This window comes from Mastacembelus armatus, chromosome 1 (genome assembly GCF_900324485.2).
Source record: "Mastacembelus armatus chromosome 1, fMasArm1.2, whole genome shotgun sequence".
In the NCBI taxonomy this organism is placed as follows: domain Eukaryota; kingdom Metazoa; phylum Chordata; class Actinopteri; order Synbranchiformes; family Mastacembelidae; genus Mastacembelus; species Mastacembelus armatus.
Genome location: NC_046633.1, coordinates 610076 through 885673, shown reverse-complemented (window position 1 = coordinate 885673; position 275598 = coordinate 610076). Strand labels below are relative to the sequence as shown.

The 275598-nt window shown below is 44.2% G+C and overlaps 19 protein-coding genes, 1 long non-coding RNA gene, 1 other non-coding gene and 1 pseudogene across 45 annotated transcripts; 11 read left to right on the top strand and 11 right to left on the bottom strand.

Moving 5' to 3' along the window:
- Positions 1-2391: 2391 nt before the first annotated feature.
- LOC113127672 (sialoadhesin-like) lies at positions 2392-27123 on the top strand. Of its 7 annotated transcripts, none has more exons than XM_026302353.1 (8): positions 2392-2590; positions 4912-5005; positions 15775-16022; positions 16132-16359; positions 16536-16799; positions 17058-17151; positions 17278-17335; positions 17589-17984. In XM_026302353.1, exons 1-8 carry the CDS (start codon positions 2521-2523, stop codon positions 17682-17684), a joined length of 1152 nt encoding a protein of 383 aa, XP_026158138.1. In that variant the 5' UTR covers positions 2392-2520; the 3' UTR covers positions 17685-17984. The 7 variants fall into 7 exon arrangements, with proteins under 7 accessions (XP_026158138.1, XP_026158137.1, XP_026158140.1 ...); XM_026302352.1 differs by lacking the exons at positions 2392-2590; positions 4912-5005 and adding exons at positions 14011-14140; positions 14225-14306 and having other exon boundaries at positions 15681-16022; XM_026302351.1 differs by lacking the exons at positions 2392-2590; positions 4912-5005 and adding exons at positions 14072-14306; positions 24991-25072 and having other exon boundaries at positions 15681-16022; positions 17589-17708.
- A 958-nt stretch (positions 27124-28081) lies between these two features.
- On the bottom strand, positions 28082-29898 carry LOC113128177 (rho-related GTP-binding protein RhoU-like). The gene is made up of 3 exons (XM_026303286.1): positions 29628-29898; positions 29424-29482; positions 28082-28570 (listed from the first exon to the last, which is right to left on the bottom strand). The coding sequence occupies exons 1-3, from the start codon at positions 29896-29898 to the stop codon at positions 28082-28084; spliced, it is 819 nt and encodes a 272-aa protein (XP_026159071.1).
- Positions 29899-40780: 10882 nt separating this feature from the next.
- On the top strand, positions 40781-46012 carry LOC113128327 (delta-like protein A). Its single transcript, XM_026303575.1, is given in 12 exon segments — positions 40781-41040; positions 41155-41460; positions 41721-41781; positions 41880-42137; positions 43086-43146; positions 43240-43348; positions 43350-43371; positions 44009-44178; positions 44402-44618; positions 44708-45491; positions 45582-45690; positions 45800-46012. Coding segments are annotated over 12 exon segments (2172 nt in total). The 5' UTR covers positions 40781-40971; the 3' UTR covers positions 45806-46012.
- A 5328-nt stretch (positions 46013-51340) lies between these two features.
- Positions 51341-59959, bottom strand: zbtb45 (zinc finger and BTB domain containing 45). The gene is made up of 6 exons (XM_026302635.2): positions 59711-59959; positions 57357-58700; positions 56855-56989; positions 54414-54554; positions 53049-53322; positions 51341-52211 (listed from the first exon to the last, which is right to left on the bottom strand). The coding sequence occupies exons 2-6, from the start codon at positions 58425-58427 to the stop codon at positions 51799-51801; spliced, it is 2034 nt and encodes a 677-aa protein (XP_026158420.1). The 5' UTR covers positions 58428-58700; positions 59711-59959; the 3' UTR covers positions 51341-51798.
- On the top strand, positions 58940-64105 carry LOC113127809 (uncharacterized). Its single transcript, XR_003295474.2, has 5 exons — positions 58940-59796; positions 60276-60381; positions 63043-63188; positions 63477-63665; positions 63967-64105. It is a non-coding gene; the product is annotated as an uncharacterized LOC113127809 (long non-coding RNA).
- On the bottom strand, positions 61384-78124 carry LOC113127807 (hexokinase-1-like). The gene is made up of 18 exons (XM_026302634.1): positions 78062-78124; positions 76476-76638; positions 72150-72298; positions 71091-71210; positions 70686-70781; positions 70427-70526; positions 69935-70118; positions 68914-69069; positions 68596-68829; positions 67786-68090; positions 67099-67247; positions 66752-66871; positions 66317-66412; positions 64768-64867; positions 63899-64082; positions 63538-63693; positions 62869-63102; positions 61384-62372 (listed from the first exon to the last, which is right to left on the bottom strand). Exons 1-18 carry the CDS (start codon positions 78122-78124, stop codon positions 62222-62224), a joined length of 2760 nt encoding a protein of 919 aa, XP_026158419.1. The 3' UTR covers positions 61384-62221.
- A 4509-nt stretch (positions 78125-82633) lies between these two features.
- On the top strand, positions 82634-103039 carry myom2a (myomesin 2a). Of its 3 annotated transcripts, XM_026302978.1 has the most exons (39): positions 82634-82765; positions 83598-83726; positions 85517-85603; positions 86231-86305; positions 86408-86543; positions 87483-87637; positions 87988-88080; positions 89317-89405; positions 89492-89530; positions 89981-90145; positions 90294-90455; positions 90615-90756; positions 91127-91326; positions 91408-91461; positions 92613-92740; positions 92905-93088; positions 93384-93401; positions 94215-94389; positions 94685-94806; positions 95308-95495; positions 95589-95715; positions 96058-96236; positions 96451-96565; positions 96932-97091; positions 97416-97522; positions 97612-97656; positions 97806-97942; positions 98394-98538; positions 98790-98849; positions 98961-99028; positions 99175-99288; positions 99636-99723; positions 99812-99850; positions 100307-100412; positions 100613-100776; positions 100991-101027; positions 101122-101144; positions 101433-101488; positions 101664-103039. In XM_026302978.1, the coding sequence occupies exons 2-39, from the start codon at positions 83620-83622 to the stop codon at positions 102168-102170; spliced, it is 4596 nt and encodes a 1531-aa protein (XP_026158763.1). In that variant the 5' UTR covers positions 82634-82765; positions 83598-83619; the 3' UTR covers positions 102171-103039. The 3 variants fall into 3 exon arrangements, with proteins under 3 accessions (XP_026158763.1, XP_026158761.1, XP_026158762.1); XM_026302976.1 differs by lacking the exons at positions 91408-91461; positions 92613-92740; positions 92905-93088; positions 93384-93401 and having other exon boundaries at positions 91127-91338; XM_026302977.1 differs by lacking the exons at positions 91408-91461; positions 92613-92740; positions 92905-93088; positions 93384-93401 and having other exon boundaries at positions 82683-82765; positions 83610-83726; positions 91127-91338.
- Positions 103040-103253: 214 nt separating this feature from the next.
- On the top strand, positions 103254-120025 carry LOC113127716 (protein FAM83B-like). 4 transcript variants are annotated; one of them, XM_026302432.1, is made up of 5 exons: positions 103254-103386; positions 103569-104133; positions 112700-112864; positions 116480-116604; positions 116887-120024. In XM_026302432.1, the coding sequence occupies exons 2-5, from the start codon at positions 103696-103698 to the stop codon at positions 118958-118960; spliced, it is 2802 nt and encodes a 933-aa protein (XP_026158217.1). In that variant the 5' UTR covers positions 103254-103386; positions 103569-103695; the 3' UTR covers positions 118961-120024. The 4 variants fall into 4 exon arrangements, with proteins under 4 accessions (XP_026158217.1, XP_026158220.1, XP_026158219.1 ...); XM_026302434.2 differs by having other exon boundaries at positions 103299-103386; positions 103555-104133; positions 116887-120025; XM_026302435.1 differs by lacking the exon at positions 103569-104133 and having other exon boundaries at positions 103281-103386; positions 116887-120018.
- On the top strand, positions 106094-106192 carry LOC113128901 (uncharacterized; annotated as a pseudogene).
- On the top strand, positions 111068-111253 carry LOC113128900 (U2 spliceosomal RNA). Its single transcript, XR_003295548.1, has one exon. It is a non-coding gene; the product is annotated as a U2 spliceosomal RNA (small nuclear RNA).
- A 121-nt stretch (positions 120026-120146) lies between the features above and the next one.
- On the bottom strand, positions 120147-123913 carry lgsn (lengsin, lens protein with glutamine synthetase domain). The gene is made up of 4 exons (XM_026302436.1): positions 123890-123913; positions 123009-123711; positions 122236-122402; positions 120147-121340 (listed from the first exon to the last, which is right to left on the bottom strand). Exons 1-4 carry the CDS (start codon positions 123911-123913, stop codon positions 120147-120149), a joined length of 2088 nt encoding a protein of 695 aa, XP_026158221.1.
- A 2447-nt stretch (positions 123914-126360) lies between these two features.
- Positions 126361-132652, top strand: ptp4a1 (protein tyrosine phosphatase 4A1). Of its 5 annotated transcripts, none has more exons than XM_026303818.1 (6): positions 126361-126512; positions 128106-128755; positions 129029-129121; positions 129343-129473; positions 130189-130263; positions 131477-132652. In XM_026303818.1, the coding sequence occupies exons 2-6, from the start codon at positions 128651-128653 to the stop codon at positions 131592-131594; spliced, it is 522 nt and encodes a 173-aa protein (XP_026159603.1). In that variant the 5' UTR covers positions 126361-126512; positions 128106-128650; the 3' UTR covers positions 131595-132652. The 5 variants fall into 5 exon arrangements, with proteins under 5 accessions (XP_026159603.1, XP_026159602.1, XP_026159601.1 ...); XM_026303817.1 differs by having other exon boundaries at positions 128103-128755; XM_026303816.1 differs by having other exon boundaries at positions 126361-126526.
- Positions 132653-135019: 2367 nt separating this feature from the next.
- Positions 135020-146586, bottom strand: col9a1a (collagen, type IX, alpha 1a). The gene is made up of 32 exons (XM_026304214.1): positions 146512-146586; positions 145631-145705; positions 145300-145338; positions 145142-145204; positions 144160-144213; positions 143843-143878; positions 143626-143649; positions 143325-143378; positions 143125-143178; positions 142902-142934; positions 142660-142716; positions 142524-142577; positions 142372-142425; positions 142168-142221; positions 141814-141867; positions 141677-141730; positions 141502-141555; positions 141222-141275; positions 141079-141132; positions 140938-140982; positions 140786-140839; positions 140458-140511; positions 140193-140246; positions 138742-138813; positions 138436-138471; positions 138277-138321; positions 138102-138134; positions 137678-137824; positions 137396-137450; positions 136868-137056; positions 136620-136697; positions 135020-135251 (listed from the first exon to the last, which is right to left on the bottom strand). Exons 1-32 carry the CDS (start codon positions 146584-146586, stop codon positions 135046-135048), a joined length of 2064 nt encoding a protein of 687 aa, XP_026159999.1. The 3' UTR covers positions 135020-135045.
- A 665-nt stretch (positions 146587-147251) lies between these two features.
- Positions 147252-153280, top strand: hyls1 (HYLS1 centriolar and ciliogenesis associated). The gene is made up of 12 exons (XM_026304215.2): positions 147252-147416; positions 148181-148311; positions 148495-148617; positions 148763-148836; positions 149186-149409; positions 149692-149747; positions 151507-151673; positions 151899-151944; positions 152053-152107; positions 152197-152278; positions 152522-152548; positions 153100-153280. Exons 2-12 carry the CDS (start codon positions 148209-148211, stop codon positions 153232-153234), a joined length of 1092 nt encoding a protein of 363 aa, XP_026160000.1. The 5' UTR covers positions 147252-147416; positions 148181-148208; the 3' UTR covers positions 153235-153280.
- An 8-nt stretch (positions 153281-153288) lies between these two features.
- mrpl4 (mitochondrial ribosomal protein L4) lies at positions 153289-158412 on the bottom strand. Its single transcript, XM_026304217.2, has 9 exons — positions 158227-158412; positions 157379-157460; positions 156801-156972; positions 156499-156550; positions 155897-156014; positions 155645-155751; positions 154519-154628; positions 154370-154443; positions 153289-153546 (listed from the first exon to the last, which is right to left on the bottom strand). The coding sequence occupies exons 1-9, from the start codon at positions 158272-158274 to the stop codon at positions 153401-153403; spliced, it is 909 nt and encodes a 302-aa protein (XP_026160002.1). The 5' UTR covers positions 158275-158412; the 3' UTR covers positions 153289-153400.
- A 305-nt stretch (positions 158413-158717) lies between these two features.
- Positions 158718-172069, bottom strand: LOC113128813 (neuroblast differentiation-associated protein AHNAK). 6 transcript variants are annotated; one of them, XM_026304397.1, is made up of 7 exons: positions 171909-172069; positions 169880-169979; positions 169394-169583; positions 167120-167237; positions 166571-166740; positions 161982-166263; positions 158718-161330 (listed from the first exon to the last, which is right to left on the bottom strand). In XM_026304397.1, exons 3-7 carry the CDS (start codon positions 169403-169405, stop codon positions 159211-159213), a joined length of 6702 nt encoding a protein of 2233 aa, XP_026160182.1. In that variant the 5' UTR covers positions 169406-169583; positions 169880-169979; positions 171909-172069; the 3' UTR covers positions 158718-159210. The 6 variants fall into 6 exon arrangements, with proteins under 6 accessions (XP_026160182.1, XP_026160179.1, XP_026160181.1 ...); XM_026304394.1 differs by adding an exon at positions 167388-167441 and having other exon boundaries at positions 158718-166263; positions 171909-172068; XM_026304396.1 differs by having other exon boundaries at positions 158718-161981; positions 162039-166263; positions 171909-172068.
- Positions 172070-172229: 160 nt separating this feature from the next.
- abcc10 (ATP-binding cassette, sub-family C (CFTR/MRP), member 10) lies at positions 172230-185270 on the bottom strand. The gene is made up of 21 exons (XM_026304399.1): positions 184666-185270; positions 183135-184503; positions 182452-182679; positions 181709-181865; positions 181430-181587; positions 181264-181343; positions 180888-181059; positions 180494-180592; positions 180008-180197; positions 179633-179710; positions 178076-178264; positions 177467-177605; positions 176923-177115; positions 176392-176735; positions 175956-176125; positions 175678-175838; positions 175182-175435; positions 174751-174896; positions 174277-174374; positions 172741-172853; positions 172230-172630 (listed from the first exon to the last, which is right to left on the bottom strand). The coding sequence occupies exons 1-21, from the start codon at positions 184839-184841 to the stop codon at positions 172486-172488; spliced, it is 4659 nt and encodes a 1552-aa protein (XP_026160184.1). The 5' UTR covers positions 184842-185270; the 3' UTR covers positions 172230-172485.
- Positions 185271-185589: 319 nt separating this feature from the next.
- On the bottom strand, positions 185590-200833 carry sp2 (sp2 transcription factor). Of its 5 annotated transcripts, none has more exons than XM_026303216.1 (9): positions 200790-200827; positions 197692-197768; positions 197068-197115; positions 196104-196859; positions 194892-195110; positions 194217-194523; positions 193350-193527; positions 189457-189650; positions 185590-188888 (listed from the first exon to the last, which is right to left on the bottom strand). In XM_026303216.1, exons 1-9 carry the CDS (start codon positions 200794-200796, stop codon positions 188788-188790), a joined length of 1887 nt encoding a protein of 628 aa, XP_026159001.1. In that variant the 5' UTR covers positions 200797-200827; the 3' UTR covers positions 185590-188787. The 5 variants fall into 5 exon arrangements, with proteins under 5 accessions (XP_026159001.1, XP_026159002.1, XP_026159003.1 ...); XM_026303217.1 differs by lacking the exon at positions 200790-200827 and adding an exon at positions 197946-199689; XM_026303218.1 differs by lacking the exon at positions 197068-197115 and having other exon boundaries at positions 200790-200833.
- A 5094-nt stretch (positions 200834-205927) lies between these two features.
- On the bottom strand, positions 205928-216426 carry socs7 (suppressor of cytokine signaling 7). The gene is made up of 9 exons (XM_033325337.1): positions 214874-216426; positions 214068-214147; positions 212619-212723; positions 210871-211005; positions 210466-210611; positions 209445-209613; positions 207368-207496; positions 206296-206431; positions 205928-206048 (listed from the first exon to the last, which is right to left on the bottom strand). The coding sequence occupies exons 1-9, from the start codon at positions 216424-216426 to the stop codon at positions 205928-205930; spliced, it is 2574 nt and encodes an 857-aa protein (XP_033181228.1).
- Positions 216427-221542: 5116 nt separating this feature from the next.
- On the top strand, positions 221543-236792 carry gpr179 (G protein-coupled receptor 179). The gene is made up of 11 exons (XM_026303938.1): positions 221543-222465; positions 223447-223555; positions 226660-226756; positions 227539-227759; positions 228518-228586; positions 231165-231274; positions 231672-231910; positions 232603-232741; positions 232822-232924; positions 233258-233404; positions 233712-236792. The coding sequence occupies exons 1-11, from the start codon at positions 221543-221545 to the stop codon at positions 236790-236792; spliced, it is 5238 nt and encodes a 1745-aa protein (XP_026159723.1).
- Positions 236793-238894: 2102 nt separating this feature from the next.
- mrpl45 (mitochondrial ribosomal protein L45) lies at positions 238895-245804 on the bottom strand. Its single transcript, XM_026302389.1, has 9 exons — positions 245764-245804; positions 245513-245620; positions 242673-242868; positions 242229-242346; positions 241963-242061; positions 241497-241545; positions 241253-241402; positions 240805-240978; positions 238895-239471 (listed from the first exon to the last, which is right to left on the bottom strand). The coding sequence occupies exons 1-9, from the start codon at positions 245770-245772 to the stop codon at positions 239373-239375; spliced, it is 1002 nt and encodes a 333-aa protein (XP_026158174.1). The 5' UTR covers positions 245773-245804; the 3' UTR covers positions 238895-239372.
- Positions 245805-246421: 617 nt separating this feature from the next.
- Positions 246422-262074, top strand: npepps (aminopeptidase puromycin sensitive). Its single transcript, XM_026303733.2, has 23 exons — positions 246422-246771; positions 249059-249143; positions 249341-249418; positions 249547-249668; positions 251920-252027; positions 253568-253768; positions 253965-254061; positions 254144-254177; positions 254756-254870; positions 255256-255420; positions 255532-255636; positions 255718-255778; positions 255860-255969; positions 256121-256184; positions 256498-256637; positions 257469-257603; positions 258473-258692; positions 258966-259108; positions 259223-259279; positions 259411-259518; positions 259788-259943; positions 260111-260158; positions 260575-262074. Exons 1-23 carry the CDS (start codon positions 246493-246495, stop codon positions 260719-260721), a joined length of 2778 nt encoding a protein of 925 aa, XP_026159518.1. The 5' UTR covers positions 246422-246492; the 3' UTR covers positions 260722-262074.
- Positions 262075-275598: the final 13524 nt, after the last annotated feature.

Here is a 275598-nt window from a genome sequence, read left to right as displayed (position 1 = left end):
TTATATTTGAATAATGATGAATCCAAAACCTCTGTTTTAGTACTACTGAATCTCAGTGCTGCATTTGACACAGTTGATCATGATGTGCTGCTTGATAGATTAGAAACGTGGGTGGGAGTTACTGGCACAGTATTAAATTGGCTAAAATCTTACTTACAAGATAGAGACTATTTTGTCTGTCTGAGCGAACAAAAATGAAATATGGGGTTCCTCAAGGGTCTATTCTTGGTCCTCTCTTATTCAATATCTACATGCTGCCCTTTGCTCAGATTATGGAATACTACAACATTCACTACCATACCTATGCAGAGGACACCCAACTTTATATATCAGTATCATCTCATGATTATAGTCCTCTAATTTCATTATGTGTGTATTAATCAAGTCAAAAAAATGGATGTGCCAGAATTTTCTCCAGCTCAATACAGACAAGTCAGAAGTGATTGTTTATGGCCCCAAAAATGAAAGGACAAAGGTCATTGCTCACCTTGACTCCATGTCAGCTGCAGCTAATCCAGAATGCTGCTGCCAGAGTCCTTACAAACACCAGGAAACTGGACCATATCACACCAGTTCTCAGATCACTACACTGGCTTCCCGTTAGTCAAAGGATAGATTTTAAAATCTTATTGCTCGTTTATAAAGCACTAAATGGTTGTCGACCAAAATATATTCAAGATGTATTAGTTCCCCATGAGGTTTCCAGACCCCTCAGGTCATCTGGGACAGGTCTACTGTGTGTTCCCAGAACCAGAACCAAACAAATTGAAGTAGCATTCAGTTACTATGCTCCTCACTTGTGGAACAAACTTCCTGAATACCTGAGGTCTGCTCCAACTGTCAGCTCATTTAAATCAGGACTGAAAACACCGTTGTTTACTGCTGCCTTCAAATAATTGTTCTTCCTTGTTTTCTTAATGTGCTTTTACATCTTAATTTAAATCTTTAATTTAATTTTTTTTTTATTTTAAATGTTTTTGTTTTTAAATGCTCTTTTCCATGCTTTTAATGTAATTATATGCCTTGTAAAGCACTTTGAATTGCGTAGTGTATGAATGGTGCTATACAAATAAATATTCCTTGCCTTGCCTAATTACGTGCGCACACAGAGAGATGTCTACAAAATTCTCTGTCTCTTCTGTGCAGAATTCAGGTTTATATAGCTTGACAAGAAGGGGTGGCCTCATATTGGAAAAGACCCCACATGTTTGTTCAGGTGTCCTCTATCGTTTTATCAGCAAACAAGTTGTTGGCAGTTATTTACAGGCCTTTAAAACACAGGCCCTTAAAACACTAAACCCCTAAAAACTAAAAACATGCATTCTTTCGCCCAACACGACCACCTGTTCCATGCTCTGTAAACCCCCCACAGCATTAGGCTGGTTCAATAACTACGTGTCGAGCAGAACTCAGTCTGTGCAGATAAATAGTGTCTGGTCCACATCTCTAACAGTAACACATGGAGTTCCACAGGGATCAGTTCTGGGTCCACTTCTTTTTGTTATTTACATAAATAATCTTAATAATTTGTTGTTTGTAGGTGCAGTAGTTCCATTCAAATGTTCTTTGTCACATCACAGCTGTTCTGGCAGAAAAAGCCAATGAAGTCTGTTCAGAACATTCACTTCTCACTGGAAGCATCAACTTTCAAACCATGTCCAGTGGATAATTGAACACACTGGAATTAATCCCAGTGTCACACCATTCATCAGTGTGTGTCCAAAGCAGCTGCTACCAGTCCAGTGGATGATGTGTGTTACATGTTGATGTTTGGTTCACTCACTCATCCTCTGCAGTGATACTGAGTCAATGCACCATTCACTTTCATCAGCTTTTTTCTTTTCTTATTTAAATGACTGATAAAATGATGTTTTTGTTCCAGTGTTGTTACTAACAGAGCACATAACTCATCTGTGTCTCTATAAAGTTTATTAACATTTTAGTTTTCTGACCAACACAACTTTGTTAATATTTTAGTGGTTTTTGAAATGTGGTTTATTGTACATGTTAAAAATTAGAAGAAGGAAGTCTGGTGTATTTTGACACTGTGAGGTTTTTTCTTCTGCTTAGGGATGACTGAAAAGATCCTCTTCTGAAACCACATCCTTCTTCATAAATAGGATTCTTTACTGACGTGACAGACGGACCATGTTGTTGTGGTTTGGACTGTTCCAGGTTTGGATCAAGAAACAGAGTCCTGTTAACAGGTCAGAGTCGAAAATACATAATTAAACAAAATGGATCACCATGAGATTTGCAACTTACAGACCAACACAACTTTGTTCTAACTCCAGTCTTTACTAACCTGTGGCTCATTGTGCATATTAATGATGTGAAGAGGAAGGAAGTCTCATCAGCGTCATTTGCCGTCTGCTTTGTAAAGACAGAGGAGAGGCATCTTTAGAGACAACCTGCTTCTCTAATGTGAGTAGGGTCGTTTATGGACATGACTGAAATACGTCCTGTGTACATTTATTTACCTGCTGACATGTTTTATTGTCTCTGAAGTCCCACAGACTGATGACAGGAGCAGCTATGAGTTTAACAGCAGCAGCCAGTGGATTTGTCGTCTTCCTTCTCTCTGTGTCAGGTACTGTAGATCTACATTGACATTGGCTGCATGAAATGACAGGAATGTGGGGAAATGTGGGATTTGTAAAGTTGCAATGAAGCTGAGTTTGTTGGACTGTATGTGGAAATAAGTGGATGAGAGGTTTGTGAAAGACAAAGCTTTCTGAAACCCTGTACTCATTGGTTTGATGGACATTTGGTGTAAATGTCCAGTTGAAAGTGGAGCAGACTTTTTGCTGCTGACAGACTGAGAGCTGCAGCCTTTTCTATGTTCAATACTGCTCAGTTTGATTAGTGACACATTTATTATACAGCACTTAGTCAAAGCAGCCTGAAGTAGGAAATCAATGAATGAACATGACAGATCAGCACTTTTCTATGTTTGATGTCTGGACTGATGCAGTATGATGCAAACATTTCAAACCCTACAACACTAAACACTCTCTTCTGTTTCTGTTGGGGCTTTTTTGATGACATGTTGATTCATGTTACAGGGCTGATGTCCTCAGATCAGTTTTACGTTTCATTGGAAACTGAATTGCTTTGTACCAGTAACAACAGTTGGAATATTATGGATGAAAAACATGTGATTCTTAGATGAATAGTGACTTTCTCTTGAACATTTCCTCATAAAGGAACAAAACTTGGGCGTTGCAGCAGCTCTGAAGCCTGTTGTTGACCAGTCATTTCTGTCTGTGGCTGCTTTTAACTCAGTCAAGTTGCACTTTGACCATAGAAACTGGTTTCACACCAGAATATGTGTGAATATGTTCTCTCTGGTCACGTTTCTTTATTTGTCTGTGGTTTTCACAGTGAGCTCAGCATCAGTGTGACCCCAGAGTGAACAATGAGGAAACAAAAACAGCTCAGACTCTCTAATGATCTTTTTTCCTGTTGTCCTGGTCAGTAAAGCTGCATTTAAGTTCACAGAGCCACTGCTTTCTTAATTCTTCACTGCACTTGCAGAGTGTGTGATGTCCCCTCAGTGCACATAGAGATTAACTACAGAGCATGTGAACATCTTCCTTTGCATTGACTGGATGTTACTGAGCCAACACTTCCTCTTGTTAGTCCAGAGTGACCCTGCTGCTCTGTCCTGCCTCCTTGTGTCGTCCTTTGGTACCTCAGCCGTTCATTATTCTGTGGATGTTGTTCCTGCCACTTGGGACTCTGTTTACCCTGTACAGTCCTGGACTCTGTTTACCCTGTACAGTCTTGGACTCTGTTTACCCTGTACAGTCCTGGACTCTGTTTACCCTGTACAGTCCTGGTCTCTGTTTACCCTGTACATTCCTGAGGCCCATTCTTCATACATGTATTAACTGATCCCAGATCAGTCATGAGTCATTCTGGATGTTCTTGGTTGTTTTGGTTCTTCAGACAAACCTCAGATGTGAAAATAGTGTTCTCTCCTGATGGTAGACCAGTCCACATACATCCTCCATAGAAACCATGATCACCTGGATTCCCATTGGCTGCTGCTATTTTTTCACTGCAGCAGAAGAAGAACTGCTGCTGGAGGCTGTGAAGAAAATGCAGAAAGGAAACAGGCAGACAGAAATTGACATGTCCCTGCTGCTGCTTTAGTTTTCACCTGTGTGCAGTCAGATGCTCCTATCTGGTGCTGATTTGCATAAAGAAAATTAAAGCCTGTACATTTATATCACCTGCAGTCGTATGAAAAGCCTCTTTCATGGACTGTACATGCAGTTAGTCAGGGAAAGTGCAGAGAAATATGAAAACACTGCTGGTTGCTTTGAAGCACAGTGTAATGCTCACTGACTGTGTCTTAGTTTACAACGACTAAACCTGAGAATAAACCTGCTCTTGTGCTGCTTTGAGATTGGGTATATGTTGCCACAAGCAACAATCTCAACATGACTTTGGAAGATCCAGGATCACGTCAAATCATCAACAAAATGATTCAGGTGTCCTGTCAATCCAGATTAATCCAGGTTAGGTAGGGAACAGGTTTCTGTAATCTGGACTGTAGGTCCCCCTTCAGGATCTGTGTGTTCCATGTTGACCATTTTGTGTAGTTTCTCCCCTTATCTGTTCTCACTCCCTGGTCCCTGAATAAAAGTCCTGCTTTAAGTATCCTGGTCCTCTGTGCTGTCTGCATTTGGCTCCTCTCCAGACTGGGACACTCATAGAGCTTTATTTTTATCAGGTTTTAGAAAGTGTCTAAGGAAGAAGAAGCACTTTTTCAGCCATTTAGACAGATTTTTCCACAGCAACAAACAATTTGTGTAAAACAGCAGAAACATCCACAAAGAATTGACCAAAGCTGAAACAGCCTGAAGTTAATGATGATGTTTGCTGATGTGCTCTGTGTTACAGTGGTGCAGGCTCAGGATGGCTGGGGAGTGACTTACACTGCTACTGACATCTGTGCCATAAAAGGATCAACAGTGAACATAAGCTGCACCTACACATACCCATCCAAGATAGAAGGACGTGTTACTGTGGTTCAGGAAACATTCTGGCATATTAAATGGACTAATCAAGAACCAGACGATCTGAGGACTCAGTCAGAGTATTCAGGTCGTGTTCAGTATCATTGTGAAGATAAAACCTGCACTCTGACAATCAGAGACCTGAGAGAGACAGACTCAGCTCAGTACAAGTTCAAGTTCATCACAAACCAACCAAGAGGAAAATATACTGGTTTACCTGGAGTCACTTTGACTGTCACAGGTAACAGCTCCATTCACAGACTTACTGTTTAATATCTTGTAAAAACTGGAATCTATTTTTTGTGTTTTTATGATAATAATTTACATTTTTCTCTTTGTCACATGTCCAGCTCTGCAGGTGCAGGTGACCAGAGTAACAGTCCTCCAGTCTTATACTGAGGCAGAGCTGAAGTGTCTCAGCAGTGACAGTCCAGCTGGTGGTCTCACATACGTTTGGTTTCAAAATGGACAGAAAGTCCCAGATGTTGAATCAGCCTCTTATAAAGGCCGGTTTGGTCCTGGAGACAACATCTCATGTGCTTTAAAAGAACACGAGGCTTGTCCTTCTCCTCCAGTGTGTGAGTTTCTGTCTCTGTATGTGGAACCAGACTAACATGACAGCAACACTTTTCAATATGAGTGGATCTGCAGTGAAGCTGCCACTAAACATTTTGTGTTGAGTTTGTATATTTGGTCAGTTGTTGCACTAAAGGAATCAGTCCTCATGTTTTCTTATTGATTTGATCTGCTCCAGATGCTCCAAGGCTTCTGTCAGTGTCAGTGAGTCCCTCTGCTGAGATAGTGGAGGGCAGTTCAGTGACTCTGACCTGTAGCAGTGATGCTAACCCAGCAGCTAATTACACCTGGTACAAGAAACATGGAAATCCAAGTCTTCAACCAGCCAGTAAACGGTTTAACTTCAGCTCCATCCAGTCCTCTGACTCTGGAGAGTATTACTGTACAGCTGAGAATGATCTGGGAAGGAGAACATCTGGATCCATCTTTATTCATGTGACATGTGAGTCAAACAGCTTCTTTAGAAAGCAACATACAGCTAATAATAGATTATACAGTCAAATATTCATATTTAATGTTGTAAAAACCAGGAACCAGTTTTGCTGATCACACCTGTTTCTTCAGCTGTGCCTGCTGCCAGTCACAAAACCACCTCTGAAGTTTCCACATAATTATTCCTCATTTCAACACAACATGTCTCACTAAAGGAATCAATTGATAATTCTTTTCTAGATCCATGGAAACTTCCAGTAGCACTGACTGTCCCTGCTGTTTTTCTGGCCTTCATGCTCCTTCCTGCCTGGCTGTGGATTAGGTCAGCAGTTCATTTTCTCTGTAATTATATTTACCGTACTCTGCCTATGGACAAGATGATCAATTCCATGTCATGAGTTCAGTGTTTCATCAGTTTATTTGTGCTTTTATTGTCCTGTCAGAAGACGGAGGTCATTGGATCAACAGCGTGAGGCTGAGGGGGGGCCAGACAACAGTGCACAGGTGAGGAAGGAGAGTTCAGGTGCACCAGTACGAAGAAAAACCTGCTGGTCAGACGTCAGAGTCACTGGTCACCTGAAAACTCCTCTGACAGACGTGTAATGTGCAGACTGTTTAGTGCAGACCCACATTAACCACATCCTCTGATCATTAGCACATCTCTGCTCTCATCCTTCCCTGTGTGCTCTCTTAAAGCTGGAAGGTAACGTGCAGCCTTTCAGACATGTCATGGAAATACTGTGGAAAAATCCTCTGAAGCAAAGACTGAATGTACTAATGTTCATTTATAAAGGAACAGGATTTATTTACAGGCAGAAGAAGAGTGAAGCTGGACTCTGACCAGGTTTAGTTGAAGGTGTAAAGGACAGTTGGACAGTTTTTCAAGTCTGATTGAAAACGATAACCAGGTGCCCACATTAAGACTGAAACATGTGTTTATGAAGCCATTCTCAGCCCTTCTCATTCTGTGTGAAAATGGATTCAAAGGTTTGTCTAATGTGCAGCTCTCGTCTAACTGGGACGACCAAAGCCTCATATTAGCCTCAGCTGGACTTTGGAACACATTTTGGTACAAACCAACTTTCATTTAAAAAGCATCTGGATGGAGTTTTTCCTGCTCAGTGAACAGGAGGAGTCATCTCAGAAAGTAAAACACTACAGTTTCATATCTGCACCTGAAAAATTTCCTTCCTTTTCCTTGAACATATAAAACCGATGCTCCTGGTACAGGGTTAACTGGTTAAACTGGAGAACATGCAGCAACCCCTGCTGGTGAACTGTGGCCACTGCAACAACCTTACATCCCTGACATAAAGCAACACTCCACCTTTTACCTGCAAATGGTCATTTCATGCTACAGTGCAGTGAAAGTCTTACTGATTTCCCAGAGTTACTCATGAGTTCTGTTTATCCAGAGTCTCAAACTCATGGAAAATGTCACAGTCTTCTCTGTTTGCTCTGCAGGTGGATCAACTTCATTACGCCAGCGTCCAATTCACCAGGAACCAGAAAGACAACATCTACGCCAACGTCAGCCCAGCTCAGCACCAAGCAGACAAGCAGGAGGGTGTAGTTTACAGTACTGTCCTCAGCAGAGCCGGTTCTGACCCGAGGTGAGCAGCTGGACCATTCCTGTTACTGTTCAATGGAACATATACATCTGTCAGTGTCAACTTCTTCATTGACTTCTTCTTCTTTTGCCTAATATTGGAACATTTCATTCCCGTACTCTCTGTAATTTGATCATTTCCTTCCCAGAACAAGACGACCAGCAGCTGTGGAGGATCCATCCTCACTGTACAGCTCGGTGAACAAACGCTGCTGAGTGGGACCACACTGTGGCTCTGTGCTTTGGTATTGCTGCATGGACTTTTCAGCAGATGGAAGAAATTAGCCCAAACATTAGAAACACCTCTCAGTGTGATACAGCTCAACAGCAACATCAACTACAGCAGCAGCTTGTAGCAGATGAGTTGAGAGGAATGCAAGCTAACATTTCTGCTGTGGAGGGTTTTGATGTGTTTAGGATTACAGAGGCTACGCAAAATGTTCATTTACACTTTAATTTGATGGATGGCTTTTAAGAAGTGCTGATTGCTTCATCACATCACACCTGTCCTGGCAGAAAAAGGTGATTAAGTCTGTAGATGTTTTAAACTAGAAGCAAATTCACAGCCTGACCAAATATGTTTTAAAAATTATCTATCTACAAACATTTTGGATAATTCTCAGTGCAGTACAATCACAGCTGCTTTAAAAGTCCTGAATGTTCTCAGTGATGCCCTGGACAATAAACAGCATTGTGCAGCTCAGTTTATAGATCTGTCCAAAGCTTCTGACACTCACTCAGTACTGACACAACAGTTACTAAACATAGCATGCAGTGTCGTAGAAATTGAATTTAGGTTATTCTCAAAAACAAACACAAGTGTGAGGAATCATCTCAGGTTTAATTAATAAGACAAACTATATCTAGCTGCAGTCCTAGGAACATGACAATATCACCTCTGCCTCCTTGTTCTCCAGTGAATCTAGAACATTTTGATCTCCTTGACCACAGAGCTCTGGCAGAAACGCTTCTACAATTTAAAATATACATCATGCTGTCTTGATATTTTACCAACAAATTTTTTTAAAAATGTTTTTAACAGCTTAGTTCTAGATGTATTGCAGTTAGTTCTCTTAAGTCAGGGCAGTTTCCCCAGGCCTTAAAAACTGCTGTTATAAAACCTGTTAAAGCCTAGAAAGCCTAATCTAGATGCTTCAGCAGTAAGTAAATACAGGCCAATATCAAATCTTCCATTTTCCTTTTGGGAAAAATAATTGAAAAAGTAGTATTTAACAAATTCACCGTTTTATGGTGCAAAACAATCTTTTTAATGCACTTCAGTCTGGATTTCACGCACACCACAGCACTGAGACTGCACTTATTAAAATTTTAAATGATTCACATTTGAATAATAATGAATCCAAAACCTCTGTTTTAGTACTACTGGATCTCAGTGCTGCATTTGACACAGTTGATCATGATGTGCTGCTTGATAGACTAGAAACGTGGGTGGGAGTTACTGACACAGTATTAAATTGGCTAAAATCTTACTTACAAGATAGAGACTATTTTGTCTCACTTGGTAATTACGAGTCTGAGCAAACAAAAATGAAATGTGGGGTTCCTCAAGGGTCTATTCTTGGTCCTCTCTTATTCAATATCTACATGCTGCCCCTTCCTCAGATTATGGAATACTACAACATTGACCACCATACCTATGCAGATGACACCCAACTTTATATATCAGTATCATCTCATGATTTTAGTCCTCTAATTTCATTATGTGAGTGTATTAATCAAGTCAAAAAAAATGGATGTGCCAGAATTTTCTCCAGCTCAATACAGACAAGACAGAAGTGATTGTTTTTGGCCCCAAAAATGAAAGTTCAGAGGTCTTTGCTCACCTTGACTCCATGTCATTGAAAGCTACAAATTAAGCCAGAAACCTTGGTGTAATCATTGACTCAGACCTGAATTTTAACAACCACATAAAATCCAGCACTAAATCTTCCTATTACCACCTGAAAAACATTGCTAGAATAAAAGGTTTTCTGTCTAAACAAGATGCAGAAAAACTTGTTCATGCATTTATCTTCAGTAGGTTAGATTATTGTAATGGCTTGTTTACTGGTCTTGGCAAAGTCAATCAGGCAGCTGCAGCTAATCCAGAATGCTGCTGCCAGAGTACTTACAAACACCAGGAAACTGGACCATATCACACCAGTTCTCAGATCACTACACTGGCTTTCCCGTTAGTCAAAGGATAGATTTTAAAATCTTATTGCTAGTTTATAAAGCACTAAATGGTTGTGGACCAAAATATATTCAAGATGTATTAGTTCCCCATGAGGTTTCCAGAGCCCTCAGGTCATGTGGGACATGTCTACTGTGTGTTCCCAGAACCAGAACCAAACAAAGTGAAGCAGCATTCAGTTACTATGCTCCTCACTTGTGGAACAAACTTCCTGAACACCTGAGGTCTGCTCCAACTGTCAGCTCATTCAAATCGGGACTGAAAACACTGTTGTTTACTGCTGCCTTCAAATAATTGTTCATCCTTGTTTTCTTAATGTGCTTTTACATCTTATTTTAATTTACTTTATTTTATTGAAATGTATTTAATTTAAATGTCTTTGTTTTTAGATGCTCTTTTCCATGCTTTTAATGTAATTATATGCCTTGTAAAGCACTTTGAATTGCGTAGTGCATGAATGGTGCTATACAAATAAATTTGCCTTGCCTTGCCTTGCCTAATTACGTGCATCTACAAAATTCTCTATCTTTTCTCTGCAGAATTCAGGTTTATATAGCTTGACAAGAAGGGGTGGACTCATATTGGAAAAGACCCCACATGTTTGTTCAGGTGTCCTCTATCGTTTTATCAGCAATAAAACAAATTGCTGGCAGTTATTTACAGGCCTTTAAAACACAAGCCATTAAAACACTAAACCCCTAAAAACTAAAAACATGCATTCTTTAGCCCAACATGACCACCTGTTCCATGCTCTGTAAACCCCCCACAGCATCAGGCTGGTTCAATAACTAAGTGTCAAACAGAACTCAGTCTGTGCAGGTAGATGGTGTCTGGTCCACATCTCTAAAAGTAATGAATGGAGTTCCATAGGGATCAATTCTGGGTCCACTTCTTTTCGTTATTTACATAAACAATGTTTGGGTCATCTGCTTTCTTATCTTCAGGCTTACATTAAAAAGAAAACTACAAATGGCTTCAGTTTTCTATCACAGGATTTCTACTTACTTTCTGTTCCCAGATTAGGGACAAAATTATGGAAGAAGGCCTTTCATCATGCTGCTCCTTTGGCCTGGAATAAGCCGTAGGATGTTTTCAGACTTTGAAAAATCATATAACATTTGCATTTTTCTCTTCCCCCCAGTGTTATTGAACCATGCAGAGAGTTGTCTCACACTGTGAGAGTATTTTTTGAATGGTGAGTGTCTGACTTTCTGTGTTTCCCCCCAGTTGACTCCATTCATCAGTGTGTGTCCAAAGCAGCTGCTACCAGTCCAGTGGATGATGTGTGATACATGTTGATGTTTGGTTCACTCACTGATCCTCTGCAGTGATACTGAGTCAATGCACCATTCACTTTCATCGGCTTTTTTCTTTTTTCTTCAGTCATTCAATGTGAGAATAAAGCAGCCACAGTAAATGTAGATGTGACTCAACAATCATTGGTGGATGGGAAATGTTGTTTCATGGTCCTGGTTCAGTGTCTCTGATGTTTCACTGCCCTCTGGTGCTGAAGCCTCAGAGCTGCAGGTTCAGGCTTCATCCCTCTGAGTGCTGCCCCCACTGTCTGCTTTAAATTCAATTCAATTTTAATTCAGTTCAATTTACTTGTATAGCGCCAAATCACAATAGATTCATCTCAAGGCACTTTACAAAAAAAAAAAATAAACAAATCCCTTATGAGCAGCATTTGGCGACAGTGGAGAGGAACCTCCAGCAGAACCAGGCTCAGTTTGGGCGGCCATCTGCCTCGACCGGTTGGGGTGAGTGGATAGAGCAGAGAGAAAAGAACAGCAACAATAAACAACAAATAGACACTGCAGGTTGGTGGGGCCAGTAACTGCACATCAGTGATATACAGCTCCAGGACCAGGGACACCTGCAGAAGGTACAGAGAGAGAGAGAGAGAGGGAGAGAGCACAAACTAGGGGAGAGAGAGAGCACAAGGTTAGTGACATTCAATGGTGGAATATACATGTGGGGGGGAGGAGAGGAAGAGAGGGGAGGGGAAGGGAAGGGAGGGGAGGGGTAGTGGTTCTTGGGCAGTCTAGGCCTATAGCAGCATAACAAAGGGATGGTTCAGGGTTGCCTGAAGCCAGCCCTAACTATACGCTTTGTCAAAGAGGAAGGTTTTAAGTCTAGCCTTAAAAGTACAGAGAGTGTCTGCCTCCTGAACCCAGACTGGGAGCTGGTTCCACAGGAGAGGAGCTTGACAGCTAAAGGTTCTGCCTCCTATTCTGCTTTTGGAAACCCTGGGAACCACAAGTAGACCTGCACTCTGAGAGCGAAGTGGTCTATTGGGATAATATGGTACTATGAGGTCTTTAAGGTATGAAGGATCTTGATCATGAAGGGATTTGTATGTGAGAAGAAATATTTTAAATTGTATTCTGTATTTGACAGAGAGCCTATGAAGAGAAACTAATATTGGAGAAATATGAGCTCTCTTTCTAGTTTCTGTCAGGACTCTGGCTGCAGCATTCTGGATTAACTGGAGGCTTTTTATGGAGATACTGGGACATCCAGATAGTAATGAGTTACAGTAATCTAGCCTTGAGGTAACAAATGTATGGACTAGTTTTTCTGCATCATTTTTTCCCACTTTTGCAGTGTTGTGCAAGTGAAAGAAGGCAGTTCTAGGTATTTGTTTTATGTGTGAGTTAAAAGACATGTCCTGGTCAAAAATAACTCAAAGGTCTTTCACAGTAGTGCTGGAGGACAGGGCTGTGCCATCTAGTAGTACCTATAATTTCAGAAAAACAATTTCTGAGGTTTTTAGGCCCAAAAATAACTTCTGTTTTCTCTGAATTTAAAAGTAGAACATTACTGATCATCCAGGCCTTTATGTCAGTTAGACATGCTTGAAGTCTAGATAACTGGTGTGTGTTATCAGGTTTCATAGAAAGATACAGTGTCATCTGCATAGCAGTGGTAATTAATAGAGTGCTTCCTAATAACATTGCCTAAAGGAAGCGTCTACAAGGTGAACAGAATCGATCCTAGCACAGAACCTTGTGGAACTCCATAACTAACTTTTGTGTGTGTGGGAGGTTCATCCTGGACATGAACAAACTGGAATCTGTCCGATAAATAGGACTGGAACCATTTTAATGCTTTTCCTCTGATACCAATCACATGCTCCAGTCTCTCTAATAAGATGCTGTGGTCAATAGTGTCAAATGCAGCACTAAGGTCTAGCAGGAAAAGTATAGAAACGAGTCCATTGTCTGAGGCTAAGAGAAAATCATTGGTGACTTTTAACAGTGCTGTTTCTGTACTATGATGTGCTCTACATCCTGATTAAAAAACAATTATATTTTCTCTTGTTCCATCTCGTCGTGTAGATACTTTGGGTTTTTGTCCACCTGCATTTCAACGACCAAAAGGTTTTTGTTGTTTGTGAACTGAACCTTTAGTGCAAGGCGGCTCTAAAAACGTTGAGACACACTGTATATACTGCATCATAGAGGCAAATAATAAAAAAATGAAATACAGTTTTCTAAGTCTGTAATGTCTTTTTCTCTACTGTTTTTACCATAAGAAATGGTCTTAAGTCTTTTTGTAATACTCATTTTGGCCACAGGGTAGCGCCACTACACCATGTTGTACATAGGCTGAATGGTCTGACTGACCAGTCCAGTAGATGATGTGTGTTACATGTTGATGTTTGGTTCACTCACTCATCCTCTGCAGTGATACTGAGTCAATGCACCATTCACTTTCATCAGCTTTTTTCTTTTCTTATTTAAATGACTGATTAAATGATGTTTTCGTTCCAGTGTTGTTACTAACAGAGCACATAACTCATCTCTCTGTGTCTCTATAAAGTTTATTAACATTTTAAAGTTTGCAGACCAACACAACTTTGTTAAAAGTTTAGTGTTTTTTGAAATGTGGTTTATTGTACATGTTAAAAATTAGAAGAAGGAAGTCTGGTGTATTTTGACACTTTGAGGTTTTTTCTTCTACTTAGGGGTGACTGAGAATATCCTCTTCTAAAACCACGTCCTTCTTCATAAATAGGATTCTTTACTGACGTGACAAATGGACCATGTTGTTGTGGTTTGGACTGTTCCAGGTTTGAATCAAGAAACAGAGTCCTGTTAACAGGTCAGAGTCGAAAATATGTAAATAGATGAAACGGGTCACCACAAGAGATTTGCAACTTACAAACCCATATGTGGATCATTGGCTCATTGTGCATATTAATGATGTGAAGAGGAAGGAAGTCTCATCAGCGTCATTTAACTTCTGCTTTGTAAAGACAGAGGAGAGGCATCTTTAGAGACAACCTGCTTCTCTAATGTGAGTAGGGTCGTTTATGGACATGACTGAAATACGTCCTGTGTACATTTATTTACCTGCTGACATGTTTTATTGTCTCTGAAGTCCCACAGACTGATGACAGGAGCAGCTATGAGTTTAACAGCAGCAGCCAGTGGATTTGTCGTCTTCCTTCACTCTGTGTCAGGTACTGTAGATCTACATTGACACTGGCTGCATGAAATGACAGGAATGTGGGGAAATGTGGGATTTGTAAAGTTGCAATGAAGCTGAGTTTGTTGGACTGTATGTGGAAATAAGTGGATGAGAGGTTTGTGAAAGACAAAGCTTTCTGAAACTTGGTACCTCAGCTGTTCATTATTCTGTGGATGTTGTTGCTGCCACTTGGGACTCTGTTTACCCTGTACAGTCCTGGACTCTGCTTACCCTGTACAGTCCTGGACTCTGTTTAACCTGTAAAGTCCTGGACTCTGTTTACCCTGTACAGTCCTGGTCTCTGTTTACCCTGTACAGTCCTGAGGCCCATTCTTCATACATGTATTAACTGATCCTAGATCAGTCATGAGTCATGCTGGATGTTCTTGGTTGTTTTGGTTCTTCAGACAAACCTCAGATGTGAAAATAGTGTTCTCTCCTGATGGTAGACCAGTCCACATACATCCTCCATAGAAACCATGATCACCTGGATTCCCATTGGCTACTGCTATTTTTTCACTGCAGCAGAAGAAGAACTGCTGCTGGAGGCTGTGAAGAAAATGCAGAAAGGAAACAGGCAGACAGAAATTGACATGTCCCTGCTGCTGCTTTAGTTTTCACCTGTGTGCAGTCAGATGCTCCTGTCTGGTGCTGATTGGCATAAAGAAAATTAAAGCCTGTACATTTATATCACCTGCAGTCGTATGAAAAGCCTCTTTCATGGACTGTACATGCAGTTAGTCAGGGAAAGTGCAGAGAAATATGAAAATACTGCTGGTTGCTTTGAAGCACAGTGTAATGCTCACTGACTGTGTCTTAGTTTACAACGACTAAACCTGAGAATAAACCTGCTCTTGTGCTGCTTTGAGATTGGGTATATGTTGCCACGGCAACAATCTCAACATGACTTTGGAAGATCCAGGATCACGTCAAATCATCAACAAAATGATTCAGGTGTCCTGTCAATCCAGATTAATCCAGGTTAGGTAGGGAACAGGTTTCTGTAATCTGGACTGTAGGTCCCCCTTCAGGGCTCTGTGTGTTGTATGTTGACCATTTTGTGTAGTTTCTCCCTTATCTGTTCTCACTTCCTGGTCCCTGAATAAAAGTCCTGCTTTAAGTATCCTGGTCCTCTGTGCTGTCTGCATTTGGCTCCTCTCCAGACTGGGACACTCATAGAGCTTTATTTTTATCAGGTTTTAGAAAGTGTCTAAGGAAGAAGAAGCACTTTTTCAGCCATTTAGACAGATTTTTCCACAGCAACAAACAATTTGTGTAAAACAGCAGAAACATCCAGAATGAATGGACCAAAGCTGAAACAGCCTGAAGTTAATGATGATGTTTGCTGATGTGCTCTGTGTTACAGTGGTGCAGGCTCAGGATGGCTGGGGAGTGACTTACACTGCTACTGACATCTGTGCCATAAAAGGATCAACAGTGAACATAAGCTGCACCTACACATACCCATCTAATGTTAGAGTTCAGGAAACATTCTGGTTTACTAAAGAGAGCAATGGGATTTATGTGGATCTGAGAACAGACCCGGAGTATTCAGGTCGTGTTCAGTATCTGTGTGAAGATAAAACCTGCACTCTGACAATCAGAGACCTGAGAGAGACAGACTCAGCTCAGTACAAGTTCAGGTTCATCACGAACCAACCAGGAGGAGGTTTTATTGGTTTACCTGGAGTCACTTTGACTGTCACAGGTAACAGCTTCATTCACAGACTTACTGTTTAATATCTTGTAAAAACTGGAATCTATTTTTTGTGTTTTTATGATAATAATTTATATTTTTCTTCTTTTCACATGTCCAGCTCTGCAGGTGCAGGTGACCAGAGTAACAGTCCTCCAGTCTTATACTGAGGCAGAGCTGAAGTGTCTCAGCAGTGACAGTCCAGCTGGTGGTCTCACATACGTTTGGTTTCAAAATGGACAGAAAGTCCCAGATGTTGAATCAGCCTCTTATAAAGGCCGGTTTGGTCCTGGAGACAACATCTCATGTGCTTTAAAAGAACACGAGGCTTGTCCTTCTCCTCCAGTGTGTGAGTTTCTGTCTCTGTATGTGGAACCAGACTAACATGACAGCAACACTTTTCAATATGAGTGGATCTGCAGTGAAGCTGCCACTGAACATTTTGTGTTGAGTTTGTATATTTGGTCAGTTATTGCACTAAAGGAATCAGTCCTCATGTTTTCTTATTGATTTGATCTGCTCCAGATGGTCCAAAGCTTCTGTCAGTGTCAGTGAGTCCCTCTGCTGAGATAGTGGAGGGCAGTTCAGTGACTCTGACCTGTAGCAGTGATGCTAACCCAGCAGCTAATTACACCTGGTACAAGAAACATGGAAATCCAAGTCTTCAACCAGCCAGTAAACGGTTTAACTTCAGCTCCATCCAGTCCTCTGACTCTGGAGAGTATTACTGTACAGCTGAGAATGATCTGGGAAGGAGAACATCTGGATCCATCTTTATTCATGTGACATGTGAGTCAAACAGCTTCTTTAGAAAGCAACATACAGCTAATAATAGATTATACAGTCACATATTCATATATAATGTTGTAAAAACCAGGAACCAGTTTTGCTGATCATACCTGTTTCTTCAGCTGTGCCTGCTGCCAGTCACAAAACCACCTCTAAAGTTTCCACTAACAGACTGAGGCTTGACACTGATTAACAGACAGTATCAGCTGACAAATGACTGATCACTCTGATGTAGATCTCCTGTCTGTTGGGGTCCAGTTCCAGGTCAATCAGTAAGAATCATGAATATCATCAGATTGACTCTGGTGGTCCTGATGCTGATTCCTCTGCTTGTCTTGAGTCTGTGGACGAGGTAAAACCAAAAATCCATCAGTTCCGTCACTGCTCTTTCATTTCCTTCTTCAGACGTCCTTTAGTCTTAAAGTCATGAATTCCAGTTTGTTCACTTTCACATTTGTTGTTGTTGGATTCAATCCAGGAAGAAGAAAACTTTGTGTTTCAAAGCTGAACTGAAGGAACCTGTAGAGATGACAGAGGTGACAGGCTCTATTGACAACATGTCCACAACAATATGGTTCAAAGAAATCAGTCTGTAAATGCACTGGGACACATTTTCTTATTGATCTGAGGTCATGAAGTGAATTTCAATTTCCAGTCACATGAGCTGAGTAGGAACCAATAATGTCTTTGTCCTTTACACAATCTCAGCTCATCATTTTGATTGAAATGTTGTTAAATACGTGTTCAGGTTCATGAATGAGGCTCCATCTTTTCCTCTCTCTCCATCAGTTTGACTCTGATCCTGTTTATCCGAACATCTCAGCCTTGACGCCCATCGCTGCAGCTCAGACAGACGACTCAGAGGAGCAGGAAGACCTGGTGTGAAGTCCAGTCTGGTTAGAGCCTCATGTACGGTCATACAAATAGACTGGTTGTGTAAATACAGATATTTGAGCATTGACTTAGTTAGAGTGCAGTGCTGGGGGGAGTCCTGACCTTTGACAGTGTTATTGTGGCAGGTGTTAGAATAAAAGAGTTTAAAACTGGGTGGTCTCAAACCACCGTGGGGGTAAAACAGCCTCAGAGTCTGCAGGCAGGACACTTGAGGGGCTTATTGGCAAAATGTAATCTTTTAAAGATTTGACTTTCTTTACATCTACCAAAATAAAGAAATACATCAGTGAAGGTGTTTGTGGAGTCTGTGGTTTTGTGGCTGGTTTTGGACTCATGGGAGGAGCAAAGCTTTTCATAATTGTGCCAGGTGTTTCCTGGGTGTTTGGAAGGTTGGTATTTCCAGGTAGTGGAACAGGTTCATTTTTCTGATTGACAGACAAAAACAAACTAATATTGAAATGATATACAGCAGAGTGGGCCTCAGATAATGGTTATGTGTAATATGTGTTTGAGATATGGGTTTAAAGGTGAGTCCTTTAATTTGTAGAAAACTGATATTTTCTCTGTCAGAGAGAAGATGTTATAAATGTAAATATGACAGGACAACAAATATGTGGAGAAAAGCAAAGGTGCAAACTTATTGTGAACTCAAAATGATGGATTTTTAATGGATGACAGAAAAGCCAAAGATTTGTGATGTGAAGTGTGATGTGAAGTGATGCCCTGGACAATAAACAGCATTGTGCAGCTCTGATTATAGATCTGTCCAAAGCTTTTGACACTGTAGATCATTCAGTACTGACACAACAGTTACTAAACATAGGATTGTCAGAGTATGCAGTAGGGTGGTTTAAATAAACAGAACTCAGTCTGTGCTGGTAGATGGTGTCTGGTCCACATCTCTAACAGTAATAAATGGAGTTCCATAGGGATCAATTCTGGGTCCACTTCTTTTCATTATTTGCATAAACAATGTTTGGGTCATCTGCTTTCTTATCTTCAGGCTTACATTAAAAAGAAAACTATAAATGGCTTCAGTTTTCTATCACAGGATTTCTACTTACTTTCTGTTCCCAGATTTGGGACAAAATTATGGAAGAAGGCCTTTCATCATGCTGCTCCTTTGGCCTGGAATATGCCCTAGGATGTTTTCAGACTTGGAGAAAACTTTGAAAAATCATATAACATTTGCATTTTTCTCTTCCCCCCAGTGTTATCGAGCCATGCAGAGAGTTTTCTCACACTGTGAGAGTATTTTTAAATGGTGAGTGTCTGACTTTCTGTGTTTCCCCCCAGTTGACGCCATTCATCAGTGTCTGTCCAAAGCAGCTGCTACCAGTCCAGTGGATGATGTGTGTTACATGTTGATGTTTGGTTCACTCACTCATCCTCTGCAGTGATACTGAGTCAATGCACCATTCACTTTCATCAGCTTTGTTCTTTTTTCTTCAGTCATTAAATGTGAGAATAAAGCAGCCAAAGTAAATGTACATGTGACTCAACAATCATTGGTGGATGAGAAATGTTGTTTCATGGTCCTGGTTCAGTGTCTCTGATGTTTCACTGCCCTCTGGTGGTGAAGCCTCAGAGCTGCAGGTTCAGGCTTCATCCCTCTGAGTGCTGCCCCCACTGTCTGCTTTAAATTCAATTCAATTTTAATTCAGTTCAATTTACTTGTATAGCGCCAAATCACAATAGAATCATCTCAAGGCACTTTACAAAAAAAAAAAAAAAACCCAACAAATCCCTTATGAGCAGCACTTGGTGACAGTGGAGAGGAAAAACTCCCTTTAACGGAAGAAAAAACCTCCAGCAGAACCGGGCTCAGTTTGGGCGGCCATCTGCCTCGACCGGTTGGGGTGAGTGGATAGAGGAGAGAGAAAAGAACAGCAACAATAAACAACAAATAGACACTGCAGGTTGGTGAGACCATTAACTGCACATCAGCAATATACAGCTCCAGGACCAGGGACACCTGCAGAAGGTACAGAGAGAGAACAGAGAGAGAGGGAGAGAGAGCACAAACTAGGGGAGAGAGAGAGCACAAGGTTAGTGACATTCAATGGTGGAATATACATGTGGGGGGGAGGAGAGGAAGAGAGGGGAAGGGAAGGGAAGGGAAGGGAGGGGTAGGGGTCCTTGGGCAGTCTAGGCCTATAGCAGCATAACTAAGGGATGGTTCAGGGTTGCCTGAAGCCAGCTCTAACTATACGCTTTGTCAAAGAGGAAGGTTTTAAGTCTAGCCTTAAAAGTACAGAGTGTCTGCCTCCTGAACCCAGACTGGGAGCTGGTTCCATAGGAGAGGAGCTTGATAGCTAAAGGCTCTGCCTCCTATTCTGCTTTTGGAAACCCTGGGAACCACAAGTAGACCTGCATTCTGAGATCGAAGTGGTCTATTGGGATAATATGGTACTATGAGGTCTTTAAGGTATGAAGGAGCTTGATCAAGAAGGGATTTGTATGTGAGAGGAAATATTTTAAATTCTATTCTGTATTTGACAGAGAGCCTATGAAGAGAAACTAATATAGGAGAAATATGAGCTCTCTTTCTAGTTTCTGTCAGGACTCTGGCTGCAGCATTCTGGATTAACTGGAGGCTTTTTATGGAGATACTGGGACATCCAGATAGTAATGAGTTACAATAATCTAGCCTTGAGGTAAGAAATGCATGGACTAGTATTTCTGCATCATTTTGAGACAGGATGTTCCCACTTTTGGCAATGTTGCACAGGTGAAAGAAGGCAGTTCTAGAGATTTCTTTTATGTGTGAGTTAAAAGACATGTCCTGGTCAAAAATAACTCCAAGGTCTTTCACAGTAGTGCTGGAGGCCAGGGCTATGCCATCTAGTAGTACCTATAATTTCAGAAAAACAATTTCTGAGGTTTTTAGGCCCAAAAACAATAACTTCTGTTTTCTCTGAATTTAAAAGTAGAACATTACTGATCATCCAGGCCTTTATGTCAGTTAGACATGCTTGAAGTCTAGATAACTGGTGTGTGTTATCAGGTTTCATAGATAGATACTGCTGAGTGTAATCTACATAGCAGTGGTAATTAATAGAGTGCTTCCTAATAACATTGCCTAAAGGAAGCATCTACAAGGTGAACAGAATTGATCCTAGCACAGAACCTTGTGGAACTCCATAACTAACTTTTGTGCGTGTGGAAGGTTCATCCTGGACATGAACAAACTGGAATCTGTCCGATAAATAGGACTGGAACCATTTTAATGCTTTTCCTCTGATGCCAATCACATGCTCCAGTCTCTCTAATAAGATGCTGTGGTCAATAGTGTCAAATGCAGCACTAAGGTCTAGCAGGAAAGTATAGAAACGAGTCCATTGTCTGAGGCTAAGAGAAGATCATTGGTGACTTTTAACAGTGCTGTTTGTGTACTATGATGTGCTCTATATCCTGATTGAAAAAACAATTATATTTTCTCTTGTTCCATCTGGTTGTGTAGATACTTTGGGTTTTTGTCCACCTGCATTTCAACGACCAAAAGGGTTTTGTTGTTTGTGAACTGAACCTTTAGTGCAAGGCGGCTCTAAAAACGTTGAGATACACTGTATATACTGCATCATAGAGGCAAATAATAAAAAATAAAATTCAGTTTTCTAAGTCTGTAATGTCTTTTTCTCTACTGTTTTTACCATAAGAAATGGTCTTAAGTCTTTTTGTAATACTCATTTTGGCCACAGGGAAACGCCACTACACCATGTTGTACATAGGCTGAGGGGTCTGACTGTCTCACTATGAGCCTTCAAGTTTTCTTCCAGGTGAATGGTGTGTTACATGTTGATGTTTGGTTCACTCACTGATCCTCTGCAGTGATACTGAGTCAATGCACCATTCACTTTCATCAGCTTTGTTCTTTTTTCTTTTTTCTTCAGTCATTCAATGTGAGAATAAAGCAGCCAAAGTAAATGTAGATGTGACTCAACAATCAGTGGTGGATGGGAAATGTTGTTTCATGGTCCTGGTTCAGTGTCTCTGATGTTTCACTGCCCTCTGGTGGTGAAGCTTCAGAGATGCAGGTTCAGGCTTCATCCCTCTGAGTGCTGCCCCCACTGTCTGCTTTAAAGGCTCAGTTCACCCAAATGAAACAACCCAAACTGATTTTCTCTCTTCCCCCCAGTGTTATCGAACCATGCAGAGAGTTTTCTCACACTGTGAGAGTATTTTTTGAATGGTGAGTGTCTGACTTTCTGTGTTTCCCCCCAGTTGACTCCATTCATCAGTGTGTGTCCAAAGCAGCTGCTACCAGTCCAGTGGATGATGTGTGTTACATGTTGATGTTTGCTTCACTCACTCATCCTCTGCAGTGATACTGAGTCAATGCACCATTCACTTTCATCAGCTTTGTTCTTTTCTTATTTAAATGACTGATAAAATGATGTTTTAGTTCCAGTGTTGTTACTAACAGAGCACATAACTCATGTCTCTGTGTCTCTATAAAGTTTATTAAAGTTTGAAAGTTTTCAGACCAACACAAGTTTGTTAATAGTTTAGTGGTTTTTGAAATGTGGTTTATTGTACATGTTAAAAATTAGAAGAAGGAAGTCTGGTGTATTTTGACACTGTGAGGTTTTTTCTTCTGCTTAGGGATGACTGAGAATATCCTCTTCTGAAACCACATCCTGCTTCATAAATAGGATTCTTTACTGACGTGACAGACGGACCATGTTGTTGTGGTTTGGACTGTTCCAGGTTTGGATCAAGAAACAGAGTCCTGTTAACAGGTCAGAGTCGAAAATACATAATTAAACAAAATGGATCACCACGAGATTTGCAACTTACAGACCAACACAACTTTGTTCTAACTCCAGTCTTTACAGACCTGTGGCTCATTGTGCATATTAATGATGTGAAGAGGAAGGAAGTCTCATCAGTGTCATTTGCCATCTGCTTTGTAAAGACAGAGGAGAGGCATCTTTAGAGACAACCTGCTTCTCTAATGTGAGTAGGGTCGTTTATGGACATGACTGAAATACGTCCTGTGTACATTTATTTACCTGCTGACATGTTTTATTGTCTCTGAAGTCCCACAGACTGATGACAGGAGCAGCTATGAGTTTAACAGCAGCAGCCAGTGGATTTGTCGTCTTCCTTCTCTCTGTGTCAGGTACTGTAGATCTACATTGACATTGGCTGCATGAAATGACAGGAATGTGGGGAAATGTGGGATTTGTAAAGTTGCAATGAAGCTGAGTTTGTTGGACTGTATGTGGAAATAAGTGGATGAGAGGTTTGTGAAAGACAAAGCTTTCTGAAACCCTGTACTCATTGGTTTGATGGACATTTGGTGTAAATGTCCAGTTGAAAGTGGAGCAGACTTTTTGCTGCTGACAGACTGAGAGCTGCAGCCTTTTCTATGTTCAATACTGCTCAGTTTGATTAGTAACACATTTATTATACAGCACTTAGTCAAAGCAGCCTGAAGTAGGAAATCAATGAATGAACATGACAGATCAGCACTTTTCTAGGTTTGATGTCTGGACTGATGCAGTATGATGCAAACATTTCAAACCCTACAACACTAAACACTCTCTTCTGTTTCTGTTGGGGCTTTTTTGATGACATGTTGATTCATGTTACAGGGCTGATGTCCTCAGATCAGTTTTACGTTTCATTGGAAACTGAATTGCTTTGTACCAGTAACAACAGTTGGAATATTATGGATGAAAAACATGTGATTCTTAGATGAATAGTGACTTTCTCTTGAACATTTCCTCATAAAGGAACAAAACTTGGGCGTTGCAGCAGCTCTGAAGCCTGTTGTTGACCAGTCATTTCTGTCTGTGGCTGCTTTTAACTCAGTCAAGTTGCACTTTGACCACAGAAACTGGTTTCACACCGGAATATGTGTGAATATGTTCTCTGTGCTCATGTTTCTTCATTTGTCTGTGGTTTTCACAGTGAGCTCAGCATCAGTGTGACCCCAGAGTGAACAATGAGGAAACAAAAACAGCACAGACTCTCTAATGATCTTTTTTCCTGTTGTCCTGGTCAGTAAAGCTGCATTTAAGTTCACAGAGCCACTGCTTTCTTAATTCTTCACTGCACTTGCAGAGTGTGTGATGTCCCCTCAGTGCACATAGAGATTAACTACAGAGCATGTGAACATCTTCCTTTGCATTGACTGGATGTTACTGAGCCAACACTTCCTCTTGTTAGTCCAGAGTGACCCTGCTGCTCTGTCCTGCCTCCTTGTGTCGTCCTTTGGTACCTCAGCCGTTCATTATTCTGTGGATGTTGTTCCTGCCACTTGGGACTCTGTTTACCCTGTACAGTCCTGGACTCTGTTTACCCTGTACAGTCCTGGACTCTGCTTACCCTGTACAGTCCTGGACTCTGTTTATCCTGTACAGTCCTGGACTCTGTTTACCCTGTACAGTCCTGGACTCTGTTTACCCTGTACAGTCCTGAGGCCCATTCTTCATACGTGTATTAACTGATCCCAGATCAGTCATGAGTCATGCTGGATGTTCTTGGTTGTTTTGGTTCTTCAGACAAACCTCAGATGTGAAAATAGTGTTCTCTCCTGATGGTAGACCAGTCCACATACATCCTCCATAGAAACCATGATCACCTGGATTCCCATTGGCTACTGCTATTTTTTCACTGCAGCAGAAGAAGAACTGCTGCTGGAGGCTGTGAAGAAAATGCAGAAAGGAAACAGGCAGACAGAAATTGACATGTCCCTGCTGCTGCTTTAGTTTTCACCTGTGTGCAGTCAGATGCTCCTGTCTGGTGCTGATTGGCATAAAGAAAATTAAAGCCTGTACATTTATATCACCTGCAGTCGTATGAAAAGCCTCTTTCATGGACTGTACATGCAGTTAGTCAGGGAAAGTGCAGAGAAATATGTAAACACTGCTGATTGCTTTGAAGCACAGTGTAATGCTCACTGACTGTGTCTTAGTTTACAAGTTTCCACATTTCAACACAACATGTCTCACTAAAGGAATCAGTCCTCATGTTTGGTTTATTTGATCTGCTCCAGATGGTCCAAAGCTTCTGTCAGTGTCAGTGAGTCCCTCTGCTGAGATAGTGGAGGGCAGTTCAGTGACTCTGACCTGTAGCAGTGATGCTAACCCAGCAGCTAAACACACACCTCCATATTTACACATATAACAACCTACTAATTTTAGTTTTTAGGATTAGGATTGTTTTTACATTGTGAGACATTTGACAATCCCCCTCCCTCCTCAAACTCAAACTTTACCATAGAAAATCCACAAATTCAATAATTCCAGTAAATTTCCAGTGTTTCATCTTGATAATTGTTTTCTAGATCCATGGAAACTTCCAGTAGCACTGACTGTCCCTGCTGTTTTTCTGGCCTTCATGCTCCTTCCTGCCTGGCTGTGGATTAGGTCAGCAGTTCATTTTCTCTGTAATTATATTTACCGTACTCTGCCTATGGACAAGATGATCAATTCCATGTCATGAGTTCAGTGTTTCATCAGTTTATTTGTGCTTTTATTGTCCTGTCAGAAGACGGAGGTCATTGGATCAACAGTGTGAGGCTGAGGGGGGGCCAGACAACAGTGCACAGGTGAGGAAGGAGAGTTCAGGTGCACCAGTACGAAGAAAAACCTGCTGGTCAGACGTCAGAGTCACTGGTCACCTGAAAACTCCTCTGACAGACGTGTAATGTGCAGACTGTTTAGTGCAGACCCACATTAACCACATCCTCTGATCATTAGCACATCTCTGCTCTCATCCTTCCCTGTGTGCTCTCTTAAAGCTGGAAGGTAACGTGCAGCCTTTCAGACATGTCATGGAAATACTGTGGAAAAATCCTCTGAAGCAAAGACTGAATGTACTAATGTTCATTTATAAAGGAACAGGATTTATTTACAGGCAGAAGAAGAGTGAAGCTGGACTCTGACCAGGTTTAGCTGAAGGTGTAAAGGACAGTTGGACAGTTTTTCAAGTCTGATTGAAAACGATAACCAGGTGCCCACATTAAGACTGAAACATGTGTTTATGAAGCCATTCTCAGCCCTTCTCATTCTGTGTGAAAATGGATTCAAAGGTTTGTCTAATGTGCAGCTCTCGTCTAACTGGGACGACCAAAGCCTCATATTAGCCTCAGCTGGACTTTGGAACACATTTTGGTACAAACCAACTTTCATTTAAAAAGCATCTGGATGGAGTTTTTCCTGCTCAGTGAACAGGAGGAGTCATCTCAGAAAGTAAAACACTACAGTTTCATATCTGCACCTGAAAAATTTCCTTCCTTTTCCTTGAACAAATGAAACCGATGCTCCTGGTACAGGGTTAACTGGTTAAACTTGGAGAACATGCAGCAACCCCTGCTGGTGAACTGTGGCCACTGCAACAACCTTACATCCCTGACATAAAGCAACACTCCACCTTTTACCTGCAAATGGTCATTTCATGCTACAGTGCAGTGAAAGTCTTACTGATTTCCCAGAGTTACTCATGAGTTCTGTTTATCCAGAGTCTCAAACTCATGGAAAATGTCACAGTCTTCTCTGTTTGCTCTGCAGGTGGATCAACTTCACTACCCCAGCGTCCAATTTACCAGGAACCAGGAAGACCACATCTACTCCAACGTCAGCCCAGCTCAGCACCAAGCAGACAAGCAGTAGTGTGTAGTTTCTAGTACTGTCCTCAGCAGAGCCGGTTCCTGAGAAAACTGATCCTTATAAATTAGACCAAACATCAGCCTCTTCATCTCAGCTAATTTTCACACTGCTTTTTACAATTTAATGAGCAGAACTGATTTTAGGTCCCATCTTTATCGACCATTTTTTGAGTTTATTTTTACTGTGATGTCGTCACAGCTCATTATTGACTTTCTGTATTGCTGTTGTATTTTCTCTTTAGCTGAGTTTGTGTATTTACCTACTTTTACTGCCTTAAACAGCTCACCCTCAGATGTTTGCTCTGGTCCACCTTAAACCTCAGTCCTTCAGTGACTGTAAGCCTTGAGGTGATCAGCAGAGACCAGGTGCTCAGAGAGGTAACCACACCTGGTCTCAAACCCTCCCAGACCATCTGTGTCCTGGGGAGAATTCAGGTCACGGTTAGTGAGGTCACCTGTTAAACTGACCTTGGCTCTCCTGGCTACAAATGTTAATGATATCAAATTAAGGAAATCTACAGAATGATGAGGGTTTTCTAAAATACTCTGCACCTTTAAAGTTTGTCCACTTTATGAATCTATTGGAATAAAACCATCACTTCATCAGCTTCTTTTCATTAGATTGTATTTTAGCTCACAGATGTTTTCTGTTTTGTTTTTGTGTGAAAATGTATTAATATAAGGAATCCAAACATATTCCAGGGGCATTGTAGTTAAACTGAAAGTGCCCACAGTGCAAATCATTACATTTTAGGGTTTAGTGGTGCTAGTTGGTCTCCAGCAACGTGTGCAAGGAAATGCAGTTCCACCTTAAAAGATGAGCACAAACGTGTGTATATTATTTGTAACCTCGGTTCATGATGCACGTGCTATAAAAAACCTTCTCTACCTACTGGCTGCAGAGCTGAACTCAATAAACTCTGGAGGGAGGAGGAATCTGCCTCTCCAGCTCCTGGAGAAGTGATGCTGCCGTGGGGAGAGAATCAGGCTCCATATGCTGGTTTAATCCAGTCCAGGTGGTCCTGTCTACTCCTATTAGAGGAGGCTGCAGCTATCAGGCCAACGCTGAATCAGAAACGAAAGCCCAGCAGAATGATCTTTAGCTTATGCAGAGATTGTGGGTAATTTACCCTGTAGACCTAACTGGCATACAGCGCTGCATTTCTGTGCATGCATGCTGGTCTGTGGTTGGACTGAGCGAGCGGCTGGTCAGGAGGATCAGAGATCTGATGAGACAAACAGCACCTGATCCTTATTAGCCCTCCAGCCTGTCCTCTATTTGTACATCAACTGATAAAGAGCAGATGTTGTTGGACACGTGCGTCAAAGAAGCCGTCAAATGCTGGTGATGCTGATCTTCCCCATGTCTGACCCACATCACTGAGATTGGATTTTCATCAGTGACATGTTTCTTGTAATAAATAAAACAATCTGAAATACAGTTTTTTAGAAGCCTTAATCAATTGAAATCAATCAATCAATGATCTACAAACTAACAGTCAAGCACTAACAATGATGAAGATCCACCTGCTGCTGAGACCAAACCTGGGTCTGATACCACAAAGAATATTCAGTTTTCACGGTGCAGTTTCCTCAGAAAGACAAGAAAAAGTGAAGGAGCAGACAAAGGTCTAAGTGATTCTGGATGCTGAGTCTTTTTCCTGAGGCACAAACTTGCATTTCTCTCATCCATCTGGCTCCTCCTCTCAGCAGACTGACCCTAACCCTGTTTGTCTACAAAGCATCTGAAAACCTGATCTGGTGCCGTTCACTTGAAGTCACAGCTCTGCTCTCCCATCAGACAGTTGATCTTCCTCCACCAGGTCTCCGAGAGGCTCTTGATCTTTTCGGGCGTCCTCCTCCTCAGGGTCAGCCTCTGCTGCTGGACGCTGCCGCTGTCCGTCTGCTGGATGCTGGCCAAGATGGCCGAATCGAAAGCATCCTTCAGGTTCTTCTGGGTCAGCGCCGAGCACTCTGCAAAACTCACCGCCCCAAGCTCCTGGGCGAGCCGCCAGCCCTCCTCGGTGCCCACCGGTCGCTCCTGGTTCTGTGCCAGGTGGATCAGCACCTGGACGTCCTCCCTCAGGTCCAGCTGGGTGCCGACCAGGACAATGGGGGCACTAGGGCAGTGCTGACGGACCCCGGGGGCCCACCTGTTGATCAGGTTGCGGAAGGAGCAGGGGCGGACCACGCTGTAGCAGAGGAGGAAGACGTCAGCATTCTTGTAGCAGAGCGGGCGGAGGCGCTCCAGCTCGTCCTTCATGAAACAGAGAAAAGATCAAGTTCTAGTGTATTTGGACTTTCGGTGGTAAATGAACCCACATTTGGTGATATTTCATTATTTTTGGTTGTGGGGTACAAAGAAACATCTGGGTCTGGATCCACACACAGGGCTTGTTACTAGGATCATGTCAGTGTTGTGGTGTTTATTTCATTTTGGGGATGAGCAGGTATTGTCTTATCAGTGACTGTGTATCTGAGCATCCAGCATTAATCACATTCATGCTGTTTTCTTTTGATAGTACGGAGACAACAGGTCTATCTGAAATGAGCCCTCAAAGAGAAAGAGCTTTTCACAAACTAAAGGCTTATTATAAGAATCAGTCTCACTCCAGGTGGTTTACAGTTTTCATGAACTGTCAAAGATTTACTGATTTTCTATATTCACAAATATAAAATTAAGAATTTGATACATGAGCGAAGACATGTAGGTGAATCTACTGGATCGACTTCAACAGAGTCTGTTTGGAGAAACTATGGAAAATAAGACATTTGTGCAGAACCAGGAAAGAGGGTGATGGAGCTCAGTGCTGCCTGCAGGGGGTGGTGTTTAGCTGTGGGGTAAATGGACACATGGGGGCGCAGGGAAATTTACTCTGAAGGGGCTTAAGGAGATTTCAGTCCAGGGCTGCAGGGGACTACCAAACACAGTAAGGGCGCCAACTGTAGGACTACTTAATGTCAAACAAGTATTGATTATTGATCACTTACATTGATTGATCCGTCAACCAAGCCCCATTTCTATCGTGGCGAAGCAGGACAAGAGAGAAAAGTGTAAACAGGTAGCTGACGCATGTGCAGGGCCATGAGAGGCTGAAGGTGCAGCTCACCTGTCCGGCCATGTCACAGAGCTGCAGCCTCACTGGTCTCCCGTCAACCACAACCATCGCTGCGAACATCAAAACACACTTTACTGCCGTTTTCCCACAGTAACACGCAGGTATCAAAGTAAAACAAACCGCACATGGACACATGGACACAAAACCAGACTAGAGCCTAAACCTTGCGCGTAAAACAGTGACGTCACAGGTTACCGGTGAAGTTGTCAAACGCAGTCGGAACATATTCCGTCGGGTATCCGTTGGTGGTGTAGCTGACGATCAGGCTCGTCTTTCCCACCGCTCCGTCTCCAACCAGGACGCAGTTCACCTTGCGCTCAGGTGCGGAGCCTGACCGCCGACGCTTCACATTCAGGGGGAAGTCCCGGCTCTTTAAGCGCAGCAGTGGGACCGGGGTACCGTCTCCTCCGCAAACAGAGTCCGCCACACGGTGGGGCTTCTGCTTCCCGACCTCCTGAGGGAGCATGACTATCCTTCGCACAGGGTTTAGGTTTCTGGTGGTTCAGAGTAGTTGGAGAACCGCTGCGCTCTTCATCGTCTTGACAGCTCAGGCGTTTCTGCTGCTGTTCCGGTTGTTGACTGCAACACTGAAGCACCGGACAATATTGTTTCGGTGTGTTTCGGGTGAACCGCGGCAGAGCTGTGACGCGCGCAGTGGCACAGCCGCCGGGTCTCTAATTGGCATCCTCCCTACATCTGCTGTGGTCGTGATTCCTAAGAGGCTTACCGAGCACAGCACCATCTGAAGGTGCAGAGCTGTCCAAGTGCTCGAAACCTTTATCCCACAGAGCGAAATCTTCAGTATGTTTCTCCTTTTGAGCCAAGAACCAAGACAGAAATAAGAGAACGGGGTTTTAAATGAATGAGTGGAGACCCCTCTGCAGCCTGGGCCAAACAATAAAGGCAGATATAAAGAGCAACTGTCCACATGTCCACACATATATTCATCTTATAAAATATAAATAACCTCAGAGCTCCCCTGTGATCAATACATTAGAATAATTAAACCAGGATGTGATTCATGTCTAACTGATCCTACTTTCTATTTCTTTATCATTCTGGCTCACAACAAAAACAGGTATTTAGGATCCAGCAGGCTCTGCACAGGAGGATGTTTGGGTGACGCCCCCTGGTGGTGGAACCAGCTGTGGGCGCTGAAGGACTGGATGCAACATGAATCATCATTTCACTGTCAGCAGCAGGTAAAGAGCACTGACACACACACACACACACACACACCCTGAGACACATGTCCAGGGACAAGATCCCAAGCCGACAGGAAAATAAACCGTGTGTGTGTTTTGTTGATCCTCATCAAGACCAGAAATCTATGAAATAAATTACACAAGTTTGGAGCTTCCTGATGCAGCTGTCAGTTATTTTTGTAGTTGTCTGTGATTAGCTGTGGTCAGGAGGAAATATATTGATCGTGCTTGATTCTACGTGAAACAGTGAACCTGATATATTAAACCAACCTTCATTGTTTTATCTTCTCAGCACAGACGATGAGCAAAAAGCCTCACAGAGCCCAGCTGGCATCTTCCTCTGCCTTCATGTCTTAAGGAAGCTGCAGAGCGACAACATGGTGAGGAGCAGCAGCCTGCTGTGTGTGTGTGTGTGTGTGTGTGTGTGTGTGTGGGAGGCAGAATGTGTTGCCATGCATTGAAAAGCACCAAAAACACCAGTGAGTGGGAGTGAGACCATACGCACCAGCACAGAACAAGACACCGTTTCACACAAACACACACATTATGCAGCAGCTCCACAGTGTGTCTGCACGTAAATTAACAAAGGACCAACCGCACCACTTACCCTGCTCATACCCTGCAGTGCACACAGCTCTGCTTATGTCACACACTTTTCCTTTCTGCACAAATCTGTTTATCCCCCATTTGAATTTCATTCATTTTTCAATACTTTTGTTTTTTGTGTCTGTATCTGACAAGCTGCTACAACAATACATGAATAAATGAGTCGGTTTATTAACCGGACCCGGGGAGCAACTGGGGGTCCGATGCTTTGCTCAAGGGTCTCACCTCAGTCGTGGTATTGAAGGTGGACAGGGCGCTGGCTCCCTCTCCATCAGGCCTCGACTGCCCCTCACCATGCTCATGGTGACACTACCGGGTTTTAATTTTTCATCCAGCTGAGAAGTTTTGTTCCAGTCATGTCATTGTTTCTTATCGATCGCTACTGAAGCTGCTCGACTTTTACCACTAAATATCCTCTGTTCACACACAGGCACAAGGAGTCAGCCCTTCTTTTCTGCCGTATATTTGTGAGGAACACACTCCTGAAGCTAAAACTCCAGCGGTTCCAACCCCCCACATGTCGGGCAGCAGCTCGTCAACACTGGAAATCTGCAGAAAATCATCTTTAACCAGGCGCTGACGTCGCTGCTTAACAGGATTAGCAAGGAGTCAGGGAGAAACACCAGAGATCTACCCTCCCTGTGCATGGAGACGTCGGGCAGCCCTGCTCCTGAAGCTGGCATCACACCCACAAACCCTGTCCCCACACACACACACACACACACACACCATACAAAGCTGCTATTCTGCTCATATCCAAACAGTCTCCTCCTCCTCCTCCAACATCTGATAAACTAGACATCTAATCAGAATCTTTGGGGACCCCGGGCCTCCTTTTGGAGTTTGCAGACCAGGCAAATACATTAACTCAATTTAGAGTTTGGGATTATGGAACCCCCCCCCCCAGCCCCAAACACACACACATGTATAAACACACAAACACACACTGTCATCCCCTTCCTCCTTCCTCCATGTCTCTTTTTGATGGGATCAGCTGAGCGCTACATTCTCTTCTCCTTCCCCTGCACCCGCTGCCTCTCCCTCACTCTCTCCCTCTCTCTCCCTCAGGGGACCCGGGTGCTCGGACTCTATAGTTATGGGCCGGGGCCATCTGTCACCGTGCACATTCACGTAGCCACCAGAAGGCCGCAACATGTGCAGATTTAAATGGAGAACCCAACTTTCCCAGGACACACAAGCCTGACCCCGGCAGCCGCTGCCACCCTCCCTCACCCCCTCCCCCTCGCCCCTGTGCCTCCCAACCATCACCATCCAGCATCCCTAAAACCCAGACCCCACCCACCTGCCACACCCTCCTCCAACACCACCAAGAAATACTGTCTGCATGTGAATCAGTGAATAAGAACCAAACCTCCTGGAGCAAAACACACCTCGTGTGTGTGCGTCAGTACATAAGTGTGTGTGTGTGTGTGTGTGTGTGTGTGAGAAGTGTGCATGTTAATAGCTGCACTGCACAAAATGCACGAGCACCTTCTTTACACACAATGATGGATTTCCCCGTTACGTAGCAGCTGATGGTGAAGGGGGAGGTGATGGAGGAGCTGGGGTGACGGTGGGAGGAGAAGGCAGCGAGGGCAACTCCTGGTGGGTGTGTGAGAAAGACCGAGATCAGCTGATTGATAAAACTGATTATGAAGAGGCAAAGCAACAAGGGACTGTGCGTGCTGGGCAGCAGCACCACTGTGGTTTTTGTGGTTGTGAGGAGGGGTGGGAGGGTACCAGGATCGGTCTTGTCTGTGGGACCCACTGGGAGGACAATGGGAGCGGCGGGGGTGGGGCGAGTGTCACACGCTTTTGCTTTGTGGCTCGGTCAACAGGCGTGTGCCACGGGTGTCGTCTCGCCTCCCCTCGCCTGCTGTCCGACTCTGGGGAAGCAGTGGCAGCCATGAGAACCGGGGCTCCGGGGCCTTTAATGAGGGGCGTGCTGTTTCTTATCAAAGATGGACAAGCCATCATTACAATCATCATTAGAAGCTGCACAATGGAGCACGCCTCCCTTAGCTATGGATGGGAAAATCCTCCTGCAGCAGTGGCTGGTGATGGGGGTGAGATTAAAAGCAAAAAGCATTAAAAAGTCCCAGTGAATGTGTCTATTTAGCAAATCTGCAACTCCTACATCTGGTGCGACAGACAGCACGGCTCATCAGGTGCAAGAGGAACATTTTCACTTCGAATAGCGTCTAAATCGTTTAATCGTTTAAAGAGACCACTGCTTCTCATGGAAGGTTCTCTCCAGGTGCAGAGAACCTGCAGGACCTGAACTCCTGGGGTGAACGTGAGAGATAAACAAGTGAATCTGACCTGATACAGACGAGTATCTGTGTCTGTTTATGATTTGAGTTCAAAGTTTAAAGTCTGGGTTTGATTTTGCTCAAAGTGCATCTGTCAAAGTGAAAGAAAATCTAGTTTGACCTGGAGGACTTGAGGTGAGATTAAGAAGGAATCAATAGGCCATCACAGAAATTAGGATCTTCCTTTCTGTCACTCAGGGTGTGTGTGTGTGTGTGTGTGTGTGTGTGTGTGTGTGTGTGTGTGTGTGTGTGTGTTCATGTGTCGTGCACCATAACCCTGCTCAGAGTTTGTCATAATTAATGTTTGTCCAAAAAACATGTTGCTCCGCTGTGGCCTTTCTCAAGAGCGTCCTCCAAGTCCTTTTTAATGCTCTGTGGCCCTGGCCGTAGGGAGCATTGTCATGGTGCTCAAGGTTTAGGGGCCACTGGGAGGAGGTGTGTGTGTGTGTGTGTGTGTGTGTGTGTGTGTGTGTGTGTGTGTGGTGGGGGGGCATGACGCTGCAGCAGTGGCAGCTGGCGGCCCAGCTTGCAGGGGCCATCTCTTCACAATGGAGCCTTCCCCCTGGGGCCAGTGATTTAGGACAGGGCTCTCTGGACAGGAGGAGCGAGGACACTGGCTTTGGAGGAACGCGCCCTCCCTTCATTTCGTCCCACCTCCACCTCCCCTCCTTCTTCTTGCCTTGTCCTCTAAAGCTTCCCTGCTGGTTCTTGCGCCCCTCCTTCCACACACACACACACACACACACTCCCGACACCCTCCCATCATCCCACCGCGGCTAAGCTCTCTCCTGGGACGAGCGGGCAGGCCTCTGGACCGGGAGCATTCCTGAGGTGTAGCACACTAGCTGGACACAATAGGAGGACGACAACAGGTGCGTGTGGATCCGCTGTCGTCCAGCGGCAGCTGAGAGATAGGGATGGGTGTGTGTGTGTGGGGTGGGTGGAGGGGTGCTATTATGGCGCCATTATCTGCCAGTGCTCTACCAGTGGGCTGTTGGACCTCTTTTCTCCAACAAAAACAAGGCTTTTTATGTGTAACCTGGTCTTGTACCCACCCTGCTCCAACAAGCCTCCCTTTCATCCTCCACCCCAGCTAGCACCTGCCACCCGTGGGCCCGCCAAACAAGCCCAACGGCCACTTATCCCCAACACTGGATTCAATTCAGTCAGACCCCAACTGCAATAAAACCTGAGCCCACTGGTTTAAAACACCCACCTCTTCATATGGGAGCCATAGAAATTATCCAGGCAGCCACCTCTGTACGCCAGCCGGCCCCCCTCCCTCCTCTGTCCTTCTGAATTATGTTATGTCTCAAATGAGCAGTCATACAGCAGATTGTTCGGTGCAGCCACTTGATATAAGTGCTGACAATGCCTCTAACAGAGCGAGTGTCCTGGGGGGATAGGCAGTATTTGGTTACTGCATCCCTGATCTGTCCCCATTGTGGTCGGCTCTGGGTCCCATGGAAGGTTGAAAGGGGGTTTGGGGAGGGGGGGCATGTGCGCATATGTGGGCCCACGACGCAGGTGCCTACATCTGTTCATTTCTGGGCAGATGCTCATGGTCGTAGAGATAGAGAGGGAGAGTTAGAGCGAGGGAGGGGAGGGGAGGAGCACTTCCTCCATTTACTCTCTCATCATTCACTCTGCTGACTGAGAATTTAGACTAAAGGTCCAGATCCACAAGAGTTTTATCGAGATGAGGCTGGAGGCTGTTTTCATGGTTTGGACTCCGCTCTGTGATTATCTTCACCTCATCTCTTTGAGTTTTAGACCTCTGGTCAAACAAAACAGGAATTTTGCAAATTTAACACTGTTGCCTCACATCAAGAAGGTTCCTGGTTTGAAACCCATCAGGGGCCTTTCTGTGTGGAGTCTGCATGTTCTCCCTGTGCTTGTGTGGGTTTTCTCCAGGTACTCTGGTTTCCTCCCACAGTCCAAAAACATGTATGTCAGGTTGATTGGTGACTCTAAATTGCCCATAGGAGTGAGTGTGAGTGTGTGAGGTTGTTTGTCTATATGTGGCCCTGTGATGGACTGGGGACCTGTCCAGGGTGGACCCCTGCCTTTCACCCAGAGAGAGCTGGAATAGGCTCCAGCAGATCCCTGGGACCCTGGTTAGGACTAAGGGGGTACAGATGATGGATGGTCTGTCCTCTATGATGTTTCTGATCTTTTCCAAGCTCTTCACTGTGTCCGAGTTACAAAATATGTTTTCGGTTGCTTTTCTAAACGTTAGACAGAGAAGATCCTTCACACACTAAACTTTTTTTAACACAACAGGCAGTTTCACAGAATCCAGGTAATCCTTTTAATGAAAACCATCACAGAGAGGAATATGTCTGGATTTATGAGGTGCTGTAAGTGAATATACTTTAATGGCCATCATATACTTTGTCAAACATGGGTCTGATCTCTGTTAATGATTTATCAGGGCAGGTTGTTTTGGTCAAACACACGGCAGGTAAAACCCACTGAACCTGAGCTAAACAAGGAAACTGACAGATGTGGGATAAACCAGTTTAAAGTGGGAACAGTTTGACTTCAAGGTGGGAAATCAGTTCCGTGTGTTTATCATGTGATCAGAGCTGAACCTCTGACCACTGCAGAGTCCACATCTCATCAGCATAAGAGCATGATGTTGGTTTTTTTGTCAGTCTGTGTTTCAGTGATTTTCTAGCAGAATCCATTTTCCCATTTTTGCTGAGTTTAGTTTTGTTGCTGCGTCACTTCATTGACTCTCTGGAAACATCCGAATCCAGCTGTAATGATGTGGCATCAGTTCTGTTCCTGCAGCAGCTGTGGATTAACACATGAAAGTGTTGGGAAGATGGAAATACCCAAAGTACAAATACCTCAAAGGAACCTGTTGCGGTGTCAGGAGGGTTTGGGTTTGAGGAGGAAACAGGAAAAGGGAGCCTCGTTTCAGGCGTAAAGTGGGACTTTGGTTTTACCTGTGATGCGCACAACAAAACCTATCGATGTCATCGATCCTCTGGGGATCAGACCCGCCCGGGTACATACAAATGATATTTATTGATTTGATATCGTTGTTTGATCGGCTCTTCGTCATCAGGCTGATCTGCGGTCAGCACTAACATCAGTGTTTGTTGTGCCTGAACACTATCAGTCGATGATTTATCGATTGTATTCATTGGGAGCTGCACACGTTGTGGTGCGTCACCCCGGGGTACGCGGCACATGTGTTTTCATAAACACTGGCACGCGACTGGCCACGCACAGCTCCCACTTCACCCCCCGCCCCTCAGGTCCCTAGTGGATCCACAAACACACACACACACACACACACACACACACACACACACACACACACACACACACACTTGCAGACGCGTCCTGGGCCCCCCACGCAATTACTGCAGCACTCTTCCCGTAAACTTAGTCTCTGCACGTCTCCAGTAACAGCAGCGTATGCAAATGAGACAGCAGCCCGGGCCGAGAGCCCCGAGGAGCCGTGGGAAGCCGTAGGGCGCCTCGCGGAGCCCCGAAGAGCCCTGGGGAGCCGTGGATCTGGCCTGTGGCCCCATCTTCCAGCAGCTGGCCACAGTAATCTGATCTGGACACAAAGGAGCCTGTTGATCTCTGCTTCAGCAGGTAAAACAGGCGAAGCAGATGGGAAAGCATAAACAAACAGCTACCAAACATTCAAACTGACCAATAAACAAAACAAAGTCAGTCTGTAATAACCTGGAAGGATTTTCAGGAAGTGGTTTTCAGTTAATTTTAGGGCCATGTTCTGTACGTTAGCACCCTCAGGAGAGCCGTGCGTAAAAGCATCTCAGTGCTGGGAAAGTGCTGATTCAAAACATTTCTTTAGCCTTTCAGTAGCAGCTAAGTTATAGCAGGAGAGGCCTCTGCAGGACCCCGACCCCACATCCTCCCTCCTCCTCCTCCACCCTGGCAGCGCTGATCTCCTGCGTCGTTCAGGGAACCGCCAGCCCTGGCACCGTGACGGTGCTCAGCTCGGCTTCACCCGGGGTGGATATATTGTCAGTGGTTGCACTGACGAGGTATGAATGTAAAACAAAATCAATTGATCATCACCCTCCTCCCTTTCCCCAATCACCGCTTGATATGATCGATATCGTGTGATGCGCGCTGTGTTTACGTTCCCACGAGTGACCATGTGGTGTCTCCTCTTCGGGGACCAAAAGAGAAAAACCCTCCTGGCTTCCCCCTCGCCATATGGCCCCAGAGGGCCCATACCGTTACAGCTCCTTTAACATGCTTCCAGTTGAGGGTAGACGGAGCCCGGTGGACAGAGGCGCATAGAGACGTGCGCTTCAGGCCCGAGGAGGGAGGGAGGGAAATAAACGTCGTTTTCTGGATGTGTGTGTGGACTGGAGGAGTGGGGGGGGGGGGGGGGGGGGGGGGGGGGGGGTTAGTGGCAGATGGCTTGTAAGGGTCTGTCCGCGTCTGAAGGCGTGTCGTGGTCCTTCACTGAAGACCCCCTTCCTCCCCCTTCCTGCATTTACAATCAATGGAAATTAAAGCGCAGAGAATGGATGAATAGTCAGACCCCGAGTCACCCTTTTTTGTTTGGCGCAGCTACTGGTGGGCAGGAGTTAAACTACAGCAGCCCCCTACAGTAGCACTTTGGTTAAACAGTCAGAGCGCAGCCAGCAGCGTCCTAGCCAGAGGACAGGACTGTTTCAGCTTCAGTGTTTCAGGCTCAGCCCCTGGTGGAGTCTGACTCTCAGCTTCTCTCGGGTCTTCTTTCCAGTGTTTTAGTCCAGAAATTTCAAACCAAGCCAAGTTTTTCAGTGGCCATCCACACATGTAATGTGTGTGTGTGTGTGTGTGTGTGTGTGTGTACAAAGGACAGCTGAGAGTATAGGGTGTTACAGGGGGAGAAATATGAGGGTTGACATCATTTCAGAGGGAAACTTTGGGGCTAATTTCATTGTTAGTTTTGTTGTTAGTTTCATTGTTAGATCCAGTTTTGTTCCAGACTCTTTGGGTTTATCTTTATGGCTCATGATGAATAGAAACTTTACAGGGTTGCGGCTCTTCAGGACTGTAATCTCTAGCTATAAAGATTCAGATTTGCTCTTTGGACGAGTCTCTAAAGCTGACAGAAGTCCCCTCTGGAACTGGGTTTCTCTTCGCTACCGGGGGTTAATTGTGACGGTCACGGTTCAGCCTGCGTTTGGTGTGAAAGGGGAGATGGACAGGTTTATTAATGGAGGAGGACTCTGGTTGTTGCTGCCATTGATTAGAGCTAATAAGTAACTACAAACACATCCACCATGTTATGTGACATCAGGAGTGAAAGTAATTTGGAGGAGAAAGGGAAAGCATGTCACTTTTTTTTTAGGAGGGAGGCGGGGGGGCACTTCCTCAGCAGCAGGTACCGGACACCGACCGGACAGAAGCCAGCAAACAGCAGCGCGTGCACTCGCCCAAAAGTACGTGCACTTTATTGTGGTTTGTGCGTGAAGTTTGATAAACCCCGTTATATACAACAGGAGGGAAAAATCACACTTCTAATGAAGAAACAACCCCCCCCACACACACACACACACCTCCTGCTCCTTATTCATTCCCGCGCGTACACGTCACCTTAACCCAGAGACTCACACACATCAGACTGAAATAATGACCCGGGTGTGTTTATTCCCACATTACTGCGCTGAATCTGGTGAATGTTTGAACAAGAGGAAGGAAAAGTAAATATGTGCGATATTGGTGCGGTTGTGTTTGTTTGATGTGCAATGATAAGTCTGTGTATGTGTGTGTGTGTGTGTGTGTGTGTTGGAGTGGGAGATAGCATTGTGTATGGGACGTGTACGCACGCTCAGCCTAGGGAGGGGAGGCGCGCACACGTTGTTATTGAGGGGAGAGCAGGTGCTGGCTGAATTACCATACAGCTGAGGGGGGAGAGAGCAAACTTATTCCTACACACACACACACACACACACACACACACAATAACAAAAGTTCCCCCTCATGTTGGCCACGCGAGCGACTCCAGTGTGCGTGCGCCCCTGTGCACGCCACGCACACACACACGCACACGGGTTTTTTAATCTTAGCCCAGAGAATGAGAAGAAGGAAAAGCAAAATGAAAAAGTCCAGCCCCTCAAGTCGTTTACCTCACCGCAGCGCTCTGCCAAGGAATGTTTTCTTTAGTCTTTTCAGGCGATTCAAAGCATCAAATTCTTCCCACAACCAGAAATACCAAAATCTAGAGGGTGTGCATGCGGAGAATGAAAGGGGGAGGAAGGAGAGGAGGGGTGTAAACAATTAACTGACTCGGAGTTTGATCAAGAAACACTTTTTCCTCTTTTTAGGGCAGATTTTTGAATCAACTTCACGCTGTTTTTTTGGCACATCACCCAAAATACCTCAAGACTCCAAAAACAAACCAGTTTGTCCAATAAAGCAACAGCCTGAGCCACATGTCATCAACATCCTCACACCAGGAGGAAATCTGAGAGTTCCTTACAGTCTGGTTTAAAGTTTCTAATTTAGTCACTTTCACCGTGTTTCCTATTTGACTGGGTCATCTGATGTAGGGGGAAGCTGTTACCTCCAAACAGGCAACACAAATACATCGAATTATTTCTTGGACCTGTGCGTTCACATGCAGACGAAGCTAGAAAGTACCAGTGTGGATGTGGATGAATTAATGAAACCCACAACAGACTCTCGCCTCCGCCTGCAGGAGTCCCAGCTTTCTTACTAAGTTTTCCTTCTTATTTGGCTAAAATGCTTCCACACGTCTCCATTCTGTGATGTTACTGCTGCAGTGGCAATAGGGAGGCTGTTGGGGCACTTGCATGGGATCCCATTGTGGAGAGCCAGGCCAGATTGGGAGGTGAAGTCGGGCAGGAGGAGGAGGAGGAGGGTCCATTTGCATGTTATTACCATAGCATGTGTCAGGCCGTATATAACAGGCTGCAGGCGGCCTTGGCTGGAGACAGACGCACAGTTCACAGTAAGGAAAACATAGGGAGGTAGAGAGAAGCATGTTGGACCAGTGACAAATCCGTCCTTGGTTTAATCCAAGACCTTCATACAAACCGACATTTTCTAATCTTTGAGACTTTCTTAAAAAAAAAAACAAGGAACCCATCATTGACTTTTACGCACTGGATTAACGCTTTATAACGGAACTGGAGGACTTCTCGTCTTTTTTTTTAATTCCCCAGCGTTCACATATCTTGTTTTTTTTATTATTATTATTTGTAAGATTTGGGATTTATCCTCTTTTGGCTCCTCGGGACATGAATGAGAGCAGCGTGGCTGACAGCGGCAGCAGTTGATGAGAAAACCCCGTGAGGCGACAGAAACGTGCTCAATGCATCTTAGCCAGAGGGACTGAACAGGAGGAGGCACCCTGAGGACAAGCCGAGCCCCGAGACTTTTTACTCTATTTATTTATTATTTATTATGTATTTATTGAATATGGGGCGCGTCATCCTGCTGACTCTTGCCGTCATGTCCATGTTGCTGTGCCAGGTAAGCAAACAATGAACCGTCATCCCTCTCTCTCTCTCTCCCCGCGTCCTCGCTCCCACCACAACATACGGTCTGTGTGTACAGTTGATGGTAATGAGCTGCTTTCCTCCGCAGGGGTTTTGTTCTGGAGTTTTTGAGCTGAAGTTGCAGGAGTTCCTAAACAAGAAGGGAGTACAGGGCAACAGGAACTGCTGTAAAGGCGGCCTGACCTCGTCTTTCCAGCAGCAGCAGTGCGAATGTAAAACCTTCTTCAGGATCTGTCTCAAGCACTACCAGCCCAACGCCTCTCCGGAGCCTCCGTGCACCTACGGCAGCGCCGTGACGCCCGTGCTCGGTTCCAACTCGTTCCAGGTCCCCGATGCCATCCCGGAGAGTTCATTCACCAACCCCACCAAGATTAACTTCGGCTTCACGTGGCCGGTAAGTACAGCCATTCATGTCTAAGGCGGAGAAATCGCGCCTTTTTTTGGTGAATCCGTGCGTAAAAACGCGCTGTGGCACGATGTCTGACCACAAATTTGGGCTAAGAGCGCAGAAAGTTTACACGTATCTAGTTTCAAGGGATCAGGTTATGCAGTTTGCCTTCAGCACAGTGAGTGTACCGCAGAGTCGCCTCGGGCTTGATGTTATCGCCACATCTCCGCTGGCCACCTGTCTCATGAAGCCATTTGTGTTCCCAGGGGACCTTCTCGCTGATCATTGAGGCGTTACACACAGACTCCAAAGACGACCTCTCCACAGGTAGGAAATAAACACCCTTCTCTTTTACATTTTCATCTCAAGTCCGCACTTTTCCACCTTTTAACCAACCACTTTCTGCCTCCATATACGCACTTCAGACAACCCAGACCGCGTTATCAGCACCATGACCACCCAGAGGCATCTCACCGTGGGAGAGGAGTGGTCCCAGGACCTGCACACCGGTGGCAGGACGGAGCTCAAGTACTCGTACCGGTTCGTGTGCGACGAGCACTACTATGGGGACGGCTGCTCGGTGTTCTGCCGACCGAGAGACGACGCCTTCGGCCACTTCACGTGTGGAGAGCGCGGGGAGATTGTGTGCGACGCCGGGTGGAAGGGACAGTACTGCACTGAGCGTGAGTGTCAAAACTCTGGTACTTGCAAAGTAGCATCTCTGCAAACGTGTTGGTTGGTAGAAAAGTGCAGAAACGATCTTAAACAGTCTCAGACACCTTAAAGTTCAGTTCGCGTATAGAGACTAAACACCTAAAGTTGTTTCCAACTCAATCTATAAAAAGATGAATGGAAAATACGCGCGTGTTATTTATGTTTACGACATGTAAGGCCTAAAAAGTTCCTTTCTATATCGGGTCTATAATCAGATCCTCTGAGTGCCGTTAGAAGGCAACTTGTGCGTAAACACCACACTCACCCGCTGCTCCCCCTCCTTTTCTCCACACACACACACACACACACACACACACACACACACACACGACCACTTGATTTATTCTAAGGAAAGTTTTGGGAATAATCTCACGCGTGCCATAAATTTACATGCTACCTTCCGATTCGTTACTCTCGGAGTGGGCCGGGCCCTGATTGGCCGAGGCAGGGGAGGTATTGTTTGAAGTGGGCAGCTGCCGGCAGAGAGCAGACAATGGAGCAGCTGTCGCGCACTGGCAACACACTCGCCAGCTGTCCACTCTTATCTGCCCCAATCCGAGACATTAAGGGGTGTGTGTGTGTGTGTGTGTGTGTGTGTGAGAACAGAATGAATAAAAGAGTTTTGACCCGCAGTGAAGAAGAAAAAAGGAGGGTGGTGGGGTGGGCTGAGGGGGTCTATGTGTGGCACACACACACTCCCTCCTTTGTCTCAGCACTATGTTAAGCTGAAAATTCTTCCATGGTGATATGGAGGATGAGTTTAAGGTAACAGCTAATGGGTTTAGGCGCCCTCCCTTTGTTTTACTTTAATGGCCTGTTGGGATTTAGGTGATAAACCTCACAGAGAACCTGGATCTGACTTGTTTTCCTGCCTCTTTGAATTTAAGGAGTGTGTTTTTCTTTCTCTTCCTGCACAGCGATTTGCCTGCCAGGCTGCGATGAAGAGCACGGCTTCTGCGAGAAACCCGGAGAGTGCAAGTAGGTTTTGACCGAGCCATTAATTAATAATTAGGACACATGGGGTAATGTGAGTGGACTGACCGGTGTTCCCTCCTAATTGCACAACAACAGGTGCAGAGTGGGATTCAAAGGCCGCTACTGCGACGAGTGCATCCGTTACCCGGGCTGCCTCCACGGGACCTGCCAGCAGCCCTGGCAGTGCAACTGTCAGGAGGGCTGGGGGGGGGCTCTTCTGCAACCAAGGTGAGGAGAGACAGTGATAAGAGATGGGGGGGGGAGTGATGAGGAAGAACAGAAAGGAAAGAAAAAGGAACCAGAGAACACTGATTTGGTGGCGTCCAGGTAAATGGATTGAGTCACAAGTGAAAGTTTTTTAGGTGTGTCCATATTTGACCCAGTGGTTTGTTGTCAATGGACCCAGACATCTAAAAACAAATCAGCTATTCAAGCTGTTCTGTTCTCCTTTGTCAAGTCAATGAGCAAAACTGTGATTAATGTGGTGTCAGAGAAAAAAGGATAAAAAGCAGATAAATGGTCTGGGACTAGGTTTGAAACCAGTGCAGCATCTCTGTGGTCTCTCTTCTTTATGAACCTGTTTGATGAAGTAAAAACATGTAAAGAAACGAGGGAGAGGGACAGAGTTAGCCAGGGAAACCACAGCAACACAAAACACAGCCACCAAGTCAAAGAAACAACAACAGAGCAGCAGCTGTCTCCAGATGAACAGCCAGGACAGAAGGCCAGAGGCAGGAAACAAAACACCACTGGAAGAAGAGGGAGTCCAGTGTGCCGCAGGACAAAAACACACTGTCGCTGCTGTTGTTGTCCTGACATGTGTTGAGCTGTGACTCAACCACATGTGCCGCTGTGTTTTTTCCAGATCTCAACTACTGCACTCACCACAAGCCCTGCATGAATGGAGCCACTTGTAGCAACACGGGTCAGGGCAGCTACACCTGTTCCTGCAGGCCCGGCTTCACTGGGGCCAGCTGCGAGATCCGGGTCAACGAATGTGCTGGAAACCCCTGTCGCAACGGAGGGAGCTGCACTGTAAGTGTGGTGTGCTCTTCTTAATTTACCATTATCTACCATTATCTACCATTTCTCTACACTCTCAGCTTCACCTTGAGCCAGAAAATCTCCATAAACATAAACATCACAGCAGAAACACAACCCACGGACTGAAGCTCAAATTTAGAGGACTACGGTTTATAGCAGCTGCAGTTGCGAGACAGATCTTGATGTCAAGGCTGTTCTATTTTTTCCCCTGCAGGATTTAGAAAACACATATACCTGCACTTGCCCTCACGGTTTCTATGGCAACAACTGCGAGCTGAGCGCCATGACGTGCGCCGACGGGCCCTGTTCCAACGGCGGCCGCTGTACCGACAACCCCGACGGAGGCTACTTCTGCCAGTGCCCCACGGGGTACGCAGGCTTCAACTGTGAGAAGAAGATTGACCACTGCACCTCCAGCCCCTGCTCTAACGGTGAGGACCGCCTCACACCGGGCGCCTTCACCAGGTGTGTCACCACATTCTCGACCAAATGCTGATGTTTGGTCCTTCTCTGTTCACAGGGGCACGCTGTGTGGATCTTGTCAACTCGTACTTGTGTCAGTGTCCAGACGGTTTCACTGGCATGAACTGCGACCACACCGGGGACGAGTGTTCCATGTACCCCTGCCAAAATGGCGGAACATGCCAGGAGGGTCCCAATGGCTACACCTGCACCTGCCCGCCGGGGTACACCGGTCGCAACTGCAGCTCACCCATCAGCCGCTGTGAACACAACCCCTGCCACAACGGTGCCACGTGCCACGAGAGGAACAACCGCTACGTCTGCGCATGTGTTCCTGGCTATGGAGGCCGGAACTGCCAGTTTCTGCTTCCAGAACACGCCACCATCCACGGGTCAGAGGTGCCCTGGATGGCCGTGGGGTCCGGCGTGGCCCTGGTGCTGCTGCTGCTGGCAGGATGTGCTGTGCTCGTTGGATTTTTCCGTTCAAAAGTCCAACGTGGCGGCCATACAGAAACTGTTGGTGAGGGAGAGACAATAAACAACCTGACCAACAACTGCCACCGCAGCGACAGGGACCTGGCGGTCAGCGTGATGCCGATGCCGGGTGTCAAAAATATCAACAAGAAGATGGACTTCTGCAGCAGCGACCCTGATGAAGGATCTTCACCAGGGAGGAGCAGCAGCTACAAGAGCCGGCATCCGCCTGCAGACTACAACCTCGTACACGAGGTCAATTACGAGCAGGCGGCGAAAGAGGCCATGCTGGAGGCGGCCTGCGAGGACAAGTGCCAATCCCTGGACTCGTTCGAGTTTGAGGAAAAACACAGCAAACGTTTAAAATGGTAAAGGCTGCACCTGATTCTGTCAAAGAAACGCTGACCATAAGTCTGAGCGTGACGACGCTGACGCCTGTTTTTCTTTCTTTCCCACAGCGATGCATCAGAAAAGAAAGCCCCAGAAATGTCCGCATGTGCGGACACCAAGTACAAATCTGTGTTTGTCATGTCAGAGGAGAAGGACGAATGTATAATTGCAACTGAGGTGAGTTCTGCATATTTTACTTTGCTTTACCTTTCATTTCTAAAGGACTGCATCCAGTGTCATCCGGCAGACCAACGCTAGACCTCTTCGTCTTTTTGTGTCTCTCCAGGTGTAAGGAGCCACCAGTGGGCTGCCCGTTGCTCATTTGCTCTATGGGAGAGTTTTTATACTCCCTCAGATGCTGCTCTAACCCTAGGGGGAGGTGTCCCGCCTTGAGACTGCTGCTGATACCGAGACGTTTAACTGATATTCAGACTGAGCTGGTTCTCTACTGGAAACTAAGCGCAGGCAGCGGCGGCCTGTGGGGTTAAGAACTGGTGGCAGGGTGGAAAGAAAAAAAAAAAAATTAAAAAAAAAAAAAAAGACATTTTATCTTTCTGTTCTGCCTTTTATTGGGGTGAAGGGGTTGAAAATGAAATGGTAACGGACATAAAGTTCGATGTTACGAGTTTAGTTTTTGCAGCATTTTGCACCCGGGCCTGTTCTGTAGCCCACACGCCGCTGCTGAGCGCAGGAACTGCATCAAACGGTGGATGTTTGGCCATAATGGCCTGTTCTTCATGAGGCTGTTCACATGGGCTGTACACCTGTGAAGACTGTATGTATACTTGATCACTGTGTTAACTGAAGTGTGTTTTCTTCATCCAAACCATTTATGACATAGTATTGTTCAGTTTCTCATTTCCTTTCCTTTTTTTTTTTTTTTTTTTTTTTTTTTTTTGGGGCATGAAAACTTTTGTCTTAATTAAAAAAAAAAAAAAAAAAAAAGTTGCTTTTTGATACAGATTGTCCTTTTGTAAAATAAAGACGAGGAAAAAAAAAAGAAAAAAGTTAAGATTTAAAATTATGATTTAATTTAAGTTAATTTAATGATTTTGAGTTATTTTTATTTTGTATTTTATATTTGTGATGTTTGTTATGCTTATTTAAGTTGCTTTTTTTTTAAAATGATATTTGCAAAGGCACTTCAGGTCAATGGGACTTTTGTTTTGAAGAAAATGTTATTTAAGAGGGATTGTACTGTACAAATTGTTACGTTACTGTCTCCTTTACTGTTTTTGAATGAAGGAATTAGCCAAGACTATTTTTCCAAATAAATATTACTAAATGTGAAGTTTCAATTGCATCCAACTTTTGTTTCGTCCTTCTGTAAGCACTCTAAAAACACTTCTAGGGTCTGTGAGCAAAGTTAATCAGTAACATCTGTTGTCTTTCCCTGGTGACCCCATAGTGGGCTCTTTCTTTGCAGACGCTGCCAGAAGTTGAAAGTGTCTCCCTGGAGACGGGAGAGGGGGCCTTTTCATAAAAAACAATGTCCCTGCGCTAGATTTACCACTGCTATTTCTCCTCCGACAGAACAAGTCAGGTAATTCATGGCTCTAAAATCCAGATCTACGCCTACTGGACAGTCACTGTTCCTGTTTCCACTAAAAAACCTCCCCAGTGGTATTTCCACAACTAATAAACTACTAAAGTACGACTAAAGTTTATTCTCTTCATTACGGTAAGGTCAGCGGACATGCTGTATGAAAACGTGCTCATCACGGTCACCTCGTTAAATTCCCCTCAGTTTTCTTTAATCGTCCCACAAAGACGCCGATTGTTTTTACACACAAATAACTGTAAATCATCATCCCGGCGGAGTCGGCCTCTGCTGGGGTTTATAACGCCGGGCCATTATGGGAACAGACTTCAGCAGACAATGATGGAATTGACAATGGGGTACACAAAAGGCCACCCTTGGGAGAGCCTGCGTGTCCCTCGGCATGCTGGGAGAAACAGAGTAACAGGAACAGATGTTGTTGAGTAACAGATGCCTCCTGGCCAAAGTTCAGCCTCGACCAGAGCAGCCCTTCAAAGGCCTGGGCCGGGCCTTCAGAGAAGACAGCTTTTACATTGTCTTCCTGTTAGATCTGTTGGGATTTGGAGAAATGGCAGTGATAAGAAAACTCCTATGACTTTTGTACTGACCGGTGAATACAGACAAAGACACTAGAGTATGGAGAAAGGATTCAGCCTGATATTTGAGGAAGAAGAGAAAGTTATTTTTCATATCATCAAAAGAGCAAACAACAGGAATTTAGCTGCTTCCAAGGCCAAAAGACGTAGATAGATGTTAGAAAAGGCTGCAGACACTCACATCAGGAGCTTTGACTTAAAATGTTCACACTTGTTTTGTTTGATTGATTAACCAATCAACCTGCTACTTGTTTTAACTGCAGCATCCACTTTAATTTATTGTGTTTCATTTACATACTTGTCTGTCATTTCCCTTGAAAATGATTTGGGCATTTTGCTATCAAACAAACAAACAAACGTTTACTGTAACATTTAAAAGCCCAGTGAATCTGAGGGTTTTTGTTTTCGTGCCACAAAACAGAGAGAAATCTGATTTTGTGAACAAACCCTCACACAGATGTGGACAAAGGACCCACAGGTCTGACACCAGTCCACTTTGTTTTCCTGATGATACTGTTACATCTGTGCTCGTCCGTCGTTAAATCCTGTCCTCAGTACCAAAGAATCAAATGTGAAAGTTTGAAAAACGGTTCAATAAGACACACTGAAAAAAAAAACCAAAAAAAAACGGAGACCCAGGACGAGCAGCTGGCCCGGAGCCATAAAAGACTTTTTATTTGGAGAAAGAAATCTTTGAAATCACTCATTTTAAAAGTCAATTAATTCATTGAGTACAACATCTAAGTTCTCAGAAAAAGTTAAAACCATGCCTTTAGTCTTTTTATACATAAAAGATGTGGTTTTACGATGACAGGTGATTTTCTTTTTTATAAAATGACCGTTTCTTTTTCTGACATATTTAACCTCTGTTAAAGAAATATTAATGTAGAAAAACAATTATAAACCTCCCTCCCAGTTAACAGAAAACAAACAAAAGGCATAACACAGTACGTTACAATGCGCTGACATGGCTTCAAAGCACACATATTACAGTACTGTACAAGGGTCCGCCGCAGACAAGATGCACCAAGACCACTTCCACTGCTGAGGATAGATCCAAGCTCTGAAACAGCTCGACCTGCTTATTTACACAACCCAGACCACAGCACGGTGTTGGCAACTGGCTAATGAGGTAAAGTTTTCCAAAAAGCACCAAAGGTTTGGCGTTAAAATGTAGATATATAGCTTATAAACCAGCAGTGAGGTGGAGCAGTTTCAGTCCAGTTTCTCTTAAAACTCTTTTTAATTACTTTTCGTCCACAACACTGGAGAAACAAACAACTGAGTCTGCAGATCAGCTTGTATTGATCAGAGGCCAGTGAACACACACTGCCAGGACTGCTCCTGTAAATAAGCAGCTTTTTCCACATATAAATGAGACATTTAATGTCAATATTTATAGTGAAATCCAGGCTGAAAGGACTTAAATGTATGTTGTTGCTGGATTCACTCTTTTTCATGAAAATTAAAAAGTCTTGATTAAAATAAATGTTTAGTCAAATCATCACTTGCAAAGTTCTCAAACTCAAAATGATTAGTTAGGGAGGTCAAAGCTCGAGTAAACTACTGAATATCATATATAATGCTTCGACTGACAGACGCTAAGGAAAACAAGCAAAAAGCAGGGACACGAAAAGTCTTTTTTTAAAAACAAATCACCTTTTAGGTGGAGAAGAGAAACTAGAATAATCGGAGGCCAAATCCTTTAGGGGACAACAAAATCTAGGTCTAAGTAACACCATGTGCAAACGTAACTGTGCATAGAGCTCAAATTGTAATAAATATTAATGTGATAATCAACATTATCACGATTTTGACTTTGTCAGAACTTGCAGGGGTGATTGTACATTTTCATGACTAATTCAGTTTTTACTAAAATGTTAAAAAGTTGTTGTTTTTTTTTTTATAGTGCTGAGAGAAAAGCTTTTATTTTATTTTTTTTTAAGCAACAAACATTTCCCGTTAATTATTAACCAGAGCCCCAAAAGACAAACACAACCAAACACTCAATATAAATCCTGATAAAAGTCATTGATTTGTCAGTAATTCACCACGTTTAACTTCCTCTGAATGGCTCTTTCACTTTAAAAGCATTTTTTTTTGTACTGCCTTATTTCTGCATCAAAGAATCACATGAGCAACAAATAACAAACTGAGCATTATAGCGATGTACAGGAATTTTACATAGAAGTACTTTAGCAAGCTTTCAAAAAGTAAATGCATCTATCTTAGCTGTAGTTTTCACTGTTTCTTCGTTTGATGTAGCTTAAAAGATGTGAAGCATAATGCCTGTCTTTGGACCACCGAGGTAATTGTAGGTGTGTGTATGTGTATGTGTGTGTGTGTGTATGTGTATGTGTGTGTGTGTGTATGTGTATGTGTGTGTGTGTGTGTGTGTGTGTGTGTGTGCGTGCGTGTAAAACATGCTGAAATGTTTCCCAAACATTTCAAATGAGAAAATAGTGTCCCTCCGAGCCGCCGGGGGCTCGTCCTGGTTCGAGGTATATGATCCTGCGGCTGACCGGTAGCGCCTAAATGTTACAAAGCTGTCTGATGGATGATGGTGAATTCATTCATGCTGCTGCGCATCACGCCTCCTCCTGCTCTTCCTCCTCCTCTTCCTCCTCCTCCTCCTCCCCCCAGCCCTCCCCCCAGCCCTCCCCTCCTCGCCATAGCCTCACTCCGCCTCGCGCTACTTCCCTTCTTCATCGAATCATTCATCAACAGCCTTCTTTGTCAGCCTGCTTTGCTCCTGAATAGCGCCGGGCTCCATTCACATTCAATTCAGTTAATTCAGGGAGCTCATTTCTTTCTGCCGTGAATATTCAAAAATGGCAGGTTTAACGCGACACGAGGAGCCGACGTTGAACAAATGTGACCACTGGAGTGTTTCTAGCCACAAACAGAGAACAAACGTGACACTGGATGAGAGAGTGTAGCTGAGCTCTGCTTGTTGTTCTTACTTTCCTCAGTTTATCTCCAGTGAAGTGGCGTGAAACAGCTCTGAGATCAGTCAAACACATTCAGCTCATCTTTGCCTAAACCGCACACATCTGGACATCTGGATTCGACCCTGCACAGGACACGGAGCTCGTATTGATTAGCTGTAAGTCTATTGACGCGACTAAAGCCGAACAGCACATTCATCCTCCGTATGATCTCAACTATAAACTGCTTCTTATGTTATTCTTTAATTATTCTGGAGGCTTCAGTTGTTACATAATCATCTACAGACTGTAGAGTGTGATGGTTGAAAAGTACCAGAAGGAAAGTACTGAACAGCTGCTCACCGGAGTACGACTGATACACAAGCTCCCGTGTCCTGATGTTAACAGCAGCATCAATAATAATAATAATGTTAATGCGCCAACGCAACAGTCCAGGAGGGAAAGCTAATATAAAGCCCTAGATACTGAGTCCTCTCTTGGTCTTACATTTTTAATCCATAGTTTCGATTAGTTAAGATCTCACACTTCAGCTCTGTGGATAAACAATCCACACTTCTGACTTCATCGTGAAAATCAGCAGAACTGACTGAACTCCAGCTTTTAACCTGAATTAAATGAATTGAGGGTGAATCAAGCCCTGAAGCCGCCCTCCCCACCAACCCACCTTTCTCCTAGTTTCTGTAACTTTGCATCTCTAAAAACCCCAAATCCCCGTCCCACCCTCGCCTCCACAAACCCCCTCGCCCGCTCCCAAACCCGCTCTGTCATCCTAACCTCTTTGGTGACTCTTGTATCTGACCCAGGGTTCCTACACAGTCTGCATTTCAAAAGCCAAAACTTTTTATTTTGGGATGGCTTTTCAGTGTTTCAGTGTTAGTGTCTGTTGCTCTGTAGTTTACGTCACAGCAACATGGGAGACAACCTTAGGTCCATGTCTATTTGAGATGGAAAGACAAAAGACTTTTTCAAAACTTTTCTGCTAGTCCAAAACACCTTATGGACTTATGTAGTTTTCAGATTTAAAAAAGGCCTTCCAGCCCTGTGTAGGAACCCCAGCTGAAGGTCTTAAGCTAAAACAATGGGAACCTGTAAGCGCCGTTCCCACCAGAACAAATGATCAACAAGGCTGTTAGGAGCAAATAAGTGTGGGTTCAAGGAATGGGCTCACTAACCTCCCCCCTCTACCTCCCCTTTTCTCTCCCTAGGTGGAGGAAGCTCCGTGGCTGGGCATGCTGGCCATGCTGCCAACCATACCGGCCGCGCCAGCCATACCTGAGGGCCCTCCCAGCGTCGGAGGACTGTGCTTGGTAGGTGAGGTCATGTCGGCTCCATGCCCCTGGCCTTGGCCCTGGGGGGCGTGGTGGGCGTGCTGCAGGGCATGGCGCTCCAGCAAGGTGCGGTGAGTGAAGGCCCGGTGGCACACGTTGCACTGGAAGGTGCGCTCGGCACGGTGGGTGCGCATGTGCACGTTGAGCGAGCTTTTCTGGGTGAAGCGTTTGCCACACATGGAGCACTGGAAGGCCCTGACGCCGGTGTGCACCACCATGTGTTTGAGGAGGTAGTCACGCAGGGAGAAGGAGCGCCAGCAGATGGAGCACTGATGAGGTTTCTGACCTGGGTTTGCAGGTACGTACAGATACACAGAGGAGCTGTGTTGGTAACTTCTCAAATATGTTTTTCTCTTTGATTATATAAGTGAAGAGCAGCATTGTGCAGTAACACAGCATCACCGTATGTTGTCTTTGAGCATATCATGTTTTAAAATATACTACTGTAAGTCAGGATTTGAAGACGTTTGCCTCCTGTAAAGCCTAAACACAGTGAAGGGTGACTGCATTAAGCATAAGTTAAGATTAATATGATGCATACAATATTCTTATTAATATTGTGATATCATTTTAAAGTGCAGCAGCCAAAAGCTAATACAGAATATAATCAAGACATGTTTTTTACAATGAAGCTGATTAGATTTCAAATCCAATATCTATAAATATTTCAATTCTTATTAAACAAAATCTAAGAAATCAGACTTTGCCCTTAATTTTTAGCACAATAGAAAAATCTGAATCAGCACAAATATCTTTAAAGACTAAAAATTAGATCTAAAAAAAAAATGTAAGTTCTTATCGCTGTGTTTTGCACTTTTAGCTCTGTGTTTGGTCTCCACTGACTCTACCTGGTGCCACTTTCCTCAGCAGCTCGTCAGCTCTACCTGTGTCTGTCTGCTGCTGGGCAGGCAGTGGGTTAATCAGAGCTCGTCTGATGAAAACATCTGTGCACCAGGTTTGTTTTAATCAGAATGAGATCCAAAACCAAAACAACAAGAACAGAGCTGCAGAGCTGGTGTTAATTTTCTATAGGTTTGTTGCTTCAAACAAACCCTTTCACACAATCTGAGTCAAGCTGTCGAAGCAGTAAATAAATTCCTGTACACAATACGGCGTGTCTTACCAGAGTGGATGAACATGTGCTTGCTGTAGTTCTTCCTGGAACGTAGAGATTTGCCACAGTGTGTGCAGTCGAACGAGGTCTCAGATCCCTGGGACGAAGGGGAGGGTCCTGCGGAACAGGAGGAGGTGGAGGGAGGTGGGGCCGGGGTCATCGGCGCCGGGGGTGGAGGCTGCTGAGCGGGCTCCGTCCCTGCCATGCTATCAATGCCACCCATGGGCCCACCGACATAGAAGGGAGCTGGCTGCGACTGGCTCACTGGGTACTGGAACAGAAGCTGAGGAGGGAGAACAGATTAATGATCTGCATGTAAGGATATTATGTTTTGCGCATTAGTGCGTTGTTTATCTTGTTTAATCACGTAAAAAAGAACTCAAACGTATCGAATTAAAAAAAACCCTCAATTAATTCTAATTAAATGATCTATTACGGCAAAAAGCAAATCACACTTTCATTTTCCATTTTACTGTTTCATTGTCTCTGCACGTTGGCAACAAATCAAACTCTTTGGTAGCATTTTCTTTCCTCAAGTCAACACACCTGTCAATCAAGTGTGTTCGGGGCAAAAAAGTTCTGCTCTGAGATTTTTTTTATTTTTTTATTTGATGTTCAGTGTGTTAAATGCTGCTTTCTGTCAATCACCTCATCGCAGCAAATACCAGAACAGCAGATGTCAAAACTAAGTGCACTGTCCTGATGAATACAATCACCATATCCTGTTTTCCTGGTTTCGTGTCACTTTCCCGAGCAGAGTTTGCGTGACTCACAACAAAGAAAAACGTTAACAGTAAAAACAGCATGTAGGGCTGCAACTCATGGAATCAGTTTTATTAATCATTGAAAATGATGAAAACTATTTTGCTTCTTTAGTCTTAAGAGTCAAAACAATTTAGAATAATATATAAATTAATAAATTGAACAAACACAAATGTTAGAATTATATAAGGTTTTCGTTACAAAACCGGCTGCGTATGTGCGTAATGAAATATGATTGGCCCCAAACAAGTTCTGATGTTACACAAACATGCTCGTACGTACACGTCTTAAACTTTCCCTTCAGCAGGCAAATGGGAAAAAAAAAAAAAAAAAAAAAAACTCTGTAGTGTCAAAGTGCACATGCACCATTTTGCACAGTGAAACACCTGAGTGAAGCAACAACAGGTAAAACTGATCACTGAGTGGAAAACAACTTTAAAAACACACATATTGCAGATATTTTACAAAAGGAGCTTTCTAACACAAGCTCCATAGAATAAACAGCAGACGCCTCCGATGCTTTAAACCCTCCCAGTTTGAAGCAACATTTCCGCCTGTAGAGGAAATTAAATGCAATCACAGCTTATGATATAAAGGACCTGCTGCACAGACCTGGTTGTTGATGGACTGTGTGGTTGGTGGTGGAGTCAGAGGCTTGTTGACCCTTCCTCTGGGGTTGAAAGCCATGGCCTGAGCAGGCTCGCTCTGGGGCCAGAAACTCTCAGAAAACACCCCCTGCTCATCATAGAAATCCTGGAAGACAAGTGTAAACACCACCCGGCGCAGATTAAAAACCTGACAGCACCTGCTATTCATGTTTTGGCTTCAGTTCAAGGATTGTCAGAAACCCCTCGCAAGCTTATTGCATTTTTCCAGACAAGACTTCTCCTTTTAGGTCTTGGCTTCAGACTGCCCAGTTATAGATGTACATATATTAAGATACTAAGGCTTAAATGAAGTGGCTTACCTGCTCCATAGGTGTAAATCCTGCTCTAACGCCACTGGTGAAATATAATGCAGTTCACCTCGACAAATGCATATGTAAAGAAACAAATCCCTAAATATAGCTGTGTTTGGCATGTCGCTATCGCTCCTTTCATGTACATATACATACAGACCACATCCTTCGCTATTTGCATTTGCAAACTTTTGCTTTACCCCAACTGTACACAGACTCAAGTGCAAACGTTAGAAAGATAAACTCGTGTGGTGCAGTTCAACCAGTAAAACTACATTTCAGTCAAAACAGCACCATGATCAAAGGTATGGTGGATGTATAGCTGCGGAAGATAACTGAAGAGGGAGTAGGTGGAATAGGAGGAGCTTGTCTAACATAAAGAAGAAAGAGCTTCCAGCACGAGTCTCACTTTCTGTACAGAAAATAAAATCCTACATATGGTATATACATGTCATCTGCTGCTGCAATATCGATGCATCGTGAAATGGTTAACAGACTAAAAACTAGAAAAGTCAAGGTGCTTCCTCATACTGGTGCAACTCTCTGCAGCTGATATTTCCAAAAAGCTAAATGATTTGGCAACACTGATCAAAAATCAAAATCAGCATTAAAAATCCCATTTCCTACTAGTTTTATCACGTGATATCTGTCCAGTATCTTCATCCGTCTGCAGATTCTACTACGTTTCTGACCAGTGTAGCTTTTGCTCACATGATTTCCAGCATCCAGTCCTATAAACTGCAGCATGACAATATTTCTCCATTCTCTACTTTTTCTGCCACTACTAAAAACAGACAACACACTTGCAGGAGCATGTCAGAGCCCTGTAGCTAGAAGACCCGCAAACAGACCCGGGGACCGAAAGAAAGAGACCAGAACCTGAAAAGCCTGTTAGCGCTACTGCTAGCCTAGTCAGTCATGTGACGATCCCTCGACAATCTCTTGAACTGATGCTGCTCTACTCATTTTCCTTCTTCTGTGGATTTGCTAACAAGGCAAATTAGAAGAAGTTGGCCACACTTCGCAGAAGTCATTCATACCCGGGATCAGATAAGCAGCCATGACACCTTCACACTAAATGCAGTAGGTGTATTCTGCTCTTTAAGCCAGATGAGTCACATGGTCTCACCTGGAACCGAGCGAGACGTTCTGTTGCTTTTAGTGCAGCATAATCTCCGCAAGCAGCTATTTCTATCACACAAATTCCCTGTTAAACTTTTTTCCTGGTAACTGTTATGACTGACCAGGCTCTTGTATCCCTGAGCTTTCTGATTTCACTTTCCACCGCCCTCTGCAGCGAGGCAGGGAAATCAATAATAAAAAATAAAAATAAATCACCGAATCCATACATTAAATCATTGCTGATCTGTTCCCGATGAGCCTACATGTTGTCAGGAGCTGTTGACGGACAGTTGTTCTGAGCACAGAGGTCAGAGCTGGTGGATTGAACAGCTTGAACAGTCTCCGCGGTGCTCACTCGGTTTACTTTAATGGCCGTTCTCAGCAAGAAAACGCTTCACATCACGTCATGTGAATTAAAAAGCAGTAGGGAAATTCTGCAAAAAGACAGACGGTTAGATTATTTCGAAGAGTGCTGCATTTGTCTGCATGAGAACGAGAACTCCTCAGCCTCCCAAACCGAGTGAATTTATGCCGTTTCCACTCAAAACTTAGTCTGCAGCACCTTCGAGAAACCTGACAGGCAAAGCTGAATCCTTTTGACTGTGTGGCAGATGTTCCTTGTGTAGTCTGCAGGATACAGCAGGCTGCGGCATGAATCTGCTCCACCATGTTTTTTTCCTCTACTTACTTCAGGACTTGTGACAGAAACACACTGAGCATAATTTTAACACAGTAAGGTCACTGTGAAAGTTTCCTTCTGAAGCTAAATCTACATATTTCACCAAAATATGACCGTAAAAAAACCAAAGCTTAACAAATCTGCATCGTGTTTTTATGATGTCCCCCTCTAAGCAGTACGCCATAAAACATTAAATACAAGTCAGTTTTACATTCCTACTACTGTTTATCGCTCTTTCTTTTACCGGCTGGTCTCTGTCACTGGCTGCCGCTCACCTCTGGAGTTTAAACCCACCTGTCCGAAGCCCGCCATGGATTCCTGGGTGTCCCCTTGCTGTCCGTCTCGTCTGCCGTCCTCCAAAGCATAGACAGCCCCATCTGGGTCCTGAACCCCTTCATCTTTCACCACCACTCCCTCTCCTCCCAGTACCTGGACAGAAACAGCTCCACTTCAATTTTAAACAGTAAAGAAATTACCTTAACAACAGTGTCAGGAGCCAAAAAGGCAGCAGACAGTCTATAAAAATAACAGAGCATTGACCCGGCTACAGTCCCTCCAACAACTTTAATCACCTACAGTAAACATGCAGAAGTCCATGGAGTATCACCAAGGCAATTACTGCTGAAGTTAAGACAAGAGCTTCTCTTCCATTGTGCAAAGTGCAGAAACATCTCAGCGATATACGCCAATGCAGTGTGAGAAGAGGGAAAAGCAGAAAAAGAAAGAAAAGCAAACCGTTGCAGCTCTGCATGCCTGAAAACTGTAACCATGGCAACCCTTCCCCTTATCCCCCTACCTGGAGTCTTAGCGGCTGCCTCTGCTTGCGGCTGTGGCTCGCCACCCTGTCTCTGTCTCCGTCTCTCCCCCGCTCTCTGCCGTCCAAGTCTTCCTCCTCGCTGTATCTGTCCATGCCCACAAGGTCATCGGAGAGGTCGGCCGTGTTGCCGCGGAGACTGTCCCTGCCGATGCTGTCCACGCTGCCCACACCGGAGCTGCAGCCCGCCGAGAGGTTCCCTGTGCTACTAGTGCTGGCTCCGTTGGCCGACTGTGCCAACAGGTCTCGGAGCTTGTACCTGACGTCCTGAGTGCAGCTGGAGGTCTGCTTCATGAGGATTGCGCCGGCCCCAGAACCCATCCCGTCGCCGCCACACATAGAGCCTGGGCCCATGTCACCCAGCGCCATCAAACTCACTGCGCTGGCTTGCTCCATTGGGCCTGGGCCGCTCTCACTGACATTGACACTGGCTGCCCCCAAGCCCCCGCCCATGTTACTAGCGCCGCACTCGGCCATGAAGTTAGAGAAGTTTCCGTAACCCCCGCCCCCACCCGCGGCACTGACAGAACAGCTTCCACTGCCGCTGCTCTCTCTCCCTTTGCCCCCACCACGCTCTTCCTGTTTGGGGAGAACTCCTCCGAGCATCCCGCCTCCGGCCGCAGCTGCGGCGGCCGCTGCTGCGGCGGCTGCGTTCACCGCCCCTGCCGCCGCCTTCCTCTGAGAGATTATCTGGGTGCACTCGTCAATGACGGTCTTGATCTGCAGGATGCTGGCGGCGGTGAGGATGCAGAGGGCCTGCGACTGCAGCACCACCAGCGAGCCGCTGTACATGAAATCTACCAGCTGCTTCACGGTCTCAGCGGGAACCAGCGGCGGCACAGAGATTTCAGAGTGGCCCAGCAGCAGTTTGTCCTGGAAGAAGGGGCTGCCGGCTGCCAGCACGCAGGCATGGGCGCGCAGCGAGGCGTCATGTATCCGCACGGTCACGTCGCAGAAGAGGCCTTCGCGGCGCTGCGTGCGCAGGGCTTCCAGCACCGACTGGCTGGAGTTGTGAAGGTGGATGTAGTGCACGGTCTCTGTGCCGGACACCATCGCTGGAGGGGGCGAGTCGCTGGGGACGGGGTGGGAGTGAGGGTGGGGGAGAGGGGGTAAGTGTCTTGGGTTTTGCGTCAGCTTGAGGGATAAGGAGGACAGGGAGGGAAATGGGTACAGTGCATGGGCCACGGTGGGGCCGGGTCCCTTCAAACAGTCATGAGCCCGATGGAAGCGTCGGCTGAGCTGCAGGTGTGAGGAGCCGCCTTTGTGGTCCTGAGAGGAGGGAACGTCAAGAGCTCGTTTCCACCAGCTTCAGTTTTCCGTTAAATCCTGTCAGAATAAATAAGTTGTACGAGTTGTGTTACCTATTTACACTGAAACTCTTAAAAATCAATTTATTTGATCCTCCGATTGATTTGATTTGATTTGCTGCTTTTCTTTGTTTTGCTTCAGAATAAACTGATCATCTCTGACTGAATCGAACATGACACTTTGGTCGCTGGGAAATTTCGATGGGCGTCTTCCACCGTGATTGATCGATCATTCTGCAGATTGAACGATCAATCATCACATTGATCGATGAGGCTAAATCCCGTCATTTACCGCTCAGGTCGTCGTTTTATTCTGAAGGTGACAGAGGTGACAACCGAAGCAGCTGATAATCGATCGTCGAACAGGTCGCGCGCATCACCTGGAACACCTGTCCGGACAAATGACAGCACGTGTCGTGCGCGAGTCCGGCAGCTCCTCGGGTCAGTTTATTGGGCTAACGTTGTTCCGCGCGGCGGGTGGCCGGCGACGCAGCACCGACACAGACAGACTGTGAGTGACGGACGGGGAGGTGGCGGACGCGGACGACAACGACTCGTTAGGTGAACGGTAACCCGCCGGTAAACGCGGTTCCGACCGGGCAGCGTTAGCTCGGCGACGAGCGAACTGGTTCGACGAGCTAACGACAGCTAGCGTCGGTTAGCTGTTGACATTAGCCTCCTCAACTCCTTGCACGGAAAACGTGCACAAAGCGCACAAACGTGCACATGCAAACCGAGCTTCGCCGTCGTCGAGAAAACAAACACAAACGGTTAAATGTCGAATGGCAGCTGGCAAAGTGTCTGAGCCAACATAAAAGCAGCTATCGCCCCCCCCCCCCCCCTCCTCCCAAGCTCCGGCTAACCTAGCTACACAACTAGCCAGCTAGCGCAAACGACCAAAGGCAAAACTAGTAAAGTTAGCATGGCAGCTAACGGGCTACCAGCCTTTTCTAAACCCCGCATGTCGGCGTTACACCCGGGCGGTCCGCGGTTTGCGTCGGTGCAAGGACTTTAATCGTGACTACGTACCTGCGATGTGCAGTGACAGCTCGGCGCTGCTTAGTTTGAGGCAGATGGATGCAGCAGGAAGCCCTCGGTCTAACGCAGCCAACCTGGTGAGAGCTGCAAACACACACTCAGACTCACACACACTCAGACTCAGACTCTCACACACACAGAGGGATGTGGATTTCATCCAGCTCAACCATCCACACTTGTCTCATATTAATGCAAGACAAGTGCAAATACTGGTAAAAGTGGCGTCAAATACCTGCACGCGCACAGACACAGACACACACACACACACACACACACACACACACACACACACACACACAGTCCCATCACACATGAAAGAAAACACCAAAGCATGCAGACACACCTGTTCACACCCACAGTAACAAACGGTGATACACACAGATTTAAGCAAAAGTACAACCAAAATGCAAAGAAAACACAAAGAGTCAAAGTGGGAAAAAAAAAAAAACTGTTGACAGATTTATAGGTTTTTGCAAATGTTCAGAAATCTCTAGAAATGTAACTACAGCATGTGTACTTGTGTATTACATTATATTTTATCCTCTTTGTGCTGCAGCCTTGTTCCGGGTGGGTAAACTTCGGTGACGACAGCAGCAGATCTGGTGAGGTCTGCACAGCCAGATTCCTCTATCAGCTTCCACTGCCGAGAACAAAGGCTGGAAGTGAGTATGAAGCAGACGCCACATTTAGGCTCTGGGAAATCAGAGGAGGCTTCTTAACTATTTGTAAGAAAATAATTGGCAGTTTTCTTTTTACATTAAAAAAAACTATGAATAAATGAGTCTAAAAAATAAGCCTAAGAAACATGTATCAGTCGTCTAAATATCTACTGAGATCTTTCAAGATGTACGTGACGTGTGGAAGGACAGACTGGGTCTTTGTAGATTAGTCACAGTTTTAAAGTTGCATTGATGCACTTTTGTATGATGGTGTCAACAGATCTCAGCAAGGATAACCCCTTTAATTTGGACTGCTCTGAAACAGAGAATATATTCAGCTGTACATTTTTTAGGAAAATGACAGCATTAAAGAGATTTATGGATTTAGTTTGGGTAGTCACAAGATTCATGTTATTTGATGAGCCACCCATTCATTCAAATGTTAACGTCTACTGAAGGAAAGAGTACTTTGCTCAAACAAGCCGGTCCACGTTTCTCAAAACAAGCTGCAGAAATTGGTTGTATTACTATTTCCGTCCTACCTCCACCCTGAAACAAGTGCAGCTGGTAACTGTCAGGTCTTTTGTCTGTATCGGTATTAAGGCTGAGCTGTGACATACGCTGGCGTGACAACTGAAGCTTAGGTGAGTGCTTCACATTTTTTTTGTTTGACACGTCTACCCGTCATCGAGGTCATGGCGGTATGACAACTTTCGGTGTGCCTCTGCTTCATAGTTTTAAGAAAGAGACACACGGTTTTCCTCCACACCAAAATATAATTTAATGAATTCACTTTTCACGGTGGCCATCACAAATCTATGTTGATGTAAAAGTTTTAAATTAAAAAAAAAAAAAAAAAGTGAAAATCATCCACTACCATTGTTTGTCTTAATGAAGGCATGCAGTCCCCACAGAGCTTTGGACATTGAAAGCCATAGGTCATTACAGCAGGACACACAGACACTCAAATGCACACAAAAGCGCTCATATTATCCACTCTTTTCCTGGGGCCCAATAAACATTTATTCTTTGCACGTACAATGAGTAGAATTGGGATTCATCACAACACCAAAATAATCGAAGTTCACAAATAGCAACAGGATACGTCAACGATTCTGCCGGGGCCTTTTCTACCTTCTCACCTCTGGAGGAATAAATGGTACGGTGCAGCTGCAGTACTTAAATATGTAAGTTACGATGAGAAATACACGAAAAGGAGATTAGTAGCCTAGCACACAGTGTGAGCATGTTGCACATCAAATGGGGATGATTTTAACAGCCGTGACTCTTTGTTCAACCCTTTGCAGTGAGCCCTGTTGGAAGTGTTTTTCTGACCCAATGGAGCTTGTAAAAAGGAGCTGCTTCATTCAGTGAGGAGAATGTCCATCATCTGGAAGTTACATTGCAATGTTGCTGTTGTGCATCTCATACAAAAAGGGCAGACATTTCCTTGTGTCTATGGTGCAAAATCCTAATGACTTCCGGGATTTAAAACGGCCTCTGCTATATAAATACAGTTATATATTTGCCTCCATATAAAAATAAAATTAGCAATACACAAATATTGCACACCTAAGGGGTTTTGATTTATCTGGTTATCGACAAGCCACCAAGAGAAATGTACAAACATGGAAATAATAAAACCTCTGATGCAGTATAAATAAATATTTAGGTATTCACTTATAACTCCCTATGCATCTGGCATGTCTCTGGCTGTGGGGGGGGCGGGGACCAGGTGGGATGGAGACGGAGACACGGCTGCCAAAGTTGAATGGAGTTGGGCTGTGCAATGGGTGAAGGTCACGGTGGAGCAGCAGGTTAAAGACAAACGGGCCGGAGCTCCTCAGTGTTGCTGCGCCTCCAGCTCCCTCAGACGGCAGCCGACAGCAGTGATGAGGGCGGCCCCCTTACCGCTGCCGTCCTCCGATAGCAGGAAGTTGACGTCACATTTGGGGGCGAGTTCCTTCACTGTTTGCTGAAAGATCTTAGAGAAGCTGTGAGAAGGGAGCAACAGGAAACTGTGGTTAGAAGGCAGTTCTGTACTGAAATAAAACAAAATGTCTCTGCGACATAGACCACAAATGCAGCGTATGTGTGTGTCTGTGATGACACAGCTCCTCTGAGTCATAGCAAACTGATGTGGAAATGAAAGTGTAAGTAATTTAGTATAGGAAAGTAAAACAAGCCAGCCAGTCAGTCTCGCTCTGCTACTGCTGCTGAGATCATCTTTGCAGTTATCTGTCCCGTCGTCTCTGTTCCTGACATGTCTGACGTGGTTTAGCCTATAAAATACCAAATTGCTTGGTGCGTCCAACGTGCGGTTCAAAACCCAAAGATATTTTCACTCTTCTGAGATGAGTGACGCATGAAAACACAAAGGGTCCACCCTTGAAGCATGCTGACATTCAATATGTACTGTAATGTTTTCGAATGGATGAACCTCTTTGAGTCCAAACACGCCCTCTATTGTGTTTTTAAAGCACGTCTTACTGTGGGTGCAGCTTGTAGAGCGTGCCGTCCACGCCCACGGTAATGTCCAGGTGGTCCAGTCCCCTGTTCTCACGGATCTTGTCCACCACAGCAGCCATTCCGGCTCCACAGATCTGAGCCGCGCGGTGGGACACCGTGCCACACACCTCCTTCACGATAATACTGTCATCGCAGGTGCTGTCGAGCCCCAGCTGCTGCAGGATCGCCCTGACCTGCAGCAGCGCCAGACGATCGCTGTGGAGGGTGGGGGAGAGCGTGTCAGAGGTCAGTGAACAGCAGGGGAGTTACTGGATACCTCACAGCTGTTCCCAGAGGCTAAGGTAGGCTTACACAGTGTATATACTCAAGTCATCACTTTGCACCCCCCCATCTTTCATTCCTACGTGTGTTATCCCAGTAGACGCTACTATTATGTGAACAATGCAGTTTGAGCAGTGTTTTCATTCACTTAACCCCATAAATCATACCAGTGGTTTTGATGTTTTAACCTCTGGTCAAGTGTTTTTTTTATAGCACACCAGATTCTTTCTGGTTTTAAAGGTTTTTAAATGTTTTTCCTGCACCACCTGACTGCAGTACTGTTTTGTTTGTCTTCTGTGTGTGGACAGATTTGGTATGAACTCTTCCACTGAATCAGCACACGTGAAAGTGGTAAGTCATTCCGCTCACCTCTCGATCTGCGACAGGAACTTTGTCTCAAAGATGCCTCTGGTCTTCAACGTCTCTGAGATTTGTCCCCGGAACAGGAAGCCTCTCTTGGTCAGATCAATCAGAATCTGCCTAACGATCTCCCCCAGGTACATACCACTGCACATCTTCTCATACCTGTTGTGTAAGAAAGAGAGCAGCGTTGGCACTAAGACAACAAAGCACATGCACAGTTCAACGAGTTTGTCAGGGATTGTTGTTTATATTATCTTTGTGATCCAGCCCTGATTTATATCAAGTGTCAAGGCGTTTGACTTGATCACATTCAGAGAACCAGCTATGGAGATGCCAAGATACAGTCTGATAGTAGAAGCCTCTTTACCTCTGTTTGCCTTCGTTGAGCGAGTTCTCGTCCACCGCCTGATCATAGTTTGTCCTTATGTCATCCAGGCAGCCGTTGTCTCCGAACGCCCCCCACTCCATGTTGACACACATGCGGCCTTCGTTTCCCTCCACTATCTCGATGTTCCTCATCTCCTCCATGTAGCAGGCGTTGCTGCCCGTCCCTGAGAGGGACACAGCAGGTTAGCATAACCTACTGATGCTGTAGATTACTAGCACTGCACAATATGGCTGCTGGTGTACGGTAAGTCGAGATAAGCTCAACTGTAAAAAACATGTGCAATTAAAAAAAAAAAAAAAAAACAAAAGCAGACGAAGTGTTGACTTTATTCCCAGCTTTAAGATGTAATATATAAATTTACACTGTGTGAATTTACACTGATTTCTGCCAGATGAGTCACAGAGAAACATGATTAATTTTCTATTAATTTTTGAGTTGGCTGGACTTTGTCCAATGGTACGCAAGACATTATATCTTTGGATTTTTCAATTACTTTTTTTTTTTTTTTTTTTTTTTAGATGTTTTCTGCTTTTGGTTCATTAGTGATCGTGAACTAATATTTGTTCCTTATTACATCTTGGTTTCTATCCTAGATAATATTTCTCATTATGTTTGTAGAGCTGAAGTAATTGTGTATTTTGGATGTTTTTATGATCCAGGTTTTTTTTGTATTCATATATAACCATAAAAGTCCAGTTGCTCCAGATGTGTGCTGTATTTTTGCTGGCCTTTTTTATGTGTACTGTACAATTATTTACCAAATACTGTCACCTTAGACTTTCTGCATCCGATTGGCAGATTACATTTATTAGAATTAACGTCCTTTTGAAAGCAGTAGTTGAGCTCACCTGCAATCAGCCCAACCTCACAGGTGGGTTCCTCATATGCGCAGGTCATCATTGTCCCGACCGTGTCGTTCACTATGGCAACCACATCCAGCTCAAACTCCTACAAACAAACAAACAACACAAGGAGAATAATTAATTTAATGAATATACACTGTGGTTTCACGAAGCATGCGCCGTGTTATAACCCAGTACCTTAATGCACTAAATAGATTCACTTTCTTCAGTGTGTAACTAATTCAGATAATGAGGATACAGTTTGTCGTGTTACCTTTTGATTAGACAACATAGCAGGTGAATTATCAAAGAAGTTGTTAATGCTTAATATTACTTATGTCTCCAGGTTTTCACCTGACATTAGAGCAATGTCAGGTGTGTTGACTGGGGGATTAATATCAGGCCTGACGATGGCACACCGAGCACGATGCAGTTCACTCACACTCCTAGACAGACTACTGACAATTACACAAGCTGGTTCAGAGTGAGGAATTCTGCCAAACACACGAAATACAAAAGATCAGCTCTGCCATCACTGAGTTTAAATAAGACCTCACACTGCCGACACAGAAAGGCACACTCCTCCACCATGTCTGAAATAGATGTTCCAGGTGTTAAGACATGCTGTCACAATTACCACACGCTGCTGCAGTCCTGCTCTGCATTACCTGTCGCTTAATGATCTACTTTCATTTAATACTTACTGGCTTCTCCATCTAAAAGAGTGAAAGCAATGTAAGAATCTCCAAGGTGATGACATATAAACAAACACAACTTCCTGAACGTCAGTGCTAAAATGACTTTATCAGAGTGATGTATGTGCAGGAAAACATGTTGAGCTGGTTTCAGTGTCTTCATGCTGAAACTGCAGATTCAGTCCAAAGGGGTCACTACACCCAGGCTGGTATGTCATGTGATGTGCAGTTTTTGACCAATACAGCATATGTTGCATCATTACCGTCTTATGGAGACTGTTTGCCCATTGAATTTTAACATCTGGTCTCTTTTGCATCTCCACATCCCTTCTTTATCTGCATTGGTTCAGTGCAGGAAACATTTTCATTCCTATACTTTAACAAAATTAAAGTGTAGTTCTGCTCAGTAGGGACGTACGAGGAGCAGGCAAACATGTTTAATCACATGTAAAACACAGCTACTGAGGCTGGTTAGGTGCCAGGAAGCAGCATTTATCAGCTTTTAAGACTTTTATGTGAGAGTTTTACAAGCAGCACAACACAACAGTTGTTAACAATTATACAAAGTGCTGTAGTTGGGGGGAAAAAAGCTGATATAATTTGTTTTAAGTTCTTCGCAACATATTCCAAACAAAAGCTGGACTGTTGCATAATAAAAACAGCCATCGGTTATTTTTAACCCAGAAAATGGCTGATAGACAGGGCGTAGAGAGGGATAGTTTGACAGGAACTGTAATTATGTTAATGTGGCAGCACAGTGATGCCACAGTAAACAACACATGAAGTGTTATGTGTTGAAAGCAATGGAGAAACTGTGTTGTCTGTGTTGCTGCAGGACATGATTGAATCAGATACGTTACCTCTTTTCTCTTAATCGCTTCCCGAAGAAGCTCCACGACATCTTCGCCCTCACAGTCTGTGGCCTTGAAGCCTTTGGTCCAGGTCACGAGGATACCCTGCAGAGCACATATCGATCTTTTCAAATCAGCTGCTTGTATTGTTCAACAGTCCATAATAGTCTGAGGAGGTTAGAGCAGCCTGCTGACATGGTCAGCTCCAAATATAGGTGGAGATGATGGATCAGTGACACTAAATGTGTCCATGAACAAGGTTTTTACTTCTAGTTACTTCTGTTCAGGAAAGCCCAGTGCCCAGCAGTGTTTGTACTGAACCGTACTCTGAACTTCAAATACTTTCTTTAGTTACTGGAGCTCCTCGTATCGTTCTTTTAAGCATGCACAGACCCAGGTCTATTTAATTAAAAAGTGTGTTTAGTTAGTTGGTAGAGGACATACTGCGTCCAGGCTGGTCTGATGGCAGGGGAAGGAGAAAGTGAAACCAAGCGGCAGTCGAGCACTTTTCATTCCCATGTAGTCCAGGAAGTCAGAGATGCAGTACACGATGTGGTCAAAGAGCTGCAAAGAGAGACGTGGTTAGGTTTGCTATTAGTGGACATGCTATGATGAGACAAAAAAAAACCCCTAAACGCACAAACTCATGTAGGCCTCGATCCTCCAAATGTTATTTGTTACAAATGAACTGATAGTTAATCAGAAATAGGAATAAATTCATGTAGAAAACATGAAGGAAACTAGAGGAGCAGGAAAGAAGCATGTTGAAAACAAAAGAGAATTGTTGAAACCTCTTCTCCTGTGCCCTGCATGACCTCTATGGGAATCGCGTAGATTTTGTTGTGCATCTCCACCGATCGCCTCTTCCCACTGCGAATCTTCACCAGAAGCACACGGAAATTTGTCCCTCCCAGGTCCAGAGCGAGGAAATCTCCATTCTCTGTATTTCAACAAAGGTCTTGTCAGCATGAGAACCAACAGAACTTCACCTGTCTCCTGTGAGTAAGTTTCCTTTAAATGTTATTGATTTTATTAAAAAATGCTTATCTAATATGATTTAAAAGCGCAGAAGTCTAGTTTGACTTAATATGAAATTAGAAATGATTGATTGATCCGGTCAGCACCCGGTCGATGATCTAACTTTAACCTGATTATTGTCTGGTGGGAATCAAACTAACTTCATCCTACTGTGCAGTGGGTTTTTTCTCGCCCAACCTCATCTGGGTGTTTGCAGCTGCTTTTGCAACAAGCTGCTTTTATTGATCACCACAAAGCAAAACGTATTATGTGATCGATCAAACGTGAGCTGGGAATCTTATGCGACCTTTGCTGTGTGTGATATACTGACAGATCAACTTTAAAGACTCTGGAAATATTTTCAGATTTTATACAGTAAAGAGGCAAAGACGTAGTTTTGACAAGTTGAAAATGAAAACAAACTCCAGTGGATCCGTCTGCAGCTCGTTGTTTGTACTCACCAGTTCCATCTGGTGTACTTCGGACAAAGGTGGGCAGCATCTTAACTGTAGCTTCCTTGTGAGTGGCTTTACTCAGGCCTCTTTCTATCTCCACCCTCATCCGTTTCTTCACTTCTAACAGCTGGGCTTTGGTGAGCCGGAACTCTGCCAACGTCTGCTGAATCTGTCGCGCCTGCTCCGTCAGGCGGTAGGCCACTGCTGTCACCATAGCTGCCCCTTTCCCACTGCCACTCTCAGACAGCAGGAAGCGGACATCTGAGTCCGGGACCAGGCGGCGCACTGTCTTGTGCAGACGGCGAGCGTATCTGTACAGAGAGCAGACGATATCCTATTGAGACAGTCTGCATGTTCAAGTCCAAAATCTTCATATTTATAGCTGAAGTGTATTCGAGAGGGTCTGGGATGACATTGATTTCTCCTTTTGCTGTGAAATGCAATTAGTTACATCACTGCTGCTTTTTACTTTTTATTTCCACATTGATTTATCTGACATAACTGGACTGGGGAGATCATCATTTTGATATTTGTTTTCTGCTGTCAATGAGTTTTGCCTGCTAAAACAAATATATATTAAAATGTAGTAATTAAAATGTTTGTTTTTTTTTTCATGAAATTGCAAAAGTGCATGAAGTTTGATAGGAATGATGGGGGAAAACTGCTTAAGTGATTTGGTTTGGTTCTTATTTGTAAGATTTATTTTGGCTGACAGCTGCCATCCTGTGACCTTAAAGCACTAATGTCATTTCTTGAGAAAATATCAGGACCATCTGTAAAACCCTCCCTTCACATCCTGTCTTCAGGAGAACTCACTGAGGGTGCATCTTGTAGAGAGAGCCGTCGATGCCCACAGTGGTGCGGAGGCGTGCGATGCCTTTGTTTTCCTTTAGGCGAGAGAGGATTGCTCCCAGTGTTGCAGAAATTAGATTTGCTGAGCGGAAGGAAACAATGGTGCACACGTGCTGCACAGCCAGACAGTCTTCATCTGAAGGCTCCACGCCGAGCCTCGTCAAGATCTCCATACATTTCTTCAACCCTTCCTTAGTCCTGGAATCAGAAGAATTTATTATTTTATGTTTCATTCATGCTCTTCCTGAAAAACAGTATTTATCTGTCATTCTTCACACTCACTTTTCAATAGCAGAGACATGTTTCGTCTCAATCTTCCCTTTGGTCAGAAGCTCAGGGGTTATCCGTCCCTCGAATAGCAGGCCCTCTTTGGCCATCTTGACCAGGATGAGTCGAACCAGCTCGCCCATGTACATGCCACTGGCCATCTTTTCAAAGCTGAGCACAGAGTAGCATGGATGCAGTTTGCATTAGTCATTTCTTCTTCTCTTTAATGGCCCTCAGTACAACGCAGGCTCGTAACCTCCTCTTATGTTACACTGTAGTTGCTGTTCGTTATTAAAAACAGATCTTTCTAGAAAACAGTAAAGGGCATTCAAGCAGACGCTCAGTTGGCAGGTTATTAGGAACAAGAATCCAGTCTTATCCTCCTTCATGAAGCTGCTCCTGATGAAACTATATAGTTGAAATGTAATGAATTATAAACTGAGGTGGGTTTGTTATTTAGCTTAACACCTGTCAGTAAAATGCAGTACTGTTAAGTACCAGTACTGCGAATCACATCTTCAGCTGAATCATCCATCTGCCCATTAGCTACACTAAAGATCTTGTACAAGGCTGTGGGGAGCTGGAACCAATCCCAGCTGACTGTGGGTGGTAAGTGGGGTCCACCCTGGACAGATCAGCCATCTATCACAGGGCTGATACAGGGATAGACAAATGTTTATGCTCATATTCACACCTATGAGCAGTTTAGTCAACCTGCATGTTAATGGACTGGAAGGAAGCTTATAGTGCCCTGGGGAAACCCACACAAACAAACCCAGAACCTAGTTCCTGGAAGTTACAAGACTGTTGGATTAGTCTTTTTTTTTTTTTGTTTTTTTTTAGCTACGTGTACCTAATAAACTGGCAACTGAGAGTCCAGCCTTGTTTAGTTAGTTCAAATGGCTTTTACCTTTTTATGAGGCTACACACTTAAACAAGACAGATGCAACTGATCGGTCCTATATGCTGAATTTTTGAAAAACGTACTCTTGTCGTGTCTGTCATTAAAACGGGCAGTTTGAAAGGAGAGTCTTACAGCTGCTTTCCTGGGTTCAGAGAGCCCCTGTCGATCTCACGGTCAAACTCTGTGCGAATGTCCTCCAGGGACCCGTCATCCCCGAAGGCACCCCACTCAGTGTTGATGCACATGCGGCCTTCGTCTCCTTCCACCATGTCAATGTGACGCAGTTCCTCCATGTAGCAGGCGTTAGTTCCTGTGCCTGAGAGGATGCAGAGCGACATGACTTTGACTGCAGAGCTCAGCATTGTCCTAATCATGCCAGGGTTAGGATTATAGCAGCTTTGGCGCCCCCACATGTAGAACTCTGTTCATGGTACTGAAATGTGCTTTGGACTATATGGTGGCTTATTCAGCATTTATGCTCTGAGTAGACATTAAAACAGTTTGCTATGGATTTTTATTTGCAGCAGTTACTTCCCACATCAGGCACAGGACAGATTAATTCTGTTTTTCTATCAGTTTTATAATCTGCATTAGTATTTGTTAAAAAATGTGGTTGCTCTTTACCTATAATGATGCCCACTTCACAGCGCTGGTCGTCAAATCCGCAGGTCATCATGGTGCCAACTGTGTCATTCACCACCGCCATGATGTCTGCCTCGTAGTCCTGGAAAAAAAAGGTTATGTTTACCCCAAAATAAAATCTAAAATTACATCCACGGGTCAGAGCTGTCAGTTTTCACGTGTCCTAGCAGCGTTAAACACCCGACAAAAAAAGTTTCACTTTTGCAAATGTGCTACTTGAACATAAAGGAAAACGACTCACTCCTCGTTTCTTGATGGCCCTGTTCAGCAGCTTTACGACGTCCATGCCTTCCACACCACTGGCTTTAAACTTCTTTGTCCATGTCACTAAAACCGCCTAGAAAAGGCCAAACTTTAAGTTACAGTTTGGCAAGACCCACATGTCTGTCCATTGCTATTCTAAGCACAGCGTCCATCTCCAAACAGCACATTCAGTTTGTCCAGAAGACACTGAAACAACATTTTACCTTTTATCAGGTAAAATCTTTTATTTCACATCTTATGTCTTACATCATTAATGTTCACAAGATTGTGTTGGGAAAAAAAAAAACTAGGGTGTATTTTTATCAGTGTGAAAGTTACTGTAACTGTGGCACAGTTTTCCCACCAGTTTCAAGCTAAGCAACACGTCTGTTTAAGTGTTTACCTCGTCCAGTTTGGTCTGAGCACAGGGGAAGGAGAACGTAAATCCCACAGGAAGCTTTTTATCCTTGATCTGCTGCTTCTCCATGAAGTCACCCAGACAATCTGCGACGTGGTCAAAGAGCTGCAGACAGGAAAACACTGTAAACCAGCAGAGTCTGCCAAAACATTTGACCCAATAAACCAACATTTTGTTTAGTGCTAATAATTCAAATATAGAATAGAGGCAGGTTTGCCGCCTTTTATTTGTTTTTATTACCAGGAAGAAGTTAAAGTTTCAGGAAAAATGGCTGATGAGATGAACCAGATCTGCCGCCTAGTTGCTTAGTAACAGTTTCACAGGTCTAGACATGGGAGGTTTATTAGAGCCAGCACAAACATTCATAACATTAAGTAAACACCTTGATGTATTCATACACTTTTAGACTCTCTGTTTGGAGTAACTATATACTTACACATAAACACCACAAGGTCTTCACCCCAATGAAGGCTGTCCACCATGTTCGTCACTCACTATGCAAACAAACCCCTTTGTTAACGAACCTGTTCATATATCACCTTACATTTTGGCCAGCTGTCCTGTCGACGTTTCATTACACGGCATCTGTCTTCTTCTGTCTGTAAGTCAGCCAGCCGCACTGCCTCAGACAGTTGCCCATGTTTTGGTTATCACGTTACCAAATGACTGCCAGCTGCTCCCTACAAGTTCAGTGTGGATCACTTTAGGGTCTGACATCACCCTCATTTTACCCCCCTGACCCTTAGGTGCTGCGATCCTCCGCCTGACCTTAAATAATACCAGCTCCCTGTGTGGAGCCAGATGCAAACACTGAACGTTTTGAGTGGAAACAATCTGACCCGGGCTGTGCGGTATTACCTAACTATTTGTTGATGATAGGCATGACGGCACGAGGACGTTATCCCTGGTGCGTGTTCTTAACAGTAGTAACCGTAACATGAACCAACACTGATTAGGAAATATCTTGACTTTTCACAGCACAGACTGTTGGAAAGTTTAGCACAACATGTGATTTAAACACGGTCAGTGTATATTTGTGTTCACCTGCGTCCCACTCCCATGTATGATGTCATCGGGGGTCTCATAGACCTGGCTCTCCATCTGCACCGGCTGCTTCTTGTCCTGTGTAACTTTAACACGCAGAATCCGAAAATTTGACCCCCCGAGGTCCAGAGCTATGAAGTCCCCCTTTTCTGTCAGAATGAGAATAACAGCAAACATTTAGAAATGAGAAATGTCCTTGTGCAGGTTGTATGACAGTAAATTTATGTATATGGGGTGGATTTAAAAACTGTTTCTTCATGGAGCACATGAGTTAATTAGTTTCAAAACCTGTGGTCGGTTTTTTTGAGTAATTCTCAAAAAGCAGCCAACAGCAGCAGGAACATTTACCACAATATTAACATCCAGAGGCTACATTTTCTCCGTGATTAGTAATTTTACTATAATATTTTTACCACATTTTGCTAATAATACTTAAGACATTTTATTGAAGTACTCTATAGTACTATTACTGAAGTCAAGAATCTCAGGCTGTTTGAGCAACGATTGCTGCAGTTTGTGTCAAAACCTTTTATCAGCACGTTCATTCTGTGCTTCGTCAGGTTGACTTTTCTTTCTCATGACATGACGCCTCTAAACGATGTAGAAACCATGCAGTTAAACACGTCAGCAGCAAAGTTACAATTAAATAAAGTGAAAAGTGCCTGCTATGAAAGTGAAGACTTAATTTCAGTTGGTTTGCCACAAAACCCTTTTATGTGAACTGAGCCGCCCGCCAGGTGCTGAGTGAGAGTCCCCCCAGGCAAGAAGCCCAAATGGGAATCGATCATCTGTAGAAAGGAGCTTTCTCGTAACATTAGAGTCGGTTTCATCTGACTAGCGGAAAAATAAACACACAACTTTCTTTATTTTAAATAAAAAGCTATTAATTTGTAAGTGAATGTAGGAAAGGCTTCCATCGGTGCAGTAACTGAATATATGATCAGTTATATTGTCACTTTGGATTGAAACAATTAATTCACCTTTTATCTGACTAATTCAAAGTGAATTACAATGAGGGTGGATTAGGAGTAAGTCCAAGACCAACCCTGGATCAGAACACATGTGGCTCTGCATTTCCAGTTACTGGGATCAGACCTGCGACCTTTCAGTTACCAGCCCGTCCTGTGTTCAACAAAACAGTGGTGTTCATTTCAGGCCCCTGTGTCTGCAGCGTTCACCCTCGACCTGACTGGAATGAGACGTGACCAGGCTTGACATATAGAAGTGTTACTGACATGCTGCAGAGCATGTGTCCATTTTATGGCCCCACTACGACTGTAAACCCAGTGATAGTACATGTAAACAGAATATATTAATATATAATATATTAATTTCATATTGACTCTGTGTTAGACAGGAGAAGGCTTTATCTATCGCAGCTAGATCTATATTTGTCTGTGTTTTATAAATCAGGTCCTGCCATTAATGAAGGTCTATGAGGAAAAACTCACCAAAAACCAAAACAAAATTCATACATTAGAAATTTGTCTGAAATTTAATAGAGGCCCACAAGCCCAGAGGTTTACTGTGATTTCAAGATGTAATCTCCACAAAGCAGAGCTGGTCTGAGCAGGAACAGCTGCACGTGGTCACATTGTTAAGTTTAGATCCCAAAGCACAATCGTATTTGTCTCCTGGCTCTTTACCAGAATCCAGGCTTGGTAAACAGGCAGATCTGGGCAATCAAACACAACCTGAGCACTGAACTGTGTTTGCTGTGCCACAGTGAGCCAAAGTCGGTCTTAAGGCTGAACCTTAGAGAACCGTCACTGGTTTAGCATGATGTCATTGCCTCCTATAGCCTGCAGTCATTGTGGGGGACCTGACTGCTAATGTGACCTGGTTTCACCCGGTCTGCTCACCAAATGTCAACTAAACCACTGGACGTAACAGCTGGACCAGATGCTTATGTTATAAGATATAACCTGCCAAACATTTTTTGCAAGTTTCATCCTGAGGTTACCTAATGGTACCCGATCTTTTCTCCATGATAAATGATGCTAAACAAACCATGAGATGTATGGAATGAGATATGAGACTATAAGAACTGAACAAAAATGAGGATATTGAAGGTAAATCATTTATTTTTTCATTTTAATTTTCCATTTTTCAGTTTCAGTTCTGGCACAAAAGCCTCGTAGGGGTGGGTGTTACAGGACCGTTTCCTCATTGGCCAGTTAAATGGGGTGACTATCACAGGACCGTGTCCTCATTGGCCAGTTACTTTTGAGTGACTGTTATTGCACTTGGTTCTTATTGGCCAGCTGCTGTTGCCAGGGCTGTTGTTAACATGGATAAAGGTTTGGCTTGTAAAACTGGCTGTAACCAGTAAAACAGGCTACAGCAGAAAGAAATCCACACTTGACAAATAGATAATCACTGTCACCTCCATCCAGGAGCTGTGTCTGAAGAATGAACCCGACCTGCTGCTTCCTTTGGCCGCTATTATGATTATTTGGCTACTATTTCTTCAACAATGCAACTTTTACAAAGACATAGCTTCGTACTACTGCAGGTACGCACACATTGTCTATTTTCTAATTTTATTAGAGGAAAACCAGGCCAGGATCATATTTAACAGGCTGAGTGCTCCCCCTGGCTGCAGTCAGTGTCCAGGCGGACTCTCTCTGCAGCCCTGGCAACAGCAGCTGGCCAATAAGAACGAAGTACAATAACAGTCACTCAAAAGTAACTGGCCAATGAGGACACGGTCCTGTGACACCCACCCTTACCAGACTTTTGTGCCAGAACTGAAAAACAGAAAATTCAAATTGGAAATTTTTAAATTGAAACTGGAAAATGAATTATTTAATTTCAACGTCCTCATTTTTGTTAATTTCATATAGTGTCGTATCTCATTCCATAGAGATGCAGCGAAAAGCTCTGGAATAAGCAAATAAACCTTCAAATGACTTAAAGTTATTTCGAAGTATATTATTTGTTTTTGATCTGTCTTTTCATTCTTATCTGCACGTTTCCTGCCTGTCTCATAGTTTTTAATTACTAGAGGAATTGCTGTTCCTCAGATTTACACTGTGCACCCACGTACAGTACATGGGATTCACAGGAAACTGTACGTGGCCATAGTGGACGAGATGATGGGAATAACATTAAATCATGAGTTTCAGCTGGTGTCGAGTCAGTCTTAGGATTCAGGCTGAAGCTGTGACAGGAAATTTGAGCTGAGCTGGTCTTTACGTATTTTTTCTTTATTATTATTAGCTTCTACTCTTAGTCTGCAGTAATCTTATTATGCAGTAAAGATTAGTCTGTGGACTGACATTATCAGAGCTTAGCCACGATTTCATTCACTCACTTTCCTTTGGGATTAGACAAATTTAACTAAACTGCAGTGCAGATTAGAGGCCTAGCAGCTCTCAGATGATTCAACTGGTGCTACGGGCTCAACTCTGCCCTTTGCTTGTCCCCTTCCAGCCTCATGCGGTTGTTGAAACCTGAGGCTATTTATAACGTGAGAGAAAGCAGGAGACATGTCCCCCTCCGCCGGTCTTGATCAGATCTCATCGTATCCGGGAAGCACTCCTGTTATTTCTGTGTTGGACACTGTTTACTAACAAGTAAGATCCACAGGCTGGACAGTCACAACCCGTTTGACTAGAAAAACGTCTGTAAACCCTGTTCAGGCGTGAGGGTTGGCCACATTCCCCATGTCTTCATGAATGTCAACACTAAAATAATCCACCAGTTAGTTTCATATCTCTGCTTTGTCCTCATTGTTTTAATTGTTATAGCCTGTGATGATCAGATTATTAAAGCAACTAGAAATTAAAAGTTTTTCTAATTAGCCTGTAAATTTATTTAAAATAAATTTATTTTATCCATAGTTTTAGCTGATAATTGTTATTGGCTTCAGAACATGTATTATAATATATAACGCTGACATTTAAATGCTGCAGCATTAATACTATTGTTATTAAAATGACCTTAGGAGTTTGTCGTCTGACAGTGGTGATAAAATGAGATGATCAGGCCGGTTGACCCGTTTGGCCTCTGGGGCTGAAACAATAGTGAGACCAAGTCCAGAGGACAAAGAGGTTTAGTGACATAACAGGCCAGAGCATTTTAACATTTCAGCACATTTTTAAACAGGATTCAACAGGATGTGCTTTGACACTTGATACAACCCGAATGATAACAATTTTAATTTGTTAAAAATGACTTGCTACTGTGATGATGTGGATTTGTGGGCAAATGAAGGTTCTTCTTACGTAACAACATGACACTGTCTCTTTGTTAAACAGTAAACCAGACAAATGTGTTGAACTAGCACAATAATCTGTGTTTGCCTTCAGACTCTACATTTACCTGATCCGTCCGGGATGGACCTGACGAAGGTGGGCAGCATCTTGACGGAGGCTGTGGGATTAGTGTCACGGCACAGCCCGCTCTCCATCTCTCTGCGGAACCGGCTCATGATGTCCTTCAGCGTTTCGTCCGAGAAACGCATGGAGTACAGGTACTTGTCAATCTGAAGAACAGCACAGGACACAGACACAGGGTCTCAAAAACAACTACAGATTACTATGACCTCTCTCTTTGGTATGTGAATGCCATGAATGCACTGCAACCCGTCCTGTTTTGCATGAGAGTCCCCCTTAGATTGTGTTACCACAACTATTTTGCACGAGGGCCATGTTGGGAGGTTGGGTACTGAGGCTGCTAGTTCAAAGATCAATAAATTGATTCCCTTCATCCAGAGCTAAACATGGATTTAAAACCAGAGCGTCTACAAACTATGAGCCATGACTGTGCTGTAGAAACATCAGACAAAGCTGCTAAAATGACTAAAACAGTGTCAGTATATTTGATATCAATCAATGCAGCAATATTGCATCAAACTAATGGAGTTGTGTTAGTTATTATAATAATGTTAGTTATTTACAGTCCCTGTGAATAGTTACATAATCACACGGTGTGACCAGGCAGACCACACTGGGTAGGTAGAAATACCTGAGGTGCTACTTGGTAGTTTTCCACAGACAAAGACAAAGTCTCTTTGTGTCTCTTTGCTCGACACCGTTTGTAAAGATGAACCCGTGAGAGGGTCGGAGTCTGACGCTGAAGTTGACTACATTTCTAAATATGGTATTTATTGGATTTACATGGTTGAGAGGAATATTTTTACACCAGCAGACAAACTGTTATGTTCCAGGAGTAACTTCATCTGAGGCACGTGCAAATCCTGCACCGTGACATCATGCATGACATCATGAATCTCCCTGCCCCCTTCATTTGACCCCCTTCATTTGACCCCCTCACAGGAACATCTTGCCGGTACCGGTCTGTCTTCCCACCCAGCGGCTCCTTTCTACCAAACCTGAGGTCACTTTCTTTAGACGTCCTGCAGTCAAGCCCCGACTTCACCGGCTGTGTTTGCGTAATGAGATTATTTCATCTTTGCCGGAGGTAGTGAAACAATAACAGCAGAGGAAGAGGAGGAGGATGAAATGGGAGAGAACAAGACTAAGAAGGAGCGAGTGGAAAAAGCCGCGGGAGTAGAAACGTGATTTCAGAGCTCACGAGTTTTCCCAGCAGCCCCTCACAGACACCTGTCTGCTTCAAACGCCCTGGCAACTGGCGCTCCGGAAACACTCGGCAACGAGGGTTTATGTGCGGCACATCACCACCATCACTGACCACAGCCCTGCTCAAGGACATCCATGTCAAACACTGCTGACCCCTCAGCAAGCTAAAATACAACCTAATCCCAATTAGGCTTTATAATGGCCTCTTCCTCTCTTGCTTCCCAAATGCTGCATCCTCCTCTTCCAGCTTGTTGCACCCCACAGGCTCAGTGCTGCAAAATGCTGTCAGTTAATGTTAACCGGCGTCCATGGCTGCCCACATTACACAGCTCCCCCATCCTGCACTGAAGAGCTGCCTTCACTCACCTTTTTGAGTTGATCATCCTTCAACTCGGTGAAGTAGTAGGCCAGGAGCTGAGCCGCTATCATCCTGCCTGCTCGTGCACCAGGTTGTCAGCGCCTGTAAGGTATTTAGAGAGTGAAGGAGGGAAAGGAAGGCTGCCGTCAGTTTCTTTTTGCTCCCCCCTCCACGTTGATCCCTCTTTATCCTGCTGTGGAGGAAGAAGGAGGCCTGAGCGAGCACTGTGGCTAAGCAAGGTTAAAAGGAAAAAGTCTGAAACAAGAGTGCAGCAGTGGCCGTGCCTGCTAGTCTGCTACAGACACACACACTCACACTCACACACACACACGCACACCCACTTGAACACACACAGAGGCTGGGTTTGACCGTGTCTCCTCCCTCTGTGCTGCTAGCTCCCCGTTAGCCCTGGGGAGATGCAGCAGCTCTGCACAGGAATGGTGGTTCTGCTATGCCCTGCCCCCACCGAGCACTCTGATTGGCTGAGCTGTGGATGAAAAGGAGAGGAAGGGGATGGGAGGAGGGCGTCTCCTCCGGCAGCAGGGGAGTGAGAAAACCAGGGGAGGAGGGGTGCCGCGAGCTGAATGAGGAAGCTGCATCTGTATAACACCCTTCACCCGGCAGCATAGAGAGGCCTCCCCCACCCGGCACGTCCCTCACGTTGCCACGGCACCCAGAGGTGGACGTGCACGGGGGCAGGGCGGCCACACAGTGACGTCCTCATTCGACTTCCTGCTGCATCACACCTTAGCATCAGCTGCAGCTGAAGGGCAGCGGATACAAGCTGCAACATCCATCCTGCACATGCTGCAGTTTGATAAACAGGCCGAGCTCTGTTTCTTATCTCCTGCAACACTCCCCCCCCCCACTGCTGCTGTCATAATCAAACGGTCACCGTTAAGCTATATAGCTAAGCTACGCATGTGCCAATAGTTTAGGGTCACCTGAACCTTCCTCTTGTTATTAAACTGTTTGTATTTTGTCTCAGTGTTTGAAATTAAAGCATAAACTAATGTGGTGGGGATTAAAAGACGACTTCCTGCTGGGCTGGATGGTCCAAATAAAGGACCACAGTCTTTTCCAACTCTGCCTTTATACACACACACAGTTTGTTGGAAGTTGGGACATCTGGAGGAAAATGTTTGCATCCATTTCCAAGGCTTCATTTCCTCCTACAGCTGCAGAAAAGATGGAAGGAAGCCATCACTGACATTTCACTTCACTTTCTGCTTTTCCCTCGGACACTTTACCACTTTGGACCAGTCCAGCTTCAGCCCCGGGCTGGACCTGAGCTCTTTACATGACCAGTAATAGAGCGTAGTAGTTTAGAAAACAAGCAGGCAAAAGAAGTGACAAATACATCCAGTTTTGTCAGTGCATGTAGCTAAAACAAATAAAAAATTATCTTCTGCTAAATTTGTGTGACTTTGAATAAAATTATGCAAGAAAGCATTGTAGAAAACCTGTTTTCCTCAGGCTAACAAATGTCCCCTTTGAGTTATAGACAACACTTAGACCTAATGCAACAAATCCTAGCACTGCTCTACACAGATAAGCCCTCCACTCTCTTGCTGTAGCTCGGTCACGTCAGCACGCTCTGCGTAAAATGGCTTCATGTCCTCTGATTCAGTGACGTCTCTCCTTTTCCCCCCTGAACTGCTGAGATTTAGGACTTCCCTCTTTCATTCCCTGTCCCCTCACCCCACCCCCACCTCTTCTGCCCCATCATCTGCAGGCTGCAGTCACGAGTCAATGAATGCATGAATGAAAAAGAAAAAGAACAGTCTCCATGTACAATCTTTGTCTTCTCTGATGCAACAGAGCAGCTTCCTCTCAGAAAACAAGAAGGAGGGAGGGCTTCCTTCTCTCCCCTCCAACGCAGAGTCTCCTGCCTGGTGTCATGGCTGCTTCAAGGTGACCTTCTCGTGTCACCTTCCTTTGTGTCGTCGTGCCGGTGTCTATTCTGACACACAACCCCCATTCACCCTGTTGCTCGGAATTTCATCAGTGAAATGCTGCACTAGGGATTTAAAGAACATGTACTTTGGGGGAAGGATCAAACTGAGGAAACTGAGGACTTTAAAAAATACAAAAAAGACTAATTCTGGTTTTTAAAAAGACATCATTTGCGCCGTAATGTGGCTTAGTTTACCCAAGAGACTGTGGAGGTCGGCAGAGCGACTCAGGCTAACTTTCACTCACACAAATAAAAACAGGATTAACAGTCGGATTAGACACGAGCTCTCGGTTCACGTCGCTGCAGCGTATCCCCTTCACTAACACACTCACAATGAAGATGAGCTGTGTAAAAAGGCAAATCATTCAGAGCAGCTCCTTGTGCTTCTGTGCATTGGTTTGTTTTAACTCCACTAAAGGACAGAGTCTCTAAAAGTCAAAATGTGAGGACTTTTCCCCTTGAGAGCAAAAAATTAGCAGCATAATTTGTGAAATTCAATCCAGTAGTTTGTCAGGGAGGAGTTTTTGCATGTGCTAAAGCAAAGTCAAGGCCTCGTCCTCTGGGTGACAAGACTATTCAAACCAAATGTCAGAGAGACGAAGTCTGACAAACATCTGTCTCCTGACATCCTGCTGTGACTGGGACCAAGATTGGAATTTGTCACCAATACTTGGCTTATTTGTGTAAAGTAAGTAAAGTAGAGCAAAAACAAATAAAACATATAGTACAAAATAAGTGCATCTGTTTGTTCTCATGCAGTTTAAAAGTCTATCTGTCAATGACCTCCTGTTCATCGTATCATCATGCTCCAATAATCTCTTTCATTTCCAGTACAAACACACTGCACAGTACTGGGCCCGGGAGAGGAAGGAGACTGGAATCCAGAAGATTAACGAACTCACAAAAACATGCACACACACTGTCATTAAATCCTTAATGATTGGTTTTGATTCAACTTCCTACTTTAGCCTTTTCTTTGGTTTTATGTTGTGAGGATTTTATTGAGTGGTTCATGCTTTAAAGTGCAAGTTTCCCCAAACACATCACATCATCTACCTGAAGTTCAAATGAAGCTCCACCAGGTGGCAGCGTTTAACAGAAGGTGACTCCAAACTAAACGCAGGGCACTGTTGATTTTACATAAAGGTCATGGTTAGTACAGGTCAACCTGTGAAAACTGCTCTGAAGGAGCTTTGCAACATCTGGAAACATGCATTTGATTTTTTTTTTTTTTTTTTGGTTTATAGAAATGCAACACAATTTCTAGAATAACCCTGTAAGAGGACGATTGAGATTTATTGCATCTACCCCATTTATATCCACGATGTGTGTTAACATAGGCTCTGTCTTATTTTGCATGTGTGGATAAGTTGACTGTGGTTGAGGAGGCTTCTCTCACTTCAACATGTGAGATGGATGAACCTCTGGAGTCAGTTTATCCAGATATTTTCAGTAAGTTTAAGGAAAATGTGCAAATTATCTCAAATTATATTTGCCTACATCATCAGTTCTCAGCTCCTTCTTAAAAATGTTTGTATTTTGTACCATATCTCAACCTAAAGCTTCCCAAACTTCTCCTCTGCTTAAATAATACATTTATATTTTTTAATAATATATTTAGCTTTTTTTAAACCCTAAATGAACTTCCTGTCTTGTCATTCAGACACTTGATCAGTCCTTGCGTGTGTCGGCAGACGTTAAGGGTGTTTGTTGACATGGTGTCGTTCTTGGTTCTACCACTGGGGGTCACTAGACTCTGAATTGTCTGAATCCTGTCTATTATAAAAACATGATATACCATTTTAAAGGTTTAGTCAGTGGAGGTATTTTACAAAGGTATTCTCTAAAACACAGTCGCAGCTTTAACTCAAAGGAAGTGGTTTTCAGACCATGTGGGCAATAAAACCCAGGACTGAGTTCACTGTATCACCCACTGTCACATCTGAGATTCAGTAACACTGTTTTTTTTTTTTATGCATCTTCGGTCATTTGGTTTTTTAAATAGACTCCTGTGAATATAAATAGCTGAGAGGCTCTTGTACAGTATGAATTGGGGGTATCGCTGTATCAGAGGAGCTGCAGTTAAAAATATCCTGCCCACAAGTGTTGAACCAAGGAGGACCGACTGTCTCCAGGAACCTAAAAAGGTCTCATCAGACTTTCAGTGTTGGGATCTGCCAATTTCTCAAATATTTCAAACCAGGTTTTCTGGCTGTGAAGTAGATTCATAGTTTTTATACCTAAAAGATGAAATGTCTCTTATTAATCCTGCTAGAAAAATGAAAAGTGTCCTCCTGGGAATAATGGGGAAAACTGGCAACTTGCCATTTTAACACCGATTTGTTTTCTTCTTAAAAGAAAGATTCATGTATTTGAACAGTATTTGATTTTAGAAATCCACTTTCCATGAGTGTTTTACAAACAGTTAAAAATGTCCTCAACCTTTCTTTAAAAGTCTTGAATAAAAAAATAAAAAAAATTTTAAAATGTAGTGACTAGAGGGGATGAAACATACCTCACTTTACCTTAATAAATATTTAGCAGGTATGGATGCACACTCTTCATCTCCAAAGTGCAGAATGAGAGCAAAATTTGGGGGTAAATGCTATATATAGTCTGAAGTGCCTCCATACATGGGGTGGAAGGGGAACAGCATTCCTCCAGTGAGGGTAATATTTTTGTTACCATCAGCAGTGGCTTCCTGAGCGGCATCAGGCTGGTCTGCCACCGCTTTGCGCTGCTTTAATCTCTTGGGGTAAGTCCCGTTTCTTAATATTTGGAATTATTATTACAATGAAAGTCAGGCTCATTTAATAGGAGGAGGTGCCTTTGGGGAACAAAAGAAGCTGAGATTATGGAGAGAAGGCATTTTGCTGTCAGAGTGCAATAAGTGAAACATGTTTCTATGATAAATGTCTGAGCTGTGTGGGGAAACAGCAGCAGCACTTCCTTAGACCAGGGCACTGCTGACCCCCTGTTCTTGTGTCAGCCAAGTAGACCTTTGCTGCAGGGACTGATTATACAGAATGAAAACATAATTAGACTGAATGGAGATTTGTCCACTGGTTTACAGTTTAGTCCTGCTCAGTTGAAAAGGGTCTGTGCACTCTGATTGGCCCCATTTCCCCAGATGATGTTTTTAATTAAATAGTGTGAAGCTGGTAATGACTCTATTTCCTTCATTTCCCCAATCATGGACCAGACAGGCTGCTGCAAGCTATTCATAGCTGAGCTGTGGGAGGTTGTAAGGTGAAACATGTGAAGTGCTGAGCTCTGGTTAAATGTTGGAACTGGGCTGATGTCTCCTAGATATTTAACTTTAAAACATCTTCCTGTGATAGAGACATGTTCATATGAGGATTTTAAGTATCAGAGTCAATAAATAATGTATAATATGAAACCATCCTCGGGAAAAGATGTGATTGCAGTGAAGACAGTATCTATTAATCCTGCAGAGCCTGTGTGATATGCTAGAGACCTTGTAATGGCTTCAGTGTTAGGAAATGAAAAGGGAAGTCATGTATTGACATGGCTAACACATGTTTGGTCTCCTCCCTCCTCCTCCTCCTCCTGGTGCTCCTGGCCAGGTCTCCTTGAAGTGTTCTTGTCATGGCGTCCAAAGTCGCCTCTTGGTATAAGAAGGACCATGTGAGAGAAGTGAAAACTGATTTTGCTTATCATCACACTAAACATGTTGTCAAGCAGCAAGCAGCAAGGTATGAAGTTCACCTGCTGCTTCCTCGCTCTTTCTGCTTTGCCCAGTGGATGCATAGAGGTGCTGCTGGGGGGGGGGGTGTCTGCTGTCTAACAGGGGGCGCTAATCTTCCTGCTGTTTATTGTCCTGCTTTCTAGTTTGCCAGCTGGCTCCTCAGGGTCAGATTCAGTACTCGGCCCCTCACAGCGTAGTGAAGGCTATATCGCTGTTACTGCTGTGCATTCACACTAAGCGCCCAAAGTGCCTTGAGGTTGGATGAGCAGTGAATCAAAACTCAAGTCCAACAGCAACAATAGTGTTTTTAGGTTTTTTCCTTTTTGTCCTTTTGGTTTTGTTGGATTTGCACTGACCCAACACGACTCTTTCTTCCTGCAAACTAAAACCATTTGTTGCTGTAATTCATGTTTTATTTGTTGTTAACCCTACAAGACTGACTTGTGTTTTTTCATGTTGTTCATTGTCATCTTTGAGTTATTACATTGTACATTTTATACACAGCAGTGTTTCTATTCAAGTTTCTCATGTAATGTGTCCCTTTGATTTCTCATTTGTTCTATGCATGTGAGGTTTAATATGATATAAAACAGCAAAGAAAGATAATACTGGTGCATATAGGGAGAACCTTAAAACTACATAGGCCTGCTTTAATGTCAGAACTACAGCAGGTGCTACTCATGTTCTGCAGGAACAGAGTTTGGTTCATCACAGTCCACTTACACAAGTTTAGGCCTGTGTTAGCTTTGTTGTCGCTAGTGATGAGATGAAGAACCTAAAACTGCTTCAAGTTCCACATCTGAGCACTACAAGCCTAGTTCTGGGGTAGCAGCAGGCTACTGACAGGTCCTGTCAGAGGGTTCATGCCCTCGACATAAACCTGAACCTGATCTACATCTGAGACTAGTGATCAGAGCTGCAGATACTGGTATTGGTGCTAAGTTTCTCATGACCCTTCCCATCAGAGTCATTTAATAAGAGCAACGGTTTGATCAGCCATGTAAATGAATTCTTTCAAATTAAAAATGTAATGAATGAATGTTCATGTGATTAAACAGATGTGTTAGTTAGTGAATAACAGTCAAGGATTACATTATATTGCCAAACTAATGAGAAAACTGGGTCTCCAACATGGTAACACTCGAGAGGCGCCTCTCAACCATTCAGATGATTTTTCCCAGTGGCCACTTGTAATACTGCAATAAAAAATACCCTTAAGTCAAAGAGCATCTTCTCCACAGACTATGTAATAATGGGTCTATAAAACTGTTAATAAGACTTTTATTCTTGGAGGTTTTATATTTTTCAAACTTTCCCAGAGCCCAGAAAATGGAGCTTTATTTCTGTGGTGTAAAGCCTATGGGCCAAGTGGGGGTGTGGGTGGGGTCAGCAGGAGAAACACTGCTGAACTTTTTACCATCTTCCCCAAAATGATAAATTTAAAAAATATTTTTGGCAGATGAGAAACTTCCAGTAGAAAGAGCAGGCAACGTCTTATGTGTCCATGGTCTAAAACATCAGGTCCTGGGAGGGAACCATAAAAACACTCAAAGTTTAATGTTGTTTAGCACAATATTCTGTCCATCTGTATAAAACTAATGATTATTAACCCATTAGAATTCAACGTATGCCTTTATTTATGCAAATTTCTATGGTTGCTTAATTACTTTAACCTCAAAGAAAACCTCAGGAGCAGCTTGTGATATTTTAACCCATTGACTGCTTCTACAAAACTAAACCCAGAAGTCCGTTATAGTAGGATGTGTCTTTAACAACTCTGGACTTTCCCCTCATCAGGAAGTCAAAGTGCGTGTGCCGGCTTTATACCCAGGCCACAGAGACTATGGCGGAACCAGGCTATATCGTACCGTTGTTCCACCCGAGGTGAGTTCTCGTTGGCTGCTGCCATATGTCAGACTATTTTGGACGTAAGGTAATACTGGACTACAGCCTCTACTAGCTGACCCAGTCAAGACCGCACATTTCATCGGTGGTACTAGTTGTTAGGTTCTCAGTGATGGTTATATTGATTTGTCGACTGTTGATTTTTAGAGTTGCACATTGACAAATCTGTCACGTTATTACTTAAGAGTTTCAGCAACTGTTGGGGCCAAAAGCTCTGGGGCTCCAGGTCAGAACTACAGCAGGTGCAGAACAGATTTTGGTTCATCACAGTCCACTTACACTTTATGCTGAACATGATACACAAGCTTAAGGCTGTGTGAGCTTTGTTGTCACTAGTGATGAGATGACAGCAGAACCTAAAACTCCTCAAATCCCACCTGAACCTGATCTAGATCTGAGACTAGTGATTCGAGCTGTGTCAGACACCATCACCCATAAAATTATTTGTTCTCTACATAATAAAAATCAGTTCCTATGATTAACTGGATGTGTTAGGTTACTGAATAATAGTCAAGGATTGTGTCGTGTGTCAAAGCAAATGAGTCTTTATTATCAAGTACAGAGAAGGAACCAAGAATGATAACTCTGGACTTTTCCCCTCAACAGGAAAACAATCTGTGTGTGCGAGGTCCATGGCCCGGCCGTAGAAACGGCCTATGCCATACCTTTTTACCGGGAGAGGTGAGTCCCCAGTGACTGCTGCCATATTTCACTGACAATACATTTGTCTGCTCTAACTATTTGGTTGCTGGGTTAGGCGTAATATGATTTTTGCATTGTTAGGCATGCTGAGGAGACTGAAGAGTATCAGAGAGTGAGTACAAATGTTGAGAAAGAGCTGGCTGTTATTCAGGAGGAGGTACGCAGGATGAGGATAGCCACTAAGGTCCAAGTGGAAACTCTTGCTGTCCAGAAAGAGGTAAACAGCCAAGTGGACAACATTTCACTAGTTAATGTTACCATGTACTTATTGATGCTGTAGTGTCTTGTTGAGATCACTTTGGGGGCAATTACACAGAGATGATGGATTTGATAGATGGATTTATTTATTGAACAGCCGGTGTTAAAAACTATGTCCATTGTACCCTGAGTACATTATTATAATAGATAAACATCAGTGGTTGAAATAACAAAGACCAAATAATTCAGTGTTGCTTACACAGCATTTTGTATTACAAATATGCAGACGATACTCTGCTCTATATTTCTTTTAGCAGTCCTGTTTAGTTCTCTCCAGCTACAACTTTTCACTCTTGTGATTCATATAATGGGATCTATGATAGAATAGAAATTAAGCTGTTATTGAAAAGCTATATGATTGGAGCTGGTGTGTACGGTGTTCCTAGACTGATAAAATAAGTCAACACTGTACTTCTGTCATGTAGTTTCCATCTACTCCTTTATTATCCTGTAGTAGATGCAGATACAATTATGATAATACAGTAAATTAACTTAGACCATTAGAGGTTTCTTCTTTAAATGCTTGTTTTATGTGTGTGGCCAGTGTGTTAAATGAATCTGTAAGACGACAGACGGATGATGCAACATTAAAAGTTGGATTGCCTGTTGACTGCAGGACTAACTGCTGCCGGCTGACCTCACCTCTTTAATCCTTGTGGTCTGGGCAGCTCTTAGATTTGTTGATGCTTATGTCAGCTGGGAGATGTTGATGATGACAACATGTTGGGATAGAAGGGTTTATAATGACGTCTTCTATTCATAGAAACAGATTGTCTTTTTATTCACCCTGCATGAGAAACACACAGAAAAATTAAGAGTAACACTTCACAGTCAGAGTAATTGCCTTGAGCTGCAGACATTGCTGAATAATCTACCTAATGCCATGTCCTGTGTCCAGGTAAGGGAGATGATGACCAGGAGGGTGGATTATTTGGATGAAATTCCCAGGATGCCTGACTTCCTTTTGGCCCTGCGGCCCCACACCGTGTGGGAGAAGACTCCCATCAAACTGTTCTGCACTGTGCAGGGAAACCCAAGGCCTCTTGTCCAATGGTCAGAACATTCAGATCTCCTTTGACTTGGTTTTAGATTTGACCTCACTTCTCTTTTTATGTCAGAGTAAAGAAAAGCAAAATCACACAGCCTTCCCAAATAACTCAATTAATTCTTAATTCTGCATGTTTCAGTTCTTAGGTTACTCCTCTTTATGATAGAAGTTGATATTGTTATTATGAATGTCTAGTTTAGTAGTTTTACATTATGCACAGTGATCCTTTCAAAGGTTTGTTAGCATTGTTAGCATCTACAGGCGGCAGCCAGCACATTTTATTGATATGACATACCCTCATGCACATATTTGACTAGTTTAGAGCATTAGTGTGACAGAAGCTGACTGTCTGCAGGTATAAGGCAGGAGTGCCGATCTACCCACCAAACACTCCTGGAAAGTACAAGATCGAAAGCAAGTATGGAGTCCACTGTTTGGTGATTAGCAGGTAAGGTGCAAACAAAACAGCACTCGAAGAGTTAACTACTCTTTTCAATTACCAAAGAATTTCCCTTGTGAATCAATAAAGTTTATCTAATCTGATCTAATCTAATCAAACACCACCACTGGTTGCACTTTGGCTTTAAAAGCTCATTAAGACCTGGACTGGTTTTTAACCTGGTTTTTAGAAGAAAACCACAGAGAAGTAGTCAAATATTTCACATTCAGATAATATCTAATAAAATATGTTCAGTAGTCTACTGAGCCAGAGAAGACTCTGTACCTCTCAATGACATTTGTACAACTGTGCAGTTTTACAGTAAAATGTGAAAGAAGGAAAGTAAAACACTGAGAAACGAGCAGGATTCAGGCTGTTTCCAAGTTTATTACTACAAAACCAAACAATTGAACCTTAAACTTTGAAAGTTTTCCTGCTCTACCTTCAGTTTTGAAGTGAAAAATGAAAAGACTGTTGAGAGGGGGAAGAGGGCTGAGTTGAAGTTTAGGGCCCAGCCTGCTGGTCTGTTCATCATCTTCAAGTCTCCTCAGCTGTTCGTGTCAAAGTGCTGACCTTTGTGTCATTCGAGCCATGAATTCCTCCCACTGCTCTCTCTCCCTCTCTCTGAGGCTTTGAATATCTCCTTCCTCTGTCGTGACATTACAGACTCAGTGAGGAGATCATCAGTTATGGCCCCGACTGTGTGGAAATGAAGAACAGACTTTGTGTCTGTGTCTCCTTTAAAACAGTTGAAGGTCACTTTTTATTTCTCCTCTTCTCACACTCGGACTTCTGTTCGGTCAATGCCACAAGGTTGGCGCTGCTCCGCTGCACCTTCTTTTTAGCGCGCTCCCAACATGTGAGGTCATTTTTCAAAAGAGGCAGCACTAGGTTGTCCTCTGCTCTAATCAGACAGTGACTCGAGGAGTCAGCAGCCGACCTTGGATTAGCCCCCGAGGTGGTGTGCTAATACACCTAATACGCCTATAAAAATCTTTACACTGACAGTGAGTGTTTGAGCTCACAAAGACTTCAGGCTCCGTTCAGGCTGTCCCACCTCTAAATCAGTCTTAACTTGAATAGAAACTATATCTTTAAAAAAAAAAACCTGTTTAGTTAATGCACTTAAAGACAAAACCCGAATTAAAAAAAACACTGAACATTTTAATCATTTGAAACGTGTTGAAAATGTGATGCTATGCATACGTGTCTATGTATTTAATCATTCGGTATTTTGACATGCAGGTCTGCTGTGAGTGATACTGCTGAGTACAGTGCAGTGGCAATCAACCAGTACGGCACTGCTACCAGCAAGGCTACAGTTATTGTGAAGAGTAAGTCCTTCTCCTGTTGATAAGACTCTTGTTCAGCCTGTCGGGTTCAGGTTTTCTCAGTTATCATGGTTTTCTTTTCTTCACAGGAGGAGCAGGAGCCGGGGACTACTACCATCTTGGCCTAGGTGAGAGAAGAGAGTTGAGTAGGAACTGAGGATGGGTGGAGGGTCTTTTTTCATTTTTGGCTGGAATCAGGCCCAGACACAGCCCGTAACACGTGGGATCATTTGGCTGCAAATAGCATGTGAGAGGCTTGATAAGAAGTGGAAACTATTGTGAGAGGCTGTTGTCCTTGTTTAAGAGCCAGACAGAAGAGAAACAAGAGGAACCAGGTGATCCAAGTAAACACCCATCCAGCCAGTTTAGATACTGATAATAACACCATCACAAACAGATAATAATTATGTTCCCAGACAGACCAGTGTGCCCCAGGTTGTATTTTATAAACTCTAAAATACTTTGAGATTCATCATGAGCCCAAATAAAAAGTCTCACCTCAGTCTGTTTAATTCTGTTATAGAATAAATTAATTAATATTAATTTATAATATAATAATTGATTTGTTTTGTGTCCAGTGCCTCATCTGACTGAGATCCATGCCAGTAAGCTGGAGGTGGGCCTGTTCGATCGGTTCCCTGTTACCTTTGGTGTGGAGGGTGAGTCCGCCACTCTGGTGTGCTCCATGGTGGTCGTCCCCGACCTCCCCAACTTACCACCCATCGCCCAGTGGTACAGAGACGGTTAGACCTTCACTTTTTCTTTCCTTCTTCCACCTGTGGAGCTGGTCTATGTGTAGTCTGCACCAGCTCCACTATTACCTATTATTTTATTGGTTTATGGTGTATTTTAGTTGCTGCTCACAGTTTCTTCCACCTGGTTTGCTGACAGATAAACTGCTGACACCAAGTAAGCTGGTGGAAATGTCTGTGGGTGGGGGCAAGGCTCGTCTGACGCTGCCCCACCTGGCCAAAGATGATGAAGGCCTCTACACCCTCCGCATCTTCACCAAAGACGGCACCTCTGACCACAGTGCCTACCTGTTTGTCTCAGGTAAGATGCATCATGTCAGTAAATAGTCATCGCATTGATTTTTGTTGTTGGGTTACATGTTATAAATCATCTGCTGTGAAAAGAAACAGTCTGCAAGTGTAAGATAGTCCAGATTTTAGGATTGATCTGTCGCTGTTTCTCTGTATTCTGCTTTCCCAGATGCTGCTCCCACCACAGCCGGGGCCCCTGGTGCCCCGATGAGTGTGAAGGTCTATGATGTCGGCTCAGACTACGTCCTGGTTGCGTGGAAACCCCCCAACACCGTCAATGAGGCTCCAATCACCGGATACTTCGTGGATCGGTCAGTCTGCACCCTGAGACCTCTCCAGCCTTTCTTTTTATAGACTGGAGCTGGCACATTAACGTGAACACAGCAAATTGGCATGGTCTGATGTGGTTATTGAATCAAACTAATTCAGTGAGTTATTCTTTTTCTCCTCATGGCAGCAGTTTGGTTAAACAAACATAATTTGCCTCAGATTTACACTAAATGCTTAAAAAAATACAGGATTTTGATCATTTGTAATCTTTGTGGAAAGTTGCAGAACAAACACAGAGTGTAGTTTAAATGTGAGGACATTAAATGAGACGTACAGTCCACATCAGGTGCACCGTAATGTGTTAATAATGAGTAAAGGACTCTACATGCCACCTCCTGGTCCGATGTGCAGGTGTGAAGCCGGCAGCGACACCTGGGTCCAGTGCAACGATGCCCCAGTGAAGGTTTGTAAATACCCGGCGCACGGCCTGCACGTGGGCCGCACCTACTACTTCCGGGTCAGAGCCGTGAACAAAGCCGGCATCAGCAGGCCATCACGCAAGTCCGACAAGGTGATCGCCCTCGACGACGCAGAGAGATTGCGGCTGGAAGGTACCAAGGAAGGTAAATACAGAATCCACACGGCAGGAGATGTGGGTTTTCTAACAGAGCTGCTGTTGTTTCCTGCGACAGTGATCAAAATCAAAGGGAAATACGAGGTTGTGATCAAGGATGATGAACTGGAAGGTACAGTAGACTACAAAGACTGATCTGGGTTTACGTGTCCACTTTAAACCACTTCCTCCTGGTCTCTCACAGACCCAACCGCAGCCCCACACTGTCAGACTAACACCAAACTCACAGTTTAATGACAAAGGAAATGAACAGAAACTCAGTCTCAGACTTTGAGGTGTAATATAATTCACCACGTCAGTAAACATTTCATCTCATGTCAGGACAAATCAGCTTTTATGATTTATTGTCGAGTGGAGATGATCACGTTTGTAATTAGATTCATCTCCAGATAATGAAAAACACAATATCCACTTTCCGTAGCTCTTAATGCGTCTGTGTTAAAGGTCAGTAATGAGTAATAATAAGCACCACAGATGTTTTTAATGTTAAAAACCTGAAAGATAAACACGATGTTCTTTCAAACTAAAATCAGAGCTAATGTTGTGCTGCATTTTCAAAACTAATGCCAGACACTTTTCCAGTCTCCTCCCACTCGACTCCTTATTCTCCTTATTCTAACTCCCACTTTAATCGCTCACACCACTGTGGGGGATATTTACTCAACCTGGCATTTTTTCCACCTGCATAACTTATTCATATATACTTCAATTCCTCCGGTGCAAAAACCTGTTTCAACAGATTTCACAGATTACTGCCAAAAACTTTGACGCAGGACCCAAGTAAATATCCCCCGTATAGTTTCCTTAATGCCCCTAAATGTGCCCGGAGTTTAAAACACAAAAACTAAAGTTTAAAAACTAAAAAATAATGTTAACATGATGTAATTCTACAGGATGGGTTATTGTAAAAGTCTCACGTTTTACTGCAGCATGTTCACCTGTATGTATTCTTTATGTTTTTTCATTGCTTCATGTAATTTCTCTAAAATTATGTAGGGTCTTTTATTTTGTTAGCAGCTTCCCATCAAAATTTCCCAGAGCTCGTTATTTTTTTATTAAAAACAACAGTTTTATCTATTTTTTAAATGCTGAAGGAAAATTCTACCCATCTCTCTCTATTAATACTGTTTAGGAATAATTAATACAAACTCTGTACAACTTTCAGTTTGCATCATTGCAACATGCAGTTGTATAACGTGGGACTTCTGCTGCAGCTGTGGCTGTTTGCACTTTATGCCTCAACATGGTTCAGTCCTAATCTAGGCCATGTAACGATCCCGGGGGAGCCCACCGACGTGCACGTGTCTGAAATTTTCAAGTCGTATGTCGTGCTGAGCTGGACGCCTCCGAGCCGCCGCGGACGAGCTCCGCTGTGGTACATCATCGAGAAGGTGTGTGTCGCTTCAGCCCAGACCTTCAGTTTCCCCTTAAAATCAAGATACTGTATGTCCCCTGCTACCTGGACTCTCCTGTCTGTGTTTCTCTGCGTTGATGAGGTTTTGGCAGACGGTGTTACCTTTTCAGTTTTACCTTCCCCTCCCCGACTCTCCCGCAGTGCTTAGCGGGCACTGGAGCATGGCGGCGGATCAACACTGCAGTCAAACTACACTCCCCTCGTTACCCGGTTTTTGATTTGCAAGACGGGCAAAAGTACCAGTTCCGAGTGTATTCGGTCAACGCGAACGGCTCCAGCGAGGCCTCTGCGCCCTCTGAGCCCGTCCAAAAGGTTGATGAGGATGGTAAGGGCTGGGCCTCAGTGCACGTGTGTTTAGGCACACATACACATATTTAAAAGACGTGTGCAAAACATCATGACGCTGATATTTAGTTTTATTTACCAGCAAACTGATAAACTTCAAAACCCTAGCAAACATATACCTGTCCCGTGACACCTGAGACACATTCGTAGAAATAAACACGCATCTTTACAGACACTGGCAGAGTTTAAGAAAACACGTAACTGCGTCTGAAAACACAAACACAGAAAATGCTCATATGGACGTGTTGTTAAAAGTGAGTTGATGTATGTTGCAGGTTTGGAGCTGCCGGTTGGTACGTACAGGAAAAACTATCAAACTGCTGTTTTACTGGTGTAACATCACAGAGTAGACCACAGTCCCAGTCTGAGTGATGGGAGGAGAACATGTTGGACTATAACACCAGATATCCAGGCATCTTTATGTGTTAAGGTTTAATACACTATATCAAATATACTACAGGTTAAAATGCATATACACTTATAATTTTACCTTTTTCCCATTAAGAGGATCTGTACCATATCAAGTTTTCCACAAATAAAATGGGATTAAATTGAATCCCACCTTAATCCCATCTTCATGTTCTGCTCCTGCAAACACCCAGAAGAAACCAAGTGATCACTGCATGTTGTGTTTAAGCCCAAGAGACACAGAATAACAGCTCGTGTTTCACTGAAAACACCGTTTCGACACAGCATTTCACACTTTATGAGACTCTGTTTCCAGAAGATCAGGTTTTATGTCACAGTTCAAAGTAGAAAAGGAGGTTTTGCACAACCTAATCAGTGAGGTGTCTCATATCAGCACAGTGGAAATAATGTTGTGTTTCTGTAGATAATTACTACATTAGATTTACTGTGTATTGCACAATGAATGAAAATATACACACCTTCTTTTTAACTGTGGCTGAGTGTGATATTTTTTTTTACTGTTTTTAAAAACCCCTGTGACTGACAGCTGAGCTGGTCTGTCTGCATCATCCTGAGGTGGTAAATTGTCCTTTGCACACTTTAAAACAAACACTAAGGAATTATCAGCTCACAGTGTTTCCAAGTACTAATATCATCCATTAGTTGTTAGTAATACTGTCTCTCCCCCGGGTGAACAGGCGTCCCCTCTGCTCCCACTCATGTCGTTGCCACCAGGAACACCAAGACCTCAGTGTTTGTGCAGTGGGAGGCTTCCAAAGAACAGAAGAGCCTCATGGGATATTACATCGACGCCCGCGTTGTTGGAGCCAAAGAGTGGTTCGCGTGTAACAATAAACCTTTCAAACACACCAGGTGAGAACAGTTTAGGATGTGTTTAATTCAGAATGTCATCTTTCTTCTGCACACACCTTCTGCATGTCTTGTTTCGTGTTTAACTTGTACTAATGCAAATGATTAATAACTGTGCTCTAATACTCTTATTCTCTATTAAAGATAAAACTCGTATACAGACTCCAAACTAAAGACAGAAAAGGCTGCATGCTGTGATCAGTACTTAGAGGAGTAGGAGTTTGCAGGTGACCACTCTAGGATGTGCCGGCTGGTTATAAATCTGAAATGAATGTGTGTGTGTGTGTGTGTGTCTCAGGTTTGTGGCCCACGGCCTGATCCAAGGGGAGACCTATGTGTTTCGTGTCCAAGCTGTCAATGTCTTTGGCCTCAGCGAAGAATCTCAGGAGTCGTCTCCCGTCTCCGTGCAGCCGGCCCTCGGTAAAGACCTCTGATATTGTTCAGCTTAGAAAAACCTGACTTAAACGCTCTAACCATCAGGTGACTACGATGAAAAATATATAATGTATAACAAGAAGTCATCTGTAGGATTATTACACTGTCTGAAACATGATGAAAGTCGATGCTGAGTTTGACTTTGAGTCATTATTCTGTCCAGGCAGAGGGGTGGAGTACGGTATGTACAATTTACTCCTGTCTGACTCACACACTCCTCCCTGTGTGACCACCTTCACTCTGCGTTATGTGTTTTTAATCACACCAATGCATATTGTCAATATCACCGTGCGGAGGAACAGCAAAATGCACTTGTTGGTACCAGAAAGATCTGAAACACCACGCTTTGCAAAACATTAAGAAATCAGGGAAAAGCAAATGCATGGAGGGTCCAGTCCCAGTTACCTGAACTCATCAAACACACACATATTTCACTGGTTAATGATCTAAAATGCATGTTAAACATTTGAATCTTATGTGATCCAGCGATTCCCAGCGCTCCCTATGGCATCACCATGCTGAGCAGCGATGGCTCCTCCATCACTTTGGCCTGGAAGAGTCCCAAACACTCCGGCGGCTCCAGGATCAACGCCTACTACATCGACCAGCGTGACGTCAACGATACGGTGTGGACAGAGGTCAACCTGGCTGCCGTCACAGAGAGAGTCTGCACTGTGAGTAGCAGCAGTCACACGCTGCATTACTCAGTTACAACACGACAAACTACAAGCTGAAACTGGTCTGATTGTAAATGCCACTTTCCACAGGTCGACAATCTGACAGAAGGAAACTACTACGAGTTCAGGGTCCAGGCCGGTAACCTGGTCGGCGTGGGTCTACCATCGGATCCCAGCCCTCCACTGAAATGTGAAGCCTGGACCATGGAGGAGCCAGGTACAAGAGAGTACACGTCTCAAATTATGCAGTACTGTCTGTACCTGTCAGTGCTTGGAGTTTTCTTTTTAGTCAGAGAACTTGTGCTCTGTGTTCTTAAATAAAGTTTTAAAACCTACAGTGTCTGTATGAGCTTGGGGCTAAAATGCAGATGAGAAGGAATTTCATGATGTGTAGTCAGGTGATGAATTGTCTGTTACAGGATGTTTCTGTTCTGTTGTGATCAGGCGTTTTGCAGAGATGTGTTATTTTTATTAAAAAGTCTGACGTCAACTCTGTAAAAGTTTCTGATCAGACATTAATGTTTGATTTTTGATTTGTTCGTGTGTTTCGTTCCTCCAGGCCCAGCGTACGACCTGAGATTCAGCGAGGTCAGAAGTCACTCCCTGGTCATCCTGTGGAAAGCTCCAGTCTACACAGGAGCCAGCTCCGTCACTGGGTACTTTGTGGACATGGCCAAGAAAGGCTCATCAGAGTTTGTTACCCTGAACCAGGAAACTGTGAACCGCCGTTACCTGCAGGTGAGACACCGACCATCAGAACAGTCATCTAACAGTCCAGTGTTAGAAACATGGCTTTGTTGGTTGTTTGTTCTTGTTCTTGATTGATTTGTTATTTGTCGTTATATGATGCAGTTTGTCTAATGTGTGAATGAAAAACCAACACCCCCAGCAGACACCCAGACCTGTTCCTGTGATGGTTTCACTTCACATGTGCTGATGTGGTTTCCTGCAGGTGACCGGTCTGGAGGAAGGTGAAACTTACGTGTTCAGGGTTCGTGCTGTCAACGCAAAAGGTGTCGGAAAACCTTCTGAGCTGTCAGATCCGGTCTGTGCCAGACCTCTTCCAGGTAACAACGATGACTGAACAATTTATTATTATTATTATATATTATATAAATTATATATATTATTACTACATTTAAACTGAGTGTCGTCAAAGAGGAAACTTTCATTTGTTGAGTGGATTAAAAAATATTTTTGAAGTGCAGAAATATTTTGGGGAAAATGTAGTGAGGAGTTAAAATTCAACTGCCTGACGTCTCTGCAGCTGCTTACAATCGATTTAAAGTGAAAAATATGAAAATCCTGCCTGGTGGTTCAACTAACCGAGGTGCACAGAAACACCAAAACCACCTCACAGTAGGTTCCTGCAGGATATGGACCAGACTCTTACGTTTACAGTGTATTTTACAATTTTGTGCTCGTGTTCACAGGCACCAAGGAGATTGTGGCTGGTGTGGACGAGGAGACTGGAGACATCTTCCTGTCACTCGAGGCCTGTGAGGTTTCTGAGATGTCTGAGTTTGTGTGGTCGAAGAACTACAAAACCATCGGCGACTGCCCCAGGGTCTCTGTCTCAACCAAGGGCCGGACGTAAGCAACACAAGATTTCATTTCATACTCTGGGTTTTTTTTATTTATTTAGTTTATTTTTTTTTACAGGAATACTCTAATCAGTAATTAATATTGAAAAATGGAGATCTATAAAATAAGACACCAAAAGTGAACTAATATCTTTTCCTTGCATTAACTGCAAACTTTGAAATTTATGAACTTTTTGGAGCTTAGTTGTAAATTACAAGCAAAAAAAAAAAAGCGGCTCCTCTACAAATGTTCAGGCTTGTTGCTGTAGAGTTGACGACTCCGATGAATCGTGTCGGATATTATGGATTTGAAACAGCTGCTGTTCGTTTCCAGCTCCAGATTGACCTTCACCAACCCTGATAAGGACGATTTGGGCAGATACTCCGTGTTCGTCACCGACACAGACGGAGTTTCTTCCAGCTACACTCTGACTGAGGACAGTACGTCATGTCGTATGCAAACAACACGTTCATCCATTGCTCCTGTTTCTTAGTTGTTGATGTTTGTTTTCCTGAATCTTGTTGTACAGCCTTGAACACCATGCTGGAGCTCAGCTATGCCATCAGACATCCAGGTGAGCGCTGTGCAGCAGCAGCAGCAGACCTCACCTCATTTTATACGCACGCGGGGGATTTTATCTGCAAAGATTCTCCGCTGTGATTATTCTGACTGCATGTCCTGAGGATTTCACCTTGTGTGTCTGTCGTCTGTTTGTTTGTGCAGTTGTTCCTCTGAAACACGGCCTCAACTATGAAGTTTTGGAGAAGGGTCACGTGCGTTTCTGGGTGCAGGCTGAAAAACTCTCCTCCTCCGTGTCCTACAGGTTCATCTTCAACGACAAGGAGGTCAAGAGTGGAGAGGTGACGCTGAGTTTGGAAATGAAGCTCGATTGTATAAGAGTTGTTTATGAGTTTGTAATGAGGCTACACGTACACGCTGCTCTTCAAGTAAAATGGCACAAAATGAACATGTTGTGGAGACTTTCAGCTTTAATTTGAGATGTGACAAAGTATTAAGCATTAACTGTTTTAGATGACTGTTATATATAATTATATATATCTATGTTGCTCAAATTTCCTTTGAAAAACAGGGTTTGTATAAAAACAGCTGTAACTCCTGAACAGATATTATCAAACCTGTTGAATTAAAGCTGAAAGTCTCCACTTCATCTTCATCATCTTCTTCACAGCCTCATTTCCTGCAGTACAGACACACACAGAGCTGTAAAACAGAATCGGTCAACAGGCAAAGAGATTCGTTTTCTTACTGTAGTTGCCGTAACTATGACTCTTTTCCTCATTTCCCTCTCAGGGTTACAAGATCAGTCACGACGTGGCCACGGGAATCATCCAGATGACTGTGGATAATTTCACCAGAGCCAGCGAGGGCACGTACACTGTGCAGATCCACGACGGGAAGGCCAAAACCCAGAGCTCCCTGGTGCTGGTCGGAGACGGTGAGGCTCTGTTCACCCTCCCATCACTGCCATAAGATTATTAATCACTCTGCTCTGTGTTTGCGATTTAATGTAGAAGATCATTAGGATTATGAGACAGTTTATTAGTTTATCATATTTGGGGGGCAAAGGGGGGTTTAAAGACAGATCTGTGACAGATGTTGGCTCAGCATCTGCATAATATCAACACTTGAATGCTAAACATCCTCATCCACATTTACTGAGTCTGAATCTGTTGTTTCTTCGTCCAGTGTTCAAGGCTGCTCTGAAGGAGGCCGAGTTTCAGAGGAGAGAGCACATCAGGAAACAAGGTTTGTTTAATGGACTTTCATTTACTTTGCAGGGAGCTTTACTGTTTTTATTGCCACCATTTAAAAACCAATAATCCTCTAAACAATGTGATTCCAATGTTGTTGCTTCAGGTCCACATTTCTCCGAGTATCTGGACTTCACTGTCACTGAGGATTGTACTGTTTTGCTCACCTGCAAGGTAACAAAGACATAATCCTTCCCTCTGCACTCACTAATACTGTACAGCATGATGATGTTTGCTTAGTGTTTAAGGTTTCTCACTCCGCTTTTTCCTGTGTGTGTGTGTGTGTGTGTGTGTGTGTGTGTGTGTGTGCTGTTTGTCAGGTGGCCAACGTGAAGAAGGAGACAACTTTCCAGTGGTACAAAGACGATGAGGAGATTGTTCCAGAAACTCCTCCCAACGTCATGTCTGGAGCCTGCGGTCTTCCCGTCCCACTGGTACCTGCAGCGTCTTACTGTTTCCCTCACATGCTGCATTTGAACGCCTCACTGTGACTGTGTAGTGTTTAGTGTAGTATTATGAAACAGTCAGGGCTCAAAGCAGCGATGAGATGTGAGTCAGCCAGGACTAGCAGCATCGTCAAACTGAAGCAAGAGACAAATTTACTCAAAGGAATAAATTAGAAAATGTGGACTTTTCCAGACTGACCCAGACTTTTGGACTTTTGTTCTGTGGGCTCAGTTATTCAGACAGTTTATTTCCTTAACTGTTTGTGTTTTCATGCAGTTCTTTTGTATCAGAAAAGAAGAACATAACTAAGAGCTGCTGACGTTTGTTCTTTCAGTTCTCCAGGAAAGATCAGGGCGTTTACAAGGCCGTGCTCAGCGACAACAGAGGGAAGGACACATCTGCGTTTGATATTTCAGGCAAAGGTTCGATTTCATTGCTCAGTTACTGTGTTTGTTCCTGCTGCAGCGAACCTGTTGTCCAGTGTTTAATACGTCCCTCTTTGGTTTGCAGTGTTCGACGACATCATCAACGCCCTCGCTCGGGTCGCCGGTAGGTGTGAAGAGTGTGTGCTTATCAGTTTGTGCATGACAGGAAGTGATGATTGGAATAAACCAGACAACCAGGACTCCTGGAGAGTCTGGGGGCTTTGCAAATTCTTAATGAGTTCATAAAAACACACACGAGTTTGATGGAAATAAAATTAAAAACAAATAAGAACATTTTTTTTTCATTCAACAACAGCAGCAGCTAAATTAGACTTTTAGATAAAAAGGCACAATTAAGACCAAGGTGCTTTTCTAAATTCATACATTTGGTTTGTGTTCGTGCCTGAGTGGTATATATCTATAGTGGTATAGATCTGAGTGGTAGTAAAATCCTATAATAAAAACCTTTTTCTTGCCTTGTTTGTCGCCGTGTGTGTGTGTGTGTGTGTGTGTGTGTGTGTGTGTTCGTGTGTTCGTGTGTTCGTGTGTTCGTGTGTTCGTGTGCGTTTGCTGCCGGCAGGTGCTTCTGCCTCCGACCTGGTGCTGCAGTGTACACCAGAGGGCATCAGGCTGCAGTGCTACATGAAGTACTACACAGAGGAGATGAAGACCATCTGGAAACACAAGTACTGTTCCAGTTATTTATTGGACTGAAGTAAAAGCCTTTAACTGAGTTGAATCAAACACTGAAAGGGTTTTAAAGCAGATCAGTAGCTGCACACCTGTCACCACTTAGAGGATCTGCAGTACAGCGACGCAGCGTAACACTCTGGTCTTACAGTGTCGGTGTGAATTTCTGACTAAATCCTGTGACGTGAACCCGCAGGGAGAGTAAGATCGCCTCCTCCGAGAGGATGAGGATCGGCGGTGCAGCGGAGATGGCTTGGATGCAGATCTGCGATCCGACCGACAGGGAGAAGGGTCTCTACTCCATCGAGATCTCAGACGGCGTCAAGACTCACGTCAGATCCTTTGACCTCTCTGGACAAGGTAAACACAGACTTGTCACTTGTCACTTGTGACTTGTCACTTGTGTGACATGGAGTTAACACTTCTTAGTGTATATAAATACCCTGAAATATAAGGCCCCATGTAAACACACTGATGTTTTTGTTTTTCTCTTATTTGCTTTACTTCCAGTTCCTGTGAAACTTGTAGCGACTTTGAAAAGTCATTTTTCATGAATAGTTTTGTTTTTTTGCAGCGTACACTGAGGCCTATGCGGAGTACCTAAGACTTAAGTAAGTTACTTGACAGTACAAAGCTCAGTGAACATGTGTCATGATAAATTATGTCCATATGATGTGATTCAAACAAGCATCTTTTATCTTTCAGGGCAGCTGCATTTGCTGAGAAAAGTGAGTATTATCGTTATTTCTGACACTGACACTGTTGGTGAGACTCCTCCTGTTTATTCCATTAAAGGGATCTGTCAGGACTTTTGAGCGATCAGCCCCAACATTAAACCCACTGATGATCTGCTACAGTGGCAGCTGGACTCAATGCTGTGGCTGATCGGTTTCTGCTCTCTGTCCTTCAGGGCGTCTCAGCCTTGTTTACAGTGGGACAGGTGGAGTCTTAACACCACTTCATAAAATGTTTTTTTAATTTAAATATATGAAAACAAACTTTCTCTGTGTCCTCAGACCGTGGCAGGGTGCTCGGTGGTCTGCCCGACGTGGCCACCATTATGGAAGACAAGGTGAGGATTTCTCTGACTCTGATCTAACTGTGCAAAATGAATTTTTTGCACAGTTGGAGTGTTTTTGCACATTTGTTTGACTGGATCTGAACTGGTTTAGTGTGACTTAGTTCAACTCGCCTAAATGAGCCTAAAAGTCTGAACACATTTCGACTTGACTCTCGACCCTCTCCAGTCCCTCAGCCTGACCTGCACTGTGGGTGGTGAGCCGACCCCCGAGGTCACCTGGCTGAAGAACGAGCAAGAAGTGGAGTCCAACGAGCACACCAGGGTCACGTTTGATGGTGGCAAGTTCTCCAGCCTGGTCATCAACCAAGTGACTCCCGACGACTCCGGCAAGTACAGCATCAACGTGCGCAACAAGTATGGCGGTGAGTTTGTGGAGATCACCGTGAGCGTCTACAGGCACGGCGAGCAGATCCCCGAGCCCAAACTGGGACAGGCCAAAATGGCCACACCTGTGGTTACACCTGCGCCACCCTCCAAGACCACAACCCCCACCCCTTCTAAGTCCCCAGGCCCCAAGTCTCCAACCCCAGGCCCCAAGTCTCCAACCCCAGCTCCAAAATCTCCAGCTCCAAAATCTCCAACTCCAAAATCTCCAACCCCGACTCCACCTCGTGGCATCAAGTCACCAACCCCGCCTAGATTCATGAAGTCTCCCACCCCACCCAGGAAGTAAATGGGGGTGGAGGTGTCTGAAGGGGAAACGTTCACTGTTAGCAACACTGATTCATAGCATGAGTGTGAAACCATGAGCTGTTACTTTTAGAGGTACTTATTTAGACGTAGTCACTGTTTAAGTCCCACTTTACGAGGCTGCCCCCCCCCACACTGCAGGGAGAACCAGTCGCTCAGCAAACAGAAGAAAAGGGACTTTGTCAGTGGCTGCTAACGTAGATGTCCTTATCTGATCTTCACTGTGCCTTTAACACAGGACAGCAAAAGGAGAAAGACCAGGGCAGGTGTTAATGTTCAGTGTTTTTAAAGCTGCACCTTCCACTATGCAGCGATAGTGGAACGATGTTACAGGATCATTCTGGTTTATTACAACCTGCCACACAGTTTCATTTCTACCAGTGACATTGTGGAAACAGAAGCAGCCAGACGATCAGACAGCTTGGTAAAAAAAAACCAACAGGAAGGTAAAATGTAAAGTGTCCGACATAAATAACAGACTGACTGGTCTGTAATAGTCATGTGCACAGAGTCGACCTGTTATTTACAACCTGTGTGACTGTCTGACTGCAGGAACTGACCCCAAAACTGTAAAATAAACAGAATTGTCCTTTAATCTGGTTCACCTGGGTGGTAGCAGGTTGAGAGCTGGGGGTATGTTTGAAATCAACACCAGGTACCAGATGAGCTTAGATTTTTTTTCTTCGCCCAGTTAGCTTTCATTGTCTGGAGGTCCTAATAAAGCAGATCTGTGTCCCTGTGAGTGAAAATATTCTCCTCCTGCCCTGGTTGCTCTGTCGGAGAGGTTTGTCTGTCTGATCTGTTTTTTCCCCTCGATGCTTTGTGATGGCAATAAACGTTATTAACAACCTCCCTCTGTTGTTTTTTTTTTGTGAGTAATCTCCTCTCAGCTGCAGACATGTAGGGAAGAGTGACAGGAGGTAACATGACTCCTGCAGCAGCATCGAACAAAGCCAGGCGGTAAAAATGCACAGGTTGGGTTCACAGGGATTGGTAAGCAACCCTGCCCCTGCGCCTCAAACACCCAGGTGAGCTGAGGTGGGCGGGGCCTGTGCAGTGTGTATGAAGCTGTCAGAGCAGAGCAGGTACAACAGGCTATTTGTTTGCATAGAGAGTTTAAATCCACACCTCAGTTCATGCCTGAGACCATACAGGACAGAGTTTAAAGGAAAACCAAGACACCTTCTACCAGCTGTGGCGTAAGTTTGGTTAATCTTTTTTTTTTTTTTTTCACTGAATACTTGTTCGCTTCAAGAAAACGGAGGATAACTGAGTGAAGAAGTCACCACATGCCTCATATTGTTCACCTGCTTGGCGCGAATCACACTCGACAGACAGGTTTTTACTTTCTAACTGCATGTCAACAGCTTTTTCTCTCCAGGGTCTGCGGCTTCGTTTAGAGGAAGGTTTCCAGTCCGAGCAGCATGGTTAACGTTCAGAGAGTGGGTCACACTAGAGGTCAAGGAGAAGCCCGTTGCACATAGAGACTCAGAGGGGATCTGGCATCCATGGAGTCCAATCTGTCCTGTCTGTCTTCACTGAAAGAAGAAGACAGACAGGTTTACGTTCAGCCCCACTACCGAGAGTCCTACCGCCTGGCCATTTACGCCCTGCTCTGTGGAGGCAAAGAGGCCTACGAGGAGTTCCTCCGGGCCGAGCAGATCAGCCACTTACTGTCAGAGGAGGAGATAGCCTTCATCTTGAAAAATGCAGAACTACCGGTTGTGGAGGATGCCTCAGACGAGAGACAGGTCCCAGATGAGGCCAGCCCCTCCACCTACTTTCCCACAGAGTCTGATGAGGAGGTCCCAGAACTGGACCTGGGCTGGCCCGAGGTCAAAGAGGAGACCATGGACACCAGCATTAGCGTGCTGTTCCACCCGCCCAGAGAAAACATACCCAGCATTAAAGAAGTGGTTCGGAAACAGATTCAGGAGGCGAGGCAGGTGAGCACCCGCTGCAGCTGAAGCGAAAGCCAGACTCAGCTCATCTGTCAGGGAGAAATGTGCATGATTGATCCTCATACAACATATGCTGCATGTTGTATGAGGACACGTGCACTCTATAAATACCACCAGCACAATGAAAGGCGTTGTTTTACACAGGAAAATACACATCACTACATATTTCTGTGTACTCAGTAGACTGGAGGCTTCATTTCTGTTGTTGTGAACAGTCACTGGAAACAAAACCCAAAAGAACCTTTTCAATCCCCCATAAGTATAATATCAAATTTAAAAAGTACTAAAAGAAGAAGCTTTGAAAGTGGCCACAAATAGTTTTACTTGCTGGGGTCAATTTGAATTCATGACACTGGAAAAGGTTTCAGACAGTTTTCGGGTGAGGTCAATGTAATGATTTCACTTATATAATCATCTTCTTTGGAAAGAACTGTGTGATCTGGTACTTGTTCTGGAACAGTAATAGTTTAATTGGCAGAATGAAGTTTATGAGCAAGACTTAAAACATGTAAAAACACATCACCTGCTCCTCTGCAAGTCAGAGGTGCTGTGTCCTGCCGCTGCAATAAAATAACAACACTGGGGATTCTGCTGCAGGTTTTCAGCTGTCAGCGTGGCAGGAGAAGTACTGTGTTGTAGGCTTTGTATGGAAAATCCTAACCCACAGGGTAACTAGAATCAAACATCAAATCAGTGTAGTGCAGGGACTGAGAGTTCAAATTTAAGATCTTTATTAATCCCTGGAGGAAAATGCTTTGTCTTGTTACAGTCCAAATAGGAAAGAACCAAATCCACCAGCTAGAAAAAGAAAAACGGCCGCATTTATAATGATAAAGGAAAAAAAATCACAGACCATTATCCAAAACGTTGCCTGTTCAGGTTCAGCCTGGGGCCACTGGTTTCTGGTTTCCTGTCATCTCTTTGTTGTCTGCAATAAACCCATAAATACGCCCAAAAATACAACATCAAACTCCATGTACGTTCCTCAGAAATGTGCTGACTTGAGTACATTTTCTTCCACAAGGAGAAGGATGCAACCTGCCGTACTTTATAATAAGAAGATTTTTTTAAACTATCAGTAAACACTAGTAGATTTTAGTGCGAGGTAGTGATGTGTCATTAACCAAATCAAAAGAAACCAAATGTAGATTTTCTTTTAAATCAAATCATGCATCATCTTGAATTTCCCTTAATGGGTTTGTTTTATTTACTTACAGAGTGCTGATCAAAAGTCCAACTGTCTGTCCCTCCACTGTTCAGCATGTACAGCTGCTTTTCTTTTCACAGTAGCTGCCACTGAAGGTTCAAAAAACCTTTATTATCCTGGTTTTAGACTGTGAAACACGAAATAAGTGAAGAAAAAGCTGCAGCTGCTTCATTACTTTGTTTTCAGACAGGGCAGTGAAATCTGACGTAGACCTTAGAGGGACTAAATCACATCCTGGTCTCTGGTTCTGGGTGAGAGACTGCATCAAAGCGTGTTTTCAGGCTGTGCAGTTAGTCCTCCCGTCCGCTAGAGGCTGCTGGCTGAGCGCTAACAGCTGCTGTGCAGTGAACGTTTAATAGTTTTAACACACTTTTCTTTAACCGTGTAAATTCTTTAAACGACTCGGAGTCGAAGTGAAGTCACGCACTTACATCTAGAAACGTAAAATCTGTTATAACGTCTCTGTGAAACGAGTTTTCGATGTTTCTACTTTTCTACCTCCTATTGGACTAAAGCGTGTTCACGTGATCAGGAAGCCACAAGACAAACGTGGATTTTCAAACAGTAGTTAGTTAATTTATCATAAATACCGCAACAAAGCGCATCGGTCTTCCATTTAATGCAAGACTTAATGACCCTGCTTTCATCGGGACTTAAAACTTTGTGGGTCTGGTCGTGAACCGTGAGTGAGACCGGCGGTGCGGAGAATGGCTCGGTTACCTCCGACAGTTAAGGGGTATCGCTTCTCGGCCTTTTGGCTAAGATCAAGTGTAGTATCTGTTCTTATCAGTTTAATATCTGATAAAGAGCACGTACGTTGGAGGGTTTTCATGGTCTCAGGGGCTGTGCGGTGTAAGGAGCACTGAGACACTGGCGGAAGAAGGCGTTCCGCGGGAGAGGACAGAGATTGGGCGACGCGAGAGCAGAGTGATGACGTTCCGAGGAAACATTCCTAGAGCGGGGATCAGGTGGACCCTGCAATTCGTGTGGAGAAGAGACGAGGAGGGCTTGTTGCCGAGGGATCTGTTTACCAGGACGATCCTGGAGGAGAGACTCAAGGTGAAAGCGGTGGATGTTTTGGGTGTGCAGACGAACCAGAAGGCGAGGGCGTATGACGTGACGTGGAAGACGGCGGAGAACTACGAGGCGGCTTTAGAAGAGGTGGAACGGAGCACAGGTCGGGGGGAGCTGAGGGACTGGAAGATACTGAGTTTAGATAAGCCCAACTTCCGGGTGGTGACTGTGCAGACCTTTAACCTTTTTGTGACTGATCAGCAAATAGCCAGCTTTCTGGAAGAGTACGTAGAAGTGGTGTCAGGTGCGAGGCACATGATGGACTCCAGAGCCTACTGGACGGGGAGGAGGCAATACCAGGTGTTGCTGCGGAGGGAGAACGGGAGTCCGGACGGATGGGCGCACCCCCCGGCCATCTTCAGTCTGGGCGCCGATAGAGGGTACCTGTACTACGCGGGACAGCCGGATTTTTGCAAGAGGTGCCGTAGGCATGGGCATCTGGAGGCCTCCTGTGCCTTCGCAGGATGCCCCCTGTGCGGGGAGGACGGGCACGAGATGAGAGACTGTCACGTGCGCAGAACCTGCCACAGCTGCGGGGAGCCGGGACATCTCTACAGGGAGTGTGGGAATCGGAGACCGACGTTCACAGAAGTGGTGGCGGGGACGCAGAAGACAGATACGAGGGGACGACGGGAGGAGAAGAGGTGGAACGGTGGCGCAGCGGCGGACGAGGAGGAGAAGCAGACGGGGACGGCAGCGGGACAAAAAGGGGATGGGGGGAAAGCTGAGGGGGGGGGAGGCTGAGGGGGGGGGGCAGAGGGGAACGAAATCGGGTGGAGGAGGGTCAGAGCCCCGGGTGGAATCCGAGGCGGACAGCGGGAGCTCCAGGGAAGAAAGAGGGGAAGGGAAGAAGAAAAAGAAAAAACGGAGGAGGACTGACATGGGAGAAGGGGCGCAAAAGGGGGAAGGTGGAGAAAAAGGGGGGGGGGGTTGGGGCTCTCGGGGAAAGCAAGGGGGAGGGGATGGGGATGTGGGAAGGGAAGAGGAGGGGGGAGGGAGTGTGGGGCGGGGAAGGGAGCTTCTGTGAGAGTTTGGATTTGGCGGTGCATTTGGGTTTGGGAGAGGACTTGGTGCTCTCGGGGGGGCAGGGGACGGGCCTGGAGGGAGGGGGGGGGGGCCTGGAGTGGGCGGACCAATTGCTTGGGGGGAGACAGAGCAAAAGTGGGGTCGCGAGCAGAATTGAAGATGGGTGACTTTTGGGTTGGGACTTTTAACGTGAGAGGACTGAGGAACCCGGGGAAGAGGGCGGGGGTTTTTCAGTTCCTGAGCGACTGCAAGTGCCTCATATACATGGTGCAGGAAGTTCATTTGAAAGACCAAAGGGACGTGGTCAGGTTCCAAAAGGAATGGGGAAGGGGGCTTTCGTTTTGGAGCGTGGGGTCGGTGCACGCGACCGGGGTTGGGGTTTTGTTTGGGAGTAAAGAAGTGGAGGTGAGGGCAGTGTATGAGATTGACCAAGGGAGGGCGATGGGGGTGGACGCGGACATACGGGGATGCAAGATGAGGGTGATTGTAGTGTACGGGCCACAAAAAAGGGGGGAAAGGGAGAGGCTGGTCGATCTCTTAACGCCTCACTTTGCAACAGACAGAGAAATCATGGTTGGGGGAGATCTGAATTGGGACATGGGGCAGGGGGGTGGGGAAAAGGGGTTTAAAGAGTTGGTGGAGGGGAGCCTGCTGAGGGATGGGGGTGTAGTAGTGAGGCCAGAAATGACGGGACCCACATGGTGGAACACGCGGGGGATGAGGAGCAGGCTGGATTATATTTACTTTTCAAAGACCTTCAAGGTAAAGGAGGGCAAACTGAGACCTTTGTTTTTTTCGGACCACGTGGGGGTGACTTATAAGTGCGGAGTGGACGGGGTGGAGTTTGGGAGGGGATACTGGAGACTGAATTGTAGGGTATTGGAAGAGGAGGGATACAGAGAGGGGGTGAGGAGGCTGTTAAAAGGGATGGAGACCCTGAGAGGGTTTAGAGAAGGGGTGGTGGAGTGGTGGGGGTTGGTCAAGAAGAGGGTGAAAAGTTACAGTGTGGGTTACAGTGTGAGGAGGGAGAGGAGGAGGGGAAGGGTGCTTAAGGAACAGCAGAGGGTGCTAGCAAGAGAATTTGCAGTGTGGAATAATGGTGGGAGTATGGACGAGGAGGTATGCGAGAAAGCGAGGAGGGTGTTGAAAGAGGAGCATGAGAGACGGGCGAGACAGAAAGTAGAGAGTAGGCAGAGGGGGTTTGTAGAAGGGATGGAGGGTTGCACTGCGGCCTTTTTTGGGGGAATGAGGGAGGAGAGGAGGAGACAGGTGATGAGGGCGATAAAGAGAAGGGATGGGACAGCCGCGAGGGGGAAGGGCGAGATGGGAGAGGAGGCTACCAGGTTTTATGAACAGCTCTATGAGGAGCAAGAAGGGGACGGGGAGGGGAGGGAAGAGTTCCTGGAAGCGGTGGAGGGGAGAGTGGGGGTTGATGACAGAGAGGATCTAGTTAGGGACATAAGTGGGGAGGAGTTGGAGGGGGCGGTTAAAGGTATGAGAAAGGGGAAGGTGCCAGGGATAGATGGTCTTCCAGTTGAATTTTACCTGACCTTTTGGGACATAATAGGGCCATGGTTGTTAGAGGTTTTTAGAGAGGGAATGAGGAGAGGGACCTTAGGGGAGGGAATGAGGCTTGGGATAATCAAGCTGGTCCACAAAAAGGGGGACAAGGAGGACTTAGGGAATTGGAGGCCCTTAACGATGCTTTGTGTGGATTACAAGATCCTAGCAAGGGTAATCACCGGCAGGTTGAGAAGCATCTTTCCGAGAGTGGTGCACAAAGATCAAACGTGTGGGGTGGAGGGAAGAGCGCCAGGGATGAATTTGCAGCTGATAAGAGATAGCATAGCATGGGCAGAAGAGAAGAAGCTAAGCTTGTGGATAGTGGGCTTAGACCTGGAGAAGGCCTTTGATAGGGTGAATTGGGAATTTTTGTTTGGGGTGATGGGGAGGATGGGGTTTGGAGAGAAATTTGTGGGGTGGGTGAGGACTTTGTACAGGGACGTAGGGAGTAGGGTGGTGATAAATGGGAATATGGGTAGAGTTTTTAAAGTCAAGGCAGGAGTGCGGCAAGGGTGCCCTCTGTCACCGCTGTTATTTGTCCTGTACATGGAGCCGGTAGCAGGGGTGATTCGGGCGAATGAGAAGATTAGGGGTTTGGTGTCACCAGGAGGGGGGAGGGTCAAGTTGACGCAGTATGCGGACGACACAACGCTACTGTTGGATTCGAAAGAGAGCTTGGTCGAGAGTTTGGGGGTGTTTGGGAGATTCGGGAAGGTGGCGGGGGCCAAGCTCAACAAGCACAAAAGTCAAATTAAGATTTACGGAGTGAGAGGAGAGGGGGTGATGCAGGAAGTAGAAGGTATGGAGATAAGTAGAGGGCCCATAAAAGTGCTGGGGGTGTGGTTCGAGGAAGGGAACAGGGGAGGGAGAAATTGGGAGGAGAGATTAGCGAAATTAAGAAGGAAGCTAGGGAGATGGAGAACGAGAAGGTTGACGCTGACAGGGAAAGTATTGGTGGTTAAGGCGGAGGTGCTGCCAGCGTTGTCATTTTTAGCAGGGGTATACCCCCTGCCAGCCTGCCGGAGAAGAACAGTGCAGAAGATGGTTTTCGAGTTTTTGTGGGGTGGTGGATATGAGTGGGTGGGAAGGACTTGCATGGTGGCGAAGATAGCCATGGGGGGAAGGGATGTTCCTGACATACAGCTCAAGTTAGATGCGGTGTTTGTAGGGCGCTGCCTGAGGGGGGTGGTGGAGGGAGAGCAAGCAGGGAGAGCGCTTGCAACGTTTTATTTCGCATATCCTGCTAGGAAGCTCATGGCATGGAACAATGCAGGGCCGAGGTCGGAGCAGATGCCATGGTACTATCAACATGGAGCAAAGTGGCTGAGAGGCAATGAGGAGATTTTAGAGGGGGGGGTTTGGGAAAGTGTCAGGAGGATGTATGACGTGGTTGGGGGGAAGAGGAGGGGGGAAAGGGCGGTGGCGGGCATGACGGGTGAACGGTGGCTGATGGTGCAGCCTAAGGGAATGGAGAATGGACTGAAAGACCTGAACTGGTTGATGGTGCACAGGAGGCTCCCAGTAAGGGAGAAAATGTACAGACATGGGTTGAGCAGGACGCCTTACTGTCCCAGGACGACATGCGGGGAGGAGGAGGATATACAGCATGTGATGTGGGGATGTAATTTTGCGGGGGTGGTGTGGGTGAGGGCTGGGGGAATGTTGGGAAGGATGGAGCAAGGGATACAGGTCACTTGGGAGATGGTGGAGAGAGCAGAGGGACTGGAAGGGGTGGAACGGAACACAAGGTGGGGGTTGTGGTATGTGATTAGTGTTGTCAAGAAGATGTTATGGATAGCAAGACAAGAGCTGGTGCGGAATGGGAGGGAGTGGAGGGTTCAGGATGTGGTGAGAAGGGCGGAGTGGGAGGTGGGAGGGAGGGTGAAGAGGGATGTGGAAAGGTGGGGCCACCATGGGGCACGGGAGAGGTGGAAGGGGGGAATGGGGTTGTTACAGGGATGGAAGGTTTAAGATGACAATTGTATAGGAAAGAACAGGTTACATGGTTCGTGAAGATTTTGGATGTAATGTGTGTGTAAGGTGTGAAATAAACATTCTTCAAAAAAAAAAAAAAAAAAAAAATCTGTTCTTATCAGTTTAATATCTGATACGTCCCCTACCCGGGGACCATATATTAAATTGATTTTTGGAACAGGGAGATGGAATAGGGGCTTGCTCCGTCCACTCCACGCATCGACCTGGTATTGCAGTACCTCCAGGAACGGTGCACCCTCCCTCATCATGTTAAATATAAAAATCTGGAACTATATATGTTTTAAACTGGTGATAGGATCACGTGTTCTTAAATTCTCATAGTGGTTTGTTGGTTATTATGGAGGTTAGTCCCCCGAACTAAGACTCTTGTTTATTTATATGGTTTATTTCGTTGGATGCATGTAAACTGCTCTGATTAGGAAGGTTGTGTTGCTGGTGAACTATATTGGGTTTTGTTATGCAGCAACACGTGTTGTTCACTCTTGGGAGCAGTAGGGGGCAGTGGCTGGAAAACCAGCCACTAGTAAACCAAGTACTTCAGCTCTGGCTCACTGGACCCTGTGGTTTTATTAATGTAGGGACTGTCAGCACCAACAGTCAGTACAGGAGCCTGTGAAAGACTCCTATGTGAGAGAGGATCAGGTCAGATTGTGCTGGCAGGGGCAATTTCACGATCAGGAAGGTAGTTCACCTTCAGCTGACTGACTCAACTGCATAATTTCTGGTATTTGTGTGCTCCCCATTTTATAGTCACATAAATCTCACCGTCATTGTGGGAAAGTTCGTGAATCAGTTTTTGCTTTTCTAATGTTGCACCTCATTTCAAAATAAGAGTTCTTCAGCCATTCTAGATTTTGTTTTGATACCAATATAGCTGATTTGCGGCCTTCCTTCCTGCAGCTTCCTGTGGCTGTCAGGAAACTAACAACCTGTTGTGTCACAGCACGATGGATGAACCATGAGGACTGTGTTTCACTGCAGACACCACATTAACCAGCCAGCAAGTCTCAGCTTGAATGTGCCTCAGTGAGGAGACTGGCAGTTCTAATAACTCAGACCTTAGAGCAGGTCAGGGCAGGAGTCTTTGTCTGACTGTGCAGGGGAAGGACTTCATGCTAACCATTGATAAAAAGCTCCCTCAAGTGTTTTCCAAACCAAAGCTTCTACCACAGACACTGATTTCCTCTTCATTCTGCCAAAAACAACAGCTGAGGCAAAACCAAACTAACATCTGGACCATGTTTGTGCCTCTGTGACCCTGGTTCAGGTTTCTGGTGCATGAAAAAGGATGTGACTGGGGTGGGTTTAAACAAAAGCAAGGACTTCACACTTCAGTGACTTATTAAAAACATTGTTTAAAACAGGAGCTTTCTGAGCTGCCCAGGGTTTGAGACCTGATCTTCACCTTCTGCTTTCCCAGTTTTTAGAGGTTTAAACTCATATTCTGGTTTTGTGTGTGATTCAGTAAGAACCTCTTCCAGTCGATCCAGATTGACTCATTTGCTGCTCCTTTTAAAAACTCAAACTGATCATTTCCCTAGAAAAGGCCTCAGCCAGAGTCTCACTGATTCGTAATTATAAATGTATGTTTTTATTTTAGAGATCATTCATAGAAAGCTCTGAGCAGGAATGAAAACCATTGTTCAGCTTGTGTTAAAGTGCTTCCACATTTCTTGTGTGTCCCAGCTTGTTGCCATAGCGATGGACGTCTTCACTGACATTGACATCTTTAAAGAGCTCATCAATGCGACGCTGCGGGGAGTGGTGGTCTACGTCCTCCTGGACGAGTCCCAGTTTAAGAGCTTCCACGCCATGTCACACAGGATGGGCATCAACATCCAGGACCTGAAGGTGAGACATGAACACGGCTCAGTGGTCCAGGAACTGTGTGGGTCCTTCATTTACACTGGATCACATTTAGTCAGCAGGTTACAAGGCTGAGTTCACTGACTGGGTTTTGATTAGGTGGAAGTAAAGTTCTCTGGCCTGGTGATGGACACAGCGAGAAGTTCTCCCAGATGTTGCTGTGGAGCTTTTACTGACCCAGGGTTTATTGGGTTAAATACTGGGAGAACCCTGACATTTGTGAGAACATAATGTTTGCACACTGCAGCCTTTATTTTAATGATAATATATTTATTTTTCCCCACACATTATCAGCAGGGACCACACTGTCTTTTCTGGAATAATTACACTAATTTTGTCAAGTGAGATTTTAGGGGATTTGACTTTTCTTACAGTTTGGAGAAAATCCACTGAAAGTCTGTCCCCACTACCAGAAAGTCCTGGTTTTGGGAAATGCCTTCACACATATATGACATGGACTTTACACAACATGACACCATTTTAGTGTTTAGCTCATAAAAATGTATAGTCCAGGAGAAAAACCTACCAAAATAAAAGCTGCATTCCTGCAATTGTCACCAGGGTTGCAAAGTAAAGCCTGGGGCTTTAAGTTTTAAAGTGCGTCTGGCATGAACACATGAACTTACTAAATATGATCTGACATTTTGTGTGGAACGAATCCAGATGCTTTTCTGCTCGTTCAGCCACATGTTTGGAGATGTGTATTCCATCAGTGGTTCCCTGGCAGAAGAAGCTTCGCCTGTGGCACAACCTTCCTGCTGCTGGCAGGAGCATTTAGTGGATTGAGTCTGACATTTACCTCCACACCCTCCTGGAAAAATTTCCTAGCAGTTCCCAGATGCCATTATCATACGCGACAAACGCAGCAGCCGTAGGACAGATCTGTTAGAGTGGCTGGATTTTCCTGTTGAACAGCATCGAGGTGACACTTCAGCAGTCCAAACAAGAAGTCCTCAGGACGAACACAGCGACGCCTTTGTGATCTCAGTGCAAATTGTTTAGCCAGTAGTCACATCAAAATAGCTGCGTCTGAAAAAAATGGAGCACAGGTTTGGTCTTGTCAAGCATCACAAAGGGCGTATGTGTTTTTGTCTGTGTGTGTTAAAGCTACTCTGCCTAACACCACCCATGTATGAAATAACCAGTGGAGTCAAATGCATCGTTTGAAATGCAGACAGTTTTTTTTTTTTTTTTTGTTTGGGCAGCACTTCAAGTTCAACCTAGAGTCATTTAGAAGAAGAGGAGTCACCTGGTACCCAGTGATGTATTGATGCTTTTCCATCCATCCATTTTTTTCTGCTTATCTGGGGTCAGGTCATGGGGGCAGTAGCCTAAGCAGGGATGCCCAGACTTCCTTTTTCCCTGGTCACTTCCTCCAGCTCTTCCTGGAAGACAAGGAGATGTTCTCAGGCCAGCCTAGAGACATAGTCCCTCCAGCAGTACACCGATGCTGACACACGGATCAGTGCATCTGCAGCACTGATCCGTGTGTCAATCTCACGTTCCATCCTTCTCTCACTTATGAGCAAAATCCCAGGATACTTAAACTCCTCCACCTGAGGCAGGATCTCTCCTCTGACCTAGAGATGGAGGTGCTGATTCTCATCCCAGCCACTTCACACTTGGTTGAAAACTACCCCAGTGCACGCTGAAGGTCCAGGCTCAATGGATCCAAGGGGACAACATCTGCAAAAAGCAGAGATGAAACCCTGTGGTCCCCAAACTGGACTCCCTCCAACCCCTGGCTGCACCTAGATCTGATACTTGTTTAGACTATTAAACCTGAACTCCAAACTCACACTGTGCACCCAAACATGGATCAAACCAACTATTTGTAAGTTTCTTTGTCTAACTTTTAAATCCACCCTCTTAATAAACAGTGAATCAAACTCTGCATGACAGAAAGTTGGCAGCTCTCTACACGTCATGACCTAAAACTATGAGGCTATTTACAGCTTAATGAAACTCTGACATGAACTCCACGGTATTATCCGCCTAAATAGTTTCACAGCTTACGTGTTATTATGCAAACTACTTCTATCAAATTGTCTTACATAAGTTACCAAACCAGACCAACACAAACTACTGGTACTGCAGCTGAACTGATTCTGTGTAACTGAGCTGAAATGTTTCCTGTACAAGCCTGAATCTTTTAAACAGGATGGTTCACATTCCTGTTTCTGAAGTGGCTATAGTCAATATTTTTATAACAAGATAACAGATGACAGCGTGAAAACAAAGTCACGACGTAATGATGAACCTGCACCTTTACAGAGACTTTCAGCTCAGTGTTTAGTGTTTGGACACAACTTCGCTGTTCTGGTTCACCCTCTCAAGCAGCTGTTTCTGTCAGGTTTCAGGAAACTATTGTGAATTTTAGGACCAAGGAAATGCCCACTCTGGTACTCAAGGTAAACAAAAAGACTTTATTTTAAACAAGAGGCTGGAACAAAGCAAGAAAACCAGGAAGCATAAACGCAGACAACTACGGGAACACCGGGACACAGGAAACAAGGCACATGAACTGTGGGGACAGGACATAAACGTGAACACAGGGGAGACAGGACATGAACTCAGGGACAGGGCAGGAAGATCTGGGTCACACACACTTAAGGAGACGCACCAGACTCACAGGGAAACATGAGCATGAATACAGGGAATCAGGGCATGAGGTAGTCTGGGTCACAAACACATCTAGGGAGATGCACCAGACTACACCGGGAGCAGGAACATGGACACAAGGTTAACAGGGCATGAGGGTGTGGGTCACACACACTAGGGACACACCAGACCACACAGGAAACATGAAACACAGAGCCAAGGTAGGACTACAGGGAACATGAGGAAAGCAAAGCCGGAACAAAGCAGGGTTTACACAGGACAGGAACAAAGCAGGGTTACGTAACTGAACACAAAGTATCTAGCTGAGGCAGGGAAACGTGGCTCCTCAGGAAAACAAACAAAAGGCAGTTGTTGGCAAATCGCAGTGGTAGGCAGACAACCCGGCAAAAAAAACAGTGGCTAAACAAAGGTATATAAAGTGAGGGACAAAACAAGGCACAGGTGAAATCAATCACTAATTGGGGCAACAGTCAAGGGAACAGAATAAACAAAAACCAGTTCCTGTTAGGATCCTACAAAATAAAAGAAACAGGAAGTCAAAAAACGCAGATCCTGACAGTTTCCAGAGCTGCAGCTGTAAAAAGCCTCTGTCCTCTACCTGCTCAGCAGCAAACAGCAGCTGGTGAACATAGTGGAGCATTTAGCAGGTAAAGAGCCAGAGATTTCCCTCAGGAGGCGGTGGAGACCAAACCCAGAGCTCAGACTGAGGGAACTCGGACACTGGTCCATGAATATAAATACTTATCGGAAACAGCTGGATGTGGAAATGAACAGCTGTGTTTTAACAAGTTCACCATAGCATGTGTAAAATGAAGCTGAAGCTTAGTTGTGTAATTCATCATGTTGTCATCATTATTGTTGCATTTAATGCAGCTCCCAACAATATAATAATGTTTTAAGTCTGAACTGCCGTGTAGTCAAGCTGAACCTGCAGAGTGGATGTAAATTTGTAAATAAGTAATTTCGTTTCTCCATCAGAACATTCGAGTTCGGACGGTTCAGGGACAGCAGTATCGGTGTCAGTCTGGGCTGAAGTTTCATGGAGGACTGGAGCAAAAGTTCATTCTGGTGGACTGCCGCACAGTTTTGTATGGAACCTACAGGTGAGTGAGTCCGACCTTTACCTGCTCACAGTTAAACACAAAATACATGAGGCTCCTCTGTTTGAATTTAGAAACTTCACTCATCACTAGAACTTTTTGTTTCAATATGAAGCCACAGTGCTGATGTACTAATAATGTGTCTTAAATTGAGGTCATCACGATTTTCACCAGCTAAAATAAATATAAAACCTATTACATCAACTAATAAAGTGAGTCTGCAGGGTTGACCCATCATTTTGTCCCTGCTGGCTCTCTGGTGACCGTCTCCATTTTCTCTTCCAGCTTTACGTGGTCGTATGAGAAGATCAACCTGAGCATGGTCCTGGTGGTCACTGGTCAGCTGGTTTGTTCTTATGACGAGGAGTTTCGAAGACTCTACGCTCGCTCCACAGTGCCTAAAGTTCTGTCCATGGAGATGCCACCAGTCCAGCACCTGAGAGACACTGTGGCCATGCAGAGCCCAAAATCCAGCCAGCTTTCCCTTCACCAAATCCACATGAGCTCCAGAGTGATGCACGGCATGAGAAGTGCTCAGGATGACAGGTTTACCAACGTTGCCATGTTGATCAGGGGCCTGAGTGTGCAGGACAGGCTGCATCAGTCTCACTCTCCTGAAGTGGGGAATCTGGTGAGGGGACACAGTTATGGCGGAGAACTTCAAAAGTTAAACTCCATGACCCGGCTGAGGATGGGGACCAAAAACATCGGAGTCCCTCTTGCTCCTGAGAGGACTGGATCTAACAGGAAGGGCAGAGGCAACGTGCTAGTAACCAACAGGTTGTCTCAGCAACAACTTCGCCATCAAACCCGCTACGGTGCAGACCAGAATCTGATACCGTTCAACTCTGAAACATCACTGCACAAGTGGAAGATCAACACATACCTTAATGAGTGTGATATGCCTCTGGATGGGTCATGTGATGCACAGTCCCTTATGATGTCTCAGTATAGCAGTCACACAGGTTTGAATGAGTCACAGCTGATTCACAGCAGGTCGAGGGACATAAACTCCAGGATGGAGGAAATGAGGCAGAAGAGGCTGAGTCTGCAGGACAATGCCAACCTGAGGTCCATGTATCCACCTCTAGACAGACCTAAGCTGATGTCTTCATTGAGAGGTCTGGACATGAGGCAGAGTCTGACAGAATCAGAGTTAAATGTGCAAAATAGTCGCAACCTGGAACCATCCAATCACAAATACCGTGAGCCAAACAATAAAAGCAACAAGAGAGAGCAAACCCTCACTGATGGCCACCGCTCCGCCTCTCACTACGACGTCAAAATGGTTCCAGATCAGAAGATGATGCAGACCTGGCCTTCTCAACCCCCTTCCAGGACAACATCAGCTGCTGAGTTGGATATGAAATTGAATGACCCATCGCTAAAACTCTCCCATTTGCAGTCCAGTAGTCTCAGCATCCAGCACCTAAGAGCAATGGAGTCTTTGACTGAGATCCCTGAAGAAAAAGATGTTTCAAATGCTCATGTCATCAGCTCAGACTCACCTGCTCTCGCTGACAGATGTGAGGCAGTTGGCAAAGAAATTGTTCTAAATTACAAATCTAGCTCACTTGCAGGATCACAGTGCCAGGATCAAGCTACAGGAAGTCCTGGGTCGATAGGTAAAGTGGCCAATAGTTCAGGCTCAGCAACTCCAAGAAAAGGAAAAACCTCAACATCCAGTGAGACAGATAATATTCCAAAGATCTCAAACACGTCTGCAGAACCTCAGGAGGCAGTGGAAGTGAAGAATAATCAAACAGAAAAGCAACCAGAAGACCCAGCACTCCAGAGAAAGAATTCCATGAGGATGAAAGTCCAATCAATGCTTTCTTCAGACGAAAAGAAAACATCCAAAAAAGAAGAGAAGTCCCTCCAAAGAAAGGCCTCTATGAGGTCCCAGTCTGGATCAAACCAGGCATTGGCTGCTGAACAAAGACCAAAGAAAGGTCCATTACCTAACATCTCCAGGTCTCAGAGCTTTGCCGGCAGTGCAGCAGAGACAGAGAAACATAAATCTCCATTCCTGAGACTGTCTTCTCAGCGTTCAAGCAAAAGAAAGACGAAACCTGCAGACGAAGGCTCGAGGAACGCTCCGGACAATGAGGGCAGGGCTGTCTCTCTAACCAGGCACGGAAAAACCTACAGCCGATACGAGTACTTGCTTAGCCCTGAGAGTATTCCTGTGGATAAATCGATGAGGATGTCGGGCATGTATCCCTCAGACAAAGACAGGAGCTCTTCCCTGAGCAGACGTGACGCTGGCAGTCCAATGTATCAGGCGCAGAGTGGGACTGACAACAAACTGGGGCGATTCATGCAGCGAGTAGGAAATTTAATCACCAAGAATAAGTAGAGCTGCAGGAATGAAACACTGATGAGTCAGTTCAAACAGGGTGAATGTGACAGCAGCACTTCTACACTCTCGAAAACATTTTATTAACAAGTGATTGCAGGTTTATATTGAATGTTTGGTTAAAGAGTAACTGAGATTTTATACTTTGTACTGTATATTCATGAGAATCCCAAAGAGCAAATACAACAATGAATGTGTCTAACAAATATCTCATATATATCTTAATCATTTGATCCATCTTTATTGTCATGAACACACACTTCAGTTGTTTATTTTGACTCACACACACCCACAAACACCATCCTGTTGCCACTAATACACACCAAAGACCAAATGTGGATTAATCCACCAGTGAAAATAGTCCCAAACATGCTGACAACTTCCTCCTGTCCACTTATATTGGAAAATTACTTATCTTTTCAATAGAAACAGTAACAACAGGAACTACAGAAACAGTTTGGGCATTCGTTTACAATAAAAAAATATCTAATAATCTAATATCACCAGCCTTTTATTGCTGTTTAACTTGTAAAATATTTTTTATAAGGGAGTGATTTAATATATTCTCCTGTTTCACCTGTTTGCAGCTTTGTCATCATGCAATACAGGGAACTCCAGATGTGACAGTACTGTCACTGACGGGGTATTTGTTAGTAAGAAGTCACCCAGCACATCTGACTCTACAGATATGAACAGTCTCTGATCGGACTCTAACTCGACCCTAACTCGTGCTCCCCCACAGCAGATGATGCCTTCAGGGCCTCTCATAAAGTGCTAAAAACAGAAATATGAATATCTGTGACAACTGAGTAACCTGATCAGATGATGATTATAAAGTAAGATCCAAACTGGAGCAGAGAGAGAAACCTGTCCATCATGTTCTGTTGTGAAAAGGTCTAACAAAAATGCCACTGTTTTTGTGATATCATAAGGGTTTAATATAAAACTAATGTACCCACCAATGAGAATAACTACACACAAAGAAAACAACAAAATTGAGGGTGTAGTTATACTTTTATTTTGAAATTACTCTGAAAATATCTGAAATCTGTCAAATAAAAATTCTAATGATACGGTATCAACACTATATGTGAAATAAAAATCTTTTCTATTCATGCTGTTGTTTCTTTATGCTTTTATTTGTTTGGCAGGATGACGTGTGCTTCACATGTTATAAAACCAGATTCTAGATGAAATACTCCAGACACTTGTTTCTTTCATCATCCAGCTCCTGGGTCTCAATCTCAAACTTTTTCATGGCGATGAAGTACTGGACGAACGGCTCTCCGAGGGCGCCGCGAATAACGTGATCCTCAGCTAGCGTCTCCAGAGCGTCGTCGAGCTTCACAGGAATCGTGTATTCTTTCTGCTGACTGGGCGCTTTGTTGAGCCCACTCTCAATGTTCAGGTTTCTTCTGATCCCATCCAGTCCTGCGGCCACCGTAGCAGCCAGCACGACGTAAGGGTTGGCCATGGCTGATCCCAGCTTGTTGTCAATGTGCGTCTCCCTCCCACCATGGCACTTAATGTTGAAGGAGCTGCTGTTATCGTTGCAGCCCCACGTGGCATAAAGCATTCGTTTAGGGTCTTTGATGGTTTTTGCGATGTGGCTCCTGCAGCCGAGGCCAGGCGACATCAGGCAGCTCAGAGCAGCAGAGTGGGTCAGAAGGCCGGCCAACCATTTCCTGCCGGTCTCAGATAGCTCCCCAACCTTTTCCCCACTGTGGAAGAGGCTCCGACGCCCATTAGCATCCCACAAGCTGTGAGAGAGCACCCCAGCGTTGTACAGGCCATCGTCGGTGAAGAAGCTGGCGATGTAGCTGTGTTTACGCGCCATTTCTTTGATGCCGGTGCGGAAGGTGAAGGCGCTGTCTGCAGCCGCAATCCCAAACTCCGGCCTCAGGTTGATCTCCATCTGACCGGGCCCGCTTGCAGAGGCGATGCTGTCTATGTCTGCGCCCATGCAGTACATGCTGTCCACCAGCTGCTGTAAGAAAGGCAGGTCATGGTTGCTCAGTAGGGTGGTGGCAGGAAACAGAAGAGTCTTTGGCCCAATCCGTTCCGGGGCTCCGAGGACACAGCATTCATAGGTGAAGGAGGAGTGCAGGGAGAATCCCAGGCTTTGGAGCTGGTTAAGCTGCTGCTTGGCGATGAGGCGAGGTGAAGTGCGAAGGGCGTTTCCTGTTACTGTGCAGGGGTCGCAGATGACCCGCGCTGTCTGCTCGGCCCAGGGCAGCACCCTGAAGGTCGAAAGGTCGGGGATCAGAAGGACATCGCTGCTGAAGTTGGCGGTGCTGGCATGGTCCACCTCGTTGCTCTTTGGGCTCAGCGTCAGCTCCAAGTAGCTTCGTGGCATCGCAACCCCATATACTGCTTTTTCCTGTGGGCGCAGTGTTAGCATTAAAGGAACAGATAAACATGTTTATTTGCTTTGTCTGAAACACAGAAGATTGAGATCAGTCTCATGTTTGTGTGTTAAGAACAGACAAAGATTTGTGAGGTGATTAGCATAGCTTAGCATAATGACTGGAAGCGAAGGGAAACCTCTAGCCTGGCTCTTCAGAAAAACAACATCCTCCTTCATGCTATTAGTTTTATTTATACACAAACAAGTTATGTTCAAATGACTGTTCCTTAATATTCCATCAGCAATGGTTCATCCATCCACCCAGTGTGTCAGACCAGGGGCGGTTCTACAATTTGAGCCTTAGGGGGGCTTGAATGCACAAATACAGGCTAAACAATTAAAAAAAGTCAGACAGGAAAAAAAGATCTATAACCACCTATGTTTCATCATCCCCCACCTCCGGCTGAAATACAGCACAAGCCATTGCACTTCTAAGAAATGGCTATCACGCATGTGTAGAATAGCAAAGAGAATAAAAAAATAAGTGGATCGTTTTAGGGGGGCTGAAATGACAGACAGGGGGGCTAGAGCCCCCCTAAACAGGGTCTAGAACCGCCCCTGTGTCAGACTCCACCCAGAAATCCTTCCAGCATCTAACATCCCATGAAGCAATAAAGTGTCATTTCATCAGAGATGCTGAGTATTTTTCACTGGGGAGAGCGAGCTGGTTCACTGTTTCAACCTGTATCTAATCTTAATGCTAAGCTAGGCTAACTGACAGCGGGGTAATTAAAACTGAGACAGACTTAAGACAGATTTAACTGTTGAACACAGTTCTACCTTTTCCTGGCTTCTGTTTCTGTCCTTTTTCTGTCCTATGTAATACAACAATCCAGACATGAGATGAGAAATGAGATGAGATAATCACATGAAAAAAGCGGACAGGCACTGTCTTGGACCTGGACACCCCATGGAGGTCAGTGGCCTCGAAGCGAACAAAGTTGATATTTTCTCTGGCGATCTGCTGCTTGATCTGTTCCATGGCTGCGATGAACTGCTGATTCCCAAATATCTCCACTGTCTCGGTCGCACTATCTGTGGAAAACAGTTTGAGGTTTCTGTTAAAACCACTGATCTCAAATAACAAAATTATATTTATTTGTATCTCTGTATTTCTAAAACTCAAAGCTCCATCCTTACTGCAGTTATACTGCATCATCAGCCAATACCTAACGAGAGAGGTCACTTTGGGTCACCAGTACAGAGTTTGGCCACCAGAGAGCACTGTTGACTTTTCACCTGTGAATTGTCCTGCTCAGTATGTATTTGCTCACAATTACAAAAAAATCCAAATGATTGTTAATGACATTTATGTTAATAACACAAGAATACATACAAATGTCCAAACATTGATATCAGAAAGGTTATAATAACCTTTAAAATAGTCCATAAACAATTGTTTCAAACATCCTTTTACTGGTGACCAAAGCCAGATTCCATAGATGACTTTACAAATAAAAATTCAAATGAAATACACAGGTTTTTCAGATTGAAGCTGTGAATGTCACTGAGGCCAAGTTAAGTTTTAAATTTAAAACCGGACCCCAAACAAAACTGAACACAAGACAGAGACATAAAGAGCTACGTGTGGCAACACCTATTTATTTGCTAAACTTATCTTTCAACTGAAGCTTCACCAACCTGCATGAGAAGCTTCGGTCTCTCCCCAGGAGCTGCTGCTTGTATATGTGCGTGACTCGACTCCAGACTGCCTATTTGTGTTGGCTTCAGGTCTGAACGCACTGGATGAATCCATGCTGGAAGGCAGCTGAATAGATGAGCTCTCCCTGGATGTGGGGCCCATTCTGGAAGCATCAGAGTGAGGTTTGAAGGTGATGAACATCCTGTGGGGGTTTCCATCATTTTGTCTTCCACTGGACCTTCTGTCACCAGCACCACCACCGTTACCACTGCTGCAGCTGCTTCCATGAAGGTATGTGTAAGGGCTCCCCGGCTTGCCATCGTCTCTTTGTCTGCTGAGCAGAGGACTGTCCCTTAGGATGGTCTTCAGCTCCTCCATAGTCTGCCTGGGGACACCCATCTCTCCATAGGACACCCTGCACTCAGTGGATGCCTCTCTGGTCCAGTCGTCCCCAACAGAAGACTCATCCACTGGATCGTTTACTCTCTGTGGGGGCCTGTGAGGCAGAGGGCCAATGGATATCATGCTGGGGGTGTCTGGTGGTATGGGGGTGCTGATGGGAGAGTGGACAATGGAGGGGCCTCCTGTTCTGCTGCTCCAGTCCACCTGAGGCACATACCTGCCAGTGACCTTCACTCCCTTCCTGCCGCCAAGGCTCATCCCTGTGCCGTCTGTTTGGTCTTTGCTTCTACTCTGGCCCTCCTGGAAAACATACAATGTGTCTGTCACAAGCACGGTAAGAATCAAATCTGTAATAAAAGTCGATAAAAATAAGGTTCAAAGACACACAAAAATAAAATACCTGACCCAATCCATGAGCAAAGTTATATAGAAACTACATAGGAATCCAAAATGAAAAGGTTAGGCGTGGAGATGTTACCTTGAAATCTTCAGAGTCATTCATTTCTTTGACTGTACTCTTTCATGAACAGTGATTTAAAAATTTGACAGCACTCGTGAAGGCAGAGCTTCACCGGCAACAATAATTTTTATAGACAATTGGTACAATGGTGAGGGATTAGAAAATTCTTTTTGGCCCCCAACACCCACAGGAGTCCGGCTGGAAACTGGCACCGGCCGGCCGCTGGTAGACACTGAACCACTGTAGCTGTGAGTTCATTGGCTGCTAGTCGGGACAATTCAGAGTCGCTTTTTGTTGCTGTGAAGTGAAACTGCAGAGCTCAGCATGTCTGTTTGTGCTGGGGCCACAGGTATTTATTCCAGAGAGATAAAAACACAAAACTATGAGGCCCAGACAATGGCTGCTGTTAGTGATGCTCTTTGCATTCAGCAGTTTTCTATATCAAACTTGTGACGCCACGTTAGTGCTGCTACTATTATGTACTCCTGCCTCCAGGGCAGCTAATCTATTCCTATTACTGCTACTGCTTTAGTGTTAGATGATTATACTTGTGCTACAGGCCCAGGTCCGGTTCTTACGTGAACCAACTCCAGCAGTGATGAGTCAGAATTAGATGCTGATGAGAATTAAACATTAAATGAGAAATGTGACTTAACTAGGACTCAAATCGGTGTCACATCTACAGCATCAGCATTAACTTGATGTGTTGTTTAATGATGCAGGTCTGTTCTTAATCAGCGTCCAGACACAACAACTGAGTCTTACACATTTAAACTGATAAAGGCTTAACTCCGCCAAGAAAACCATGTGGACTAGAGAGATTCAGTTGTACTGGTCAACAAAGCTGATAGTCTATCTGCAATGCAGTGGCACTAGATCCAACTCTATTTGTATATGCTGTCAGAGCATTTATCTGTGTATACTAAGGTTCTGCAAGTAACTTTTATCAATAAAAACTCTTGCAGTTATTTTTCTAGAAAATTTATAAAGTGAAATATTTCAATATCTCAATGTAAGTGACACATTTCATCTTTGAGGACTTCTTCTGTATCATTCACTAAATTCAGCAGCAGAGTCTTTGTTCCTCGGGATGCATGTATGGTTAGTTCCCACTAGGGGAACTGAGTACTTTTAGGACATGTTTATGTATTTATTTACACGCAGTTGCCAGTTTTTTTATGTACCTGGTCTGACCCCAGAAACCCTCCATGAAGATGATCATGTTTGTGTTCAGACTGTTTCAGAGCTGTGCATGGATGATCATGTTGAAGTCTAGAGGGTTATACTGTTGACTACTCAATGTGCTTATTTTCAGTAATATTCAACTTCTGGTTGGTGAAAGCGTCTGCAGTCTGGAGACACTTGTGTCATGCTTCGCTCTTGTCCTCTGGTGTTTTCTGTCCACATGTGGTCACAGAAGGTGAAGGGACAGTGAGCACATACCATGCAGGGAGAGATGTCTGGGCAGAACACCTCACGTTTTCTTTTCAGGGTGGGGTTTCAAGCACTTTGTCAAGATAGAGACAATTCAACATCGGAAGGACCAGGAGTTCCCTTGGGTTCCTCTTCAAAATAGAGGTGAAGGTTCATAAGAACAAGAAAAAACTAAAAAAGGTTAAAAGTATAATTGTTTATTTAAAAGTGTGACAAGGCTTTATTTGAAAGTTTAAAGTAGTATATGTTGTATGTTTTTGTAAAGGCAGATTTAATCGTGTGTAAATTCATGGTTAAGAATTTAAAATATGCACAATGGATTAGTGGTTAGCACTGTTGCCTCACAGCAAGAAAGTTCCTGGTTTGAAACCCATCAGGGGCCTTTCTGTGTGGAGTTTGCATGTTCTCCCTGTGCTTGTGTGGGTTTTCTCCAGGTACTCTGGTTTCCTCCCACAGTCCAAAAACATGTATGTCAGGTTGATTGGTGACTCTAAATTGCCCATAGGAGTGAGTGTGAGTGTGTGAGGTTGTTTGTCTCTATGTTGTTTGTCCCCAGTCCTGTGATGGACTGGGGACCTGTCCAGGGTGGACCCCTGCCTTTCACCCAAAGAGAGCTGGGACAGGCTCCAGCTGATCCCTGGGACCCTGGTTAGGACTAAGGGGGTCTAGATGATGGATAGATTACACATCTGACAACTATAAACGATTCCATTTTCACTTTTTCTCCAAAGTAAATGCAAATGATGTAGAACAACTAAAATACGGCACACCAAGTAAATTTGTGTTTATATTTCACTGAGTTCTGACAATTCACCTGCAGGCTTTGGAAACTGGTTGGACACACTCAATTATTGAGAAATCCTAAGAACAAACTTTGAGAATAAACTCTACTAATCTCCATAAACCGGGGGCCCACCTTTAGTAGTTTAAATAAGATAACAGCTAGAAGAAACATGCCATGTCCAGAAGGCAAAGGAGAACATAATACTAAGATTTAAGTGTGGTGCCTGCTGTTTTATTGTGAAAGTCACGACAGGAAGCGACGCTGCCGTCTCTTCCCGCTTATCGGTACCGCCCGGTCCTCACTGATCAGGAGACTTCGGCTCCGCTCGGGGACACATCACCGGACTGTATGGTGGAGAACCGTTCAATATACTGCACCGTTTTCTGGGGACCGGCTGTATGATTAAGCTACAATCTTCAATGAGTAAGCATATCCCAGTAAGTAACGTTAACGGGAACGTTTTTTGTGGCTGCCATTTTGTTGTTATTCCTCCGGCTCGTGTTGTAAGTCGTTCCCGTCCGGCCTTCGCGTTTCTTCGATGAAATCACGGCACAAACCCGGTGTTAATACCCGTGTGACTGTGACACTTGACGGTTCGTTTCTCACTCAACCCGAACACAAACCGAACCAGCTGGTACCGGTCCTGTTTTTTTTGTGGGTCCGCGAAGATATTTGCGTGACTGCGGATGCGCAGCGCGGGCTAATGCTAACGTTAGCTTGTCAGTCGGAAGTTTTCTCTCGGCGAAATTAAATCGACGCGTTTTCATGTGTGTTTTTATGTGAAATAGGTGAAATGAAAACGCTAATTGAGTTTGTTTAAGATGCTTTTGATAAAGCCGAGCTACCTGCTGGGCTAACGAGGCGTTGGTTTTGACACCTCGGAGCAGCCGGCGGTGCCCACAGGCCGCTAACGTGATGGCGCCCAGTCCTTCCTCACACAAAGGACAACTCATTTAAATTAATAACAGATTTAAACAACACTCCCTCTGCTCAGTACACCACCTTTATATACACCACCTTTATATTGCCTCTCCCCTACGCCTCTTTATTCCACCTGATTGTGAGGCGCTGCCTCATGTGCACAGTTTTATTATTCAAAACCAAAACGGGTTTTGGTGGATTAACAACGCATACCTGAGCAGATTAATGCGCTGACGTTATGAGGAGCAGCATTTTCCGTGGGCTCTCAGATTAAAGTCACTCCTGAAAGCTGGGGAGGGCAGAGACAGCAGGACTCAGATTCGTGGTGATAACTGGGCCCTGCTGAAGGCCTCAGGGTGGGCTCAGCCTTCACAGACATGACCCAGTTGGTGGATTATTATGCGGTGTGACTGATCCACAGGCAGGTGGGTTTGCGTCTTTCAGTCTGACCTCGTGTCAGCGTGAAATCTGACGTTTCGGTGGATGGATTTATCAGAAAATATCAAACACATGCAGCCTGTAATTTAAACTCGTGACTGAGATACTGAAAACTGTTTAGTTTGAATAACATGAACAGTGTTTTTATTTTGTGGTTCTGATGGGGCTTATGTGGTAGCAGGAAAATATAAAAGCCACTTAAAACCTTAAAGTTATTCCTTCTTGGATCATGATTTATGTCGACCTGTTTCATGGCTGTGTTGACTGCTTCCTCTGTTAGATTATTATTTTTGTTTCATTTTGAAGCACTGGAGGAAGTTTGAAAAATCCAACATATTTAATTTATAATGATGAAATTATTATCATTACGCTTTTGTTGTTGTTTCTAAAACCAATGTACTGTATATATGAAAAGCAGGCATTAGTTACTGGTGTGTTTAAAGTGATTAGAGCCTGTTTTTCTCAGGAACAAGCTATAATCACAAAACATGGCCCAGGAGGAAAATAATACACCTTTGTCACTCTTCAGTGTGAATTTAATTCTTAAGAACTGGAAGAGTGCTGTTTATGATTAATGCACTAAAACCCACCTGGTGTCATTTCGATTGTATTTTTAAAAGCTGCTTCTTTTTTGTCCCCCTCTGTGTCTCGCAGCAGTTTTGTGGTGTTCTGGGTCACACATTTATGGAGTTTCTGAAGGGCAGTGGAGACTACTGCCAGGCTCAGCACGCTGCCTATGCAGACGAGTGAACAGCCAAACTCACCATCGATCCAACGCACTTGAGCCACAGGAGGGACCCCGGAAAGTTGGCAGGACCGGGACGCCTCCCAGAACCAGCGACAACTTGGCCTGGATGGGGTAACTCCACCCGCTGCACACTGCCCTTGTCGGCTTCCTCCTGGCCAGAATCAAGGTGGAACCAGCCTTGTTTTTTTCTTCCTTTTCTTTTGTTTAATTCCAGAGAAGAGGGTTTTGAGTTACTTTTCTAATTGTCCGCCCTTTTTCGATCGCCAAATTTCCCCCGTCGCAGCCTTCGTTTTGTTTCTTGCACCTCACCAACGTTGAAGAAGATCGGAGGATTTTTGTTTCTGGAAGCTCTTTGGACATTTGTGTTTGACATTCCCTCCGAGTTTAACTGTTTACATTCGTGTTTTTACTCTGTGGAAGACTTTTGGGTTTTGTTATTTTTTTAACTGTTACAATGGCTCGTATGAACAGACCGGCCCCTGTGGAGATCACCTACAAAAACATGAGGTTCCTCATTACCCACAATCCCACCAACGCCACCCTGAACAAGTTCATTGAGGTGAGCTGCAGTGTCACTAGTTAAAAGTTGAGGGGCATTGTGCAGTAGCTAGGTTTTACCTAAGTTCACAAGGACAAAGTATGAAAATATTTTCAGCTGAAAATAAAACGATAAAGGCCAAGTTCGACGCAGAAACCTCAAAAGACATTTAGATTTTCAGAACAAAAGCAGTTGGTGCATTTTTAAATGGAGCTTTATTACGTGTGTGTTTATGTTGTGTTTGCTATAGATTTACTGTCTGATCACTTTAACACATTATTTGTAATGTTACAGGAGCTGAAGAAATATGGAGTCACCACCGTTGTGAGAGTTTGTGAGGCCACCTATGATGCCACCTTGGTGGTAAAAGAGGGAATCCAGGTTTTGGTAAGTTATCTTATCAGAAAACCTATCTTTATCTGTCAGATAAATAGAATATAAACTATGTGAAACCATGAGAAGCATTAAAATATATTTAGGAACACACAGTGACAGAAACTGGCCCTTCCCTGCAACAACACCTTTCCTTTCCCCTGAGCCCTTTGTTTTGCTTTCCAAGAATCTGAACTGATGGCGTCACTTCCTTCTTCTTCCCTCTTCTTCTCTAGGATTGGCCGTTTGATGATGGAGCTCCTCCTTCCAACCAGATTGTGGATGATTGGCTGAACCTGCTGAAGCTGAAGTTCAGGGAGGAGCCCGGCTGCTGCATCGCTGTCCATTGTGTGGCAGGACTGGGGAGGTGAGGTTGAACTCATGATCTCTGATGGAGGGGGGTCATAAGTAAAACAGTTTGTTATCTGTGGTTTCAGCTTCCAAAGTGTGTGTCCTGCTTTTTCTCAGTGTAAATTTGTTGTATTCAAACTGTTTTATTTTGGGACGGTTTTGAAGATATCCCATCACACCGCTTCAATCTGTGAGATAAACTTAGTGATGCAAAACGAGCTTTTCCTGTGCTTGTCATCACTGCTTCATTTATATATATATGTGTGTGTGTGTGTGTGTGTGTGTATGAAGCTGTGACACTAAGATTGTTTTGTCCTGTGGTGTCTTATTGAGCCAGTTTGAAAGTTAAGGTAAATTACAAACAGGCACTTATAGGAAGCAAAGCAGCAGTTGGGTGGATTTATTTTTATTTTGCTGTACATGACTCATAACATAACCATGTCACATTTTCTCCTGTGTGTGTGTGTTTTGTTTGAACAACCTCCCAAACTGGTTTAGTTTCCATCATCTCTGTTTTTCCAACTAATGAGAGATTTGGAAATTGCTGGTGAAGATTAGATTAGTAGTGCTGAGTCACAGATGTAAAGGTTGTGGACTTTTATTCATTGTGTGTTTTGTTTATCTTATCATAGTAAATAAAATCTGACAGTCCCACTGAGAACAGCAGCTCTGAATAAGTATGAATGAAATGTGTTCCTTTTAAACCGACGTGCTCCCTGTTCTCCATGCAGAGCTCCTGTTCTGGTCGCACTCGCCTTGATTGAATGTGGGATGAAATATGAAGATGCTGTCCAGTTCATTCGACAGTAAGTTCACATGACAAGAAATCCTGACAGGGACAAATCTGATCAACCTGCCTGGTATCTCAAAGAAACTCCAAACTGTTTGATGACACTGTTTGTTGCTGTGCTGGCTAGTGACTGATTTTGAGATCATCCTGTTTTTTGTGACAAGTTTCTGAGAGCCCACATTATTTCGTGCTGCATAAAGTAGGCAGGGATGAGTCATTCCTGTAAATAGCTGCCATACCAGATAGTGAGATGAGAGTGATTCAGCAGGACCAGAGGTAGGAGAGCTTTAAAGTACGTTATGTCACTGCCTGAAATGTTTATTGGTGCGGTAGTCTTTGCTTTGAAACCATAATGTCAAAAATATTTTTCTATTTCAATCAAAACAGCTGCTTATGCATCAAAACGAGATGGAGTTATGGTATACATCTTTATACATTTCTTGAAAAACAGAGATATTGCATGTGTGTAGAATAACCACAAATGTAAGAACATTTTACTCATTTACAAAGTAAATGTCTGACAAACAGAAGTCATTTCACACCTTCTTGTTTTTCCACCACGGGAACTTCATGTGCCATAACCTGCAGCTTCCTGCACCGTAATTCAGCAGAACATGAAGGTCTGACGTAGTCGGTTCCACTTTATTTTTCCATGGAATTTTGTTGGTCACTGTTTTCATGAGGGTGGGGCCGCTTCATTCTTTTACCTCGGAACTCGTATGAGTGTATTTACACACAGCAATTGTTATGCCAATACCTGAGAAGTCACAACAAGGTCTTGACCAATCTTGGACGAGAGCCCTGTGAGAACCACCACCCTCTCTGTCCATCCACAAGCACCCAGAGGTCAATGTACTGGAAACGGTCGGATGGCAGTGGAAACATGTAAAACCCAGTTACAAGTTCTGTCACAGGTCACTAAGCTCCTATGGGGGAAAAGGCCTAATTGATCCAAACGTTGTCAGTGACGTTCTCCACAGTGGTCCTCACTGAACTGGAGATGTTGAAAGGGTCAGTCCTACTATGTAAACAGTTTTATGACACAACCTGTGGTACATTTTCAGTATTTACTTTGCATACACGCAGTCAGACGTTTGACGTTTCGTTCATTGTTGCGTTTGACTGAAGGTGTAGATGTAAAATGAAGATGTGGCCTTGGCTCAGCAGCTGCTCTGACAAAACATTAATATAAACTTACCTGTGTAAAACAAATTTGTTACTTTTTCCAGGAAGCGTCGAGGAGCGTTCAACAGCAAGCAGCTGTTCTACCTGGAGAAATATCGTCCAAAGATGCGCCTGCGCTTCAAAGACTCCAACGGCCATCGCAATAACTGCTGCATCCAGTAGAGCCAAACCCTGAGCCACGCCAACCTCCACTACAGAAGAGTTCGGTTCAACCGTGCTAGCTTGTTACCTGGCAGGTTTGTTTTCTTAGTCATCGTGTTGAAGTATCTTTATTTGGAAAACCATGTTCTGTCATTCAGCTGTCTCTCTTCCCTCTTCGGAATCAAATTAAGTGTCAAAAAAAGAAAAACTAGAGTTGTGTGAACTGGAATCACGGATGTTTCCTCTTCATGTGCCCGGTCAAAAAAAAAAAAATAATAATGTAGGAAGCAGCACCAAGTTGTGTGTCATTGTAAGATGTTGGATTAATGTTTTCTGCAAACACATCCCAAAGATTTGGATTGGCTAGTGCATTTACATTGCCAGAGAATGTGCTAAACAAAAACAGATGTTTAATTTCACGTGAACGGTTATTTCCCTGTTTTACTTTAAGGTTCCTGACTAGGGTAGACTGACTAGAAAGAGGTATGCCTTCCTTCAAATCAGATGGTTCATCCATAAATGCCTTACAATCGAAGTGGAACGAAGGCAGTCGAGGCGGGACTCGTCTCCCGCTGGCATTTGAAAAAGGTGTTCCATTTTTCTACTCGGAACAACAACAAAAAAAAAAAAATAGTTGCCTTTGTCTCGTGCAGGAAGTCTTACACACACTCACTTACGTCAGTAACTATTTTTAATATTAAATGCTTAATTGTTGCAATATTTGTCAGTTTGAAAGTCTAGGAACTCGTACTTTTTTTTCTCTATCAAACCTTCTGTTTACTAATTAACTGCCATGTCCAAAATGTGATTCTCTTTTTATTTTTCAGGTTTTTATTTTTGTTTTGTTTTGTTTTTGCTTCGAACTGGACTTCCGTCTGCGATATTTTGTATGCCTTTTTATTTGATGTCTGTAACTTAAGACTTGGATACTTGATGATTTTATGTATTTGAAAATGTGTACTATTATTATTAGGTTGGCTATTTATACTATCAATGGATGTGTGATTTAGTACCGTGAGTGATGAAGTTGTACCTGTTCACCAACTTGTGAGTACATTAAATGATACACTGAAAAACGACAAACGGGAGAGTTAATGTGTGTTTGTTTTCAACAAAACACTTTCCATGTGTGTTTCTGAGACTTTCAGCTGCTCCTCATCAGCTGATACTTTGCTCGGTTGTTAAAAGTACTTTTTAAGTTAATGTGTACAAATAAAAAAGACAGAAAACCTTAAATTTAGCAAATTTTAATTGATCAGATCTTTTTCTGGGTCAATTTGGGGTTTGGTTCTTAAAATATCTTCTCAAAGGGAAAAACTTGTATTGTTATTTTTCCTTTGGCATAGAGATTTCTGTTTCATGATGCTGACACTGACTTTACCCACTTTGCAAAATACAATGCAAGTAGTTGATGAATGGCAGAAGGTAAGTACTTTACTTGAGCACAATACTTACTGTACTTGAGCACAATATTGAAGTACTTTAGGTGATATGCTCATGTATGTCCATGCTGAGCTACTTGTTCTCCACTGTCCGTGGCAAATATTGTACATTTACTCTGCTACGTTTATTTAAATGCTGTAGTTAGTAAATACTTTAGTAAATGTTCCAATGTATTGTCAATGGGACGTCTCCTGCAGGGAAGTGAAGCTGTTGCAGGTGATCCCTGACTGCATTTTCATCTGCTACTCACTATTTGATTATTTCTTCCACAATTGTTCACATTAACATCCTGTGTTTTTTTTTTGTTTGTTTTTTTTTAATGTTGCATCAGTCAGTTGATCTTAAACAGAAGTGTCCTCCAGAAACAAAGAATAATCAGGCCACTGGGTCCTGTTGGTAGATGACACAGTAAGTTATATTCAGTAAATAAACCTGAGGTGTACAAGCATAGAGGTTAAGTTTCTTAATAAAATTGGTTCAATATTTATAGTTTGGTCCTGGTGTTATTTTAATATTTATTAATATTAGTTTCTCCCTTGGCTCACCTTGTCATTTTCAGGTTTTCAGTCTACGGCCTTTCCAACCCTGAAGTGTCCATCCATCTGCCTTAGTCCTGATAGAGAAAACCTTTTCAATAAACTTCAGGTTTTTAGGTGGACCGGTCTGGAGCTGCTTCTGCTGTTGGGATCATTTCCTGGTTCATCAGGTACATGTGCTTTGTTTCAAACATTCAGAGAAACGCATCATCCAGAAAACCTCAAATAAAACATGAGGCTCAACTGTCTATACAGGCAAATGTACTTTTTCACACTTTAAAACATTTACACATTGTGTTAAACCAGTTTCACACTGCAATTGATTTGAAATGATATTAAATCATTATAGCACTGTCTGCTGGCTGTGCTGGTTAGGAACCGTTAAATACTGGTTGGAAAAGTTTTTCATCATATGGACGTGCACAGGTGTCATTTAATTACATGGGATGATGAAAAACTGAAAATATTTTTAAGCTAAGGAGGAAAAAAATCCAGAATCCTCCATTGAAGCTGCTGATATCTTGAGAAGTGTGAAGTTGTAGTGACGTGCTCTGCATGTACATTTCTGCACAGTGAAACCCACAGAGGCTATTACATCCTGACAGAAAGATGATTATAGAAAGAACGACTGATACTTTGAATGAAAATTAACACCAGTTCAGTGTTGAACTGCTGATATGTGTAGTCTGAACCATGTTTTTGTGACTGCACATTGCAGGTTTCTGTTTATCGTTCCAGATTGTCTGTTCAGGAGAAAATCTCAAAGATGGTAAGTACTGTAGGAATTGAAATTTATTCATCTTAGATCTTATTTTTAAGTGCAGTCCTTGTTTTTTTGTTTGTTTGTTTTTTGGCCATGTTTGTCCATACAAAACATGCAAGAGGTTATCAAAATGTGTTTATTTCCTCCTTTGTACAACTTGCAGGCATCACGTTGAACCTTGATATAATAAATAAGTGATAAAACCCTCCATTCACAGACACAACAGAGGAATGATCAGACATTTAGAGGAGGAAGCACAGGTGGATTCAACCACAAAGATACTCTCAAACAAAATGTTATCCAGCAGTGTAATTTGTAGACTGACACATTTACATTAACATACAGAAAAACTTTCAGACTCTCCTCAATGTTTCTTGGACAGAAACGGAGCTGGTAGGTTTGTACATATACAGTCAGCTCTCAGTTTCTTAAAACTACGGACTGTGCCTTTTTAAAAAAAAAAAAAAAAAAACACGAGAAGATACAATTGAGGTAAAAGTGAAATATGTAGTTTCTGAAGCTGTTTCTTTGCTGTTCATTGTCCGCCTTAACGTCAGTTTGTAACCACAAAGACGGTGTCAGGAAAAAAAAAAAATCAGGTTCCAAACAAGTTGATCAAATTTAAAAAATAATTAGAAACCAAGTCACAAATCCCAAAAGGACAAATGTTCCATCGAGTGCTGCTTTCTCCTCCAGTCTCTGTTTCCTTCAGCTCAACTCCAGCCCCTCCTCACATCTCACTGGGGCCCTTCATGCTGGAGTCCTTTGCCGGAACCGGCGACGCCACCATTGGTGGGACACACTGTGATGGCTCACAGTAACCGTTCAGACCGGCGGGACCAGGAAGTCCAGGAACACCTGGAATACCAGGAACACCCCGATGTCCCCTCTCTCCATCACGGCCATCTTTGCCGTAACCTGGTCGGCCCGGTTCACCTGGAAAAAGAGAACGAGAGAATCTACGAAGTGAGAAACTGATTCTCCAAGTTGTGTGCACTGTTGAATCGCTGCAGGACTTTTTCATTGAACCTCTGACTTCACGCTAAAGTCCAGAATTAGCAAGACTTTGATTCCTGCCAGGAACTGTCTGATCAAAGATCTGGTAAAAGACCTGAAACTTACTTGCTGTGAGGCAATATGGCAAACCACTGCCCCACTACTGGGAACATCAATGATCATTTCTCACACCAAGATCCTCATTGGACCAGTCCTGCCTCCTGAAGATCGTCTCCTATTCCTGCTCTGAGAAGCCACAAAGTCGTCTCTGATGGACCAACATGCCCCTTTCTCAGAAATCACTGGGGTCGAAACTTGGATCAGTAGCCTGACCAGCCAATTCTTAGCGAAAGAATGTGGGTCTGCACCCCCAGCCATCGAAAGTCTCTTCCTCCGGCCTCAAAAGAGCCGGGCCAGTCACAGCCATTTATCTGCAATGGGGTGGGCTTTACGCTCCAGTCGTCCAATCAGATTTAAAGAAGTCTTGCACATACGTGCTGACTCGTTCGTAACGTTTTTCAGTGGCAGTCCCAAGTCTGCAGATCTTTCTAAAATTGCCTTGTGCTGTTTACTCTGTTCAAAAATATGCACACGACAGGTGATGACGCTGTTCTCATGTTTTTACAACAGAAACGACAACAGTCATTCACTAGCGTCGCCATAGAAAGGTGCGACTAAATGCCTTATTTTTCTAACGAGTTATTGTTTCTGTAATTAATTGATCACAATGAATGCCTTAAAGTCCTGGACCTAAAAAAAAACCTATTCAGAGCATTATTCCTGAATGCATCACTTTACTTTTGGTGCCTAATGCTGTAAAATACTTGGACCAGATTTGATTGATACGCAGGAAGACATTTTACAGTGCAAAAATGAGCTTGTCACTGCCCTCCAGTGGAGAAACGATGTAGTGCAGACACTGTTTATAAATTATCTCAGACATATGTTTAAAATTAATACCAGCCAATATATTATCACAGATAATTTTTCAGTCTGACTCTATGGTCTGGTACTGAAGACACCTTTGTTTGTCTGGATTCATAATTTACATTACTTTTGATGAGACAGGTCTTGGACTGGACCATTTTAAATGGGAATTTTTGTTAAAGGAAAATAAGATTTTATAGAAAAACATGTTTATGGTTCTGAAAGTAAAAAAATTGTTTTGATGAAAACTTAAAAAACACTTTTTAGGTGCTTTCTGTTAACTCTTATTACCTGTTTTATAGAAATATTTTCAAGGACACAATCAGATATGATGTAAACTCTGGGGTTATTAACGACATCTTAGTCATACTTGTCATTTACCTGGTAGACCAGGGGCACCAGGTGCTCCTTTGGGTCCTCTCTCAGTGGGTCCTCTGTCTCCTTTGTCACCCTGGTCACCTGCAGAGAGAAACATAATTATCACCTGGACGAAACATAAGACATCTCATCTGTCTTTCAGTGATTAAGGAAGCAGCAAGCAGTAAACCCAGAGTCCATATTTCAGACAGACCAACAACCTTCCTAGTCACGTGTTTATATGGGCATAGACCTGATACTCTGAATCTCACCTTTAGGTCCTTTCTGACCCATTACACCAGGTGGACCTTTCAGACCAGGCAGTCCTCGTGATCCTGTGTGTCCAGGGAAACCGTTCTCTCCAGCAGGGCCTGGAGATCCAGGTGGGCCTGGTGGACCAGGCAGGCCAGCGATGCCTGATTCAGGTCTCCTCAGGCTGGCTGCTAGCTGGGCTAGCTGCTCTGTGACACAGGAAGACATGGTTTACATTTCAGTTTCAGCAACTTTTGTGCTTTAATGAGGCCTCTGGGCTGATAATTCAAGACATTCACCTCTGAAACGCAAAACCAGGACTTTGTTAGTTCTCATGTCAGGCTGGATACCACTATGGCTAAGTGAGAAGCAATTTTTGGGGGGGGATTTGTGTGAAGTGACTTTTAAATGAATGATGTCACTTCCCCTCTGCAGAAAACACAGACTGCTTGATCATGAGCCTCGTGCTTCAACAGTGGAACTTCCTGTGGGTAAAAACTACAGAACACAACCTGAATGACCTGAGTGTGAAGATGACAAACACTCACCTTGCATTACCCTCATGCAGACTTGTTTAATGTGCGCATCTGTCGGCGATTTTCCCTGTAGAAACAGAGATTGTTGATAGTGATGAGACATTTGTTCCTGTGGTAAAACATCACATACAACATGGCCCCAAGGTGTTGACTCTGCACCTAAAGGACTTTTTTTTTTAACCAATGTTTCATCATTTGGCCTAGTCTTCAAATAAACACCTCTGTTGTTCAGGTGGGGGAACATGCTGTAGAAAAAGCAGCTGTCTCAGAAAGTTTAGTGATAAAATATCTCACCGCTCGTCCCTGAGCTCCCGGCAGGCCTGGTACCCCCATGTCTCCCTGCATGCCACGTGGTCCTGGTTGACCTGGCTTGCCATCTTTCCCTGCCTGTCCTCGGATACCCTCGGGTCCTTTATTTCCCGTCTCTCCTGGCGGGCCTGTCTGCGAACAGCAACAGCAAGCAGATGTGATGAGACTTGTTTTGCAGAGTTTCTGCAGGTCCTTTTATTTTACGTTGACCTTAAGACTGACCTTTTTGAAATAGGTCGTGAACTGAGTTCAAAATGATCTAAAAAAGGTCTTAGAATTCTTAAAGTTTAAGTGAACTGAACCAGCAGAGGTTATCCTGAGGTTATACAGACATACAGTAGGACCTTATGAGAAACAGTCATCTTAAGTGTAGTGAGGTGGTTGTGATGCTCCGTTCAGGGGAACATACCGATCCTTTCTCTCCTGGTTCTCCTTGATCTCCCTGGAAGAGAAAAGAGGTGTAAATTATTGTATGTCTGGAGAAAGCTGCATCAAGAGTTTGAAGACTGTTATACTGAAAAACTTTGTTCCTACACTTCTTAATAATGTAAATCACTGAGGTATTTCAGTGGTTGATCACTCACCACATCTCCTCTTTCTCCAGGTGTTCCTTCAGCACCTGGAGGACCCTGAAATAAAGACCCATGACATGTTTTGGGGACTTACTGTGCTCTACTTCAACACTGTAATCTGCTTTAAATGTCCATAACACCCAGTGTAATATTAAAACTGATGGAACATACCTGGTCTCCCTTTGGTCCATTGAGACCAACTGAACCCTGAGGAAGAACAGAATAATTAATTTAATTAGCTGAAAATTTTGAATATTAAAAACCAGTTCTATAGCATCCATTCTTGTTAGCTTTTTATCGCCTTATAAAGGGGACAGTTTAGACCGTAGCACCGCCCATATTCAACTTCTAATCAACAAAAATAACACAATAACATCAGTGTGGCCTAGAAGTGCAGGGAGGGGTTTGCAAAAGCATTTCAGGTTACATTTGAGCCCTGAGTCTGGCTTAATTTTGACGTGGTTTCATGTCCCTTACCCTTTCCCCCTTCTGCCCACGATAACCACCAGGACCAGGAAGTCCTGGAAGACCCAGGTTGCCTTTGCTTCCCTGTTAAAACACACACACACCAAAATAAACTGTTAAAGACTCAGAATCAAAACACAGGATCGACTGTGTAAAACATAGGAAATATAACTCCCCCGCCTTCACCTGACCACATGTGCAGAAAAAAAAAAATCCAGCTTCACTTCATTTGAACACTAAGGCTGGAAGGTCCTGAAGACCTTCCCCCCAAGCCACCCAACCATCTACCCCCCATCAGATATTTCTGGGTGTGTGTAGGTACTGATTGTGGGGTACAGTGACCGGACCAGTCTCAGGCATTCCTGGGAAACAGAGAGCTCTTTCAGGGCTGCTCAGCTTCTTTTCCTGCCCCAAATCCCCTTCAGACCTCAGCAACAAGAGGCCATTCATGCCGGTTCACCGGAGGATTAGAGGTTTAACAGAAGTTCATAAAGACCTTCCACTATTTAATAACAGCAGCAAATACAACTCCACTTCCCAGCTATCAGTGTCTGAGCAAGATACAAGTTTATCTTGGTGAATGGTCCTGTGTTGAATAAAACGTTTCAGACAGGGAGACATTGTGATTTACTCGCTGTGTAGTTCAGGGCACTGATCTTTGTAGTTTATTAAAGTTGAGGTTTGCAACAGCAGCTTGGATCAGGTCTGAATTAAACAGAAATCACTTTATTAATCCTGGATATTATTTTTACCATTTTCTGTCAGATTGAATTTACTTTTACAATTTTTGTACCTTTTCATTATAATCATGTTGTTTCCTCTCAGGTTTAATTTGTTCTGCCAAAAAAGGTTATTGTATATTATCACTTCATAATCTAGTTCTTACCTTCACCACAATTAATGGTATTACACAAAATAGACAGGATGAAGTATCATTAGTCTTTTCTTGATATTTAAACCATAATTTAACATAAAGATACGTGAGCTCTAACGAATGGAGTATCACAGGGCTCTGTACTGAGCCCACAAACTTTCTGAGATTTTTTTTTTGTGACTTTTCTTTGTATTGGACTAGGGTCAGACACTTGGAATTATTATTTTTTGTATGTAATGTGGGTTTAAAATGCGTTTGAAATTAAGGCTTTGAGGCAGAGCGCATCCTCTCCTAATTATCTTGTTTTGCATCATGCAATGCTCTGCCCATTTTTGACAGAAGCAGCTGTTGCCTGCCGCCTTTATTTAGAAACACCCTTGTCTCTACTGTGAGCATTTAAATGTGTCATTTCCAGTTCTTCAAAGCAAAGTAATTGTTGGGATAATTACTGAAGACTGTTTAAGACTGGGACTGTGCTGCTGCGTCCTGGGTGATTTCTGTCTCTGACTCTGTGTCAGTTGTTGGTTTAATGTCTGCGTTGGGTGAGTTTTCATCCTGAATAATAGAGAGACTCTCTCTCGGGCCTTACCCTGGCTCCTGATGGTCCAGGAGGCCCGTCTGGCCCTCGTTCTCCTCGTTCACCCTGAACGACAGAAAGCAAAGTTAAATCTGGACAGAAAACCACAGTGAATGTTCTGCATTAATAATGTGTCTATATGTTGAATAAATGTAATGCCTGTTGTTTCATAGAGGAGATTTTGTGTGTCCTGTGTGTGTCATGCAGGAGGATGGTGGGACTGGTTCCTCTCTCAAAGAGAAAAACTCTTATCATGCAGCTGATTTCAGACACTCACTGGTCCTCCTCTGTGTCCGAAAGGTCCCACCACTCCCTGCTCGCCACGCTCGCCCTGGAAACACGAGACGTCAAGTTAAATAACGATCGGGGCTCCATAGGACAAATATGTGACTGTGGCCTCATCTCTTGTGTTTCCAGTGAAAGTTCGTTAAATAACTGATAGGTTGAGAACATTTTCCAGTTTTTAAAATACTTCAAATTAAAATCCAAAGACTAGATTGACATAACAGCAGCTACTTTAAATGTGTTTTTTCATATTGAGGTTTCACAGTTGAATGACTTATATTGTAACACGATGAATGTATTTAAATTTTCTTGAAACTTACTTGTTTTCCTGGAGACCCCATTAGTCCTACAAATCCTGGGTCACCTGTGTTACCCTGATGGTAACAAGTAGGAAAACAACTTTAGTTTATTGTACTTTTTGACATGGCTTACAGGAATACTAATGTAGTACTACTCAGCATTGTACAAATACCTTTAGACCACTGTGTCCTTTCTGGCCATAAGCGCCTGGCAAACCCTACATGAAGAAAATGGTACCAAACATCAACATCTGAGCTAAAAAAATCCAATTAGAAACTGTTGAAGATGAATCAGGAAGCCAGAGGCCACGTACAGGAAGTCCTTGTTGACCAGCATCACCTGGAGCCCCATTCTTTCCTGGTAGACCCTAAAAACAAGATAAATAAAACAGATTTTCACTGCAGACATTCAGCTTTGCAGCAAACATCAGTAAAAAACACAGCAGTAGTAAGTTACCTTAGATGCTGGTAGGCCTGGTATACCATCCCGACCATCTGGACCAGGAAGTCCCTGTTGAAGAGAAAAAACAAGGAGATAAATTCTGATTATTATGACACAGAAGGAAGGTAATATTCTGGGTAGAGATGAAAAACCTGTTTAAATACAATATGGCTGTGCACTATAAATTCTTCCATAATATAAAAGCATCAGCTCTTTTTTAAAACAAAAGGTTTGGGCGGTTAATTCACAGGAGAAGTAGAAAACAGTCAGGACAGTATGTAACAGAAGTGCTCACAGGCTCTCCTTTTGGCCCTGGCAGTCCTCTGATCCCAGGTGGACCACGATCCCCCTGCAAAGAAAAAAAATGTAATAATTGATTCAAACAAAAATGTATGAAGTGTAAATTTTATTAGTGTAAAAAGCGAACGACAGCTGCTGGAGTGGGTCTGACTTGTGTGTTAAGATCTTACCAGCACTCCTCTTGGACCAGACTCGCCTATGGCTCCTCTTTGTCCTGGATCACCCTAAAGAAATTTCAGTTGTCATCAGTATTTCGTCTAAATAACTAGAAGGAAACAGCAGTGGTGGTAATAATTTCTGTGCTCACTGGGGCTCCCTGGATCCCCCGAGGACCCAGATCACCAAGCGACCCACGAGGTCCCTGTTTGGACAGAGAAAAAAGTCAGTTAGTGAACACAGAAGACAAGTTTATTTGTAGAGCACATACACAAAGGCATCTCAAAGTGTTTTACATAGTGTAAGAGAGAAAATAAGAAACACCAAGTTAAGGACACCTGGACCAACACTGGATTAATGATAACCATATGATGTGGTGCAGACATGAATCTCTTCATGTTGTTGTCCTCTGGCCTTTGACGTCAAACATTTTAATTATTCAACAGTTTTATTAATCTGGTCCATTTAACTCTTCTTCAACATGTGTGACCTTGTGACCTCTTACCCGGTCCCCTTTGGAGCCTATTATCCCTGGGAGGCCTCTTGGTCCACCTGGGCCCTAAAATCACTCAGCGGACAGAGGAAAAGAGACACAAATGTCCCATGTTAATATGTTTGACTGTACAGAGTCGTCTTGTTTGTAGTCAGGCCCAAAGTGAAGGGACCTTTCGGTTCAACAGAGTCGTGAGAGTGTGGTGAAATATTTTACTGGTCGTCCTTGAGCTCCGACTTCCCCTGGTGGTCCTTGTTCACCCTCTTCACCCTGAAAGAAAACGTAACTCAGAGTTTACATCAGGATTTGATGTCTGCTCATGTAGTTTTTTTTTGTTTTTTTGTTTTTTTTACCTTGCCTAGTCTTACCTTGTGGCCTTGTCTTCCAGGTTCACCTGATTCACCTTGAGTCCCTTTGTGGCCCTGCAGGCAGAAGCAAAATGTTCCAGTGTTGTAACTGTGCATCACGAGAAGAAAACAGCAGTGGCATTAAAAGTTAACTTACTTTCATGCCAGGGAGACCAGCATGTCCAGTCAGAGCAGAGGGGCAGGCGTTGGGACACTGAAAAACACAACAGCCTGTTTAGCTCATGCCACCAGGGGGCGCCACTGATAGCGACCCCTGACCCGGTAGAGAGAGCAGGTGTTTTTACAGTGTGTGTTTGTAATTGATGTGGTTTACTGTGTGTGTAGACTCCACGCTGTGGCTTTTATTTCAGTGTGACAGACCAAGAGAATCAAACTTACCAGGTCCTCGCCCTGATACACACCTGGAGGCCCCTACAGAAAAAAAACTGCAGCTTATATTCTTTTTTTCACTAAAAACAACATCACAAGTCAAAAGAAATCACGTCCCAATGGTCTCCCCACCTCTCTGACAGCTGCCCCTTGCTCAGTTTGAACCCCAGGAATATACAGTGATACTCCTTTACCCTAAATGATCAGCAGGGACATGAGCTGGGATATTTACCCGAGGCCCTGCAGGACCGGGAAGACCAACTTGACCTCTCCTGCCCCTCACTCCCTGAAAGAGGTCGAGGAATCAAAACTTAATGTGGCACCAACAACAGTAATTCGACTGTTTTTAATGTCCTGACAAAGGTTAGAAATGACTTTAAAATCATTTTAATGTTCAACTTAAAATAAAAGTTAAATCATTATTATACTCACAGGGGGTCCAGCTTTACCCAGTTCACCTGGAAGTCCGTCTGTGCCAGGAATACCCTGTTAAACACAAACATCTGTTTCAATTAAACCTAATTTAGTTCACATTTGGTAACATGTTCTGTTTATACAGCAGTGGAAGAATATTTAGTTTCAGTCATGTAGGCTAATGTTTTGTTTTCTCTCCAGTGGACTCAAATTCATTTTCTTTCTCCAAGAAAAATAAGCCCTGACCAGTAATCACTTTTAACCTTGATCCCAATGAGCTGGGATCCAGTTATAGAGGAGGGAACAGACTGGTACTCACATCGAGCCCGTCAGGCCCCGCCCCCTGTGAGAGAGAAATCACAGATCAATACAGATCATTTCTGTAGTTTGTATCAGTAGATTGATCATTTTATCATTTAGAAAAATCAATGTTAAACCAAACTATCTTAGGAAAATGTTTATACACTGTTGTGCAGCACCAAGCTCACAAACTTAACAGCTGAGGTTTTATTGAATGAGGTTTTATCTGCACTTACCGGCTCCCCAGGAGGCCCACGTGCCCCAGGCTCCCCCTGAAAACAACGAGAAATGAGACCTGGCACCAGAAACACTGTCAGTGTCCATCAGCTGTAAAGCTGTTTAATGTCTGGCTGTTATGGTTAAAGCACCGTGTTTCCAGGTAAAAATCTGTTACTGTAAAATCTGCTTCAGTAAAACAGAGAGAACAATTAATGACGTGGGTTTTATTTCCTCCTAATCCAAACACCCTGAGGAAACAAGTCGTAGATGTTTGTCAGTGAATCTGTGCAGACGTTTAATGCTGAACTGAATGAAATGCAGATGATGAACTTACTTTAGACCCTTTCAGGCCACCTGGGCCTGAATCCCCAGGAGGTCCAACAGGTCCCTAGAGACATACACAGAATTTCAGTGCAATCAGGACTTTAAATGCTGTGAAAGTACAGGTTCAGGTCTCAGTTGCACAATAACAGCATGTCCAGTTAGATCATTAGGGATTTGACCATTCACCTTTGTTAGCAAACGTGTTAAAGCTCCTCTGCCTGTTTTTTTGCTTGTGTTTATCTGTGGAGACTCAAGGTGTAAAGGTGTGTCCTTTAGCTCCTCCCCTCACCTGCCTGCTCCATTATTACCCTGAAAACTGCTCCACCTGGACAGAGGTGTCAGCAGGGGAGGGTTTTCAAACAGCACTGGCTTCTCTCTGCCTCTTCTTTGATTTCTCAGACTGATTTCTCAAAGTTGGTCTAAATGTTTGTTGTAGTTGAAACGTTTCCTCGGTTTCAGTCCTCATCTGTTCTGAGCAGCACGGCCACAGCAGGCAGCAAACACACTGGGACCATTTTGTGCCATCTTTCCCAGCATACACTTCTCTCTCGTCAGCCGCCCCTTGGCAGCTGATCCCCCTGCGCTCGTCTAGGTCTCACACAAAAAGACCCCTGTTTCTGTCAGGAAGCTACTGCACACTCCCCTAAAGAGGTTCATTTATTCAAGGAACTTTTTTTATAAAGCTGTTTAATGTCTGGCTTTTATTTTACTTTGCTACATAATTTTTCTCAGTGGAAGCCAAGACAAACTGAGCTGAAAAGTCCTCCAGCTCAGACCTTACAGAGACTCAGTGCATCCACATACTGGAGAATTAAACCACAGGAGTCTCATCCACTGGATTAAAACAGTAGGTGGATTCAAAACTCATCAGTCTTTTCTTATTTCTCTAAACAGTTTATGGAACAGAGGCGAGCCTGCTGGACTTGACCAAACCCTCCAGTCTGTACCTGAACTCTCCACTCTCCACTGTGTCAACATCCGGTTTCACTTACGTCTGCGCCTGGAAGGCCTGGAGCGCCAGGAACGCCGTCTCTGCCATTATCGCCATCGGGACCCTGGACGTAAGAGATTAAAGTCCCATTAACACCATCAGTTTGAGATAACGAGCCCATAATCACGTTTGTACTTGTGAAAGAAAACACCAACTCACTGGTGCACCGTCTACTGTGGAGTCTTCTCCTCTGTCGCCCTAAAGGTGCAAAAAAATGAAAATATAAAGAATAAATTTAGTGCATTAGGTGGAACAGCCCCACCTGTGCAAACATGATACATATTTATCTAAAGGAGTCCGATTTTATTTTCAGTCCACACTTCAGGTTTTCATCCTTTACATAAATGAAAGCATAAAAATGACCTTTGTGTAATTTTGTCTTACAGCAGCTGCTCAGTATTGAGCAGGACAACAGCTTTTTTTCTCACTAACATACATAGAATTAAGCTACAGAAAGATCCACATATGAAAACTAAAAGACAAAACTCACATCAATGCCATCCACCCCGGGCACGCCAGATATTCCTGGTGGTCCAGGAGGGCCTCTGGGACCGACCGGGCCCCTCTGGAAAACAAACACAAAAATCATTTTCTTTTTTTCACTGAATTTCATCTTAAAAAATCATCATCCGCTGCTGCTGCTGCTGCTGGTGGTGGTTGTGGTTGTGGTGGTGGTGAGGGTGAAGCACAGCTCAGACAGAGTCCCATTGTTTGCTGATGTGAGGGGAAAGGTCATGAAACTAAACCTGGTTTCTGATTATAGTCCCATTATTCTGCCTAAGTCACTGCATGTGTTCAGATTACCGCTGCTGTCTGGAGCTTATCGGTGCCAGGTGTGTGCACGCTGGGATGAATGGACAGCAGTTAGTGTTTAGATCAAATTCATGAATATAGATGTCTATGGTGAAGAACACAAGTGTCTCTGTACAAAGACTATAATCGCAGTGTGTAATACCAATATTAGAACTAATACTCTTTACAGTCGTTGCAGCTTTAGTGAAAAAGCTAACGTCAAAGAAATTCCAATCGTAAAACCTCAAAATGTCCCTCAAAAGATTATACAGATTTAAAAAACAGGTTTAATTAGAGAATAAGAAGTGAAGTATTAGTAACAGCATATGCAGTTAGTTTTATAGGTATAATATGGTGAAAACTTGGGAAGGATGATTATTAAAAGTACATAAACTCTGCTCATTACCGAGCAACATAGAAAAGCTTAAACTGCCAGTAGGATTAAAAAATATGTACCAAACTAGATTCAAAATAATAAGATATTTAGGTCAGATATCAACTGTAACGTTACAGGAATATTTTAGTTTTTTCTTAGGCAGATGAAGGCAGGAGAGAAAACAAGAAACACCTTTCTCTCACCTGAGCAGAGCAAATCAGCACGATTTGTAGTAAAAGCACCAGCAAAGACTCCCGATAGATCCTGGACAGCGCCATGGTCTTCCCACGGCCAAGGAAGATGCTAAAAATCCGTTTTTGCCAGATAAGATGGTGCTTACGGACGGTCCCCCTGTCAGTCTCCCCCCTGACTGAAGCCCCACCGCCTGCTGGAAGGGGAGGATGTTAGAAAGTCCTGATTATTCATGAGAAGCTGAGGCTGTGCAGGCTGACTGGAAGAGGAGGGCTTCTCTGCACAAACAGGCTGGGTGTTCTTACCTTAAATAGATCAAATTAAAAATAAAATATAATTAAGGTAAATATCTACATTTTGCCTGTACTTATTGTTCTGGTATAGATATTTACCCTTTATTATGATATTTAAAAAACATTTTACTTTTTTGGTGAAGGGGAAAAAGCTGTGATTTTTGAAATAGTTTTAAAGTAATTTCTAGGTTGTGTTTTCATGGATTTGTGGTAAGACAAGTGATCAGTAAGGTGAGTTAATAGATACAGTGCCACAGATCTGCTGCTACTGTGTTTCATTTAATTGCAAGTGAATAAAGCTGCACTTTACTCTTAATAACCAGTAATGATTTTTAAACATTATCAAATGAGTGTGAATACCTTTTAAAGTGACTAAGCTGCAATACTCCAGTGCGGTCCAGTGGCGGCAGTGTTGAGTTGTCAACCACAAATTAACAAAAAGAAGAAGAGGGGGGACCGGAAGTTGTTCTCACACTGGGGCTGGCGTCGTTTTCAAAGCTTGTTAACGGCTTGTTGTCTTGGTGTTTGAGCCAGTAAACAAGTCAACAGGACAACAAATAAACGTCACCGCTTGTTTTTTTCAGTAATGACTTCACTGTAGCGTCGAACTTTTCGCTGCACAGGTGAGAAACAAACGCGTTTAACGCTTCGCTTTGGCAAACACGACCTGTTTGACTGCTAGCTACCTGTTAGCCTAGCGTGCCTGTGTTTGATACTAGTTTGTCAAACTCCGCCAAGAAATATGTCAAATTATTTTTAAAACGTGTTGTTTTCTGTGAAAAAAATAAAGCTCCACTGTTCAATTCGACAATGCACAAGTTATTTTCCGTGTTTCAGTAGCAGTTGAGCTAATGTTAGCCTTCCAGTCACGGTAGTGGTTTAGCAAAGAGCACTATGCTAATGTCACATTAGTTTTACTAAAACTGGCAAAAATGTTAACGCTAAATAAATCAAACATTTTATGTAGTAAACTCACTTTCACGTCAGTTTGACTACAATACTTTACGTGTACTACCTTATTTACTTACTGCCATTGTCCCATGACAATGTAGTATATAGTCAAAGGGGGTTGTATAAAACTGTCTAAAGGGTTAAAGGTAAAGACCTAAAACTCAAGGTCTTCACTCACATGTTAAGTCTGTCAATTCACAATCAATGTAGTTGTGTACAGAGGCCAAGTGGCAGAAGGCTTATCATTGTATTTGTATTTCAGACATACTGGAAACAGTATTTGCTAATCGAAAAATAAACGCACCCAGAACAAACAAGGATATGTAATAATAATATATAATATCTCCCCCGGTGCCATAAATAAGCCCTTGTGTTTTTCTTCATACTCGTGTTTTGTCTTGTATTGATTTCTTTTGGGCTGTTGTTTTTCCTGCAGGTTTTATTTCATGTCCTTGTCTTGAAGCATGATGGACAACTTGGATTTCTCTGAAGAGGAAATTCAAGAACAGCTGGCGGTCCTCGGCTACAAGAACATCCCACAACACAGGCTGCGTGAATTCAAGCGAGGTTAGTCCTTAATGATTATATAGTTTTGTGGAATACTCAGGACTGTAACTTTTTACAGTATGCATTGAAAATTTTGTGTTGGAGATTTTTTTTTAATTCTTAAATAATTACATCTCAGCAAAGATTACCAACATGACAGTGTTTGAACTTGAAGGATTACTGTCGCTCTGTGTGTCACGTCAGATCTTGATGAACTGATTCAACATGGAGAATGGAAAACTCTGGCCCCATCGACCCAGAGGAACTCCACCGTATCTCCCACAGCCCCATCTGTGCAGAGCCCTCCTGCCTACGTCAAAGAGAAAGGTCAGAGCCCTCGGCTGATTCGTTGTCTCATTTTGTGATAATGCTAATTGTACGTTTTTAATTATACTTTGAGCAACAAGCACGTCAGCAGCCAGGTGCAGCTGATTTGGCATTATTAACTGGTGATATCTGGTTTCCTTCACAGTCAGCCAGTGCAACTTTAAAGGCTCTGGTGAAGGGTTTTTCCTACATGCAGCCAGTGCAGACAGTGACAGAGAGGTAGGTGTAGACCACATGTTCCTCCAGCAACAACAGATTTGACAATTTATTGATCGTTTCAGTCGTTTATGAAAAACATCTTGTGGAAGAAAATGCAGAACTTTGTTAGGTTCCAGCTTAAATGTCAGTTTAGGCTGTGCAGATGATTTTTCATGATGATTTTAAAGTGATTAATCAAAAATGAATCTGCAGATTATTGAAAATAGTTCTTAGCTACAGCTCTATATGACATCATTCATAAATTAGTAGCTCTATATATCTGATGTTTAATATCCTGTTAAAAATCTGTTCATAAGGTTTGAAGCAGCACTACAGAGATCTGATCCGTTATACGTTTTGTGACACACAGGTGCTCACCACCTGTCAGAACAGAGACTACAGATGGCAGCAGGGACGCTGTGACTTGTACGCTCGACACTCGGTGGCTCCAAAGCTCCAGATGCCTCCAGGTGGTCCCGGCAGGCTGCAGGTAGAACCTGATCCTGAGGACAGCCTCCACCCGCTGCTCACCGACAGCTGCACATCCTCACCAGACACCCAGGGGAGACGCTTCATCAAAAGAAAAGTCCTAAGGTAACCTAAACAAAAATTATGCTCATTTCTACAGGCCCAAGAAAATAATAATTGTTTTAAAGATGTTAATTGAAGGACAGTTGAACTGCAGATTTAAGTTGTTCATTGTATAAAATATCAACAATAATGAAAAAGTCAGTTTAAAAATTGACTTTTTTTGTCTGACCAGCAGTCACAGAAATCAGAAAAATAAATACTGCAGCAATGAAAAGCAGTTTCATGTTAATGACATTTGCTCATTTATTTTTGTCGTCATTGTAACATCTTTTATTATTTATACAGGAAATATAAAGGGCAGTCGCTTGTCTGTGATGAGTCAGTCTACAGTGAAAACTCAGGTAATACAGACTTTACTCTGTTTGTAGAAATCCTCAAAAATCATCTTTGAAGGTTTTTGTCAGAAAAATTTTTAATTTTTACCTCAGACCCTGGGTTACAAATTAACAACAAATTATCAAAATAAATATAAAATCTGAACAAATGGGGTAAAAAAACAGAGCTAGAATGAAATAGTAAAACTAGTTTCGATGATATATGACTAAAAATTAAAGTAACGTGTGCAAAACTAAGAAAAAAAGATTAAGAAAATTGGTATATGCTTTGTGATTTTAAAAAAATAACTGGACAACAGTGAATCAAGTGTAGTTGTGGAATCAAAGAAATGCAGAGTGTAGTTCCTCTGGTCACCAGCAGTCGGAGCTGTTTCAGCACTAAGAAAAGGCTTTCCTGGGTTTCAGCTAATCCTCTTTCCTTAAGCTCTTGGCCTCATCAGATCACACACAGCTCAGCAGAACAAGTTGCACCATGTACAAAATGTATAACCCTCAGTGGGACGAGGGCAGTGACGATGACGAGAATTCCCTCAGCTCCTCCTTTTGGTCCGATGGAGAGAAACAGGAAATTGAAGAGGAGGAGGAGGTTGAGCTAGCGATTAACGAGGGAGACTCCAAACCTGCAGCCGGGACAGCGGACTGTTCTCAGGAGGCTTTAGCAGAGAAACAACCCGAGCTGAACAACCAGGGGAGCTTCTGCAGAGAGAGTTCGGACGGTGCAAGTGATGATGGTGATGATTATGAAGAAGAAGAAAGTTGTAGTAGCAGTTCTGAGAGTGCAGCTCTGAGCCTGATGACCTCTGGCTATGGCACCTACAGACCAGGGGAGCAGGAGGGAACAGACCACACCATCACAGAGTTGGACCGAGACAGTCGGGGGGACCTGTCTGAGATGAGAGACGACAGAGAGGACAGTCGCTCAACCTGCAGTTTTGGATGGTTTGACATCGACCACGATACTCGTCCTCTGAGTGTGACGTCATCAGAGGACGACCGGCATGAAGCTAACGCTGTGTGCTGTGGAGGTGACGGTCTGCACGAAGAGGTGGGCATCACAAGCTTGAAGCCAGACGATACAGAGCTGGTGGATGAGGAGACATCTGAATATGTGCATGTAGAAAACAAAGATATGACGAGTGAAAGATCAGAGGAACAACTGCATCCCCTTACTGCTGTGAGCGAACAGGGAAAAGAGCATGAAGAAGAAGTGCAGGGCCTTCACGAAGCTGAGAATCATGTGGAGAGAGAAGTCAAGGACAAAGAGGAGTCTGAGGATCTGGGTGAGTCTTCAAGCAACAAAGACATCAAGTTTATTGACTCCAAAGTGGATTTTAGCTGGACGACGTACGACCAGATGTGCGACGAGTGGGAAGGAAATCTCAGACGGAAGACAGGTGAAGAGTCTCTGCATCAGCAACATTCACCATGTGTCTGTGAATCAGAATCAGGATATCAGGCCAAAAGACCAAAACCACAACAGACTAAACAAACTAGTTTCTGGGAGGAAGTTATGAAGGGTATTAAATATCAGTCTTATGTTAACTGATCAAAGCTGATTTGAAAGGAAGGAAGTCTCTGTTGATGGGGTTAGCATGAATCATGTCCCCCATCCTTAACTTTTACACTTGAGCTGTGTGTAAATTCTAATCCGGCCTTTAGGAAACTCAGGATCGTCACAGATACAGCAACGGACTAACGGTTTAGACTCGGACCACGTTGATTTCCTGGATTCTGACTGGGTGTTGTGGGTGTCGTGTGTTTGCAGACGCAGTGAGCTGCATGGAGGAACGACTGGCGGAGCTTCACCTGTCCACATCAGATCAGCACGACTCAGAGATGGAGAGCGAAGACGTGACCAGTCAGAGCGAAACGCCCAGCTCCTCGGCTGACGGGATCTCGCTCAGTGCTTTTGAATCCTACATCAGAGGCATGGTGGGTATTGTAGTCTCCCAGGTTATACCTTCCACTTCAGCACATTTAGCTTGTTTGACACCATAAAGGGTTTTATTTGCAGTAATTTACACCTTGTACCTTAAAGACATATTCTTTGTATACTTTTATCTGCATCCTTAATATAAACACTTCATACCTTTTAAAAAAAAAAAAAAAAAAAAAAAAAGGATCATTTGTCACTAAAGTAACTTTTTTGTTTTGCAGACTCAAACTCAAAGTGCCGGTGCCTTCAGGCCTAAACCCAAATCCTGTAAGTCAACACCAGCCCCATATACAAAAAAACTCAATGTTTTCACACCAACCCTTAACCAGCCTCTTTATAATTGGTCTGATTGTTATATATGAATTCATGTTTCAGTCATTCGACCCGTAATGAGTCAGCAAACCATAAAGAAGACCGACCCAGTGAACAGGTACGTTTGAAATCCACCTGCACCACCACTCGGACTCTGGCTGCTCCGACAGCGGACTCCTCTGATCCTGCGTTTTCTCGTCTCTGCAGGTATTTCCAGTACAAGCAGCTGTGGGACATGTTTAAGCTTCCAGGAGAGAAGGACAGGAGAGCTCTCCGCCAGGAGATCAAGGTACGAAAACCTCAATTTTTTGTGCTTCTGCCAGTTTGTTTCTCTGACTCAGGCTAATTCTCAATGTTCGACTGTTTTATTTTGCAAATGACATTTTTGAGCTTGTGCATAAAAAGGACTGTGAGGGAAACACTTTGCTTCAGGTGTTAATCTGTTAAATGGCCCCAATAAAACTGCAGCACCATGAAAATGACACAGTTGGTGCTTCAGTGTTTTTTAAATATGTTTCTGTTTTGTTTTCAGGAACAACTTGCATACCAGCCTCCACCAGTGAGTATTTCCTTAAACAATTCTCTCTTTTTTTAGAGAATGGACTGTGACACTGCATTGAAGTTTTAAATGAACACTTCAGTCATTTTCTATATTAATTATTTTAACCCTCCTGAAACTAAAACCAGCGAGTTGTCTCTGTGTACAGTCTGTTAGTCTGACCTGGACCAGCACGTTGGTCTGTTTCTAAAAATATATGTGTGTATATATATATATATATACACACACTGTATATATTAGCGACACACACACCACTGGACCAGGAGACGTCTGTTAAAGTTTAGACCTTGGTCTAAAGGCAGTTTTGCATGTATGAGGTTTTTGTACAAGACCCCTGCTGTGTTTACAGTCTGTTTGTGGCACATGGAGCTACTAGTTTTTCATGCTATGACATTAACGGTGAGACGGGTCATTGTTGGTTTCAGTCTCTGGAGTGTTGAGTCTGTTGTAGCTTTAACACCAGCACAGTAAGCTCAGGTATGAGACTCAGTGTGGTGGATAATGCTTTTGTAGAGAATAAGAGCTTGAACATTGTTTGTTTTTTGCTGCAGCCAAAACCTCGGAGGGTTTACGTGCCAAACACCTACGTTGTACCGACAGAGAAGAAGCGCTCGGCGCTACGCTGGGAGGTCAGGAACGATTTAGCGAACGGTCTCCTTCCCCACAAATTCAGTTATCGATTTTAAGCCTTGTGGTTTCTGCACAACTTTTAGCCTTTTTTTTAAATTAAGACTTTGCATCTTTTTTTTTTTTTACTGATATTTATTAAGAGGTTTCTGTTGTTAAACATAATAAAGACAAAGAAATCAATCAGCTCACTGTTCTTAGTGAATATATTACAGGTCAGGTGGTCTACGGGAAGTCGGAGTAGGGCAGTTTGAACGGGTACAGAGGTGTGTAACGCTGGTCCTGCCAGAGCAGCTTGTCTTCCAGGAACCTGACTGTGTCCAGGGTGAGGACCAGGGCTTCGTGTTTCAGCATGCTGTGGACATTCAGCCCTGATGGACAAAGACAGATTTTATTGACAGCTGCACAGTTTGTCCCTGACTATGGGACTAAAAGAATACAGGCTAAAACAGTGGTATGATGGGCCCTAATGTAGGGGAGAATAGGTCTTAGTTGTAAGTTTCTCTACGCTGCACACACCCTGAATGTGACTACGCTGTAAAAAGTGAGGGTCAAATGCAAAAATGCAGTGAGATACATGAAGCTTCCTTTGACAGAACTTTGGAGTGAATGTTGGCCTCAACCAATGAGGGCTGTTTTTACAGCGTAGTCACATTAGGCCAATATTGTTTTAGGACCAGCTTGAAAAACTCCAAACCTGTCCCTTCACTTTTTAACTTAAAGTCAACAGACTCATTTGCACAGAGGAGAAAAACATTTAAAGGTTCATTTTAAAATATTTTCAATAATGATGATTTTGGTCTGACTGCACCTTTACTGACACATTCAGCTCCAAACATGAGAAGCACATGTACAATTAACTAAAAGTACTCTCAGATACCTAAAATGACATGTTATTATCTTTAACGGTCTTTCTCTAGTCATAAATCCAAATAAAGATATCTGAACATGTACGAGATATCCAAAATTAATCAATTATTCAATAACATCTGTGTTTTGCAGAAAGACAGGCCTCCCATTTTTGGTGAGGATCAAGCTGAGCTGGTGCCAAATAATAAATAGACCATTTAACATTAATGCTTCCACCTGTGCTCTTCCTAATAAAAACCCAACTCTGTCTCCACATCTCTGGACTTACAGCCCACAGCTGAGTGCAGCTGTAAAGTTTGTGTTTAGAGACAAAATGAGACTCACCAATAGCAGGAATAATGTTGACTGTCTTTAAGTCTACCGTGGCCTGAAGCATGTTTTCAGGAAGCTCTTCACCTCTGGGAAAAACAAAAGCGGCTTTAGCACCGAGGGAGTCTCAGACATTAAACACACATTCTGCTGAAGATACTCACACATCGACTATTAAAACAGACTCTCCCCAGTGTCTGTGTCTGATGAGGTCCAGTATGTACTGAGGGTCTGGTGTGGGGATGTTCAGGGAGTCCACGACATGAAGGTAGTCCTGCAAAAACAAGCAAACACAGTCACTATCAGAGTGAGTCCATCAGTGCAAAGAAAACAATCACAATCATCCATCCATCCATCATCTAGACCCCCTTAGTCCTAACCAGGGTCCCAGGGATCTGCTGGAGCCTATCCCAGCTCTCTTTGGGTGAAAGGCAGGGGTCCACCCTGGACAGGTCACCAGTCCATCACAGTAAAAACACTAAACATTCAATGTTTCCATTGTGTTGGATTTTACAATTGTCTGCGTCATAAAACCACAGTCAGACCACATCTGTCAATGTCAAAACAGGGTGAAAAGTATTGACCTGCACGTTTTAACAAATCTCCCACAGAAAGAAGAGCAGTGACTATATTCATCATAACGTCCCACTCAAACCTCAAATGTGTTTTTCAATCTCCATTTGATTATTTGCAGCGTGATCTTAAACCAGAAAAGGTGCGTTGATAAAAAGTAAAAGCAAACATGTTATAAGAAAAGTGATATGAAAAGGTCGGTGGTCCACAGTCATTAAAATTATTAATCAATACAGTTTCAAATATATCACTTCATTTTTTTTGTATGAATCTTTTATTTATATTTATTGATATATTTGAATTGTAAGAGGCGTGTCTTCATGATTTATGCATAATATTGAGTCGTCAGGTCACATGACCTGGAAGCTATTGAACAAAAAATGTTTATTAAATAAAAAAATTCATATAAAACTAATGAAGAGATACGATTTATTTGTGAGAAAAGTGTCTTGTAAAAATTGTACTTGACCTGGAAGCTACTGAATAAAAATCTGATTTCATTTAATCACTTTAAAATAATGTATAATAGTTTTAATGACTGCGGACCACCTGACCTTTTCATATAAAACTGTATTTATAACATGAACACATGAATGCTGCGGTTTAAATAACACATCACACACTAATACTGTTCGACTAATAAATATTTAACGTTACCATAATTCAGGTAAAGCACAGAGTGTATTAAACATTCGTTCTGATGAGCGGTTCGGTTACCTGGGCCACCTTGGAGCTCAGAGCCACTTTCAGTCCTTGTGCTCGAACCTTCATGGGCAGCATGTAGTAGTAACTGGTCGGCCCTCTGGGTCCATGAGACACCCCACCTGAGAGAAACACATCACCTGTCAGACCCATTCACACCTCACCTCACCTGTGTGTTCCCTCTGGGAAAGTCACCGTGACGATTTAACGAACATTAACACAAAAAGGTAAAAGTAGCCGAAGCAGACGAGGGAAACATCAGGTCACCTCCTCTCCATATCGGAGATCGGATGCTTCCATGGCGAGCTCTCCCACTTCCTTTCTGTTTCCATGGTTTCTTGCCTCCACCTCTGACCTCTGACCTGACCTTTGTGTTGGCGTGGCTCTAAACACATCAAAATGATATGAAAACCAAATGTCCACAGGGTGTTTGTACATTTAGGCTGAAAAATACCAGATTCCAAAGTGTTACTGTGCGATAAATCAGAGGATCTGCAGCCTCAGTAATAATAATAATTATTATAACAACTGGTGAGAAGAACCAACTATTGTTTGTATCTATCACAGAAAAACTAATATCTCCATTACCCATATGTGTAAAATTAATTGTACTATTACACACATAAAGGTCAGAAGCTACTTTTGTCTGCATAATCATATTGTGTTGTATTATAATATATTAAACTAGAACATTTACACAGATTATTCCTTTAAATCTGGTTGGTTTCATAACTATGACAAAGATACACAGATTCACGGTTTCACAAACAGGCTTCAGTCTCCTCAGTGAAAATATTTTTTTAAGGCTGAACAAGTGAACAGCTCATCAGAACAACACAGACGGAGCAGCAGAGTAAATCTGTACTTACAATCCTTTGGTAACTTCTTTGCCACATTTCAACGTCGTAGAGAATATCGAGCCTGAGATGAGAGAAAACACACACACACACTTTCTTTACGTGACTGGGTTTAAAGTTTCAGCTGAGGTTTATCAGCCTGCAGGTGGTGGCAGAGCTGCATCAAGGCTTTCAAACAGTTTCTCCAGAGCTGTTTAGATCTGACAAGATGTTCAGGAACATGGAGGTGGCGTCTAAACCTCAGCCTATGATGACGGCAAAATAAAATACTGTCCTGACAAACTGCTGATTGAAAAGTATCGACTGTAGTTTACCTGGGCGGCACGGCGAAGACATCAGGGTGCAGCTGAGTCAAACCCAAGGGCTCACTGTCCGTCCTCTCCAGAGTCTCCACCCACGTCTTCAAGGGGCTCAGGTGAGCAGGGACGGCGGCGTCACAGCTCCTCAGGAGAGGCAGGGGGCAGTCTGCGGGGGGGGGGGGGCGCTCTGCAGGAGGAGACGTGGGGCCGGTCAGCACGCTCATTTTTCATATCTCATAGCTAAGACAGAAGCTAACCAGTGCTACCACTGTGTCTCTAAGGTTCCTGAAAGAATGACTGACACTGTTTCATTCCTTCATATCTGAAATCCAGAGGACAGACCACATTCCTCCTGGACTGGTTGGTTCTGTGACACAGAGAACTGAACCGGTTCTCCTTTCATCAAAAAGCAGTGTCAGATGTTCCTCATCTTTTTCTGCTTTTAAAACCCAGTTTTTCAAATTAAAACTATCTGACTAGCACCACTTTATTTCTGCTATGTCATTAAAGTAAAAGCAGATTCATTGTGAGAATAAACTTCAGATAAATTTAAAGATGCTGAAGACTCATAGAAACAACCTTTTCAGACTTACTCAGTCTGGAAGGATCCACGAGGTTTGTAGGCAGCAGCAGGTTTGGGGGCAGATCGCTGACGCCAGAGAAGGACGAGGCAAACTGAAGAAAAGATGCTGAGTTAGTGAGAACGACCGAAACACAACAACCATGTCAGAACATTCAGCAGAAACTGGAGACGACAAGAATCAGGATCATTAGTTTGCACATTGTAATGATTAAAGCTCATGCCTGAGGCCACTAAAGCCTGAATAAAGTACAGAAACAAATACAAGTTTTTTTAATGAGTCAATCAGCAGCGTCTTAGAATTTGAAGCTGGCGTTTTAAAATTTGACAATTTGTCACTGTTTGTGTCATGTTCTAAGCCTTATTTTGTTGGTTCTGCACTAACTTGTACAGAACTCTAAGGAAAGTACGAGACAAAGCTATAAACAACTGATGAGCAATATTATATTATTATTTTATTAACTCAGACTGAGATGAGTCTAATGATGTTATAGATATGAAGTTATCTCTCTATGAAAACCCTCAACATCTCTGAAGCTGTGCCTGTAAAAAGTTTAGTCAATAACAAATGAATGAAAAACCCTATTGATCCCTCAGCGATGACAAAACACTGACTGTTACTGTTTCACTATCGATCAGAGAGTTTGCCAATAGAAATGACTGACAGGCCTGAATTAGACCTCACGCTCCAACGTGACTCGGTGTGGACGCTAATTATCTGCACTGAGACACAAAGCAGACGCCTGGTGAGCAGCCACAATAACATTAGCTGCAGTTATGAATCATTAAAGTCCGCTAATGGTTTAGTTTGTGCGGCTAATGGAGTTAGCGCCACATGCTAACAGCGCTAATGCTTCTCACCCTCTGAGCGACTCCTCTGCTGCAGACCAGCAGCGACAAACGAAGCATCTCGACGACTAAAAACTTAGTTTCCTCTTAAACCACCAGGAACAAACATGATAAACTGAGTCCCAGCCTGTTTTCAGCCTCAGCGAGGCACGAAAGGTCGTGGCGGCGTTTCCTCGCTCGGCGTGTTGGACGCATGTTGATGACGCAACGCAGAAACACACGGCACGCCATCGTCCACACGTCCAGCTGCAGACCACGCCCCCGCATCGAGGTGACATATAATTAATGCAGATTAAAATGAACATTTTTCATAATAATAAATAATAATAATAAATCCTGCATACACATTTGTTTTGATGAAATCATTAAAGCTAAAAAACTTTCAGTTGTTCGGAGATGTTTTATTTTTATTTATGTATTTATTTTCAGAAAAAATAACTTTCCATTACAAATTATAAGTGTAATTATAAAGCTACAATCTAGTTTAACAAAATAAACTCCGCAAAGACACTGACAGAAAAATAATAATAATAATAATAAATCCCCAATTAATATAAAATATAGTGGGTGTTTTAAAAAACACATACAATATATAAAAATATGTAGAAGCCTTTTTAACATTGACAATATATAAGAAAACACCTTCCTGTTTTAACCTGATCAAAGTAACACTGAGGTCACTTAAATCTGTACATTTCTCCTAACCTTTAGGAGCAAGAACAAAACCAGGAGGGTTTTATTTCAACATATATACAAAGAACAGTAAAGAGTAAACACTCAATGTTACAAAGTGTGAGAAGCTTTGGATTTACATGTAAAATAAGTGAAACAACACAGCCTTGGGTATAGTTACAAAGATACAGGAGTGGCTGTACATACAAAAACATGTAAATGAGGCAGTGAAACAGCTAAAAATTATTAAACATACAAAACATTTTAAAAGAATTCTCATAGAAACAGCTGACACCACTTCTGGAGGTGTGAGTACATTGAATCCTACACAAGGTTGGAAAAAAAGAACGTTGACCCCTTTAGGTCATTGGCATCCGGAACCTCAAGGTCTAGGTTTCCTTGGTGAAGGTTAAGATGGCCAAGTGTGTTGCTTTTGCGGTTTTGTGTTTTAGTATTTTGTGGTCGATCAGGAAAAACAGTGACGTAGTATCCGTCTGTACTCTCAGGTACTCTTGTGTTTGAATCTTGAGAAGAATGTAGCATGCGTGCTTTAGGTACAGGCTGCATTGATCTCTGGTTTAAATATAAACCTGCATCTTCTGCTGGGATTTGTCTGCTGTGTCTCGGGTCTCTCATGTCAATATTAACACCTGATGGGGAGATCACCTGTCCATAATTATGGGATCCCTGGGGGTCCAGCTTTGCACCCCTGGCTCTAAGCACATGATCTTTTCCTGTGAAGTCATCAATGTTGAGATCAGAATGTTTGAAATCAACATGTTGGCCCAAGTCAACATCCATAGGATATCTGGCCCCTACTTTGGACCGAGGCAATGTTGAATCAGTGTGAAGTCTGACATCTCCATCTGTATTCAGGACAGGCATTCTCATGTTCACACCTGTCAGGTTAGGTGAAATATCATCCATGTTAAGATCTGGAGTTTTAAGATGCAGCTGTGGCTTTTGCATGGCCACCTTTGGCATGGTAAGGTCCATGCTTGGATCATGACCCTTTAATTTTCCATTTGGACCATTAACATCTATATTTGGGATCCTAAGATCTGGTCCCTGGAGGTCCCCATTTATGTCAACATTGGGGCCTTTTGGCATCTTGATTTTGGGATGTTGCATCTTTGCCTCAGGTAAGCCAATACTGACATCTGGACTATTCACATCTAACTTGGGGGCTTTAAGGTCCATGTTAGGTAAACCCAACTTTGGGGCATTAATTCCTCCCTTCATCTTATAAGATTTGAGACTAACATCTGCAGATGTTAAGTCCGGATTTATGCTCATGTTTGGACTAGAGAACCCCACATCAGGCATTTTCAAATGTGGCTTTTTGAGTTTTGCTGATACACTGCCAAAACCAACATCTGGTATTTCAAAGCCAGGTTTCGACCCTTTGACAGTGACGTTGGGTGCGTTCATATCAATGTCTGAACCACCTAAATGGCCATCAATCTGTGGTCCTTTAAGACTGGGTAAGGTACCTTTAGACATTTTTAATTTTGGCAATTTCATATTTGCTTTTGGCGAACCAATGTTGATATCTGGAGTGTTCACATCTAACTTGGGAGCCTTAAGGTTCATGTCTGGTAAGTCCACATCAGGGGCATTAATTCCACCCTTTATCTTTGGAGCTTTGAGACTCAAATCTGGTGAATTCAGATCTGTGTTTAGATCCAGATCTGGACTTTTGCCAGAAAGATTCAATTTGGGCATTTTCAGTTTGCCTGAGGGAGCGTTAACATCCCAGTCTGGACCATGAAGCTCTGGCATTTTCAGTTTACCTGATGGCATGTCTAAATTGACATTTGGAGCATTCAGATCCAGTTTTGGGCTCTTAAGATCAACCTTTGGCATATTTATGTCTGGAGCATTTAGTCCACCACTCAGTTTGGGACCAGAGATGTCAAAGTCAGGTGATTTGAGGTCCAGGTTAGGGCCCTGTAACTTTGGACCAGAAAGGCCAAACTTAGGTAGGTTCAAGTTTGGCTTTTTGAATTTTCCTGATGGACCATCAATGCCAACATCTAAGTCACCTTTAGGACCTTTGAGGTTGAGATTGGGTGCATTTAAATCTACATTAGGCCCACGTAGGTTCCCATCAATCTCAGGTCCTTTTAGACTTGGAATGCTAAATTTGGGCATCTTGAGTTTGGGCATTTTCATATTTGCTTTTGGTGAACCAATGTTGACATCTGGAGTGTTCATATCTAACTTGGGAGCCTTAAGATTCATGTCGGGTAAGTCCACATCAGGGGCATCAATTCCACCCTTTATCTTTGGAGCTTTGAGACTCAAATCTGGTGAATTCAGATCTGTGTTTAGATCCAGATTTGGACTTTTGCCAGAAAGATTCAATTTGGGCATTTTCAGTTTGCCAGAGGGAGCGTTAACATCCCAGTCTGGACCATGAAGCTCTGGCATTTTCAGTTTACCTGATGGCATGTCTAAATTGACATTTGGAGCATTCAAATCCAGTTTTGGGCTTTTAAGATCAACCTTTGGCATATTTATGTCTGGAGCATTTAGTCCACCACTCAGTTTGGGACCAGAGATGTCAAGGTCAGGTGATTTGAGGTCCAGGTTAGGGCCTTGTAACTTTGGACCAGAAAGGCCAAACTTAGGTAGGGTCAAGTTTGGTTTTTTGAATTTTCCTGATGGACCATCAATGCCAACATCTAAGTCACCTTTAGGACCTCTGAGGTTGAGATTGGGTGCATTTAAATCTACATTAGGCCCACGTAGGTTCCCATCAATCTCAGGTCCTTTTAGACTTGGAATGCTAAATTTGGGCATCTTGAATTTGGGCTTTTTCATCTTTGCTTTTGGCGAACCAATGTTGATATCTGGAGTGTTCACATCTAACTTGGGAGCCTTAAGATTCATGTCGGGTAAGTCCACATCAGGGGCATTAATTCCACCCTTTATCTTTGGAGCTTTCAGACTAAAATCTGGTGATTTCAGATCTGTGTTTAGATCCAGATTTGGACTTTTGCCAGAAAGATTCAATTTGGGCATTTTCAGTTTGCCAGAGGGAGCGTTAACATCCCAGTCTGGACCATGAAGCTCTGGCATTTTCAGTTTACCTGAGGGAGCGTTAACATCCCAGTCTGGACCATGAAGCTCTGGCATTTTCAGTTTACCTGATGGCATGTCTAAATTGACATTTGGAGCATTGAGATCCAGGTTTGGGCTCTTAAGATCAACTTTTGGCATATTTATATCTGGAGCATTTAGTCCACCACCGAGTTTGGGACCAGAGATGTCAAGGTCAGGTGATTTTAGGTCCAGGTTAGGGCCCTGTAACTTTGGACCAGAAAGGCCAAACTTAGGTAGGGTCAAGTTTGGCTTTTTGAATTTTCCTGATGGACCATCAATGCCAACATCTAAGTCACCTTTAGGACTTTTGAGGTTGATATTGGGTGCATTTAAATCTACATTTGGCCCACGTAGGTTCCCATCAATCTCAGGTCCTTTTAGACTTGGACGACCAAATTTGGGCATCTTGAATTTGGGCATTTTCATCTTTGCTTTTGGTGAACCAATGTTGATATCTGGAGTGTTCACATCTAACTTGGGAGCCTTAAGATTCATGTCGGGTAAGTCCACATCAGGGACATTAATTCCACCCTTTATCTTTGGAGCTTTCAGACTAAAATCTGGTGATTTCAGATCTGTGTTTAGATCCAGATTTGGACTTTTGCCAGAAAGATTAAATTTGGGCATTTTCAGTTTGCCAGAGGGAGCATTAACATCCCAGTCTGGACCATGAAGCTCTGGCATTTTCAGTTTGCCTGAGGGAGCATTAACATCCCAGTCTGGACCATGAAGCTCTGGCATTTTCAGTTTACCTGATGGCATGTCTAAATTGACATTTGGAGCATTCAAATCCAGTTTTGGGCTTTTAAGATCAACCTTTGGCATATTTATGTCTGGAGCATTTAGTCCACCACCAAGTTTGGGACCAGAGATATCTAGGTCAGGTGATTTGAGGTCCAGGTTAGGGCCCTGTAACTTTGGACCAGAAAGGCCAAACTTAGGTAGGGTCAAGTTTGGTTTTTTGAATTTTCCTGATGGACCATCAATGCCAACATCTAAGTCACCTTTAGGACCTTTGAGGTTGAGATTGGGTGCATTTAAATCTACATTTGGCCCCTCTAGGTTCCCATCAATCTCAGGCCCTTTTAGACTTGGAAGGCCAAATTTGGGCATCTTGAGTTTGGGCATTTTCATATTTGCTTTTGGCGAACCAATGTTGATATCTGGAGTGTTCACATCTAACTTGGGAGCCTTAAGATTCATGTCGGGTAAGTCCACGTCAGGGGCATCAATTCCACCCTTTATCTTTGGAGTTTTCAGATTCAGATCTGTTTTTAGATCCAGATTTGGACTTTTGCCGGAAAGATTCAATTTGGGCATTTTCAGTTTGCCAGAGGGAGCGTTAACATCCCAGTCTGGACCATGAAGCTCTGGCATTTTCAGTTTACCTGATGGCATGTCTAAATTGACATTTGGAGCATTCAGATCCAGGTTTGGGCTTTTAAGATCAACCTTTGGCATATTTATGTCTGGAGCATTTAGTCCACCACTCAGTTTGGGACCAGAGATATCTAGGTCAGGTGATTTGAGGTCCAGGTTAGGGCCCTGTAACTTTGGACCAGAAAGGCCAAACTTAGGTAGGTTCAAGTTTGGCTTTTTGAATTTTCCTGATGGACCATCAATGCCAACATCTAAGTCACCTTTAGGACCTTTGAGGTTGAGATTGGGTGCATTTAAATCTACATTTGGCCCCTCTAGGTTCCCATCAATCTCAGGTCCTTTTAGACTTGGAAGGCCAAATTTGGGCATCTTGAATTTGGGCATTTTCATATTTGCTTTTGGCGAACCAATGTTGACATCTGGAGTGTTCACATCTAACTTGGGAGCCTTAAAATTCATGTCGGGTAAGTCCACATCAGGGGCATCAATTCCACCCTTTATCTTTGGAGTTTTCAGATTCAGATCTGTGTTTAGATCCAGATTTGGACTTTTGCCAGAAAGATTCAATTTGGGCATTTTCAGTTTGCCTGAGGGAGCGTTAACATCCCAATCTGGACCATGAAGCTCTGGCATTTTCAGTTTACCTGATGGCATGTCTAAATTGACATTTGGAGCATTGAGATCCAGGTTTGGGCTTTTAAGATCAACCTTTGGCATATTTATGTCTGGAGCATTTAGTCCACCACCGAGTTTGGGACCAGAAATATCTAGGTCAGGTGATTTTAGGTCCAGGTTAGGGCCTTGTAATTTTGGACCAGAAAGGCCAAACTTAGGTAGGTTCAAGTTTGGCTTTTTGAATTTTCCTGATGGACCATCAATGCCAACATCTAAGTCACCTTTAGGACCTTTGAGGTTGAGATTGGGTGCATTTAAATCTACATTTGGCCCATGTAGGTCCCCATCAATCTCAGGTCCTTGAAGACTTGGAAGGCCAAATTTGGGCATCTTGAATTTGGGCATTTTCATATTTGCTTTTGGCGAACCAATGTTGATATCTGGAGTGTTCACATCTAACTTGGGAGCCTTAAGATTCATGTCAGGTAAGTCCACGTCAGGGGCATCAATTCCACTCTTTATCTTTGGAGCTTTGAGACTCAAATCTGGTGAATTCAGATCTGTGTTTAGATCCAGATTTGGACTTTTGCCAGAAAGATTAAATTTGGGCATTTTCAGTTTGCTAGAGGGAGCATTAACATCCCAGTCTGGACCATGAAGCTCTGGCATTTTCAGTTTACCTGATGGCATGTCTAAATTGACATTTGGAGCATTGAGATCCAGGTTTGGGCTTTTAAGATCAACCTTTGGCATATTTATGTCTGGAGCATTTAGTCCACCACCGAGTTTGGGACCAGAAATATCTAGGTCAGGTGATTTTAGGTCCAGGTTAGGGCCTTGTAATTTTGGACCAGAAAGGCCAAACTTAGGTAGGTTCAAGTTTGGCTTTTTGAATTTTCCTGATGGACCATCAATGCCAACATCTAAGTCACCTTTAGGACCTTTGAGGTTGAGATTGGGTGCATTTAAATCTACATTTGGCCCATGTAGGTCCCCATCAATCTCAGGTCCTTGAAGACTTGGAAGGCCAAATTTGGGCATCTTGAATTTGGGCATTTTCATATTTGCTTTTGGCGAACCAATGTTGATATCTGGAGTGTTCACATCTAACTTGGGAGCCTTAAGATTCATGTCAGGTAAGTCCACGTCAGGGGCATCAATTCCACTCTTTATCTTTGGAGCTTTGAGACTCAAATCTGGTGAATTCAGATCTGTGTTTAGATCCAGATTTGGACTTTTGCCAGAAAGATTAAATTTGGGCATTTTCAGTTTGCTAGAGGGAGCATTAACATCCCAGTCTGGACCATGAAGCTCTGGCATTTTCAGTTTACCTGATGGCATGTCTAAATTGACATTTGGAGCATTGAGATCCAGGTTTGGGCCCTTAAGATCAACCTTTGGCATTTTTATGTCTGGGGCATTTAGTCCACCACCGAGTTTGGGACCAGAGATGTCAAGGTCAGATGATTTGAGGTCCAGGTTAGGGCCTTGTAATTCAGGGGAACCAAAAGCCCCTTTAAATCTGGGGGCTGAAGTATCAAAGTCTGGTGTCTTTAGGGCACCGTCAAGCCCTTTCAGTTTTGGTTCTGACAATCCAAAACCTGGCATCTTCATTTTTCCTGAAGGACTGCCAATCCCCAAGTCAGTTGAGGGTACATTTAAACCAATATCTGGATCAGCAATTCCACCTTTGACATTTGGAACTTCAATGGTTGGTAAATCAAATTTTGGCATTGTAAATTTAGGAGCTGTGTATTTTCCAGATGGACTTTTTATGCCACCTGATGCAGTGCCAATAGGTATATTTGGTCCCATAAGGTCACCTTTCAATTTACCAGATGGAATATCTACACCCAAATCAATGTCCTGTCCACGTTCCAACATACGTGGAACACCTGGTGTTTCAAGGGCTAAGTCAGGGGATCTCCCAGAAAGCCTAAGCTTAGGTACCTGAACTCCATTTGGACCAGACCCACTCTGGCCAAGACCCAATGGTGGGAGGTTCAAATTGTTGCCATCTGTTAACTGTCCAGCTTTTGCCGAAGAAAATGACATATCATATTCTGAATAAGCACTACTGTTAGTGCTCAAAGTCTTGTTCTGCTGAAGTCCAAAGTCAACTCCAAGGCGAGGCAACCCCATGTCCGGTCTTGGTACACTTGACTTGACGGTCAACATACTGTTCTCAGGGCCCTCCTCACCATCAACTAAGTCACCCCTCATATACTTCTTGATTTTGGTCTTGTAGATTTTGCTGTAGGAATCCTCCAGCATCTGGAAACATGAACCACAATTTGGTGACTATAATATTAAGGTTTCTTGTAAACATTCTCTAACGGGTTTTTGTGTGGATCAATTTCAATAATAATCAATGCTCTTACTTGAATATTAAAGAAGTGCTACCAGAATCTATGCCCAATAAAAGCCAAACACAAACTTTTTGTTTTGGTGGAACCTGCACTAAACATTTGAAGAAATGTGAGTAATGTTGTGGCTCATTGCTCCGTGAAGGAACAAGAAAACCATGAATTTACTCATCCATTCATTCCATTCCATGTGCTAGAGCCTGTATCCCACCTACCATCTCAGGACTCTTGGCACACTGGTCCAGATTTCCAAGGCTCTTGCTGAGGTTGCTCCTGGTGAGAACTTGGACCTTGTCGTCATACGGCTCAATCAGCTTCAGGAGTTGTAACACTTCTTTTTTTGACCAGTGATCAAAATTGATTGTTGCTCCCAAAACTTTATCTCCTGAAAAAGAAAATTCAAGTGTCTAGATAAAACAATAAGTGTTCCAGAAGAATTGGATGTTTTCATTGGTGCAGATCCTGCTGTATGACTTAAATGCCAGTCTGAGAAGAACAGTCTAAACTAACGTCCAGCAAATTACAGCAAGGCTTAGAACAAAACAAACCAAAAAGCTCATATTGAACTAAAAGGTTGTATGTATTTCATGGACTCATTCGGTCTTTCTTCTGCTCAATCAGTGTGAAACAAATATAAAACATTAACTTGGATTTGAGATTTGTGTTCTAATGGGGAAGAACTGTGGAACCTCTTAAATCTGATCATCGTCTTGTCTTTAAAACCACCAAAGGTGATACAAAAAAAAGCTTCAGTAGGTTCATACCTTCCCTCAGTCCCTGCTTGGCTGAGACACTGTCCATGCTGGAAATGACCACCCCCCCATCCTCCAACTCCTCCAGGGTCAGGGCCTCAGAGAGGCTCCTTCCTCTGCGGTGTCTCTGCTGCAGACAAACACATTTCAGAAGGTGTTTACAGCAGAATAGCTCTCCCTGAGGACGCACTTTAAAACTCAGTATGCAGCTGACATGAAACTTTCATTGGGCGTTGAACATTTTAACCCAGAATTAAAACAGCATCATGATTGTTCATACCATTATCTTTGTGTTTCTGTCACAGTGGTAATGAAAACTCCCTTTGGATTAAACCTACAGGAAAAGATAAATTGTTGAGTACGCAGGAAAAAAACTGCCTTCCCTGTTAACTGCACATACTGTGAGTATGTATTAGAAGAAGACAGGCGGGGACAGGTGTCTCTATTGGTCAATCAATGGCCTAGAAAAACTGTGGAGTTTTACTGCTCTAACTTCCAACTAAGAAGCTACTTTTTCCACAGCTGCACACGAATGCACCACGTGAACCTCAGCAGGTTCACAGTTTTAACTGCAGTTCCAAGAAAAGAAGGAAAAGATAAATACAAAAACATAACAAAATATTTCCATCAGTGGAAAATATACTTGTGTGTTACCCAATGAATTCTGGGAAACACTTTTGCGTTTTGTGTTATTTTATCATAAGAAAGAATTAAGAAAAGCAAAGGGAAATTGTTTGACAGCAGAAACAGCAAAATAATAAATAAAATGTCCATTTTTCTACATATTCATTTCTTTTTAAAAGCCTATATCTGGCTATGCTTTGTTTGTTTTCCAGTTTATGAAATTCTAATTAGCACATGAAAGACAAGTTTATTTCACAGCAGAACAAAAGACTACTACAAAAGACTACAAGCACGAGCGTGGCACTTTTACTGTCTTCATGTAGGTGCCTGACACCCTGACAAGTCAGCAGGTGCATCTCTCAGGTATCTGAGGTACGGCCTCGGGGCTCTTATGTCATAGCTCAGGAAAACCATGAACAGGTTTATCAAGAGTACTGCAAACAAGTGCTCTGTGTTTGGGTGTTTCCTTTTATGAGCACACAAAGGAAAAATTAACACACCCGCTTTCTAGAAATCCAGTCAGAGCACTGGCAGACATCCAGTTGATCCAGATACACGATGTTCCACCAGCATCACGTGAAAGTATGAGCTGGATGAATGAAACTGCGCTCCTTCAGTATCACCACGTAGCTGCCCCCTCATAACTCTGCACTTCAAAATAAAAGTATTAACTGAATCCTAACTTCAGTTCAGCTCGTTCGACGTCGGAGCAGATAAATGCAGACTTTCTCCAGCATTCGCACAGTATCAGAGCCATCATAGCGACACATACACAGTGTCAACAGGCGCTGTGGCTCAGAACTGCATTTGTTTTCACAGGGTTATCACAAAATCAGCATGAGATAAAGGGTGTTGCAGCAGCTGCACAAGGAAGTTTTACAAGTTTTTAAATGGATGATGAGTGGATCAAAATCTTACTAACATACAATCAGACATGACAAATGTAAACCACAAAATCTCCACAAGAATCATGTGCCCTGGTACAAACATATAAAAAACACAATGACAATATTAAAGCAATCAAAACCTTAAGTCAGATGAAATCAAGGTAATGACTTGCCTGCAGGTATAAAAGTGAAAATGTTCAGTCAGTAGGAGCTGGAAGCGAGTACAGCTGGTCCTCAGTCCAAAACAATCTCTAATTCTTATCTGTTTTGTCAGCATCACAAAACTATTGATACGTTTGTAACTTGACAGGAGCAGAAGACTTGAAGTTTTGTAAACTGTTAATAATAAACTGAAACACTTATCAAGGAGACCGACATAAAAACTGAGAAATATCTTGCCCTTAAATCTAAACTCATAAACTCATCTGTCAGGTTTTTTTTAGAAATATCAGATCCTGAGACTCCAGACTAGTTCAGCAAACAAAGATAAGAGAAGATTCTGTCTGTGGGAAAAGCAAAGTTATTTGGCTGCACAAAAAAAAAAAAAAAAAAAAAAGAGTTCAGCCACAGAAACATAAGCTCTGATTAAAACCAACTGTAACGCAGAGTAAAGGTGAGTAGCACCTGAGTGATGGAATGACAGAAAATACTTGGGTGGCATCTAAAGCTTAAAGCGCTGTCACTCAAAGCATGCCACCTTAAGGACCAGGCACCACAGCAGATGAAGCTCACAGCTGCAAAAAATAACAACAACAAATGTATAACTGTAACTGACCTCAGGATCCATCAGGCAGATGTTTCAGTCGACATCTGGCGTCTGTGTTGTTGAGTTTCAGCACAGAGGAATCAGTCCATGCTGTTTGCTGTGCAGGCTGAGACTGAAGAGAGGAATGTCAGTCAGCGGCACCAGTACCCGACTTAAAGCAGGCAAACAGGTTCCACCTTAAATGTCCCGCCTCCATTAACTGTCAACACACACAAACAAAAATATTCATATTCATCACACACGTTGATGGAAACACTCCCTGACTACCACTCTGCTGTTGCTCATATGCATACAAACACACACACACACACACACACAAACACATCAGTAAACAACAGCCCAAGTTCAGTCTGTGACCCACGTCTCCTCACGTCCCACATCATCACCCACAAATTCAAAGCAGGTCTGTAGTTAAAAATCTCAACTTCTGGGGACCAAAACAGAGCAACAACCTAAAGCAAACACTCTCCAGTGTTCACATGAGAAGTACGTTACCTTGAGAAAAATGCTGACCCGAGCCAAGGGAGCGGCAGGCGTTCACTGTGTGACTCACTGTGTTGTATAGCTGGTCACAAAGACTGCTGTCTGTGTGAACCTACAGAAACAAGAGCGTTCAGCTGTATTCACAAAGTCAATTATATAATCCAGCCTGCAAAGGTACAGCTGTGGCCACAGTCAGGACCTCAGGTTATATAAGAAACACAACAATAATATTCAGAACTAATGAAGCAGTTTTTTATCAGCATTATAGTTTTATTACTAACGAGCACTTCAATTACCGAGAGGAGCCCGAAAGGAAAAAACCACCGTCAAAAATCTGCCCACTAATGATAATAACAAGGACAAAGAAACATTTAGATATGAAGATGTTAAATAAAAGTATATGACATTCAGTATAATCACACTGCATGTGTATCCACGGGCAACACAGGCAGCACAATCCCAATCGATCAATAACTGATCTATCATCTGAAAGAAAAATGACAAGTATTTGATGACGACAGTCAGTGACTGACGTCCTGTTGTTCTCTGGGCTATTTCAACAGGCCTTTTCTGTGTTTCTGGTGTTTCACACAGAAAAATATTTATAATATATGAACTAATAATAAAATAATAAGCATCAGTCGTACAGCATGAGACACAAACACTGGAAACAGAAGAAGCTAACAGAGTCTGACTGTGGACAAATATGATGAGCAGTGTTTTATCGAGGATTTGAGCTTTAACCTGCAGTTTGATGTTGACACTGGTTTGGAAAATGTGACATTGTTTGCAGCAGAAACACAGTATGAATTAAAAAAAGAACAACCACAACAAGCTGAGGGTTTCAGCCGCCGCCTCCTGTGACAGGACATCCTGTACACATGTATGAGAACATGCATGTCAGTTTTGATGAGGTGGAAAAATCAGACATCCAAAAAAATCAGTGTAAGAAAGAAAGTGAACTCATTAGTCTGAGTGGAAACTGGTTAGAGGAAATTTAACAACTCCACTGCCAGGTTTCGGATTCTGGGTGTAGTTCTCGGCACCTAACAAACCAGAGGACCTGAGGGTTTGTTAAAAACATCAATGTACTGAACAAGCACTGTGAGCTGGTCTCTGGAAGTGCTGGATTTTCAGGATCTTGCAGGATCACTGACTGGTTAAGGTGCATGACACAAACCCACAACATCCAGGGTTTGACTCCTGGGTGGGGAACGCTGGTTGCATTGATGCCACTCCCTCTCTGAGCCGTTGTTTTCTGTCTGTAGCTGCGTCAGCAGAAATAAACCATCCGATGATGTAAAGGACCATCATTAATGCCCAGTTTAAAGGAGCCAGAGGGAGTTTTTTTTAATCACTCACTTATATTTAGGGTTAGACTGATGTGTCAGACTCATTGTTGCATTATCCCTGAATGTAGCTTCAGAAACAGGATGTGAAACTGGAGTGGCACCTGATTCATCTTGCCAACATAAATCCATTATTAAAAACCCGTTTTCAATCCAGTGACTGTACGAAGGTCAGAGGTGATGCATTTTTAAATTTCTAAAACAATCAAACATGAGTTCTGCCTCCTGTGGGTCAGAGCTCAGGCACTGGGTTGGTAAAGTATCGGTCCTGTTTTATGTGTAACAGCAGAAGTGAGTGGAAATCCATGTTAGGGGTCATTCAGAGGTCACTGTGCTAAGGAACGTCAGGACGGAGGGTTTGTTGTTCTATTGCCCCAAAGAATGTTCACGATAAACAGGAACTCTGGGTCCGGTGCTGCAGGGCTTTACTTCAGTAACAGCAGCAGTACCACACTGTGAAAATACTCCACTACACAAGTAGAAGTCCTGCATTACTGTGACCAGTTTGAAGTACTTTCTAAACTGTGGATAACTTCATAATCTACAAGGTCTCATGTGTTTGAAGTTTCCCCTGGACAGGATGGGGATGAAAAGTAAGTCCAGCTGTCAGACACATGTGGTGCAGTAAAAGGGACAATATCTGCCTCTGGGATGTAGTGAAGTACAAAGCTACAGAAATGACAAATACTCACTTAGGTACTTAAGTAAATGTACTACGCTTCACTGCTGGTGCAGGGTGTGCAGGATGGCTCGGGGGACCAGGTCTGAGAAAGTGTCTGGAACACAGAGGGGGGGTCTCATTCTGTGTCAGAGCAGGAAGATCTTCTCTCCATGTCGGCGAGAACCGAATCAAGATCGACACTGAGTTTTTCATTAAAACAGAAAGTCCCACATAGTTTTTGTAAGAGACCTTCTAACAGTGGGAAAGAAAAGCAAACTGGTTAATCTGCCAACGCACTAATCAAACCTACTGGTTCAAAGCTGTCCCCAAAAATGAGATAAAACTGGTCAAATTAGTTTTTAAAGGTGAAGTTTAATTTTTTGGGTCTATAAAGAAAAACACCCAAGACAGTTTCTGTCAGGAGACAATTTCTTCATTAAAAATCATCTAATTTGAAGAAACTAAACATCAGTTCAAAATAATACCAGGCCAACATGTGTCGTCTCTCCTGAGTCCAAACAGCTGGTCCTGATGAACAAAGATGAGAAAGGCAGCGAGTCCTGAGAAAACCTGGTCAGGATGAAGCGAGACCCCGTCCTTGATGCTGCTCACTCGTCTCTCTCTCCAGTCCCACCAACCAGTCTGTGGAAGACGGACCGGTCGGTCTTGCAAAGAGCAGCAGGGCTGTCGAACTCCACCACCTTCCCAGCATGCATCACCAGCACCCGGTCACAGTCCATGATGGTGTTGATCCTAGAGACACAAAGATGGAGAAAAGCAGGTACGTGAGGAGACTGAGTCCAGAGCTTAACTTAAAGGCTTCGTCCCATCTCTAAAAGGATTTCTGTGAGAAGACATCGAACCTGTGTGCGATCGTGAGGACAGTCTTGTCCTGAAACATGTCTCTGATGGTCTGCTGCAGCAGCCTGTCTGTCTTCTGATCCACACTGGCTGTGGCTTCGTCAATACACAGAACCTGCACGACGGAAAACAGCGTCAGAGGTAATAATAGAGGATGTCGTACATATTGTGGGGATATTGTTCTGAATTGCATAAGGAAATACATGTGTCAGTGCTGCCACCATGATTTGAGTTCATTGTTGGTTTGTGCTGCAAAGTCTGGGGTCATGTCAGTTGTCCAGTTGTTGTAAAATGTCTGTAGTTCACTGTCGTGTCTAGGTGTCTCTGACAATAACAAATAAACATCTCACATTCCTCCAGGGCCACTGCCCTGCTTGTTTTCCAACTTTCCCTGCCCTACCCACTGCTTATTACCTGGATCAGGTGTTCAGCCAATCAGAAGCTGAACGATAGCATTTCACTCCGTCTGTCCCTGCTCCACCCTGATCTGAGATGGGGAAGTTATTTTAATTTTCACGGCCCTATAAGGTTCACATCCACACCTCAGGCTTCTAAAATGTGTGTAGTTGACTGTGATTGTGTTTCAGTGTATCTGAAATGAAACCTTGAACAAATAAACATGTGCAGATGAACTTCTGTTAATCTCATCTCTGACATTAACATTCACTTCCTGTTTTTCCCTCAGACGCTTCATCGTTTTGCTTTGGGCCATTTCAGCTTCAGCCCTGGACCCTGAGCTGTTTCCATGTCAACACAAAGTGAGGAAGCAGGTGGAAACCACGGCTGTTCATATACACAAACACATTATTACACAGTGAAGGTTGGAAAATACACAGCGTTGGTGGATGGTCTTAGAGCAGCCTGAGTCCAGTCTTAAACTGGTTTGCACTCAGAGTCATTACACCTGCTGTAATGGTTTTAACACACAGACATTTCTGCTAATGTCTCACTGTGTGTGCAGGCTGTTACAGTCCAACCAGTTTCAAACTGACAGGTAGTGTCAAGTTCTCATAATGAGAACAAATCAAACAGCAGAGCAGATTAGCAGGAAAGGCTTGGCCTTATCGAGTTCTAATAACTAAGGGTTCCATGAAATCAGACCTTGATGTAATTTGTTTTCATTTCAACACTTCCTGCTGCTGCTGCATCCACCAAATGAAACAAGTCATGTTTTGGATCAGATCCTGTGCTGCACTCCTCCACCTCCTCAGCCACACAACCAGACGAAGACTCACACTGTGTGCAGAAATTAGATCAGCGCTCACAGCGTGATGGAAAACAGCCAGTGGTTGTCCTCATCAAATCAAGATCATTGTGTTTGGCTGCTCTGTGAACACATGTACCTGTTGCTCCGCTAACAAATCACGACATAATTACAGAACTAGGACTAAAAATGTCATTCAAATGAATCTATAGGGATAATGAAAAAACAGCATCGCATTTAGAACAGAATACAATCAAATGTGAATTGTTAGGGGTAGACTGGTGACCTGTCCAGGGTGGACCCCTGCCGATGAGTTACAGTGGTGAGGTCTCACCTTGGCCTGGGTCAGCAGAGCTCTGGACAGACACAGCAGCTGCCTCTGTCCCACAGAGAGGGATTTTCCTCTTTCCCCGACCTCAGCATCCAGACCACCTGACACACACACACACACACACAGCAGTCTCAATCCAACACCACAGTGATTTCTCATTGGCACAACACTGTGAAGCTGTTTTAGATAAGCCTGAGTGTGAAATTGCACTTTATATTAGACAGGATGTTTTTTTCTCTGCAGAACCTGAAGGCTTTTGAATCCAAATGAACATTTTGTCTCCAGGCCGAAATAGTTCACGTGGCCAGACAAGAATAGTGAGAGAGGCGTGCATCTGTGCATTCAAGGACTTGGAGTCAGGTGACACAGGTGACACACCTTGACCTAAAAAGCACAGTTCTACTCTTCTGCTCATCCATAACTCGCTTTCAGTCTCGTTTCACTGCATTAATGACGCCCTCATTACAATCCTCTCACCCATCCTGCTGACCACGGAGCTGAGGTGGCACTGGTCCAAGACGTCCAGTAGCTGCTGGTCTGGGTGTCGCCCACACGGGTCCAGATTCTCCCTGATGGTCCCGCTGAAAAGGAAGGGGTCCTGAGGAATAATGGCCAACCTGGACCTGCAGAGGGCACCACCAGCACATACACGACTTCTTACTTTCTGTGTTTATTACAATGTTCACCGTATGTTTGGTGTGTTTCCTATGTTTAATGATTTACAGAGCCAGGCTGCAACACAAGCTTCCCCTTGACAGCAACGCACTCGTCAATATTTTTAACCAGCACTGAATTCAGGACCCGTTTTTCAACTACAATACACAGAACCAACCACAGTATGTCTGCGTCTGCATCTGCAAAAATTTACCACTGAATTAAAAACTCATCCACCGCCTCTTCAGCCCTACCTGAGCTGAGCCAGGCCCACGGTGCTGATGTCCATTCCATCCAGAAGAATCCGACCCTGGCTGAGCTCCACCATACGGAACAGGGCCAGGAACAGGGTGGACTTCCCTGAGCCTGTGCGCCCCACGATGCCCACTTTCTCACCTGCTCGCACCACCAGGCTCACCCCATCCAGGGCGTTAGGAAGACCGTCCCTGTATGCCAAAACCACACTGCGAAACTCCAACCAGCCCTGCTCCGGCCACGCAGGCGGCAGCTGCAGTGAAGCAACAGTGACAGTTTATTATGTTAGACTCCTCAGTCTGTGGTGAGCTTCAGCTTTGTCCACAAATGTCACTTTTAACTGTCGCACATTTGTTAAATAACACTAAAATAGCACGGCCTCCTCATAGCAAGAAGGTCCTGGATTTAAATCCACCTCCCTAGACAACTGATGATCGACATGTCCCCGCTCTGTAATATTAGTTAGTGTAATGTTAGTGAAGCAGCTGGTCTGACCTGCATGTTCTGGTGCTGCGGCTCGGTCGGCAGGCCGGTGGAGTATTCTTCAGTTCGCTCCACACTCACCAGCTGCATCTCAGTCTGAGTGAAGCTGAATATGAGGCCAGACAGCAGCGTCGTAATAGACAGAGCATAGGACAAGGACAGACCCACCAGACCTGACAGCGACAACAGAACAGCAACACACACACACACACACACACACTCTTACTAAACAGCTGCCAACAACACTTAGACATTGTGTTTACTGGTGCAGAACCACCACGCTGTCTCACCTGGATCAACAGAATTAAACTGGTGCTGGACGACAGCGATCACCCCGAGGCCTGTCACCACCGCGACTCCAATCAGCTGCAGGCGGATGTCCAGCCACTGCATGGCAGCGTTGCTAAGAAACTGGCAGCGCTGGTTCTGCTCCAGACGTTTAGCACTCTCCTCCTCAAATCTGGAAGAAGAGTTCAGTTTCCTGTGTGCAAAGCCACTCTGACTGACACCATGAAACCAGTACCGTGAATCTAAACTTCTCTATATTGACGTGTTTCCACAGGGTCATAAAAACCAGGAGCGTGATCAACAGTTATGCAGAACTACATAACTTATTTACATAACCTGTTTGACCTGTACTCTGTGTTGATATAATAAAAATGACTATCAGCCAGTGTATCACTACTAATGTCACTGATCAAAATCTGCATCAAAAGTGACTCTTACCTGGCAGAACCGCCGCTGGCCCGGATGGTTCCCAGCCCGGTGAGCGTCTCAGAGAAGTGCGAGTAGATGGGCGACAGGGTGAGGCTGCACAGCCGCTTCAGCTCTCGAGAGGTGTGTCGGTAGAAGTGCTGCGTGCGCTGGTAGAGCAGCGCCAGGGGCAGCAGGGGCACCAGGACCCAGGGCAGGCCGTAGCTTATCACCACCAACATGCCCAGCAGACCGAAGACGTTGGCCAGCAGGATGTTCAGGATGAAGGGCAGGCTGTCGTCCACGCTGTACAGGTCTGAGGAGAAACGGTTGAGTATGCGACCGAGCGGGGTGGTGTCAAAGAAAGTCACTGTGGCCTGGTGGAGGATGTCACAGAACATGTCCGATTAGTAACCTTCAAACTAACCCAGGTAGTTAAATGTGAGAAGAAGAGGGCCTTTGTCACATCTATCTTAAAGCTGCACATGGCTAACTACAATGACCAACACTCCTTCTGCTCTCACTGTCGGCCTGGCTGCCCTGACAGTCGCTCAACTGACGCACCTTCAGAACCCGGTCCAGTAGTCTGTTGTGGATGGTGGTGGCAGCACAGATGGCTCCATAGGCAAAGAGAAAGGCTCGAAGGGCAGTGAAGACGGTGTTGGCCGCAGCGATGGAGCCGTACACGGTCAGATAAAACCTGACATCGCTGTTCGTGTTGTTCGAGGCAAATGTTTGCACTGACGACAGAGGAGACCTGAGCAGGTAGATATGAATTATTAGGGTTAAAACGGGGGAATAGTCCAGTTTATAGACCTGATTATTTCATGTATTCCGTTATCATAAAGTTACATTACAATGATTTGGTGCATTAACCAGCTGACACTAATTGTCCTTGTTCACTTCTGTATTCATGTTTATATAAAATGACTCATCTTACTGTTTTATTCTCATGTACTTGTACATATCTTAGTCTTTTTTGCCATATATGGCAAAGGAAAGTTTCCAAATATGAGAAATATCCCTGTGTTATGATTAGATTAGATATTATAAAAATATAATACTATTTGGTCCCGTCTCATCAAATGATACTGACAGGTCAACTCACATCAGGCCTCCAGGTGAGAAGAGCAGCAGGTGAGCTGAGCTGAAGGCACCTGAAGAAGAACCATTAGTGCTGGTGGAACCGTTGTTTTTCAGCTGTGAGATCCAGTGGGACAACCACCAGTCGGACACGTTCTTCGAGGCTGAACCACAAAACAACACAACAGCTGTTTGTTAAAAACGAGAAAACGTCAAGTTAAAACGGAGAAAGTGTTTTCTGCTTTTTGGATGAAATACAGCTCAATCTGATGAAGTCACATCAAGGCTGCAGTGATTATTAAACTCCAGAAAACTAAACTGCTCAGTAAAACAAACAGCAAACTGATTATTTACTGCAGGTTCCTCCAACATTTGACTAAAGTGAGTCATCTTCCAATGACATTTCATCACAAACCCTCATCAGTGACTTTTATTTAAGCTGCAAGGATGCCAAAATCCTCTCAGGGGACTGATGCAAGTTCATTTTACTTTATACACCTGAGAAAATTATCTTTGTATACTGGTTTGTTCTTTTAAAATGAAGTATGAAGACTGTGAAGTAGCTGTAAATTGCCAAGAGGTCAAGTCGTTTCATGGACATAATGTGTACAAAAGAACTGCTGTTGATCCGAACCTTGCATGAGGAGCAGAGACATCAGGACGGAGGTGGCCAGCACTCCACCCACAGCCACCCAGTAGGTCTGGTAAACTGTCCACGCCAACCCGCCCACCTGCTTCTGCTCCTCTGCTGACAGTCCAGGGTCATCATCCACACACAGACCAGGGGGTGAACCCACCTGCTCCTCATGCTGCTCCACGCCATCTGGTTACCAGCAAAAGTTAATGGTTAATAGTGGGGACTGTCACAAGGATCACTTCTCTGGGAGCCATAATTATCTATACAACATGTAGTTCAAATCCTGCTGATAGCTCCAGAGGAACCAGCGGAATAACAACAAGGATGTGTGTGCAAATATTTGTGCCAATTGATCCAACGGTCAGTGAAGTATTTCAGTGTGGACCAAAGCAGTAAACTGACCAATATTAATACACAGATTTCTGAATAGGGATACCAGGCCACGGAGGGTCAGGTCAAGACTCAGAGGCACAAAAAGTCACAAAGAGGCAAACAAACCAAAGTTTGTGTCATTGTTTCAACCGCAAAGAGATGCAGAAATACCACAAAGACAGGAAATGACTGGTGGTTGTTTTGATGGTTACTTATTTAACCTTTATTTAACCAGGCACAACAATTGAGAACCAGTTCTCATTTACAATGATGCCCTGACCAAGAGGCAGCATAAAAGACAGATACAAAACACTAAGGACATAAAACAAAAACATAGAAACAGATAATGCAATTATAAACAGTGGCATATAATAGGAAGCACATGTCTGAAAACAAGTGCAATGGTCTTGTACTATTGAATGAATTGAATTTTTAAAAGAGAAGAGCAGAATGAATGAGATGATTCCAGTCGTCTGCAGCAGAAAACTGAAAAGAGCAGCCACCAAAGGAGGTATGGGCTTTGGGTATGAAGAGATTGATGAAGCTACCAGAATGCAGACTGTAATTTGTGATGTAAATATTAAGAAGTGACTGTAGATATGGCACCTGTAGACTACATCACCATAATCCAGTATTAGGAGCACTGTCATTTCAACCAAGAGCTGTTGTGCAGAATGTGTAAAAGAGGATTTGTCACAGTAACGAAAATTAGCTTTGACCTTTGTGAGCGGTACATTTACGTGAATTTCGAATGAGAGTTTGTTGTCAAGCCAGATACTGACATACTTGTAGCTTTCAGCAAAATCGATCACAAGAAATTCTGAGGGGACACTCAATCCATGGTAGATTTATGTTAAAACCCTGCATTTAGTTTTATTAGTGTTTAAAACTAAATGGAGACTAGAGAAGGCACGTTGGATGCTAGTGAAACTGGCCTGCAGTGAAGTCAAGGAAGAGTTAGATGTATAAATAATGGTGTCATCAGCATATAGATGTACATGGGAGTCACCTGCAGCATGGGCAATGTTATTAACATAAATATGAAATAGTGTAGGACCCAATATGCTTCCTAGTGGAACACCTTTACATATGAGCAGGGGATCTGACAGAAGTCCCTCCACCCTCAGTAGACAACCAAAACAGTAACTACTGAACCAGGCCAGATGACCAACAGATACATACCTTTCTCTTTCGTGTTGTGGTCATTCTTCCGTTTGTTTGGTGCTGCCTCTACCAAAGGAAGGATTTCTGCTGGTGTGCCTGTTGAACAGAAAATGTTTTTCTTTTATGGTGAACACAGCATGTAGAAATCTGGCATTGTAGAAACATATTATTTATCCTGAAGTGAATCAAATAAATGCTGCACTGAGTCACAAATTATGTAAAGTTCTAACATGCCGTCTGTCTGAGGTTTAAAGAATAAATTATCTTGACTTTGCTGTCAAACCCCAACAAGTCTGTACTTCATCAGGTTCAAGTCAAACATTTTAAAGCATTGAACCCTCCTAACAACCACAGTGACATGTCTGCCTGTCTGCTGCAGATCTTTTTTTCTACCTGTTTTGACAATTGTTCCATTCTCCATGAGGACCACCATGTCAGCTTTGTCCAGAAACTCTATGCGGTGCGTGCAGAGGATTCTGGTCTTTCCCCGGAGGAGTTCTATGATGCATTTCTGCATGAGGTGTTCAGCCACGTCAGTATCAACCGCAGCCAATGGATCATCCAGGAGGTAGACGTCTTTGTCCTAAAGTTATGAGGTTAGGCAGAAATGAAAGCAGAGAATAAGCACTTTGTTTTTCTGTTTTATTACCTGAAATGACCAGTACATCTGTTAATAAAAACTCAAACTAAATATTTAGCTGCTACATCAAAGGTTATCCTGGTCTCCAACATGAACAGGAAGGAGGAAATCCATGTAACTCAAATACAAAGATGCTCAAGTGTCTGTTTTCTGCAGACATACACGTATTTGCGCTCTGAGCTTAAAGCCGATGGCTGATTGTGCAGGTGTTTGTGCATGTGTTTTTGTCGAGCACCGACCATGTAAACAGCTCTGGCGAGGGCCAGCCGAGCCTTCTGTCCTCCACTCAGAGTCACTCCGTTCTCTCCCACTTCTGTCTTGTCACCATTGGGCAAAACCTGCAGGCACATTTTAACATACTTGTTAGAAATTATCAATGAACAAAGTGCAATCAATTTGCTTTTCAAATGAGTCACACAAGAGAAAAGTTTATCAAGCTTAACATTGTCAACAAAGGGTTTAGGCAGGACCGGTATAAAGATATCCTGTGATAGCCTGTTTTACTAGAGATTAAATCACTTTAAGGGATTTGTTTGATGTATTATAAAGTACACAAGTATGTATTAATGTACAGTATGTATGTACAAGTTAAACAGGTGTTGGGTGCGCATGTTCAGGCAATAATGTTCGTACACTGAGGTCGTCTGAGAGAGCACAGGCCTCGATCACAGCCTGGTAGAAATCGAAATCATAGTCTTTCCCAAACAGGATGTTGTCTCGCACCGACGCATGCTGGATCCACGGCTCCTGAGAGGCCAGACCAAAGCCAGCCTCTCTGTCTGCAGCATAAACCACTCCACTCAGCCTGCAGAGACAGGAGGAACACGCTAGACCTCAGTCCTCTGCATCTGTACGTACTCGTACCAAAACACTCCAAGACCCTAAAAGTGGTTTGTATAGTACTCCATTCCCCAGATAACTTCCTTTCCTTCCAAAATCTTGCCGAAGTATTCCTGAGTATAACCTGAATATTTTGAATATTTTGAGAAAACCCTCATGTGTGCTCTACCTGTTGAGTTCTCCTGTGAGAGCAGCCAGTAAGGAGCTCTTTCCACAGCCGACCTTCCCAACCACAACAACCAGAGCACCCTGAAGTGGACAGAAGTCATCACATTCACTGTTCCAACAGGATTCAATATTAAAAACTACTTTCAGATGGAAAAAAGCAGCAGTACCTTGGTTATGTGTAGATTGAGGCTGTGCAGCAGCAGACTCTCTCTGGCAGCCCCAGTTTCAGCTGCTTCTTCTTTGCTCTGCTCACAACTGTCGGGCCCCTGCCAGGAAAATGTCCCCTGGTTCAACAGGATTGAGGTCTGACTGTCCTCAGGAGACACTGTGGACAGATAAAGTATGTTTCAGCACAAAGGTAATACTTTATAATACTGTTACTGACTTTTAATGACGTGACAAGATTATTACTGAGTAAACACAGAAGCATCAAAGCAGCAGCCTACACAGAGCGTAGTACGCCTGCAGATCCTGGTTGGTCAGTCTGAAGAAGCGCTGGATTCGTTCCAGAGACACTTTGGCCTCCAGGATGCCGTTGAGTACCCAAGGGAAACAGTTGAGTGGAAAAATCAACATTCCCACCAGGGCCAATGTGGTGAACACCTGCAGGGGGAGGAGATGAACCGCTGAGTGGTCACACACTGTACGAACTGCCATCTACATATTCTCTGTCAGGAGAGAGTAAGATGTTTTTTAGAAGAAGTGATTTCAATTATCAAGGGTTTAACTGTCAATTTCTAACAAAGTTTGGAGGATTTAATGTTCTTGATTTGTCAGGGCTGGAGAGAGAGTTGGTGATCATGTTAAAATATTACAAAGATGGTAAAAAGAGTCTCTCAATAGTATCAGTACTGAATTTTATATTTTATTCGACTTATTTATAAGAAACTACCATTGCTACTGTCAGATATGTGACATGAACATAATATTGACACTTATTTTATGGCATTTGCTCATTCAAAATGCTGTGACTACAATACTGATGAGAAAACATGTCACTCTAATTCCCAGATCCCAGCACTAGTTTCAAAAATATAGAACTGAATTTAAGGCTCTGCTTATTTTCTACAACTCTCCCAGTGGTCTGGACCCAGAATATATAGTTTCAGTGATATGTGCATGTCAGATCTGCAGTGACTGGTCAGCTGGTGGTGCCCGCAGTTCAAGCTAAACTTGAACATCCACCCACCTTGGCTGCAGTGAGCTGGTTTCCCAGCAGAACGTAGGTAATGAAGGTGAGGATGGAGATCACCACAGGTAGGGCAGCCCAGGTGTACACACACATGGCATCCAGGTATTTGATGGCCTTGAGGTGGGACAACTCTTGATTACGATAGTTGGTGACCTTCTGAGTAAAATGAGGTTCCCAGTTATAAAACTTGATGACGCGAATGCCGAAGAGGATCTCTGTCATTACCTGGGAGTGAAAAGTCACAAATGAAACAGATGAATGTGAAGCTTAACAGCACAGTTCAGTGCCGGACAGGCACATCCTGCAGGAATAACAAAAGACTGGACTGGTTACGGTCTGATTTAGTTTGTTTTTTCTTTTTATTGGTCTTTGTATGAAGTTAAATCATAAAGAAGAAATATTCATGGTTTCAGCCTGAGGATAATATGCTCCACTGCTTCTGAATCTGTAATCTGTAAGAGCAGAGCAGTGTCTTGGCTAAATGAGAGGTTTTGCTGTGTAAAGCATCCACCTACAAAATTAGTTAGTCTGTGATTTCTAAACAGTATCACTTCACAAATCTCATCCAAGTCCTCCTATTGGGATTAATTACTATTATTATTATTACACTATCATTACTACCACTATCATTTTCACAACTACTCTTACTATTCATACCACAGCATGAAAACAGGTCTTACCTTAACACGGCTGTCCTTGTGCCTGAGCATGTGCTTGTTGTTGCTAAGGATACGGGATGCAAGGAACTTGTTGAGCGGCACCAGCAGCAGTGCCACGCACAGCCCTCCCAGGAACGCCACACCCACCTGCACATACAGCAAATAGAGGGTGATGGAGAACTGGAAGGGCAGGCTCCAAAGCTCGTGGAAACTGTTGAAGAAGTTGACCACGCGGTCGGTGTCCGTGCTCATTAAGTTCACCACCTCCCCCAGGGTGAAGCCGGCCAGGCTGCTGCTGCTGACCTGCAGGGCTTTGCTGTAGATGGCCGACACGAGAGCAGCACGTGCTGACAGTGCCACCTTAGAGACCTCAAAGACGAAGATGTTCCTGAGGACAGAAGAGAGAAGGGTGGCAGCAAAGAGCCCCAGGGTGCACCAGACACCCGTGCTGACTGGAGCTCCCTGTTCTTCCATGAAGTTCACCAGACTGCTGAGCAGTAAGGGGCCTGCAAAGCTCAGCATGTTGACCACCACTTTCAGCACACCAAGCAGATAATATCGCGAGCCAAATGCCTTGTGCAGCACCCTCAACAGTCCTACATCACCCTCCAGCTCCAGTGGTTCCTGGTAGTGTGAATTCCAGGTGCCAGTCAGGACGTTTCTAGAAATGGGCCTTGGCCACTGATCCTGCCCATCACTAACTACAGCCGGCCGCCGGCAGGCTTTCCAGCACTGGTGGAAGTATCGACAAACAACACTCGTCCGAAGTTTCTGAGGGAGGTGATAAACATCAACTGGTCTGTCTAGCTCCCCACGCTGGCCTCGCCGTAGCAGAGGGGTTAACCACAGGTAGAAGAGTCGAGAGACACAGCCACTCCCATCCTCAGCCACCATCTCACCCGTGTCTAGCTCGGTGCTCTGTGGAATGAGTGGGGATCCATCCGCTGTGTTAATATACAAGGTGTACCCAGCATCACTGATGCAAGGAAATGCAAATGCCAGGAGATAGACCAGAAGGGGGAGCGTCCGGGCCGAGACAAGTACAAACCGTGCAAATCCAAGAGGCTCTGTGATGTTTAAATATTCCTGATTATCAGAATAAATCATCAACGTGATGACCAGGTTGGGGACAGACAAAAGAACTAGCAGAAGCAGCAGTAGGGGTCCTCTGGTTCTCCTTAATGCACTCTTCTGGAGTACTGCTATGGCACTGACGTGGACCAGCCAAGCCAGGATGGCACAGCTATCAGCCAGAACGTCCAGGTACATGTCCCCCTGCTGGAGGACACTCACCACGATGACATCCACAGCAAAAAGAAGCACAACGAGCAGAGCGGACACCAGTCTGAGTGTCCAACCCCAAGCAGGAGACGCCTGGAGGAGGCTGCATCTGAGGAACAGAGATGTGGATGTTTCTGCTCCAGCAGGTCTCAGAAAACATCAACAAACTATCATTCACAATCCTAATGTTATAAAGAATGATAAAAAAAAATACTCAGTTGTATTGGATAGATAGGTAGACCGATGGATGGGTGGGACAGATGTGACCTACCTTGACGTGCTGACGTAGCAGGCACTGAAAACTGCCATCCCAGCATGAGGCAGCGCTCCCAGGATGAGCTGGTTAAAACAGGGGCTGATGTGTCCATTCTGCCACACAGGGAAAGGATTGTCCAGGTCTGTGTGACAGAGGTCAGCGACCAGCTCTGCCGGCCCAAAGTCACTCATCCCCTCTTCCTACCTGACTGTTGTCATTACAGAAAACACCGGAAAAGGAAAAATCTAAACTACTTAGTGCTAAAAAGGTGACGACCTAGGAGACGCTAGCTGAAAATAACCAAATGTGCCTTAGAGGCCAAGACGTGGGACAGTGCGGGTTATAAGATATCATGGTAAAAGTCTCGGGACTGGATCACAGCACGTTGAGAGTCTCTACGTGTCTCTACAGCAGGAAATGTACAAACCGTCAAACAAATCAGCCCACAAAGACCAAAAACCAAATGTAAACAAATGAAGCTAGCTAACCGGCTGAGCTAACAGACATCAAACTGTGCAGCTTGTTCAGCCGGTGTCACCGCCAGGACACCACAAATATTATGTCAAAGAAACATCAGCGAGATAAACCAAACCGATAAATTAAAAAAAAATATAAACTAACGCCATTAATACGATATAATTAAAAACTACAACTTTTAAGTACTACCGGCTTCCAGCTAGCTAACCGGAAATACTCTCCACAGTCTGATGACACAAGCCAGCTTTTCAAAATAAACGTCCTGATGCTTTATTTTGTCAGCAGATCAGGCAAAAAGCATCACAGGATAGAAGGAACATTTTATTAATCCTGAGAGTTTAATATAGAGTCTAAGAGTTTGTGATTATGGCCTTACATCGAACGGCACAAAAATATAAATAACTAAAATACAAAATTGTCAAAACAACCTAAAATGACAGTCAAGAGAAAATAGAACCAACATTTGGTTTAGCTCTTTATTGATGGGGTAAAAAAGGAGCAAACTGTATGTTTTAGCACCTTAATACAAGTTATAAAATGAGTTGCTGGTTCTCTGTTTCTCCTGATATACACAACAACTGGCTGCACAACATTATAGGACATATAGACTTGGAGAAGGAGAAGCATTGAACTCATGGAAACCAAGCAACAGAAATGCCTTAATCTGCAAAGCTTCATTATATGTAGTTACATTTAATTACAAGATTTAATTTACAAATTTGGGACCCTGGGGTTTTAAATCAGTGCACATGATATTAGCGTGTAACAGAAGTTACAATTAAAAAACACAAAAGGAATTTAACAAATGTTGTTACCTGGAATTAGACAGAAAAACATTTTTAAATACTGGGTGCAGCTGTCTAAGGCATCTTTAATTCAATAGAAAAAAGATCTAGAAGTCTTATACAAAGCAGGAATGAAGCTATACAATGTCACATTTTATTTTATTCCTTACATACTATACAAAGTCAATTTCCTTCAGTACTGGCCACACCAACCACAACACTAGGCAGCTTTCATGTTTGAATAACCTACATTTACTGTGTCCGACAGACACACATTGTATTTACATATTTAGCCATGAAATACAAACATAAATATGAGCGTGTTTTGCGTATCCATCCCCGTGGCATTTCATATCTTCAGACACATTCTTAAAAAAATACACCAAATATTGGCCACCAAAGCTTTACATCATCTGTCGCCTCTTGCAGCACTTCACAAAACTGGTTCAAAGTGCTTAAAAATAAATCTAGCTTAATTTGAGCGTTTTGGTCAAACGTCTCTGGTGTGTACAGAGAGGAAGCTGCTGCTGGAGAATGTTACACAAACCATTAATGTCACAGTATTAGAATACACCACAGTGAAAACACAAGAGGTGGAGACCTGCTGTCTAATGGCACCAAGCGAATTTGACCAAAAAGCTTATTTAACAATAAGTCAGAGTACTTCTTACAGAAAAGAAAGTCCCACACAAGGCCAGGCTTCAAATTGACTCATTAGCAAAAAGTCAGCACATCTTCATCCTGATCAAAAACAATATGAGCAAGAGTATATTGATATTTAAGTAACTTGTGTGAATACTGTACAGTAGGCCTAATGCTGGTCAAGTGTTAAATCAGAATTAAAGCTTTTATATAGCTGGAAAAACCATGTACAAAGGAACAGATCGAAGGCCTGAGAAAGCTTTCCTTTTTGCATCTGGTGACATGATTGTCAAGTCAGGCCAAATAATTGTTATTCTGATGGTATGTACAGCAATGCATAGGCTACAAAATAAAGACCATACCGTGAATGGAAGTGTCCCCCTGGAGCTGTGTGGTTTTTTAATTTTTTGTTTTATGAGCATTCAACGAAGAAGTAGAGCTGGGTACTGTTTCTACAGGCACCTGATTTTTACTTTTTTTGAAAAGTGAAATTTCAGGTAACAGAAGCAGATGATGATATAAAAAAAAACAGACATCTTCACACAACTTAAAGACTGAACTGAATCAGGAACCATGTGATAAAACAGAATATGATCGTGGCCAAACTCGACAACTGTGACACTCAGAGAAAAGGCTACTGAATTTCAGCATCGACAAAATATTGAAGTTTGTTACCCAGCCCTGCAGTCAACGTACCTGTTGCGGCATCCAAGATGGATAACCGACCATGTAGCTTGATTTGGATCACAGAGAGAAAAGAAGGATGTGAGCCAGCATCATCGATATTTTATAGAATCAAATCCTTAGCACCTGGAGAGTAAAACCTCATTCTCTTTCTTTGACACTGTTTCCAGAACTCTAGGATTTGTTTTGGGGATAGCTGAGCCATGTCCTGCTTAAAAACCAGCAGCAGCACTTCTAATGGTAAAGAGTTTTAGGGGCCTTTTCAAGTGCTCAAATTTTTCTTAAATGTCCTTAATGTCCATCAGACAAGCAGTATGGAAAACTTTGCCACAAGTGTTTAAAGCTGTCGATCTAATATTGGGTTTCCATTCTGTCCACTTCAATGCCTTCTGTTACACATAATCAACTTGTCCACATTTTATTCTGAAGTGTACAGTTGGACTCAAGAGGAGCCTCACCAAAAACCTCATTGTATTTATCTGATATCAGCACTTTTCCTTTGGCCTGACACTGATATTCAAACTTTAGTGAGGCCCAATATCTTGTGGCCCTGAACTGCCCTTCCAGGCCACTCACACACTGAAGTGCTGTTGTTGTGTTGTCAAGAACCGTCAGCTAAGTGACTGCACGTCAGACTTTGCCCTCAGTAATGCAAACCTCGCTGAAAGACCTCAGGCCAGTGGGATCAGTACCCTCAAAGCAAACCTGTGCACATGCTGTAATAAGTCTAATTTGTTTACTCTCAACACCGTCTCTGCATTTCTGCTCATTAAGTCTCAATTTGTAACAACTGTATGGAAAAATATAAATAGTTTATTGTCATTATTTATATTATGTATATAATAGTATGCATATACACAATTTAAAAATGGCTGATGTAAACTTCTAAAAGTTTTAAAAACTCTTAAGTCTAAGTTAAGGGGAGGTTTTATGTAATGAACCAACCTTTTTTGGGAAAAACAGCAGGAATTCCTGCTCAACCCCAAATTGCCTAAAACAAAACTATCGTTCCACTCAGATAAAACAATTTACATTTACAAAGCAGCAGCTGCTGAATTCTTTGTTTTTTTGTTTTTTTTTTTGGTGCTTGACAGCGAATTTTGGGGAGTTCCTGATGTTCAACAACAAACAATTAAAAATAACAAGCATGAAGGAAAAAAAAACAGAACGGTCGTGGGTGTTGGTGCCTGAATAAATCTTGTGTTTTTCCTCTAGAGAAGTTCATAAATAAGCAAGCTGTGATAAGCGTTTGAGTCTGAAGCCTCATCATCTCCTTTTCTGATGCGTTCATTCGGAGCTGGTTCCTGCCTCTGGTCAAACCAGAGAATACAAACAAAAATAAACTATTTTTAAATTTTCTGGATCAGTTCAAAGTCCACCAGTAGGATTTCTTTGTACACCACTCTACACAGCGTCCTAGAAGAGTGGGGGGGGGGTATAGGTATTTCCCATTATGGGACAAGTCACAGACACTCCCCCCCCCCCTTCCTCTAACTGAGTCTTTAGCTTCTGAGAGTTTTTCTGTGTATACCCTCAGTATACATTCCGCTCACAGGTTCTTGGTGTTTAAGTGAGTCTTGTGATGCTTTGTCAGGTGGTCACTCCTCATGAAGCGTTTCTGACACTGGTTGCACTCAAAGCGCTTGTCTCCTGCAGCAGAAACAAAAAAAGACAGTGAGGGTGGTTTTGTTTTTAAAAGTCAAACTATTAGGAACGTTTTCCGAACAGGTCTGGGAGCGACACAGCATGGTTTACTCACAAGAAGTACAATATTTATTACAGCTTTTACTTAGTACTGGGCAGTAAATCACCCGTATATTTGCAGCAGACTTCAAAGTGATCGTACTATTTCACAACATGTTCTACTTCGACTTACTCCACACAGCCCAAACAGTGGGGTGATCCCTTTATCCTCAGGGGACCAACATGCTCTGAGGATGTTTTTTGCTTGGATCATCAAATAATTATTTAAAATATAGTTGAGGTTTGTGAAAAATATGTTACTTCGTCAGCTTACATCAATATCTCACAAGAATAAAAATCAAATGAGCTTATTTCAGTTTTCTTTCACTTTCAGCATGTATTTCGAGCTACATGGTTAAAACTGCAGCTAATATTTGTAGCTTTTACCTCAACCAGTGTTATTTACTAAGTGCCTTGCTTTATTATGGGCCTTTTGTCCTAATCGACATGTGGTGTGTTGCAGTTTCTCTGGTACCTGTGTGTGTCCTGGCGTGCCGCTGCAGCTCGTCGCTGCGTGTGAAGCGTTTCCCACAGAACACCCAGTTGCAGACGAAGGGCCTCTCTCCGGTGTGCAGCCGGACGTGAGCTCTGAGCAGAGACGTTTTCCTGAAGGTCTTCTCACAGCCGGGGACGTGGCAGATGTGCTTTCTCTTCCCCACCTCGCCGGGCCTGCAGACACACAGAAACACACTCAGTGAGACATTCAGTTTCAGGGTAGACTGGAGTATCCAAAATTAACACTGACTAATGCACGACTGATTATTAAAAGGTTTTAAATAAGCTGCTGATGCAAAAACAGACCTTCAGACCTTTACAAAGCATTTGTCCACTGCACATTAGGATGTATTATTCAGTGTTTTCTGTCAGTGCTAAGAGCAGATAACTATGACTGGACTCTAATTTACTGAGGAAAAAAAAAAAAAACGCTTTAACCTCTTCAGGATCACCTTTGTTGGTAATTTATGCCCATTTTCTAGAAGAACAGTAAAGCCAAAATGCTTCAGACATCATTTGAAAAGGTAACACTTTCTAGTTTCTGAAAATGTGCATGAAAAGAAAAAACTTAAACTGCATCAGTTCAAAAATGGCAAAAAAGCTTTTTTGAATGCAATTTTTGAATAACCCTACCAAGGACATGCTTCATAGCAGGCATTGGGGATTCGCCACAGTGATTCCACATGTTGTAAACAACAACTGTATAAAATTTCAGGCCTCTAGGTATAACTGTATGGAAACTGTGGACTTTTTAGTTTGTGTTTTAATTCTGCGACCCTGAAAAACACACTGAAGCATTTTGATTTCCATAAAACCTTTTATCAGCATATATATATATATTTTTTAAATGTTCAGACATCCATACTATAGTTGGTGTGCAGGGACTTCTTTGTATTTCCAGGTAGCCAATTATATAGAACTGTGGCACTACGAAAATGAATTGCAAGCAAACACGTTTTTATTCCAAAATGAACAAACAAATAGTAAAAATGGCAAATGTAACTATGTACGATAAAATAAAAAATAGAAAGTGTAAAATGAACTGTTGTACAGAATGTAGCATAAAACTGACAAAAATATACAATAAAAAATGCCATCACAGGCTCTTCTGAGTGTGCCACAGGTCGTAGCAATCCCTCTGTGGCACAAAACGCTGCACGCCTGGCAGCCCACAGGAGTTTTCTTTTGGCAGAGGGCACATCTCCTCCTGCCTGCAGAGGCTGCCTGACCTGCAGGGACATCCAATCCCTCGCTGAAGAACTTTAGCCTGTGTGGAGACGGAGCTGCAGGCTGATGGGATGTGGACAGTTGAGAAGTTGAAACAGACCCTGCCAACTCCTCGACAAGGGCCTCCCTGAATTCCTCCTGAGTCATGGGACAGCCCTGCTGGCACTGCTGGCAGAGAATGTGAGCATTTACTACAGCAATTTCCACAAAGTGGTAAAAGAAAGTTCGATACCACTTAGTTGTTTTGTGAGCAATGCAGTAGTAACCAATTAAGGCATCTGACAGGTCCACACCCCCAATGTGCATGTTGTAATCCTAGACAGCATCTGGAATGGGGACATACATCTGCACCCAGTTCCCTGCCTCTTTTACCTGCCTGCGGACAGTGTCTCCACTGAATGGTTTATGGATTGTGGAACACATGACGACCTCACGTGTGTCCATCCACTTTACAAAGAGGAGGTCTGAGTCCCGTACCCACCTAATACTGCCCAGAGGGGTTTTTCTATCAAAATCATTGGCCACAGTCTTAGGAAAACCTGCTCTGTTTTGCCGGATGGTGCCACAAGCCCCGACTTTTTTCTTCAGTAAGTCCCTGAAGAGATGGGAACTGGTATAAAAAGCGTCCACATATAGGTGATAACCAGTTCCCAGAAGGTTGGTGTCTATGAGGGACATCTGCCTCCAAACTGCTCAGCTGCAGAGAACAGGTAATATTCAAACATTTGTTCCTGGACATGACAGAGGGGGGAAATGGGAGGTTGTAAAGCCGTGAACCTCTCCAGTAGTCTTTGCAAAGCCCATATATAAATGATAAGAGCAAGGAAAGAAAACACATCCTGAACTGTAAAGTCTTGCCACTTCCCTTTCTTCCCCTGCTGTTTCTTACAGCCATAGCCATTGGTATTTGCCATTAATGTTGTTATAACAACATCTGTAAAAAAACAGTCTGAAAAAATCCAGCGGACTTGCAGCAGTCCTGGTCCTCTGCTGTAGTCCAGGCTGGCTCAGTGGCATGAAGACTAGGGGGGGAGGCTCAAAATCTTCTTCCTCAGCTGTGTGCCACCGCTGTGGATCGGCAAAAGGGGACCCCGTTGCTCTAGGTGAGCTCCCTCTTCTACCCATCTGCCTTCCAAAACCTTGTTGAATGGGGAAGGTGGAGGTGGAAGCAGTGGTGGTGGTGGTGGTGGCCAGAGGTGGAGGAACAGAAGGTGTTGATGAGCCGGTGGTGGAGCTGTGCCTTTTTTTTCACCTCAGGCTCCCAGTCACTGTCTTTTCTTTCAGGTAAGAAAGAACAAAAACAATAACATGCAGACTGTTAGGGAAATCAGTGGGCTAACACTAACACTAATACATCACCTCCCTACCATCCTCGTGTAAATCTTTCTCTATGCTATGTTTCTATAATTATATATTAGCTCTGGTCTATTGTTGTATAACTATTTATTTATTTATTTAAAAATTCATCGTAGCTGAATCAAAGCTCATCATAGCTAAAGGTAGAGAGAATTCAACACTCACCGGTCCAAAACTGTGTCGAGCCCCTCAGTGAACATCTCATTGGCTGCAGAATCATATTCACTGTCTTCATTTTCTTCTGAAGACGCTAAAACATGATCTACAGTTTCCGCAGGTACAAATTCTTTCTTTGTGCTTTTGCCGTGATAAAACCACGCGTAATGTGTAAAGATGTACAGTAGGGAGGATTGAAATACGCAACACTGTGGCTCGGGTAGGATCATATGTTTGTAGGGGTATTACCTCTTACTAAACTCAGGTGACTGGCTAAATAACAAGCTGTACTCCTACAAAAAAAAAAAAGACAGGATACACTGCATAATGGAGTCCAAAACAGGGAGCGCTTGTTGTCTTTCACAGGCTATCCTGGAGTCAAATCTTATCAGAAAATGACGGGGACACTTTTGCTGTGTAGCCAACGAAATAAGCGAAATGAACATACCCAACACATACCCTGTATACCCTGCATACCCTGCATGATGAGCGGGATTGGGTGCAATATAGCGACTGTTCTTGGTATTGTATTGGGTGCAGCCCACATTTCATTTTTTTCATGCATTTATTCTGCTTAGACCACTGCTCCGTGACACGGCCCCACATAAAGTGGCAGAAAATGGATGGATGCATTTATTTAGTAAAATCTGCACAAGGTCATCATCGCTTGATGAGGAATCCATTTTTTGTAGCACGACTTTTTAGAAGGTGCAGTCGCATATTCACGTCGCATTTGATGTGTGATCTGTGGTGCGTTTAATTCGCCTTGGACTTTTTCGTGGCGTTTACTTGCATCACTCCTGGTGTGTAATGGCCTTATAATGGTCTTATAATATGACTTCAGGACCGCTTCAAAGGTAGGGAGCCGCTATTTCGTATAGTGTATCATAGTGGTAGATCTCACATTATTATGCATCGGTGCTTTTTACTTTACTAAAATGAACTTAGCGACCAAACTGTGGAGCCTTCAAATGATGTATAGCACGTCCATATCAACAAAACTTTAACTGTGGTTACACTTGTGTTCTGCTCAGTGTTGCGAAATATGCTAAATGTCCCGTCGCCAGGACAGTGGTGCTGAACAGGTTAAATTATTACACAATTATCAGTTTGTCCATCTCTTGACGTGCTCACCTCTTATCTGCGTCTTTACAGTTGGGGCAGGTGCAGGCCATGCGTCGCTTCTTCTCTCCTGGTTGGCCAGGCAGCTCTAGAGTCAGGGTCTGGTCTACCTGAATGGTGGGCTGGCCCTGTGCTGCTGCCAGCTGGAGCCCCCCACCCTGCATCGTCTGCACCGTGAGGTGCTGCTGGCCTGACAAACACACACACAGACACGCTGTAAGGACACGGGGCTCCTACAAGTTTCTCTTAAAAATCTAATTAGACTACTAGTCGACCGCTATGTGTCACATTCAGTAGAAATTCAAGTGAATGATTAATAGGCACATTAACATAGTACAGACACATGAAAGCACTGAGTTGACAATATATTCCAAACAGATGGAGCCTCGACCCAGAGCTGATTAAGAATCTGTTTTCCCCCCTATGCTGTTGTTGTTTTTGCACTTAGAAAACTCACCTCCTGATGAACAAATGCTGCCTCACAGTCTTTGTGTCTATGATAGTTCCTGCATTAGGGCTTCAGTAGTTACTAAACACACACATTTGATCAGAACTTGATTACCAATAAAACAATGTATGTGTGTAAACCAGAGTTGTTTTTGTTTCAATTTGCTCATTAACCTCTTTGTGTCTTAAGGATGTTCTTGTTTTGTGATGGATATGGGGGATTAATCAAACACTTTTCAGTTGCTAAATATTATTATTCCAATATGAAATGATCTATAGTCTAAAGTGTTGTTTACCAGTGAGAACCAAATAATTTTGTCCTCCATAAGAGACCTTAAAAAATCTGTGGTGTCGTCTTGTTTCCACATTTAACTGGTTTACTCTTGTTGCAATCAGTCCACAGACAACACAAACAAACCAACAGCAACTCACCCCCTGCATTGGTGATGGTGACAGGAACTCCCTGGACTTGGACCCCATTGATGCTGATCGTCTGCACAGCCTGAGTTGCTGACGACAGCTGAGACGGATTTAACGCTATCATCCCCCCCGCTGGGGCAATTTTCGCCAGAGTCCTCTCCTTCCGCCCCCCTGCCAGCGTTTTCCTGGTGCTGGCTGGTGGCGAGGTGGTGGTGGTGGCGGCGGTGGTGGCGACCGAAGTGGTGGAGGTGGTTGTCGTGGAAACAGAGTCTTGGAGCAGAACTGACTGCCACTCACCCGATGCTGTTTTGAAGAGGATCTGAGGGAAGAAAATGTTAAAATGGGTCGTGGAAAACATAAGAAGAGACCTGAACCAACTGCTAAACTGTCGTCATTACACATTCGTATAATAAAATGCTGGTTATCCCAAACAGCTTTGGATTAGAATAGAAAGGTCCACACACTAATCCATCTGTTCCTGCTGTGTGTGTTTCTTTACTGGACTAGACATCGGGCATTAGCATTAGCCGCTGTACCGGGAAAGTAGGGACAGACTGAGAAAAGTGGAATCTCCACTCTGTTCAGTCAACGGCAGCGGTTTTGTTACCCAACACAAACTGAGGGATCAGACCAGTGTGCAGAATAATTTTTCAGCCTGTCCCAAACACAGACGCAACAGATGGATACCTGTGTCGGTGTAGGTTCTGTCGGGGTGGACTGCAGGCTCGAGGGCACTGACTGTCTCTGAGGAACGGGCGGCAGTGTGGCAGAGGCGGCTTGCACCACCTTCAGGGCCTGCTGGGGGATCTGAACCATCTGAGAATCTGGTTTCGGCTGGACCAGCTGCACCTGCTGCACCACAGCTGGTTGCCCAGGACTCTGCACGATCAGGAGATTGTTACCAGCCTGCAAATACAGAGACAGCGAGAAAGTAGGGATTCAGTGTTGCCACGATGTCCTTGAGCCTGTAAATTATGGGGCCATCTCCTTAAGCACTAATCCACCATCACCAATGAATTAGCACAAACTTCATTAAACTTACATTAACTAATCATTTGGCCACTCTGGAGCAGCAGAACAAGCTGTAACTACAACACTGGCATTAATTATATATTAACACCTTATAGTGTTGCTGTGGTCAACTTAGGCTTATTTACTCATCCTTAAGACACTGACCAACATCAGCATTCATTTGTTTCTGGCTACCAGACAAATTTAAATCCTGTACACACTCTTTCTTTTAGCTCTACTAGTTCCCCAGGGGGACATCCATCTCTTTAGCTGCAATATGCTCCACTCTTCGCTAACTTTATTTGTCAGCTGCTTGTTGCTGAGCTGTTAGCACACAGTGGGTTTGTGGAGCTTTTTCACAAACGCTGCAACAGTTGCAAAGTATTGGAGCTATAAAATGCTCAGTGGAGCTGAGGGAAACTGCAAAGTCAGAGAATAACTGTGGTGAATGTGTTCTGCTGTTCCAATGACCACGTTTTATTATCCAAATATATTTGAAGACTTTCAGTTTACTCCAAGCACGATCATCTATAAACTGGATGATGTGTTTTTCCAAATAAAAGTGGCAAAAAAAAGCAAAAACGTCACTTTGTGAGGATTAACTGATTAACCGCTTCACATCACTGTAAATTCAATAAACCGTTGCTGGCACAAAGTACAGTTGATTAGCTCCACTGAGGTTTAACTGCTGGCGGAGTTCACATTCCTTTAGCTCGTACTTTGAGTGAACTGTGCAGAATATTTTATCACAGATATGTTTGTGCTGCCAAAGTCAAGAATGAAGCTTGTGTTTGGAGAAGTATCAGTGAGCACACGTTAAGATTGTTAGGCACTGCAGTGCAGCAGGGGCCGCTGGACTCTAACAAAGTTGGTAGCATCCACAAGTACCTGTATGATGTTGTCACCAGCTTCTATGAGGATGGTCTCCATCTGTTCTGGGGGTGGGGAGGCAGCCTGTGCAGCAGGAGGAGGCGGAGGCTGAGCAGCCAAAGCCACTTTCTTCTTTCTCCCTCGTCGTTCCTTTCCTGGATTGGGAGGAGCAGCTGCCGTCTCGGTGACGATCTGAGTCTCGCCCACCTCTCCGGTTGCCACATTGAGTGGTAGTCTGAGCCCACCTGGCAGCTGCACCATGTTTGCAGGAGTGTTGTTTGGCTTCCGTAACTTAGGGGAGGGTTTGATGGCTACAGTCTTCTGTGGTGTGACCGGAGCAGTGGCAGCCGCTGGGGCAGGCACTGTCATGGGAGTGGTGATGATGGCCTGGTTGGTGCCTGGTATGAGCTGGATCTGACCTCCCTGGGGCATCACCTGAATCGTCTGGGCACCCCTAATCTGTGGCACCACCTGGTACTGGATGTTGGTGGGGGCCGAGGTGTGGGTGCACGCCGGACTCTGCTGGATAGTGAGGACAATGGGGTTGCCGGGGGCCGTAGAGCCCAGGCCAGCAGGGAGCTGGATCACATTGCCCTTGGCTGAAAGAAACCCCAGGTTTTTGGGTGGAGCTGGGGCAATTGGAGCTGGCTTTATGGGGAGGAGCCTGCGGGGCTGTGGCTGTGATGGAGGAGAGGTGACTGGAGCCTGAGCTGCAGGAGGGCCAATCTTGCTACAGGTGGCAGCCAGAAGGGCCAGGGGAGAGGGCTGGGTGTCCTGCAAAGAGGAACACAGACACATAACTCAGATGCAACTCAGAGTCTGTTAAAACCAGCCTGAGCAGAGACAGGTGAGCACTAAGAGGGAAATAAGGTGAGATAGCAAGAGACCAGAAGTGAAGAGAGTGCAACAGGAAAGCCTTCAGCTACACATAAAGAAACACAAACAGTGTCGAACAAGTGGTGTAGTAGATGTGAGTTTCCACCTGCGAAGCTTTTGTGCCCCTCTCTGGTCCATATGTGTGATCCTCAAGCTGCAGGACAAGGAAGCATTCTACATGAATGTCAGCTTCAGCTTGTTTAACACTTCTACAACACTTTATATACACCGGGCCCTGTGAATATATACCTGGGGTGAAAAGACCTGATTCTAAATTGTGACCAGGTTTTTTTAATACTGACATAATTAATCAAGTACCACAATACATTTAATTGAAAGGTTCTCTGCTACTTCAAAGTACAACAATGGGACAATAATTTAAGATAGATTAAGAAACCTAAGATTAGGACCATGTAATAAAAAATATGCCACAAAGCTCAAACCCTGCACTTCCATGATCAGATATTTAGTCCTCCATAATATAGATTTGACACTGATATCACTTTAAACTGATAGAGAAGTACATTTTTAATCAGATTACCGTCAGATCCCATTTGTGTGTGAAATACTTTAACGAACAGATGTTCAGTAAGCTGCTCAGTGTGAGCCTGGCAGGATAATGTGTCTTCAGCATGCAGCGACATGAATGTATCATGTGTTATTAAAGAGATGATGCCAGGGGAGAGCAGCAGTGCACAAACAGCACAAACAACACCTGGCTGTTACTCACTTGTGTGGAAGCGGTGGAGGGCTGAAGGTATTCGCTGGGACTGACAGTAACAGTGGTGGCCATACTGTCCTGTTGTTCTGGAAAACACACAGACACAGTGTCATAGTGAGGCAGCATCTGTCTTCAGTGGTCACAGGACAGAAAGAGATGAGCTCTGTGACGTCTGTAATCACCATATGATCATTAAGCATCATCTGTCACGCTAATGAAGTCATTCCTTATGCTAATTAGTGAATTGACTTGCAAACATTTACATGTTAGCATATTTATCTTAACCACACGTGGGGAAGATTAGTGTGGCTGACATCTCTGAGAGCATTAAGGAATGCCGGTGGTTCTGGGAAAATGTTTTTCCTCAGTATTTCCATGTTGGTGGAGGATATTAAAAAATAATCACATCACAATTCATACCAGGGAAACTGTGGAGTCATTACAATGTCAGTACAGTCTCATTTCTGTTATTGTGTTTGCCTCATTAATGAAACCACACTGCACTTTTTCATTAGACACCAAGGTACATATGAGGACTGTTTTCTTTCTTCATTTAGTTCATATCAGCAAATGTCAATCTGCAGCTACAACACCATTATAATTCAACTATATGAAAAAACTGATGAGAATATCTACCACTGTGATCGATAATCTATCACAAACACCTTTATTATTGCAAGATAATTTCATAGCATCACCAACAGTTCCATGCAACGTGGGAAAAACCAGCTGTGTCAAATAGACTGCAGCTAAAGAAATATATGAAGACGTGTATAAACACCAGTACTGAGTTACAAACATTTTCAAAACAAGGGCAGCCTCTGCAAAAGCCCATGTAAAATAACCAGCATCCCTTTTCCAAAACATCTAGTAAGCTGGTTTTTATGAGGTTTGCTGACTGGCCATGAGAGCTGTTAGGGTTGGCCCTGGAAAAGTGTAAGCACAAACAACGCTAACAAACAAATACCAAGCTACTGGCAATGAGTCAGGTGCTCTCTAAGCAGAGGAACGTACTGTGAGACTGCAGTCCAGAGCATTACATGAGGAAAAGACACAAAATCTAGTGAGCATGTTATATTTGTGTTTGGGCAGTCTCCATAAGTACATTTAGGGCGGGCTGCCTGGTAGTTTAAGAGCCGGGTAAATCCTGAGGACTAGGCAATGCCTGAAATAGGCTGAAGCTGTTATTCAAAATGTTCCAGGTACAGTGGCAGACTTACAATTTACACCGAGTGACCTATTCTGACCACTGATGCCTGAGCTGCACTACAGCTCGTACACAAAATAAATCACAGGCTTTTAAAATACATATTCAGAAAAGAATTCAAGTGCACCAGATGAATGCAGAATTTAAGGGCAGGCAGTCTGCATCTGCTGTAGCCTCCCTAAAGTGTTTTCATTTGTGATTTTATAGCAGCAGTGCTTTGGCTGTATTTGTCAGTTTAACTCCACATCTGTCAGCATTCATTAACATGAAAAACAAACTGCAAAATTTGAATTTTAGCATATCAGTGGAGTTCAATGTATGATAGCTGGCAAACACGTGTTCTTGTGAACAGAAATACTAGTGAGAAGTGCACAGGCTGCTGGGAAAGGCCGGTTCTATTATAAACTCCAACTGCAAAAGATGCTGATTTTATGTTTTTGCTGCTGCACGGTAAAGTAGGCCAGTTTCTGCCTCTAAAGTACTACCAATACATTTGAGTCTGAGAGCTGAACAGCTGGAACCATCAGTCAATTAATCGATTAATAACAGTCATTTTTGCAGAAAATTCCCAAATGTGTGCTGCTTTTCTGTCGTCCATTTTACAGACCAGACATTTGACTTAGAAAATAATCTGCAGATTAATTCACAATGAAACAATTGTAGTTATTCACAGCATTAGCTGGATACACAAGAAACACTACATAATTTAGCAACACAGAAAAACAAACTGTATAACGTGTCTGCTTGTACATTTCCAATAATGGATATGCTGCTTTGTATGCACCACTGGATTAAAAGCAAACAGCACTAGCTTTAACTAAACATAACTGATAATAAAACTTCTGTTGTAACTGCACTTGTCAGTTTCCAGCCATCATTCTGCTGACACTTGGCAGCCAGATGGTTAGAAACCACCAGAGTCCATCTATTTTCAGAAATGAGACGGTAACATGCTGCATGAACGACACGGACAGGAGCTTTAATACAAGCATGTGGATATTTTCGAAAGGCTAAAAATAAACTTTGTTATGAGGGAAAAGTCTGAAAGTGTCTTCACACTAAAGCATCTAATCTGCCAGCACAAAACAAACTGACGCTGCTTCTCCGCAGACAAACAGGAACTGCTTCCTCTCTGAGACTCTCGGCTGCCTCGCTAAGCCACAGTCTTATCAATGCAGCTGAGGATGGTGGAGCATTAACTTTAGCTACACCCGAACCAAAACACCGAACCTCTCTTGGCCCTGGATCCCCTGATGACCAGAGCTGCTGCACAAACTGCTTCTTAACGACGAGCTGTGTTTTGGACGTTTTACAACCACCACTTATGACAGAGCGTCTTTAGGCACAAACATGGGGGGGGGCAGCGTTGCCTCAAGATAACGCCGTCATCAACTGAGTACTGCTCGGTTCGGTTCGGTTCGCTGTGGACAGGCAGCAGCTTTACAGCTAGCTGTTAGCTGCTAGCTGACCGGGGCAGACTGAAGAGGCTAACGGCTAGCCTAAGCTGATTTGGTCCGTGTGCAGCTTAGTTTGGTGAACCAAAACGGGGCTGTTTTTTCGCACCATTTAATTATCTAACACTAATAATTCACAGGGGGGGGGTGGTGAGTTGTGGAAACGTCCGGACGCGGTTTGTAAAAACAAGCAAATAGCCAGCAGCGTATCGGGCTAGCTAGCTAGCTGCCGCGTAGCTAGCAAGTCAAACTCTTTGATAACGTTAGAGAAAAAGGCAGCCCTTTTCCGGAAGTGCACTGCTTATTTTGCCTCTCACAACTGCCCAAGCCCCACTAAAACACACTTATTCGCACCACATAATGTGCAGGGCTTTTCTGTTAATGCAAATATAACGTTTTACGAAGTAGATTGTAATATAAACACCAATGTTTTAATTCCTACCCACCGCTCATGACGACATTCGCTCTCCGCGAGCCTTGAAGACCGAGCCCATGGAGGAATCCGCCCGCGCTGCTGCACCAATCCCCGGACAATGGAGGGTTGAACGACAGCCAGGGCGACCAATCGCTTCGAGCTGTCTTTGTGATTGAAATCCAACAGAGCCAATCGTAATGCGGCGTTTTCGCACGTCACTCGACGGATGACGGTTCGACCAATGGGATCTCGAGATTGTGTTGGACAGGGGCGTTGCTGAAGGATAAACAACGAGAAGCGAGTGCCCTATTGCAGCGCGAATACGGTTTGACTGACGTCCCCAGCGACCAATGAGATTTGAGGGGACGTTCGGTCAAAACAAGAATGACAACCTTGCTGGCCAATGAGCTTGAAGTCTCCGCTGTCTCACCTGTTTAAATTGCCCCATGGTTTATTATGAGGAAGACTCCGTTATGTGAGAAAATAATAATAATAGTAATACAAAATAAAACCTAGAACTAAATTAGCTGTGTACTCAAAGTTTACTACTCTCATACCTAACGAGTTTTAGTATAGTTTCATAAACTAAAAAGGGGCTAGAAGTATATCAGATAAGATAAGATAAACTTTATTAATCCCAGAAGGGACATTCAGGTAAACCTTTACTTATACTTAAGGTAAAACCAGTACATGTAAGTTGGCTCATAGTGTACTACACAGTTTAGCTGCAGTATACATTAACATTTATTACATATATGTATATATACTTTGGGAAGATACTTGAACTTTACTTAAGTTTACTTTATAAAGTGAATTTTAGGTATACTTTTTTGGAAGGGTAGAAATAGACTTGGCTGTTCTTACAACTTCACTATACCTAATGATGCAGAGTAATGCAGTACATTTACTAAATTATTTATGTGTACTGTAGGTACTGTAAGAAGATTTTTGTACCAAATATGATATAAAATGTGTTTTGAGTCTGTTTTTGTCATTGACATGTTGACTTGACAACTGGGGTTGAAACATTGTCTTTTTAAATAAATGTTGCTTTAACTCGGTGTGCAGATGTTACTTCCTTGTACCTAACTTTAATATGCATAAAATTATTCCTCTTCGGTTTCTTCTCTCTCTTCCATTATCATCTCACAATTCTTTAGATTTAATCTCATGACCTATGGGAGGGGTAATCACTGGATTACCTGTGTATTAAGTAGATAAAACCTGCTCCACTTTAAGCAGCTGTAACAGTAAAATGGTTCTGAAGCCCTGATGAATGTAGTATTAACAGTACGAGCGCAGGATTTTGAGCACAGGACTAGAAAGGCTCTGAATACTCCTTCACTGCACCACTGTTAGTAATGCCTGGCTCAAACATGTGCAATACAAAGACTAGAGTCACAAAAACTACCTCCTGCTGAGCATCTCTAAGACAAAAGAAATGGTAGTGGAAAGCAGAAGGATCCAAGGCAGCTGGACAAACTGGTGAAAAAAGCTGGTTCAGTGACTGGACTGAGGCTGGACTCACTGGAGGCTGTGGTGGACAGATGCTCACAGACAAAGGTAGAGTCCATCCTGGAAATCACTGACCATCCCCTTCACAACATCCTGATGGATCAGAGAAGCAGCTTCAGGACTGAACAATACAGGAGATCCTTCATCCCCACAGCCATCAGGCTCTACAGCACCTTAGTAAAATGATGGATGACTAATTAACATGAACTGGCCTGTTATTGACTGGACAAATAAATACTTATTACTTTCATTACAAGACCACCTCAGTTTCCCTTTGACACTTGTAACTAAATAAAGGTGTTTATTATTCAAACTTGGCTGTTTACTTGGATCCACCTCAGATTCGAACACTGACGACTTGATGCTTGTCTTTTTGGTGCAGAGAAAGGCTGACATGATCCCAGCTCTGCCACTTCAGGCCTTTCATCTCGCAGAGAAAATGTTCCAGCCGTGGCTGTCAGTCCCATCTGTTGTCAACAATCGCTGAGCAGGCCCCCAGCACTTTCAGGCAGCACGTTAGTTACGATGAGCTCTCCCTCCTTCTCACTGGATCCTTCTCTGTGACTCTATTCACATCCACATTCCATGCAACCCTTTCCATATAGGCACTTCTCAAAGAATGCACTTGACCTTATTCACATACAGTGGTCTCTGTTTCTCCCTACAGCCTCTCCCTGCATCACTGCATAGGTTTTTAAAGCACTTGGGAGACGAGAGTCCTGCTTTCAGCTAAAGCTCTTTCTCCCTCTTCACCTCAAGTGTTCTGCAGCCGGCGTTTGTAGATGCAGATACTGTCTATCACCTTCTCCCCAGACGCCCCTGTGGAGAGCCTCAGAGTGAACGAGCTGCATAATTTAACTCGGATATCTCACTTTTTTCACTTAACAGCCTTCCAGAATGAGCCAAAGTGTGGCTGGAGAGTTTTCAGCTTTAAAAAAGGAAAAGCTGATGTTAAAAATGAAAGTTTCAATGCCGAGAACCTGCCACCAGTGCTAACCCCTGACCAGGCACCAGAAATTCAAAAATAATGCACCCAAAATAAGACTTTCCTACTCAGTAACCTTGCTCTTTTTCGAAAGGTGATTTTACAGCCACAGAGTCAAACTGAGCAGAAGACAAACATGAATGTATGTTTGGTTTTGCCTCATCTGCTATAATCATCACCATTCACTCATTTCTTAGTCGCACAATAACAGCCAGTTGTCACCACGACAACCGAGCAGGTCCAGCCAATGAGGAAGACCATGCGATGCAGCTGAAAAGCTTCGGAAACAACAAGTTGAACCTAAGGTGGACACCTGTTTTGTTAAGGGCTATGAAAACAGAGGCCTCCATACTGGAGAACACAACTGACAGGTAATATATCTGAAAATCTACTTCAATAATAATATTGATCTAATTTATCTGGGGGGGGGGGCTTTCTAAAGACCTGGCTGCAAAACTTTATTTTCCTGTATGTTTCCTTCGACAAAGGATATTACAGTATTATACATTACTGCAGCTATAGGATGTGACAAATACTCAGAATCCTTCAGTACAAAACTGTTTTCCAACTTTTTGAAATATCATTCTTACCATAAAAATATTGAATTTTAAAAAGACAGCACACACTTATATTTATTTTTCCTCTTTTTTTACTGAAACCGCTGAGCCAGGAGCCAGCTGCAGGAAACTGAGATCAGAATGAGCAAAATACACTTGAACAAATAAAAACCGACAGGTAGAGCTCAATCACGGCAGATATACACACAGTGAGGAGGGCAGTGTGGGCGAAATGAGGCTCATACGCGATTTTAAAAACCCCCAGCACAGTAACATCCTGTTTCAGACAGACATCACTGCAGTCATTTTAGATTTCATTTAAAAGCTCTTTCATTCATTTGGCCTTCAGTTCCAGTGACCCGTCTGACTGTCAGAAACAAGTCCACCATAGACTAAATTAGGACGCATGTTTTCTTTTCTGTGGATTTTCTGTCTGACAAAACAACTGACGTATAATAGAAGCAGGTACCAAACGTCTCCCAGCGTCAGTAGCTGCACATGTGCTACGAGTACGACAACATCTCTCACACTAATGAAGTTCATGAACTCAGTATGACCAGATAATCTGAGTCAATAATCGAAAAATATAATGTTTGTTCAGAGCAGAATGAAAGAAAATCACTAAAACCAGTTCACATGAAAACAGTGTCAGACTGAAGCGAAGATAAACAACATGACACTTCAGTCTGAAGAAACACGGCTGCAGTAAAGCTGAAAAGTTAAAGAGCTGAATGAGTCTTTCCTGGGACGTCGGTGTAACAGCTACCTCTGCTAAAACAGAACTATGTTTAGGTTTGATTTTTGATCCTATTTTATTTCAGCATTAGCATTAGCATTGAAGCTAACATTGGAAACTTGGTTTTCTCAGACAGAAAAAACAAAACTGATTTTTTTCATTACAAGACTTTTGCAGACTTTTCCAACGTGTCCCTGTGTCTCTTAACCAATCACATCGGTCCAAATCCTCAGTGCTGGGCCTCAGTTGCTCTGCCTCTGTGTGTATATCAATCCTGAGGGCAACTTTTAATCCAAAATCCCTCATTTTGACAGAATGGAAGGAAAAACAAAGAAACAGCTGCAAACAACAGTTGTACAAATTGACCAGTGCATTGTGTTTTAAAAGTCCAGTTCAGCAGGTTCAGGAAATTTGCAAACTGAGTCTAGTATTGTTGCTCTTTTTCTGAGTCCGCCGACATCTTTGCAGGTAAAAACATCTGTAGTCCTTCAGGAGACGAGGCTGAGTTCTCTGCATCTGCATTTTCTGTCCACAGTTTTCCCACCGTCCAACTGCAAACACTCGTCTCTCTATTCATTAGTCCAAATCCACACAGACGCAGGTCCATCCCAGTCCAACTGGACTGACTGGAAGAATGGTAGACCAGTACAGATCAGTCCTCCATAGAGAAAGCTGCAGAGATAAAAAGGAAACGCTACATCAGGTGCTAACAACAAATGCTAATATGCAGGTTCACCACCTTAGTTCAGCTTCATGCTAATACTTGCTAATAAAGCAGTGAACACAAAGTGCAGCTGAGCCAGGTATTTGATGAAGAACCAAAGTATTGGACTATAAATCTATCCCTGGTGCCGGGACCACAGGAAAAGGTTAATGCCTTATCAATATGATGTCACTTAATCCTGAGAGGAGCGTGATCATCTGCTTTGAATGTCAGTTCATTTAATAGTTGCTGAAGCATCTAACTCAGAACCATGAATATGAAGCTCATGGTGGCATTAGAGGAAAAGTCAGTAGGATTCATCTTCTGCAAACCATGAACATCTGGGCCAAATGTCATGGTAATCCATCAGACGCTTGTGATTTATACCGCCCCTGTAATCGCACTGACAAGTAGCTAACAAGGAGCTGTTTTTACATTTTCTTCATCCTAACCTTTACACTGTGTGAACACACCTGAAAGCAAATATGCACATTTCAGAAAATGAATAAACTGCTCCTTGACCAACCTGCACAGCTGATCTCCTCTGTCCTTCAGACATGACTTGAATTAAGTAGAATCATGTGCTTGGAAATGACAGTAGGTTCTAGAAAGTGTAACAACCAAAGAAAGAGGACGAGAAACTAACTGATTTGAGCTGAGAAGACGTCTGCTGCTACGTCTGAGACTCGGCCTCCTGCTCGACTCCCACCACCCTCCTCGTGCTTTTGATTGACAGGTACATCTCCTCCTCTGGGTCGTAGTAATAAAACTTACTCAGGTAGGAGATCAGTGGTCTGGAACGAGGTGAAGACAGACAGAAAATAAAATATTCATGTTCAGACATTTTTGGGGAAAAACTCACTGAGACTGAGAACTACCCAGCTGAAAGTCCAACAGTGAGTCTGAATAACACTGTTTAATCTCAAAGTCTCTGACTCCACCTATCACACCTTTTCTAGCATGTTCCTTGTTTGTTGTGTTTGTATCGGTTTACTACAGGTGGATATGTAAATGATCACATGACCATTAGGAGCCGCGTACCTGGGCAGGGGAAGCTCCTGGATGTGGTCGATGCGGACTATTTGTCGGATACAGAAGCGACACAGGTGCTGTAGTGACTTCACGTTGCTGAAGCGAGATACAGGATACAGCAGCTGAACTGGAGTGGGAGGAAGCCCTGCAACAAAGAGCGACATTCACAGACACAACAGCAATGGATTCATAAAGGCGAGGCAAGCTTACTTATACAGCACCTTTCATACCGAGAGGCAACACAAGAGTAGAGCACATGAAAAAAGCAAAAGCACAAAGACGAACAAGCATTAAAACTTAAAAAGGAAAATAATCAGTTAGATCAGTTTAGATCAATTAAAGTGCACTCTGAAACTAAAGCAAAGGCATACAGGTCAGTTTAGGTCTGAGAGTAGTCAGCACTGTCAGCATCCAACACGTATCTAGTATCTGTACATGTATGTGTCCATAAATAATCAATTTAATACTTTAAACCCAACAACATTGACAGTTTTGGCCTCATTGCACTGAAGAACATTGTGCTTCATCCAGCTACTAATGAATTTGATGCATTGTGCCAGGGAGTTTATAAAACGACTCATTTGGTGACACTAGTGTGTCATCTGCATATGTGAGATAAGAAACCTTAGGGTTATGCATAATTTCAGCTATGGGGGGCCTGTAAAACGGTTTTCCTTGGTCCCTTCTCTATCAGGATGTATTTAAGCCTGGAGCAGGGTGGTTGCCCAGAGGCTTATTACATATACAACATCACCCAATTTCCTCTTGGGGCATTTTCTTCGTACTGACCCGTCTAGTCCTGACAAAAACTGATAACAGGCCACTGAATGGCATCACGATATCTGATCGGGCTGCGACACATGAATGTGCATTGAAGTGCTCAAAGCTGCCAGTGTGGCTATTTGGACAGACATGAGAAATGCAAATATGCATGTTTGTATACGTATTGAAGACAAATACGAGAAGTGACTTATTTCAGATACATTCCCCCAGTCCTCCGTCTCTCAGGTACTTCTCACTAAGTGGCAGCTCACATCCATTTTTGATCGGGCTGCGTGTGAATGTATGACCCATATTTTACCTGGGACTCTGGAGCGGAGGAAGTAGAGGAATTTGCCGTTCTTGGAATGCATGATGGCTCGCTCGATGAACTCCACCACCGAGTGGCAGCGGTCCTCAAACTTCGGGTGACACCACAAGCTGAACGTCCCTGGAAGTACAAATAAATATTGTTCTTTATGCGCCACATAAAGCAAATGATCATGTAAAGGTCTTTAATAATAAGTAATGTTTTTAAAGTAGACACACCAGACTGTGCTATACAAGTTAGTTCCCTGAGTTAGAACATCAAGTCCTGGCTTTAATGTGCCCCTGAGGTGTTTTTTGCAGGACTGTTGAGATAGAGCGGCTTATTTTAAGCTTAGTGTAGCTAATTTTAAACTTCCAGCTCAGTTTATGTCTAAACATTATGAGCTGGATTCCTGTTGACCTGCTCTTTACCTGAAAGACTTTCTGCCCCCGATTCATGTCGGGCCATGGTGCATTGAAGCAAACATGATCGTGTTGACGTGAATGTGTTGTGTCAGTCGGGGCTGCTCTTCTGAATAATGAACGCGTTTCCAGGGATGACTCTATAGCTTGACCCTGGTGACTCATTAATGCAGAGCTGCATCTGCATGTTTTTACATGACTTTCTATACAACTGTGGATGTGATTTAACCATCACTGTGAGGACACTTAGGCTGATCCTCTCAACTTCAAATGGCTGTATCAGAATCAACCCTGGTTCTGGGGTTCAGGCTAGAATCAGGATCAGGGTCAGGGTTATGGTTGTGGGTCTGCTTGTTTTAGTTGTGATTATGTCACTGAGTGTCCTCGCAGCTAAAGGACAAGCATCTGTGTGTGTGTTTAAGTCTGTCCAGTCACCCATGTATCTTTCATGAGTCACCTTCTTATTAGTGATGTGTGTGCAAATACACACATTGTGTTATTCATGCTTGAGCGTTGGATTTCACCTCACTGGATCCACGTGACATTCCAACTTGGACAGATTTTAGGAATTTCTGACAATATGTCCCACATGTGAAAAAAGCTACAGACACATCAGCCGCAAACGCACCACAACCGACAGTTAGACCAAAATGAAACCCCACATTAGCACTAAACAGTCGTTCCAGGTCATTTTAGAGCAGTTACACAGCGTTTGTCTGAATATGGTTCCTCAGATATGTAGCACATCAAAAGCAGCTAATTTGGGCAGTTAATGTGGTGTAACTACAGGATTGGACCAGGGCTAACCACCTTGGAATTACATGTCGACACGTGTTGTAAAAAGGAACGTTTCTCCTGTTTTGTCCCATTTTGCCGACAGCGTGTGACAGTGTCTCCAGCTGTGGTATAAGTCACCTGAGGAATAGCAGTTACGCTAAACCATCTAAACTGTTGACTGAACATCTGTCAGTTCACACATTTTAGAAAAATGTGGACAGCAGGCTGAACGTAGAGGAGCACAGTTTTATATGTATAGTCACATACCTGTGATGCCACAGTTTAAATCCTGACACGGCTTATCATGGTCCTGGGTCCTTAAACACGAGATGTGGGTCCATGTGTTTAATGATCCACATATGGATACACACGTTTCTGTAGGCGTTGTGTGTTGGTGTGTGTGTGTGTTTGTTGTGAGCATCTATGACATTTGCATATTTAAATCAAATCAAGCATCTGTTTGTGTGTTCTCTTTCTGTCTTTGTGAGGACACTCTTTGATTTTTGAGAACATTTCGCCTGAACTTGTTAAGAGGATCAGTTTTGGGTTAAGGGTAAAGGTTGGACGTGAATCTGGTGCTGGTTTGGGTCGAGTTCTGAGTCCAACTTTCCTGTAGGCTTGTGTGATGTAAAATCCATCATCATCTGCACATACCTGCCAGAGCCTGCACCCAAACGTTTGACTGTGCAGACTCTGCATAAACTGTAAATGCTGACTGTACAAATATGAACATACTAATCAACGAGGAGATTCTGTGGTTATTGCACTGTCCACTCTACTGTCAGCTGCTGCACCAGTCTGAATATATTAGGGGCTTTAATATTAAGGCCTATTACAGAAACTCTTAAGTGTAGAGTGTGTGTGTGTGTGTGTGTGTGTGTGTGTGTTACCTCGGTAGTGCTCCATGCGTGTGTGGTGCGTGACCCCCTGCGACCTGAAGCTCAGACTCAGGATGTATCGGGGATCTGAACTGTCTCGAACCAGGAAGGATCCGTCCGGTTTCCCCTTCAGCTTCATCTCTGCATCCTCCCAGTTCATCGGACCCCAGTACCAGCCGCACTGCAGCCAGAGACACCGACAAAACATTCAGACCGAGAACCAGCTTAGAACTGTGGAAAGATCCTGCACAGACATTTCTGCCTCAGGCAATTCAAGCAATGGATCATTCTTTAGTAAACCATGGACGATGATGCAATGTTGATTATTCCATGAGACACATTTGCTTCAAAATATTTTCACATTTGGAGAACAGCTCTCTTTGTGTTTCAAACCCAGCTGCACCCTGAGGACCAGACAGGAGCAGAGCAGCGAGGAGCCGACACTAAAACAACAGCTGCACAAAAACACAACACAGGAGAGAAACTCCTCAGGACCAGACTGAGCATCAGGCTGCATGTGAAGGAGCAGGACCCTCCTCTACCTCTGCCTCTACCACATCCATTCTAGAGACTGGTTCTGACCTATTGGGTCACGCAAGATTTTATTTTGGTCAACAAACACATTTTGAGAACGAGTCCAGTCTTTTATATAAGATTTGTGTCTGCGGTCGCCCACACCTTTAGGAGGGTTGTTGCTTTTCTACCACACTTACGGTTTCCACCATAATTCTGACAGATTTTGCAGCCAGCCACAAGAAACTGATGCTTGTCTAATAAAATAGAAAGACCCAGCTAAAGAGCAGACTGCAGCTAAAGTGGAATAAACTACCATCTACTCAATTAGGTGCCTGGTTTGGACTTTTTGTGCTGCATCCTATGGAGGCATTAGGGCAAATCTTTTTTCTTTTCATTTTTCATGTCTACTCTGGGGTAATATTTGTTCCACACACTGTGCATCTAATCTGTGGTCAGGTCTCTCCTGCTGATCTCAGTCAGACTTTCTGAATGAAAAGTCAGCAGCAGCCTGTCTTACCTTCTCCAGCTCTCTCAGACTGGCGGCGAAGTTGCTGGCCTCCGACCGCCGCAGGGCGCACAGCATGGGGGGCGGAGCATGTCTGGTGAGGGGTGGAGCATCAGCAGGCGAAGGGTTGGAATGAGGAAGGGTGCGGAGGAAGGCGTCTAAATCGAGAAACGAACGTCAGAGAAAAGCACATAAATGATTTTTGAAGTGGAACTGAAATGTTCTTATTGTGTAATTGCATCTTATTGTGTAATGGGACAGCATGGTCTAAATAATACTTCTATTTAAATGTGCACATGGGGGGTGTGACTGGTCTCTTCACTACATTATGACCAATGTCTCTGACATTTTTGATCATGTCCTTCCACAGCGCTCACTTGCTGAGAACGTCCCCCCCTCCGTCCCAACATGTCTTACCATTGAGGCTGAGACTGTGCTGGATGGTGGTGTGGGAGGGAGGAGGAGGAGGAGGAAGAGGCAGGGGGAGGGACTGCAGGGAGGCGCCCATAACATTCACTAGGAAAGGCCCAGGCTGAGGCCCGGCTATGTCATCTGCAGGAAGGAAAGGAGCAAGTGAGGAAGGAAGGGAGGAAGGAAAAAAGGACAGGTGAGGCAAGGAGTGGAAGGAAGGGGGAAGGACAGAGGGAGCGAGGAAACGGGGGAGAAAGAAGAAGCAGAGAAAGTGACAAGATGGAAGAGAATGAAAAGGAGACGAAAGAACTGAAGTTAGGAAAAGTAAAGGAGGGAAGGAAGGACAGAGGTTTTCTCAACACTGTCAGACACAAAGTCTCACCAAATTAAAACACTAAATCTCTTTTAATTACTTTAATAAAAATAAAGTTATGGTCATTTTCATAGTTTTTATCCAGATTATTGCAAATTGAGGTCTTACTATTAAATAAACATTATCCGTGAACATCACTCCCATTTGTATAGGTCCGTAGGGCCCAACTACACCTTGTAGAGATGTAGTTGGGCAGATTGTTATGATGGATGTGCACCCACAGCACGTAGTGACCCCTGTAGGCAGATTTAATGGACGTCCCAGTCTTTTCTTAAACCTAACCAAGGAGCTCCAATGAGTAAACATAACAAAGACGTATTAATGCCTAGCTAGACATAACCGAGGGGTCATTGTAACTTACATAATGACGAGAGTAATAAGGTATGGGATGATAACGACCTACTGAACCTTCCAGTAGGTTCCAGTAGGTGAGTAGGGACCTACTGGGCCATAACTATAGTCTGATAAAAAGCCTAAACAGGCTGTTGGATAGTATGAAAACATACCATCAGGTGAAATATCTCAGAATGTGGTTTAATAACAAAATTTCACCATCAGGACTCGTCTTCAGCAAACTAAACCAAACTCTATATTCATTATTCCCAATTATCCCCTGATAAAACCAAAGACGACAATAAAACCATCCTTCTACCATGTGCAGTGCATGAGTCCAAAACCTAAATGAATCTCCTTCACAGAACCTGTAAAAACCCATCAGTCCTCACACTGCTGGATTCTGACTCACAGTCAGAAGACAGAGTTTAAATTTTAAACGCAATAAAAAGCTCTTAAATCTTTTGAAGGACATAAAAAAAAAGATGTGCGTGACAAAATATGAGAAAGATCAGAGAACGGCCTGATACTTCAATTACATTTATTTCTTATGAAATCATGTTTACTCTGTTGAAAATCTCTTACTGGGTGAAATTTGATGTAAACTAAATGTGCACAGCGTGAGGCAGTAGACACTGACAGCCGGTACAAACTGCTGCATCACCAAAAACAAACACAAATATAATTACACAAAGAAATCCTGAAAAATCCAAACAACAACATAAAATGTTTTTTTTTTTCCCTCCTGGTACAGATTGTTTTCCTTCGCCATCCACTGAGTCACTGCATCCACATTTCAAATTAAATCAGTAGTTTGCAGCTGACCTTTCTGTGCTTCTCCAATCAGATTACAGCAGATTACAAAAACCCGTCTGTGTCTGAGTTTCCAGAAATATATGACAGAAAACAAACAGCAAAGTGTTTGTCTAAGACAGAAATATGAAGAGAAAGTGCCACAGCCTGCTGTTCCTCTAAATCTAGACTTTCTGCTCCCACATGATGCGTCTGAATGAGCAATGGGGAGGAAAGAGACAGGAGAGGAATGTACCTAACAGGCTGAGACTTCGGCGTGGGGGAGGAGGCGGCGTGGGAGGGTGTGGCGTGTTCGCCCCCCGCCGTGAAATATCCACATCCACCAGGGAAACAGTCTCACCTGAAGCCAGATAAGAGGAGACAAGAGGTGAGAGAGAAAGGGAAGTGAAGAAAAGATGCAGGTATAAGAGGGACACTGGCTCTGGGTTGTGTATCTGTGATTGTGCGTTGTTTAGCGTGTGCTGCAGAGTGCCATTAAAGCTGCACCAGGCAGGATGTTTATGGAAAATTACACCCAGCTAATCAGCCTAAATCACCGCAATAAAGAAGAACAGCCCATCTCCGCTAATTGAGATGCTGCAGATTCACTGTTTACCTAAGTAAAATTCAGCAGTTGGTTAGCGACACAGAGAGAAACCAAATCTAACATCAAGAAGCAAATCCCCAACGTCCCCCGAAACTGGACTCACCCACGTCACATCTCTGCCTCTGTCGTCTCTTTAGATCCTTTTTGAGTGTGAGACTTCACAGACCGGCTGGCTTGGTAAACACGAGCATGCTCTGTGCAGGACTTCTGGGATTTCGAGTCCCCAGGATTTCAAACACCCTCACCCTCGCTCCTATGGGGGCGCCAGTGTGAAGCGGTGCCCGCTGCAGCTTTAATGTTTCTCTCTAATTGGTGATTAGCCTTGCGAGCAGTGCGTGCTCATTAAACTCCAAAAACAACAGAAACATTTTCGGTTTTCAAGTGTGTTTAGCAGAACTGGAACCTGCCAGCGGTGCAGGGCACCTGGATGTACTTGCGAGCCCTGTGGAGGTGTTTCTTACAAAGTCAGCTAAATATTTTTTGCCAGCTGAGCTACAGACCTCCCTGCTTTTCTTACTGTAGCCACAGGGCTTTGTGCTAAATTCTGTCTTATCTTATCTGGTGCACCACTTACTGAGTCTGACTGGTGGGAACAGATGCCATGTGCAGCGTTTTTACAGCTGAAATCCTGCCTGGGTTTAAACGACTTTTATTAGCACCTTCCATTAGGCCTTTAAAGGAACAGTTTGGAAATATGCTGGTTTGCTTCCCTGCAGAGACTGGAAGATCAATGCTGCTCTCATGTTTATCTGCCAAACAGGGAGGAGCTGCTTAGCCTGAAGACTGGGAACAGGGAACAGCTAGTCCACAGTCTGTCCACATTTACCAACGTCCATGTGTGGCTTCAACAAAGAAGCGTCGACCGGGTTCACAGGTGCTGAGATATCACGACCTGTGGGTCATGCATTTGTGACTTGTGCTGCATTTCTGTGTGTGTGTGTGTGTGTGTGTGTGTGACAGTAAACAGAACATATTTAGGATCATGATCATCACATGGAGGTTTAGGAAATCGTAATGAGCACTAATCAGATTTCTGACTATCAGCTGATTAATAGACACAACCATCAGTTCCAGCTGAAGCAGCAAAGTGAGTCTTACCGGTGAAAGCAGAGAGCGAGGCAGAGAGGGAGGCGGGGGAGAAGGCACTGTGGGCCCTGGTCAGTCTGGGCTGGTTGTGGCTGCAGGACAGACACCAAGACCAGCATTAGAAGAAGAAGAAGACCAAGAGAGGAGTGTTAGAGCAGAGAGAGGAAACGTTAGTGGCTGCACAGGTTCAGTGTTTGACTAACAGTGTGTGTGTGTGTGTGTGTGTGTGTGTGTGTGTGTGTGTGTGTGTCTGCAGTTTTGGCTCCTGCTGTTTTCTTTTTCACTTTTTCTGTTTGATGCTCTTCGCTCTGGCAGTCCAGACTTCTGACGCTATCTTTTTTTAATCATAGCCTTCCTTCAGCAGCTGCTGTGAATAATGACACAGCAGAGGGTGACAGGCCACAGAGCTTTGAAAAATCTCTGCATCTAATAACAGGCAGCACCAAAAAGTCTCCGGCTGCCTGGGACCAGGCCAACAGGTGAGCTGATTCACATCATTAGAAAACAATGGCTGCCACTCTGAGGCAAGTCAGATGTTTGTGGGAGGAAAATGGAATCACCGTACCTGGACCCTGAGAGTGACTTCCTCTTTTATCTGGACTGTTTCTGACATGTGGTTTTCTTTACATATTCTGACCCTGTGCTGACTCCCAGTACAGGAGAGTCCTGATGCCTTCAGAGCAGACATTTCATTTATTGGTCTGTGATTACTGACAGATCTGATCTTGGCCTCCCTGCAATGATTTTCTCATCCACGCAACATTTGTTCCTCTCAGTCCCCGTGGGAAACAAGTATGTGATGTTAGGACTCGTCTCACCTGTCTGCGTCGTGCTCAGCACCAGCAGTGCTCGCCATGTCCACCAGACTCCCGGCAGAAGACACCGAATAGGCCACCGATGGCCTCTTGTCCAGGAGGTGGTTTGAGCCGGTGCAGCTTTTAGTCCGGAACAGTTTGCTCAGACGGATCTTTAACGAGCCTTTTTTGGACTTTCCTGGAACTTTGAGCTTCTTTTCCCCACCCGCCGCCCGGCCTGTGGGAGTCCGCGGCGCACTGGCGCACCGCTCCGGCCGCTTCCTGGGTGTCGACGCCTGGCTCAGGTCTGGGCTTGTGGCCCAGGGTGAGCTGTGTACCGGTGTAGGGGACGGTAGCGTGGCCGAGACCCGTGCGATCACATCTGAGTCCCCAGAGCTTACCTGTGAGTGGCCGGATAAGTTCGCGTGGATGCTGCACACCTGCGCGCCAAAGTGCGCGGCTGCCGCCGCTGCTGCGGGCGCCGGGGCCATCCCCTCCACCTGCCTCCTCAGCTCCGCCTGGAAACTGCTGATGGAGAAAGCCCCGGACATTTTCTGAACGATTTCTCTTTTCCTGTTGAGCAAAAACTCGCGGCGTCTGTTCTCGTCATCCGTCTCATCCTCCGGGCACTGGTCCATGCCGAGTCCGGCTACTTCCCCGCTCCCCAGCCCCTCCAGCACCAACAAAGCATCGCTGGTTTCTGTCGGGTCATCCCCGGACTCTACTCCCCCTCCTACCGGTCCGTGTGCGCCCTGACACGAACACTGCGGGAGCTCCCCTGCTTTGAACAGTATCTTGGGGACCGCACCGACCCCCAGCTCCCCGAACCGCCGGGCCAGTTCAAACACGGCTCCCTCCGTGTCCCTGGTGGTGCAACCCCATTTAGAGTCGATAACGGTGAGAGCGTTGGATCTCTCCGACAACAGGGGCCACTCGGGCGGGGTGGTGATGAGCCGATGCCGGTGGCACAGCTCAGCTGCTTCTTGCATCTCCGCAGACACTGCGACCGGCGGATGCGCTCCCCATGTTAGGTCCAGCAGCTTCTGCTCCTGCTGAACGTCTCCAGCACTCAGGGTGTTGTTGTTGGCAGCCGGACCGGAGCAGCCAGAGCCCGGGCTCTGGTCCATACCCAGAGCATCCCTCGGCTGATTCCGACGGTCTAAATCTAAAATCCCCTCTCCGTTCCGCATTATGTTGGAGAAGACCAGCAGCTGAGGCCGTAGGCCGGTGCTGGGAGCGAAGTCAAAGCCCTGGGCCTCCATGGGGCTCTGCGGAGGAGGAGGTGTGGACAGCGGGGCTCGGCTCTCCGTCACCCCGGTGTCAGGTGTCGCCGTGCCCTCGCCGCTCGTCTGGGCTTTGTTCAGGCGGCCGCTGGGATGCTCAAGGCCCGCCGTCGGATCTCGGCTTATATCCAAACCTGATTTGACGCCGCTGTGAGCCAGGACCTCCTTCCCCAGCCCTGCCACCACTCCTCCCGGCGGCAGATTCCCGTTTTCTGCGTCCAAGCGGTCATCCTCGGCCGCGGAAACCAGGCGCATCAACACGAAATCGGGCGACATATCTTGCGCGTTGTTCATAATTATTCCTCAGGATCGCGAAATGAGAATGATCAGGCCATTCACACAGCGAACCGCGGAGATCTCGACACTACCATAAAGAAAGGGCCAAGCCGCTGCTGCCTCCCATAAATAGGCTGTGAGCGAAAATGGCAAAAAAATATTCCAGGCGATTTTTTCATCCTACGACAGGAGCGCATCCATCTGTCAGATACCGGGGGAATGAGTGCAGTTCGCTCCGGGCAGCAGGCGGACCCCTGGGTCAGACATGCGGTCTGATTTGAGTAGAATAAAAGCCAGTAGAGTCTCCGGTCAGTGACCACAGTCTGCCTCTGTGTTCCCAGCCAGGCCCCACCCGCTCCTCCTCCGCTCAGCCCATAATACGGCTTTATGAGCACCCATGATGAGAACTATAAATTTGTCTGGGGCTGTTTAATATCGCAGGGCTGTACCTGATGCAGCCTGTCTCAGCACCAGCGAAAAGAAACAAAAAAATCATCTGCAGAAAAACACTGTTCCCATAATATTCGCCCATAAATCAGGGAGGTGCGACTGCAGGCTGAAGTTTACAACAGAGGACTGATGTACAGTCATGGTCGAAAATAAAATACTTAGGATTAATATGCGTCAATGAAAGGACAAGTAAACAAACAAACCAGAATAACTGGATTAAAAATCAATGTAAAACTAATTATACAGGAGAAACTAATCTATAAAACATAACTACAGCCATAGATTTACAAAAAGGACACTGAGATCCTTTTATTTCCAGTGGGAGGCTATTACAGAGTCTACTAAAAACAAGTAATACAAGTTTAAATTTAATTTTGAGGGCCAGTGAGGCCAGAACAGAAGAAATATGGTGCTGTTTTGTCTGTCCTGGGTGGACTCTGGCTGCAAGTTGGAGCCGCTGAATTGATTTCTGGGGCAGGCCACTGAATGGTCTAAGTGGCTGCACACAATGGCCTGAATGAGGGTTTTAGCGCCCGGGAACGTCCCTGTTCTTTCTAGAATTTCCCCTGGGACATTAATAAGGTTCTCCAGGAAAGATCAGATCCTAGCAAGCCTCTGGAGTAATAAAGTCTAGGTCAGAATCCAGAATCGCCCCTGGATTTCCAGTCTCCAGGACTGAAGGCTGTTTTATGAATCTTCACCTCAGTTTGATCTGTGTTTAACATAAAGGTTCTAGTGATACAGGATTTATTGTCTGCCAGGCAGCTTATAAAGTGATATCCACATTTACACGTTACAGGTTTATTGACTCCAGACATCAGAGGAATGTCACTGTTCATATTAGGCACAAAGTAACATGAATAACATGAACACCTCTGTCTTATTCTTGGCTTAAAGCCTCTGATTCAAACAGGTTCCTCATCATTTGCTTTTGTTAACCATCCTCCCTGAAGTTATTTCATGGCTTTTAATTTTAATTACAGCAGAGACCTCAGCACTGAAAACCATGAAATGTCTGACACAACTACATTATTCTAAAACCAAATAGGGATCGGCTCTAGATAGGATGGATCAAAAAGCTGCCTCGAATTTCCAGCTTGCGTTCTAAAATAGCAAAATCAACAGTAATGAAATGAATCTCAGCTCAAACCCTTTAAAATCAATAAAGAAGAACAAGCAGGAAAGTGACGCGTTCCATCTGAACCTGATCTCCGGTTTCTATTCATTCCAGATCCACCAGATTAAAACCTGCTGTAAGAAATGATTAAAACAGGGTGATCATAGGCTGTCGCAGCACATGGTGGCTCCTCGCCTGACTGGTCCAACAGTCTGTGCAGCCAAACTCATCACACACAGACACTGTGAAACCGCCTCAGTGCAGGAGTCGCACAGGAGATGTGATCTTAGCTATAATCTCTACTGTCTTAGTTCAGATCACCAGATTTACTGCAGAGCAGAAAACGTATATTGGACATATATTGGAAGGTCACTTCAGGTCCTGCTGGTACAGGAATGAGTGCTCTAGATGTTGTGACGGTCCCTCCAACAGTTGTCAGGATATTTCTATTAAACATTAGGGGGAAACAGCATCATGGATGAAAGTCACGTTAGGAATCATCCTCTGCAAACCATCTAAAATACGACTGCAGTTCATCCAGATGTTTCAGCTTCTAACCAACATCCTTCGAGCCGTGCTGCCGGAGAGCATGTGGCTTAAATAAGAGCAAATCAACCAGGTAACGTACAGATCACTCTGCCCAGGAGCCTGTTTCTGAGCAGTGCAGCACCAACACAGGATAAGACTATTATTTCTTTTGGTAAGTTAATAAATAAGATGATTGGACGTGTCCTGTGGCGCCTGCAGAGCCTCCAGCAGCACCTTCATCCCAGTGGAACTGCATGAAGCACAGAAAGCAACAAACACACCCAAACTGTCAGTAATACTGAGCCGGAGCGTCGTAATAATGTGCAGCGACAGGCAGATGGCGCCGCAGGCCACCCGGCAGTGATGGATGCTGCTGCTGCTGAATGCCGGTGATGATGGAGAGTGGATGAAGGGCCATTAATCCTCAGTGTGTGTGTGTGTGTGTGAGTGTGTGTGTGTGTGTGTGTGTGTGTGTGTGTGTGTGTGAGGGTGTGTGTGTGTGTGTGTGTGTGTGTGTGCCAACGCAGAGTTTGTTCATTTCTGAGGTTTATGTGGAGTAATCAAACTAACAACCTGCCCTGCAGAGCTGATCACTGATCAGGTCAGAGGTCAGGAGCACGTAACGCCTACATTACAAAACTGTTTTATATTGTTTTGGGTTGTAATGTTTTATGTTTTGTGTCGTTGTGCCATATGTTTCTAATCACACCGTGTTGTCCGTCATCATGTTTGGATGCTAAGTGAATCTGTAGCCAATAAAAACAGATACAGGCGGAACTGAAAGAGGAAAAAACAATGACCAAATACATTTAAAACCTGAACAGCTGCTTTCTTACCTGACGTGTACACGAGTGTCAACACAGCACAAAAAAAGTTTAGCCTGATCCACCTTAGTGCAAACCGCCGCATCGTTTTGTGTTTACCCACAGAAGCAGCTCAGTTAGGTTGATCCAGCTCAGACTGAAGAACGTAGAGAGACATGTTCTCCAGTCTGAGGAGGAAGAGAACAATCTTCTTGGCCTGTGGTGTAATTTTCTGTTTTTGCTCTTGTGTAGCAAATGTTTCACCTCTGCAGTGGTACAGCTGCACCGTCTCATGTGCATGACACAATAAATCATATCAACAACTAAACTGAGAGACTCTGAGAGAAATAAGAGCAGAGTGTGACTCATGTTGTGTTTGCCCTGCAATATTCTTTCATACGTGCACGTTTTCCTGTATAGCGGCACGACATGCACGCACAGGTGACACATGTTGATGGATTACTTCTACAACCAACAAAATAGACACAGACATACAAAACCACTAAAAACAGACACCCAGTGACTAAAAACAGATTGAAAACAACCTCAAACTCTGCAAAACAATAACCAAAATAAGAAAAACCTCAAAAAACAAGTAAATATAGACGCAGGATGACTATGAACAGATGCAAAGTGAGTCAAAATAAGCATAAGATGGCTGAAAAAAAAACACAACCACAACAATTTGAGTGCTTGCTCCTACAAATGTGGGAGATACAGGGGCCTTTTTCCATTTCTGTGCCAAGGGGCCCAGTTTCTTATGACTTGTCCATGGTGACACACACATGTAAACACACTCTGTCTTCCTCGGGCTCTACTGCAGCAGCATCTTTGCAGCTCTGCAGTGAAGTCCCAGGGAGGGAGTGGTGTTTGTGTTTGCGTGGCTTGGGAAAGGGTGTGTGTCTCACAAACCGGTTGCCATGGCCACCAAAACACGGATTCTTGCCTGCATCGGTCCTCACAGCGAGCAAGCTTCGTATCCTCCCTCCCCTTCTCTTCCCGCTTTTCTCTCTTCTCATGCAGCATCCCTCGCTCGCCCATACTTTTGTGCACGCACGCACAAGCATGAAGACCTTGTGCACTAGTGCACACTCATCACGCACACACACACACACACACACACACACACACTCACAAGTGGGGAATTCCCTGACAGGCATAAACCAAAACACTTCGAAACATTAACTCCCTTTTTTTGCTTTTATATGTGTAATTGTTTTATTTGGCAACAATCAGCATCTGTGGTCTCGTCCAGTGTGAACATGGGCTTCACCTTCCATCGTCTTACCCGTTCATTCTCAGTGTGTGTGTGTGTGTGTGTGTGTGGTGGGGGGGGTTAATCCATCCATCCATCCATCCATCACAGTGGATTCTTGATGAACGCCCAAATGCAACAGAGCTTAACCCTCATCTCTCTTAACCATCATCCGTGCACACACACACACACACACACACTGGTGAGCATCCCTCTAGGTACAAACGAGGGACGCTCAGATTGAATGAAGGGGAGGGAGGCGAGGCGGGAAGAATGGGAGAGAGGGATGGTGCACGATGGGGAGGGAGGGGTGGTGAGGGAGGGAGGATGGACGAGCATCACAAGCCTCCGTCAGATGGGCTGGAAGCTCTTTGGAGCAACAGATAGCAGAGCGGGGGAGACAGAAGAAGAGAGAAGAGGAGGGAAACAGGAGGAAATCTAGTCCTTTTTTTGATCCCTCCATCTCTACAACACACTGCTCTCCTCCCACCTCCTCCCAGCTGACACGGGGATCCCCCAACTTTGAGGCTTTTCCATCCTCCCCTCACTCCCCACCTCCTCCTCTGCTGTGCAACCAGAAAACGCAAAAACAGACGAGCGACGGACTGCAGAGATGTGGGGTATGCTCCTCCCTGTCAGCCGCCTCTCCGTCCCACCACCAGCGAGAACACACAGGTTTGTGTTGTCTTCGTGCGAGCGTCTGCATCAGCGCAGAAAAGTGTGTGTGCGTGTGTGGTGCACAGATGGAGCTGTGCACACCGAGCGAGAGTGAGCGCTGCAGACCGAGTGGCCGTGCTCCTCTCGGACACCTGCTGCTGCACCTCGCTGACGTGAAGATGCAAAAAGTCCAAACCCTTGCCAACATGTGAGGTGTCCCCTGATCTCCTCAAAGGAATTACATTACAAAGGGGTCAACAGCCAGAAAGAGACCGCATTCCAGTGACCCCCTTCCCTCTGGCTCCTCTCCAGAGTGAATCCAGGATGGAGTCTGTTTGGCTTCTTTTTCTGCTCCCACCTCTGCTCAGAGCTCAGGTGTCTCCAGACGTCCCTTCAGGAGTCACAGTGGAGGCAGACAACAGCACCAACTCTTTAGTAAACAGTACAGGAATGTTTGACAGCTCCACCAGTCCCTCCAATTCCTCCAGACCCACAGAACCTCCCGGGTTTGCAGCAACATCTTCAGAAGCTCCTGCAAAGGAGGAGGATGCCTGGTCCCTGGCAGAGACCTTTTTGTACACTGCAGACAGCTCCACTCTGGAAGCAGGCCGCTGCTCTCGTGCATACAGTTCTCCTGGGCAGACCGGACCCCTGCCCAACAGCTTTGGGGCCCCCCTCCGGCCAGCTCTAGATGCTCTGGCCAATACAGCGAACTTCCTCAACATGATTTTCCAGGCCAGTGACCTGCGGGAGAGCACGGTGCAGGAGGACATGGAGTGGTACCACGCCCTGGTCCGTGCCCTCCTGGAGGCTGACGTGCTTATTCAGCGGGCCCTGCTCACATTTGATGCCGACCCCACTGCCCCAGTCCCACAGCTGGTACTCCATGCCACTCGCAACCCAACAGCCAAGGTACAGACTATCATCCTCCAGGACTTATCCAAGGCCTGGGTGAGCCTGCACCCGCCTGCCCCAGCACCCGACGACAGCTGGTTCAGAAGCTTTAAATTCCTGGAGTCCACCCAGGTGATGGCAGCTCTCACCAAGCGGGTGCTCCTCAATGACCTCAGCACCTTGGACACTCCTAAGTGGGCCCAGGGCGACAGCTATGTGACCAATCGCAGCGGCGTACGCTGGGCCAACGCCCCCTTCCTCGACTGCAAAGATGGACGCTTCGTGCCTGGCTGGATGCTGACACTGTCCACATCCTTCTACGGCCTGAAGCCCGACCTGACACCAGAGTTCAGGTTAGGGTCTACGCACACACACAACCTGGTTTCCATCACTTCAAAGGACATCACATTGCCTTACATTCATTTCCTGGAGACTTGCTCTAACCACAGCGTCCCTAGGACTATAACTCCTACCCTAAGCCTAACCCAGCCCTAACCCATGTCCCCACAAGTAGGTGTGTGGTCAGATTCAGGTCCCCACAATGTGAGTAATACCTTGTACATTCACACACACAATGCATGCACAAACACAAACATAAGTTGAAGACCACGAGTCGAGGAACTATGTCAAGCTGCTGTATTTTTACAACCATTAAGCAATGAAGGACAGGAACACTCCCAGGGTGTCTCACGCTGATGATGTCACTAGTCGTCACCAACAAACTGCACCGACGTCTTCAACCATAAGATGTAAATAATATAATGTCAACAATAATATATAGACATATGTGTCTATGTGAACATGTTGGTTTGTAATTTTTCAGTCATTTAAGATCTTGGTTGTAAAAGTTTCATGATGCGTCGATTCACTTTAAGCATTAAGAAAAACATTTATTGATTTTTGTTCATTCTCACTAAAGCTCCAGTAAATGATCTAACCTTGACTGCTGGAAATTCACATTCAGAACAGAGACAATATTTCCAAAACACTTGGTCACAGCCTGAGAGTAAGTTGTTTTTTCTAAGCTCCTGTAAAGGGTAGAAGCTTTGAAACTTCCAGCAGCAGTATTTGTATTTCACCTGGTCTCTGTGACCTTTCCTCATGCACCCGGGAGAAAATTTTTAATAAGCTTTTGGAATCAAAATGTGTTGGATAAAATCTGACATTTGAAAGGGAATCCACGTAAAGGCCACCCAGGTTTCTGCAGATGAAATGAGGAGCTGCAGGAGAATAAAAAAGGATTATTCTAAGAAGTGTGATGATATTTGACGTCTCTCCTTTCTTTACTCTCACCTCTTGTGTGTGTGTGTGTGTGTGTGTGTGTTCTGTGGCAGAGGTGTGATCCGTGTGGACGTCAACATTCAAGACATCGACTTGGACCAGTGTACAACAGGAGATGGCTGGTTTGCAGATACACACCAGTGCAACCGAACCAGCATGGAGGTAAAAACACGAAAACACAAGGAACAAAGAGAGAAAGTACCTGCTAATTGTTTTCTTTGCACCAAACCACAATAGAAAAGTTCATATTTTGTATTTGGTCTATTTAAGATCACACAGTCCAGTTACAGAGAAATCTATGGGGGGGGGGGTGTAAACCTGAATCTGATCAATAGGAAAATATTGATCATGGAAACACTTGATCCCATCGTCTCTCTCTTGTTGGAATCAATAGGTTCTTTCTGCTCATGTCTGACCCACGTGGGGGGAACATTAGGTGATGGGATGAGTTTCTGGGGGGGGCAGAAACATGGAGGCACCAAAACCAAACTGGTCTGTAGCTGATACGACGTTTTTGTTGGAGCCTTTCAAAGATTTAAGGATTGTTGGACGCCTTGATGGACCAAAGGCTCCAAACAACCAGATGTTCAAACAAGATGAACCAAGCCAGAATCCACAGAACCATCAACCCAATCAGACTAACTTCTTCTTCTACTGTTCCATTTCCTGCAGATTAAACACTTCACAGCAGGTGCAGACACTTTGCACATGTCAAAAAAGTTTATTCTGACGCAGTAAAGAAACATCAGATCAGCATCCATTTAAGCAGTTAAGATTTCAATTAGAAATATATAAATAACTGTAGCTAATGATTTATCACAAATATAAATCAATCAGCTGGTCTGAAGTCTGTCCTGTAGATGTCTCAGGTTGGTTTGTTTTCCTCCGGACCTGTGTTATAATCTATCGGTTAGATAAAACTCATCCATGGTGTGTGAAGTTACTGGAAAGGGCAACAAATCTGGGCATTGGCTGTTGTTGATCATCATTGTCATTACTGTCCAACTCGTGGTTCTGACTTTTAGTTACATCACACAGTTTGTGGTCCCAGGAAGCTTTAAGCCCTGTCTGTCTGTGCTCAGTACTTTGTTCATGCCTTCTAATCTTTGTTTGTGCTTTCACCCATTCACACTTCCACTCTTCTGCTTCCCTATCCCCTCCACCACCACCTGCCTTTCTGCCTCAGCTTCCCTTCTCCCTGCCAGCCTGTCTGCCCAGACCAATGCTCTACCTCTCATCTATCTCAGCCGTCTATTTAAAGATGGCTGTGCCGGGCGGCGGGCAGTGGGATGATCTGATGGATTATGATGATAATCCAGCCTGCTGACATACTTCCCATTTATGCACTACACTAACACAAGAGAATAACAGTCAAAAAATCCCCAAATCCACATGGAACCCTTTGTCCCATCGTGTCCTACCTGGCTTAGAGGATTCAGACCCCTCGGCTGAGCAGAACATGTACTGGGTCACCCATTTTCTCCGGCCCTTCCTATTCACGTGTCTTCGTCTGTGCTGTCTTCTCTCATTCTCTCATCTCATCTTTTATTGTCTTCATCTGATCTCATTTTCTTTTTGATTGTCTTGTATTATTGTAGAGTCTCATCTTTTCACGTCTCATGTAGTCCTCTTCCCATTGGTGCCTGTCCTGCCTCGTCTTTTCTCATGTGTCTCATTTCACCTCATTACATTAGCCTCGTCTACCTTTCTTTCTTTCATGTTTATGCCACGTCATCTTATTCTGTTCCACTTTATTTTGTGTCCTGTGGATTTTTCTTACCTTGTCCTGTCCTCTGTTGTCTCATCCGTTTTATCCCTCTTATCTTTTCTCATTTTATCTCATCCCATGTAGTCCAGCCCACACTAGTTCTGTCATCATGTTGCCTCATCTTGCCTCGTTCCATCCCGTTATGTCCTCATCGTTTCCTCTCCTGCCTTTTTATCTCATCCCTTCATCTTGTATTAACTTTTTTGTCCTTATCCTTTCATGCATTGTCTTATCATGTCCTGTCCTGATCTTATCTCTCATCTTCATGTCTCATTTTCTCTCATTAGTCTCATACATGTTTTTTAAGTCTTGGTCTCATCTCTATATGTATATATATGTGTGTGTGTGTCTGTTGAAGCAACAACAACAGCAATAACACACACCGTGAAGCTGTGACGCGTAGTGGTCGACTCTGACAGCTGAGCGAAACGTACGACTATCTGTTGAACTGAGATGTGACAGGAATTAAGTTGACCACAGTGTATAATCCATATCACATTAACGTTTAGCCTGTGCCATTAGATCCTCCAGCATCTGATAAGGGGGTTGTGAGTTTGTATACACATATGTGCGAGCAGTGTGTGTGCGTGTTTACATGGGAACAGGATTTCTCTAGAAAAAGGATAATGCTCTCAGTGGAGGCATTATGGATCCATTTAGCTTTTAACTTAGATTAACACACAGACCATCCGAGTGTGTGTGTTTGTGTGTGTGTTTGTGTGTAACTGTGTCTCCGTCCCAGCAGGCTAAACTGAAACTAACATCAGCAGGAGAGTGAGAGTAAAAATATGACCCTGTTTTTGACCTGTACTCATTCAGGTACTGTTAGCACTAGTTAGCGCCGACAGCTAAGGGACAAAACTGTATAATTCAACATTAATGGTAAAAACCTTTAACGTTTTCAAAAACGAGTCATTTATTGAGTCATAGCTAAGCTGTTTTTACCTGATCTGAATCCTTAAGGACTTAAGACACCAGCTAAGTCTTTCTTTACACCTAATCCAAACTTAAATGAAGAACAGTGCAATATTGGTAATTTCAGCCATTTGGTAGCTTTGGGGAGCCAAATGTGCCGCACTCAGCGACCCTCTCAACATGGCGACAGCAGGTCACATATTTATAAATCAGATCCAGCATGGTCCCAGTACCAGGGGTACTGGGGTAGAAAGGGTTAAACAGTTTTGTTTTGTATTTATATGTTGAAGCAGCTGCCTGCTGTTTCCTTTATAATGTGCAGATGCCGTAAAACACAAAGTTGTTTGAACAGGAACTGAACCAAACATAAAAATGTAATTGATGCAGTAAGTCTGTGACTATAGTTTTAGGAGTGTAGCTTCAACAAAGTATCAAATATTAAAGCTCAAAATATAAAAGAATAAAAACCAGTCAAGTATTTCATAGAAAAGTGTATTTAGACTCATAAAAAGAATGACAACCTAAAATAAACAGACACTAAAAAAATAAAAACTCAAAAACATTTGCTGTTTCTTCTCTGCAGTGTGTGCCGATTCCTGGCCGGGGCTTTCGGTTGGGTCAGTACTGCTGTCGCTGTAAGGACGGCTACTACAACCCTGAGACAACCCCTCAGGACTCAGGTAATGGATCAAGGCTCTCTCATTAGGCTCAGACGTGCAGATTTGATGTCAGACTGTTTTAGCCTCTTTTAGCTAAATATTTTGGTCTAATTCAGTCTCGGCCCCACACGTACCCACCCAACCTCAAAGAAACTGGAGGTAAAGCCTAATTGTTTGCTAACATGCTAACTTTGGATCTTAATCATGGTCCATAGGTCCCCAAAATCAATTAACACCCTTGTAAGTGAGTATAACTGAATACTGGCTTGCTTTAGAAACAGCAGCAATGAAGGAAATTCTAACCTTGAGCCAATTAAGTGAATTAAGCTGCAAGTGTGAGGCACCTGAGCTACACTGATGGAGAGTAGGTTATAAAGTAGACAGTAAGCTGTATCCTGGTGAGCACAGGTTTTTATAAAATGACTGATTAATTACACAAACGTTACGCTATTTTGGGCGAGGACTACAAAGTTTGTAAAATTTGATTCAAACCACAGACTCCAGATATTCTTTGCAAACCTTCTCTTTCCACCAGTGAGCTTCAGGATGTAACATGAATGTACGCTACCAACCAACCAGCAGTCAATAATGCAGTAAGAAGGACATGATCCCTCACCGGCTTCCCACAGGGGAACAGTTCAGAGCCAAAGTTTTTGCTCTTCGTATGCCTGGGCACTGTTGGAGACATGAAATGATGATTTGTATATTTCAGTTCGCCCTCCATGAGTCTATAAGTCACATGTACATGTGAGGTTCATGTGGGTTTGTGTAGGTGTTGACGCACGTGTCTCTGTGTGATGCAGATGGCGGCCCAGTGAATGGGAGTGATGGCGGCGGCGTGTGTTACCCGAACATGCCCATCTGTCTCCCATGCTGGCCGGGCTGTAAGAGCTGCCAGGACGGTGCCCCCTGCTGGGTGCAGGAGGACTGGCTCCTCAGGGCCGCCGTGCTGGCCGTCCAGGGGGTCTTCATGCTCCTCATCTTCGTCAGCATGCTGGTGGCCTACAGGCACCGTCGAAACCGAGTGAGTCAGGTCTTTTGGCTCAGCGGGGGCCACTGTATGGATGAAGCCAGTCCAAGCATTGAGCCATAATACAATGTGTTAAAAATCTGCTGTTTATCTTCCAGAAATGTCCTTTTTTATCACATAAGACGTTTATAGTCTTGTGATTCATGTTTCACTGACCAGTCTTTGACCCAAAATCAGCTGCATTACCCACAGATGGCACAAAAAGGGCGATTTAATCTTTGTCGTTTTGTGGAGGCACAGACATGAACTGAAATCCTTATCCCAGCTAGGCGATTAGCATCAGCCAGCAAAAGTATTTCCTCATAGAGGTTTATTGTTACTGGCCTTTCTAAAGAGCAGAAACACAACAATGGGGTTTTGCTTCTATAGTCAGAAGAGTGGACCAAGCCCATGTGGTGCAGGAAGAAATGAAAAGTGCAGGTGTAAACAAATGACAGCGAGTTCCGGAGCTGGTTTTTGGAAACAGACGGGCCTCCCATTGTTGGTGAGGAAGAACCATGTGAGCCAGGTCAGCGGTGTGGCTCCCTGCTGGGTTTCTAATAGCTTTTGGACAACAATGGAGGTCTACGGCTCAGACCCATAAGCTGAACCAGGTTCTGGATTCACACGTTCATTGGTGCTGTCAGTCTCTGGATGGGATCTGGACTCAGTGACTCACACACAGAGTCAGCAGCTTCTTCTTTTAGCCTTTCTGATTGAACACCACATCTTGTATTATAACTCCAGCTGCTGTTTTTCTCCTCCTCCCCCAGAGGATCCGGGCGTCCGGCCTCCTGCTGCTGGAGACGATCTTGTTCGGTTCTCTGCTCCTGTACTTCCCGGTGAGTTTCTGTGTGAGCTGGCTGAGCGTGTTGCAGATTAGAGCTCTTTACAGATCACTGCACAGCACATGGATTATATCATAATGGACAGTTTTTGTGAGGGTGTACGTGGAAACGAGGTGGGTCGGCGACAGTTTTCATAACGTCTCTCTGCTCCATCGATAGATCATCAATCACTCTTTAGATGATTTTTGGTACATCGGTCAGTCAGTGCGAGCTTGTTCCTGCTGAGAGATTCTGACTGTAGATTATTGATCAGTGATTTAGTCTAATGCATCTCTGACTGCACACCTGTGGTATATATAGGCCAGGAAATATGAAGCTACTTTTTATACTGACAGCAGTGTTATTTTTTCATTTTCAACTATTATAATGTATATTATATTATTGATTAGAGTTTATATTATTAGTCTGATTCCTTAAACCAACTGGAAACTAAAGTTTTCAACTCCAATATTTTCCTGTGAGTCAACTATATATAGTATGAAATAATAGAAGGTGTTCATAAAATCTTTCACATTTATTGATTGTTTTGCAGATGTTTTTTCTTTTCTGGTTTATTTGGAATAAACTGGAGCATGGACCTCAGACTGCAGATTAAAAAACATAGGATTTCTGAAACTGGATCTGATTTTCCCACATGTTGCCATCTTGGCAGCTACAGGACACAATCCCAATTCATCTGTCTGGGATTTTTTTCAGGATTATGATTAACAGCAGGGCCAGGTGACATAGGCTGAGCCATTTGTCCATCAAGCAGATTTGAATTGTACTTTGACTCTTTAGTTTGGTTCATGTCCCATGCATTAACATGGAGTCTGCATGTTGTCCCTGTGTCTGTGTGGGTTTTCTCCTCCCACAGTCCAAACACATGCAGGTCAGGATTAGGGTCTGAACCCAGGTGGACCAGGGGCCTTTCTGTGTGGAGTCTGCATGTTGTCCCTGTGTCTGTGTGGGTTTTCTCCTCCCACAGTCCAAACACATGCAGGTCAGGATTAGGGTCTGAACCCAGGTGGACCCGAGGCCTTTCTGTGTGGAGTCTGCATGTTGTCCCTGTGTCTGTGTGGGTTTTCTCCTCCCACAGTCCAAACACATGCAGGTCAGGATTAGGGTCTGAACCCAGGTGGACCCGGGGCCTTTCTGTGTGGAGTCTGCATGTTGTCCCTGTGTCTGTGTGGGTTTTCTCCTCCCACAGTCCAAACACATGCAGGTCAGGATTAGGGTCTGAACCCAGGTGGACCAGGGGCCTTTCTGTGTGGAGTCTGCATGTTGTCCCTGTGTCTGTGTGGGTTTTCTCCTCCCACAGTCCAAACACATGCAGGTCAGGATTAGGGTCTGAACCCAGGTGGACCCGGGGCCTTTCTGTGTGGAGTCTGCATGTTGTCCCTGTGTCTGTGTGGGTTTTCTCCTCCCACAGTCCAAACACATGCAGGTCAGGATTAGGGTCTGAACCCAGGTGGACCCGGGGCCTTTCTGTGTGGAGTCTGCATGTTGTCCCTGTGTCTGTGTGGGTTTTCTCCTCCCACAGTCCAAACACATGCAGGTCAGGATTAGGGTCTGAACCCAGGTGGACCCGGGGCCTTTCTGTGTGGAGTCTGCATGTTGTCCCTGTGTCTGTGTGGGTTTTCTCCTCCCACAGTCCAAACACATGCAGGTCAGGATTAGGGTCTGAACCCAGGTGGACCCGGGGCCTTTCTGTGTGGAGTCTGCATGTTGTCCCTGTGTCTGTGTGGGTTTTCTCCTCCCACAGTCCAAACACATGCAGGTCAGGATTAGGGTCTGAACCCAGGTGGACCCGGGGCCTTTCTGTGTGGAGTCTGCATGTTGTCCCTGTGTCTGTGTGGGTTTTCTCCTCCCACAGTCCAAACACATGCAGGTCAGGATTAGGGTCTGAACCCAGGTGGACCCGGGGCCTTTCTGTGTGGAGTCTGCATGTTGTCCCTGTGTCTGTGTGGGTTTTCTCCTCCCACAGTCCAAACACATGCAGCTCAGGTTGGTTGGTGACTCTAAATTGATGTAACCATCCAAAGGTGAAGTGAGCCCACAGACCCGACTGTAGCTCGTAAAGGTCGGAGTTCATCGTCTCATCTCAGTGGAGTGTCAGTGTGATGGGTCACCCATTGATCTACACACAGTGACCTACTGAAGGGCTGGTTGTTTGGTCTGCACATGGAGAGATGTAACTGTGAAATGTGGAAACAAGAAGCTATTGGGGAAAAATTCCTAATATCAGTGTAAAAGGAGCTGATATATCAGAGTCATTACTGGTAATAGCAGATGTAGCACAGTAGCAGCACTTATTATTTTATTAATGGCAATATTCAAATTGATGGTATTGGCAGTAAAGGCAATAGGAACAGCGTGGTTACACTAGTACAGGACTAGTAATACCAATTGTACAGTTGTAAACATAGTAATACTAGTTGTATCTATTTGTAACTAGCATGGGTTGTGGTAGATGTATGGTTTGTAACTGCAAGTTAAGTATCAGTAAAAGGACCATATTTCAGATAGCAGAGATACACACCAGTGGAAACTGCTGCTGTGGTCTGACTGACTGTGGTCTCTGTCCCTGGAGGTTTTCATCCTGTACTTCAAGCCGAGCACCTTCAGGTGCATCCTGCTCCGCTGGGTCCGGATGCTCGGCTTCTCCATCGTCTATGGCACAGTCACCCTGAAAATGTACAGGTGGGTCAGGGTTTGGGTTTTAACAGCGTTTTGACGGCACCACATCTCAACATTAACTGCGCCAACATTCAGCTGATAAGAATAAGTCGGCCATAGTGGGACTGGACCACGAGAGGCTGTTTGGAGGATGTGTGCAGGCAGACAGATGAAGAAATCAAAAGTTGAATTTACAACATTTATCATTTGAATTCACTCAGAGCTTTTCCTGCTGCAGTCTTCCCCAGTAGCTTCAGGTGACTTATGTTGGCAGCTGTCATTACTGTGGGCACTGACATTATGATTCTATGTATTTGTGCTACTGTTAAATTCTGCCACTTTATGTTCACCCAAAAAATGACACAGTCTCACTTTAAAGTCCTTAAACCTCTAGAGTTAGTGAGTTGTTGCCTCTGTGCAGGGTGCTGAAGGCGTTCCTCTCCCGCACTGCCCAGCGGGTGCCCTACATGTCCAGCCTCCGTTTGCTGAGGATTCTGGGAGTGATGCTGATGACCGTCAGCTGGTTCCTGTGTGCGTGGACGGTGGGCATCCTCCAAAATCGTGACAGGAACATCCCAGTGTTCATCACCACCACCACATCAGATGGACAAGGGTTCAACCTGTGTTACCTGGACCGCTGGGACTACATGATGGCTGTAGGTGAGTGCAGCGAAATCCATCCCTCCATCATCTGTACCCCCTTATTATCTGCTGCAGCCTACCCCAGCTCTCTTTGGGTGAAAGGCAGGGGTCCACCCTGGACAGGTCCCCAGTCCATCACAGGGCCACATAGAGACAAACAACCTCACACACTCACACTCACTCCTATGGGCAATTTAGAGTCACCAATCAACCTGACATACATGTTTTTGGACTGTGGGAGGAAACCAGAGTACCTGGAGAAAACCCACACAAGCACAGGGAGGACATGCAGACTCCACACAGAAAGGCCCCTGATGGGTTTCAGACCAGGAACCTTCTTGCTGTGAGGCAACAGTGCTGACCACTACTCCACCGTGCTGCCTACCTGAAGTCTTTACGTGCCAAAAATGTATTTTTTAAAAACCAAAATATAGCACATTCAAAATGTTGGTAATAATCTCTCTGGAAATCTTTGCACAAAAATACATTAAGTCCGGAGGTCAAAGCTGAAAATGACACTATAAAAATAAAGTTAAAATTATATCTAGGAAGAATTTAGAAATTAGCTGCAGCTCAGACTATGTTGGAGGACAGTTTACATGCTATTTAGCATTTCATCGCTATGAGATCAAACTGTAGACACTTGGTCTATTTATTTACCCTTTAGTTTGTAAGTGATCGTTATCTCCTCTGTTCTTCTCCTGCTACAGCTGAGCTTCTGTTCCTGTGCTGGGGGAGCTCCCTGTGGACCGCCGTCAGGCCTGTCCCCTCAGCCTTCCACGAACCTCGCTACATGGGCATCGCCATCCACAACGAGCTGCTTCTCTCCTCCATGTTTCACGTGTTCAGGTAAAACTGAGCAGCATGAGCAACGGCTCTGAACCTCGGGAAGACGGGACAGCTGATTTCATCTTTTCTGTCCCCCTCAGGTTTACCTTTCCCTCTCTGCATCCTGATTGGATGTTGCTGCTCTCCTTCACACACACCCATGTGACCATCACTGTGACACTTGCTCTGCTCCTCATTCCCAAGGTACTAAGCATTCATATGACTTTGCACTGAAGTGACTCACTTCTGAGGGTAGAATAAGTATTAAAATGGAGAACCATGACTTATCTCAACTGGGACGTTTTTCAAAACTGCTGTTTGCCAGATTTAATAAAGCTGTGAATTAGAGGGTCATTCTGTTTTCTCAGATTTTAGGAGATTTCAGATTTCAGAAGTCAGGATTCACTTCATTTAGCATTTCACTGATTGGACTCAAGTGCTGAACCAGAAGCCTGGCAGATCACCAGACACACACACAGTAAAAGAATTTGTGCTGTTTCCATAATCGTACAGTTGTATTGCTTGTGTGTGTTCCAGTTTCTTTATGTGTCTAAGCCTGGGAGAGAGGAGATTGCAGCAGAGGTGTATGAAGACGAGGTGGACCTGCGGCGCTCCAGCTCGTACCTCAACAGCAGTTTTCACTCTGCCTGGAGTGACCACGTTGTGGACCCGGATGACTTTCGGGTAAACCCTCTTCTCCCTTTGAAACGCTGTTATCACTTTGCAATGGGACATCATTTACAAAACGTTCACGTTAAAATAAGAACAATAAATGTTTGTGTAGACACATATTTTAAATGTAATAGACTGAAGTCATAAATTAATAGTAGACACTTACAATCAACAGAATAAACATGTTGTATGACCTTTGTCCACCTTTAATCCTGTTCTTATCTACTTTCATTAAAATATGTCTTTTAACTTTCCTGCCATGTCTTTCCTCATTCTCCATAATCCTTCATCAATTCCCTCCCTTCTTCATATGCACCAGGATGAACTAAAGAAGTTATATGCCCAGTTAGAAGTTCACAAGACGAAGAAGATGACTCTAAACAACCCTCATCTGCCAAAGAAGCGAAGTTCTCGGTGTACATTGGGGAGGTCCATTATAAAACGTATTGCTGAGATCCCAGAATCAATGAGCAGACAGTGCAGCCGCGAGGACAAAGACGGATCCTTCCGCAGTAGAAGTATAAATCAGTCCGACTCTTTTAGGAGGGCCCCAGATACTGCCAGTATCAGTTACAAAAGTTCAATGAAATCACCATCACCGTCCATGCGCAAGTCCAAAAGTGATTATCACTATGTCAGGGACAGAGAATCTTCCTTGCGTGACTCTACATTAAAGCCCAGCATTGTAAAGAGATCCTCCCAGCGATCTGAAACAGACTCTTTGGATATTCCACCAGGTGTCTGTAAGTCAGCCAGTGCCCAAAATCTAACAATTGATACTAATCTCCTGCATCCTGATCACACCAAGCTTCATAAGTCCTGGAGTCTGACCTCCACTACGACCCATTCAATGGAGAATATACCCAGGGTTAACAGAGGCAGCACAGTGCTGACAAGGTCCAGGCAGAGCATTTCCATTAGCGACCAGACCAGGAGTGCTCTCCAGTCAGAGTCATTTGATAAGGCTGAGGTCTGTCCTTGGGAGGTGGAACAAGAGCCATCAGGGGACAAGAACCAGAAGCATGTCACCTATGCAACCTCTCAGGATGTTGAGCAAAAAAGGCCACCATCTCCACTGGCACTTGTCTGTCCCTGGGACCATTTGTCACCTGTAGAAATTAAGGACAAAGGACTAACAGGTGAAACGGAGTCCCCCAAAGCCCAGGCTTCTGTCTCTGCAAGTGCACCAGGCTCTCCAAGACCAAAGATCACAAAAGATCAGCGTGTCTTCTCCTTCCGCACCACCACCAATAAGTGGCTCTCTGTGAAATCAATTATAAGATCCATGGATGCAGGAAGCAACCCAGGTAAAGATGAAAATTCAAATAGAAGGGATTCAGTCTCACAAAAAAGTCAGGAAAATGCGTCGACAACTCCAAGATCAACAACATCTAGTAGACGTCCAAGCATGGAAAAGCGGTCACTACAAAAAAGAAGCATGACAACAGCTGATGGGAAACCATGCCTTGTAAAGCAGCATGCAATCAGACTATCCTCTGGGGATTCCTCTGACAGAAGCCCAAGAAAGCTTGTGATCATAAAATCTGCAGTCTGTCCTTGGGACATGGATGATATTCAAAGAGATGGAACCTATGAAAACGTGTTTTTATCAAGGCAAAACAGCAAACGTAGTAGTATAAGTTCGTGGGAAACCGCCAGCAGCTGTAGAACTCCTTCAACCCACAGAAGAGCTAGTAATCGAATTACACCAGTCCGTGATGTTTCTCCTGCAGATGTGTGCCCATGGGAAGGAGCTGGGACTTTGCAGCAAGGAGGGGAACCAAAGAAACAGCAAAGCATTAAAGCAGACGTCTGTCCATGGGAATCCCAGGCATCTGAACGATCTACTGTATGCCCATGGGAATCTAGAGAGCAAGGGAATGTGAGAAGACAAGGTGGTGCATGGGAATCACAAGATATTCCCATTACTTCTCAGACTAACCTGTCTAAAGATTCACAGATGGAACATTCTTTAAAACGTGCAGCAGATATATGTCCCTGGGAGTCTGCAGAAATTCCCCAACCTCCAATAAGCCTAGAGAACGAATATGCTAATGTTTGTCCTTGGGATGTTCAGGACAAGGCTGAAGTTGTATATGAAAACTTAAATCCTGTGGAAACTAAGGGATCTCTGACGGTGCCCCTACGAGAAGAAGTTCTGAAACCTGCCATCTATCCTGGTGCAGCAAAAGAACATCTAGGTAATGAGCAACAGTACTATGCAAAGTCACCTATTCTAAATTGGGGCAAACAAGTGGCCAAGACAGCAGAAAGTTGTCCATGGGATTTCCCTGATCCTCCTAAGATAGTGGAAAATATTTGTCCATGGGAAGAGGAGAGCACAGACCTAACAAATAAAGACTCAACTTCACAAATGATCATCAAGATAGATATTTGGGAACCTGAAACACAAGACATAACAGAGAACCCACAAAAAGGTGCCTCCACTTTGGAAGCTACATCCACACAGACTGATAGGAAGGACAGCACAAGAGTAAATGTTTGTCCATGGGAATCTCAGGCCCATGAAAAACCTGCAACTACCGAGATGGTGCTGCAAGAACTGGAAAGACCAGCAGATGTTTGTCCATGGGAAACAAGAGAATCTGAATTAGGAAAGACCGCCAAAACATCAGAGAGTCAAGTAAGACAAGATACAGCTCAGGCAAATGAATGTCCATGGGAGACTGAGGAAAGGACAGTCAAAACTGAAGTATCAGAAGCATCAGAGAACCTACAGAGGCAGAAGAATTACTGGGAAGATGTTTGTCCATGGGAAACAGAAGAACCAAAAGTTCCGAAAAATCAAGATAGTGCTCGAACAGAAGAGCCAAAAGGTGTCAAGGAGCAAGAGAGTGTTCGGGCAGATGTTTGCCCATGGGCGACAGAAGAGCCAAAAGGTCTCAAAAAGAACGACAGTGTTCGGGTAGATGTTTGTCCATGGGAGACACAAGAGCCAAAAGGTCTCAGAAAACAAGATAGTGCTTTGGCAGATGTTTGTCCATGGGAGACAGAAGAACCAGCTGTTGTCAAAACGCAGGATCGTACTGAAGCAGCCTTTTGTCCCTGGGAATCTAAGGATCCACAGACATCAACTGAAAGCAGGGTTGATATTCCCAACAGTGACAAAGAAGAGGTCCCAGAGAGACAGGGACCACTTAGTGTAGAAGAGATGTCAGCAGATAGCAGCATGGAGCAAACAGACGGGTCTAAAACTAACTTAGCCCTGGGCCGGCGTGATGCCTTGTGTCCCTGGGAGATGGCAAGGAGCAGCTCCGGCTCGTTCACAGACAATGCCTCGGACATTTTTACATGGGAGCCAGAGAATATTCCAGAGGAAGATGAAGAGGACGATGCAGAATGTGCTGCTGAGGCTCTTGTATTCCCACCTGACCTGTGACCTAAATCTAGCCAGTAAACTTTCACCTTGACCCCTGCTGCTCCTTCATGGAGAGTATGAACTCTATGAGACCATTTTGGCGTCGCCCATTTGATAGTCAAGGACTTTGATTTAAACTCTCAAAGGGCAGGTCAACTCACGAACAAAGCTAAAAGTCCTTTCTGCTGCACCAGTGCTTGGGTTCATTTATGGCTCAGTTGTTTCAGGTTGGACTATCCATTTGGCCCCTCTAAGAGAGAGACTTGATGAACTGGATGCTACAAGTTGTGCAAACCTGACTGAAAATAAGTTTTCTTTTTACTGAAGCACAGACTGCACCGTCCTTACACCCCCTCACTGATCCAGCAATGAAACCTTTCTCAGATTTAAGGAATTTATCTAAAGGAAACAGATGAAGTCTCTTTTCTTCCTGCTACAACCTTCTACTTTAAATGAACAATGTCTTTCATGTCTTTGCTCTTAGGTGACAAATCATAGATTTGCCATGTACGCACAATATGTTGGACACATGGCCGGTCTGAATGTGACCCAAACTCTGAACGAAGAAGTCCACAATCCTCACAGGACATCACAGGCCCTGTAGGTCACAGATGGATCCGTAACCTTTACCAGCACACACAAGATAAATTCACTCTATTTGCTCTTTTCTGAAAAACAGATTTTCAAAGTTTCACCAAAACTACAAAGGATGTCAAAAGTATTGATGAAGTAAACTATGCATATCTACGTGTTGATTCATGACTAAATACCAATGACTGATATTACTCTCTCACATTTGAGTCAGAAAGTTGGAGAATAACATCCCAACAGAAACGCCCAAACTGCATTAATCACCACAAACTGACCTGAATCATCAACCACCTAAACTGGAGTGAAAACGGTTTCATGGTGTAGTATCTGAACATCATGTCAGTGATTGTTGTGTGGATGATTTTCACTTTAGAAGCATGCTGTAAAAAGTAGATGCTTTTGGTAACTGCAAATTAATTCTGTTTACTATAAAGACATTTGTGTTGCATCTAATCCTGATCTGCTACCAACTCTGACATCTACTCAGTCGAAACGCTCCAGATTAAGTCACAGAGGTTAGAAAATCACGTTTGGCCCCACAGTGACATCTACATCTCTATTATAAAACTTATACTGCATGAAAGTATTGATATGTATAGAGAGTAAGACCAGTACTGTTTGAAGTACATGTACTTTATTGGAGTATTTGTATTTTCTGCAGCTGTATACTTCTACTCCACCACATCCCAGAGGCAGATACTGTACTTTTTACTGCACCACGTGTGTTTGACAACTGGAGTTAATTTTCAAATGAACGTTTTTCAGCCCTTCCAGTTTATAAAGTACTTCAAACTAGTCCAATTTGAAACAACTGCAGTAAAGTTCAAGATATATTTTAATGCAGCAGGAATATTCACCCAAAAACATCCGATAGTATTAACATACTGAGTGAGTATTTTTATTTCAGGTACATTTTACTAATAAGAGACTTTTTGACTTGTACTTGTAGTGGTACTGCTACTTATACTAAAGGACCTCAGTACTTCCACCACTCCTGAAATAAAAAGTCAGATTTTTAACGAAGTAAATCAATGTATTGATTAGTCAAAGATATAACTTTATTATTATCTAAGGATTTCTTTACACTGAGAGGCCCAACATTTAGATGTCTGACATTAGTGAGTTGTGTTTTTAATAATCTGAATCTGTCACATACAAACAGCTGCAACTTTTAAAAGCTTATGGTGAAGTAAACGTGCACTATTAGCAGTTTGTGTGTTGATGTGATTAAGTCATGGCTTTGCCAGCAGTTATTTGGTGAACTCAGGCGTCTCAGTGCTTTGAAATGGTGATTATTGTCAGTATTTGCCACAGTGTCATTCAGGCTCGACGTCTCTGCACTGATCTCATCGTTTTTTAATCAATGGAGTGACCTTGTTGCATGTTTGTGTGGTTTTAAATGAGCGTGCTGTAGTTTCTGGTTGCATTAAAAACAGTTATTAGTGTAAACAGCCCCGGTTTCGCATAGTGAAAGCCATGTTCTGTTTCCAGCTTTGTTTGCCTCCTATAAATAATCCACTGAAAGCAACCGATGAGCAGAAAAGCAGATGGGACACTTTATTTTTCTATTTCCTGAGGTCAACACTGCAGTGTAGTCACTGGAGAAATAAACCATTCTGGATCTGGATCTGCACACTTTATTTTTCACATGTAGACATTAAATTGGCCTCAAGACATATAAACATATGGAACAAAACTGATGGTGAAGCCAAGAAAAATGCTGTTACTGTTATTGTTATTATTCCAGGCTGTTGTTTGGTGATTTTCTGAAGAGTAAGAGGCCGATTTTTGGCTTCAGCACACGGCACTTTGTTCCTCCTCACACTCACCTGCTGCTTGCACAGTGTTAGCAGCCAAAAGCGGTTTTCTAACAGCCTTCAAATGAAGCCTGGTTTTCTGCCAAAGTGGACAAACTAAGCAGCTGCAGCCAAATTTTAATCAGCATTTGGCTCATTACTTGTGGTAATATCCAGCTGTGGTTGGATGAAAGGTGCGGCGCCACCCAGTGGCCTATTTATACCACTGCACTGCTGCTGGTTTGGGAACTTGATAGTTGAGGGGATCGAACTCTTCCCAAGGTTTCAGGTCTGGACCAGGAATCATCACGGTCTGAAAGAGTAAGAAAAAAAAAGATCAGCATCTAAATTAAGCAGAGTGAAATTTTAGGAAAATGGATTTTAAATTAAGACATAATCAAGTAAAATATTTCAAATGGCATCTATGTTTCCCTGCAAGTTTGACTCCAACTGCTTTGGGTCTCCATAATTTAATACAGTACCAATTTGTTGGACATTTGTTCTACCTAAGTCAAATAAAGTGTGCTGTTCCTCCACCCTTCAATTTGTGACCCTGGTCTCAAAATCCAGTTGTAAGACCTGGACTGTTTTACTTTATATTGAGTTCATTTGTTGGGAAGTTTGAATCAAAATGATGAATCACATTTTTTCTGTGACCAGTAATTAACCAGACAAGCTCTGTATTATAACTGTTCTATTCTATTTGACTGAAAGTTCAGGGTATAAGAAGACAAAGTGTGGGCCAGGAGAGACCAGTAAAAGGTTTGACCCCCAGGTGAGGGCACATTTTGCTGCTGGACCGTGATGGAAAATCCAGCTTGCAACATTAAAAACAGCAGGAATGTTCTGGAAAACATCTGTTTGCTTCTGCATCCCCTTAACGGTTTATATTGCTGCAGATGTTTCCTGCAGTTTTCCTGTTTTCAATATCCAACACGAATTTTTTGAGATAACTGTTAGTCTGTTATGAATGACACGATCTAATTTCTCTGTTTGTTGTTATAAATAAAAGCTATCGAGGCATCGGGAAAACGACCACACAACAGAATCAGTGTCATCATTAATCTGGATCATCCACAGACCTCAGAGTTAACGTTTAAGATTCACTCCAGAGAGTTTGACAGGCATCTCCAAACACGGACACACAAAACTAAAACTATACATGGGCTGATACGACTGCAGGACCTTCACATTGAAAGGAAATAAAATGTTGGATCGGTGATGACTCAACTAATTTATAAATTTCAGTCCAAAACATTCTGGACTCCCAGATTGACATCTTCATATCATCTTCCCTACAGCACTTCCTCCCTCACTCTCTAAAAGCTAAAATACTCTACCACATATTCCATGTTGTGATCACAGTCCTGCAGTAATCCTACTTCTGCCTGTATTTTATGAGAAATCAAACTAAAGTCCCTCACAGAGGATGCTAAAAACATTTGGAACAGCAAGAAAAAGAAAAATTATTTACTGAAGCAATAAGAAAGTCATATTTAAAAGCTTTAAAGATCCAAAACATCCCACCAGCCTTGTCCCTGTGGTCATTAATGTGAAATATAAACTGACCAGGAGAATGCCTTGGCCCTCTGCCTTTTTCAGACTAAAAGATAAATATCATTAGTCGGTGCAGAGCAGGTGGTCACCTTAATAATTGGGTCTTTGGCAGGAGCCCAGGATGGCACTATTTTTCCATGTAGCCTCCAGCGGCTGTAGGGGTTGATGAGGTGTCGTTCAATAACCAGGTACTCCAAGACGTCCTTCGGCTGCTCCTCGCTGCCCAGCATCAGCCTCCCAAAGCGGTCGTAGATGGCCAAAGTCTGCCGGACAAATAGGCATGAGAGAAGGCTCATCAGGTCTAAAATATAATACACATATTTTATAAAACCTTCATGTTTTATAAGTGTGTAAAATGTAATTTAGTAACACCAGATGTTAAGTCCATGCATCATCTATATCACATGTTCCTGTCAAAGGTCGTGGAAGCCTGGAGTCCATCTAATATTATTTTAAAGTGATTTTTGGCATTTGTGACCCAGGTCAGAATCAAAGACTCATAAGTGACTGGACTTTTTCATCTGGTCTTGGTCCTACCTGCTTGGAGTGCATGCGGACTGTCACCTGGCCGTACAGGTTGCCTTTGGTGACCATGTCAGGGCAGCGAGCGTGGACTACTCTGGGTGGTTCCAGAGACTCGACGAAATTCCAGCGGATCGTCTTGTAGCGGTTCCCTCTCGTCATCTCCTGAAGGACAGAGGAGAGATGGAACAGCGTTTGGCACAAACCGCGAACGAGGGGAAAGATTTAAACACAGAGGACAAGTAAGAGGACGGCTTACTGGATAACACCTTTCTGTTACCAGGGAATGGAGTTTCTCCTTGTTAAACCTGCACAAACAAGAGCTCAGGTTAATCTGAGGAAGAGTTTAAGGAAGAACGAATTCAATAAAAAGAAGCTTCCTCTGTCGTTTGGAAATACTTTGGCTAAAATAGATCAGATGTGAACTTTTATGATCTGCAGGTTCTGTGAGAAGCCTCTACAAAGCCCCCTGAGCAACCACACACACAGGAGGTATGTTGTTCAGCTAAAGACACGATGCACATCCAACCTGTTAAAGAGGGATCTGTCAATGAGGCACCTGTTCTATATTTGTAGCCTCATCAGTGAATCTAATGTGCTATTTGGTAACAGTCAGGCTTCAGTTTTACTTCATGCATCAGTTTGTCTGCACAGCTGTCGACACCACCTGCTGATGTGACTATTGGAACATATTGTGTCAGCCAAGTGCGACTTAATAATCTTACTGTGTCAGGGCGTTATGAGCCTCAATAAAGATTTCTTGAGCTCGCTCTGCAAAATCCTTCGTCGTGAAGTCTGAGTCGTGCTCTTTGATTTTACGAATCCTGTGAAGACGTGAAAATCATTCAGCTTTTGCACATTTCCTGTAAAGTTAGTTAATATTCACAAATGTTCCAAATGGATTTTATTCAATAACGGTTGACACATCCACGCCATATTCACTCCTGTCCTGCAGGATCCACATTAGTTTGACCAGAAAAATAAATCTCACGCGAGCTGTGAGGTTGCCGTCTGTCGTATCTGTTCAGTTCGTTGTTTCAGGCCTTCTTTAGACAGAGTGGAAAGACGAGCGTCGCCCTCTGGTGGGACATACGGGTCGAAGACTCCCGCTGGTAAAGACAGTAAAGACTGAGTGTGTTACCTCTAACCAGAACTTCAATGAACATCTGCTGTCTGCTTTTAAGTTCTAATAATCTTGTTCGGATCCCCTCGTCCTGGGAAGACCCCGTGAACACAAACATTAAAAACATAACAACAGATACTTACAGACAAAACAACCACAGAACAGGTATTTTCTACTTAAGTTTCTGTCCAATTTAGCATGACAACATATTTTTTCTATGAAATCTAAAATCAACACAAGAGATTCAATCAGAGACGTTATGAAAGATAAAATGATAAATAGTATATTAAAGAAGCAGAACTGTGTTTTTACAAGTGCAGGAGATGTTGATGGGCCTCTCAATGTACTCCTGCCTGATGACGACGCCTGCTGCTCGTGCCTTGGCCTCCGTGTTCTCCTCCTTCTTCCCCTTAATCCCCACAGCTGGAGGGATGAAGTACCGCTTCTTGGTCCGGACCGGCAGGAAAACTGGGACAGGATGCCGCACATCCAGAGACGCCTCAGCGTTCTGAGAAGTTGATAAATACAGAGTGCACTTAGTGTCTCCTTTATTGGGTACAATTTAAAGGAAGCTAATACAACAGCTCTGCCATGAATTCTACCTTTTCAAGCTCATACAGTTGCTTTTTGAACTTAATGTAAATACAAGTCCTGCAGCACACACAGATCAACAAATTAGACTTTCTTTAAAATCTAATGGACTGTCTGAGCCCTCACCTCTGTCTGAGCCCTCACCTCTGTCTGAGCCCTCGCCTCTGTCTGAGCTCACATCTGTCTGAGCCCTCACCTCTGTCTGAGCTCACATCTGTCTGAGCCCTCACCTCTGTCTGAGCTCACATCTGTCTGAGCCCTCACCTCTGTCTGAGTTCACATCTGTCTGAGCCCTCACCTCTGTCTGAGCCCTCACCTCTGTCTGAGTTCACATCTGTCTGAGCCCTCACCTCTGTCTGAGTTCACATCTGTCTGAGCCCTCACCTCTGTCTGAGCCCTCACCTCTGTCTGAGCCCTCACCTCTGTCTGAGTTCACATCTGTCTGAGCCCTCACCTCTGTCTGAGCTCACACATCTGTCTGAGCTCACATCTGTCTGAGCCCTCACCTCTGTCTGAGTTCACATCTGTCTGAGCCCTCACCTCTGTCTGAGCCCTCGCCTCTGTCTGAGCCCTCACCTCTGTCTGAGCTCACACATCTGTCTGAGCCCTCACCTCTGTCTGAGCCCTCTCCTCTGTCTGAGCTCACACATCTGTCTGAGCCCTCACCTCTGTCTGAGCCCTCACCTCTGTCTGAGCTCACACCTCTGTCTGAGCCCTCACCTCTGTCTGAGCTCACACATCTGTCTGAGCTCACACATCTGTCTGAGCCCTCACCTCTGTCTGAGCCCTCACCTCTGTCTGAGCCCTCTCCTCTGTCTGAGCTCACACATCTGTCTGAGCCCTCACCTCTGTCTGAGCCCTCACCTCTGTCTGAGCCCTCACCTCTGTCTGAGCTCACACATCTGTCTGAGCTCACACATCTGTCTGAGCCCTCACCTCTGTCTGAGCCCTCACCTCTGTCTGAGCTCACATCTGTCTGAGTTCACATCTGTCTGAGCCCTCACCTCTGTCTGAGCCCTCACCTCTGTCTGAGCCCTCACCTCTGTCTGAGCCCTCGCCTCTGTCTGAGCCCTCACCTCTGTCTGAGCTCACATCTGTCTGAGTTCACATCTGTCTGAGCCCTCACCTCTGTCTGAGCCCTCGCCTCTGTCTGAGCCCTCACCTCTGTCTGAGCTCACACATCTGTCTGAGCCCTCACCTCTGTCTGAGCCCTCACCTCTGTCTGAGCCCTCGCCTCTGTCTGAGCCCTCACCTCTGTCTGAGCTCACACATCTGTCTGAGCTCACACATCTGTCTGAGCCCTCACCTCTGTCTGAGCCCTTATCTCTGTCTGAGCTCACACATCTGTCTGAGCCCTCACATCTGTCTGAGCCCTCACCTCTGTCTGAGTTCACATCTGTCTGAGCCCTCACCTCTGTCTGAGCCCTCGCCTCTGTCTGAGCCCTCACCTCTGTCTGAGCTCACACATCTGTCTGAGCCCTCACCTCTGTCTGAGCCCTCACCTCTGTCTGAGCCCTCTCCTCTGTCTGAGCCCTCACCTCTGTCTGAGCCCTCTCCTCTGTCTGAGCCCTCACCTCTGTCTGAGCCCTCACCTCTGTCTGAGCCCTCACCTCTGTCTGAGCTCACACCTCTGTCTGAGCTCACACCTCTGTCTGAGCCCACACCTCTGTCTGAGCCCTCATCTCTGTCTGAGCTCACACATCTGTCTGAGCCCTCACATCTGTCTGAGCCCTCACCTCTGTCTGAGCTCACACATCTGTCTGAGCCCTCACCTCTGTCTGAGCCCTCATCTCTGTCTGAGCTCACACATCTGTCTGAGCCCTCACCTCTGTCTGAGCCCTTATCTCTGTCTGAGCTCACACATCTGTCTGAGCCCTCACATCTGTCTGAGCCCTCACCTCTGTCTGAGCTCACACCTCTGTCTGAGCCCTCACATCTGTCTGAGCCCTCACCTCTGTCTGAGCCCACACCTCTGTCTGAGCCCTCACCTCTGTCTGAGTTCACACATCTGTCTGAGCCCTCACCTCTGTCTGAGCTCACACCTCTGTCTGAGCCCTCACCTCTGTCTGAGCCCTCACCTCTGTCTGAGCTCACACCTCTGTCTGAGCCCTCACCTCTGTCTGAGCTCACACATCTGTCTGAGCCGTCACCTCTGTCTGAGCCCTCACCTCTGTCTGAGCCCTCTCCTCTGTCTGAGCTCACACATCTGTCTGAGCTCACACATCTGTCTGAGCTGTTCTGTGTGTGCAGGGCAGACTCACAACATCTCAGAACTTTAGACGATGAGAAAAAGCCAAAGATGGACTGACTGACTTAGCAAACACAAATGCCTCATTTTATTTCTTTCACTTTTGTAAGTTTGTCAAATAAAAACATTGACATTTATTATTATTTATTCAGGGCATCAGTTTTATTTCATGTCCTACAGTTAGCATATAGCTAGCTACCGTTAGCACAGCTCAGCTAAAACTGCGGTTTAACGCGTCCACAGCCAATAAAAGCACCAACTGCTTCTTCGCCAAACTGACTCTTTATCTCCGTGTTGTTAAATGTCCCGTTACCTTCAGCGTGAGACACGCTGCTCTGGGAAGAGCCAACAACGTCCTCCTCATGTGCATCGCCATCTTGCCACCATTTATGTGGATGTTGACAACGTCTTCCGGTTGTCGCTTTCAGAATAAGACCGTTCAATATATGTGCGCCAATGATGAATAAAAAATAAAGCGCTCATGATTAATTTATTAATTATTATTTATGTTCCAGACTCTTGAAAAAGTCCTGAGAGATAATGATGGAAAAATGAAGGACTTACACTGAGCATTTATGGCACCTCTGAAACTTAGAAGACCTTTAGTCCTAGGATAACCTTTGACCTTGGAAGGATTTCTTAGAGAATGTACAGAGAAGCATTGATGTCTTTACTATACTAAATCACAACTTATCAGTAGTTACCTCCATAGACTTTCCCACACTCTTCTAACCCATAAAACGTTGTAAATAAAGGAGAGTTCATTTTAATGGGTTTTCTGTGCTGACTGAACCCGGGTGCACTTGTTTTCATTAAAGGAGACTGCACTCTCTTTATGTTTCATTTATTGCTGAGTTCATCTGAGAAGAATTGTTTTAACAAGAAAAGCTATGCAACAGATAAAAAAATCAATAACTGAACTCCAGGGTATTGTAAAGGGTGGATTGCTTAATGATTTTTCCATTTGTTTCTCATTTAGCACCTTTCAGCTTCTTAACATTTGTTTTGGAAAACACTGAGTTTATACTGTTGTCTATTTTCAGGCTCCCTTACAAAAATCTAGTTAAAGAAAGCTAAAACAAAACAAACTGTTAGGTTTCAGATGTTACATATAGCAAATTACTTGAAGAAAATGTCAAAGTTTCTGTTTAATAGTTCAGGAAACATTACAATTGGAATATGGGACGCACGTAAGGCACGTACGCTGGGACGTGATGACGCGTTGACGTGGACGCTGGTTAGTGGACGGTGCGGGGCGGTGCGGGGAGAGCGGTGTTGAGAGGGATCCAGTTGATGTTGCTGTTCCTGGCCCGAGGTGTTCCGCTGTTACTCGCACACAGAACCACTACCCGCTGTCTATCACTATTACCGAGGCCCGTTTCCGTCGGTTCTGCCCGAATAAAATTCAGCACCGTCTTCGTTAGCGCCACCGGTCAAAACACAACAGCCATGCCCGAGAGGAGGCCCTTCGTGCGGCTACCCACTGACGTCTACCCGGTCAACTACGGCTTAAGTCTGAAGCCCGACCTGATCGACTTCACTTTCGAGGGCAAGCTGGAAGCGCTGGCGGAGGTAGGTGGCACCGTGGAATCGGACCGCGCTCACGGGCCGGACTGTTGGAGCTCGGCGGGATCTTGTTATGTAATTGACGAGCTAGCGTTAGCCACTACCTCTCCAGCATGCTAGCTAACGTTAACGTTAGCCGATGAGCTAACAGCCTCAGCTCATAGTGGTCGAAGCTGAACCGTGAGTGGGGAAATAACGGAATGTTTGTTTGTTTCTCACCGGAAGATAATCGACAGTGACGAGCACCACAGCAGCAGACCAGCAGTCTAATGTTAGCCTCGGTTAGCCTGCTAGCAACGCTTCATTTGTCCCAGTAACCTTATAATGTAAACGCATCACTGTCAGACAGTAACAATTAATAGGGTGCTGGTTAGTGAATGTGTTGATTAGCATCAACAAACGAGCAGCAGAAGCTTGCTAATGTTTGCTAAATCATTTCACCCCCTCCCACCATCTGCCTCGCTCACTCAGAACCAGAATCAGGATCAGGATCGGGTTTATTGCCAAGTATGTTGGACACCCAAGGAATCTGACTCCGGTGCAGTGACTCTGCTTGTCACAAGAGTTCACACCATATAAGTGAGAAGATTAATTAAAATACAAGTGGGGGAAATAGAAACAGGTCAGGTCCAGAGAGTAGAAGAGCGAAGAGAGGAGTGTTTGTTGTATATTTACAGTATTTACGGTTGTTATCTGAGTTATACCTTCGATATAAACATGTTCAAACTGTCCTGGCCATAAAATTAGAAGCAAGAGATTGAATCTGCCTGATAAGTCACTATCAGCTCCAGTTAAAGCTGAATTGTTCTTCCAAACAGTCTCTTAGATAAATGTGGCTGTTGGTTTGCTGTTATTCAGCTGCAGAGGGTCACTGGACCACTACAGTTCCTCATGGCTGACAGGGGCGTAGGTAGTCGCTACCGTATAACTAACATAAAACAAACACACCAGCTTAATGTTGGCATCTGTGTCAGAAATAGATCTTGTGCTTACAGTGTGAACATTGCACCATCGTGTAGACACAGACGAGCTGTCGGCTGAGTGTCCTATCACCTGTGTCTTGGCTGTGAACACTCATCGTGCATTATCAGAGCAGCTGAGAGAGACCACATCATTGTGTTTGCTCTACATGTGTATGTTTGCAAATATTAGCTTTGCTTTGTTTGTGTGACACCTTTCATTGATGGGATATAAACCGCCTCACAGTCGGACACAGATAAAACATCTGTAAGACAAATGAAACAGCAGCCCAAATGAAATCAAACTAAGAAAAGCTGTAAATTCTTGGAAAGCTGGGACTGGCAAATTTTTGGCTGAATTAAAATGTCACTCATTAAAATTGTTGACTGCTGTTGGTTGAACAAGTGTTTCAACACTAAACCACTGAACATTAGAACTGGATGCTTTTGAGAAGTTTGTGGAAAAAATGAACAGCTTTTGTGGACTGATATTTAAACACAGCAAACAAAGGTATTAAAAGTACTAGTCTTTGTATCACTACCAAAACATTACCGTCTCAACCCCTAGCTCAAGAAATGTGTGTGGAGGTCATGAAGTACTCTGTTTTTTAAAAAAAACTATTAAAACAAGACATATTTATATTTAAACCGTATTCATGAAACATTCAAACAAGTTTTGAATACATTCAAACACAGTACTTGTCATTATTGCCAGCTTTAAACCCACTCTTCCTGAAAGTTTTTACTGCTGCGTTAACAAGTACAAATTCTCTGCAGTGGTTTGGTTTAGTAACACCCTGTTTACGTGCAGTTTGTACAAAGCCTGGCTAAAAGACAAAGCCATAGAAACTCAAACAATGTGGCACTTTGCCATGTGCCTGGTATGTTTTATAATTACAGCCTCTCTGCTGCTGTGTCAGCCCCCAAGTGTTTTCAACAACAGCAGCGTCCAGCCAACAGTGCCACAAACTGTGAATGTCACTATTATAGTCCTCTCTGAAAACTGCATGCCATCCAAGTGTGCCACTGGGTTTCGCAGTCAATAAGTCGGGCAGTCACATGCACTGTTTTCATGTCCTATAACGAGTTAGAAAAGCCCAGTTTGTCTCCCTTTCTTTGTTTTAATCATTTTCATGTTTCTTCATACCTGCACTGGTTGTTAATCTGTGACCAGTTTGCCCTTCAGCCACTGTAGGTTCAGCTCCCGCTGCTAAGTCCAGGTGATAGTTGAATGGGAGTGTACAATTTATTTAATCCTCATCTTTCCCAGACAGATTATGGCACAGCAGAGGTAGCAAAGTATAATTTCTGGTGTTTAATGTCAATATTTACAGGTGACACAAGCCACGAATCAGATTGTGATGAACTGTGCTGACATCGACATCATCACAGCTTCCTTTGCACCACAGGGAGGAGAAGGTGAGGGTCAGATTTCCCACCTTGTTCTCTTTATTAATGGGTTTGTCAGGAATGAAAATGTAGTGATTTCATGTGACCTAATCTGTGCTTTGGAAAGCCTGATTTGAAAATCAGATACTTACCCAAAGCAAACAGAGCATGCTCTGACTCTGCTCTGACTCAGCCTTTTCCTCCTCTTTAATTTTCTCCTTATTTAGAAATTAATGCTACAGGATTCAACTATCAAAATGAGGATGAGAAAGTCACCCTGTCATTTCCTAGTGCTCTACAGAAAGGTAAGAAGGGACTTCACTCACTGCTGCTGGTCGCCTCTGCTATTGTAGTCTGTTCATCATCATTTCTGTTGAGGACTTTGGTCATGACTGAATGAACCGTGCAACTCTGTCTGCACACGCCTCCCCAGGTTCTGGCACGTTGAAGATCGACTATGTCGGGGAGCTAAATGATAAAATGAAAGGATTCTATAGAAGTAAATATACCGCCCCCACCGGAGAGATCCGCTACGCTGCTGTCACACAGTTTGAGGTGAGTTGATGTGGGATGTTTTCTGTATTGCCTAACCTTTCGCTTGTTGACGTTGCACCATGGGCAGTGATGGGGATGTAACTCCTGTCGCTGTTCAGGATTGTCCCAAAGACGAGGCATCGTTTGTTCTGTTTCTACATATGATTTGCTCTATTCTCCACACGAATACGCCCTGAACAAGTTAGACTGTGGCTGAGAAACAGAAAAAAGAGAGAGAGGCTTTGTTTATTTGGGAAGTCTGTCATGGAGGATACAGATGAACAGGTAATAGGTGTGTTGCTGAATATAATGAGCTGTGATGGACTAGTTGCTTCCATTTAGTTTAAAATCAGTTTATTATTATTGCCGGTTTATGTGTAATTACCTCAAAAAGAGACTGTAAAAAGCACTGAATTGAAGTTTCCTCAAAAAGCTCTTAGGTCTTACAACAGCTCCAGATTCATTGACCTTTTGAAGATTTTTCCATTTACACTACAACTTTAACATTATTTGACTGTTTTTTATGGTGGTTGTGGGCTGTTGGGATGTGTTGCACCATTAAACCTGCAGCAAACACAACAAACTGCTGAGTGGATCAGAACAAACAGTTTAATTAATGAACTGAGAATTACATGGATATTACGTTTATCTCTGTCTGGGTTTTTTTAATTACAGCAACTATATTATTCAGGGCTATTGTAATTATTGTGACACTTAAAAAAACATAATAGCAGGCCTTATTTTCCCCACAAGTTTTGGTCTTTCTCTGCCTGGCATTAAACTTTATGCCATGTGGTATTAAATAGGTCTAAATGAAATGTGGCAAACACTTCAGAGACTCTGTAAAGTGCAGTGACAAGTGGACAGCATCTAACAATAATAGACCTCAAATGACATTTGGACTGTGAAGAGCAGGAGTGTCCATTAACGGCAGAGCACTGTTTGGACTCAGTTTATTAGGAGGACAGAGTTAAACAGAGCCAGTCTCATCCAGCAGTCCCACTGTGGATTCCCCAAAATGTTCAGTTTGTGTTCAGGCTGTTTCTGAGCTGTTGATTCACTGGACGATCTTGTTGCTGGCTGCAGGTCTTGCTGCTGTTGGACTGGACTGTATGATGCTCAGAGGCGTTTCTGTAATTCAGCCTAGCTTCACTGGAGATGAAGTGGACATGAGTGTCTGTTTGGGACACAATGCAATGCATGTCAGATCACAATGTGGCTTATGATTAATAAAATATCCAACACTAGCATTAACCAGTCCGGCTCAGTGACATTGAGCGCTGCTGAAGATCGATGACGCTCGAAACAAAGTCATTAGTAGGAGCTGTGGTTGGATCGTGGTTGTAGCTGCTGGAGTACAGCTGTATAGAGAGGACCACGAGGGTGATGGCAGTCAGTCTGGTCTCAGAGCCGTTTGTAGAGTTACACTGAAAACATGACAGGAGCAGTTTGTGAAGGATGAAAAAGAGCTGGAGGGAGAAGCTGAACCCCTGCTACTTCAATATTTACATAATTACACACTTACATGCTCCTTGGTTTTGGAAGATGAAGCCCATTCAGTTCTGACTTTGGAAAAGTTTGGAGGGCTTCAGGCTCTATTTAACAACGAGCAAAATCCTTAATTCTGTTATGTCAGGCGTGTTATAACCGGTTTAAAAATGTCAGGGATGTTTTGTTTTTTTTTAGGAAAATGAGCCACACTTCCATTCTGAGGCAGGTTAGTAAAATCACTGGCTCTGTTTATTTAAAATAAAAGCCACAAATGCAAGAGCTAAATGAAAAACAGCTTAGGGAGCATTACCTGGCAGAGATAAAACTGTTCAGCTGCAGTGCAGCCTGCTCTCAGTAAGAATAAAGGAGCTGGGGCTGCTCACACAGCAGAATGACAGCCTGTGTCTCTGACGTCTGAAGGACAAAAAAAAAAAAATGGTGTAAATGTCTCGTAAATGCATCGGCCTGTTAAATATAAAGTAATGCTATGATGTGAAAGAAGTAGACTTTGCACTACAAAGCTCACTGGAGCTCAGTGGATCTGTTGTGTTCACTGGGTTCTCACGTCTTCATCATTTTTGTTTTCACCTCTTCTCAGTTTTAGCTCCTCTCCCTGTGCCTCAGTGCTGATGTGTGTTTAACATCACACAGGCATGTGACAGCTGGTCCAGACACATCTCAGGTGCATTTTTAGAGCTTGGGTGTGAACTGCAGTCTCGACTCAGGCAGAATCAAAACACCAGGTCACAGTTTGTCTCATTTCTCTTTTCTGCCCCCCCAGGCCACGGACGCCCGCAGAGCTTTCCCCTGTTGGGATGAACCAGCGATCAAAGCCACTTTCGACATAACTCTGATCGTTCCCAAGGACCGAGTAGCCTTGTCAAATATGGTATGTGTCATATGTTTACTGCTCCGTCTGAGAAACTCCAAAACCCAACACTGTCTGAGTCACTTTCTTTAGCGTGTGTGTGTGTGTGTGTGTGTGTGTGTGTGTGTGTGTGTGTGTGTGTGTGTGTGTGTGTGTGTGTGTGTGTGTGTGTGTGTGTTTGTGTTTTTCCTCCTTTTCCTTCATAGCTTACATAACAGGGCAGACACACACTGCATATTCTGCCCTTTAGCTCCATGTGATATGTAAATTGAGTAAATTGAGGTCGGTCACTGTAAAGAGGGTTCCTCTAAGTGTGTATCATACATGCTCAGTCTTCATCAACCCTAAGTGAAGGTTATTTTGCAGCAGAAAACATTATCTGCTTTAGATTATTTCTCTCCAGGCTGACACTGCTCATCAGGGTGATGATGATAAAGATGATTTGGCTCCTTCTGTTGACCGACCACGTAAATGGCATGAATGCAGCCTGTCAGGTTTTAGTAATGTGTTTTATGTCCAATCCTGTCACGTCGGTTGCTGATTACAAATAGGCATTTTTCCACATGACACGAGGCCAGGATTTGATAATGATACATAATATTATAATCATAGATAGTACTTTGAAATAATATGTATTTAAAACATCCCATGACCAGAAGCCATTTGTCTAAACAATCCTCAAGGGTGTGGTGTCAACACGATCATTTTACTGCTCCTGATCGTAAATATAAAAACATGCTTGATGTTTACAATTCCTGGTCAGGGAGGCTCCAGTGGAATACCTGCAGTAGCCAATGAGGGCGAGCACCCTGGAAAATGTCACCAGGGGGATCTTGCATACTTTTACGCCTCACAAACACGGTAGTGAAAACATGCTTCTTGAATTATTCCAACAGCACAGGCGTCTGTTTTTAACATATTGTGCAAGACACATAACATTAGCACAGTCGGACAGAACTGAGTGTACGACAGTTTTAATGAGACACAAATAAGTTGGAAGTGCAGCTAAAGGGTTTATTATACAGTTCTCGGCCTTCTGGGATTTGGAGGTTTTGGTTAGTGAGTATAAACTCAAACTTCAGGGGACGTTTTAGATTAAGTTTGGACTTCCCAGTTCAAATAAAATCAGCCATAGGACACTGTTGGTCTGGGTCCTTTCATGGGTTTTGTTAATAGTCAGCAGAATATCCTTTAATTTTGTGGTGAGCTGTTAATTGTTGTTGGAGCAGCACAGAAATGTGACAAGCTAATGGGAAGAATGCCATTAAAGCTTCACGCTCTCCACAGGCTGACCTGCTATGGTTTCTATGAAAGGCACTTAGAGCAGCACAGTGTTTGTTTGTTCTGTCAGACATCACACTCCATCATAAATATTTTAGCTTCCAGCAGCTGTTGGCTCGGCTTCAGACTTTTCGGTCTTCGTTATGCAACGTTCCCGTTAGCCCGCAGAGAAAACTTTAAGGGGAGCGTTGGAAGTTTCTTCTGCAGAATGTTTTATTTTTGGTCTAACTCTGTCTGCTCACGATGTCTCCATGTTAACTCAGATCTTTTCTCTCTCCAGAATGTCATTGATCGAAAGCCATATCCAGAAGATGAAAACCTTGTGGAGGTGAAGTTTGCCACCACACCCATCATGTCCACGTACCTTGTAGCTTTTGTCATCGGCGAATACGACTTTGTGGAGAGCCAGTCATCAGATGGCGTAACGGTACGCGTCTACACCCCCATCGGGAAGGCGGAACAAGGGAAATTTGCACTGGAGGTGAGAAACGACTTCCACATTTTCAAACAGGAAGCTTTCACCTCTGCAATAACAACAGCATCACGTGCTGCAGATATGGAGGCATAGTGGACACGTGCATAGAAAACTGTCATGTTTACCAGAATTTGTATGGTGGTAGATTGACACACTGGAGTTCTCTGTCTGATCTCTTCTTTTTATTTTTTTATTTTTACAGGTTGCGACTAAGACTTTACCTTTCTACAAAGACTACTTCAGTGTTCCTTATCCGTTGCCTAAAATTGATCTCATAGCTATTGCTGATTTTGCTGCTGGTGAGTCTGTCAGTCGTCCACATTTGACACATTTCCACCAGAAATGTTCAGCGTGAGAGTAAAACTCCTTCCTTCTGTTTAGGTGCCATGGAAAACTGGGGCCTTGTTACATACAGGTAAATGTATGTTTTTCTCTTCTAATTTTAAAATGTTGTATTTAAATGATGAGGATGGTGACTAACAGCAGCGATGAATGTGGTGTACTCTGAGTAATGTGTGTGAAGACCTGTGATCTGTACAGGTGTTACCCCACTGTGACTGTGAATTAAAGAGAAAGCAAAAACGAATAAGGTCACATGAAGGTCATGTCAAGTCCATGACTGGTTCTTACAGCCTGCAGTTAAAAAAAAAACATCATCCTTTCAGAGAGATGTCCGGGTGTCACCTGTCGGTCAGACGTAGGTTTGATGATAGAGGCTTAAAGCAAACGTGACAACAACATTTTCTCCTTCCTTTCTGAAAAACCTGCTGTCGTGTCTTTTTCTGACAGAGCCGCTGGGTTTTTTATTTTTTTTTAATTGCTTTGTGGTTGTTTAGACCTGCTGCCACCTGTTAGGTATTAGGCTTGTGATTATAGCAGCGGGTTCTCTTAATAAACAGCCCAGCAGCAGATGTAGACTCTGGCTGGTTGATGGAAGGAAATCTGCTGCTGTTCAGGCCACGTCTTTGTGTTAACCTTGATTTTCTGTTCCAGGGAGACGGCACTGCTGATCGACCCGAAGAACTCCTGCTCGTCCTCCAAGCAGTGGGTGGCGCTGGTGGTCGGACACGAACTCGCCCACCAGTGGTTTGGAAACCTGGTCACCATGGTAACCAACGCAAAACACAAGAGATAGGGTTCACACACACCTGTCACACATCAGCTCGTGCATTTCTGCTCCACTTTGTTTTAATGTAAAAGTGACTTTAGCTTAAAACACAGAAATCAGCCACTTATCCCAGCAGGAGAGGAACGATCAGATCAACAGTTTCCATAGCCGATAGTTTCCTGAAGGTTTACACCACCCCCCTTCATTCCCACTGGAATCTCCTTGTGATGGGGCTGGTCTGTTCCCACATGATGCAGTTTGATTCTGACTGGGCTTGTATTCCCATTATTGGTGGAATATCAGGCTCCATTTAAACACAGTTATTGTCTTTTTTAATGTGTGTGTGTGTGTGTGTGTGTGTGTGTGTGTGTGTGTGTGTGTGTAGGAGTGGTGGACTCATCTCTGGCTCAATGAGGGATTTGCATCCTGGATCGAGTATCTGTGTGTGGACCACTGCTTCCCAGAGTACGACATCTGGACCCAGTTTGTCTCTGCCGACTACACCCGCGCTCTGGACCTGGACGCACTGGACAGCAGCCACCCCATAGAGGTGTGCTCTTCACTCATTAAAGGATTTCAGTCTTTACTGAGGGTGTGACAGGCAGGTAGGTGCATTTCTTCAGACTTCAGCTGATTGCTGGCTTTGCGTTCTGCGCTCCAGGTGAACGTGGGCCATCCTTCAGAGGTAGACGAGATCTTTGACGCCATCTCCTACAGCAAGGGAGCGTCTGTGATCCGTATGTTGCACAACTACATAGGAGACGAGGTTAGTAACGGCCTAACGCACTCGCAGCATCGCTCGTGTTGTTTTCATAGTGGTTCGTTTACCTCTTCTGTGTCTGTGCAGGACTTTAGGAAAGGAATGAACGCCTATCTTTTGAAGTTCCAACATAAAAACGCGTCGACAGGTGAGAACACGCGGGGAAGGTTTTCTGTGAGATGGATCGGTTTGTAGATAAAGGTTAAATTTCCTCATTCTTTTTGATCAGAGGACCTATGGGACTGTCTGGAAGAGGCGAGTGGGAAACCCATTGCTGCAGTGATGGGCTCATGGACCAAGCAGATGGGCTTCCCAATTATTTTAGTTGACCAGGAACAGGTGAGTTTCACTGGACACCAAACTCGGTGTCAGATATTTGGTTCAATAGCAAAATTCTTGATGCCCCATTCAGGTTTTGTTCTACAGATGCAACCTGCCCATTTGTGTCTGATTTAATGTCTTATCACGCTGACCATGGTGCTATTTACAGCAAGGTAATGACCGCATCCTTAAGATATCTCAGAAGAAGTTCTGTGCCAGTGGACCACATGATGGTGAGTGTTTCAGACATTGGTCAGCGATTTGAACTGTTGGTCGGACAAAATAAACTGATGGCGACACCATGAGTTTTAGGAACTCACCACATTTTTTTTACAATTTCTTGGCATTTTCTAAGTAATTAAACATTGTGTGCATGAGTTTGCAAAACTGTGGTAGTGAAAGTGTCTTTAAGGGAACACTTGTTTTAAATATTTATCATTAGCACTACTTAGTATTTCAGACTTCACTGTTAATCCTGTCAGCTTTGCTGTAAAGTTTGAAATCTGGTTGTGGCTTCTCATTGGCTGCTCCTTGTGTGTCGGGCAGGTGAGGATTGCCCCAGCTGGATGGTCCCCATTAGCATTTGTACCAGTGCAGACCCTACATGCACCAAGCTTAAGGTTTTGCTGGACAGACCCGAGACGACCATCACACTGAGCGGCATCGGTCCAGACCAGTGGATCAAGGTGAGATTGTGCTGCAGGTCAACAACAGGAGCTAAAGATCCAGTCAGGAATAGGTCTGAGTACTTTATCCAGGGTGAAGATATCGGTTTCAGGTTTTCAGTCCACAGCAGTACTCGCCACTAAACGCTTGTACTATAGAAATAAATGTACTGATCCAACTTTTTACATCACTTCTAATACCCAAACTCAGGATGTGCCAAGTGCTGATCCAAACCGTGAGTTAAAAAGAGTCTAATTTTATGTGCCAAGACCAGTATGGAGGATTAGTGAAAGTTAATGTTGGACGTGTGTCTTGGAATCGTTTCCACAGAGCTGGAGTTTCTACAAAGAGCTTCAGCCTGTGGTCATTGATCATGTGTTAGTTGAACCAGGCAAACCTGCATCTTTACCTGTCACTGATCGGCTTTGTCGAGCACCTCGTGCACATGTCAACATGTAAAACTAGACAGTTACGTTTTGCCTTCTCTGACCTCAGACCAGGTTCTCTGTGTGGAGTTCCTGGTCATCAGACCAACGAAGGCTCAGCTCAGTCAGTTGTTTTATTTAATCTTTATCCTGCTAATTTGGGAGTGTAAATTACTGCTCTGACAAATGTGGGAAGAGCCTGAATCGACTTGTTTAATCTCTCATGGGTGTATCTTGAAAATGAGCACAGCTGTTAATGATTCTGGGGCCTAATTAAAGCTCCGGCTCTGCGATGGTGCTGACGGGCGATATGTGGTTGTGCAGGATTATGTCTCCTCGACTTAGGAAGACCTCGCCCGAGAGGTCGAGACGATAAAACTTCATTTCTCCCACAGTCTGACCCTACTGTGTCCCGGCTCTTTACAGATCAACCCTGGCACCGTGGGCTTCTATCGTATCCAGTACAGCTCGTCCATGCTGGAGAGCGTGCTGCCGGGAATCAGGGACCTCAGCCTGCAGCCTGTGGACCGGCTCGGCCTGCAGAACGACCTCTTCTCCCTGGTGAGACGTGAACACGCTCGCACAGTCATGCTGCTCTGAAATAAAACAATCATTTCCTTAATGGAATCGGCTACAAGTATCTCAGCATCCCAGGAGGTTTTCTGCTCAGTATGGAAAGGAAGTCCGCTCCCTCCCAGTGTAAACAAAGACGTGCAGAGTAGAAGAGAGCAGGAAGCCTGAGGAGAAAGTGAGGCACCATGGCCCATTTGTAAAGTGTGGAGACACGAAGAGGGTCAAACAAGTCAATTCAATGCTAATATATGAAACAACTGACAGGAAAAGGTTCCTGAAGTCAGAGCTTTCAAATGTGAATCTGTTGGTTAACTGTCCTCTCATTCTGCGGGTGTTTTGTAATGATACATGTGATGTTGTAACAGATAAAGCAGTGACGGGCTCTTTCTACACATCTTTGTCTCTTCCCCGTCACAGTGAAGAAGAGGTTTTAGATTTAGACTCTGTTCATTTGGTGTGGACACATAACTGGACCGTCGTGACAGTCAGCATTTGTGTGGACGACTTGTTGTTCGTCTCTCAGGGGCAGAAAGTTAAACTGCTTTGCTTTTAGCTTCATTACTACAGAAACTGTTTTGTAACTTTGTCCTTGGCCTGACCACAAAACTAAGGAAGTGTTCGGTTACAGTGACACAAGCTCAGTGTAGAGGACGTGTCGTGGCACAACAAAGTAAAAAAAAAAAGATCACCAGGATTTCCACAAATTATGGTTCGATGTTTTATGGAACATGCACGAGTTTACAGCAGGTTTAGCTTCTAGTCTTGATGAGAGATTCACCCCCAAACTGACCTGTTTTCCTGCAGCACAGCAGTTGGCTCACTGAGTTCTGTGGATGTTGACTGTGTTGTGCCTTCAGTCTCGGGCAGGGATGATAAGCACGGTGGAGGTGCTGAAGGTGATGGAGGCGTTCGTCAACGAGCCGAACTACACTGTGTGGAGCGACCTCAGCTGCAACCTGGGCGTGCTGTCCTCGCTGCTGTCCCACACCGACTTCCACGAGGAGATCCAGGAGTTCATCCGAGACCTCTTTACCCCCATCGGCCTCAAGCTGGGCTGGGACAGCAAACCAGGAGAAGGTGAGGAGGAGCCAGAGGACTTTAAGTATCGATGTGAAGACTTATTAAAGGACCTCAGTATTATTTTCATACTTTATAATTACCACAGTGCAGCCCTAAGATATGGTTTTTCACTTTGGGTCAGTGTGGAATTGCAGCTGTTTTCAGCTGTTAGTCCCGTGGTTTGTGTCAAAACATTCAGATTAGTCCAGATGTGTCGGGCAGGTGAGTCTAGATGTCCCTGAGCTGTGGGCTGAGCTGGACAATAACCTGGGTGGTGTTTTTGTTTGGCAGGTCACCTGGATGCCCTGTTGCGGGGCCTGGTCCTGGGGAAGCTGGGGAAGGCGGGACACAAACCCACACTAGAAGAGGCCCGGCGAAGGTTCAAGGACCACGTGGAGGGCAAGCAGGTCCTGCCTGCAGACCTCAGGAGCCCAGTAAGTCGACAGTGTTTGTTGTGTTTTGTACAGGCAGGTCCCTAGTAACCACAGTCAGTCTGGTTGGTTGTGTTTTGTTTGACTGGAGTCCCACTGACACACGTTTCTGCTCAGGTGTATTTGACCGTGCTGAAGCACGGAGACAGTGCCACGCTGGACACGATGCTAAAGGTAGGACTGCTGAGCAGACCAGCTGATCAAAGTTTCTCATCCTAAAAGACTCTGTCACAGTCGAGGTTTGTTCTGTACCATCCTCTCTCTCTCTCTCTCTCTCTCTCTCTCTCTCTCTCTCATCCCCTCAGCTGCACAAACAAGCAGACATGCAGGAGGAGAAGAATCGTATCGAGCGAGTCCTGGGCGCCATCTCAGCCCCGGACCTCATCCAGAAAGTTCTTAACTTCGCCCTCTCGGTATGTGTGAACTTGATTTCTGCCTGTCACAAATTTGGCTTTACTTCTCAGGGAAATGAAACAACATGGCTCATTGTGTATAAAGCACTGTGGGGACAAGTGTCACTTCACTTTACAAAAGTGTGTGCAGGATAAATTGTAGTAAACTGGGTTTTAACACTTCATGTTTTTAGTCATAGTTTCAGTGGGGAATGTCCAGAGTCCAGATCAGGATCGGACTGTCTCCTGAGCTGACTTCTCTTCTTCTCTTCCTTCTGGGTCCCAAACAGGAGGAGGTTCGTCCCCAGGACACGGTGTCAGTAATCGGGGGCGTAGCAGGAAGCAGTAAACAAGGTCGGAAAGCTGCCTGGAAGTTTGTCAGGGACAACTGGGAGGAGCTGTACAACCGCTACCAGGGCGGCTTCCTCATATCCCGCCTCATCAAGGTAAAAGTAACACACAGACACATCTCCTGGCATTGTGTGTACGGTTTACGATTCCTTTCTCTGGTGTTTCTTTATCGGCCTCCAGCGATCACTACACTTTAATGTTCCAGATGTGACGGTTCTTTCTTTCTGTTCAGCTCACGTTTCTTTTCTGCTCGTCTTTGCAGCTCACAGTCGACGGGTTCGCGATTGACAAAATGGCTGCTGAAATAAAGGTGAGAGCTCAGGCTGAATGTGACCTGTGACCTGTGACTGTTCAGAAAAATCACCACCTGCTGCTGCAGTGTGCTTTTTTTACCACTAGGGGGCAGAAGAACTAACACACATCCAGCAGTTTAGTTTCTTACTGCAAAATAACTTTTTCAGGACTTAAAATGATTCAGTTTCACCAGTCACTGTCTCTAAAACGTGTCAGGGGTAAAAAGAGCAGCTCATTTCTTTAGTGGTCCATTCCTTGACCCTTTAGAAATAAGTCCGGTGTTTTTCTGTGTGTTATTGAGCCGACATCCCAGGGCAGTTTACTCACTAATGTGTGTGAATCCAGTATGATGCTGTTGGTTCTTCTGAGGAAGATCGATCAAAAGCTGAGGAGTGAAATATTAAGACCAGCTGTTTGTTTCTGGTCCTGCAGACTTTCTTCGACAGTCACCCGGCGCCAGCGGCCGAGCGCACGGTGCAGCAGTGCTGTGAGAACATCCTCCTCAACGCCGCCTGGCTGAAGCGCGACGCGGACGACATCCACCAGTATCTACTGCAGCGCAAAGCTCCTCCAGTCTGAGCTGCCTTCCCCGCCGCCTTCTCCAGCCCCTTCCCCCTCCCTCCAGCGCGGACCTCCCAGCATCATAGCTGCCTCGGCCCCCCCCTCACCGCAGACCGGAGCGGGAGACCGGAACGTACTTAGAGCAGGCTTCATTTCTCTAACGAAACTGTATGAAACCGGACGACAAAGCCAAGAAATTAAAGGGTTGGAAACACAAAGAGCCTCTTTTTACGTTAAAGCAAAACCCATTTCAGTCAGACCAGGAATGTAGTTTTACCCCCACTCTGTCCAGACCACACATCCACCACCCAACAAACACCACCTGTCCTGCACCGCAGTGTTTCAATACACACAGTGATTTTCTGCATCTGCTGCTTTGTTACTTTTCTGTAACCAAAACCAAACCATTTCTTCCTCGGTTTCATTCCCCCTCAGTTTTCAAACACACACACACCGTCCTCCTCTCTGGTGATTGAGCAGATGGAGAAAGTACCTGGGCAGGCTGGGGTTAAAAACAGTGTGTGTGTGTGTGCGTGCGTGTGCGTGTTGTAGTTTCCAACAGCACTGATTCTCCATTGCTAATAAACGGTTAGGACGAGGCAAGCAGCGCTAGCATGGTACTACATTGTAAACTATATAATGCAAGCATTTTTTTATTTTTCATTTTGCAGACGATGTTCCTAAAAGAGCATTAAAGAGAAAAATTCACAGTTACCTGTTCTCACTTCCCCCAAAACCCTCAGGCTCTGATCAGTCTGTATACTTTGAATCAACAAGCGTATTTAAAGCTGTTTATCTGACACCCTCGGTGACACGAAGATGCTGGTGTGTTTTTTTTTTTTTTTAGACATCAGGTGCAGTGATTTATTTAAATGTTGAGGGATATTCTGAGGAAAGGAAGGAAAACACAAGACCACAACACTACATATCGGGGCCTTGTCATTGTGAAGTGAGATCCGGAAATGCCTCTTCACGGGGTTGAGTCCGACGAGGCCTGTCCGAACTTTGTGGACGCAACAGAACGACTTTGACTCCGCTGTCGAACTTGGAAGCCTTAAACTGGTCAAGTGGTGTGCAGTAAATATGAAACACTGACGTGATGTTAGGCGACTTCCACATAACTCAGATGTATCTTAATGTGACAGATTATGCAGACTTGTTGAACGAGTATATCTACATTTACAATTTGATGTGGTTTTGGAGAAATATACCATCATCCAACCTGTTGTTGAGACTCTTTCCTGTCCGGAATATTTGTCGTTTCTTTTTGTTTTGTTTCTTTTTTGTTTAAAACTGCAGTTGATGTTCATTAAAGTGGAAAAGGATGATACAGAGAAATGATGTGAGATCAGTACACTTTCAGGAGTGGAACCTTGTGTGAACAGCTGGAAACAGATGTGTAATTTATAGTGTGTTATTTACCATGTTGACAGGAAGGAAGACAAACTGGTGGAATAAAGTGAATTAAAACTAATGAGGACGGATCAGTGTAGATCGTCACACAGGCAAAATTTAAATGTGCCCACATTTTGGTGCAGCTTTAAAAACTCAGGCTGCGTTTACACTTTAGATCAACCTGTGAAACATGTCTGACTGACTTAAAAACTGTTGGTGAATATAAATACACAGTCCAGTAAAGAGCCAGATGCAGCGTCTGCTTCTACCTGGCATTTCTCAGGTGTATCAGTCTAAAACTCATATTTCACCTGTAGTTTTATTCCCCAGTTACTCTAAAAGTTTCCTCATCTCTTATTCACAGGGCATCAATGACAACGCTTCATTTTTTCTTCTCAAACATTCTGCACATTTGGTGGTTAAAGTTGATCAGATTAGACGACCTGCTGCACTTCATCATACGTGACTATAAAGGAGGAAGGTGAGGAACAGCTGTAGAATAGATGTTTAGCAGCAGGAGTCTCCTTTTACCAAGAGCTTCATGAGAAATAACTTGTTAAAATCAGAAAGTATCAACCAGTTTGTTCCCATCAAAAGAAAAACTGCTGGACTTTGCAGACCACATGAGAAAGCAGCTCACACACAGCTGGTCAGAGATTACTCTGAGTTACTAAACTGCAGAAACCTGAAGTTACAGGTGGACGTTTCCTGCTAATCCCAACTATTCCAGGAATGATCCGTTTTTAAAATCCTGTAGCGTTTGTTGCTATCGCGTGTTTAACAGTTGGGAATCACATGCAGCTCATCAGATTATTTCCTCAACGTGAAGACAAAGATAATTGTGTCAGGTCAAACACAGACTCAACATTAGGAAGGTGACAGGATGTTAAACAGTAAATTTTATATTGCAGGTCTTTTTTTTTTTTTCCCCTCCTATCAACAGAAATGACACTTTCTGGTTTTGTGAGTTGATATTGTCCATGAAAAACTAAAAGTCCCACAAGCTGTTATCATTTAGCAAAGTTATTCTACTTGTTCTCAGAGAAAAATAAAATGAGTAGATTTTTGAATAAAGTTTGGTGGCTGGAAAAAAAAAAAAAAAAAAACAACTAAATCTTTGCCAAAACTTCTGCTTATTGACTTTCAGTAACCAAAAACTGAACTTTGATAATGAAACAAAAATAAATTTGAATTACTTGAATTTCCTTCCTGGTGGCCAAGATGAGCCCAAACACAATCTATGTTGTGGAGAATTAGATGTAAATAAGAACCGACGAGTTTGGGACAGAAATGTGAGTCAAAGAAACAGAAACTCTGAACTGAAGTTACGTGTTTATTACCCAGACTGAAGGAGACAAATACAAACTAACACCAACTATTAACTTCTCCAACAATGACAGTGACCACAGAGACTAAGAGGAACAGACTGAACAACAGACAAACCACCTGCTCTGCACATCAGCTCCAACTCAATCCCATCCTGTCCATGTGCCACTTGTCAGGTCTTCATAGTCACTGCTGTAATAATCATCACCCCCACATGGAAAATTAAACACACCTAAGACAGGTGTCCAGCAGCTTCTATCCAGTACCTGAACCATCAGCCTCTGCCAGGCTCGCTGCCTCCCAACAACACAAACCCAGTCCTGGCTGGTACCGCGCCGACACGTACGTACGAAAGCGCCCGATATATCCCAGCATCGCTGACCGAACGCTTTACAGGGGCGGGATACGTTCCCCTGCTGGGAGGCCTCCCCATGGGACCGGAAGAGAAACACAAAGTCTGACCTCACCAGGACTGGAGTTTCTGTTTGGGAGTGAAACCTGGCACAGAGACTGAAGCCTGAAGTAAAACCAAGATTAGATTTTCTATCAGAATGTGGGTGGTGATGAAAACTACAACACAAAGTCAGTCCTGCTTTGGACAATCCCAGTCTGATCACGTCAACACTTCCCTGGTACCTCCAACATTTACTGATGGACACATGAACCATGTCCTGTGTAGGTGCTGCAGAGTCATACAAACATCATCTCACACCCAGAGTTCAACAGGTGTGTTTGTAGCTCCACCCCCTGCCCCCCACATGCAGCCAGGTCACTTCCTGTCTTCCTGTAACTCCCCCATCCTCCACTGCAGTGGATCAGGCCTTTGCACACAGGCTGGCAACAGTTCTGATGGGGGGCCTGAAGGTCAAGGAGGAACTTGTGATAATATCGTCCCCTCACTGGTTTCCTTAAAGTTGGACAAATCAGAAACAAAGTCTGTCAATAATCATGATCAGTACAAAGCAGCAAAGGTTTAACAAGTGTATGATGTACCTGGTGTCCCTGAACACATCAGTGGGTCAACGGCTGCAGAGACGTCATCACAGAGGACAGTTTGGTGCAGTGTGGTCGTCTTGGGCCAAATTGAGGACACATCTGGTCACAGCGTCGTCTGGGGACCTGACAGACCTGCTTCAGCCTCTGGTTGGTTTGTGGGTGCACTGAAACTTTTCATACAGGCAGGGGCGTAGCAAGAAATTCTGGGCCTTATGTATAAACCCTCTTGGTGGGCCCCCCATGCTCACTTGATCAGTATCTCCTTCATTCCAGGTTTTGTGAGGATCTCTCCCTGCAGTGGGTTCTGGGTAAACAGTGCCCCCCCCAATCTGTCACCTATGTATACAGGGATCACAATTAGAGGTTTTCTCTACCTTGTTTATCAAATCCAATCCTGCCTATGGGCTCATGGCAGCACTGAGCTGTATGTAAGCAGACACACACTGTGTCCACACATGAACCCCCTGTCCGTCCACCACTGACCACAGACAAAGCCAAGAAAAGTCTCAGTCCATCTAAGCTGCAGTCCCTGCTGCTCACTAATAATCCTGTCCATGTGCCACTTGTCAGGTCTTCATAGTCACTGCTGTAATAATCATCACCCCCACATGGAAAATTAAACACACCTAAGACAGGTGGTCCAGCAGCTTCTGTCCAGTACCTGAACCGTCAGCCTCTGCCAGGCTCGCTGCCTCCCAACAACACAAACCCAGTCCTGGCTGGTACCGCGCCGACACGTACGTACGAAAGCGCCCGATATATCCCAGCATCGCTGACCGAACGCTTTACAGGGGCGGGATACGTTCCCCTGCTGGGAGGCCTCCCCATGGGACCGGAAGAGAAACACAAAGTCTGACCTCACCAGGACTGGAGTTTCTGTTTGGGAGTGAAACCTGGCACAGAGACGACCCAGAGACTGAAGCCTGAAGTAAAACCAAGATTAGATTTTCTATCAGAATGTGGGTGGTGATGAAAACTACAACACAAAGTCAGTCCTGCTTTGGACAATCCCAGTCTGATCACGTCAACACTTCCCTGGTACCTCCAACATTTACTGATGGACACATGAACCATGTCCTGTGTAGGTGCTGCAGAGTCATACAAACATCATCTCACACCCAGAGTTCAACAGGTGTGTTTGTAGCTCCACCCCCTGCCTCCCACATGCAGCCAGGTCACTTCCTGTCTTCCTGTAACTCCCCCATCCTCCAGTGCAGTGGATCAGGCCTTTGCACACAGGCTGGCAACAGTTCTGATGGGGGGCCTGAAGGTCAAGGAGGAACTTGTGATAATATCGTCCCCTCACTGGTTTCCTTAAAGTTGGACAAATCAGAAACAAAGTCTGTCAATAATCATGATCAGTACAAAGCAGCAAAGGTTTAACAGGTGTATGATGTACCTGGTGTCCCTGAACACATCAGTGGGTCAACGGCTGCAGAGACGTCATCACAGAGGACAGATTGGTGCAGTGTGGTCGTCTTGGGCCAAATTGAGGACACATCTGGTCACAGCGTCATACGTCATTTTCTCTGGGGACCTGACAGACCTGCTTCAGCCTCTGGTTGGTTTGTGGGTGCACCGAAACTTTACATACAGGGAGCACAATTAGAGGTTTTCTCTACACTGTATCAGATCTAGTCCTGCCTATGGGCTCATGGCAGCAGTGAGCTGTATGTAAGCAGACAGACTATGCCCCCCCCCCCTTTGTTCGTCCAACATTGGTCAAAGACAAAGCCAAGAAAAGTCTGAGTCCATCTAAGCTGCAGTCCCTGCTGCTCACTTCTCCTCAAACTCCATGTTTTCTTTGGCACCAGTGAAGCATTTGGAAGCAACAGACACCACAGACAGTCCAGTCAGCTCAGAAAAGGTTTGGTTTAAAAAACAAACAAACAAAAAGTCAAACTGAGTCTATTTATAACAAAAATAACATCTGGGTTGTTTCCCTGGTTTCTCTAATGATCTGGGACAGATGAAGCTTCCTGTTCATCAAATCGTCCCCTGAACCACAGTCAGCTGATTCACAAAACCAGAGGGATCCTGGTCTGGTTTTGGAAACTGCACAACTATAGTCCATAGCTCCAAACAGTCCACAATATCTACATCCTTCCTGTGTTTGGTCCAATTCTTTGATTGTGCAGCAACAACTAAACCTCCAGCAGCCTGATCTAGTTTCATTTCTACCCTGCAACTTCAACAAACCACCTGCTCTGCACATCAGCTCCAACTCAATCCCATCCTGTCCATGTGCCACTTGTCAGGTCTTCATAGTAACTGCTGTAATAATCATCACCCCCACATGGAAAATTAAACACACCTAAGACAGGTGTCCAGCAGCTTCTGTCCAGTACCTGAACCATCAGCCTCTGCCAGGCTCGCTGCCTCCCAACAACACAAACCCAGTCCTGGCTGGTACCGCGCCGACACGTACGTACGAAAGCGCCCGATATATCCCAGCATCGCTGACCGAACGCTTTACAGGGGCGGGATACGTTCCCCTGCTGGGAGGCCTCCCCATGGGACCGGAAGAGAAACGCAAAGTCTGACCTCACCAGGACTGGAGTTTCTGTTTGGGAGTGAAACCTGGCACAGAGACGACCCAGAGACTGAAGCCTGAAGTAAAACCAAGATTAGATTTTCTATCAGAATGTGGGTGGTGATGAAAACTACAACACAAAGTCAGTCCTGCTTTGGACAATCCCAGTCTGATCACAAGTCACTACCAAAGCCTGAACAATTAAGGGTTAAAGTTAAAATGGTCAATTTATAGTGAGGAAAAACCAGTTTCCAACCAGTCTTGGACAGACAGAATAATGAAACCCAGGAATATCACAATCCTGATTTAAACTGCATGTGTGAACCTGGAAACCTAGTGTAGATATTAGTAACTAGACTCCAAGGACACATATATGAAGACAAGAGACTCTACAGTACTTCCCTTATGAGTGTTCCTGGAGGCCTGATGATGGTGGTCTTATGGTTCACAACTAAACTGCTCCCCCTGCAGGATATCAGAGCCTGGTGGAGTTTGTTGGAGACCAGGATCTTCAGACTCCAGATGTGCTTTCTACTCATCACTGCACTTGCACCAAGAAGATCCTTTAAGTATTTAGTGCAACAACATTTTCTCATCCAGAACATTAACATGTCACAGCCACCAACTAACACATGGCTGAGTTATAGTTCAGCCTGTCACTCACCTCCTGGATCAGTTTTCATGGTCCTTCCGAATCCAGATGTGGCCAACCCAGTAGCTTTATCTGCCATTCTTTACAGGAGGCAGTTTTTCTTTCAAGAACAAAGGTTGTGAATCTCTGTCACACCATCCAGCAGCCAATATGTCCCAATTGTGTTTGAGCATCTCGTGTGACGCACCTGTAGAAGGACAAGGGACCAAAAGACGTATCAAAGGATTAGAGACATTTGTAAGAACAAGGTTCCTCTTACTAACAATACTAATAAAACAGGTCAGTGCCTTACCAGTTTCAGAGACTTTTTGGGGCTTCGACTTCCAGCTGGTACTGACAGATGGACAAGACAGATGTGGAGACAGAAAGATGTGAAGACAGACGTGGAGATGGAGAAGACATGTGGAGACAGACAAAGATGTGGAGACAGACATGTGAAGACAGACGTGGAGATGGACAAGACATGTGGAGACAGACAAAGATGTGAAGACAGACGTGAGGACAGAAAGATGTGAAGACAGACGTGGAGACGGAGAAGACAGGTGGAGACAGACAAAGATGTGGAGACAGACGTGGAGATGGACAAGACAGGTGGAGAGACAAAGATGTGGAGACAGACAGGTCTATGCATACAGACGGACATGCAGACATGTAGCCATGCTAACATATACATCTATACACCCATATGGACAGACACCCCTGCAGATAGTGAGGTCAAAGTTCAAGTTGGCAGTGACAGGGGGAAAGAGTCACATTGAGACAGAGCTGGAGCTGCACCAACCCAACCACCCCCCCAGTGCACCCACAGGCCTACTGGAGCCAAAACAGACAGGTCAGACCTCTAAGCGCCACAACAGGCAGCATCAGACCTCTCAACACTACTGACCCATCCACCTCCAATACACAACCACCAACAGGCCTATTGGAGCCACAACAAAGTCAGACCTCTTGGCTCCACAACAGCCAACAACCAACAGGCCTATTGGAGCCAAAACCAGTCAGATATCCTGACACTACAACAGGCTACAGGACTTTTAGCACCACTGACTCTATAGCCAACAACCAACAGACTTATCTGAGCCAAGACTGACAGGTCAGTTCTCTTGGCACCACCAGCCCAGCCACCTCTAATGAGGGGGAAAGAAAAGAGAATTCTAGATTAGATAGAAATGGAGAGGCAGATGTTAAATGACAAGCTAAGTCAAGAGAACTAATTATTGGTAGATACATGATAAAACGACACGTCAATAAAATTACAAACTATTAATTATTGCTAGAGGGACAGATGAGAAATGACAAGGCAGCCAAAATAATAAACAAAGGTTGAGGATCTTTTTAGTTGTTGTTCTGATGGATCTACACTGACTAACATATTTACAGCTGATGTTTGTGTTTGTCCTGTGCTGCCACATGAGCCATGTGACAGCACAGGACAAGCCTGTCATAGTTGGGTCACTGCTTTAGCTCATTAAAACACTGACCCAAGTTGGTCTTTCAGACTGACTGGTGGCCACGCTGCACTGAGTTAAAGACCGATGGGGGACGGGTTTGGTCCAATAGCCCTCGGTGGCACCGTGACAGCAAACCAGGTCCAATAACCCTCTGCTGTCTGACGGCAGGCGGTTATTGGACGGGACTTACAGCACAGTGCCCGCAAACAACACATCACAAACCACACATCACAGAACCACTTACCGTGTGACATTTACCTCGTCACTCTTACCTCATGTAGACCCAGGGTGAAGATCCACTGGAAGCTTCAAAGGAGAACACGGTACGCGAGAGGAAGGAAGGAAGAGAGAGAGGGAGAGATGTGTGGAACCCGATACGGAGAAGTGTTGGGGACACGTCAGAACTACAAGAACACCACACCTTTGATTTTATTAGTATAGAGTTTTTATTATTACGGCTTTATGCCTTTAATTCAGAGCAACTACAAGCCAACTTGAAAATCAGTATGTACACAAACATTGATTCAAACTGTACAGACATAACTATGTTGGAGAGAGAAGAGAAAGAGGACACTAACTACCACAACAACAACAACAGGTCTCTGAGCCACATGGGCCAAGACAAGACACCTTCCCTACACCTACACAACCAGCAACAGGCAGAGGAAGGAGAGAGACAGCGGCACAGTGGCCAACAACACTATTAGTTTGATTATTGTCATTATATTATTGGATATTTATTATTAAACCACATGTTTATTAGTGTTCAAAGAGAGTGTGTGTGTCCAGACGACAGCCGGCCAGTCACGTGACAGACGACGAGCGAGGGGGACGAAGAGCTGGCCGGCTGGGTGTGTTGGCCCAAAGGCGGCCTTTTAATAACGACGCATCATCATAATGGCCACACTGATCTAGACTTTTTTATTACCATTTGTGTTTTTTAGGTTGTTTTTTTTATTTTTATGTTTAAGGGCCATCTTGGGGCAGAAAGAGACAGACAGGTCACACTAAGCTCAGCCATCGATGAGCCAACACCTTCCAAACAACAGGCTGAGACAAACATCCAAACATCTGCCACTGGTCTGACAACAAACCACAGACGGCTGCCCTCACCCGACTACGGGCGGCCATTTTACATGACAGACTGGATGTTGGTGGGCTCAGGGGCATGGTGGGAAAAAAATAAAATAAAAAGAGGGGATAGAGTTAAGGACAGGTGATAGAGACCATGTTAAAGACAAGAAGAGACTTCGGTGTTACCAGGCCGCCATGACTGGGGGGGGGGGCAGAGAGAGCACCCATGGCACAGTGGCCATGTTGAACCGACTCCTATGACTCCTATGACTCCTATGACTCCTATGACTCCTATGACTCCTATGACTCCTATGACTCCTATGACTCCTATGACTCCTATGACTCCTATGACTCCTATGACTCCTATGACTCCTATGACTCCTATGACTCCTATGACTCCTATGACTCCTATGACTCCTATGACTCCTGCATTGTGGCACAGTGGCCATGACAAGGGAGAAATAAAGACCCTGAGTCTACACACAAACAACAACAACCACTACAGGCTTCACTCTGGCACCACGGCCATAGGAGAGAGAGAAAGTCATGACGGCCAGGTATCAAGAAAAAAAAAAGTGCCTTACTCGTTCGCAGATCTCACATCTTTAGGTGATCTGGAAAGAGAAACAGTCCGGTCTGAGTCCTTGTGGTCCAGTTTCCAAGTTTTTACTGCAACAGAAATTAACAGGCCACTATAACGTTTGTTTTGACAAAGAAAATTCCAGCAGATTATGTAAAAGTTAGTGGGTCATTTTGGGCCCAGGACAACTGGGCTTACCTTAGTTTGACAGACTGAGTCCATGGTCCCACAGCCACAGCGCTCTGTTCAGGTGAATAATGACGTTTGTCTGCAGGTTTCCCTCACCATGGTGGAGTTTGTTGGAGACCAGGATCTTCAGACTCCAGATGTGCTTTCTACTCATCACTGCACTTGCACCAAGAAGATCCTTTAAGTATTTAGTGCAACAACATTTTCTCATCCAGAACATTAACATGTCACAGCCAACAACTAACACATGGCTGAGTTATAGTTCAACCTGTCACTCACCTCCTGGATCAATTTTCATGGTCCTTCCAAATCCAGATGTGGCCAACCCAGTATCTTTATCTGCCATTCTTTACAGGAGGCAGTTTTTCTTTCAAGAACAAAGGTTGTGAATCTCTGTCACACCATCCAGCAGCCAATATGTCCCAATTGTGTTTGAGCATCTCGTGTGACGCACCTGTAGAAGGACAAGGGACCAAAAGACGTATCAAAGGATTAGAGACATTTGTAAGAACAAAGTTCCTCTTACTAAAAAAAATAAAATAAAATAAAACAGGTCAGTGCCTTACCAGTTTCAGAGACTTTTTGGGGCTTCGACTTCCAGCTGGTACTGACAGATGGACAAGACAGATGTGGAGACAGACAGATGTGGAGACAGACAGATGTGGAGACAGACGTGGAGATGGAGAAGACAGGTGGAGACAGACGAAGACACGTGGAGATGGAGAAGACAGGTGGAGACAGACGAAGACAGGTGGAGACAGACGAAGACAGGTGGAGACAGACGAAGACAGGTGGAGACAGACGAAGACAGGTGGAGACAGACAAAGATGTGGAGACAGACAAAGATGTGGAGACAGACAAAGATGTGGAGACAGACGTGGAGACAGACAAAGATGTGGAGTCAGACGTGGAGATGGAGAAGACAGGTGGAGACAAAGATGTGGAGACAGACGGGTCTATGCATACAGACGGACATGCAGACACGTAGCCATGCTAACATATACATCTATACACCCATATGGACAGACACCCCTGCAGATAGTGAGGTCAAAGTTCAAGTTGGCAGTGACAGGGGGAAAGAGTCACATTGAGACAGAGCTGGAGCTGCACCAACCCAACCACCCCCCCAGTGCACCCACAGGCCTACTGGAGCCAAAACAGACAGGTCAGACCTCTAAGCGCCACAACAGGCAGCATCAGACCTCTCAACACTACTGACCCATCCACCTCCAATACACAACCACCAACAGGCCTATTGGAGCCACAACAAAGTCAGACCTCTTGGCTCCACAACAGCCAACAACCAACAGGCCTATTGGAGCCAAAACCAGTCAGATATCCTGACACTACAACAGGCTACAGGACTTTTAGCACCACTGACTCTATAGCCAACAACCAACAGACTTATCTGAGCCAAGACTGACAGGTCAGTTCTCTTGGCACCACCAGCCCAGCCACCTCTAATGAGGGGGAAAGAAAAGAGAATTCTAGATTAGATAGAAATGGAGAGGCAGATGTTAAATGACAAGCTAAGTCAAGAGAACTAATTATTGGTAGATACATGATAAAACGACACGTCAATAAAATTACAAACTATTAATTATTACTAGAGGGACAGATGAGAAATGACAAGGCAGCCAAAATAATAAACAAAGGTTGAGGATCTTTTTAGTTGTTGTTCTGATGGATCTACACTGACTAACATATTTACAGCTGATGTTTGTGTTTGTCCTGTGCTGCCACATGAGCCATGTGACAGCACAGGACAAGCCTGTCATAGTTGGGTCACTGCTTTAGCTCATTAAAACACTGACCCAAGTTGGTCTTTCAGACTGACTGGTGGCCACGCTGCACTGAGTTAAAGACCGATGGGGGACGGGTTTGGTCCAATAGCCCTCGGTGGCACCGTGACAGCAAACCAGGTCCAATAACCCTCTGCTGTCTGACGGCAGGCGGTTATTGGACGGGACTTACAGCACAGTGCCCGCAAACAACACATCACAAACCACACATCACAGAACCACTTACCGTGTGACATTTACCTCGTCACTCTTACCTCATGTAGACCCAGGGTGAAGATCCACTGGAAGCTTCAAAGGAGAACACGGTACGCGAGAGGAAGGAAGGAAGAGAGAGAGGGAGAGATGTGTGGAACCCGATACGGAGAAGTGTTGGGGACACGTCAGAACTACAAGAACACCACACCTTTGATTTTATTAGTATAGAGTTTTTATTATTACGGCTTTATGCCTTTAATTCAGAGCAACTACAAGCCAACTTGAAAATCAGTATGTACACAAACATTGATTCAAACTGTACAGACATAACTATGTTGGAGAGAGAAGAGAAAGAGGACTAACTACCACAACAACAACAACAGGTCTCTGAGCCACATGGGCCAAGACAAGACACCTTCCCTACACCTACACAACCAGCAACAGGCAGAGGAAGGAGAGAGACAGCGGCACAGTGGCCAACAACACTATTAGTTTGATTATTGTCATTATATTATTGGATATTTATTATTAAACCACATGTTTATTAGTGTTCAAAGAGTGTGTGTGTCCAGACGACAGCCGGCCAGTCACGTGACAGACGACGAGCGAGGGGGACGAAGAGCTGGCCGGCTGGGTGTGTTGGCCCAAAGGCGGCCTTTTAATAACGACGCATCATCATAATGGCCACACTGATCTAGACTTTTTTATTACCATTTGTGTTTTTTAGGTTGTTTTTTTTATTTTTATGTTTAAGGGCCATCTTGGGGCAGAAAGAGACAGACAGGTCACACTAAGCTCAGCCATCGATGAGCCAACACCTTCCAAACAACAGGCTGAGACAAACATCCAAACATCTGCCACTGGTCTGACAACAAACCACAGACGGCTGCCCTCACCCGACTACGGGCGGCCATTTTACATGACAGACTGGATGTTGGTGGGCTCAGGGGCATGGTGGGAAAAAAATAAAATAAAAAGAGGGGATAGAGTTAAGGACAGGTGATAGAGACCATGTTAAAGACAAGAAGAGACTTCGGTGTTACCAGGCCGCCATGACTGGGGGGGGGGGCAGAGAGCACCCATGGCACAGTGGCCATGTTGAACCGACTCCTATGACTCCTATGACTCCTATGACTCCTATGACTCCTATGACTCCTATGACTCCTATGACTCCTATGACTCCTATGACTCCTATGACTCCTATGACTCCTATGACTCCTATGACTCCTATGACTCCTATGACTCCTATGACTCCTATGACTCCTGCATTGTGGCACAGTGGCCATGACAAGGGAGAAATAAAGACCCTGAGTCTACACACAAACAACAACAACCACTACAGGCTTCACTCTGGCACCACGGCCATAGGAGAGAGAGAAAGTCATGACGGCCAGGTATCAAGAAAAAAAAAAGTGCCTTACTCGTTCGCAGATCTCACATCTTTAGGTGATCTGGAAAGAGAAACAGTCCGGTCTGAGTCCTTGTGGTCCAGTTTCCAAGTTTTTACTGCAACAGAAATTAACAGGCCACTATAACGTTTGTTTTGACAAAGAAAATTCCAGCAGATTATGTAAAAGTTAGTGGGTCATTTTGGGCCCAGGACAACTGGGCTTACCTTAGTTTGACAGACTGAGTCCATGGTCCCACAGCCACAGCGCTCTGTTCAGGTGAATAATGACGTTTGTCTGCAGGTTTCCCTCACCATGGTGGAGTTTGTTGGAGACCAGGATCTTCAGACTCCAGATGTGCTTTCTACTCATCACTGCACTTGCACCAAGAAGATCCTTTAAGTATTTAGTGCAACAACATTTTCTCATCCAGAACATTAACATGTCACAGCCAACAACTAACACATGGCTGAGTTATAGTTCAACCTGTCACTCACCTCCTGGATCAATTTTCATGGTCCTTCCAAATCCAGATGTGGCCAACCCAGTATCTTTATCTGCCATTCTTTACAGGAGGCAGTTTTTCTTTCAAGAACAAAGGTTGTGAATCTCTGTCACACCATCCAGCAGCCAATATGTCCCAATTGTGTTTGAGCATCTCGTGTGACGCACCTGTAGAAGGACAAGGGACCAAAAGACGTATCAAAGGATTAGAGACATTTGTAAGAACAAAGTTCCTCTTACTAAAAAAAATAAAATAAAATAAAACAGGTCAGTGCCTTACCAGTTTCAGAGACTTTTTGGGGCTTCGACTTCCAGCTGGTACTGACAGATGGACAAGACAGATGTGGAGACAGACAGATGTGGAGACAGACAGATGTGGAGACAGACGTGGAGATGGAGAAGACAGGTGGAGACAGACGAAGACAGGTGGAGACAGACGAAGACAGGTGGAGACAGACGAAGACAGGTGGAGACAGACGAAGACAGGTGGAGACAGACGAAGACAGGTGGAGACAGACAAAGATGTGGAGACAGACAAAGATGTGGAGACAGACAAAGATGTGGAGACAGACAAAGATGTGGAGACAGACAAAGATGTGGAGACAGACAAAGATGTGGAGACAGACGTGGAGACAGACAAAGATGTGGAGACAGACGTGGAGACAGACAAAGATGTGGAGTCAGACGTGGAGATGGAGAAGACAGGTGGAGACAAAGATGTGGAGACAGACGGGTCTATGCATACAGACGGACATGCAGACACGTAGCCATGCTAACATATACATCTATACACCCATATGGACAGACACC

Bases quoted from the DNA above. Each gene is read 5' to 3' on its own strand.
- col9a1a (XM_026304214.1), bottom strand. From the start codon at position 146,586: ATGGCGCTGTCCAGGATCTATCGGGAGTCTTTGCTGGTGCTTTTACTA. The intron at 142,717-142,901 runs GTAAGTTTGATT...TGTGTTTTTCAG, and splicing joins TGTATCAGGGCGAGGACCTG to TGTCCCAACGCCTGCCCCTC. The intron at 141,276-141,501 runs GTGAGCACTTCT...TCTCTTCAACAG, and splicing joins CAGGGCCAAAAGGAGAGCCT to GGACTTCCTGGTCCAGATGG.
- LOC113127716 (XM_026302434.2), top strand. From the start codon at position 103,696: ATGGAGTCCAATCTGTCCTGTCTGTCTTCACTGAAAGAAGAAGACAGA. The intron at 104,134-112,699 runs GTGAGCACCCGC...TGTGTGTCCCAG, and splicing joins AGATTCAGGAGGCGAGGCAG to CTTGTTGCCATAGCGATGGA. The intron at 112,865-116,479 runs GTGAGACATGAA...TTTCTCCATCAG, and splicing joins TCAACATCCAGGACCTGAAG to AACATTCGAGTTCGGACGGT.
- zbtb45 (XM_026302635.2), bottom strand. From the start codon at position 58,427: ATGGTGTCCGGCACAGAGACCGTGCACTACATCCACCTTCACAACTCC. The intron at 56,990-57,356 runs GTAGGGGGATAA...GTTTCTGTCCAG, and splicing joins GGCAGCCGCTAAGACTCCAG to GTACTGGGAGGAGAGGGAGT. The intron at 54,555-56,854 runs GTGGGTTTAAAC...CTTGTCTTCCAG, and splicing joins CCATGGCGGGCTTCGGACAG to GATTTCTATGATGAGCAGGG.
- LOC113127672 (XM_026302351.1), top strand. From the start codon at position 14,237: ATGACAGGAGCAGCTATGAGTTTAACAGCAGCAGCCAGTGGATTTGTC. The intron at 14,307-15,680 runs GTACTGTAGATC...TCTGTGTTACAG, and splicing joins CTTCCTTCACTCTGTGTCAG to TGGTGCAGGCTCAGGATGGC. The intron at 16,023-16,131 runs GTAACAGCTTCA...TCACATGTCCAG, and splicing joins AGTCACTTTGACTGTCACAG to CTCTGCAGGTGCAGGTGACC.
- LOC113128813 (XM_026304393.1), bottom strand. The intron at 166,741-167,119 runs GTATGAACCTAC...TTTCTTTTTCAG, and splicing joins CAAGCAGGGACTGAGGGAAG to GAGATAAAGTTTTGGGAGCA. The intron at 166,264-166,570 runs GTAGGTGGGATA...TCATGTTTCCAG, and splicing joins GTGCCAAGAGTCCTGAGATG to ATGCTGGAGGATTCCTACAG.
- abcc10 (XM_026304399.1), bottom strand. From the start codon at position 184,841: ATGAGTGACTTTGGGCCGGCAGAGCTGGTCGCTGACCTCTGTCACACA. The intron at 184,504-184,665 runs GTAGGTCACATC...TCTGTTCCTCAG, and splicing joins TGCTACGTCAGCACGTCAAG to ATGCAGCCTCCTCCAGGCGT. The intron at 177,116-177,466 runs GTGAGTTGACCT...CTACCTGCTCAG, and splicing joins TTCTCACCTGGAGGCCTGAT to GTCTCCTCTGTCGTCAGTGC.
- mrpl45 (XM_026302389.1), bottom strand. The intron at 242,062-242,228 runs GTGAGATTTATT...ACGTCTTCACAG, and splicing joins ACGGCAACCTCACAGCTCGC to GATTCGTAAAATCAAAGAGC. The intron at 240,979-241,252 runs GTAGGACCAAGA...TTTGTCCGGCAG, and splicing joins TCCGCATGCACTCCAAGCAG to ACTTTGGCCATCTACGACCG.
- lgsn (XM_026302436.1), bottom strand. From the start codon at position 123,913: ATGAATGACTCTGAAGATTTCAAG. The intron at 123,712-123,889 runs GTAACATCTCCA...TATGTTTTCCAG, and splicing joins ATGACTCTGAAGATTTCAAG to GAGGGCCAGAGTAGAAGCAA. The intron at 122,403-123,008 runs GTTGGTGAAGCT...TGTTTTCCACAG, and splicing joins GACCGAAGCTTCTCATGCAG to ATAGTGCGACCGAGACAGTG.
- LOC113127807 (XM_026302634.1), bottom strand. From the start codon at position 78,124: ATGATAGCGGCTCAGCTCCTGGCCTACTACTTCACCGAGTTGAAGGAT. The intron at 70,119-70,426 runs GTAAAGAGCAAC...GCATCCTCTCAG, and splicing joins TGAAGTGGGCATCATTATAG to GCACAGGAACTAACGCCTGC. The intron at 62,373-62,868 runs GTAAGACGTGCT...CCCTTCTCACAG, and splicing joins CTCTACAAGCTGCACCCACA to CTTCTCTAAGATCTTTCAGC.
- LOC113128177 (XM_026303286.1), bottom strand. From the start codon at position 29,898: ATGCTCCCTCAGGAGGTCGGGAAGCAGAAGCCCCACCGTGTGGCGGAC. The intron at 29,483-29,627 runs GTAACCTGTGAC...TGATGTTCGCAG, and splicing joins TGCGTTTGACAACTTCACCG to CGATGGTTGTGGTTGACGGG. The intron at 28,571-29,423 runs GTGAGCTGCACC...TGTTTCATGAAG, and splicing joins TCTGTGACATGGCCGGACAG to GACGAGCTGGAGCGCCTCCG.
- gpr179 (XM_026303938.1), top strand. From the start codon at position 221,543: ATGGAGTCTGTTTGGCTTCTTTTTCTGCTCCCACCTCTGCTCAGAGCT. The intron at 232,742-232,821 runs GTAAAACTGAGC...TGTCCCCCTCAG, and splicing joins TCCATGTTTCACGTGTTCAG to GTTTACCTTTCCCTCTCTGC. The intron at 233,405-233,711 runs GTAAACCCTCTT...CATATGCACCAG, and splicing joins TGGACCCGGATGACTTTCGG to GATGAACTAAAGAAGTTATA.
- socs7 (XM_033325337.1), bottom strand. From the start codon at position 216,426: ATGAACAACGCGCAAGATATGTCGCCCGATTTCGTGTTGATGCGCCTG. The intron at 214,148-214,873 runs GTGAGACGAGTC...TCTGTCCTGCAG, and splicing joins GCTGAGCACGACGCAGACAG to CCACAACCAGCCCAGACTGA. The intron at 212,724-214,067 runs GTAAGACTCACT...ATCTGGCTTCAG, and splicing joins CTCGCTCTCTGCTTTCACCG to GTGAGACTGTTTCCCTGGTG.
- mrpl4 (XM_026304217.2), bottom strand. From the start codon at position 158,274: ATGCTTCGTTTGTCGCTGCTGGTCTGCAGCAGAGGAGTCGCTCAGAGG. The intron at 156,551-156,800 runs GTAAACTACAGT...CTCTCATCTCAG, and splicing joins GTCTTCGCCGTGCCGCCCAG to GCTCGATATTCTCTACGACG. The intron at 154,444-154,518 runs GTGAGTATCTTC...TGTTTTTCCCAG, and splicing joins TCTGTTTTAATAGTCGATGT to AGGTGAAGAGCTTCCTGAAA.
- myom2a (XM_026302978.1), top strand. From the start codon at position 83,620: ATGGCGTCCAAAGTCGCCTCTTGGTATAAGAAGGACCATGTGAGAGAA. The intron at 83,727-85,516 runs GTATGAAGTTCA...TCCCCTCATCAG, and splicing joins GTCAAGCAGCAAGCAGCAAG to GAAGTCAAAGTGCGTGTGCC. The intron at 90,146-90,293 runs GTTAGACCTTCA...GTTTGCTGACAG, and splicing joins CGCCCAGTGGTACAGAGACG to ATAAACTGCTGACACCAAGT.
- ptp4a1 (XM_026303818.1), top strand. From the start codon at position 128,651: ATGGCTCGTATGAACAGACCGGCCCCTGTGGAGATCACCTACAAAAAC. The intron at 129,122-129,342 runs GTAAGTTATCTT...CTTCTTCTCTAG, and splicing joins AAGAGGGAATCCAGGTTTTG to GATTGGCCGTTTGATGATGG. The intron at 130,264-131,476 runs GTAAGTTCACAT...TACTTTTTCCAG, and splicing joins GCTGTCCAGTTCATTCGACA to GAAGCGTCGAGGAGCGTTCA.
- hyls1 (XM_026304215.2), top strand. From the start codon at position 148,209: ATGATGGACAACTTGGATTTCTCTGAAGAGGAAATTCAAGAACAGCTG. The intron at 148,618-148,762 runs GTCAGAGCCCTC...TTTCCTTCACAG, and splicing joins TGCCTACGTCAAAGAGAAAG to TCAGCCAGTGCAACTTTAAA. The intron at 151,674-151,898 runs GTGGGTATTGTA...TTTGTTTTGCAG, and splicing joins AATCCTACATCAGAGGCATG to ACTCAAACTCAAAGTGCCGG.
- npepps (XM_026303733.2), top strand. From the start codon at position 246,493: ATGTTGCTGTTCCTGGCCCGAGGTGTTCCGCTGTTACTCGCACACAGA. The intron at 253,769-253,964 runs GTGAGAAACGAC...TTATTTTTACAG, and splicing joins AAGGGAAATTTGCACTGGAG to GTTGCGACTAAGACTTTACC. The intron at 254,871-255,255 runs GTAACCAACGCA...GTGTGTGTGTAG, and splicing joins TTGGAAACCTGGTCACCATG to GAGTGGTGGACTCATCTCTG.
- sp2 (XM_026303216.1), bottom strand. The intron at 197,116-197,691 runs GTGAGTAACAGC...CTTGTCCTGCAG, and splicing joins CCTCCACCGCTTCCACACAA to CTTGAGGATCACACATATGG. The intron at 189,651-193,349 runs GTGAGCACGTCA...GTGTGTCTGCAG, and splicing joins TGTAAAGACGCAGATAAGAG to GCCCGGCGAGGTGGGGAAGA.